A 228599-nucleotide genomic window follows, 5' to 3' on the forward strand; every position below is an offset into this window, starting at 1 on the left:
AATTCGGTGGCCGAATCTCCAAATCCGAATTGAATTGGAGACCCATTAAAAGGTCCAAATCAAATTAGAAGCCTCTGAATTTGTTTGGAAAAGATTTGGTGCAGATTCGGAGATTTGGCCATAGACTAAACAAGCAGCAGTCCCCACCACGCTGGACAGGACACAGATGCCTCCAGTTGGTAAATCTGTTAGGGACGGGGGAGGGAAGGGGCATGGGGGGGGGGAGAGCAACGCCCCCACAGCAAGGGAAGGAGGGATTTATTCATTTTTAATGCAAGTTGCTATACAAAATTTTGGCACTGTAAAGAAGTGATGCTTGGTTTTAATATAGATCTTTATTTACTGCTAATAGGTGCTGTAACCAAGAAAAAAAAATTATCTAGTGGCTATAGTAAGGGTCTAGAAGTTGAGTATTCTGAGTTACATAATTTTCACTGCAATTGATTCCTGTGTAGCCTGTCTAGGTTTCTCAGAGTATTATTTGGGCCATGTACAGACTTTCCCTGGTTCCAGCACCTTCTGTGCCCCCCCCACCATGAGCCCAGCCAGCTTGGGGCTGGTGCTTGACTGAGCCACTGTGCTGCCTCCAAACAAATGGCGCGCAGTGGTGGAAGCCATCTCAGCTTCCCACGGCTCGCAGATGAGCAGCGGGTTCGCCCCATCTGGATGAGCAGCATCAGGATGTGTGGGGAGCATGTGCCACCTGAAAACTTGCTGCAGCACCCCCAAAGTCCCTGCTTCACCGCCCGCCCTGCCCTGATCCCAAGGCATATGCTTCCCTGCACATGCCCTGCTGCTGCTCCATGGAAGAGCAGCCTATGTCTGCCTGCTGCTTGGCCACGACCCCCAGCACTCAGGGTGGCTTAGGGAGAGGAGAGAACAGGGGCTGCAGATAGCAGGGATGCCACTCACCTCTCTGATGGATATTTCCAGGCTGCTTTGCATCAGGCAAGAGCTAGAGCCATCCTTTTGTGCACATAACAGCCTATGGTGCATGCGTTCCTCTTCCGTTGCTGTATATGGCTGCTGCACACATTGCCCCTGATCACATGCTGTTCTCCCTGCTGCTGCAAGTGGCTGAAGCAGACTGCAGCCAGAGTGCTGCTGCCCATGGTGGGCAAGGGCAAGCGTGGCAGCCAGAGGGGCTGTGCACAGCAGCGGTTCTCAGTCTGTTTAGTGTCTAGCAAACATAATACAGGTCTACCCAAAACTTGGCCACAAGTCCAATAGTATCAGTTGGCTGGTCAGATACTGCCCACCCCTGCTCTAGCCTAATTAAGCAGGGCACGTTTATTGCATGCAGTAAATGATACTGAGAACCCAGCTTCATAAAATACATTTTCAGTCTTACATGTTGCTGGGTTTTTTGTGGTAGTCATGTTGGTCTAAGGACATAGACAGGCAAGGTTCTTGGGGTAGACATGATATCTTTTATTAGACCAACTGAGTAGTTGGGGAAAAAGTTATTTTTTCCGGCTAATCAATTAGTCTAATAAAAGATACCATGTCTGCCCCAAGAACCTTGCCTGCCTTTTCAGTCTTAGTGTCCACATCACTTTACAACTATTGGCCTGACCCCACCAGATTCTGAGCAGGTTCAGTTGCCATTAATTGTGTTGTGGATTAAGGATGTACAGTGTGCAGTAGAACTGGAGCGTTAATTCATTGGTATATCATAGTGCTGAGCAAGGGAGGGTATTTGAATCTTCTCAGTTGTAACCACTTTCTGTATGTGGGTAATTCCCATACTGATTTAAATTGAAATCAATTACATGCACTAGTTTAAGAATAAGTACATAATGACAAAACAAAGCAAAAACTGTAAAACCCTTTATTTTTTCAGAACTTAGTGCATTGTAGCTGATTACTTTTAATAACCTGTTACAAATGTAAACCAGCCTTGGGAAAACTTCATTTTAGGACAAGAAAGAAGTTCAACTAGAGTTGAATATTATCCCCTTTGGCTATATGAAAAAGTATGTTAGAGGCCATCAGCTATGTTAATTGCAGCTTTGTTCTAAATACAGAATAGAACTGCAATGTCTGCCACTCTAAAAATGGGCCCTAATTGATCTTGAAAACTGGAACTGAATACCACTCTTTGTGTTGCAGACTAAGCCTTAATTAGTCATTTACCTAGTATAATTATCCAAGGCCTGACTTTTCAGAGCTTTTCAGCTCCTCTTTACTTTCAAGGGAGTTGAGTAAGGACATTCAGCCCTTTTGAAAAAGATTCTCAATAGACATGATTAAAATTGTTTGCTTGGTAAAAACGTAACTAATCCACATATTTCTGGCAATGATTTAACTTGAGCTGTTCTTACGGAGCCTGCATATGGAACTAGAAATGTGCGTCTGAAGAGGCAAATAAACAAGACAGTCCTAATTCAATGTAATTTCTTGATTAGGACACTTCACTTATTATTTGTGGCTAGAATTCCTTGAATCCAGAGGTGAAGCTAAGTTAATATCTTGATTAGGACACTTCACTTATTATTTGTGGGTAGAATTCCCTGAATCCAGAGGTGAAACTAAGCTTAATTCTCTTCTCTTTACAATTGGTTTTGTTTCACTTTAAAACAAAACCAAACGGCATTAAGAAGCAGGCAGAGGAGAGTAGCATTGCTTTTAGGGCTTTGGTAGCTGATTCAATTCAGAGGAGATTTCGGCCGATTTGGTGGCCAGATCTCTGAATCAAATCGAGAGACCCATTAAAAGTTCTGAATTGAATTGGAAGCCTCCAAATCGATTCAGGAAAGATTTGGTGCCGATTTGGAGATTTGGCCACAGACTAAACAGCCAGCAGTCCTTGAAGACTCTGGACACAGGTCAATGCCCCCACAGTGAGGGAGGGATTGGAGCTGGAGCTGGGAACCAGGCTGGGGCAAGTGCTGCCCAAGGAGGGTGTGTGGTGGCTCACACCACTATGTGCCACCAGTCTAGGAGCTGCTTGTGTGACAGCTTGTCCAGTGGCTTTTGCCGCTGCTCTTGCCACCAGTTCGGGATGGCATGGGGCAGGGGCACATGCCCCAAGATCTGTGCGGGGTGGGGCCAGGGCCCTAGCAGAAGTTGCTGGGAGCCCCCCTGTCCCCCTGCCATTCACCCCATGCCCCCCTGCCACTCGCCTAGCCAGTGCAGGGCCAGCACAAGATTGAGCCGCTGCTCTGCCTCCAGACAAGTTGTGCACAGCAGCAGGAGCCAGCTTGGCCTCCCTGCACCTCCTGGATGAGCAGCAGCTTCACCCCAGCCGGGTGAGCAATGGCAGGGCATGGGTGGGGACATGTGCCTCTGGATCGGGGCAGGGTGGGCGGCAGAGCAGTGCCGCAGTGAGTTTTCAAGGGGCGCATGCCCCCCCACCCCATGCCCTGCTGCTACTTGCCCAGCCAGGGTGAAGCGTCTGCTTGTCCGTGAGGCGTGGGGAGACCAGGCCAGCTCCCGCTGCTGCGCACTGCTTGTCTGGAGGCAGCACAAGAGCTCAGTCTCACACTGGCCCCACACCAGCTAGGTTAGCAGTGTGGGGGCATAGCTCCTGCTCCCAGTGCCTTTTGCCTGGTGCAGCCCCAGCCTTGCCCGCTCTGTGCAGATTCCTCCCGGACTGGCGGTGGGAGCAGCAGCAAGAGCCATCGGACAAACCACCACACAAGCAGCTCCCAGACCGGCAGCGCGCAGTGGCGTGAGCCACCTCACCCCCTCCCTGGGCAGGGTTGCACTCTGGCCAGCAAGCCCCTGCTGCTGAGTTGTGCTCCACAGGGCAGGCAGAGCCAGGGCTGCACTCTGGGAGGCTAGCCCCAATTGCTCTGGCTCTGCCCGCCCTGCAGAGTGCAACCCAGCAGTGGGGCCTTGCTGCCTGGAGCACAGCCCTGGCTCCACCCATCCTGCAGAGCCAGCCTGATGGTGGGCAGTTGGGGCTAGCCTCCCAGAGTGCAGCCCGGCACGGCCCACCCCATTCAGATCCAGGGCACACGCCGGCTTCTATGCCCTTCCAGACTGGTAGTATGAGCCCCCCTCCCTGAGTCCCACGATACCCCACCCTGGCTGAGCAGCTTGTCCCAGCCCCAGTCCCTCACTCACTGTGGGGGGTATTGTTCTGCCCTCCCCAATCTCTTTCCCTCCCCCCACCACAACAGACTTGCCAGCTGGAGGCATCTGTATCCAGCACTGAGGACTGCTGCCCATTTAGTCTGTGGTTAAATCTCTGAAGCGGTGCCGAATCTTTGGATCTGATTTGACCAAATTGAATCAGGACAGTGATTCAAAGTGCTGAATCGAATCACTGTCCCTCCAAATCGGCCAAATCTGAATCGAATACTTGCCACTTCGCACAGGCCTAATTGTTGTCAAGGCTGCTGTGTGCCGTGTTAGTTTGTGATTGTCTGATTCTTTGATGTGTTGGTCCTTCCACTTGACTGACTTGGGGTCTGCATTTTCAACAGGAGGGGCAGCTCTTGCCATTGCCAAAATAAAAGGCTACTGCCTCAGATAACAGCCCAAGAAGAAAAAGAGAGAGTGTGTTTTAGCCAGTGAACTATTGATAGCTCCAAAGTTCACATCACCGTGCCTAGAGCTTATCATGTATTCCAACACCTGGGACTTAAAATCCAGCATGTGTTGGGCTACTAAGTGCTAAAAAGATGCCAGAAGTGAATTGTAAAACCCATTAAGTAGCAGGCATTGTGGTTAAGTTTGGTTAGGCTTTAATCAGTATCAGGAAAGGTGTCCTAATTTAGTGGAGGGTTGTTTTTGGAACGGAGGACTTGTGTGCCTCTGTTCCAAGGAAGTTATTTCAGTTCTTAATGAATGTAAAGTTTTGGCCTAAAATGTGTACAGTTCTTTTTCTTTTCTCTTTTTTCCCCTTTTCTCTTTTTTTGTCTCAAATAACTAATTCTCTCCCTTTTTAAAACTGAAAAGGATTCCACACTTCCTACTCGACTTGATCTCCCTGATTTTCTTAGTCTTTTAAGTTCTTTACTGTTAGTACCTTTCTATATAACTCCTCCCTCTGACTAGATTAATTTTTTTTCTTTGTTTTTATAGGGAGTCATCATTTAACATACTTCTAAAAGCACAACTTCCCCTGCTTCAAAAAATAACTATAACCCATTTTTTGGCCACACATTTATATTTCTTGAGGAATGCTAATCCTAACTTGCCTATCATATTTGACTTGATCTTTCTACATAGTACAGTGTGTTTAGTGCAGAATTATCCTTACTAACAGTTCAGTATCTCGGAGCAGTGTAAACCCCACTCATCTTTTTGAAGCTGCAGGGAGAGTATGGGTGCCGAGATCACAATAATACACAAATTAAAGTTTGTTCCTGACATGAGAGTTAACCTTTCACACAAAGTTCCTTTCAGTCCCTAATGGCTGGATAAAAGTGGCTTCTCAAGTCTGTGGTGCAAGTGATTCCTTCTGTCAAGTTTTTTAAAGCATTACCTGTCTTTTCTTACCTACCGCATGCCTACAAATAAGGAATGCGTCTTGTTTTGGGAAGGCAGAATGAAGAAACACAAGTTGTTCCCTCCTCCTCCTCCTGCCCTCCCCTGCCTCAAAACTTTCCCTGCCACAGCATGGGCTCACCATGACTGAATTCTCTTGGCCTGGCCAGTTCTCAGGGTCACTCACCCTCTCCTTGCAGCTCCAAAGCTGAGGTTTTAACTTTGTCACAGCTGCTGCTGACTTGGCAGCAGCTTTTGGTTGTGTGTGGTGTGCAAGCAAATATGATATTTAGTGCTTTTAAATGGAAAGTTCTACTTATGATGTTTTTTTCATGAAAACTGATCTGGATATGGCAACAAACACAGACAGGACCTAAGCGGATAGGGAATTACTTGCTTGTGAACTGTGAACAAATACTGCGTTAATAGGAAGTGCAAGTGCAGAGGCCTGGGTAACAGTTTAGGAAGAAAAGTCATAGATTTTATAGATGTTTAGGGTCAGAAGGAACCTTAGTAGATCATCGAGTCTGACCCCTTGCTCTGGGCAGGAAAGAGCACTTGTTTGGTCTCCTCTTAAAAGACCTCCAAGGTAGGGGAGAGCACCGTATCCTTTGGAAGCCCATTCCTGATTCTGGTAACCCTTACCATAAAGAAATTCTTCCTGATGTCTAATCTAAATCTGCTCTCTGTCAGTTTGTGGCTGTTGTTTCTAGTAAGTCCAAGGGGTGTCCTAGTAAATCAAGCACCTCCTATTCCTTGCTGTCCGTCCCCCCCATCCCATCCCCCAATTAATTTGTTGAACGCCACTAAATCACCTCTCAGCCTTCTCTTGTGGAGACTGAAGAGATCCACTGGTCCCGCTGGGGCAAGGCAGGCAGTGCTGGCAGCCCCTAGAGAAACTGTGGGGGCTGGGGGGAATGATTGGGAGCTGGGGGGAATAATTAGGGGGCTGAGTGAATGAACAGGGGCTTCCCCTCAGTTCTTGGTTCAATCTCCCAGCTTCCAATCATTCCCCCAGCTCCCCGATCATTCCCCCCGTTCCCCTTGGCTTCTCCTTGGGCTGCCAGCTCAAGCTGTGGCTCATTTAGCTGCTCCCCCAGCTGCCCTCCCCCCTCCAGGGGGAGGCAGGAAGTGCTGGCAGCCCCAGGAGAAGCCATGGGGGCTGGGGAGATTGAACCAGAAGCTGGGGGAACGAACAGGGGCTTCCCCCCCAGCTCCCAGTTTGATCCCCCAGCTCACCGATCATTCCCCCTAACCCCTGTGGCTTCTCCTGGGGCTGCCAGCACTGCCTGCCTCACCCCGGCGGGGTGGCAGCCAGACGAGCCGCAGCTTCTCCCGGGGCTGCCGCCTCAAGCCAGGGCTCATCTGGCTTCTCCCCCAGCTGCTCCCACCAGTACTTCCTGCCTGTATAGTCCTATGGCTGAATAACTTCAGATTCGGCCAGATCGAATCGGGACAGTGATTTGAATCGTCAGATCGAATCACTGTCCCTTCGAATTGCCAAATCTGAATCCAAAGTGAATACTTTCCGCTTCGCACAGGCCTACTGCTTCGGAAGTCATGTCCCAGTCTGTATGTGTGTTGGAGATTCCTTCTCCCAAGGTGCAGTACCTTGCACTTATCTTTGTTAAACTGCATCCTATTCTGCTTTACCCACTTTTCCATCCTGTCCAAATCCACTTAAATCTGTTCCCTGCCCACGAGTGTGTTTACTTTGCCCCATAATCTGGTGTCATCTATGAATTTAGACAGAGTGCTCTCCACACCCTTCATCCAGGTCACTGATGAAGATATTGAACAGCAGCGGTCCAAGGACCGAGCCTTGGGGGACCCCACTGTAACCCCTATGCAAATTTGCCACCCACCTGACCTTGTAATCATCTATGTCACAGCTGCTTAGTTTATTTATGAGAACGGGGTGAGACACCATATCAAAGGCCTTTTTAAAATCCAAGTAAATGACATCAATCTCGACTCCTGTGTCTAAGCATTTTGTGACCTGGTCATAAAAAGAAACAAGATTAGTCAGGTAGGATCTACTTGCCATGAACCCATGCTGGTTGCCCTCTAGCGTTGTTTTTCCTGCTGGACTCCCACAAATATTTTCCTTAATTTTTGAAAGGTTTTCCCAAGGATAGTGGTGAGACTAACCAACCTATAGTTACTTGGATCTTCCTTTCTCCCTTTCTTGAAAATAGGGACCACACTGGCCCTTTTCCAGTCCTCTGGGACCTGACCTGAGTGCCATGAGTGCTCAAACAGTCATGCCAGTGGTCCTGCTATGCCAGTAGCCAATTCCTTCAGCACCTTTGAATGAAAATTATCTGGGCCTGCTGACTTGAACACATCCAACCCCTCCAAGTGTCCCTTCACTAGGTCGGTGCTAACTGTTGGTGGGCTGGTATCCCTCCTGTGCCTGGCTGTAGTCCAACTGGGAGATTTGTCTTGATCCGTGTGTAGGAATACAGAAGCAAAAAACTAATTGAAAAGCTCAGCTTTGTTCTGATTGGTCACCAATGGCCCTAGTCTGTCCCATAGGGGGTCCTGTGTTACTATGTGCCTACTTTTTGCTCCCTATATACCTGGAGAAGGACTTTTTGTTCTCTTTAAGTTTTGTTGCCAGCCTGATTTTCCATCGCTGCTTTGGCCTTCCTAACTGACTCCTTGCAAGTGTGAGCCAAGGAGGTATACACCCCTCTTGCCAGCACGAGACGGAAAAGGATCTTGGAGTCGTCATTGACTCCACGATGAACATGGGCCAGCAGTGTGGGGAGGCAGTCAAGAAGGCCAACCGTACCCTGTCATGCATCCACAGATGCATCTCGAGCAGGTCCAGGGAGGTGATCCTCCCCCTCTATGCGGCACTGGTCAGGCCGCAGCTGGAGTACTGCATCCAGTTCTGGGCGCCACACTTCAAGAGGGACGTGGACGATATGGAAAGAGTCCAGAGGAGGGCCACTCGTATGATCAGGGGTCAGCAGGGCAGGCCTTATGAGGAGAGGCTATGGGACCTGAACCTGTTTAGCCTCCACAAGAGAAGGTTAAGGGGGGACCTTGTGGCCTGCTACAAACTGGTCAGGGGGGATCAGCAGGTACTGGGGGAGTCCCTGTTCCCCCGTGTGCTGCCAGGAGTGACCAGGAATAACGGTCACAAGCTGGCGGAGGGTAGGTTTAAATTAGATATTAGGAGGCGCTACTTCACAGTCAGGGCGGCTAGGGCCTGGAACCGGCTTCCAGGGGAAGTGGTGCAGGCTCCTAGCCTGGGGATTTTTAAAAGGAAGTTAGATGAGCACCTTGCCGGGGTCATCTGACCCCGGTGCTCTTTCCTGCCAAGGCAGGGGGTCGGACTAGATGATCTACCTAGGTCCCTTCCGACTCTAGCTACTATGAAACTATGAAACCTTGGTAGCTACCCCCTCCTTCCACAGTCTGTATGCCTCTTTTTTTCATCCCTAGGCTTTCCTGGATTTCTCTGTTCAGCCAAGAGGGTTTCATGGCCCTTTTTCCCCCTTTTATGTGTAATGGGATTGTCCCCTTCTGTGCCCGAAGGATTGTTCCCTTGAGGAGCAACCACCCTTCCTGGACTCCCATCTTTCCAGTGCTTTTGTCCTTCAGTGCCTTGCTTACTAACCTCCTGAGCTCGTTGAAGTTTTGAAGTCCTTGTCTACAAAGGGTCAGGACGGCTCTTCAGGAATGTTTGTTTATTGCAAGAAATGGGTTATCAAAGCTCCTTTTGTAGCTGGCATGTGTTTGATCTTGGTTGTCAGTACAGAAGACTATTAACAATTGTTGGTTAGAATTTTTTATTTAACTTTGTCAGTAAAACGCTAGGTATTCAGTTATGTAGTTTCATAGTTAGTAGGGTCGGAAGGGACCTGAGCAGATCATTAAGTCCGACCCCCTGCCATGGCAGGGAAGAGTACTGGGGTCAAACGATCCTAGCAAGGTGATTGTCTAGCCTTGTCTTAAAGACCCCCAGTGTAGGAGCCAGCACCACTTTGTTTGGAAGTTGATTCCAGATCCTAGCTGCCCTGACATTGAAGTAGCGCCTCCTGATGTCTAATCTGAATTTACCCTCTGCCAGCTTGTGACCATTACTTCTAGTCACTCCTGGTAGTGCTCGGGGGAACAGGGACTCTCCCAATGCCTCCTGGTCCCCTCTGACTAATTTGTAACAGGCCACTAGATCCCCCCTCAGCCTTATCTTGTGGAGGCTGAACAGGTTCGGGTCCCATAGCCTCTCCTTGTAGGGCCTGCCCTGCTGCCCCCGATCATGCAGGTGGCCCTCCTCTGGACCCTCTCCATGTTTTCCACATCCCTCTTGAAGTGCGGCGCCCAGAACTGGACACAGTACTCCAGCTGCAGCCTGACCAGTGCCGCGTAGAGGGGGAGTATCACCTCCTTGGACCTGCTCGAGATGCATCTGTGGATACATGACAAGATACGGTTGGCCTTCTTGACTGCATCCCCACACTGCCGGCCCATGTTCATCTTGGCATCAATGATGACTCCAAGATCCTTTTCTGCCTCTGTACTGACGAGAAGGGAGTTCCCCAGCCTGTAGGTATGGTGCTGGTTCTTCCTCCCCAGGTGCATCACCTTGGACTTGTCAGTGTTGAATCCCATTCTGTTCTCATTTGCCCACCCCTGTAACCTGTCTAGGTCTGATTGTAGTCTATTCCTTCCTTCTAGCGTGCCCACATCCCCCCACATCTTAGTGTCATCAGCAGATTTGAACAGGGTGCTTTTTATCCCCTTGTCCAAGTCAGTGATGAAGATGTTGAACAGTGCGGGCCCGAGGACCGAGCCCTGGGGGACCCCACTGCCCACATCCCTCCAGGTCGAAAATGACCCATCCACCACCCTTTGGGTGCGGCCCTCCAGCCAGTCGGCGACCCATTTGACTGTGTAGGTGTCGGCACCACAGTCCCCAGTTTCTTAATGAGAACAGGGTGAGAGACAGTGTCGAAGGCCTTCCGAAAGTCCAGGAAGACTATGTCCACTGCTTCCCCTGCATCTAAGGATTTGGTGACCTGGTCGTAGAAGGCCACCGGGTTGGTCTGACAGGACCTGCCTCTAATGAAGCTGTGTTGGTTGCCCCTAAGCATAATCTCCCCTGCTGGCCCCTTGTGGACATGTGCCAGAATAATTCTCTGAAAAAGCTTACCCAGGATCGAGATAAGACTAACCGGCCTATAGTTTCCCGGGTCCTCCTTCCTTCCTTTTTTGGAGATGGGAACCACGTTGGCCCTCTTCCAGTCCTCTGGCACCACACCAGAGCACCACGAGTGCTTGTAAAGCCGTGCCAGGGGTCCCACAATGACCTCAGCTAATTCCCTCAGCGCTCTGGGGTGGAGATCGTCCGGACCAGCTGATTTAAATGCATCCAGTCCTTTCAGAATTTTCCTGACTAGATCCTCCCTGACTCTTGGCCTGGGTGCGCCTCCCCTGGGGCCTGACGGGGGCCCAGTGCGGGGGCTGATCCGGTCCCTGCTCAGAAAAATGGAGGCAAGTTGTTAAATATGTTAGTTTTGTCGTCTGGTATAATGACCAAATTTCCTAGCGTGTCTTGCAGGGGCCACATGTTACCCAGTACCTTCTTTTTGCCCCCTGTGTATTTAAAAAAGGACTTCTTGTTGTCCTTGATCTGTGTAGCTAGTCCCAGTTCCATCTCCGCCTTGGCCTTCCTGACTGCCCCCCTGCAGCCCCGAGCAACCGCAGTATAATTCTCCCTGATGATGGCCCCTCCCTGCCATTGGGTGTACGCCTCTCTTTTAGCTAAGAGACATTCCTGGATGCTTTTGGTGAGCCATGGGGGCCTTTGCGCCCTCCTGCCCCCTTTGATCCATGTTGGGATTAGCTCCCTTTGGGCTTGGAGGATCATCTCCTTCAGGAGCAACCACTCTCTTTGGACACCTGGCTCCCCTCCCCTCCCCTCCCCTCCCCTCCGGGACCTCAGTGCTTCCCTGACTATTCTCCTTAGCCCATTGAAGTCCGCCCTCCTGAAATCTAGGGCTGCTGCCTTGCTGCGGGCCTTTGCTACCTTGCACTGGATGGTGAATCCCAGCAGGTGATGATCACTGTTGCCCAGGTGGTCGAGCACCCGCAGCCCCCTCACCAGGTTGTCACCCGTGACCAGAACCAGGTCCAGCAAGGTGTGTCCCCTGATGGGGCTGTGCACCTCCTGGGTTAGATGGAGGTCTTGCATTTTGGGTAGGAACCTACGTGAGTGGTCAGACCTGGCTGACTGCTCTTCCCAGGAGATATCTGGAAAGTTGAGGTCACATATGATGACCAGATCCTTTGACCTAACTACCTCCGTGAGCTCACTTAAGAATTCCTGGTGTAGCTCTTCCCTTTGGTCGGGTGGTCTGTAGTAGACCCCCACCATTAAGTCTCTTTCCCCGTGACTGTCTTGTATTCTAACCCAGAGCACTTCAGTGTGCCCCTCCTCTGACTCTGTGCTACTTGATGAGGATGTGTATTTCTCCTTAATGTACAGCACCACACCCCCACCTTTCCTCCCTGTCCTATCCCTCCTATACAGCCTATAGCCCTTGATATTCACCGCCCAGTCATGCGTTGGGTCCCACCACGTGTCTGTGATCCCCACTATGTCTGGGTTGGTGTCAGCTAGCAGGAGGGTAAATTCCTACTGCTTATTTCCCATACTATGAGCGTTTGTGTAGAGGCATTTGAGGCTTCTTGTGGATGTGTGCGCTGGTCCCCTACTCTCAGCATTGCCCTGGCCCATGTTGCTTACCTGTGTGTATGTTCCACTCGTCGATCTAGGCTGGGCTGTACTTGTGAGCGCTGCTTGATTTAGCCGTCCAAGGCTTCCTCTGCCCTCGTCTTCCCCTTCCCCCAACAAGCCTAGTTTAAAGCCCACCGGAGGAGATCCTCCAACCTAGAAGAGAACATACACTTACCTTAGGGGAAAGGTGGAGCCCATCCCACACGAGCATGTCTCTCGTCGTAATGTGTGAGTCATTGTCAAGGAAGCCAAAGCCCGCCTCAAGACACCATTCCCGAAGCTGCCACATGGTCTCTGTGATGCGCATCTCATGCCATCTTCCACGTCTGCTCACTGGTAGGACAGAAGAGAATACTGCCTGTGCACCTACCTCCTTCAGCATGCCCCCCAGAGCGTGGTAGTCTGCCATCAAGTGATCAGGGCTTCTCCTGGCTGCATCATTAGTACCCACATGGATTAGGGCCATGGGGTAGTAATTGGTGGGTTGGATCATGGCCTGGATCATCCCCGTCACGTCCTGAATCTTTGCTCCAGGTAGGCAGTAGACCTCGCGTGTTGAGGGGTCCTGGCGACAGATGGGGCCCTCTGTACCTCTCAGGATGGAGTTGCCTATGATGATCACTCAACGCTTTCTCCTCCGGGACTGCTTAGCTCCTTCGGCCTGTTTGAAGCATGGAGAGCATGGAGTTGCCTCCTCTCCAGTTGCCTCCTCTCCTTCTTGAAGCATTTATAAAGAGAATCTGCTTTCTAGAGAAAATGTCTGCTTCTTGTTACAATACTGAACATATCATCTCCCCAGACTATTTATTGATATTTCCATGAGAATTTGGGGTAGGGGCAGAGGAAAGGGGAACTTTCTTTTTTTTTTTTTCCCCTCAGCCTCTTAACTTTCTTCATTGACAGTATGTGAACTTGTAATATTATATATTATAAAATGAAGTTGTAAAACTTGAGATGCTTATAGCTATTTTGTACCCAACTCCCGTTTTCTAAAGAGAGTAATTGATTATAAGTATCAGGTTGTGGAAACTGCTTGATAGTGACTGCAACTTTCCCTTTCTGATGACTGGCTTTTTGTTTTATTTTCCTTGTAGAGACTTGAAGCCTGAAAACATCCTTCTTGATGACTGTGGTAAGTAAACTCAAACTCATGTATATTAAAAATTGTTAAATATATTCTGAATTCAACACTGAGTTTTGAAGGTGGTTAGATATTTCCTCATCAAATCAGTGACCAATTCACAGTGTATTAGTAGGCAAGTGTGCCTATTTGTGCTTTAAAAAGTGTGCTTTTTTCCAAAAAATATAAAAAACTGAATTTGAAGTCCTTCATACAAGCCTTAAGCATTGGATACCATCTGGATAATCAGAAGTTTCACTTTCTGCCATCTTCTGTTATGGGCAGAAAACATTATATGCAATGTGAACACAACTTTCTTCTAGATAAAAAAATATTTTAATATCTGAACTAAAAATTATGATATTATGGCTGAATGGAAAAAAGTCATAGAAATCTGTATGTATGACATGAGTCAAATATATTTTTCTCTGCAAAGAAGAATCCATACAAGATGCCACCTTCATTTTCCTTATACCCTTCTTATACTGTTAATGTTATAATAATCTTTTAACTCTTCCTTATAGAAGATGAAAAATGCTATTTAAGCTTTTTCTGTTTTCTCAAAGCTGGGCTCAGCCATCAAACTTGTTAATATTTTTAACTGATAAATATTGTAATTCTGAGGGAAAACTGTTATGTGAAATCACTAATACATGTTCATTTTACAAGTCAAACAGGTGGTAAATTTCTAAAGTAGTGCATGGGAACGAGTCACCTTCCACAGGCTAACACTTTAATATTAAACTTGCTGTCTAATAAATTTATTTCTCAAGTAAAGGCTTACAACCTGACAACCTAATTGGAAAATTGTGGCCTTGCATGGCTGCTCTAGAGCACAATGCCTCTGACAAAGAGGAGGTGTTCTTGTTTCAGAGAGCAAAGGGGGCTAATTAGAAATTGGCTTCAGGAGACTAGATCCTGTATTTTATGGTATCATCGGATGTCAGTGAGTGGACAAACATCCTCTTGCATTTGAAATAATAGTCTGAAGCATTACAATTCGTATTTATTTCCTGAACAGTGTGTTGAGAGGCAGTCAACTCTCTGAACTTTCTACCTGAATTATATTTTGCAACAGTAAAATTCTTGCTCTGTGCTGAAAAGGAAAGAAAAAAAGTCTTCCTAAAAAACTCTGGAGATCTAACTACATGTGTCTGAGAACCCTTTGCCTACTCATTGAAAAGTAACACCTAAAACTACTAGATCTGACAGAGAATAGAATTGTATGCAATAAATTTGGACATGTGCCTTTTTGGGTATTAGTTCTAGTTTTTATCATGTGGTTTTTCAAAATCTGTTTCTTACATGGATTCATGTCCACATGCTGGAAGGGTGTGTGGTTGCAGCAGCCCTACATTGGCTTTAGTTTAGTTAGCTTGAATAACAACAGCATCAAAGACATGGCAGCATAGAAGACTTTACTTTGGATTGTGTAAGACCACTGGAACATTGATATGTACTGAAGTTGCTTGTTTGTACTGAAGTCATGCCAAAACTGCTGTATTTACTAAAGCTAATGCAGATATACCTACACATGCTGCAGTTACAGTATAGAAATGCCCATAGTTGTTCCTGACATACCATAGTGACAGTGTCAGTTTTTCATGCGCACACACATGCACACACACACAGACACACGCACGCACACCCCAACATGTGAACCTGAACTTTTGATCTGCCTTGTAGAACAGAAACGAGTCTGACCACTTCTTGCCATGCATGATATTGCATTTCCTTGGGTTTGCAATCCACTGTAGTCAGGTGGTGGATAATGGAATGACCTTCCAGGAAGGTTAGTTGCAAAATAAATAGAAGTAATTCTGACTAATAAGCAGCTGTAGACCAATCAGTGGCAGCACCATCAGGATGTGGTGGGGACAGCAGGTGGTAATGGTTTGAAAAGCCACATATATCCATGGATGGTGCTATGATATGGCGAGTACAGATTTCCATTATAATAAGCCTGCCCACTCCCCTAGCCTTGAGTCCTCGACAGCGCAGCAGGCAAAAAACGATGTTGGATTTAGAATCTCAACAGCTGTGAAAGTGGACAAAGGCTGCAGCACAATGAGATCTCCAATCATCTTGTCCCCCTTGCCATTGGATTGAAGTCCTGTTCTGTCAAGAACTATGTGGAAGCTGAAGTGCAGCAGCTTCTCCATAGTAAAAGAAATCATGTACAGCCGTCTTCCAAGTATATGGCTTTTCCAGCACATCCTTCAAGTCCTTTGGCAACCAACTGTTGACAACGGGAGTAAGTTTGTGAGATCTGGAAACTCACAACTGTCAATCATGAACTGGCACAAAGGTGGTACCTTTACTGTGGTCAAAATCAATGAAGACACCCAATCAGTTTCAGGACCTGGAACATCAGGACCCTTGTGGACAATCCTAATAGCAAACACCTAGAGTGCCACACCGCAATTGTGGCTTGAATTCGGGCAACACAACATTGACATTGCTGCAGTGAGTGAGAGCTGGCAAGTGGGAGAAGGGCAGCTTAAAGAACAAGGCCACAGCTATACCTTTTTTCTGGAAGGGTAAACAGGAAGGAGAATGTCAGCAGGGTGCCTTCAAGTCCACCATCATAAGCAACTGTGAAGAAACACTTGGATTCTGTATTGGAAAACATCAGGACTGGTTCGATGAACATGACCAGGAGATCCAAGGCTTGATAGACTGCAAGTGCAAGGTCTTTTATACTTAGCAGGATGACATCAACTCCAGGCAAAAGAAATTCAGTCACCAACAACCCAATGCAGAGGTCCAAAGGAAAACCTGCAATATGAAGAATAGGTGGTGGGAAGACAAAGCAAAGGAGATTCAACATCATGCTGTCACAGTGATATGCATGATTTTTTCAGTGCCACTCAATCCATCTACATTCTGAGCACTCGGGACAAATGTCCTTGACACCTATCGATGGAGGAGACCTGATGAAGTAAAGGGTAAACATCAATGCCTGTTAGAAGGAATATTTTGAAGACCTTTTCAATTAAGGCTGTGCTGCTGATGAAAGTGTTCTCAATTTCATTCTGCAACACCCAGTCAGAGACTATCTTGGAATCCCTCCAACCCTTGATGAATTGAAGAAAACCATCAAGCAGATGAAAAATGACAAGCCATCTTAGATTCATAGATTCAAGGGTCAGAAGGGATCTCAGTGGGTCATCTAGTCTGACCGCTGCACCTGGCACAAATGCTGGCATGCCCTTTTATCTGGAGCTAATGGATTCTCCACTGCAATCTTCAAGCAGTGGGGAAAGGAACTCACAGCTCCATGCCCTCATCTTAAGGATCTGGAATGATGAGGAAATCCCAGATGACCTCAGGGATGCTGTGATCATGACTATCTTCAAGAAAGGAGACAAGTCCAACTGTGGAAATTACAGAGGGATTCCTTGCTGTCCACCACCACAAAGAGCATTGTGAGAACCCTCCTGAACAGTCTCCTTCCACTTGCTGAAGAACTCCTCCTGGAATCTCCGTGTGGTTGTAGAGCATTAAGAAGCATAACTGACATGATCTTCACTGCTTGCCAGCTGCAGGAAAAATGCCGGGAACAACATAAACCTCTCTACATGGCCTTTGACCTCACAAGAAACTTTGTGGAGGATCCTTCTGAAGTATGGATGCCCACTGAAATTTGTTGCTGTTCTTTGCCTGCTTCATGACAGTATGCAAGTGCTGGCTGTCAGTAATGCATCTATCACAGATCCCTTTAAGGTTAAGGTGGAATTTAAGCAAGGTTGTGTCATCACCAGGGATCCTGGTTTTCCTTGATTTTAAAAAAAAAAAAAGCAAATTATTTGATAAATCACAGATTCTCTGATTTTTTTTTTTTTTTTTTAAAAACCCCAAAATCCATTATTAAAATGAAAGGCCCCTTGCTCCCTCCCACAGTCCCCCTGGCCCTGTTGGTGCTGCTCACTTTGTGCTCCACAGCGCCGTGGCCCTGCTGGTGCTGCTCAGTCCCTGCTGGAGGGGGCCTCCAGCTGCCAGAGCATGGGGCCAGGGCCCTGGTAGGAAAAGGTGGCTGCTGCAGCAGAGTTCTCCCTTGCTGCCTGCCTGCTGTGGGTATGGGCGGGAGGGCTGGCTTCTTACCACTGGCCACACTTCCAGGGGGCAGAGGGGACCTGTACCCACCAGATCTGTGCATGGGGTGGTTGTGGACTGCCTGCTGTGGGTTCGGGCTCCTGTCCTGCTGCCCTCCACCAGGGCCTTAGCAGCCCACCAGGTGTGACCTGGTGCTGCAGGACCGTGCAGGGATCTCTTTGCTGCTGCAAACTCCATGCTGCCCTGGTGAGGCGTCTGCTGCACAGACAGCTTCAGCGAGGGACCCAACCCTGTGCCACTGCCCCTGCTGCTGTTGTGCATGTAGGGAATGTGTTACAAGGACAGTGCAGAGGTTGCAGTGGCAAGGAGATCCCCGTGCAGCCCTGCTGGACCCTGCAGAACCAGGTTGCACCTGCTGGGCTGCGGAGGCCCTGAGGGAGGGCAGCGGGGCAGGAGCCCAAGTCCGCAGTAGACAGCCCACTCTGCCTCTGCCCCGCAGCCCTGTCCCACTCCCCATCTGGACCCTGCAGCTATGCATTATAGCCCCGAGCCCTGAGTCCCACACACCACCCGGCTGGGCAGCAGCTGCAGCCCTGCCCAACTCCCTCTGTCCCTCACAATGGAGGCCTCAGTCTCCCCGCCTCCCCCCATCCATTGGCGATGTGTAGGGGGTGCACATGGGTGCACATGCACCCCCTGAGATTGGCCGTTCTCTTCCTGTTTCGCTGCTGGCTTGTCAGCTGGCCCCTAGAGGACTGCCCACCCGCCCCGGTCGGTGATATGGTGCCCCCCCCCAGACTTGGGAGGCACCGGTCACCCATGCCCCCACCCCATTTACCTGCAGGAGCTGCTTTCTAAGCTGCCTGGCAGCCACGTGCATATATGTGCACATGCCCCCCCCCTGCCTGACTGCCCTCCCACTTCCTCCCAGCCTCTTGCAGGCTGGAACCCTGCTAGCCTGCAGAGAGCTCTTTGCAAAATCCATGGGTTTCTTCATTAAAATGAGAAATCCACATTTTCCTCTAGTAAAGGGGAAAATCCGTGGTTTTCTCTGTTTTTCCATGGGAAGCAGAAAACTGGTCATCAGTTCAACACTCATTGATTTCTTACTGTGATACTACATCTGACCCGCAACAAGCCTGCAGTCAGAGTGGAGCTAAACTACCAAATAGATGGCAAGTTGTTTAATCTTAGCTGACTCTGAGCCAAAACCAAGACCATCGTGACCTCACTCATTCAGCTCCAATACGCTGATGATGGTGTAGTGTATACTCACTTGGAAACAGACCTTCAGGCAATCATTGGCATCTTTACTGAGGCATATGAGAAAATGGACTAACGTTTAACATTCAGAAAACTGAATTCCTCTATCAAAAAACTCTTAATGAACAGTCCTCAACTCTGGTAATTCAGATTCACAGTGAAACTCTAGAGAACATTGAGTATTTCCCATACCTTGAAAGTCATCTTTTGCAGAAGGCTGACATCAAAGAAATCCAGCATTGCTTCAAATGTGCAAGTGCCGGCTTTAGATGCCTGAGCAAACAGGTGTTCAAAGATATGAAACCAAGCTGATAATTTATCAAGCAGTCATGATCCCCACCTTACTGTAACATACAGAAAACACCAAGTTGCTGCAGAAGTACCATTAAAGCTGCATATGCCCTTCAGATCCAGTGGGTAGACACCCTGCACCTGCCGGGCCTCGATTACTCAGTCCCTTGCCGCCTTGCCCAGGGGCCTGGTGGTAACCTTCCGCTCCGTCTCTTAAGGGAGTAGTCCTCGATCTTCCGCTTCAGGCGGTCTTCCCCTCCTTATCCCGCCTGCCACGACTTCGATGGTATTTCACTGGTGGAGGGCTCTGGTTGCCTGACGCTGGCTACCTCCCCAAGGCCGAAGCATGATGTTCTTCGCGAGGCTCCACCTCCCCTGCACCTTGCCCTAGACCCTGCCTCAGCAGTGTGCTATAGGGGTTGCTGCCGGCTGGCCGTCGGCTTGATGTGGGGTCCCTCTGGGTTCCAGCTAGGCTCACGCCGGGGCCCAGGAAGCCCTGGTTCCTTCTCGGCCAGTCTAACCTGTAGAGGCCTTGGCTCCCTCCAACTCAATAGCCCTGAACAATAATAATACAGAGAACAATGCCAACAAAACAAGCCACACTAGTAGTGAAAAGAAAATGCTAAATTAACCACAAGGCTGGAGGGATCACCTCCCACAAAATAAGCTAAGCTCCCTATCAAGGGAATATTCTGCCCACGAATTTTGGTTGAGGTCCTGTATCCCAGACGTAGGGTCTCAGTCCCTCTTTCTTTGAGGATCCCCTCTTAATTCCTATGTCCGTCGTCCTCCACCTGCGTTGACGACGCCTTTAGCTTCAGCTCCCCTCGCGCCCCAGGGTTACATACAGTCGAGACACCTGGGTCTTGTCAGGACCGACGGCAGCGTCTTCCCCTGGGCAGAATTCAGATTCCTCCTGTGAGACTGCAGCAACGTTCTCCAGCTCCTCCACTTTCCTGGTGCGCTCTGGAGCTCTTCTCCCCACGCTCTCTTGCCGCCTCTCCTTCCCCTCTGCCCACTCACTCTCCCTTCTTATCCTCCCGCGCTGGTTCTCCTCCCCCGCTTCCCCAGCTGTTTCCCCTTTAAACAAACTGCGGCTAATGAGCTGCGCGGGACCCGCCGCCGCTTTCCGCTCCGCCGTGATTCCTGCTGCTGCTTCCAGCCCCACCGCAATTCCTGCTGCCGGTAAGTTGTTTTTGTTTATTCTCTTTTCCCCTTTCCTTTCCCCATGGTGTGCTGCCCCCCAGGGTTCCCCTTGGACCCTTCCGGGTTTGTGCCTTTGCCGCGCCCTGGGACATGCCCATACCAACATTATCATCCTCTCGCAAGCAAACACCACAAGTATTGAGGTGATGATCATCCAACATCAACTTTACTGGGTCAGCCATGTCATCTAGATGTGTGACTCCAGACACCTGAAGCCAGTATTATTCTCCCAGATCAGTCAAGGCATACACTCAGAGATAGCAGAGAAAATACTTCAAGGACATCCTCAAGGCCAACCTGAAAAAGTGTAGCATCAACACCAAGTTGTGGGAGACTATTGCACAGGACCACCATAAATGGAGGAAGAGTCTGTTGCAAGGATTTTAGTACTTAGAAAACTTACAGCAATAACAGGAGATGGAAAAGTTGGAACAGTGTGTTATGGACCAAACCCAGAACCCAGAGCTACCTACCCTACATGGAAATATATGCCCAAGTTGCACATATCCTAGATAGGTCTTGTAATCTCTCTTTGGACCCACAGATAAGACGATCTTCCTTGACTGTGGATAATTGCCTATGATGAATCCACTGATACGTTTTGCAGAAACTTTGGTATTTCTGAGTTCCTTTTAGAATGCTTGATTAATGAGAGATCTTGAGGAATAAAAATATATATATTGTGATTTTGTTTTTCAAGATTCATTGGCTTGCAGTCTTGAAGCAGTAATGATGAGCAAAGATCTTTCACTCTGATTCAGTAGCAAACTCATTCTGATTAGGTTGCTACTTGAAAAACTTTTTCTTTTTATACTTTAATATTGAATAGAAAATTAGGAGTCCATGAGAGAGACAAAAAGGCCATTTCCAGCTCTTCATTAATGCTTTGTCTTCTTTATTACCGTATTTGCTTGCATACAACACCTTCCCCAAATTGAGGTGTGTATATTAAGCAGGGAAGATGATTTTTCTGATCAGGATAGGAGTACTCTGCTTTGATTCCTGCTCCACACTGCAGCAGGTGTTATATTACTATTCAGGCAGCTGAGGGAGTCAGTTGACATAATGGCTCATTGTTCTTTACTCCAGAAGTGTTAACTATCTTTTCTCCTTTATTAATGGTTTTGATGTTCCATTAATTAAGCTAACCTTTCTTAGGGCAGTTTTGCTGTCTGCTACCTCCAGGTCTCTGGTTTCATAGCTCTGGAGACTCTTAAGCTTTTCTCAGAATCATAGATCCACCCATAGAAACCAGTCTTTGGCAACAGGTAGGGTTTCAGCTTAGGTAAGCAGGGAAGGGGGGTAGGTGAGCTGAAGGTTAGGGTCTGTCCCTGTTTTATGCAGCCATAACCCTGGAAAGATCTTTTTTTCCTTCCTTCTGACTTTAAAAGCAAAGCGCATTCTATACTTCAGGATATGTTGCATGCACAAAAATGTTATTCTTCATTTTTTTCAAAGGGTTTCTGTGGAATTCTTGATTGTGTCTAGGCTACTTCTATTCATATGCTGGCTTGTGTTTGATATTACTTTTTAGTAGTTGGTTCTGAACAACATGAAAAATTATTATTTTAATGTTTATACTGTGGTCCTGCCTAGAAACCAGCAATGAGATAGTATAACTCCTAGAACAAGAAGGCTAACATGTGAAGACTGTGCCTCAAAATACCATATTAAAATGTCATCTTCTGCTTCTTATTACTAGAGTTGGTTATGAATTTTCTATCAACTTCCTTTTTCTCTGACACTTTTTCCCTATACCTTCCAAAGGAAAGCGTTGCTTTTTTTTTTTTTTCTTCCTTTTGTCCGTGTTTAATTTTTATGTTTCTGTTGGGGGAAAAATGTTTTTGTGTAAATTCTGCATAATTAAAAACATTTTGGTTTGAACTGAAACCGTTTCATTTTAAATCAATTCAGCACTTGAGCCTGTCCCATGGTGTCTGACTTCCTTACTGTACACAGACTTCTGTTTTCTCACCTAAATATTGAAATCTAACAAGACGTGCAAGTTTGACACAAGTCAAGAGCTTGAAAGAGTGATATGAAAGATATAAATATGCAACACTAACCTGTTATTTCTGAAGCTGCTAAATCTGTGAAGGGGTTGAAATGGAAATGTGTCACTGACTAAGGTTCACCTTCATAGCAGAATATTCTGCTGTAAACTGAGCCACAGGTTTCCCATCATCTCAAATGCAAATCATTCTCTGTGCAATGTCTTGCTTCTCTCTAACACAGAGAAAGGGAGGAAAACAACTCGTAGTGTGTTTTGGTAAAATTAAAAAATTGTAGTAAATCTTGAAATTCAGTATTTTTAAAAGTGAATGTACTTGTATTCCTTGCTGAATTTGTGTTATTCATTTTAATTGAAACAGGACACATCAGAATTTCAGACCTTGGATTAGCAGTACAGATCCCAGAAGGAGAAACAGTCAAAGGGCGAGTTGGAACTGTTGGATACATGGGTATGTAAAATGCATTCAGCTAAGTAGTACCATATCAGTGAGCTACGTTATATTTGAAGAAGTATGGAAGACTATATCATACAGAGCTATGTTGTTTCCAACTTGATTGTAGAGCATAAAGAAAAGATCCAGTATGTGGGAAGATGTTAATAAAATAACTTTTCCGATAAATTTACTAAATTCAATTTAAATTTACCTTTATAATTTAATCATTCTGGGTAAAATGTTCAAAATCTTCTCACTTCCCCTGAGGTTCACTGAGACTTAAGGTAGAAGTGCAGAAGTCAGTGGCTAGTTAGGCACTTTTGAATATTTTTATCCTCGATTTTAAAAAGAAAGGCGGGGAGGGAAGGTAATTAAGGATAATGCTGATCTAGGGAAAAAGGCAATTGGGACTCACTAGTGGGGACTATAAAGAGCAAAAGAGTCCTCAGTCAAGGGACAAATGCTTCCTCTGAGCATAATCTTTGAGTTTAAAGGGTATCCCATACTTTTTACTATACCATCTGTTCAGATAAACTGCAACTGTAATTTAGATTTGTTTTACAGTTCAAAAACAATATATCTGAATCTTTTTTTTTTTTTTCATTCTTCTCATAGCTCCAGAAGTCATCAACAATCAAAGCTATACATTTAGTCCTGATTGGTGGGGTCTCGGCTGCCTAATTTATGAAATGATTGAAGGACAATCTCCATTCAGGAAGCGCAAGGAAAAAATCAAACGGGAAGAGATAGAACGAAGAGTAAAGGAAGAGCAGGAGGTGTATTCAGACAAGTTTTCAGAGGATGCAAAATCTATCTGCAGGATGGTGGGTGAAGAGACATAGAGGTTTGGAAATTAAATTTCTAACACTTTTTAAAAAAACTGACATTTTAAATTTTAGTCTTTTTTTTTTCCCCTCAGAAGTATTTCAGAAGTCAAGTGACCTGGCTCTAGATGGCTGATGTAGGTGTCTTTCTGATTCCAACAAATTTATTATAAAAATAATTCTATGCTGTTGTCAAATTTAAGAATTTAGAACTCTGAAAAAAGTATTTGTGCATTGTCTGGTGAGGAATAGTGTACTTTGCAAGAGGAGTTATTTGTATACTCAAGCTAGAGTACATATAATATGTGCTAAATGCATGGAGCATGGTTAAGCCTATTCAATTCAAAATCCTGAAATTTAATATGGAAAGGAAATAGAACTTCTCATGTGCAAGAAATAGTCAATGCAGGGTTAAAAAATTAAGTTTCTGATTGTTTGAAATAAAATCTGCTTAAATTTGGTAACACAGACCTACACAGCAGCAGAAGGAAACTTTACCAAAAAATATTTTTCCATTATTCTATTGTCATTTATCTGCAAAATCACCTATGCTAGAGTTAGTTGATCTGTATTTAATGGAAGTCAGTGTTATGAAGTTCATAAAGATAAGCATATACTTTATGATTTGCCACATTAAATATCTTTGGTAAAAGATTCAGTTACTAAAATCTATTGTGTTCTGTTTTTATATGTGCTTTATAATTAAATTCATGAAATTATTTCTACGCTTTGAAACGGCTCTTGTAGGCTAGATTTCCTGTTCATTTTGCTTACAGCATTAAATTTCACGTTTCAAAGGCAAAAGAGCCAAGTCAGCTTCATACTTTTTCTCTTGAAATGTTTTGTAAGAATAGACTTTTATTTTGGCACTTTATAAAATAAAAACTTCAGAGACATTGTTCCTGTTTCTGTGCAGTTACTTACCAAGGATCCAAAGCAAAGATTGGGCTGTGGTGTCGATGGAGCTGCTTCTGTAAAACAGCATCCCATTTTCAATGATATTAACTTCAAGAGACTGGAAGCAAACATGTTAGATCCTCCTTTTTTGCCAGATGTAAGTAGGTGAGACACACTTGTCTGGTATTGAAACAAGACTTGACATGCACCCCTACACATCAAATGATCAGCACCCATTGGAATATGAGAAGGGTATAGCAGATGGATTTTATCTTCAAACATGTGCAAACAGGGAGGGAGCAATATTTGTAGTTAACTGACCTCTAAATATTGTTAGTTAAGACTTGGAGATGGTGAGGAACTCCAGAGAGGCATAATAAAACAAGGTAAATGGGCACCACAATGCAAATACAAGTTAAGTGTTGGTTAATTATGATATTCGGCTGCTGTGATGGTACTTCATCCCTAGATCTTAAAATAATTTGCAAAGGAGATACTGCTTCAAGGGGCTAAAAGGTTGACTTCTCAGCTCTTCCAGTCACTGCTTTTTGTGTCTAAAGCAGCACTGGAATGGGGGTGATGGGGAGGAACAGCAAGAATCAACAGCTACAGTCTCAGAAGTAGGGAAGGGAGCAAGCTGTGCTTTGTTTTCTCTCAGGGCTCCCTTTGGTCCCAGGGGCTGTGAATTTTGCTGCTCTTAACTGGCTGCATGCAACCCATAAGATGTTCTTTTTATGACCCTCTACAGGTTTCACAGCTCCATCTGGGCAATAATAATCTAATACAGGCAGTTTAGTGGCATCCTTTTTTGAAATTCAGATAACAATTAGTGATATACAACAACAGGAGCCTGAGAAATGCTTATTCTTTTCCAAAACTAAAAAAACCCTTCTTATTTCATATTGCAGCCACGTGCAGTGTATTGTAAGGATGTCTTGGATATAGAACAGTTCTCCACAGTAAAAGGAGTGAACCTGGATACTGCAGATGATGACTTCTATTCCAGATTTGTTACTGGTTGTGTTTCAATCCCTTGGCAAAATGAGGTACTGTACATTCAGCAAATTTTGTTAGTGCAACAATAACAAAGATTGAAAAAAATGCATCATTCTTTGACTATGCTCTAAACTTTCTTAATGAATTTTTATGATGTCGTTGTTGTCTTTTTCTTTTAACATTCCCAGATAAGGGTCAAATTAAGAAACTAACAAGAACCCATGGGCCACACTTAATTCACATAAATGAAACAGATGGAAGCTTCATCACCTTCTGTTGTGCCAGATGCAGCCCACAGAACAGTAGCACTCACTAGTTAATACTAACATGTTTCTTTTTTTGTCTCATCTTGGACAGATAAATCTAGCATTGCCTTTCAAAAGCAGGAGGACCTTACAAAATGCTGTTCAAATAGGGAGGTTGGGTGGGCAAGATGCATTCAGTGCTTACCGTCATGCTTTTCTCAGAAAACTATGCAGCCATGGTCTACAGTGCCAGAGCTGTGGATTGTCCTTGCTAAAAGATTCGGAACAAGAGATGTTGCTTAACATCCCTTGTTAAATCAAATCCAACCAGCTACTGTTTCCTAAACATTGGAAACGCATTACTTAATAACTGGTTTAGGACACTGCATAGACTTTGTTCTTTCTATTGATGTTATAGGCAACCTGGGTTGATTGCAGTTAATGAAACTGCATGCCCAGGGTTCCCTTTTCTAGGCCAAGTTCTCTGAAGATAGAAGAGCTGAAGGTCAAATTATCTATATTTACACATCCTCCATGGATAAAATCCAGTTGCAGTTGAGAGAGCTGCTACTTAATGCAGTATGGGCAGTGGAAATTCAGCAGAAAATCGACACGTATGATACTCAGTGATCATCTTCATGACCATGTCTGCATTATTCCCTATTCACACAGGTGTTTCATGGTCATATCAAAAGTTTTAAAAGTGAGAGACACTAATTCAAATGTTCTTACTTTATATTTCAAGTAAGAATCATAGAAAACTGGTTGGAGATGCAACTTCCATACATCTTTAATACATGGCTACTTTTAAGCTTTTAGCCATCTTAGCCATGTCCAGATGAGTGCAGCTGTGCAGTATGTGGCACTGCAAACAAACATCTGCAGTGCCACATACTGCACATTTAAATGTTCTCTGTGCTGCAACGGCATGCTGCCCATGCATGTGCTGCTTTGCTTTTAATTTCCATGGATTTTTTTGCCCCCTGGATATCGAGGGGGCAAAAAACCCTGTGGAAAAAGACAACCAAGCAGCGCACACAAGGGAAGCTTGCACTGCTCAAAAGGGGAGCTGGGTTGCTGAGAGCCATGATTTGGCTGCTGGCTAGGCTCTGCACAGCAGAATTGCAATTGCTGCAGCCCCAGGAAGACCCCGGGACCCCAGGTAAGGCTGCTGGGGCCAGTCCAGTGCTGGCCCCAGCCTTCCCTATCAAGGTTCCCTCTAAGCTGCACATGTGTGCAACTGGGCACAATAAAAAATCCTTCCGTGCACTAACTTTTTAATGCTGTGCACCTGTCTGGAGAGGAGCAGGGCTGCGGCTTCCTGGAAGCTTTAGGTGCTGCCCCCAGAGCACAGCTCGGGGCAGAGGCACAGGGGCCGGCATGAGACTCTTGCCGGCAGTAAGTTACTTCAGCTGTGCAGGGGGCCACTCCGCTCAGCTCCACTTCTCACTGCACCAGCATCCCCATGGGGAGGGAGAGAGCAATGTGGGGCAGGCAGCGGCTCCTCCCCGAGGCGAGGTGGGAGCGACTATTGGGGCTGGGGCTGGGGCTGGGGCAGAGCCAGGTACCACACAGGCTCCCCTGGCTCCAGGGAACTGCTCTGCTCCCCAGCCCCTTCAGGCGAGCTTTGCCCCAAGCCTCGACGCCATGTGCCTCTTCGCTGCCTGGTCTGCCCAGTGGCAGGATGCACATGGCGCCATGCCATTCTCAAAGGCTGCAGCAAGGGAATGTAGAAGTAAGTGCAGAGACTGATGCAGTGGGGCAGTTGAGCACAGGAGATTTCATGGTTGTACCATTTATATGACTGAGGAGCATTGGACTTTATGGCAGGGCTTTAGGGAGACCCTCAAAGAGTCCAGATGCATGGAGATGGGGGAGTCACAGTGTTGCCCTGTGGGGTCAGGCCAGCTCTCAGGATCTCAATATCGTGCTATTAGATAGGAGGGAGTAGTGTACAATTGCACATATACAAACACACAAATCAGTTGATCAATTAGGTGCATACACACACACACTAGGTGCGTACACCCATACATTACCAACTCAGACACACACACACGCATCCAAAATTACCAACCTAGGCACATACACACCTAGTACCAATTCAAGCTCATACACAGTATACACACCAAAAGTTAGACAAAAATTAGCTGCCAATACCCGCGCACCCATTACACATACACGAATCACTAATTCATATATCACACACACAATGATATATAGAGAGAGTGATTCACCAGTTCACACACACACCACCCACCTACATATGCAAGCAGGTGAGTTCCTAACTTGGATGGTACAGTATGTATGTATGTGTGTGTTTGGGGTACTTGGGATACCTGGGGGAAGGTTAAGGTGACAGAAAAAGTGTAAGGAGTGAAAGGTGCCAGAACTGGGATTAGAAGCGAGAAACTGGCTGAGGAACTGAGGCTTGGGGTTATTTAAGGTCAAGTGGCCCCAGGGTTACTCAAGGTCATTGGTGCAAGGGAAAAAGCCCAGTGGCAAAGAGAGAGAGGCAGACATCTGGGAGCTTGGGGCTGGAAACTGGGAAGCTGGGAGGTTAGGGGGCAGATAAGTGGTGGCAAGGAGGAAACAGTCAGGAAACAGACAAAAACCCAACTCGGGGTTTCAAAATAAAACAGGTTTATTTAACAGACAACACACTACACGGCCTCATGAAGTTATTGGTTCACACACACACACACACACACACACACTGGCAGCAGGAGAAAGACTCAGTAGATGGGTTAGAGCCCAGGTAGGGAAGAGAAACAGAGTCCAAGTCCTTGGTTGAAGACAGGGTGGGGGTGATAGCTACCTGTCCAGGATGGAAAGGGGCCTTTGTCCACCAGCTGCTGTCCAGAGGGGGTTGCCGGCAGGGCCTCTGGGTGGATAGGTGGTGTGGCATGGTGCTGGTCCAGATTTCGTAGACATTAGGGCTGGAAGGGACCTCGAAAGATCATCGAGTCCAGCCCCACACCCAAAGGTCAGGAAGTCAGCTAGGGTCATAGGATCCCAGCAAGATAAGCATCCAATTTGCTCTTGAAGGTGTTCAGTGTAGGTGCTTGAACCACCTCCGATGGCAGGCTGTTCCAGACCTTGGGGGCTCAGACAGTAAAGAAATTCTTCCTTATGTCCAGCAACCTCATCATCCCTTGGGGTGCTCTGGTGAACAGATGTTCCCCCAGATCCTGGTGGTCGCCCCTGATAAACTTGTAGGTGGCCATCAGATCACCCCTGAGCCTGCGCTTTTCCAGGCTAAAGAGCCCCATGGCTCTCAGCCTGTAGTCATAAATTCTGTTTTCCTGAACTCTGATCACGCGCGTGGCTCTTCTCTGGACTCTCTCAAGCTTCTCCACATCCTCTTTGAATTGTGGAGCCCAAAACTGGATGCAGTACTCCAGCTGCGGCCTCACCAAGGCTGAGTACAAGGGGAGAATGACATCCCGGGATTTGCTTGAGAAGCATCTATGGATGCAAGCCAGCATTTTGGTCACTTTACTAGCCGCAGCATCGCATTGGAGGCTCATGTTCATCTTGTGGTCAATGGTGACCCCCAAGTCTCTTTCTTCCATAGTGCTATCTAGCATAGCACTGTTGAGCCTATAAGGATGCTGCAGGTTTTTCTTCCCAAGGTGGAGAACCTTGCATTTTTCAGTGTTGAACACCATCAGGTGCTTGTCTGCCTATTTGCTGAGCCTGTCCAGATCAGCCTGGATCACCCGCCTGTCTTCTGGCGTGGATGCTTTGCCCCAAATTTCGGTGTCATTGGCGAGCTTGGCCAGTCCATTCCTGACTCCAATGTCCACATCATTAATGTTGAACAATATGGGTCCAAGAACAGAGCCTTGGGGGACCCCACTGATCACAGGACACCATGATGAGTGACTGCCATCAATTACTACCTTCTGGGTCTGACCACAGAGCCAATTTCCCATCCAGCAGATCATGGTGGACTCAAGGCCACAATTGGCCAGTTTCTCCAAGAGGTGATCATGGGATACCAGATGGAAGGCTTTTTTGAAGTCAAGATATATGACATTGATCTCTTCTCCCTTGTCCAGGTGATCGGTCACCTGGTCATAGAAGGAAATGAGATTGGTCAAGCAAGACCTACCCACAACAAACCTGTGCTGGCTATCCCTTAGGATGTTGGCATCGGCCAGTCCATTAAGGACTTTAATAAACTTTTCTAAGACCTTCCCTGGGATAGAAGTCAGGCTGATGGGTCTATAGTTAGCCAGATCCACTTTCTTGAAGATAGATACCACAATGGCCTTCTTCCAGTCTTTGGGCACTACACCAGAGCGCCAGGAGTTTTCAAAGATCTGTGCCAGGGGCTGGGCTATGATGCTTGCCAGCTCCTTGAGTACCCTGGGGTGTAGATTGTCAGGGCCAGCTGACTTGAAGATGGAGAGGGCGTCCCAACGAGTCAGTCTTCACTACACCCTTTTATGAGGCAGACTACCTCTGATCTCCTATGGGGAGGGCCTGTCCAGGCAATGTCAGTCTTGTTCCAGGTGTTCTTAATGAGCATGTGCAGCCTTAGCACAATGGTGGGTTGCCTCATCTTTTATTTCTTGAATGCTGAGGGTGGGTCCAATGGCTGGGTCGTTAGTCTAGGTATTGGTTTTGATGGTTCGGTTATTCAGAGGGAGCTATTTTTAGACCTCCTGCCCTTGTCCCTCAAGCACCCTCTTTCATCCCCATTCATTCAGGAACCAAGTTACATAGGAGGGGTAGGTGTGAGTCATAGGTTACAACACACTTGCACACCAGGGCATAGGGGCAAGATGGAGACTTGACAGACAATATGGAAACTTGACATGACTTATGCTAACTTACATATGTAGGCCTAAATCATAGAGTATCAGTAAAATAATAATATAGAACAGTAAAAATCAATATAAACATAATCATTATACAATATAAAGAAGGAGAAAAAACCAAACAAATACAAATTGCTACCAAAATAAAATGCTGAAGCTTATCCTATGTCTTAGCTCACTTATACTTACCTATAAGGAATAGAGAGGGAGAGGAAAAAGTCCTAAATGGTTGGGGGAGGGGAGGGAATGCATTTTAATATTTAAAAAAAAAAAAAAAAAAGGAAAAACGGGTTTGCTAGAACAGCAGGAGTGTAACAGAGGTGCAGTATGCAAATTTAAGGCAAAGTTTCTGTGGCAAGCCTGCTAGGATGGGAACAGGTGTGACCCTGAATTTCCCAAGTACGTGCTTGAGGCCTGCCCTTCCTTCAGGATTTCAGGGAGAGCTGGGCACCAAGGTAAACCATTTGCCCAAGGGGCAGAAACTTAGAAGTTTAACAAGCTCATTTATCTTCCCATCAGGGGCCACCCACGTGCCCTCACTTGGCTGTCTGGCACCCATCAGGAGGGGCCTGGATCCTTCCCGGGGATGACTTGTGGTCATTGGCCTTACAGTTGAATCCAAGTGTAATAATTGGTTTTTGGTTTATTTCTTTAAGTTAAAGAAATAATCATCGTTTGTTATACTGTGGGGTGGACCAAAGCAGCGCATGCCAAAAGGGAGACATGAGACCAATTTGGGAATGGACTGATGTGGCATGCTCACAGACTGAAGCGGCGCAATCACAGATCACTACACCTTAGAGGGAACATTGTTCCCTACTCAATCTAGAGTAACTTGTGCATCAAAGCATGCATGGCACAGGGGTTCCCCAGGGGCAAGTAGTGGTGGTGCAAGGTGCACTGCTGCCGCTTGTCCTCAGGAAACCAAACATCCACGTTTGTCTGGACGCAACCCTTGATAGAAAATCACTGGATCTATGCCACAGGGAGAATGACTGGACAGAAGGCTTCTCAAGCCAGTCTCTGGCTCCAGTGGTAGAATGTTTTGTAGCTGGATATAGAATAAAGAACAAAGTACCTTTTTAGAATAAAGTACCTTTAGATTGCATAAGATGGTCAGAGCTACTTCTGTGCTCTCTCTGGTATTAACCTGCACAGGCTGTAAATTAGATGAAACAAAAAAATTAATCACTTTGAGTCATTTGCCAGGATCCTACAGACCATAGCTTGTATCAAAAAGCACCTTGTTTTGGAGGCTTCATGTGACTGACTTTTCATTTGCATCACCTTATTTTTCCATGTAGATGATTGAAACAGAATGTTTTGAAGATATCAATGCATATGAAATGGATAGCACCTTGACACCAGATGTGGACATGAGCAAACATACTCCTAGACCAAAGAAAGGCTTCTTTCACAGACTGTTCAGAAGAATGGTAGGAGGGCTTCCTGTGCATTTTGTGGGAAACAACATACAAAGTAATAATTAAAAAGCAAAGTCACAAGGGAAGACCAACCTTGCTATATCTGTCAAGTGGCAGACTCAACACTTTTATAGTTTATCTTAAAATGGAGATGTAATGCATTGTAAAAGTGTATTAGATTAGAACAGGGGTGGGCACGATACGACTCCCAGCTGGATCTGGTCCACCAACTGATTATATCTGCCCCACAGGTCAGCGGCTGCAAAGTCACAGGATCCGGCCCATAGGAGCTGGTGGTTCCAGCTGCTGCATTGTGCTGGGTAGGCAAGCACGTCCCAGCCCCATCCCAACTCCATCCACAGTTTACACCAGCTCTGGCCCACACCCTTGAAGCAATGCTGGGTGCATGCTGGTATAGCTGTGGATGGTGTCTACAGGTTCCTGCCAAGTATCAGGATGACTGCCTTGGACCACAGCTGACATGGATGCAGTAGCATCACCTGCGGACCTGGGAGGATGCCCTGATCCCTAGGGTGAACCAGCTACCTGCATCCACAGCTGATACCAGCACCTGCCTGGTGCTGCCCCCAGTGCATGAGCCAGGAGCGAGTGTAAGCTTCTGGGCCATTCTGTAGGTGCAGAACGGTTAGGGGGAGAAAGGAGGAGGCAGATAGAGAAAGGCAGCCCTGCCAATGATGAGCAGCAGTGGCTGGTGCCGTGTGCCAGACAAAAGAGGACCCAGCAGCAAGCACGCTTGCCACTTCCATGGCCCATACCATGGCTGCCCTGTAGCTCCTCCCTGCTGCCACTACCCCACACCACCTTCAGGTCACCCTGGGCCTGGAGGGTGGCAGCAGCAGGGAGAAACTGCAGGGCAACCCCAGCATGGGCTCCAGGCAGCTGTAGCCAGAAGGATCCTGGAAGTGGTGAGCGTGCCCACTGCTGGGTCCTGCTTTTACCCAGTGCCCAGCACCAGCCACTACTGCTCATCATGGGCAGCGCCACCTCTGTCTCCCCCTTCCTCCCTCTCCTGTCCCCTGCAACCATCCTGTACCTATAGCACAGCCCTGCAGCTTACGCCTGTGTGCTGGAAGCAGCGCTGGGTGGGTACCAGCGTCACCTGTGGATGCAGGCAGCAGCTTCTCCCTGGGGTTGGGGTATCTGCCTGAGCCCCTCCTAAGAGTAGAAGGATGGGCCTGAGGTTGAAGCTGGTGCCCACAACCATACCAGCTGCTCCTCTTCCCCCGCCCACAACCCCATCCCACATAGGTTTGGTGAGCAGTTATGGGGGCAATGGAGGAGGAGATGGACTGATATGGCCTGTGACAGCTCCCCAAAACTCCCTATGTGGCCTTCAGGCCCAAATAATTGCCCGCCCCTGGATTAGAAGGAGATACCTGAAATGACTTAATGCATAGAGGCTTTTAAGAAATTTTTAAAGGTATTTTATAGATGGAGCTGACAGGGTTTTTTTTCCAGTCATTTTAGGATATGTACTGTATTTCCTAAAGAAACGGATTGAGTTCATTTTCCAAATCTAGCATTCAATAAATATTTAATATATCTTAAAAACAATTGATCGTTAAAAACTATAAGGAGGGCATATTTTTGGTTTAAATTCTGCTTTTTGTTGTTACTCAACTTGTATGAAAGATGTAAAAGGGGTAGTATTAATCATTCAAAAAATAATGCACTGTCAAAATATTTCAAACACAAAGCCAGAGTATATATACGGTAAGGCACCATCTTCAGGCATGTCCCTGAATACAAAACACACCTTGTTTTGGAAATGCAGAAAGATGAAAGAAAAAAGAAAGAAGAACAAAAAAAAAGATGTTTTCAGTTATGGCTGCATAGAACAGACACAGAGCTTCAACTCACTCACCCTTCCCTTTCCTGCTTAACTAAAGCTGAAACCCTAGTTGTTGCTGAAGACTGGTTTCCATAGTTGTATCTATGATTTGAATCTCTCACCTGTGTGCTGTGGAGCAGGAATCAAAGCAGGGTGCTTCTGTCCTAATCAGAAAATCATCTTCCCCAGTTAATATATGCACCCCGATTTTACATGGACTGATTTTATGGGAAAAGGTACATGCTGTAGTTGAGGAACTATGGTGATATTTTTATTACTGAGTCAACCCAGTATCTTGCTGATCAAACATGTACAGAACACATAACAAAATACCAAAAATTTCAGCTTGCACTCCTGAATTCATTCGGTGAATGGATAATAATGAATTGGCAAATACACCAATAGTTTGTATGGCTGAAATCAATATTTGAGTCTTTTGCCACAACTCTGCTTCACACACTTGGGTCATCATAATTTTGATTTTGTCCTAAGAACTGTTTTTTACATTGATAAGCAGTCTCTTCAAATATGACTGGAGGTCCTTCAATCATTATTTTTTATTAATGTAATTTATATAATTTTCAAGTGAACTCAGAAATGGAAGTCAAGAACCTAAGATGCAGTTTTTAAAAAGTCTGAACTTTGACTCGTGGAAGACTTTATTTTCCTTTTGATATTTCTAAATTAGTTTATGTAGTAGAAAAGCTATATTCTTAAACAAAAAAAAAGTCACCAGCTATTGTTTAACTAAATGAAGTCATTTTGTCTGGTCTGTTCCTCAGGTCTGCTTTAAATCGAGTTACAGTGATAATGAAGAGGAGTCCTCTAGACTTTGAATTAACTTTACTATCACCAAAAAACAAAGGATGACTGAGCTTCAAATGTTTTATATCTCTGTAGCAGAGTATATTATAACTTTTATAAAAATTAGCTATGTTTTTGTACATTTGTACTTCAGTTAAGATGTATATTTTCCCAATTTTTTTTATTGTACAGAAACCCATGAGTACCACTTAAAACTGTGTGTGCATGTGTAAAATAATTACATTTGTAATTCTAATGAGTCTAAAAATATTGAAAGGGTTTTTAGAGCACAGCTAATATCTGTGCCTAGAGATATTTGGTTTTCTTCCTAACAACTCAACTTGGAGGCTCTGCTTCTTATTCAGAGGAGCTGTGAGGGATATTCTTAACAGTACAGTTTTGTATTGATTTAGCCAAATATTTCTGGTGTTAAAAGCACTTCAATACTATTGGATTTCAGGTTGCAATCTAATGTATTTCTTAAATAATTTAAAACGAAACCATTAGGAAAAGAAGGAATGAATTTAGTACACTGTGACCAGTTGATGTAAAGTTTTTTTTTAATATGTTTTTGTTTCCAGTGTGTTTCAAAATGTATGTTTTATATACTGTGCGTTCTGAAGATTTGCCTTGATCTTGCAACAATCTTCATCTTGCTAAATATTGATTGAAGGGGATAACAATGGCTTTCTCAGAAACTATTTATATACCCTGTCCCCCACATGCCTTATAAGAAAGATTAAGGTTATTAATCTTTCTGTAGTGTTGGGATCATTTCCTTTCTGTTCATATATTTGAAGCAAGACCTGAGCATAAGAGAGGACTTCCAGGTTTGGGTTCTTCTTTTTTTCTTTTTGAAGTGGTAATTTATGCTTCTGGTAACTCCTCCTTCCCTTTAGATAAAGCTTACAAATAAGGTTCTTGTCTACATTGCAAGTAAAGCCATGCTCCTATACAACTCAACTGTGTTTCAAATACTTCATACTTTATTACTATAATTACTATAAAAGCAAGCGTGCATAATGTTGTGTTTTTCCCTTCTCCCCGTTCTTAACTAAGACTATGCTATCATCCCCATGATGTAGGCTGTGTAGTCTATAATGTGGTATACTGTGCATGAACTGTAAAAGGGATAGGATTTAACTTTACTACACAATACTTCACTACTTATTTCCATTGTAGTTTCTTATATTTGATCACTGAGTTGATGATCACCTCTGAGGGAAATCAAAGTGTTTGTGTAATTAATTTTAATCCTGACAATCTTCATGAATTTTCAAACATATCAAGGATGAGTAATTCTCTGAGAATTGGGTACTCCTGGTACTCTTTGTAGGTGGAGCCAGGTACTGTTACTTCTAGATAAGATTTCCTGAAACATCGTGTTAAAAGCCCCTTTTTCAGCTGCTTGTAGCTCATATCCTTTAACCTCTTGGTCCTAGAGCTTTGTGTATCAGATTTCTGTCTGTTTTTGAAAGTTTCAGATAAAACTCAATTGCTTCCTGAAATAGCTGTTTCATTGCAAAGCTCTCCTAGTCTATTCTTTGGATCAAACACTTTAAATTTGATAAGGCCATCCCCTGGAGTCGGATATGCCTCTTGCCATTTTCAGAAAAATGTGCTCAAGCTATTAGTTTTTGAAAAAACTGGTTTGCACATGCACAGTAGAAACTTGCCTGCTTGGTAAATTCCCTGAAGATTGTGCCTCCAGTGAACATGCATCATCCCATCACAGCTACAAACAAACTGGACCACATAAGTGCTATGTGTACAGAGCAGCAGAGCTCGCTTCAACTCTTTTTCTTGAAATTTCTTCTCTTAGCTGGTAGAGGCTGCTTTGTCTTGAGCACAGGCTCTGAGAAAAGGGAGCTCTCCTGTGCTCTCAGTACTCCTTTTTGCTGCCTCCTGGGTAGTACAGAGAAGGGGGAAGAGTGCTCACTAATGCACAGGGAGTAGTTGAAAGATATCTAAAGGGACTGTATTGGATGGGACCAGAGAGAATGGGGTTAGGATGTGGAGCAGAATAAGACAAGGGCAAAGGCCTGGATATAACCTGGAGTTTATAGGGGGCTGGAGGAGGAACTGAAGTTTGTGAGATTTACTTTTTCTGTACTTGATAAATAGTAATTCTCAAATGTGATCACTTTAATTGTGGAAATCCTCAGGCTTATTGTAGTGATATCAAGGTGATATTAACCTTGGACATATGGAATGACAGCTTGGATTTAATGCTTGCTTAGAGCAATTTGCAATTTGGGCAGGAATACTATGGACACAAGCTGAGTGGTTTTGATGACAAAGCCACAAGAAGCAACTGTAACAAAGGAATGGAAACAATATTTATATTTACCATGTACTGTAAGTTATCTATGCTTTAGATCAGTAGTGCTCTACCTTTTTCCTCAGTGGACCACATGGGCAGTGCCAGGTCTGTCTGTGAACCGGATCCAGGCAGTGGTCCTGATCTGGCACCCCTGGTGGACACAGTGTGTACCATCCAGCTGCATAGAGGGTTTGGGGCAGCCTGGCCCAGCAGGGGAGGGGAGCATAGCTTGGACCCAAGGGGGAATGGGGATGTGGCCTAGCCCCAGTCTGGCCCCACAGGAGGGCAAGGGGGCATGGCCTGGCCCCAACCCACTCTGATCCAGATGTATAGGGAGGTGTGGTCCATGGGGGGAAGGGAGCATAGCCTGACTCCAACCAGTTGCGCAGAGCTTGGGGTTTAGGAATTTGGCTGTGGGGAGAGTGGCCATATTAATGGCCACTGCTCCCCCACCACCAAATTTCTTGACTCATGGGGAGCCCCACAGGCAAGATTAAAAGGTTCTGCTGGCCACATTTGGCACATTTGGCCCCTGCTTTCAGTAGAAAAAATATCCAAAACTGCAAAAGGTACTGAGACAACTTCCTGCCTAATAATGTACCACTTCATTTCAGTAGTTCTGGCAGTGGCCCATTGTGGTTAGGAGGTGAATGATAACTTTGCAGTTGAGTATTGTTTACCAAACTCCTTTTGAAAAGATACTGGGCCAAGATTTGTCCTATGAATGTGGAGGTGAGTTCTGTACTGATTTTTCTGTGTGATCTGTGCATATGGTTTTGAGCAAAACGTGACTTCGTATGTAACTAAGTATGAACTATATTGTTTGAAATTAGGATAAATAATACTAAACTACATTCTGCTCCTTTACTTCTGCTATTCAAAAAAAGCTGCAGTTCCTATCAAATGTCTGAGACACGGATGCTCAACCCCCTAGCCTGTGGGCTAGATCTGGCCCCCAGCACAATGTCTGGCCCACAAGGCCCAATCAACATGTATGGGGGGGGGGAAGAGGGGGAGGGTCAGCACAGGGCCCAATCCTGGCATGTGGAGGCAGTGCAGAGTCCCAGGGCCAATTCCAGCAAGTGGGGCCAGGTGGTGCCCTGGAGCCTGATCCCAGGTGAGCAGCAGTGGTAAAGGCCCACAGCCAACTCATGGACCAGCCCTGAACCATTTGGCCCATGGGGCCAAAACCTTGAGCATCACTGGTCTGTGAAGATCCCTGTTCAATCTTGTGTCAACTCTATAGAGCCTATATTTACAGGCAACCTTCCAAAGAAGAAAAGGGCAGTCCTGCCCTGTTTTGAGAAGAAAAGTAAGAGTTTTTTTAACTACCCAGTCAGATGCTTGCTGCTATCACTTCCCACCATACTCTTACCCAGTGACATAGGCGTTCTTAGTTCTCTGTGTAGATCAACACACTCTTACAGTAACTTTGTCCCCAAAGGGAAATGCTGTTCCTACATGAACAAAGAAAAAGTAAGAGTGGTTTGAATCATAACTGTTTCAGCCTTTGCCACCAACTGAATTTTTTGATCAGTTGTCATAAATAGGTGAGTTACATGAACCGTGGAGTAAGGGACTCCCAATCGAGATTTCTGGATTTTCTTCTTAACTTTGCCAGCGTCTTACATTTTACAAATCATTGGCGCAAAATGTGCATGTCATTTACCACAGGGGAGAGCTTAGGTTTATGTAATGATCTTGAGATTACTCTCTGAATGGAAGAAGTCAGATCAGACGTTCTTCCTCTCTCCCTTCTTTCCTCTTCTCTGACCTCCACCCCAACCTGTTAGGGTTTTTTGGTCAAATTGTCCATTTTCATAACTTTCCAAATGAGCTCAAAACAAGTACTGTTCATGTAAACTTTTTGTCTCTACATAGAATATTTTAATGACAAAAAAGGAGTTGGTGGACTGAAAAGTTCTGTTTGCAAGGATGTCCCTTCAGCTTTTTCTATGAAGCTGTAAAGCCAAAGTGATTTTTTTTACAATTTTTTTTGCATAGTGTAGCTCAGAAATAACAGTTGATTTTACTGTAGCTACATCTGTGTAAAGCCAGAGATGAGAGAGAAGATTACAGATTTGTGTGTTATTCATGTGGCTTCAATAATAACAAAAAAGTGACAAAATTCTGGGCCTGATGGCTCTGTTACATTCATTTGATATCAGTGGAGTTACAGAAGTGTGAAATTAGTCCCTCGTACCTTTAGTTCATGTTCTCTTGTGTTGGTATCTGTAAGTTCATTTCTTAAAGTCTGTTTGTTCAGACATCATGACATCATGAATCTGCATATTTAGCTCAAATTGTCAAAGCTGTGAAATTGTCATGTCTCAGGGTGTCTTTTTTCTTTACAGAGTTTTTCTGCTTCCTCGTTGTGTTTACTGTTAATTATTGAAATGGTATTTATGCTTCTATGGTCATCAGATCATAGAGGAGATGGAAGGGGCCTCAAGAGGTCTACTCTGTTTCCCAGCCCCAGAGATGTACATCACCCACACAAATGCCTCCATTTGAAAATGTCAGCACTTAAGAAGAATTCCTGCACCACGCTGTGTTGTCTCAGGGAACACCTGTGGTAGCCATTAGCAAATGGTGACTCTGAAGAATGCATCATGTTTTTCTCAAATCAGTTTTTAAGCATAAGCTAGCCTGCCCTCTTCTTGAATATAAAAGAGGAATATTTTAGTTTCAAAAGGAAAGTTGTCTATTTCGAGAAACCAATCGGAGAATACACAGGAAATTATACTGAAGGTTGACTCTAGCAAGGGGCTATTGTGCCTTCCCAACCCATGTCATTTGTGATGTTTTGTATTCATTAAAAACTTTACATGGTGCAGATACCTTTCCTATTGTGTTACTAATACCATTTAGAAATACTGTTTACATGAGACTGGAAACAGGTCAACTAAAATATTAGATCTTTGTGCTATAGTTTGCACTTATTTTAGTGGTGTTACATGAACTTCAGTATTAAGTGTGCAGCTATATTGAGATGTATGCTAGTTTTCAAAACTAAATTAACTTTCATTTATTAAATAGTTGACCAATAAGCACAATATCTACTTTTAATACAACAGTATGGAGCATTAAACTAAATTACAGTTTTCTGTGACTTGAATTATTCTGGATGCTATTAGTAATGTTATCTCCTCTGAATATTTATACAAAAGTGGGGGGTTTTATATTCCATGTGGTGCCACTTATTTAAGTTTTGAGCATATGTAACTTTCCCATCTTCTCTGTATAATGGTGCCAATGCACCAGAATTCTTGTTCCAAGTATACTCATTTTCATTGTAAAATGCGATCATGTCTTCTAACCACTGAAATGTTCTTAATTTAGCCCTTACTGGTTATTCTATTAAGCGTGTTTTTTCCTGAAATAAAAACAACACACTGCCATGTCCTTAGATTGCATGTGCTGTAGTGGAAAGTTGTTTTATTTAACGTCCTCCATGGGAAGCAGGTTATGGTGAAAGTGTTTTGTTTGTTTTTTAATCAATATTTTTTATGTCAACTCTTTTTAATTAAAAACAAATGTAATTGCATAACATAATTCTTTAGCAAGTTAAGATTCTCAGATAAGGAACAAAGTATGGGAAATATATAATGTACTTGTTTAATTGGTTTCCAAGCTATAGTAGAATTTCAGATTGTTAGTAGGCTTCTTTTGACTAATGACCTTTTATTATATAATAATGTAGCAAAGCCCTGCAGTGTCAGGCACAGTTGCCACAGCCAACAAGGAGTTTTCTCACTTTTATACAGAAAGTCGTAGGGATTAGGGGCATAGGACAACAGACCAAAAGGGAGGGACAAATACAAGTAACTAGATGCTCACTGTATAACAGCATCACTTAAAGGGAAAGCAGTCAGTACCACATTCAGCACATGAAGTTCCTTTCCCCCACCTCTGAAGGTGTCTCTAATAACCAGCCTTTAGTCCAGAGTTGCTCTGTACAGGTTTCAGATGTCTCTGGGATTTGTAGTCCAAAATCACAGCCAGCAGGACTCCACAAGGTTGTTCTCCTTCTGTTACTAATACATATTTATGCGTCATTTGCAATGCACACAATGTATTACATTACACAACACATGCACTACATTACCCACCCCCCCATTTTTTAATTGGATGTGCCCCTGTATCCTACTCAGGTTACATCATGTAGTCACTCAGCCACCTGCAGGTCTTTGTATGACTTACCTGCGAGTTCAGGGATGGGAGCCCCAGCTGCTTCTAGAACCCCTGACCTGGTTCTAGTGGCTGTTCGGTACTCTGTTGCACCCACTTCACTTTGGTATCATCATTCCTGCCAGAGCCCAGGTCCTACCTGACACTTCCTGGTCTAGAAGCAGCCTCTGGCAGCACACCATTGGGCTTAATAATAGGGGCTGTATTGGTGGATGTTCAATTATGAAGCCCCTAGTAGCATGTTGGTTGTTGATGAAAAGGCCTCTTTACCTCCCTTGGGGGGCCAGGATCTCTGTTGCATGAGCACACATAGGGTTTTATCCAATTATAGTGTATTGTTAACATTTGATTTGGGCCTGCTCACCAGCTCGTATAGCGCCTCAGACAATTCCTTGATGACTGTATAGAGGACACTGAACTTCTGGCAGAGCTTCTGGCACTGACCCTATCTCCTAGTTTGGTTCCACACTCACCCCAGCTCCCCTGGCTCATGCACTGGTCCAGGGACCCTAAGGTCATAGTGCTCTTTCTGCCTATGTGTAGTTGAAGCCTGATGCGTCTTGGATAACCTGTCACTTTTGTAACATATTCAGACAGATTGTTAAATTCTTCCAATACATTTATTCCAGAGACGGTATCGACAGGTAGACAAATCTGCCCAAACAACACCATGTATGGTGTAAACCCCATAAATGACTGCATGCTGCTCCGGTAAGCTATCATGACATATGGGAGCACCCACATCCCATGTCTGGTTGCCTTGAATCAGGGATGATATTAAGCCAGCTAGAGTATGGTTGATCCACTCCACTAGTCTATCGGATTGGGGGGTGATAGGGTATTATGCAGGTTTTATTAATTTCCAAAAGCTCATGTGTGATGGAATAGTTGTGATTCAAAATTTCTCCCTTAGTGTGAAGCAATTGAAGTGTACCATGGTAGCACACGCATCTCTCACAGAAATCTTCACCACTGTCTGTGCTTCCTGATTAGGGAAAGGATAGGCTTCCACTCAATTTGAGAAATAGGCAGTACTGAGACACTTAAGGTAATGGGTGTCTATGTAGGGTAGTGGGTAGGGAGCTCAGGATATCCATGGCTATTCTCTCCAGTGGTTGTAGAGATTGCATGGAGACCATGAGGGGCCTGGGATTGCTCCTCATCCCTTTTCATGCACCGCACACCTTACGTGATCTCCGTTGGTCCACAACAGATTGGCTCCAGGCTAACCAGAGATACCATTTTTGGAACTTACGAGAGAACATCTCCATGCCCAAATGTCCCCTGGTATCGGAATTATGCAAGGCTTGCAGAATTATTGGTATTTTCTTCTCTGGCACCACTATTTGAAGCTTTCACACTAGGACTCTTTGCCTAATGCTTAGTTTGGGCCACACTACCTGGTATCACTTTAAGCAAGGATGATGTTGCCCTTCAGGAAACCTTGCTATCAAGCTCCTTTCACTTGTCAGTTTTTCAATGCCAGTATCTTCCCACTGTTTTATCCATCCATCTGTCAGCTTTCTGGCTTCCCCTGCATCTAGGGTGCTTCACCCCTGGCTGTCCTGGTGGCTGGTAGTAGTTGTATCCTCACTGTTGCAGATTCAGGTTCGCCTTCCACTGATGGGTCCACTGAACAAGATGTCAGTATTCTGTGGCTGCCCCTTCAAGTGATGTACCCTACTGCCTGGTGGTCAAACTCTTCTGGCTGCTTCTGTGGTTTGCTTCTGGCTGCCTCTGCTATTGATAGTGGCCATACCTCCCCTGCCTTGCCCTTCAGTTGATCCCCTCCACCATGTGAGAGGCCTACAAAACAAGGCATCAGCATTCTGGTGCTGCCTTCTAGGGCAATGCACTATTTGGTTTAACTCAGCCAGCTGTTCCAACCACCTGGTCAGTTGTCTTTCGGGTTGTTGAAAATTGTGCAGCCACTGGAGAGAGCTAAAATTTGTTCTCAGCATGAAGGATCTTCCCATAAGGAAGTGCCAAAAGTGCTTCATAAAGGCCACCACAGCAACCAATTACTTTCTGGTAGCTGCATATTGGCACTCAACTTTGTTTAAGGTTGAGCTACCATAAGCTATTACCCTTCCTAGGCCTTCTTTATTTGTGACAAAATAGCCCTGATGTCACTTGCATCAGTATCCACGTCACTTGCATCAGTATCTAACAAGAAAGGTAACCGAGAGTTAGGGTCTGATAAAATAGATGACGACATCAACCACTGTTTTAGCTTCCAGAAGGTGTCTTGACATTTCTTTGTCCAAATAAACTTCGCCTTGTCAGGGAGTTTGTGCAAGGGGCTTCCAATGGTAGCAAAACCTGCCACAAATCTCCTGTATTAGGAAGCTAGAGCCCAAAAGCCATGCAATTTTTTCACATTTCAGGGTACTGGCCAGGTCTTAATGGTCTCCATTTTCCCTGGATCTGGGCCTATCCCGTTGTAGAGATCACATATCCCAAAAAGTTCACTTTCCTGCAGAACAGCTGACATTGCTAACCTAGTGAGGAGGGCTTTAAACTAGGTTTGCCGGGGGATGGAGAATAAAGCCCTGAGGTAAGTGGGGAAGTGGAGCATCTGGAGGAAGCAGAAGCAGGAATGGGCAACAGGGGAGGCCTCATTCTTCCTGAGAAAATAGGGCTATTCACCTCAGGTGTTTGTACATAAATGCACAGAGCCTGGGAAACAAGCAGGAAGAATTGGACATCCTCGCACAGTTATGACACTATGACATGACTGGAATAACAGAGACATGGTGGGAGCTCGTATGACTGGAGCACTGTCATGCAAACTTTTCAGGAAGGACAGGCAGGGGAGAAGAGGAGGAGGAATTGCACTGTATGTAAAAGAGCCATAGGATTGCTCAGAGCTCCAGTATGAAACTGGAGATAGGCCTTTTGAAAGTCTCTGGGTTGAGGTCAGAGGGAAGAGCAACAAGAGTGATGTCATGGTGGGTATCTGCTATGGACCACTAGACCAGGAAGATGAGGTAGATGAGGCTTTCTTCAGACAACTTGCAGAAGTTTCCAGATCACAGGCCCTGGTTCTCATGGAAGACCTCAGTCACTTTGACATCTTCTCGGAGGACAAAACAGCAGTGTGCAGGCAATCCAGGAAGTTTTTGGAGAGTACTGGAGACAAATTCCTGGTGCAAGTGTTGGAGAGACCAACTAGTAGATACACAGGAGGGTAGGGTTAGGATTCAGAGTGACCTAGATAGATTGGAGGATTGGGTCAATCGAAATCTCATGAGGTTCAGCAAGGGTAAGTATAAAGTCCTGCACTTAGAACAGAAGAATCTCATGCACCACTACAGCTTGGGGACTGACTGGCTAAGAAGCAGTTATGCAGAAAAGGACCTGGGGGCTACAGTGGACAATAAGCTGGATGAGTCAGCAGTGTGTCCTTGTTGCCAAGAAGGCTAACCACTTACTGGGCTACAGTAGTAGGAGTGTTGCCAGCAGATTGAGGGAAGTAATTATTCTGCTCTATTCTGCACTGGTGAAGCCACATCTTAGTTTCATAGCTGGTAGGGTCGGAAGGGACCTGAGCAGATTATCAAGTCCAACCCCCTGCCATGGGCAGGAAAGAGTATTGGGGTCAAATGACCTCGGCTAGGTGATTATCTAGCCTCCTTTTGAATACCCCCAGGGTAGGAGTGAGCACTACTTCCCTTGGAAGTTGGTTCCAGATCCTAGCTGCCCTGATTGTGAAGTAATGCCTCATGATGTCTAGCCTGAACCTACCCTTAGTCAATTTATGGCCGTTATTCCTTGTTACTTCCTTCAGCATCTCAAGCATGGCTTTCAGTTTCTGCAAGTGCTCCTGAAAGGTTCATCCTATTGCAGTTACATCATTCAGGTACACCAAGTAGGAGCTCTCTTGTAAATCCACTAATACGTTATCCATCAGTCTCTAAGATGTACCAGGATAATTGCCTAACCCAAAAGGCATGTTGAACTCAAAAAGACCTTTCTTAGTACAGAAGGCAGTCTTAACTCTGTTCTCTACTGTGTGTCCAACTGCCAGTACCCACTAGCCAGGTCAAGGGTGGAGAGCCATTGAGATTTGTCCAGGAGGTCCAAAGTATCATGAATGTGAGGTAATAAAGCCAGTCGGTGACAATGTAAATTAAGGAGTCAATGGGTGGGAGACAGATGTTTGGCCAGGGAGTGGAATGAATATAGCTGTTAAATAGTAGAGAGGTTACCTGGGGAGTCAGACGTTGTTTGGTCTCTCCTACATATTTTCCAGCAGGGCATTTGGTGGTGCATTAGATGAGATATATTACCTGTCTGGAGGTGTTACAGCTGCACCTCCAGAAATGTATTATATCTCACTCAACGCACCAAATACTCTTCTGGAAAATATGTAGGAGAGACCAAACAACATCTGCGTACCAGAATAAATGTACACTGGAAATCTATCAAAGACAAGAATACCCAATTACCTGTGGGGGTACATTTCTCACAAGAAAACCACTCTCTCTCTCCAATCTCTCTTTCTAATCCTCAAAGCAAACTTACAAAACACCTTTCACAGACAAACCTATGAACTTCACTTCATCAGTCTACTGGATACAAAAAATCATGGACTAAATATAGACATTGGATTTATGATACACTATAACCTGCCTAACATCTGACTTCCCAGGTACCTCTCTGCTATTTGCTAGCTACATTCATTCCCCTCCCCATCGCACCCCCCACCTGTCTCTCACCCATTGACTCCTTAATTTATATTGTTACTGACTGGCTTTCTTGCTGCTTACTAGCCTCTGGCTTCTTTATTATTCATTCCATCCAGGAAGAGCACACACCAACTGCAGATACTTCCTCAGCCTGACAAAGAGTGGTTGTGTCCAAAAGCTTGCAAAGAAAAATGTTTTCCAACTCTTTTTCCAAGTTTTTTTCCAACACTTGAATAAAATTATTATTATAACAACATAAGAAATTGTGTAGCTTGAGGAATGTTGTGGGCAAAAGTTATCTCAGTCTTTAGATTCTTATGGCTAAATGAGCAAGACTTCTCATTAGCACGTATGGAAGACTAATCCTTGTTCTACATTTATATTAAAAAGCTTGTGTCTTGGAAAAGACCATTCTGCCCTAGTGATTGCAACAGGGCTTTATTTAGCTTGCTGAAGGGTTTTACTGTACCTCAGAGTATACTAATGTAAGGCCTAATAAAAAGCTCATAGCATGCCTATAGCAAAGAGAAAGTAATCTGGGATTACTAAAAAATCTGTTTAAGGATTACATGTGTGTAAAGATTTTGGTGCTTAAAGCAGAATTTAGCAGGCATTAGGTGAAGTCCAAAACTGTAGTCCCAAAAACTTTTGCTCAGTGGCTGATGACTCTTGGAGGTGCTTAAATTCACTGGCTACCCCCCTTTTTAACTTCCACTGATACTTGCAGTTCTGTTTCTACACATGTCCCCAAATGCCCCAATTTCAACGGCTACGTTTTTAGCACTTATGTAAGCCTTACTGGAATCCAGGAAAGTAGGTGGCCCAGTGCCTGAGACCCTGAAGGGACCAATCTAGTAAGGAAGCTCATAACATGCCTAGAATATCCTAAGTGGCTGCTTTCTTTTTAAAATGCACTTGGTCAGTGAGGAGAAGCAGGAAGTAGTGGGGGCTGTGCCTCTCCTTTAGGTCAAGGTTGTCCAGCTCAAGGCCTCTGAATTGTGTATGGCATGGACGGAGCTAACTTGCAGCCAGTAGGTTCCTATCTAACTGCTCCATACCCTCAACTATTCTTTCTGTGGCTGTGGGGGTGCCTGGCTCCCCTCCCTTCCAATGGCTTCTGCTTCTTGTCCCTCAGGGACGTGTAGCCTGTAGGAGCCCATGGAGGGGGCCTATGTGATGAAGGTCCAGGGGATTCTGCACAGCCTGTGTTGGGGGGCCCAGATGGTGTGCAGCACCCCCCATCCTGCAGCTGCTCAAAAGTTGGACAGCTTTGTCTTCGATACTAATGATTTGAACTTCTTGGGAAGTGAGGGACCTGAGTTCTAGGTCCTGTTCAGCCTGAAGGGTTCACACCTACTTTTCCCATGTCCCTGAAGAATGACTAACTACTAGGGCCTAGGCTATAGAATAGTTTGAGTGCTGAAGCCCAGCAGATGCAGCTGCCTGCTCTCATGCAAAAGACCTCCATCTTTCCCGTTGCAGCTCTACTACTATGCAGAAAAGAAGGCACACAGCAAGGGCAAGAGAGATTCTGGCAGCCTTCAGGGAACAGATATAGGCACCTGCCCTTGGGAGAGGAATTTGGGCTCTAGGTTTCAAGCAAGTGGAACCTTTGCTCAATCCCATCCTTTGCCTGAATGATAGAAGGGGATGGGATTTCAGCCTTAGGCCAGTGCTTAGCGTTTTTTATTGGCTAGCTCTACGCAGTTGCCGCCAATCCCACCTTGATGTGTCTCAACTTTCTCAGTGCAGGGAATCCAGGCACTTAACTGCATTCTGTTCTAGAGGCTACAAATTGTGTATTAGGGAGTCTAACTTGTAAGGCTTGAAGCTGGACCAAGCCCTACAAGGAACTCTGATATTTCTTTTATTTAACTTAAAATAATCAAATATAGGCTTGACTAAATAAAGCATTTTATAGCCGAGGGGATACTCTGGAGCATCCATGTCAGGGAAGACAGCAAAGCTGAATTTGTATGGAACCAAAATCTATTAAAAAAAAATCTTGTTTTAGTAAATGGAGCTTATGCTGCAGCTTTTCTCCAAAGGAATGACAGCAGCTGGCACAGCACTTATTCAATAAACAGAAATCAGTGATGTGAAAACAGGATGTACAGAAGTAAGAAAACAGAAGTGTAGGATTTATTGTGCAGTTACTTATGTACTAAATGGGTCACATTTGTTCCTTTGCTACTTTTCCAAAAACATGCATGTTGTCAGAGCTTTAATTACACAGGGAAAATATTCCTTCCTTGTTTTAACTAATCTAACTTATATAATGGGGGAGTTGCAATTAAACGTATTCTAGCACCAGTTTTAAAGCCAGCAGTTGTAACTGTATGGAAAATTCACTGCACTACCGCATTGATTTTTTTAATTGGATGGGCACTTACAGACATATTGACTTAAAAAACAGCTTCACAATAGTAAGCTGTAAATTTAGCAGTAATGAATTTTGAATAGCAGTAGAAAATACCCTGGGATGTGGCAAGTCAGCTATGAGAGAGGAGACCTTCCTTCTGGGAAATCAAAATATTTGGAACATGTTTTATGGCCAAATAGGACAAGATATGAAGAGGTTATTCTAATTCAGTGAATGTTATACAAGTAAAGAGGAAGTCCACCTGAACATAAAACATCATGCTGGTATTTAGTGCAGTAATATAGGTACAAAATTAACTTATTTTGAGTTTGACCTACACCTGCCTCAAAACAAGGGACTGGAAAACAGGAAAAAATGGGACCTCTTCCAGATTAAATTATTCACTTTGAAAAGAACTGATGATGTGTTGCCAACTTTCAGCATAGCTTCCTGTAAAAATGTCTTCTTTTACCCTGGTCAATGCCTTTGTTCTGCAATAAATGCATATGGAGAAAGGAAGAGTAGGCAGGTGTTTGGCTTTTCCATTTTGATAAAGTAAGAATCAAGCAGCAATAGCAGTTGGCAAGCAAATGTGTATTAAGTGCAGTTGCTGGAAATGAGTATAATCTGTTCTGTAAAACTATACTGAGTACTGAAAGTACAGCAGTATTTGGCAAATGTACTTTGCACTGTGTGTATAATGTATGAAATACATACTTTGGCCCAATAATGGCTCTCGAAGATCTCTCGATTAATACATTCAATACCAGCCTTTGTCCATTCCAAGGAAAAAGCTACTTTTAGGACTTGTTTTTATGAGTTTATACGTTGTTAGCTCTGTCCTACATTACTGAGCTGAGCTTTTTAATTTAATTGAATATACCCCTTCCCCTGACAAAAATGTGTCTTTGCCTTGCTTTGCACAATGTCTGTGAGTGAGAAGTACAGTCTGGTCTTCTGCTGCCACATCCCACAGGAGAGGGCATGATTATTGCTTTGGCAATGTCCACTCTGCTCTGCTGGTCCAAATGTAATGGGTGGGGTGTTCTCGGCCCCTGCTTTTAAGAAAGCATGAAAGCCAGGACTACTGAAAATGGGCATGAAAATGAAAGGAGGGGTAGGCTGGGGGTGAGCTCCACTGGACTTCTGCTTCTTGACATGGGCAACTGAAGCCCAGTGATCCTGTTGACTTGTTATGGAGGCTCTGTGCATTAGCTGTGTGTGCATGTTTTTACACACAAGTTTTAAGTAAACGGGTTTAGAAGTGGATTTGCATGTTGAGTTTCAAATGTATATTCTTTGTACATGTATGCAGTAAACACCACTGCAGGGCTGATGAAGTGGGGGTGTGCTTGTCAGAGGCTGTAAGTCACACCCCAGTGGTCTGGTTGGTTCTCTTACTTGGGTTGCTTCAGCTTGGTCCCCTTGGGGGTTTGATGCTCTGTGCTGTCCCACGCCTGGGTAACTGCCTCCTCTTCTGTGGGGGAGTCCTGAACACCCCTCTTTGCTGTTCCACCTCCCGGATACTCTGATCCTAGAAATAGCTCCATCTGAACAAGAGAAGCAAAGCAAGAGAAGTGAATTGTGAGGCACAGTTTCAAGGGAGTCGAGATACCCAGGCCAGCGATGGCACCCGCTGCTAGTAAGTCAGGAAAGAACTAGGTGCTAGGAAAGAACAATGGTCACAAGTAATGGCACTGTTTCCCTACTCTCTACTGAATAGGTCAAGAGCTCCTTATCTTAGAAGGAGGAGGGGGAATACAGACACTTGAACCTGAAGGGTATACGGCTCCCCCAGACAAAGGCAGAGGTAGGGGAGCGTGGAGCTTGCCTCATATCCTGGGGGCCTGGGACCTGGCACCCCGCGGTGAGCGGGGTTTCCCTCTGCACGTCCCTGCTCTCGTCCGCGCTGCCTGATCGCTAACGCCCCAGCGCACTGGTGTCTACTTCTGAGGGAAAAGCGATCAGGACCATGGTAGAGGTGATCTCTTTTAGATTTTTGCAAAAAACATTATTTAATTGCATGCTTGGGGGGGGGGGGGGCGCAAAAATCTAGTTGCTCTTATAATAAAAGAGATCTCCTCTACCACAAGTCCTGATTGCTTTTGCCTCCAGACCAATCCTGCTACGACCTGGATATTCAGGGGAACTTGCTCTGGCTTGTCTGGATAAAACACAAGCTCACACAGCCCGGGACACCCCCATACCCTACCCCACTGCGACGGGGGCAACTCGGAGGCACACCCAAGGTGCCAGTCTCCTTTCTAGGAGCTGTGGGGGCTGCTATGAATCAGGTCGTCCCCCCCACTCCCTCCGCCTGGTGCAGCCGCCCAGTACCGACACCGCATAGCCAGCAGAGGGCGCCCGCGTGGCGGGTACCCGAGCGGCGCTAGGACCCACCCACTAGCAGAGGCAAGTGGGCGGAGCGCCCGGAGGGATCCCATTCGTCACTGCAGCTCTCAACGAAGCTTGTCAGTTTCCTCCTCAAATGCTAGTGGGGGGAGGGCGAATCCCGGGTCCTCGATCCTCGTCTCTGATTGGCAGATGAGGCTGTCGCTCCCCTCCTCCACCCGTTGCCCTCGTGAGCGCCTCCGCGCGAGGCACGACGGGACGTGGCCAAGATGGCGGCGACGTAGGCCCGAGGCATCGCGGCATCTGCAGCGTCTCGTCTGTTCCTCGCGGCGTCATGGCCACCATGGAGAAGCTGATGAAGGCCTTCGAGTCGCTGCGCTCCTTCCAGCAGCAGCAGGGCCCGGCCGCTGTCCCCGAGGAGCCGCTGCACAGGCCGTGAGTGCAGGGCCGGGCCGGGCCGAGGGACCCCAGGAGTCGGCAGGGAGGCAGCTTCGGCCGGGCTGCGGGCTCTTGCTGCTGCCGCGGAGCCGCTGGCCAGGGAAGCTGTGGGCTTGCCCCTGCTGGCAGAGGCGGTGCGGGCCCTGGCCGGGGCTATGTCGGCGTTTCCCTTGTGCTACAGGGGCTGCCCTCGCTGGCCTGCTCCCCTTGGGTGGGGGGTTGAGCTTCCCTCAGAAGCGCTGGTTGTTGGCTGCTGCTGGGACCAAAGCCGGAGGTGTCTGGCTGGAGGGACTTGCCCCTCTGTTCAGGCTCAGCCTGGTCACCACATTTCATGCCAGGGAGGAATTTTTATGCTAGGGTCAAGTTGGTGTGGGCTGCGGGGGTTTTGCTGTTCTTTGTGGGATATGTTGAGCGATGTTGATAGTGTCTTACAGAAAACAGGATGGTGGCTTCAGTGGCGCTCTTGCTTTACCTGGGACAGGCTCGAGTGTTGGGCGTGTATGTGTTGTCAGGGCTGGCAGTCGGCTTAGGCAGGGTTTAGATTATGGTTTGAATAGGGTGATCCTGTGTCAGGCAGGGGCTAGACTGGATGAGCTCTGGAGGCCCCTTCCAGCCCTGCTTCTGTGTGACTTGATGACTCTTGTTAAGAGCTCAGAAAGACTCTGCAGGGCAGAATGGTTTTTAACGCTGTAGGTTCTTATTGTGGGGTTTCTCTTGTGAACCATGTTTGTACACCTAGCATCCTGTGGCACCCCTGAAAGGGTCTTGTAGCACCCCAGAGTGCTGAGATGCCCTGGTTGAGCCTCGCTGACTTGGCGTGCGGTGTAAAGTGGTGCACACTTCACACTGGAAGGAGCAGAAGGACGGAGAATATGTAACTTCTGAAGTGGAGGTTTTGGCAGGTTTAGGCATGGAGCAGTTGGTGTTGGTGTCCAGGAATCCAGCTCTGCTACCAAGCCCAGACATCAGGCAAGCTGAAGGCAGGGCAGATTTGCCACCTTATAGTGTATCCAAAGGAGGTTATATATATATATATATATATATATATATTTATAGCACAAGCTTTGGTGAGCCTAAGCTCATGTCAGATCCTCTGAAAGGATCTGCCTGGAGCCTACATCATGCCAGCTTCCTTGATGTACGTTGTTTCAAGAGAGTTGTCTTGAATGATTTTTATCTATTTTTCATGCTCTTAAGGGAGGACATGTGAGGAAAGCAGCCTATGCCTCTGCTATGGAATTATATCCAGCTTTTCTGCACGTGTTGGTGCCTCTTGCTTCTTGGAGGGTAGACTGAGGCATTTTCATTGCTGAACAGCTTTAATACAAGCTTTTTTGTATCCAATTTAATTGCATGTATCCAGAAAGGTGTTAATAAAGTAGCCTCTTACAGCTCTCCAAAAGAGCTCTGGCTGTGAATTACTGCAAATATGGGTATTAAATGCAAAAATAAAAATTTGAATTGGGAACCTGCAAAATAAACATTTGAGAAATCAGACTTTGACCTGTCCTCATCAACTCTGTTGCAATTTAAAATTGGCATAGGAAATTGGCTGTTTTGGGAGTCCCCAGGAACTGTATAAGTGAAGTTACAATGCAACTGTACCCTAACACTACAAAGGGTTATATTGGTAGTTTTTGCTTTAATTTTTTTTAAAAGATTTTAATGCCTACATCCAAAAAGCTTCAGGCATGTACTTTAAACTAAATTAGGAGTACTAATAAGGGAGAAAAGTCTTACCTTTTTCTGTATGTTTACTTTTAATTTAATAGATGTTTGTGTAAAGTTTTTCATTGCTTTACCTCCTACAACTGTTATTTACAATATGATAAGCAGTCTTCTCAGTTGTTCAACAGTTCAGTTGTTCAACAATCTGATCCAACAATCTTCTCAATTGTTGGTTTAAGTCTTTCATTTAAAAGGAAGGAGGAAGAGAAAGTAACTTAGGAACTAGATATGGGAAAACTACAAGCTGGCTGGCTGGCTTAGTGACATACTTGCAAGTTACAGTGATTAATTTTTCATAGCAAGAACAAGACCTTGCTTAGGCAATGTTACTGTATAAATTACAACTTTATATTGTAAATAATTTTGAAAATACAGGAATACTATTAGGATGTTGGGAGGCTTGGAATTCAGACAAAATCACTTTATTTGTAAGAAGTACCTGCATAGTATAAGATTATAATCCATTTCTGTTGGTTATAGGAAGGAAGCAACATGTGAATTTGTTTTTCTCACTCTCAACTTTTTCTTTTAAATATTATCAAGTTATTTCCAAACTTTTTTTTTTTTTTAAACTGCCACATCTGTCTTGGAAGAATGCAAATATTGAGGGTCAACTATACTTTAATAAAATTCCATCTGAATGCTGCTGGGTTTTTTTTTTAAATGGGGGAGGAGCGAGAGAGAATGTCTTAGAGCATTCCTTTGTGCTATCTTCAACTTGGATGTTGTTTAGTCACAAAACAGCAACCTGACTAGACACAAAAGTGAAACTACTAGTTTCTTGATTACTCATTTTGAAAATTACATTTAATAATAATATTAGTTTCATAAGACAAGTGTTACCTAAAAGAACCAAATTTTGTTGTATAGACAAATATTTTTAGAAGTAGCTTTGCTAAAAGTTGAGTGACAGCATGGTAAACTTTCAGCATTTAACAAGTGACGTGGTCCTCTTGAGGATATGGATAAATTGTTCATTTTGAAGTGAGTTAGAGGGGCAGATGGGTGGGAGGGAAGAGGAGGATTTATTAGGGAATAGGCTACTGTTCCACACCACCCAAAGAGGACGCCCACAATGAGACTCTACATAGACTGAGAAACTTCCTCCAACCTACCCCCTCCACCCTTGTGGACCATTGTACAAGTTTGTCTGCATCCATCTTCTCTGTCTCTCTGAGTTGCCACACCCCCCCCCCCCCCAGTTTAGTTGGCTAACATTGTATTTTCTGTAACCTAGTTTCGTTTCCCTCCACACCTCTATCCTTCTTATGCTAGTCCCTCACTCGGGCGCTCTGTATTTTCCTTCTGGCTTTTTGTCACCTTTTTGGCTTATGACTCTTATCATCTACTAATAAAATTCAAACTGTTCATGTTTATTACCCTATGAGAGCTGAAAGTGAAACTCAGGAAGCTTCTCATTATTTCACGCAGGTACAGAAAATGCTGGCTTTTGTGAATAGAGGGATGAAGTGATCTCTGACTTTTGTCCTGGCCTTTGTGTGCGTCTCTGCCATCCTCCCTGATGAAACCCAGGCTGAGCTGCCTGACAAAACATTGCCTCTGAGGCCTTGTGGCATCTAAGCTGCTCTCTTTGATTCCTGTCTAATTCTGAGCGGTCTTGTATTTTTTCAAATTGCAAAATTGTGGGAGTTTCAAGTATTTGAAATGACATATAATAATCAAACTTTCATACCTTCCTGCAGTTTAAAGCCAGGAGGTAACATTAGTTCCTTGTGTCTGATCTTCTGCCCCATGTAATTAATTTCACCCATACTCTGGAGCTAAGCAGAGTCACTTTCTAAAGTGTCTTTTCCAGACAGTCATGTTGTCTTCAGTGGAAGGCTCCAGCAGATGGAGAATCTGATTAATAACCACCAGTCAGTAAATGTGTGCGCTGTACTATACTTCATTTGATTTGTTTTTGGATTCTAGCTATTGATTTGTTTTTCTTTCCTAAATTGAAGAATCACTTAACTAGCATTTTCGCTGTAAATGTTCTATTTTCACTGTAGTGTTTGTCTTGTTTAATAAATAAAGGAGAGTCATTTGTTCATATCTTGCTCTAACACATTTTTCCAACTCTAACTTTTTTACTTTTTTGCTCTCTCCTATTTTCCAACACTATTTTGAAAATATAGATAACACAACTAGTGCAGCATTCTGTCAGTTAGTCTCGCCAACATCTGTACTCATTTTTTATATATCTAAGTATTACATTGCAATGCTGTAAAGTAAGAAGAGCATCTGGAGAGCCTGTTGAGTGTCTTTATCCACAATGATTCATTGAACTTTTGTCTCCAGGACAAAAATGCACACCCCTGACTATTCTGGAAAACTGGCCTGCATATATTTTTCTTAGTTGTATAAATACATTTGGATGTTCATATACATTTTGTTTGATCGGGTGAGGGTTACCACGCGTTTCAGGTCACACTTTGAATTTCCTGTCCTTGTAGTTTACCATTTTCTCAGTGTTTGTATACTTACATTTTACAATGACATTTAATTCTGTGTCTTTTGGAAATGTGTAATAGTACCAGACCTAGTTAACAGTTCCCACAAAGTCTGAATAGAAAAAAAATCCTTTTTTTGATAGTCTACCATTATGGATTGCTTTTTGATATTTGTCAGTTAACCAATTCTTATTCCCATTGATACAGGGCTGACCAACTTCAGACAGTAGGGTCTTGCACAGCTGCAGGCTCCTAGGCTGTATATCCTGCTAGTGCCCACCCCTCCCATTCTCTCTCTTTCCCAATCCGTAGGCTACACGCCAGATTTGTGTTGATTGCAGGGCACAGGGCTGCAGCCTGGTCAGAGGTAAGGCCCAGGAGCATGGAGTTGTGCCCCCACCCCCCAGTTGGCACTTATGCATCTGTGCCCCAAGCTGTGCAGTGTCATTTCCTCTCTCAGCTGTGTGAGCAGCCTGGCTCTTCTCTACCATACCAGCAACTTGGTTCCCCTCCATTGCACAGGCAGTGCAGCTCCTCCTTGGTGGTGTGCACAGTGTGGGCAAACTAGCTTCTCTCTCCCACCATGTCCACTGCAGGCAAACCATCTTTCTTCTGCTGCATGAGCAGCACAGCCTCCCATTGTTTTGTTTGTAATGTAATTATAATTCCTTGGCATTGAACCAGCAATAGTTGAAATACGGTGTGTGTGTTATTTTTTTGGATGTTGTCTTCTCTTTACAATTATGGCCACAGTTGTTTGCAACATCCTGAGTCTGGGTTTGTGCCATATTGCTTCTTTCAGACCCTCCTAATATTCCTTATTTACCATTTTCATGACTGCACCACCTGTCAGCAGCTGAAGTTATTATCCCTTTTATCTGTGAGATATAGTTCGGCCAGTTCAAATCATCCTTTTATTAGAGTGGCTTAACTATCCATACTACGCGAGTGGCCAGTTGTTCATCTTCAGTATTTGCTGCTTTCCCTCGTTCATGGGACTGCGGTGATTTCCAAGAGATCTCTTGGACTTTCCTCTTCACCTTTCTTCTCCAAGATCCCAGAGGTGATATATAACTCTTTCAATTTCATATGATCAGTTCTAGTGAGCATTAGAAGGCTTATCAGATCAATTCATAAATTCTGCCGAAACTTTTACAGCTTGTATTTTTGCTGGGGGTGCACCAATAAGGACTTCTTGGGCTGATACTAATGGTCAACTACTAACTAGCCATGTTAGCTGATACTGATCCGATTGCTGGTATGCAGCCTACCAGCTTGGAGAGTGGTGTGTGGCTGGCAAGTCTTGTTTTGGGCATGGGGGGAAGGCAGATTTGAGGCCCCCATGGTGAGGGTGTGAGTGGGGAGGGGCCAGCACTGCACAGCTGGGGCAGGGCGTGGGGAGCTGTGGCTCATCTGAGGAGCTTGGGATTGGCTCCCACCATAGCGTGCGCCCCTGGGGGAGGCATTGGGAGCACGTCCCCTGGATCTGTGCGTGGGGCAAGGGTGGGGTGCCTCTGTGTTCGGGGCCGGAGGCAGCACTAGCCTTTTCCCAGTGGTGGCACTGGGCCCAGGCTGTGCTTGTGGGGTGGTAAAGGGTGGCAGTGGTGCTGGAAGAGGAGCTATGGGGAGGGCTATAGCCACCCCAGAATTTTGCCATAGCTCTGTTCCTGGTGCTACCACCTCCTGCCCCTTGCCAGGAAGAGGCTGGGGCAGCCTCTGGCCCAGAGCGTGCAGCAGCAGCCTACCCTTACCATGTGCATAGATCTGGAGGGCACATGCCCCCCATGCCTCCCCGGGGGTGCAAGCTGTTGTGGGAGCCACCCCCCGGATGAGCTGTCGTTCCATCCCATGCCCAGCCCCACTCCCTCCCTAGCCCCTGGGGCCTTGATCTGTCCCCCACCGCACGCACACACTCAACACTGCTCTCCAAGGGGCCAGGCTGCATAGTTTCATAGTTTCTAGGGTCGGAAGGGACCTGAGCAGATCATCTAGTCTGACCCCCTGCCATGGGCAGGAAAGAATACTGGGGTCAAATGACCCCAGCAAGATGTTCATCTAACCTCCTCTTAAACACCCGCAGGGTAGGAGCCTGCACCACTTCTCTTGGCAATTTAAGATTCCTAGTCTTCCCTCTTTCACTTGACCTGATCCAGTGACTGTACCCTGGACCTTGCCTCCTTGCTTGACATCTAGTTTGCACAAGTTGCTTAATAGGAAATGCTACACAGAAAGATCTGCTTGAAATCCTACCTCACATGAGTACCTTGCCTATTGCCAAAAGCAGATGTCTGATTTTTCCTGGGACAAAGACTTTTATTCTGGGATCCTACAGACAACAAACCCATTGTCCCACTTAAATGCTGAGATGCTTTCACTAGGACAAGGGTTAATTCCAATTAATTGCCACTCCATGTGTAAATGGAGTCCTGTGCCTGTTTTGAAGTGAGTCGGTCTAGGACAATCAGACCACATCTCTCCTTTTCTTTTCTGGAAATAGGAAGGGCTAGTATTTGGGAGGACAAAACTTCTTTCTGAATATAAAAGCCTAAATCATTCTTTTGGGAATAGATGACTGACTGGCTTGATGTTCTTTTGAAAAGACAAGTGGTGGTGCATGGGATGGGTGGGGGGCAAAGATGGTACTATAACCGTAATTAGAAAATTTGATCATTGTTATGCTAAATAAATTAAGTTGCAGAAAGATCCATTTAATTTCAGGGTTCCTGAGCAATTGTCAAAAGTGAATAATAAAAGTAATTGACTACTTTTTTTCTGTCTTCCGGGAAATATTGTAAAGAGAAGTAAAGTGAAATCTGTTTTGTGAGCCATATTTAAGTACTTGGTATCTTATTTGAATAATTTAGTGTTCTTCATTGAGCTGAATCAACAAATATATTCATTATGGTGACAACATACATTGTTTATTATGATCATTTGTTCTTTTTTGTTTAGAAGTAGATTATTCTTACTATGAGGCTACTTCTGATGCACATGCTTAGGGTTTGCTAACTGAATTGATTTAATGCTGATACTTTTTAGGTACTTTAAACCAATTCTGGAGATTTTCTTAATTGAATGAGAGCTTCATACTTAAGTTCGTGGCAAATCCATTAATTTGAATAGACCACTTTAAAATACATTTGGGACTTTCCTTAGCATTGGCTATATGATGCTGAAGTTTCTGAAAGACAGAGAGGATAAAAATGTTAATCTAAATACATTATTTAAACTGAGATTCTGTTCATGTTTTGGGTATGCAAACTTAACATTGGACATTTTAGTCGGTAACAAATATGGATTATGGGCTTTAAATGCATGAAGTCTTCTCTTATTTTGTACATGTTTCTATAACTGATGCTAATGTATACAAGGGTAGTACCCACATCTAAGACTCTAGGAAAGAAATGGAAATGGAACTCAGACTTTGCTTAACCTGGAGGGATTTATGATAGTACTGAATTGCAGGGATGGGCTGTCTAATTTAGAATACTAGACAGTGTGGTGTCCCCGGGGTGTGGGCTCACACATGGAATATGTCCTTTTTAATTGTCAAAGTAAGTATGGTGGTCCCTGAAATTACATGGGTATTGTTAGTAGCATGACATTTTTACTATGCTTATCTGAATAGATAAAACATTATTGAATAATGAATACAGGAGCAGTGGAACTTGTAAATGCTACTGGAATAAATATAATTTGCAAGCAATTGGAGATGGTGAAAGGCAATAGGGAACTATGACTGGTATCAGAGTTTCTAGTATGATCTCCAGTTTAAATGTATTATGCAGATGTAGTAAAATGCCAAAAGCTATTGATGAAAAACTTGCTAGGGACAACAGAAGTATTGAATTAGTGTGCATAGTTAATATGGTGAATTGTTCTAACGCAAGAAAGGTTCATACAGAATATCATTGTACAATAAAAGACGCAGTAAACTTATCCGTTTAATATATGTGAAACACTGAGATACAATGAGAGTAAGAAATTGGCTTCAGTACCTTTTTTTAAATCTCATGTATTTGGGAGAACAGATGCTTTTCAGCTTTTTGGCTCAGATCAAGTATGTCATGGTAGCATAGCAATTGTCAACTACCTGCCGTATGGCCCAGTCCAGAGCTCAGGGTTTACGTATTGGGTAGCTACCTTTTGCGCTTGGTCTGGACACAGGTGCTATAGACTGTAGCCCTAGTTACCTGGGAGCTAAGGGGATTTTTTTCACAGATTATTCTGTTTGCCTGAGTGGATTATTTGGTGTGTATTTAGGGGAACTAGGAGTGTGGGGGAAAATTCTAGGGCAGAAGGAGAAGTAGCTGGTTAGCAGTACTGAAGCCTGTCTTTTTTAGAATACCTCATACTTGTATTGCTGCTTTCCCTCCCACTTGCTAAAAGCTTTAAAGTTTGTTCAGTAAGGTCAGTCAGATGTGGAGTCTTCTGGAATGTGGTCAACTCTAGTTGAATGTGAGTAACAAAATCCTGTTTCACATGACTGATATGAATATTCATATTGTGCCAAACAACTGAACTCCTAAGATGGCCTTGTCATTAGCTACACAAAATACGCACACTATTAGATATGGGTGTTAAGAGCTGTTAGAGTAAAATCTGCAAGTTCTGTAAGAAATGTTACTGGAGGGAATTGGGCAGGAACATACTAGCACATGTGGCTTCTGCTTTCCCATGCTGTTGCTACACGCCAATCTGCATGTTACTGCTGTGTGACAGGAGTAGTGTTGACCAGGAAGGAATTGCTATGCTTGGCTGATGATTAAAGGGTTACTTTTTGTAACTGAAGAATTGGTGTAACCTACAGCCAGCCAGTACCTATATGAGCTTTTATCATATGTAAAGCTTTATATATTTCATTTTGTGATATTTTGTAGATGTACAACCTTGCTAAAAAGAGGAAACTGGCAGCTTCCATAGTTCTTTGGCTGACAGCTGAGGGGACTGATGTCTTCCCTTTTCTCCCCACCACCTTAAAATATCCTAGAAGTTAAGCTCTTAATTTCATTTTGAAATGTTAGACTTTACATTTTAAGTGGTTATATAAATTTCTATTCTTTTTGGGTGTCAAACCTTTTCTGAATACCTGTATTTAAAATTACTAAATTCCCTTTGTTGAAATCATATGATATTAGCTGTACATGTGCTAGTCTTAGACTTAGAAGCTGAAAACTTGATGTTCCATATGGATTCAGAATGGAAGATTGAGAGCACAGTTTTTTTGTTTTTTTAAAAGGTTCAGTACAGAGAGATTTGGGGTTGCTAGGTTCACTTACAAAGTTTTAAAAAAAAAAAAAGAAAAGTCACAGGAAAAACTTAACCATCATTCAAAGCTGTTGTAGCCAAGAAGGAAAAATGGATTGACTAGCTTTAACATACTGTCTGTCTGTCTGTCTGTCTGTCTGTCTGTCTGTCTGTCTGTCTGTCTGTCTGTCTGTCTGTCTGTCTGTCTGTCTGTCTGTCATTACATCATAATTTCAGCCATATACAGGACGAAATACGTTTTATCCCATGATAGCCTTTTCATACTTTGAACTTGGAATTTTCTTTTGTGTGCCTGACTTCTGTTGTAGACATGGAAGTGTCTTTAAAAATCACTTTTCTCCTCTTTTAATCAACCCTTAGACTGTTACATTTGTAGTACAACTTCCAAAGGATTTTTGATTAGGAAGGAAGAATGACTTATGCTAGACAAGTTGTTACAGATGGATCCCAGATGTTATTGAGAGCTGTAACTTGGCCATACCATGTGACTTGTGCTGTTGCTGCCAAGGTAAAAATATGGCCATACTGTAATCAGAGTCTTTACTTTTATACATATACTAACTAATCACCTGTCAAGAATGATGGCAGTGGGTGGTGATCGGGTGGGGATGGAGGGTCTGCTCTGTTGCTGCTGCCTCCTGGGAGTGGGTGGGGGGCCTTGCCCCCCCCCCCCCCCCCCCCCCCTTATCCTCTGTGTCCCCACCATCATGGTGGCAGGTTACCTTCTGTCAGAATGCTTCTTCATCAGCCAGTCGGAGCACGAATAAAATGAGAGACAGACAGACTTGGGTTTTTATAATATTAGAATAGAGAATGAAAATAAAATACTTTTAAGTTTGCTAATGAAGTAACAACAGCTTTGGAAATAAGCTAAAATCTTTTAGGCCACAAGTAGAATAGTTCTTTTGGTCCTTGAGTCATAAAATGATTGTCCCGCTGTACACCAAATACATTGGAGTTGTTGGCCATATTTGAGGGTGGTGGGTTTTTTTTTTTGGGGGGGGGTGTTAAATACTTTGTGGTGTAGGAATATTACAAAAGCGGCTCACATTTTTGAGTTGGTGGATCACTTGCCTGAAGAGCTGGTTGGCCACACATTTATGAAATGGCATTGTAGGACAGCTGAAATGAGTATAAACTGTTGTCTTTTTATAAAAACAATTACAGTAGTTGACCGATAAGTAGAAGTGTGCTAGTATATTGGTCCATATTAGATCAATACCGATAAAAGGAAAATTGACATTATTGGCAATTAGCTTTGTTGGCCAGTGTAGCCGTGTGCATGGGGGGGGGCGTAGGGGAGTGGCTCTCTGCTGCTGTGCACACCCCCAGGGGAAGCATGGGGGGGGCATGTGCCCCTTGGATTTGTGGCAGGGTGAGCTGCCCACTGCAGGGCTCAGGGTCAGGGGCTGCATCAGCCTCTTTCTCATGGGGGGGGGGGGCTGTCCTGGGGCTGCACTTGGGGTGGTTGTTGGCAGTGGCGCTCAGAGGGGGGGCCATAGGGTGGACTATAGCCACCCTAAAATTCCCCATAGCCCCCTTCACAGTGCCGTGGCCAGCGCAGCCCCTGGCCCTGAGCCTGCAGCAGGCAGCCCCCCCTTGTCCTGTGCACAAATCTGGGGGCACATGCCCCCCATGCCTCTGCTGGGGTTGTACACAGTGGTGGAGTTCACCCCCCCTGCACCTTCCCATCTGCGCACCCCAGACGAGCCTCCTATGGATCTTTTCCATGCCCTGCTTATCCTGGCTGGATTGCACCTGCCCCAGCCCCGTTCCCTCCCTCACCATGGGGCTCTCAATCTGCCTCCCTCCCCCCTCACACTTACCACCCTGATGCTGCTCTCCAAGCTACCAGGTTGCATATTGGCTATTGGATTGGTATCAGCTGCTACGGCTGGTTAATAATCGGCCCTTAGTACTGGCCAAAAAAATCTTTATTGGTGAACCCCTATCCATAAGTGTTGGGAGGTGACAAATTAGATTATTTTCTTAAGGTGTAGTTCCTACTAGGGAAGAAAAAATTAATAGAAAAACTTTGCCATCAAACTTGATTTTGATCATGCCCTTCAAGTAGATTCTCTTGCTTGCTTGCTCGTTATTGCTTCCCTCCTTGTTGAAGTTAAGGCCTCAGGGAAGCAAACAGCTGCTCAGTTGAAAACTACCGAAATGAACTTCGTGTAAATCTTGTAATTTTAAAGGGAAAATAACAAATACAGATCATCAGTGTGATTTGTTTTTTACTAGCATCTTTTTTTTTTTTTTTAAATGGCCTTCACTTAGTCCCTTTGCATTTTATACCTGTTTTACTGCAGGATAGCTTAAATTAAGTTTTTGGGTCATGCAGCGTCTCTTGGAACTTGTATATGCAGAAAGCAGCAGTTAAATACTGACTAAATTCTAATATCTTTAGATATTACCATATTAGACATAAGCCACTGGAATAGTGCTGTGCTACAGCTTGTTGTCTCACTGTAAGCCACTGAGGGTGGTGAAGTGGCATACAATGATGTCTTCTACATCTCTCTTCATTTTTAATTTGCTTTGAATCTTGTGAAACAGTGTTTTGTTGCAATTTGGCTGTCCTGCTCGCTGTCTCTTATCTCCACTTTGCTGCACATGCTTCTCTTTACCTCCCTTCCTTTCCATCTTTTTAAAAATTCAGATTATCCTCTCCCTATGGCACCCTCCCTGAATAAAAATTGTGGAATTGTAACTTTTTCCCCACCACATTGTATGTTCTGCAAGTGTGCAAAAGGGTATAGCTTGCATATTTAGTATGCAAAGGGCATTGGGTTTGGGCAATCTTTTACTGGAAAAGTAACTAGTTTGTGGCATTTTGTCCTTGCTTGACCCTTACACACCAGCATAATTTAAGGTGATATTTAAATGGTCATGCCACACAGATTGGCAATAATTGTTTTGAGACTTTATGGCTTATATTTATTTACAGTGCTTTTTTTTTAATTTTAGAAAGAAAGAACTTTCAACTACCAAGAAAGATCGAGTGAATCACTGCCTGACGATATGTGAAAATATAGTTGCTCAATCTTTAAGGTAAGTCATTTTTTTTTTTTTTAAATTAATTTTAGCGATGTGGGTAAAGTTTTTGTGAAGTCCTTTTACAGCTTCCACATTTAATCAGTATTCAGTTTTAAATATTTAACCTCCTCTTTTCACACAAGGTACATCAGGGTTTGACTTCATCAGGCTTTGTAGGGACCTACCACAAATTTTATACTTTTTATGGACAGGCCACTGGCGATGACCTGGTGAGGGGGCTGTGGGTGCTTGACCACCTGGGTGACAGCGATCATTGCCTGCTGGAATTCACCATCCAGCGCAAGGTGGCAAAGGGCTACAGCAAGGCAGCAGCCCTAGATTTCAGGAGGGCGGACTTCAATGAGCTAAGGAGAATAGTCGGGGAAGCACTGAAGACCTGGAGGGGAGGGGAGCCAGGTGTTCAAGAAGAGTGGTTGCTCCTTAAGGAGATGATCCTCCAAGCCCAAAGGGAGGTAATCTCAACATGGATCAAAGGGGGCAGGAGGGCACAAAAGTCCCCATGGCTCAACAAAAGCATCCGGGAATGTCTCCTAGCTAAAAGGGAGGCGTACATCCAATGGAAGGGAGGGGCCATCACCAGAGAGGACTGTACTGCAGTTGCTCGGGGCCGCAGGGGGGTGGTCAGGAAGGCCAAGGTGGAGATGGAACTGGGACTAGCTACACAGATCAAGGACAACAAGAAGTCCTTTTTTAAATACATAGCGAGCAAAAAGAAGATTCCAGGTAACCTAGGGCCCCTGCAGGACATGCTAGGAAATTTGTTCGTAACACCAGGTGACAAAGCTAACCTATTTAACAACTTCTTTGCCTCCATTTTCCTGAACAGGGACCGGAACAGTTACCCCCCCTTATACCCCAGGGGAGGCGCACCTAGGCCAAGGGTTAGTGAGGAACTAGTTAGGGAAATTCTGGAAGGACTGGATGCATACAAATCACCTGGTCTGAATGATCTCCACCCCAGAGTACTGAGGGAATTATCTGAGGTCATTGCGGGACCCCTGGCACGGCTGCACGAGCACTCATGGTGCTCTGGTGTGGTGCCAGAGGACTGGAAGAGGGCCAACGTGGTTCCCATCTTCAAAAAGGGGAGGAAGGAGGACCCGGGAAACTATAGGCCAGTTAGTCTTACCTCAATCCTGGGTAAGCTTTTTGAGAGAATTATTCTGGCACATGTCCACGAGGGGCCAGCAGGGGAGATTATGCTTAGGGGCAACCAACACGGGTTCATTAGCGGCAGGTCCTGTCAGATCAACCTGGTGGCGTTCTATGACCAGGTCACCCAAATCCTTAGATGCAGGGGTAGCAGTGGACGTAGTCTTCCTGGACTTTTGGAAGGCCTTCGACACTGTTTCCCACCCTGTTCTCATTAAAAAAAACTGGGGGACTGTGGTGTTGACACCTACACAGTCAAATGGGTCGCCAACTGGCTGGAGGGCTGCACCCAGAGAGTGGTGGTGGATGGGTCATTTTCGACCTGGAGGGATGTGGGCAGTGAGGTCCCCCAGGGCTTGGTGCTCGGGCCTGCACTGTTCAACATCTTCATCAGTGACTTGGACAAGGGGGTAAAAAGCACCCTGTTCAAATTTGCTGATGACACTAAGATGTGGGGACGCTAGAAGGCAGGAATAGGTTGCAATCGGACCTAGACAGGTTGCAGAGGTAGGTGGATGAGAATAGGATGAGATTCAACACTGACGTGCAAGGTGATGCACCTGGGGAGGAAGAACCAGCACCATAGATTTAGGGTAGATATCAGGAGGTACTACTTCACTGTCAGGGCGGCTAGGGTCTGGAACCAACTTCCTAGAGAATTGGTGCCGGCTCCTACCCTGGGGGTCTTTAAGAGGAGACTAGATGAACCCCTTGCTGAGGTTGTTTGACGCCAGTGCTCTTTCCTGCCATGGCAGGGGGTCAGATTCGATGATCTGCTCAGGTCCCTTCTGACCCTACTAACTATGACTCTGTAGCAGCAATTAACGTGCTACTTCTGATACGGCGGGTGATGCGAGCAACATGTGTATCTTTGGGATCTTTGTAATCTCTGGGGTCTGTAAACGATATGAAGGATCATTGGCTGTTCCTAGGCTCCAAACATTGTGTGGAGGAATATATTTTTGCTAATTAGCAAAGGATAGCATAGGTAGTAAAAAGAAAACTATATCCAAACTTCCAAAAATAAAAAATGAAAGCTTAGGAAGACAAAGACTGAAGTCCATTGTTATCTCTCATAAACAGTAACATGCACTTCCCATAATGTAATTTTTCCCTTCTTTAGCAAGTTAACACTCTTCCTTTTTGTTTTTCTTTTTTTCATATACAATTCAGAAATTCTCCAGAATTTCAGAAACTGCTGGGAATTGCAATGGAACTCTTTCTTCTATGCAGTGATGATGCGGAGTCTGATGTCAGGATGGTTGCTGATGAGTGTCTCAATAAAGTTATTAAAGTAAGAGCTATATAATTTATGTATTTTATCAGATTTGTCCTTTTTTCTAATGTGGTGTTCTGTCTGAAGCCATGCTCTAATAGTCATTTCACTATCCATTTCCTATAATTCCAGTTCACTGTAAGGCATGTATTTGAGAGAATAGTGTTCTTTAGTATGACAATGGTATAAATACTGCGTGGCTTCATTTAAACTGTTTCCAGTAGTGGATGTCTAGGCCAAGGAAAGAAGCATGGCTGTTATTGGGGTAGAAGATGGAAGACCAACATGGCTGGCTGGCCAGCCAGAGTATTAGCAACATTTATTGTTGATCCGCACCGAGTCGGAATGGATAGGCTGGAGAAAGTGTTAAGTTTTCTTTTCCTGAATGCCCTTTCATCTCATTTTAAATCCTTTTTATTCCCAACTGTTGCTAAGTATCATTCTATAAACTGAAAAGGGGAAATACCCCCTTGCATTACAATCTGGAAGTCTCTTTTTCCATGGTTTATGGGAAAATCTACGAAGAACAGTGACTTCTACCTTCCTTACTTTTTCCCCATGGAGTTCTTTGGTGTCTGTCACTTTGTAGTTTCCATACAAAACTAACCTTATTTTTACTAACCTAGTGATGGAAATTTCTGGTTCTCCTAAAGGTGACCTGTAAACCTTTTTAAATTGTTTTTTTTCTAGTGTTGACCTACATCATTTCAAGTCTTTCTAATGGGGGGTGGGGATGGAATTATCTTCTGCCTGTCATTACTTGGAGTTTGCCTTTTGGTCGCAACCGTTCCTTCATCAAGTACTGTGTATCAACAATACTATGGAGAAGTTAATTGCTCACTGTTATCTGTGATGCTCCTACATTGCCTTTTCTTTTACAACGTTGTATAATAGGAGGAAGTAGCATGGTATCTTGAACCAAAACAATATGCAGTGTATAAATATTATAAAACGGCCTTCACTTCTCTATTCATATCTGTGAGTATGCAAATAACGATGCCTGTCACATTATTTCTAGTGTGGCAGTAGTGGAGAGAGGGTACTATTTTAAATTTGTATACTAGTTTGCACTCAGCTTTTTCTCTCGTAAGAATAATTGTTTTAACTTTTGGCTTTTGTTTTTAACCAAAATAGCTATACATATAGGTGCAAGTCCCAGTATGGATGCAGTTTCCTTTGTTTAAAGGTGCCTTCTACCTAGTGTAGCTTATCTCCATGCATGGTTTTTTGCAAAGAATTTCATAGAAAAATGAATAAACTTGAGACAAACTTTGCAAGTCATCTTTAAATAGCTGTCCATTTATCTTTTTTGGAAAAAATTGGCTGTACGCTAGCTACATTGTGGTTTGACATTGCACTCTTAATAAAATAATAGGGGGATTCCAGCCTAAAATCCCTGTGGCTTGCAGTCAGGAATCTTAAAGAGCTTAAAAGAGCTAATGTAAAGTCTCTAAGGAAATGGGGTCTGCAGAGAAGCAGACTATAAGTGGGCTGCAACATAATAGGAAGTATCCAGACTCAAATCAGGCCTACTTGACTGCATTATGGAAATGCTATTTTAAGGTAAGATAAAATGGCCCAGATCTGATTTACCTTTAGACAGGTAAGTAGCACATGTGTACATGTAAGTGGCACTTACAAGCCTTCCCTTGGGGAATTTTTAACCTTGGGTAAGTGAAAAAAGCAGAGGAAGAGGAAGGCCCCTCCCACCTTTTAGTTCCCTGGTTAGAGTACTTAACCAGGGAGAGGAGACCCTAGTTCTAGTTTCTTCTTCCCAAGAGCATAACTTTGGCCCCATTGAAGGCAGAGCAGAAGCTGGAACTCGGGGATCTATTTCACTGAGTTTGGGGAAAAAAAAATCCACAACTGAGGGACAGTGTTTCATTAGCAATAAATATAAGGTTTGTTTTTAATTTGCATAGTAAACTTAGAAAACATTTAATTTAGGGATAGCTGGAAGAGACTTCACAAGGTTGTCTAGCTCAATCACCGTGTTCAAGGCAGGAGAGAGACATTTAGACATTCTTACTACTCTTTCTAGTGGGTTTGTAAATTAAACATCGTTTAAAAATGCTTTTATGAGTAAAGCAGAGTTGGAATTGGAACTCTGTAATGTGTAATTATTAATGGCACTCTCTCCAAGAATTGTATTTCAGTTTCTTTTTATACCTTTAAAATCTTCCCTCTTTAGGTAAGTAACTTCAGGCTTGAATATGTAAACTGCTGAACATTTTTGGTTCCAGTCTAGGTTGAGGTCACTCAACACTGTAGGGTATGGATGCTGTCATTTTTCCCTTCTCTTGCTTGTTACATTTAAATGTTCTTGACATGGTACACACAGGCTTCCTAGAAAATGCTGTATTTCCTGACAAAGTAACTGAAAGACTTAGCTTTTTCTGTCTCTTTTCCCTCCCTTTCAATGTACAGAACTTTTTTTTTTCTCTTTTCTTTTGAATACACTTGTCTCTTCTTTCTTTGTCTGTAGCGAAAAAGCATTGTTAAAGAAGAATGTCATATACCACCAAATACACTATTCTTCTTCCTAATATTGCAAATAGGTGCCTGGTCAAATTATATAGTAGTTTTAACAGCTGTTTCGTTACATATAATATTGTTGACTAGTACATTCTACTTTGGTACAACATACTCTCTATGCATTTTTATTACAGGCTTTGATGGATTCCAGTCTTCCGAGGTTACAGTTAGAACTCTACAAAGAGATTAAAAAGGTGAGCTTAGTTCTTTTTTTCTTTTTTGTTGTAAATATTTGGCATTGACTAACGGAATGGTGGTTAGACGCATCAATTTTAATTGTTTTATTCTGTTTCGCATGAAATGCTGAAAAAACATAGCTCAATGGAGTATTGTCTAGGGCTAGGCAAAACAAACATTTACTCTGGGACATGAGTAGTTCTCTTCTGCTAAAGTGTCAGAGGTTCTGTATAATCCTATGCAAGTCTGTCATTGTTATTTTCCATGTTATAATGTTAGGTGTTCTTTAATCTTTAGTAGTCTCTGTATGCAAATATTTGCATTTGAAAAGAAATATCACTTACAAGAGTGGGAAAGAATCAAAGACTTCTAAACAGTTGGTTATCACACTAACTACTCTGCTCTTTCAATATTTTATGCTGTAAATGACTTAATAGTCTAGTTGAAATGGATGAACCTTATTGTGACATGCACAAAAACCCCAAACAAATATGTGATGCTCATCTGCTCCTCCTTTTTTTGGCATCAGTCCTTTACCAGTGTGTTAATTTTTACTTAAAAATAAATGTACTCCTTCTATCCTGAGTTTTGAGTAGTCTTGTCTAGTGGGCCTCTCTGCCTGGGCTTCAGAAATAGTGCTCTCATTTCTTTTGTATGGATAGGCACAGTAATTTGTTCCATGAAATGCATGAGAGGAAATAAGTAGCAACAACTCTGCTCTGCTGTTGTCTGTGGATGCACGCTTTCTTATTTTGGAGCTGATATCATTGATGCAGATATGAGTCATTCACTTGTCTGTCTTCTTTGTTCACTGCTGGCCATGTGCAAGAGACATCTGGTTAAACTCCAGGAGAAGACTAGGAAAATTCAGTTTTGGATTTTTTTGTTCCATCTTTAAGGCAGGAAAGGGTTTAGCCTGTATTTTGAATTTTGCTTCCGGTCCAGAGGCTGTAGTAGGACTTTGTAATGCTAGTTGTTTGGGAACTGCATTGCTCTCTTTAGTAAAATTCATGTGAAATCACAGCTGTGCTGTCCAGTTATGCAGGGTGTTCTTGCTTGCTGAAAAGTAACAAATTGATCACTGTCTCTAGAATGGTGCTTCCCGAAGTCTACGAGCTGCACTCTGGCGATTTGCTGAGCTTGCTCATCTGGTTAGGCCTCAGAAGTGCAGGTAAACTTGTTCTATCTAACATGTTTTGGGACACGATTGTGGTATGTGGGAACAGGAATAACTATTTACCATGTCCAAGCATCATACTGAAAAAATAAATGCAGTTTCATTTGTGGGAAGAGCACTTAATTCTTGTCTAACTTTAGGTGTCATGGTTTTGGTTTTTTTTTAAAACTCCTGCCTCAGATTAATGGGGTTTGGTTTATTTTTTAAGGCTGTATATAGGCATTCATTTCTACTGTAAGGAACTTCTGGCAGAAATATAGCTTTGGAACCAAACTGTACAGACATTACTCAAGCCCAGGGACAGGCAATTATTTTGGCTGGAGGGCTGCTTAATGAGTTTTGATGAGCTGTCAAGGGTACCCCGCCCCTTAACAGGTGCTCTGCCCCCTGGTTGCCAGCTTGGGACCAGAAGTCCTGCTCCCTAACCCCTGACCTTTGCCCCTGGAAGTACTCCTGGGTGGGGGGAGGGGATTGCCATCTTGGAAACAAACACCCAAACAAATCATGCTAAAAGTCGAACTCCTACCATAACACATTTTAATTTTATTACAAAAATATTTGTCACGGTTTATTTTCATACTGTATATAGAGATGACTGCATAATAACTCCAAAATACACAAGAGTAAGAGTTTTTTGTTTTGTAAGGAGGGTGTGGTTGGGTGTGTGAGTATGAGGAGGTTGTGAGGGTGTGTCTGTGTCTATGGGGAAAATAGGGTATATTGGGGGGGCTGTGTGTATGTGCTCTATTGCATGGGGTTTCCCCCCAGTGGTGCGTGAGTGCCAGGAGCTGCACATGTGGTGTGTGGAGCCCCACGTGATAAGAGGCAGGCCAGCCTGGCTCTGTTCCTTGCTACCATTGCAGCGCTGGTTAGAGCTGCAGGCTGCCAGGCAGTAGCACCTGTGTGGTCCCTGAGTGCCTGCTGCTGCCACCAGTGGCAGGGGCTGTGCACCATGGAGGGGAGCCTGTGGGGGGTGGGGGGGCATTTTTCGCAGCTCCCCACCCTCCTTCACACTTGTACCTTGTCCACCCGAGCTATGTGCTCCCACCACCCCCAAGTGCAGGCTGTGTGCTGCCATTAGCCTCAGCCCCATGCTTTGTGCTCTTGCCTAGCTGCAGCTCCCCCTCACTCCCCCACTTTCCTATCTGCTGCCCAGAGTGAAAGGGATGTCGGGGAAGCTGAGCCAGTCCCATGGTGGCTGCAGCAGTGCCAGTAGCAGCCCCATCGGGAAGCTGCGTACAGGCTGAGCCAGGCCCTTCTGCCCACAAGGGTGGGAGCGAAGCACTCAGGCTGGATGGAGTACAACTAGATGGTGGGCACCCATGGGCCACATGAAATTGCCTGCAGGTCATATCTTGCCCTCCCCTGCTCTAGCCCTAAGGCTGGAGAGCTTCACAGGCAAGCTTTCCAGCCAGGGGCAGTAGAGGGCTGATCCTTGGGCCCTTCCTACTGTTAAGGAAGCCTTAGGGACAACCAGCCCCTCTGGCTTCCCCTTGTTCCCCTGCGATTCAGCTGAGCCGCAGGGTGGTGACTAGTTTCATAGTTTGTAGGGTCAGAAGGGACCTGAGCAGATCATCTAGTCCGACCCCCTGCCATGGCAGGAAAGAATACTGGGGTCAAATGACCCCAGCAAGATGTTCATCTAACCTCCTCTTAAACACCCCCAGGGTAGGAGCCTGCGCCACTTCTCTTGGAAGCTGGTTCCAGACCCTAGCCGCCCTGACCGTGAAGTAGCGCCTCCTGATATCTAACCTAAATCTACCCTCTGCCAGCTTGTGACCGTTATTCCTGGTCACTCCTGGCAGTGCTTGGGGAAACAGTGACTTCCCCAATGCCTGCTGATCCCCCCTGACTAGTTTATAACAGGCCACAAGATCCCCCCTCAGCCTTCTCTTGTGGAGGCTGAACAGGTTCAGGTCCCGCAGGCTGTCCTCATAGGGCCTGCCCTGCTGTCCCCTGATCATACGAGTGGCCCTCCTCTGGACCCTCTCCATGCTGTCGACATCCCTCTTGAAGTGTGGCGCCCAGAATTGGACGCAGTACTCCAGCTGCGGCCTGACCAGTGCCGCATAGAGGGGGAGGATCACCTCCTTGGACCTGCTCGAGATGCATCTGTGGATGCATGCCAAGGTGCGGTTGGCCTCTCCACACTGCCGGCCCATATTCATCTTGGAATCAGTGATGACCCCCAGATCCCTTTCTGCCTCCGTGCTGATAAGAGGGGAGTTCCCTAACCTGTAGGTATGGTGCCAGTTGTTCCTCCCGAGGTGCATCACCTTGCACTTGTCTGTGTTCAAACCCATCCTATTCTCGTCCGCCCACCCTTGTAACCTGTCGAGGTCTGATTGTGGCCTGTTGCATCCTTCCAATGTACCCATGTCCCCCCACATCTTAGTGTCATCAGCAAATTTGAACAGGGTGCTTTTTACCCCCTCGTCCAAATCGCTGATGAAGATGTTGAACAGTGTGGGCCCGAGGACCAAGCCCTGCGGAACCCCACTGCCCACGTCCTTCCAGGCTGAGAAGGACCCGTCTACTACCACCCTCTGGGTGCGGCCCTCCAGCCAGTTGGCGACTCATTTGACTGTGTGGGTGTCTACACCACAGCCCCCCAGTTTCTTAATGAGAACGGGGTGAGAGACAGTGTCAAAAGCCTTCCGGAAGTCCAGGAAGATTATATCCACTGCTACCCCTGCGTCTAACGATCTGGTGATGCGATCATAAAAGGCCACCAGGTTGGTCTGACAGGACCTGCCACTGGTGAACCCATGTTGGTTGCCCCTAAGCTTGCAGTCCCCTGCTGGCCCCTCCTGGATGTGTGCCAGCATAATTTTCTCGAACAGCTTGCCTAGGATCGAGGTGAGACTAACCAGCCTATAGTTTCCCAGGTCCTCTTTCCTGCCTTTTTTGAAGATGGGGACCACGTTGGCCCTCTTCCAGTCCTCCGGTACCTCATAAACTTGTGCCAGGGGACTTGCAATGACCCCGGCCAGTTCCTTTAGAACTCTAGGGTGGAGATCATCCGGGCCGGCTGACTTGAATATGTCCAACCCCTCCAGAAGCTCCCTAACTAAATCCTCGCTAACCCGTGGCCCATGTGTGCCTCCCCCGGGGCCCGAGGGGGGCCCAGCAGGGAGGTGGCTGTTCTGGTCCCTACTTAGGAAGACGGAGGCAAAGAAATCGTTAAACACGTTAGCTTTGCCGTCTGGTGTGACGACCAAGTTTCCCATGTTGTCCTGCAAGGGCCCCACATTACCCGGGACCTTCTTTTTACCCACTATGTATTTAAAAAAAGACTTCTTATTGTCCTTAATCTGGGAAGCTAGTCCCAGTTCCATCTCTGCCTTGGCCTTCCTAACTGCCCCCCTACATCCCCGAGCAAGTACAGAATAGCCCTCCCTGGTGATGACCCCTTCTTTCCACTGGGTATAAGCCTCCTTTTTAGCAAGGAGACATTCCCGGATGCTTTTGGTGAGCCACAGAGGCTTGTGTGCTCTCCTGCTCCCTTTGATCCTCGTTGGGATTACCTTCCTTTGGGCTTGGAGGATTGTCTCCTTAAAGAGCGACCACTCTCCTTGGACACCTGGCTCCCCTCCCCCCCGGGACCTCAGCGCTTCTCCAACTGTCCTCCTTAGCTCATTGAAGTCTGCCCTCTTAAAATCTAGAGCCGCTGCCTTACTGCATGTCTTTGCCACCTTGCGCTGGATGGTGAATTCCAGCAGGCGATGATCGCTGTCGCCCAGGTGGTCGAGCACTCGCAGCCCCCTCACCAGGTCATCACCCATGGCCAGCACTAGGTCCAACAAGGCGTCCCCCCTGGTGGGCTGTGCACCTCCTGGGTTAGATGGAGGTCCTGCACTCTGGCCAAGAACCTGCGGGAGCGTTCAGACCTGGCTGACTGCTCTTCCCAGCAGATGTCCGGGAAATTCAGGTCCCCCATGACAACCACATCCTTAGCCTTCACTACCTCTGTGAGCTGACCCAAGAATTCCTGGTCATGCTCTTCACCCTGGTTGGGAGGTGTGTAGTAGACTCCCACTGTTAAGTCCCTTTCCCCTCGACTGCCTTGTACTCTAACCCAAAGCACTTCAGAGTGCCCCTCCCCTGGCTCCTTGCTAATTAACGAGGATGTGTATTCCTCCTTAATATAGAGCGCCACGCCCCCACCCCTCTTTCCTATCCTGTCCCTCCTGTACAGCCTATAGCCCTTGACACTGACCGCCCAATCATGCGTTTCATTCCACCATGTTTCCGTAATCCCCACTATGTCCGGGCTGGTGTCAGCCAGCAGGAAGGGTGAGTTCCTCCTGCTTGTTGCCCATACTACGAGCTTTGTGTAGAGGCATTTGAGGCCTCCTGTGGGTGTGTGTACTGACCCCCTAGTCCCAGCGTTACCCTGGCCCCTCTCTCTTACCTGTTTGATTGCTTCGCTCGTCGGTCTGGGCTGGGTTGTAGTTGTGGGTGCTGTTTGGTCTGGCAGTCTGATATTTCCTCCGCCCTCATTTTCCCCTTCCCCCGACAAGCCTAGTTTAAAGCCCGCCAGAGGAGGTCCGCCAACCTAGAAGAGAACACACGCTTACCTTTAGGGGAAAGGTGGAGCCCATCCCATCCCAGCATGTCTCTCGTCGTGATGTGCCAGTCGTGGCTGAGGAAGCCAAAGCCCTCCTTGAAGCACCATTCTTGTAGCTGCCAGTTGGTTTCTGCGATGCACGTTTCATGCCATCTGCCTCGACCACTCACTGGCAGGATAGAAGAGAAAACCACCTGTGCGCCCATCTCCTTCAGCATGCACCCCAGAGCGTGGTAGTCTTCCATCAGGCAATCAGGGCTCCTCCTGGCTGCATCGTTAGTACCCACATGGACTAGGACCATAGGGTAATAATTGGTGGGCTGGATTACAGTCTGGAGCATCCCTTTCAAGTCCTGAATCCTTGCTCCAGGTAGGCAGTATACCTCGCGTGCCGAGGGGTCCCGGCAACAGATAGGGCCCTCCGTACCTCTCAGGATGGAGTCACCAATGACGATCACGCAACGCTTCTTCCTCCTGGCCTTCTTGCCTCCTTCAGTTTGCACGGGACGCGGTGTGCGTGGAGTTGCCTCCTCCCCGGTTTCGTCCTCTCTGTCCTCCTCCTCCAGGGCTGCCAGAGCTTCATACCTGTTCTCCAGCCGGACTGTAGGAACTGGTGCTGCCATGTCTCGAGCAGCCCTGGCACGGGAGGTGACCGTCTGCCACTTAGCAGTGGAGGGTTCATCTTGAGGTGCATCCTCCTTGGTCATACAACCCTGCAGGGAAAGAAAATAGCTGTCAATTTCTTCCTCTGCCTCCCTGATTTCCCTCAGCCTGCTAACCTCCTCCTGGAGCTCCCTCACCTGCGCCTCCAGGGCCCTAAGGCGGGCGCCTGCAGGACAGGTGTGGGGGTCCCCAGTCCCTGCCCCCCCAGGCCTTGCTGGGCAGCTCCCGCAGGCCAGGGTGTTGGGGGACGCCAGCCCCCCCGCGGGCTCCGTCTGGGTGGAGGCCTCAGACGAGCCCCGAGAAGGCCGTGGCCCCCGGGCAGGGGCCCTGGCAGCACTCCGTGTCGACACCATCGTAGGAGTTCCTAGCTGAGTTCGGGTCCTCTGGCCCGCGCTAAGAGTCGGTCTCTCGGCCCCTCCTGCTCCCCCTCCGGCGCAAACGCCGGTGCGCTCTTACAGACCGCGCCTGTTTGCACGGCTCAGGAGCACGGCTCGCTACCGGCTCAGCTAAGAGGGATCCGGGGGGCTTCCCCTCCGGATCTGGCTCAGCTGCGGAGGCCCCTCTGCCCCACTTACCTTAGGGGGATCAGCTGCTGCTGCCCGTGCTGCTGCTTCCGCTCCGCTCGCCTCTGCTGCTCTTGCCTCCGCTCCGGGTCAGGTAAGGGGGCACATGTGTGTGCAAGACACGTGTGCCTGTGTCCTTACTCTCCCCACTGCTCCTTGCTCCCGCTGCTACTGTCCCCGCTGCTCCTTGCTTGCAAATTCCCCTACCTTTTCTTGAAACCAAGGGTTGCTTGTTCTAGGGAAGAATCAGGGAGTGGTGGCTGCTGCTGCTTCTCTCACTTCCTAGTCTATGGGAAGAGGGAACACCTGCCCTCTCCACCATTTCAAGACCAAGTGACCCCATTCTTGGTAGAGCAAGGAGCCTTTTCCTGATTCTACTCTTCCTGGCCTGCGGGAATTTATCTAGGAGGAAGTGTATGGACATTGTCTCCTGTGAGAAACTCTCCTGGGAGCAATTTTAACCCTGGTTGTTTCAGGGTTTATTTTTGTCCCAGAGTGGTCACTCCTATGTAGAGAAAAAGCCTGAATGTCTGTATGCTTTTGGTTTCTACCGGTAGAATGGCAATTCTGCTAATAGAAACTGAATGTCTGTTCCTAGCTTAAGTCTTCTATGCTGTGGACAAATGTACTTTATAACTGCTTTAAAAGAAGAGGGAGACCTGCTCCTTTTGGGGTGGCATGATAGCTGATATTCTATGACTGTTAACACTTGCATGCTCCTTTGTGTGATGCAAGCTATAGTTTCAACTCCAAATTAAACAGAGTTGAAGCTTCATTTGTTATTTGGCTACACTTGTATTGCTTTGGGAGCATGCCTGTAACCGTTACATTACAGTGGCTTATATTGGTATCCTTTGCTATTGATCCAGTTGTCATACTTATCTGTAACCTTAGTAGACTCCTTGGGAATCATAGTCCAAGAGGTAACTGGCTGTGTTAATCTGAAGCTAGTTTATAAGATGAATGTCTGCCCTACTTTCTGCCTAGGAATCCTGCCATTTTTGGATAACTACGAGGGTCAGTCAGAAAGTAATGGCTTCCATTTTTTTTCAATAATACTTGCCTTGGAAAAGAAAAAAGAACTTTTACAGAGAATTTGCATGTCATCCCTGAACAGGCTGCTGTTGTTTGAGTGTTGTTGTACAGAAGCAGCGCCAGAGACATGTCTGTCGGGGTGGGCTCTTTGCATACAGTGTTTCAGTTTCTCCAGGGTCTTGATATAGATCTACTGTGGCTCCCTTCTAGGTAGGAAGGCAATAAGAATGCCCTTTATGCCCATGGCTTGGCTTCCTTAGGAGCTAAAAATTAGGTGGTAGTGAGGCTGAGGTCCTGCTTCTACATGATGGTGCTTGCACACCACAGAGGCTGTCTTATTTGCTAATAGACTCTGATGCCTCCATCCTCTGCACAACCTGGAGGATGAAGGACAAACTACAAGGGTGACATTTTGGGGATGTCTAGGGCAGGTTACTCTCTGATCCATGTTACCCGGCTTGTGTTCCATTTAATATGTGGCCATTTTCCATAGATGAGCTGCTCAAATTGTAGTCCTCCCAACATCGCAGGATGCAGTGTCCCCTCCACCACCTTCCTGTTCTGTGGACAGACTTTCTACTCTCTGAACTCAACTACCTGGGAATGGGACATGGTTTTGAAAGCAAGCCTACTCTGTGTCTTGCCTCTGGGGATGTGACCTTCCCACCTCCAGCCAGGGGTTCAACCCTATGCAAACAGCCAGCAGAACACGTCACAGGGCATGGAAGGTCTGGGAGTGGGTGGGGGTTGTATGGGGCAGGGAACAAGGTAGGGGGCTGGATAGGGTCTCTGTGAGCTGGGGCTTTCTATGTAGGGCAGGGGCAGTAGCGCTCTCAAGCATTTTCACTCATCACTCCCAGCTCCCAACCATCCTGGGAAGCATGACCAGCACCCCCTTCACTGTAATCCCAATCCCAGTTAATTAAAGAAGGCCTCATGTTTTAATATAATTCCTATATTTCTTTTTTTCTATTCTTGTATTATTCTTCAGTGTTTGGCTGACTTTCATTTCATCCTCCATCCCCATTTCCTTTTACCTCCCATTTCATTACCCACCTCCATCCCATTAACGCTTCACCTCCTAGCTTCATGTTCCTGTCCCCTCCCCCCAAACGCACTTTTGCAACATACCCCCATCTAGAATTAGGGGTAGAAGCCTGTCCTGGCTCACCAGTCCTCTAGTGTCAACTCACAGCTGTAGTTCCCAAGCTTCTGCTTGTATGCCCTCTAGTTGCAAGTCACAAATGTGCAGGTTGGGGACTATCGAGAAGGTTTTTAGCTTGAAGGCAACTGCTTCGAACTTGAGCTAGCACTAACACCAGTCAACGTTTCAGCAGCTTGAAGTGCAGTGTGTAACAGGGCCCTGATAGTTTATTAGTCTACACGTGTTGAAATTGAATCTGGGTCTGTGTCTCCTGACTTCTAGCTTATGAAGTGCTTTCTATGGCTGAATCCATCAATGTTAGAGCATTTAAAGGCCCTATAGTATCAGTACTCCAGAGCAAGGGGCTCCATACAGTCCCCCACAAGGACAGTGGTCCTCAGTGTCATATAGTCTTTCACTTCCACGTAATGTATCAAAGTTTTGACATGAGTATGACAACTCTTTCACTCACCCACATGGTAGTATAGTTTTGCCACTTTATGTACGTTAGCATATTTAGCACTGTCTTGCAAAACTTTTAACTTCAGGAATGAATTGGAGACAGACCAACTATTAGACATGCATGCAAAAAATTATTGATAATTATTTTTTCCTTTGTTGTAACTAGGCCATATTTAGTGAACCTGTTGCCGTGTTTAACGCGAATAAGTAAGCGGCCTGAAGAATCTGTACAAGAGACGTTAGCTGCAGCAATTCCAAAAATCATGGCTGCATTTGGCAACTTTGCAAATGACAATGAAATTAAGGTAAGATTATTTAAACTATTAATTTATATTGCATCTGATACGCCAAGTGGTGGAGTTATTCTGTCAACAGTAATATTAATTAAATGTTAGAGTGTAGTGTAACAGCTACCATGTGTAAATAGTTAAAGCAAAAATACTTGCACAGAAGGTGGTGAATGATCTCTGTTGCTGAGGGTTGGACAACAAATCATTGGGTTTAAATGGGAAGGCAGATTTGGGTTAAAGCTTGGAGAAGAATGTTGTAGAATTTTGAAGAAGAGCCTGGATCAGTGCATTGGTGGTTCAGTAAAGCCTGCCTTGATGCAGCAGTTCAGACTGGTTGACCTTACAGATCTGTTCCAGTGCTACCATTTTCTGATTAAGGCTTATGAAAGTGAAGCAGGGTAAACCTTTTTTCCCTTTTTGATGCTTTAAAATTTCCTGACTTTATTTACTTCTGTTTCTTTTTTTTTTTTCCATATGAATATTGGTTTAATTGTTCATAATAATTTTAGGTTTTACTGAAGGCCTTCATAGCTAATCTTAAATCCAGTTCTCCTACCATCCGTCGGACAGCGGCAGGATCAGCAGTGAGCATCTGCCAACATTCACGAAGAACGCAATATTTTTATGCCTGGCTATTGAATGTACTTTTAGGTAAGATGCAGGAAAATGCTTTTGCTTTCTTGAGACATGAGCACTCCTGTGGGAAATAGGCTGGACAAGTGTCAAAGTAAATCATTAGAGTAATTAGTTTGTATAAGAGACTCTTCAGATATTAGAGGCTGGTGGGCAAAGCTAACCTGCTTATTAGGTGTTGCCAATTCTGGTTTTATGGTATTGTAGCAAATTGGATTGACATAATGAAAATCCTTTTAAGTATGTCTCATCACCTTTTGCAAAGGACACTTTTTAAAATCTAGAGCCATCTGTGGTGATTGGCACCTCTTTGCAAAACAGAAAAATGAGATGGAACGTCTGGAACTGAAGTTTGAGGGGGAAAACATGCTTTTAAAGTGAAGTGAAGGAGCCAAAATTGAATGTACATTTAATCAGAAAAGAATAACTAGAATAATTAAAATAATTGTACTTAGCCTTTTATGAAAGTTCTTAAACAAATCACTGTTATAGTAGTTGTGCATAGAGAACAGATGGCAAACACTGGCTATCAAACATGCTAGGGTATTCATCTGAGTCATTGCAAAGCAATTTTTAAAGCAAGGGGAGAGCAGGGTGGCTTGCTCTTGGGATCTCAGAAGGCTTACAAAATATGTTTGAAATCATGGCTGTGCAGCAGAAGTGAGTCACTGATGTAAAATGTCCTTGACTCTTTGCCTGGAGGATGTAAACTTGATTTTCTTGTTCCCTTTTCCTAATGGATGCTTGTGGTCCTTGTACCATATTCCCTTGTCCACTTTTTAAAGAAAAATCAAGCTTGCAGATCCCACTCATCATTCCTGATTTAGGTAAATGTAACCCCACCGTTTTTTTACTTTTGTGTACCTGTGGTGATTACATTTTTCTATTTTAACTATGTGTAGTTAGCTTGCACCTATAATTCTTTTAGAAGAATTCTGAATCTTTTGCTCCATACACAATAGTACATAGTTATCATAAAATGCTTACCAGCTCCTCCAGTAGCCATGTAGTGCTTCTGTGAAATGTTTTGTTGGTAGGATCATGGATTTGGCATTAAACTGCTATATTTTATAGATTACTAGATTCAAAGAGGGGTGTGTATTAATGATCTTATTCCAGTTTTTGGCAGAAGAACTAATAGTTTCAATAACCCTTGGAAGCTTGAGTTGACTTTTAAGACCTAACAAGGCTTCTGTAATTTATAAAATGGTAGTCTTGCTGGGACTTTAATCTGGAGTTTCCTAGCTAGATGGTCGTGTTTCTCCACTTGGCATCAGACCAGTTGCTTCCATATTTGGGATTAGCAGGCAGTTTCACCCCCAGTCAGATTGGCATGGACCATGGGGTTTTTTGCCTTCCTATGTAGCAAGGAGCATGGTCCTCTTTTCAGCATCTTCAGGTGTATTTTAAGTAAACACCTTTTTAGTGTTAGGGCATTGACTGTGCCTCTGTCCCCCTGCATTAGCTGTGGCAAGTTAGGGGTGATCTCGATTTTGTTTTTGGAAATGGTGCCTCATAGTTGCATGATGGGGTTATTTTTACAGTTTTGTTTGAAATAGGTTAGATGGATGTTTTGTATAGGATAGTTTAGCTAGGGATGATCCTACCTTGAGCAGGGGCATGGATTGATTTGATTTCTGGAGGTCTCTTCCAGCCCTACCTTTCTATGATTTTATGTCTTGGTATGCTGATTTTAAGCAAGTTATGTTAATTTAGTGATATACTTAACTGGAAGGGGGAGTGTGTGTGTGTGTGTGTGTGTGGAAAGTAGAAAACAAAACCGTTTTTACTTAGACTGTCAGCTATAGTAACTTTTTTTTTTTTCCCCCTCCACCTTCCTCTCCTCTCCTTCAGGTTTGTTGGTACCTGTAGAAGATGAGCATCCCACTCTTTTAATTCTTGGTGTATTACTCACGCTTAGATATCTCATACCTTTACTGCAGCAGCAAGTAAAGGATACTAGCCTGAAAGGTAGCTTTGGTGTAACACGTAAAGAAGCAGAGATTTCGCCTTCACCAGAACAGCTTATACAGGTATGAGTTACCATAACTCTTTCAAAGTATGAAGTAACTTAAAACCAAATGTTCTTATAATGTATACTGGATACATTTGTCGTACAGCTAACAGTTTAAGCTTACTTTGCTAGTGTAGTTCTGATGATTGATTATATCTGTGACTGGCAGATTTAATATTAAAGAATAAAATGGTTTGTAGGGGTGATTTAATAAACCAAGTACAATACAGTTGTTTTCAACCTTGAGTTGGGGTATCCCTCCACCACTGATTTTGAATGTGGTCACATCCCCAGTTGAGAGTCACCTTACTTCACAACCAAGTTATGGTGCCCCCAGGTACAGTTGCTCGATACCTACAGCCAGCCTGGGGAGGCCTGTGGCACAAGTGCACAGTATTGCCACATTAGGACCCTGATCAGCCTAAAGCTGGCAGAAGCTGCCTTTTGCTGTAGCCTTTCCCAGTGTGGCCCCTTTTGTGCTTCTCCAAGAAATGGGGGTAGAACACGCTCAGGTGCCTCTGAACCCCAGGCTTAGTGTGGGTATAGGGGGCTACTGGTAAGTCAGCTTCTGCCTCTTTTAGGCTCATCACAGACCTAATGCAAAAGGGCTGCTGCCATGGCACACTTGAGGGGGGAGGGGATGGTGGCACCCTAGTGTGATTACTGAACTTGCAGGAACTGATCTTACAGGAACATTATCGTAAACTCCATCTTCTGCTCCAAGTGCAAGGGGCCCTAATATCTCTGTATCTATACATATATTCACAAAAACAAAATGCCGGTTACACACCTAGGTTTTCGTTTTGGAAAAGGATAGCTTCTAGGAGTTCAGTAGCTTAAGAAGTTCAGAGACCATGGTGAAGAGGGTAGCCTATATAGACTAGAACTAAGATTTCTTTCATTTCTAGGTTTATGAATTGACTTTGCATTACACTCAGCATCAGGACCACAATGTTGTGACTGGAGCTTTAGAACTATTGCAGCAGCTTTTTAGAACACCCCCTCCTGATCTCCTCCACGCTCTGACCACTTTGGGAGGCATTGCGCAGGTCAGTGTATCCAAAGATGAGTCTAGCAGCAGAAGCCGCAGCGGAAGCATAGTGGAACTTATAGGTAAAGTATAATTCTGATGTCTGTCTAAGGTCAGCATATGTTGTTGGCTATTCATAATTTGTCTAGTCATTAAGAAGTTTTAAACCCTTATAAAACTCTGTATGGAATTTTATATAACTTTTTTTTCAGTATCACTTCTGTAAATAACCAGTCATCTCCAAAAGCATAAAGAAAGATGTTGAGTTTGGATCAATCACGAGTACAAAATAGACTACACTAAGATTTTTTTTGTGGTTTTTTTTTTTTTTTTTTGCCTACCTAAAAGGTACAAGAGTTGCACGTTAATTGATCAGTTAATGAAAAGGTTGATATTCTTTTAGCAGTGTTTTGTAAGGCAGTTGTGATACATAGAAGGCTGATCTTGATAAAATCTAGAATAATTTTGAGTTTGTTGTCAACTGTGTAGCTATAGGAAACAAAATCACTGTGAGTGCAATCCATAACTGTTAAGCTTGTTTGTTACTTTGATTAATTTTTTATATTCTTGCCTATACAGTGCATGGCCTTTTTAATGTATGTATATATAAATTTAAGTATTTGCTTAACTGCTACTTAATTTCTTCAGATCAAAATATTTAATCCCTGATTGGATTGCTTTTAAAAACTCTTTATGTTGGACTCTAACCTTCTATCATTAGACAGAAAAAAGAACATTCTGCTCTGTTATAAATAGGGACCTGTTTAACTCGTGGTGGAAATTCATGGCACAGTAGCACTTTGAACATTGCTGGTTTTGACGTGTGCCCCTTTCCCCCAGTTGTTGAGTGGCTGAGAGGCAGTTAGTACCTCAGTTTTTGCCACTCAGCAGTGAGGAGAGGCAAGATTCAAGGTGCCACTGTGCCACAAGCTTCTGTTGCAATTTAGGTAGATCCCTAGTTTATAAATTTGCTGCTGTTAAAATGTAACTTATTAACCAAGGACAGTTCAAACCATTGTGTGGTGGTAAAAAAGAAATATATATAACTCCAGTTTTACTCTCATGGAGTGTAACAGAGCAACACTGAAGTGCAACATCTAGAGAGGGATTACCAAACAAGAATTGGAAGCCTTAAAAGTGTAATGTTTCTCACAACTTCCTGGCATAATATAATTTTCTAAGGCTTTTGAGTCTATTTAAAATTCTACTTCCATTCAGCAGCTCTGTTCTTTACTTTGATTTGTTACTTTCTGTGATTTGCAGCTGGAGGGGGTTCTTCATGCAGCCCTGTTCTTGCAAGAAAGCAAAAAGGTGATTATTTTCAAAACTACCATCTCTTCATCACATTCCTTTATGGGTTTTTTTTCTCTTCCCTCACCCCCTGCTCTTCATTATCCTGTTAAACCTTGATCCCTGTTCACAGACTCACTCTTGTTTGCACCTGGGCTTGAAGAATATGAGTCTTGTGAAGAGAACTCTGCCAGTGTTTCTAATGTTACAACCAAGATATGGTAAAGTTGCTCAAAAAGCAGAAATATTTTTGCTTTTCGTGTAGTTTGGCAGAAGTGCTTATATCCCTTTCAGTTTTAAACAGCAGTTTTAAAAAAATAATTCCTTTAAACAGGGCCCTGATCCCTGTTTGACAGCACCTTGAATTACACTTGCACAATAAGTAGTTTTCCAACTTGTTAGTTAGGCTGTGCTTGCTTTTCTCTCTTTAATGTTACTTTCCTCCACTAATGCATGTGTATGTATTGCATATTTTGAAATGTTACATGTGGTCTGCTGTGATCTGTCCTGTGATGATTAATACTAATCATTTGTAGCTTGCTATCTAATCTTGATCTTTTTCCATCATTGGATAATATGTTTTGAGGTCTTAGCATTAAAGAACTGCTGTAGCTCCCATCTTGCATCAGAATCCAATAGGACTAACTCCTTCCTTGCCTGTGCCAAATTCCACTGATTTCATTAGAGCTCTGCATGGGTGCAGAAAATCTGTGCTAATGGATTCCAGTATAGAACTGGAGAGAGGGAGGAAGGCATTGAGTGGAGGAAATGAATTTGCATGGATTGAATTGGGATTTTTACAAGCCAGTGCTGCCTCTGACTTGTATTAAATTTAATTATGACGCCTAATTTAGGCCATTCCAAATATGGTAGTCTCCCTTTCCTGTAATTAATGGTTTGCATTATATAAAAGCTACTGTTATAAAGAAATAATGTCATATGATAAGCTGATGTTGGTGAGTTAGTGAAATGGGTATTTGGGAGGTAAGGAGAATCTTGTACTGATTTTTCTCTAGGAAAGCTCAAAAGACAGATCTGGTTGTTTAGAAAATAGAAATCTATTTCTATACCAGTCTGGAAACTGATGCAGATTGCTGGAAAAATAAGGAATAGCACACATACCTATTTCAGCAGAGGATGGTAATAAAGTTATTTTCAGCCAGTCTTAAAACAAAAGTTGATTTTTACTAATAAAGGTATAGATTAAAAAGAAGGACTTTTAATATCATAAAACCCTCATTCACTTAATTGTAAACGCATTTTCCACCATAAAGTAGGATCATTTCTCCTGTGTGTGTGTGTGTGTGTGTGTGTGTATAACAGCGTAGAGTAAACCTTATTGTAGAATTTTGATTGAAATTTTGAAGTTCTTCACATGTACAGGATTTAAATGTAATGTTCTTACTGAATAATTCATGAAGAAAGTGTAATCTAATTATCCTAGTTCCTATATGATATATTCATGTTTTTAGAAGAGCTGAGAAACAGAAGCAGCTTGCTTATAAAAAATATTTGCAGTATGTTGTCATTTAGCTGTTTAGCAGTGAGGTTACTCTCTCTCCATGAGTAGGTGTGCAGGGCTAGAGGCGTGGTAGCCTTTGATCTTGTCCTCAGCACACTGTAATATAACCTTTACTCTTCTGGTGTTGCTTGTGAGTTGCCTGTAGTCAGTTCATAAGACAGAGACTTTTTCTAAATTGAAGCATGGATTCAGGACTACAGCTGTGTAATCAAAGGACAGTTTTCTCACTGCTTGTATGGCCTTACCTTGTAGTACAAAGTAGCCTTATTAAGTTGATAACTTTTGTTTTGCGATCCTCTTTTCACGGACTTGTAGTATTGATTGGCTGTGGATATTGAAGTGTACTTCTTGACTCCTTTAGGGGGTCTAAATATATGAAATCATGCAAAAGAAAGTTGTCTTGTTTGTTTGGCTGCTAATAAGACTCTTATCCTTTCATGGTATTATGCATGACATTTTGTCACTGATAGTTTGACTGGTCTGTGTACTATAGAGTACCATTCTGGTTTGGGAATCTAACTCAAAGAAGGGAGAGTGTTGAATTTCTCAAGAAAAAGGTTGTTTCCCAAATCTTACCAAGATTTAAATTAAATGAGGTTTTAAAACAGATCAAATTTTTAAGCACTCTTGTACAAATCAGATGTTGCTTATTCCTCATTTGCTTTTCTTGTGATGTCATCCCAGTCATTTATAACATGTTCTTTTGCTGCAGAAAGTAAACGCATTTAGCTACTTTCTGGTTAGATGCCCAAAGGTGGTGGTGATTGGGGGACTTGTTTGTTTAAAAAAATCATAATCCCTTCCCTCCTAACACCAAGCAACTGAACAAGGAATAATGGCCACAAGTTGTTGGAGAGTAGCTTTGGATTAAACATCTATAAGAACTGCTTCACAGTTAGGGCGGCTAGGATCTGGAACCAACTTCCAAGAGAAGTGGTGCTGGCTCCTACCCTGGGGGTCTTTAAGAGGAGGCTTGATGCCTACCTAGCTGGGATCATTTGAGCCCAGTTTTTTTTTTTTTCTCCTGCCCTGGCAGGGGGTCGGACTTGAAGATCTATAAAGTCCCTTCCGACCCTACTTCTGTGATTCTATGAACTTCAGTATTGTATCTGGCTTGTAAAGAATAGCTGATTGTTGTAGCTGTTGTTATTTTTATGGTACTGTACAATGGCATAACTCCATAATGCTACCAACTGAATATTGTTTTCTGGGTTTTTTCCTCTTTTCTCTAGATTTTGTTTAGTCTAAATTTTTTTTACATTTATGGAAAAAGAAAATTCTGGAACTGTTTTACTACAAGTGTGTTAATGTCTTGTAGGGAGAACAGTGTCAGTCAATGCAGTCTTATGATTGCAACTTAAATGCAAAATAACTGTCAGACTATCTAAACAAACCCTTTGATACATGTATCTCATGACTGATTTCAGGTTACTACTTTGGTTTTAAAGTGTGTACCTATAATAAATGGTATATGTAACAAGAGCTGCTGATACTGTTATCAAAATATTAATTAATATGTCCTCTTTAAATGTGTAATCCTTCATACGAAGGTATGGCTAGACATATTTTCATATGAAGTTAGATGTGCTGTGTTGTTTAAAGTTAACTCACTCTTGTGAGTCTCACTGGGCTGCTGTCCAACCTTGGACCTGACATGGTACAAGTAGATACAGCATTGTCTGCACATGGCCTTCAGTCAACTTTGGGGCAGAGTTTCCTGTGCTGCTATCCTTTTTTGGGATGTGGAGGCCTTTTGTCATGCCATCCTAGGTGTCCAAATTGGTAGACCTTCCAAGGCTGTCTTGTAGCTCTCACCTTCTCCAGAGCACAATTCTTGTGGGTACTTGGGATTACCTGCTGGGATTCTGTGAGAATTACCAAGTCTGTGTGTGTACTTTAAAGGACCTGGCCTGTGGCCTAGAAAAGCTAGGTAGAGGTTGTTGTCATTATAGCAATAAGAATAATATTATCAGCATAGTTCTAGCATGGACACAGTTTTTATGCTGGCAAAACTGCTCTTTCCAAGACCGACTGAATGAAATAAGCCAGTGGTTCTCAACCAAGGTCCTACAGCACTCTGCCAGGGCTGTCATGATGCTGTTGCAAGAGCAAGAGCTTCCCGATCTGGCTCTTGAGGAGGCACACAGCTCAATTCCATTTGGCCATGGTGGCGGTGGTAGTGGGGTGAATATAACATAATAATTTAATCAATTCACAACGTATTAGTTAATATTATCATTATAATGTTTATAGTATAATATTACTTATTTTAATGAGGTGCTGTTAAATTTTGAAAAGTTTTTAGACTCTAGATGCCTCCCCAAAAAGGTTGAAAACACCTGAAATAACCTGCACATTTTATGTAAGCAAAGCTAGACAGATAGGCATCTGCTGTAAAGTTTTGGCCATTATAGCTGCCTTAGGTCAGGTATCATACCCTTTGATACTCCTTAACTTCTAGTCATAGCTAGTTTGATTATAGTGTGGACTTAGCTATAGACAGCCATTGAAAGGTACAGATCTTTGGAAACTCGTATAAAGCTTTTCCTATGTTTTTCATCTCTCCCACGAGTTCATTGCGTCTTTAGTGAGAATTCTTCAGAGAGACTTTTTCCACTTCCTCAGTCTTGTCTTCTGGTTTTAGCCTGTTCCTTCTTTTCAGAGTCACCATTTTAGTGGTAGATTCAAATGTCTTTGTCTCTTCATGTCCTTCATCTGGGGCTTTTTTTCCATTCTGTAATCCTCTAACCTACCATTTGAACACTGGATAAGAGAGATTAGTAAATCGGTAGTCTTAGTTTGTCAGCTTCTACTGCTGTATTTAATGCAAGGCTAGTTAATTGCCCTGGAATGGAGACTACGCTTAGAGGTGAAGGTGTGATGGGATCTAAAGTGTGATCCATGCAATCATGTCTCTTGCTGTACCACATTCTGGGACTGCATTAGAAGCTATTGCCCCTTATTACCTTTCCAGGGGAGCCCAATCCTGGGCTCCCCCTGCGCTGGCAAGAAGCAAGCTCCTACAGGGGAGCTGCAGCTGCTGAAGTCTGTCATGGAGCTCTGCTGCAGGTGGGAGATTTGCAGCAGCTGCAACACTAGGTCCCATAGCTCGTATGATCCCCCAGTTGTGGGGGTGCACTGTGTACCACCGCAGCTGGGAGACAGCAGCAGCTGCAGGGACACTCCATGCACCCTGGGGCTGGGAGATCACAGCCACAAGGCACAGTTGGGACCCAGCCTTCTGCAGCTGTGGATGCTGAGTCACTGGCACTGTGGGGCTGCTGGGAACAGAGACAGCAGCTGCAGGACTCTGGGTCCCAGAAGCTGCGGAGTGCTACCAGACCCAAGAGTCCATAGCTTCTTGGTGCTACTGGGACCAAGAGTCCCCTCACTGGTGGGACTTCTAGCCCCGACCTGAGTATTGTGCATCCCTGTAGTTGATGGGTCTCCCAGTCTCTGGGGAGATGCTGCTACATGTGGTAATTAAAAGCTGGATAGGAACTGGCAATAAAGATGGTACACATTTTTGAGATCTAAATTTATAGTTGGTTGGACCTTTTTAAGGAGTGATAGCTACTTTGCATATGTAGGTGGTCTCAATTAATTGTGCAGTTAAACAATTAATGGCACAATAATTGTAATGTGTAGGGGGCCGAAGAGAATGTGAAGGCTGTCAGCAGATTTTGGCCCCCGTCCCCAGCACAAGAATTACAATGTACAGTTAAAATGAAAGGAAACAGCAGGGGCTTGAACATCTAGCTAGAATTCTTAGTGTTATAGATTCCCAAACTCTCTCTCAAATAAATTAACCTTCTTTGTCCATCCTGTTCTGACCGCATAGTGTGATCTCTTCTCTTTCTTTTCTCTCTAGCAATTTTGTATTGCATAACTTTTTAGCATTTAAAAAAGATAAACAGGTTAATATACCTTAAGAGGTAGAAATTTTAACTCTGACTTCCAGTGCTCAGAATGCTTCAAGACTATTATTTTTAAAGAAAACTTAAATGTCATTGATGCATCGTTTATCAGGTAAAGTGCTTCTAGGAGAAGAAGAAGGTTTGGAGGATGATCCTGAAACACGGTCTGAGGTCAGCACCACAACATTTACTGGTAGGTGTGCTGTCTTTTTAGCGGTAGGATTAACTTAATTCTGTACATCAGCCTGGAGTAGTAAATAACTCTGTCCTTCATGTGTGATTGTCAAAAAAGTTGTAGCTAATCACACACAGTGGTTATCACTTATGAAGTATGAAGGATTACTGATTTATGAAATTTTTATAGTTGAGTGTTAAAGAGGAAACAGTATGAATACATGATGACTCATTAAACAGCTTTTAATAAATCACTTGTTTTTTGTTTTTGTTTTTAAATTAGTTTAAAGGAATAACATCAATTCAGAATCTAGCAGGATTATAAATACATTGATTTTAAATCTGCTGCAAATCACCCTGTCAGTTTATGTGGTCTTAAAGCACGTTTTTCTGCTTTTTAAAAAAAGTTTCTACACCATGTTACTGTGTTTTAGAGACTTAAACAATTGATACTGACCTATATATAATATCTTCAAATACATTTAGTAAACAAGTGAGAAATATTTAGTGGAAGAAATCGGCCAAATAATTTTTCTTGTAAGAGAGTAAGTGAATAAACACTAACGTTTTAAGTATTTAACAAGAAATGCAAAATAGCAAGTTACAACAATAGAGGAGATGAGAAAGGAGAGAGTTTAAAAGAGAAAATCATCATCTTATATTTTGAAAGTTTACCATGACTGCTTAGGTGAATGGGCAGTGTATGGAGGAAGGGAATATGCTACATCTATAAGTAAATAAAAACAGCTTCTGATTAAAATTTTGGTGCTATTTTTTCTTATTGGATTTTTAAAAACCCTACTTTTTGGAGCTTAATCCAAGCTTTAAAAAAAAAAGTGGTGACTGCGGTATTAAAATGTTTGAAGAACAAATGTCTTGATGAGTAGCAATGCAAAATGTAGATGTACAAAGAATTAAGAGCATTAAGTGTAGTTTATTGCTTCACTTTCTGCTGCCTTTTAGAGGTTTTTTCTCTTAGTTATATTTAATATTGGGTACTAAATACATATGAATATTTTTACTTGCCTTTTAAGCAAAAACATTTAAATATTTTCATATTGATATTACATAATTTCTTGTTTGGCTAACTAACTATTCTTGGTTTTCAGCCTCTATGAAGAGTGAAATAACCAGCGAATTGGCTTCCTCATCAGGTGTATCAACAGCTGGGTCAGTAGTAAGTTCTGCCACCGATCCCACTGGACATGATATCATCACTGAACAGCCACGTTCACAGCATACTTTGCAGTCAGACTCTGTAGACTTGTCCGGCTGTGATTTGACCAGCACAGCTACTGAAGGGGAAGAGGATGACGTGCTTAGCCGAAGTTCCAGCCAAATCAGTGCTGTGCAATCAGACCCCACTATGGATTTAAATGATGGCACACAGGCTTCCTCACCAGTTAGTGATAGCTCTCAGACTACTACAGAAGGCCCAGATTCAGCTGTGACCCCTTCGGACAGTTCTGAAATTGTAAGTGTGCAACAGGCAGAGGGGGGATCCCTTTCTACTGAGGGGCCCGACATATCTCGGAGCTCTTCCATGGAGGGCCCAGACTTGGACACTTCTACTTACTCGTCTGCTACTTTTCCGTCCTCCACTAATAATGCTGAAAAGGTCAGGAGCTCATGCCTGTAACAGAGAGCTTGACCTTGCTTTAGCACTTTTTTTCTGAAGCATTAATTACAAAAGAATGGCTCTCCTTGTAGAACTTGTTGAACACAAGGCTTTAAGATTTCACCCATCTGTGTAAAGTGTGCGAAAAGTTACTCATTTCATTGGAAGAATGTTGAGAGGTCTGCATGAATATCTTTTTCCACTTGCACCCTTTTTTAATATAATAGTCTCTTAACATATTAAAACTTAAACCAAGAGCGTAAGCCAGTAGTGCTACTTGGAATAGTAGATGAATACCTGTCAAGCCTGAGAGTTTCAACCTGATGCTTTGCATTGTTTAGTTTTTCACTCATTGCCTGTGCTTCCTTCTTCATAATCTAACTAGTTTTACTTCTTTTTTGTGTTAATGTTTGAATTTTATCATATATTGGCCAAACATTGCTTGATTTGCATATGTAGCATGCATTGATGGAGTTAATCTTACTTCAGGAATATTATTTAATAGCAAGTGCTACAGTTATTTCACTGAGATCTTTTGAGTGACTGTTACTGCTGAAAAAAAATTCAGTGTGGACACTGAAAATTGTTTAGGAAATGGAATAAAGGGCAAAAAGAAAAGACACATGTTGACAGCACATCTGTGAACTTGTTGAAAATAGCGTGGAAAAGTAAATGACCTGTGGTGTCTAAAAATGTCTAATTTTGCAATGCTGACAGATGCTCCTTCACTAACATGAAGTCACTTGGGCATGTGAGGATACTGCTAATCTGATCAAAGCCTGACACTCATAATACCAACTTGCATTAGCACTTGGCAGACTGTCCAGGTCTTTATATAGGCCTGAGCCTCTCTCTTTCAGGTTCTCAGCAATGAGGTACTTGTCATTGGTAGTGATTGTTAAGCTTCAAAGTGAACACAGATGGGGATTGAGGCACATTAAGGTTTAAGGGCTAGATCTGTTGGAGAACTTCACTTCCTAGCATCAAGAGAGGTATCCAGCACTCCGAGTAAGGGGCAGACTTGCTTTCCCTCTAGCGTAGCGTCTGTAGGAGGTGACAGTAGTGCCCCTTTTTATGTAATAGTCTAGTGGTTAGAATTTCTGTCCAGGAACTGACAGACCACAGTTCAGTTTTCACCTCTGAGGGCACTAGTTTTGCATCTCCCACCTTCCTGGAGAGCAATTTAATAGCTAGGCTGGATGAGACACTTTCCAACCTTCCAGCTGAAACTCTACCACTTAGGATAATGCTAGACCGTAGGTCCTTAGAGGGTTTGACAGCTGAACATTTTGACTGATGTTATGACTTTTGGGGCAGGGATGGAGGTGAGCTGAGGTGAAAGATCATTTAGGCTCACAACCATTGAGAAAGATGGGGGGAACTAACCTGTAGCACAAGAGCTGCTAGTCATTCAAGGTGGGTTGCTATGGTAGACTTGTGAGGTGACATGCTTACATGCTGGAAAAGGGAGAAATCGGCGGTATAGGGTCAGCATGCTGCTGTACGCTAACATGCATCAGGCTGATTTTTGGTTGGAACTAATTCTGTATTACTAATATTGCATGCTTGTGATCTGATCATACTTTTGCGCAAACGGGAGCTTAGATGGGACTCTCTTAAAGGTCCACTCCTTATATACCTTAGGTTCTAGAAGGGGCTGAAAGCCAGTATTCTGGAATGCAGATTGGACAGCTGCAGGACGAGGAAGATGAGGCTGCAAACCTTCTCCCAGATGAATCTTCGGAGCCTTTCAGAAATTCATCCTTTGGTATGTTAAAAGGGGAAATTTTCTCTACAAAACATGCATTTCATCAAAGCTAACCATATTGGCATCTCTCTCATACTTTCTGTGGAGACTGTATCAGCAAGACACAAATATCATAAAAGCATTGTGATGAAAATATGAATTACTGTATTTTCTTGACTATAAGATGACACTGAATGTAAGATAACCCCTCAGTTTAGATTCTATATATGGGAATTTCATAACTTTTATACTGTTCCAGGTATAGAATCTACTTATAGATTTCATAGGCATTAGGGCTGGAAGGAACCTCACAAGATCATTGGGTCTAGCCCCCTGCCCCCAAGAGCAGGAAAGTCAGCTGGGGTTAAATGATCCCAGCAAGATAGGTATTCAAGTGTTTTTGTTGTTTTTTTTAAGGTATCCAGAGTAGGTGCTTGCACCACCTCTGGGGGGAGTCTGTTCCAGGCTCTGCGGACTCTGACAGAAACGAAGTTTTTCCTTATGTCCAGCCTAAAATGGTCTTCCAGGAGTTTGTGACTATGGGACCTGGTCTTCCCTTGGGGGGTACCCTGGTGAATAGACGTTTTCCCAGTTCCCAAAGCACACCCTTTATGTACTTGTAGGCTGCCACCAAGTCACCCCTGAGCCTATGCTTTTCCAGGTTGAAGAGTCCCATGCCTCTTGGCCTCTCCTCCTAATGTCTGTTCTCTTGTCCTTCAGTCATTTGCATGGCTCTCCTCTGGAGTCTTTCAAACTTCTCCACTTCCTTTCTGAATTGCAGAGCCCAGAATACAGTATTTCAGCTGTGGCCTCACCAAGGAAGAGTAAATTGGGAGGATGACTTCATGGGTCTTGCTTGAGATGCATCGGTAGATACAAGCCAGAGTTTTGTTCGCTTTGCCAGCTGTGGTATCGCATTACTGGCCCATGTTTATCTTGTGGTAATCATGTCTCTTTCGGTAGTGGTGCTAGTGAGCGTAGCATGGCCGAGCCTACAAGTGTGGTGTGGGTTTTTTCTCCCAAGGTGGAGCAACTTGCATTTCTCTGTGTTGAATGCCATCAGGTTTTGATCTGCCCACCTACTTAATGAAGGTTTGCCTTGAATCTGTCCACCTCCCACTGCCAGAGCAAAGAAAATAAAACTGGGGAGTCAGGTAGCCAGCTTGCTCTCAGTTCCCTTTTGCCCTTCAGGCTTCTTACCTCTGAAGCCCCTTCCTCTCCGTACTGTCAGACCCTGTTCTCCTTGAGCACATGGAAGTGAAGAGCAAATTTAAAAACTCTTATCTTGAAATAAACAGACCTGCATATAGTACCCATAAACTTGGTTTATCCAGAATTGATACCTTTTCTGAAACTGCTGCAAATTTTAACACGGTGTTCCATAAAAGTGGTGCTTATGTATAGTACAAACTAAGTGTGATATTAGCCCAAATCCAAAGGGTTTTTATTTACCATATAGTTCATTGGACTGGGCCCCAGCAGAGTTGTTATCGTTTCAAGCCATAGTGAACCCACATCTCGGCACTGCTCAGTATGTGCGTGTACTCCAGACATCCCCTACAAAGGATCCATGTTCTAATTAGCCCCCCACTCATGAAAGAACAGGTTCTTGTCATGAGTCCTGGGATTCTCCAAAATGTATATGTAGCTGAGAGGCAGTGCAGCCTAGTCTGGCTACACCTCATGGAGGGCCAGGACCATACTAATCAGATGCGACAGGCTGAGAGATGGGGTGACAGATTCTGGGTGAACTGTTTGGAGCCCTGTTTGATGTTTGCCAGACTTAAGACTTGTGAAGCAACAGGAATCGCTGGAAATGGGAAAGAAAGCTGCAACTTATCTGTCAGAATGAAGAGGAAATTGAAATATATACAATCTCGACACAGGAGTTGAGGTAGATGTCTATACTTTAAGAAGGCCTTCAATGCAGTATTGCATTCCATTCTCATAAATAAATTGACAGGCTGTGATGTAGATGATTACACGGTCAGGTGAGTGGCAAATTGGCCTAGGGGTCGCACTCAGAGAGTGGTGGTGGATGGTTCAATATTGACCTCTTACTATTACCCAGGTAAGAGACAGGGGCCTGGATAGTCCTGGGATTAGGGGGGCAGTGCATACATTTTCAGGAGGCCTTAAATGCCTTTACACTAATGCTTGTAGTATGGGGAACAAGCAGAAGGAACACAAACCCAGACATTGTGGGGCTTACTAAAATGTGGTGGGATCCAACATGTGACTGGGCAGTGAACATCAATGGCTATAGGATGTACAGAAGGTATAGAGCACCACACCCCTGCCTTTCCTCCCTATTCTATGTCAAAGGACAATTTGCATCCTCAGCGAGCAGCATTGGGTCAGAGGAGGGGCAGACTGAAGTGCTCTGGGTAGGAATACAAGGGGGTTGGGGTAAAGGGACTTAAAGGTGGGGGTCTACTATAGACTACCCAGCCAGGGAGAAGAGCTAGACCGGGAATTCTCAGGTCAGCTTGTGGAGGCAGTTAAGTCAAAGGATGTGGTCATCATGGGTGACCTAAACTATCCGGACATTTGCTGGGAAGAGCAGTCGGCCAGGTCTGACCACTCACGTAGGTTCCTAGCAATGTTACAGGACCTCTATTTAACCCAGGAGGTGCATAGTCCCACCAGGGGAAATGCCTTGTTAGATGTGGTTCTGGCCACAAGCGATGACCTGTTGAGGGGACTGCAGGTGCTCCATCACCTGGGCAATAGCTATCATTGCCTACTGGAATTCACCATCCAGCGCAGAGTGGCAAAGGCCTGCAGCAAGACGGCAGCCCTGGACTTCAGGAGGGCGGATTTTATTGAGCTAAGGAGACTAGTCGGGGAGGCACTGAAGTCCTGGAGGGGTGGGGAGTTGGGAGTCCAAAAAGAGTGGTCATTTCTGATCCTCCAAGCCCAAGGGGTGGCAATCCCAACACGGATCAAAGGAGGCAAGAGTTCTCAAAAGCCCCCATGGCTAACCAAAAGCATCCAGGAACGTCTCAGAGCTAAAAAGGAGGCGTATACCCAATGTAAGGGAGGGGCCATCACCAGGGAGGACTATAATCTCTGTTGCTCAAGATTGTAGGGAGGCTGTTATGACGGCCAAGGTGGAGATGTAACTGGGACTAGCAACCCGGATCAAGGATAACGAGAAATCCTTTTTTAAATACATAGGGGGTAAAAAGAAGGTTCCAGGTAATGTGGGGTCTCTGCAGAACACGCTAGGAAAGCTGGTGGTCTCATCAGACGACAAAGCTAACCTATTTAGCAATTTCTTTGCCTCCATTTTTATGAGCAGGGACGAGGTCATCCCTCTCACGGGGTTCCCCGATGGTCCTAGGGGAGGCACAGCCAGGCCCAGGGGCAGAGAGGACCTAGTCGGAGAACTTCTGGTGGGACTGGACATGTTCAGATCAGCAGGTCATGACGATCTCCGCCCCAGAGTGCTGAGGGAATTAGCAGAGGTCATTGCGGGACCCCTGGCACAGCTTTATGAGTACTTGTGGTACTCTCTGTCTCTCACCAAGTGAAGTGGTGCTGGCTCCTACTCTGAGCCTCTTGAAGAGGAGGCTAGATGTACACCTTGCTGGGGTTGTTTGACCCCAGTACGCTTTCCTGCCATGGCAGGGGGTCGGACTCGATGATCTGCTCAGGTCCCTTCTGACCCTAGAAACTGAGGTGCCAGAGGAATGGAAAAGGGCTAATGTGGTCCCCATTTTAAAAAAAAAGGGAGGAAGGAGGACTCAGGAAATTTATAGGCCTGTTAGTCTTACCTCAGTCCTGGGGAACCTCTTTAAGAAAATTATCCAGGTGCACATCTGAGAGGGGCGAGCAGGGGCAGCCAACATAGGTTCATTAGAGGCAGGTCCTCTCAAACCAATCTGGTGGCCTTCTGTGACCAGGTCACGAAATCCTTGGATGCGGGCATCGTGGTGGACAGTCTTTCTGGACTTTAGGAAGGCCTTCGACACTGTCTGTCACCCCATTCTCATTTAAAAAAATTAGGAGATTGTGGTGTTGATGCCTACACAGTCAGATGGGTCACCAATTGGCTGGAGGGCCACACCCAGAGAGTGATGGTGGATGGGTCATTTTCGACCTGGAGGGATGTGGGCAGTGGGGTCCCCCAGAGCTCAGTCCTTGGGCCTGCACTATTCAACATCTTCATCAGTGACTTGGATGAGGGGGTGAAAAGCATCTTGTTCAAATTTGCAGATGACACTAAGATGTGGGGAGAAGTGGGCACACTAGAAGGGAGGGATGAGACCTGAACCTGTTCAGCCTCCACAAGAGAAGGCTGAGAGGAGATCTGGTGGCCATCTATAACTGGCCAAGGGAGACCAGCAGGGAATGGGAGAGTCCCTGTTCCCTGGAGGACTACTGGGAGTAACAAGGAATAACGGCCATAAGTTGATGGACAGTAGAATCAGGCTAGATATCAGGAGGCACTACTTCACAGTGAGCGCATCTAGGATCTGGAAGCAACTTCCAAGGGAAATGGTGCTTGCTTCTACCCTGGGTTTCTTTAAAAGGAAGCTAGATATACACCTTGCTGAGGTCATTTGACCCCAGCATTTTTTCCTGCCCCTGGCAGGGGGTGGACTTGATGTTCTGCTCTGGTCCCTTCTGACCCTACTAACTATGAAACTGATCTGGAATGATGTGGGCAGTGGAGTCCCGCAAGGCTTTGTCCTGGATTGGTGCTATTCAGTGTCTTCATTGGTGACTTGGATGAGGGCGTGGAGAGCTCCCTGTTCGGGTTTGCGGATGATAGCAAATTATGGGACAAAGTTAATGCACCAGAGGGTAGGGAATGGATCCAGGCAGATCTGGACAGGTTGGAAAAATGGGAAGAATTAAATAAGATTGAGTTCAACAAAGACAAGTGCAGAGTGCTGCACCTGGGCAAATAGAACCACCAACATGCTTACAGGCTGGGAGAGGACCTTCTCAGCAGCACAGCAGCTGGAAAGAGGTCTTGGAGTCGTAGTTGACTCCAAGATGAACATGAATTGTCAGTGTGACGAAGTGATCAGCAAGGCTGACTGCACTTTATCATGCATTAGGAGATGCGTGATGAACAGGTCGAGGGAGGTGATGCTTCCCCTCCAGCTGGAGCCAGTGCTGTGTGGGGCTTTTCTTGCTGGGGGCTGGGCTTAGGGCAAGCTCTGGCAGTGCTGGGAGGAGTCTGCAGCACCCCATATTTTGCCCCAGCTCTGCTCCTGGCCCTGCACCACTGCCCAGTGCAGGCCTGGCTTTTTCTGGCACTTGGGTGGAGGCAGGGCGTTGCTGGGGCTGTGCAGAGAGAGGTGCTGCAGTGAAATTTGGGGTGGCTGCAGCCTCCTCCCAGCACCGCTGATCGGGCCACAGTTGGAGTACTGCATCCAGTTTGGAGCACCATGCTTCAAGAAGGATGGAGAGACTCTTGAGCGGGTTAGAGGAGGCAAGGCCCTAGGAGGAGACACTGAGGGACCTAGATCTCTTCAGAGGTGACCTTGTGGTTTCCTGCTGCCCTTCCCTGATGAAATTATAGGCAATAGAGCATCTCCTATTCACTAGGGCACCCCCTAGAGTAACTAGGAACAATGAGTATAAATTGATGGAGATCAGACTTGGGTTGGATATTAGGAAGAACTTCTTCACAGTAAGCGTTGTCAGAATCTGGAATGGGCTTGCAAGGGAGGTGGTGCTCCCCCCTACCTTGGGGGTCTTCAAGAGGAGACTGGACAAGCACCTAGCTGGGGCCATCTTTCCTGCCCAGGGCCTACTGAGGTCCCTTCTGACCCTAATATCTATGAATCTACAATGTAGTGGCTCATCATGACTTGAGTCAGCAGTTAGGGTGACTGCATTCAATGGGCACTATTGTCACTTCTTATTCAGATGGGCTGCACTAACCTATTTTTGTGGTAGGCTCTCATCAGCATGTTTGCCCAATAGGAGCCATGTGTTTTATAGTCATGCTCAGTGTTGGCTGCATTTAATCAACTTCATAGTTGGTTTCTGTTGCAAAGCACCTGCTGCTTTGGGCTGCAGTTTAATGATAAACAGTGTATTTAATGAGGTTTCTTTGTATGCGAGTGTAAGATGAAGAGCTACCCCCCCCCATACTGATGAGGAGGTGGGGGAAACCTCATCTTGTTTTTGAGTATGTATGGCACTGTTTTGCATTTTCAGGTTAGCAGTTCACTTTACTTGTTTAATTCTAGGTAACTATGTTTCTCTGAATTCTATGTTGATAAATGTAAAAGCAGATCACACTTTTAATTGAACTTGCATTTCAAGCAGTACTTTGTTGCTCTTTTTTTTTTTTTCCTGAAGCCCTTCAGCAACCCCACTTATTGAAAAACATGGGCCATAGCAGGCAGCCTTCTGATGGTAGTGTTGATAGATTTGCATCAAAAGATGAAGCACTGGAGCCTGGTGATCATGAGAATAAGGTAAAATATGCTTATTCAGTCTGTCCCTTCAAATTAGGTGGTTTGTGTTTTGAAAGTTTTAAACGAGGGGTCCACTGATAAGGATTTTGGGAGCTGATACAGATAGCTGATATTTAAGGAGACTGATACTGCCCCCCATGGTGAAGGGGGGGGAGGGTGCAGGGTGGAGCTGTGACTGATGTGGTAGGGGCAGCTCATGCCACTGCTTGCACCCCAGGAGGGTGGGGGGGGGTGCCCCCCCGGATCTGCACAGTGACAGCAGCTGTTGGGATGGAGCTGGAGCTGGAGCCAGAGCTGTGTGGGGCTTTTCTTGCTGCGGGCTGGGCTCAGGGCAAGCTCCGGCAGTGCTGGGAGGAGTCTGTAGCACCCCATATTTTGCCCCAGCTCTGCTCCTGGCCCTGCACTGCTGCCCAGTGCAGGCCTGGCTTTCTCTGGCACTCGGGTGGAGGTGGGGCGTTCAGCTGGGGCTGTGCAGGGAGAGGAGCTGCAGTGAAACTTGGGGTGGCTGCAACCTCCTCCCAGCACCACTGGAGCCTGTTCCAAGCCCAGTCCCTAGGAAGAAGAACTGCACAGCTCCGGCTCTGGCTCCACCCCACGGCTGTCACTGCACCGCACAGATCTGGGGACACGTGCTCCCCCGCCCCTGCCTTCCCAGAGTACAAGCAGCAATGGGAGTTGCCCCACCCCACAAGCTGTGGCTCCATCCTCCAGCTGGGCAGCACCTTCCCCTGCCCCCTCCCTCACCGTGGGGGCCGTTGATCTGCCCTCCCACATCCCTTCTGACTTAGCAGCTGGAGGCAGCTCTTCAGGCGGCCGGCTCTGCTTCATGTTGTGCTGCATTTGCATGCAGCACGTGCACGTATCAGCCAAATTATCGGCCCCATCGAGCCAATACCCAATATAGACAAGTTTCTTTGTGTCTGTACCTATCTGATATCAGACCGATTTAGTGGTGCACCTCTATTTTAAAAATACTTCAAACTAAAGTGGAAAATCCCTATTATGTAGGACACACATACTTATATGAATACTTCAACATTTATTTTCTAGCCTAAGAAAAACAAAATTACTGGCTTCTCTGGGCAGTCTCTTCCACTGCCTTACTTTTCTATACTAGGGGTTGGCATCATTTTGGAGGAGGAGGTTGTTTTAACAGAGTTTAGCTCCAAGCGTGTGCTCTTTCCACCCTGGCCTAGGTTGCCGAAGCTGGGTTCATAGTCACCAGTCTCCCTGCCCCTGCTCTGTACTACTCTTACTTCTATAACCTCATTGCATTCTTTTTAGTTTACATAATAGTATTTCTAAACTGTATTTTACTTCAAAACTTTTGTTTATATTTGATCTTATAAGTTATGTAAAACCTGTGTTTTTGCTTTTCTTAATAGCCTTCTAGAATAAAGGGTGACATAGGTCACTACACAGATGGAAATTCTGCTCCTCTTGTTCATTGTGTTCGACTTCTATCTGCTTCTTTTCTACTTACTGGAGAGAAGGGTGGTAAGTTGTAATGGCTTGCTGTCTGCTTCGGTATAGTGAATATAACATCTTCATCAGCTGAGCTTAAAAGAATAACTTTTTCTGCTTTTTCTGGTAAGAGTTTAAATAAACTATGACAAGACATTGGAAAGAGCTTTAAAAAGACTTGGTGGTATATGTCAGACTGTAACTGACTTATACAGTTTCAAACTGCCAGGCTTCTAATTGTTATAATACTGTAAACCCAAATATTTATAAAAATGCTCTTCAAAGGAATGGCTCAAGACATCAGTACAATAACCAGTTAATTTTTTTATCTCTCCTCAAGACAGCAACTTTCAGTCTCTAGTCCAGTGATTTTTAACCAGGGTACGACAGCACCCTGGGATGCGAGATCCTTTTGCAGGGTATCTTAGTGTTAGTACTCTTAGGTGCGCAAACATAATTTACAAGATAAACCCAGTGTTTCAAATAGGAATACATAGTGTTAAAAACATTCTGACCCATTGTGGTATTTCTGAGTTCTTTGCAATGGAAGAATTGCTTTGCTGTTTTTCTGCACTCAAAAAGAGTGCTAACTAAGAGCTGGCATTCTCCAAAGGGTGTCTTTAGTCTGTCAAGGGGTATCTCAAGTCTAAAAAGGTTAAGAACCACAGCTTTAGTTCAGGCAGAGCTGGCAGACCACATAATACTGGTAGCTCCTTTTTGAGCACTTTTATACAGTGCTCCGTCAGTATATTACACAGATAAAACTGAATACTGGTAAATGTAACTAGGAACCAAAAGGGTGTAGTATGCCTAGTCTGCTGCAGGAGGAGGAAGTGGCATCCTCACTTACAAAGAGGCTTGACGCTTCCTAGGTTCCAGTTAAGCCACCAGTAAAAAAGGGAGTGAAGGGCTACCAAAAAATACTATTTCATAGTTGGACTTACTTGTATTTATTTCAGATTTCCATGTTAACAGCTGCTGCAGATGACAAGGAAGTAACTCAAGCTGTGGTTCATACTATAGAAACTTTTAAAAACACTTAACTTGCAAGCATGTGTGCAAAAATGCACATGTATGCACATACAAACTAAGTAATTACTTTCCATGATATTTAGGGGGATTTCTGCAAATGGGTCCCAAATTTCTTTTCCATTACTATGTTATAGTTCCCAGGTTATACATACTAAGTGTACTTAATTCCACCTCACGTGTGCTGGGACTGTAGACACTTGGTGTGAGCCAGTTTCTTGCCTTTGGAGATTCAGTCTTAGATTTCACTGTGTCTCACTTTTTTTTTCCTTTGAAAATTTTTACCAACTAATATTACAAAGTTGGACATTGTAAGTAACACTGGGGGAACAGACCTACATTTCATTCCTTTATGTACTTCCTGAAGGTATTAATATAGTCCCATAATATCTAGTTGCCTCCCATACATTGTGTTCAATCTTTTTAGAATTCTTGAGAGAGAAGTACTACTGTTCCCTGTACATGGACCAGAAGCAAAATGAATACACTGGTGGCTATACTGTACCTTTTCAACAGAGCTAATTAGGCCAGCATTGCAGTAATGCTACATCCATTTCCAAAGTGAATACATTTATCTGTTTGTGGCACTCTTGTACTGTGTGAACACCATGAAGCCATTTCCTCTCATTTCTTGCATGGGAGAAACTGATGCTTGTTAAATAAATTAATAAATTGCTTCTGTTTTTCAGCCTTATATATGGTGGTAAAACAGAATGACTTGCTTTACCTTATTCTTTAATCCTTATTAGCTTGTCCTTGAAAATTTTATAATACCAGCAAAGACAGAATCTCCCTGCCACACTAAGGAAAGCTATTTTTAAATGCTCTTAAGTAGCCAGTAATGATTCACATGTATGAATGGATATATTTCAAATATAGTTGAATACTGTGATTTTTTTTTTTTTTTTTAATTGTGGTTACTGTGCTAGTAGAATGAAATTAATTGCAGTAAAATGTCAGCAGGTATATTTTGGCTCTTAGTGTCCATACCCTGTTTTTATTTGGTTTAATTTTTTTCTGTGCTTGTCATGGGTAGTAGTAGGAAACACTCTTCTAATGTTTTAAAATCTATGGCGTTTAGTATATTCTCCTTGTACTAAGCTATGTAATAGCATTGTGCTCAGCTATTGCAGCCATCTCTGTAAAATGCAATGTGGCAACTGCATTCTCCATGCAAGAGAAAGCAGCTTGAGCTCTCTTGGGAAGAAGATACTATAGAGTGATACTTGTGATTTGTTAAGCCTGTATGGAAATTTTAATTCTGTTTCTCTTTTTTCAAATGAAATTTTCATATGAATTTTTTCAAATTCAGAGGTAGTGCATTTTAATCTGGTTAAGTTATAATAGGAAATGTTATCAATTTTTTTTATTTTTAAAAAAAGCATTGAGCAGTAAGTTTGTGAAGTTCTTATACTTGACTCCATTTTCCAGCTTTAGTTCCTGACAGGGATGTAAGAGTCAGTGTGAAAGCCTTGGCTGTAAGCTGTGTTGGTGCAGCTGTTGCCCTTCATCCTGAATCTTTCTTCAGCAAGCTGTATAAGACACCCTTGGAAACTATGGGAGAAGAGCATGGTATGTGGAGGCTTGCATTCTAGGATTCTAGTTTGTTGTTTAAAAAAAAAATTCTGAACATGTTTAAATAAATCCTAGCTCTTATCTATACTAAAGGACTGAAGTGACATAAATGCATTGGTCAGTATGCATGTACTTACCTTTGTTGTGTTCCTCAACTACTGTCAGCACTGATGCTTTCAGAAACTATTGCAGTTGAAGATCCCAAGTCTCTACTAAACACTAGCTCCAAGAACTGCTAGAAACTGTGCACTCTGGAAGATCTTGGTGATCTCACTCATGGGTGAATTCTAGGACAGTTAAAGGGGGATTGGTTAAAACCATTTCAGCTTCTCTGCAGCTGGCCTAGCATAGAACAAGTTAAAGTTGAAACAACTATATAAATATGCTAAAAGTAGTCTAATTAATACTAGTAGGTTGTTTGTTTGTAAAATACACACACACAGGCCATTGGATATTGCATCCATACACAGTGTGCTAATATATGACTGGTTTAATATTTCTATTATCATCAAGCCTGAGTCTGTGATCAGCATCCTGTTTTAGATCCCACCATTAGCACATCTGATATAAAATCCTCGCATACAATATATACATTTTCCTCCCAAAGCTCAGCCCCTTCAAAATTGAGCTCTGCATCTTAAACAAGGAAGATAATTTTCTTCCATAGAATAGAAGCATGGAGATTGTGTTGTAATGACTACCACTTCTATCCAGGTCAGCAAGCAGCAGAGCTAGAGTCTAGTGTTAATCCTTCATATCTGCTGTCAAAATGGCAGTAATTTCTGGGTTTTTTTTAGCTTAGTAGTCCGCTGAGCTGGGCTGAGGGTGAGTGAGTTGCTGTGTGCTGTCAGAACTCAGTCATGACTGAAAAAATCTTCTTTCTGCATTCCAAAAACGAGGTGAATGTCTTATTGGTGCTTGTGGTAGTGAGAAGATACAGTAAACTTTTAAGGATACAGGGCTGTGGAAAATAGTGCTTCTGAAGTGACCTGAGGGGGCATGATTGAATTTATAACCATCTACCTGCGAACTCCCAGTGTCATGTGAATAGATGGACAAACTTTAGACAGATGATAAACTTTTTCAAAAGGTGCTGCTTCTCTTCTTGGCTGGAGCTCATCAGTGGTCCTGCACAGTTGATTGGAGAAGCAGTGCTATTTGAAATAAAAGCTCCAGTGAACAGCTGGAACACCTCAGCAGTCCCACATAGCTGTTTGCTGTGGCTTTACATATCCTGGAATACTTTGCAAACCTGGATCTTTGCAGGGGGGGTTAAGGAATTTAACAAAGAGTCTGTGTTCTACTGTAGAGGAGTATCTTTGGAGATGGAGAAGGCTTACTGAATCCTACAAGAACATGAATTAGAACCCTGTGGTCAGAAGGAACCAAAAAACATCTAGTCTGACTCCCCACAATACAGTGCATAGAATTGTCCATTCATTTCTGTGACAGTTTCTATAACTTCTGTCTGAATTGGGGCATGAACACTCAGGCAAGCTGTTGCAAACCAAATCAGCTAAATTCTTTCTTTTATGGTAACTTGTTTGTGTTGCCATATCCTGGTATTTATATTTTAGGAGAACAGCCATAATCTCAATGGAAAGATTCCAGTTGATTGCTTCATGAGTTGTCCCTGTATTATATTGTGTCCTGTGTGCTGTATTAGATACTGGTTTCCAGGTACCATTCTGGAACTGCTACTTTGCACTGAATTTATAGAAAATGTAGGGTTTTTTTGTTTTACCAAGCTTTGAGACCCTCCTGTTCCAACTGGCTTGATCAGTGTATTTTACTTGTGTTGTACATAATGAAATATGCCAGATAAAGAAGGCTAGTAGTTAAAGTGTTAAAACTAGTATTTTTAAAATAAAGTAGTTGTTGTAACTTATTTTCCCAGAAGAGCAGTATGTGTCAGATATTTTGAACTATATTGACCATGGAGATCCCCAAATTAGAGGAGCTACTGCCATTCTCTGTGGAACGATTGTCAATTCTATTCTCATTAAATCACGCTTTGATGTGGAAAACTGGATAGTAGCTGTCAGAAGTTCAACAGGTAACAGTTGCTGTTTTGGGGGGTTGTTTTGTTTCATAATCAAAACTTGCCTTTATTTCATTGTTGTTACTTTTTCTGTTGTCAGGAAATCTCTTTTCTCTGGTAGACTGTATACCTCTGTTACAGAAAACACTGAAAGATGAATCCTCAGTTACATGCAAACTTGCTTGTGCAGCTGTAAGGGTAAGTAGAATGATTACTTGCATTACCTTGCTCTCTGGGAGAGCTAGCCATATAGCTGCACTCCATTGTGCTCGGTGCTGTTTGGACATGGAACAAACTTAACATGCTTACCATATAAGATGTGATGGATAAAGATAGATGGATAAGGGAGTACAAGGAAAACAAGGTATTTGCTAGCATGATAAGCAGTTACCCACACCCCAATAGCCTATCCTAGAAAGGATACACAGTGAGTCCATTGTGGAAATGGGGATAACATTAAGGAATGACTCGGGCTGTGCATAGACATGCATTTGTAGTAGTACAAATGCGTAACATGTTGAATCAGCACAAAAATGTTGTGCTGCAAGGCAAGGACAGACATGCAGAGCCACCAGAGAGAGTTCTACAGAGTCCCTACAGAAGTGTTCAGCAGTGTGTTCTCCACCCTCAGCATGATGTGGGGGGGAGATGGGAGTTACTCAGCTCGTGAGGGGAAGAAGAGCCTGTCATGAGCCTCCCATACCATTTGCCTGGGAAGGAAGAGGGGTTGCTCCTCTGTTCCCTGTGCCCCATCTTGATGACAGCTGAGTACCCAGGCAACACTCATTAACTCTCCACCCTGCTCCCCTTTCTACTTTGAGAGGGGAGGGAGTAGAGCATTGGGATGCTGGGGAACCGGGAGACCCCTGTACTGTGGTCAGTGTTTTGTTGCGACTGTCTGAACAATGGTTTGCAATTGGGAGTATAATAAATGGGTTCTTTGCTTTTTATAGATCATGTCCTGTCAGGTAGTCCTTCAAATACTGTCTTGGTGAGGCTCAGGTTCTTTGCTGGATTTTGAAGACTTTAGAGGGATTTAATAGTTTTCTAGGGCTCTGAGTTTAGGCTTCTGCAGAGTTTCATAGAATTGTAGAAAATCGGAGTTGGAAGGAACCTCAGGAGGTCATCTAGTCCAACTTCCTGCTCAAAACAGGGCCAGGCCCAACTATCTTATCCCATATAAAAGTTTCTCAGCTTTTGTTCTTTGTAATAGCCTTTTTTCAGTGTTTTTGGGTGTTTAAGTGAACACAAAGTTGGTACAGAAAGGTTCTCAATCAGAATAGCAAAGTATAACTTTTAACAAGTGAAATATTTTCTCTCTAGCATTGCATTATGAGCTTATGCAGTGGCAGTTACAGTGAACTAGGCTTACAGTTGATCACCGACCTTCTTACACTGAGGAATAGCTCCTATTGGCTAGTAAGGACAGAACTCCTGGAAACTCTTGCTGAGATTGATTTCCGGTAAGCATGTATTTATTTTTTCAACAGGCTGTGTTGTGACTGTAACGGTATAGCAGGAGTGGGCAATTATTTTGGGCGGAGGGCCACTTACTGACTTTTGGTAAGCTGTCAAGGGCTGTGTGGGTAGCCCCACCCCCTTACAAGTGCCTTGCCCCTGGTCACCCTGGTGGGAACAGAAGTCCTGCCCCCAAACCTCTGACCTTTGCCGCCAGAAGTCCCTCCCCTTGTCCCTGGAAGTATTCCTTTTGGAGAAGAGGATTTGCCATCTTTGGGAGAAAAAAACAAATTGCATACTAAAAATCAAACACCCATAATGTATTTTAATTAAATTAAAAAAAAAAATTGTCCCAATTTGTGTGCATTTGTGCTGTATATGCAGAAGTGCTTTTTGTGCGTGTGTGGGAGCCATATAGTGGAGAGGGGCTGGCTGGCAGGTGGGCAAGAAAGTGGGGAGTGGAAGCGTGGGGCCTTCACCAATGTCCTTGGGCCAGCGGTGATGGGGCCCAGAGTGGGGCGGTGGGGGTGTGGGTTGGCAGGGGTCTGTGGAGGCTGTGGGAGAGGGGGGTGCTGACTCGGCTCTATAGAGCCCCTCCTGCCAGGACCCTGTGCTCCTGCTGCTCTGCTCGGGCCCCAGGACACTGGTGGGTGCTCCCACCCGGCTGCCACTGGCTCCTGCTTGTCTGCTCACTTCCAGTCCCCTCAGCCCAGCCCCATGGGCTGAGGGGACTTTGACAGGAGCCAGGGGCAGATAGATATTAATTTTTCTACATTTTTTTTTTTTTTTTTTTTTTTTTTTTTTAGTGGCCATGTGGGCTGGATGTGGGTTGCAGGCTTTATTTTGCCCACCCCAGTGTACAGAGTGTTACGTAGGAGAATCAACTTATGAATGGAGAATTCTGAATAAGCTGAAGAAATAACGAACCTTTATGAAACAAACTCTTTACCTTGACTGGTGTAAAAATCTTCTTGTAATTTCAGCAGTATCAGGATTGGGTATAGCCAGTTTTTACATACATGTTTTCAGTCAGCTAGGGTCTGATCAGAGTTGGGCAACTATTGGCTGAAGGGCCACTTAATGAGGTTTTGGTGTCCTTTTAAAGGCCCCTCCTCGCTTACCCCTGGGCTCTTGCAGTGGGGGCAGCTGCCACATGCCCTGCCAGCATGGCTGGGGCCAGTCTCCATGGCAACCCCAGCTTTGTGCTATCACAGGGCAACTGTGGCTGGGGTCTCTATGGAGATCAGCCCCAGCCATGTGGGCAGGGGCTTGTGGGAAATGGAGTCCACTCTGGCCAAATCCTGCCTATGGGCTGGACTTTTCCCACCCCTGTTCTAGGTATTGGCAAAGAGATATGCTCCCCTCTCTCTCTCCCAATGTCTCTAGATGCCTCGGGGCTCATCCTGTTTGAGCCCAGACAATCTCTCCTGCCTCTTTGAATACCATTGTATTAACTGAGACATAAAACAGTAATATGGAATTCAGTCTGTGCTTTTACCTCTTGCTATACCTTAATGCAGTGCAGCCCTCTGATTTGATGCAAACGTTGGTAGGGTGGTCTAAGTAAGACTCCTCGTACTTGCCTTTAAGCAGAGATGTGTTGACATGTTATCTGTTTGCCATGACTGATCCTCATAATTGGGAGTCTTACAATATGGGATTCTTCTTGGGTGAGGGAACTAAGAGGTGGCTGAGGCCTTGCTATCCCTTTGTGTCCCCAACATAACCCCATAGAGCCTTGAGGACTCTTTAAGATGTGAGCATAATCCCAGAGGACTCTGCTGTTCATCAGAATTTGATCTGGCCTACATGGGAATCTGTATGGATAACATACCTTTACAAAGCATAATTAGTGGGAGATAATTAACCATTTTGCTACTTTAGTCAGATCTTAGGTCATCTTGCTGCAAGATTTTAAACTCTTGTTTCCACATATTTATTGCCTTTTGGAAAAGGGAAGCTAAAATATGCTAATTTTGACTTTTACAGTTGAATACTAAACATTTTAACTTAGTGATTACTGTGTAACAATTAAGAGAAGTCATGACTTCAATTAGAAATGTAGTTTGACTTTCCCCTTTTTATCTTAAGGTTAGTCAGCTTTTTGGAAGGAAAAACAGATAATTTGCATAGAGGAGTTCATCATTATATTGGTGTAAGTAATAACTTTTGTGTAGTATATCAAAATACTATTTGGGGATTAAAATACTGTTTTAAAGAAGCATTTGTTCAGGTGCTTGAAGCCTGTTAAAGTTAATGGGGTTTATACACATGCTTTTCAGAAGTATGTTTCATATTTTATTAGTAAAGTAAATATTCTTTTCTTTACTTACTGTGATTATATAAACTATTTGTAGGTTGATTTAATTTAAAAAAATGTAGAATGTTTTATTTCACATAACTAAGTAGTCTTGAATGTAGGAGCAAAATAGTCCTATTTATCACTGGTATGCACAAGGAAATGTAGTTTTACACTTTAGTATTTCACTGTGTTGGTTCGAGCAGGGCATTGTCATAACATATTTTCATCTTTGCTTATGCTGGTTTATCTCTGTAGCTGTTGAAGCTGCAGGATAGAGTGCTCAATAATGTTGTGATCTCTCTGCTTGGAGATGAAGACCCAAGGGTGCGACACATAGCTGCAGCTTCTTTAATGAGGTATAAATTTAATAATGCATTAATTTGTTATGTACCTACAACTAGATAATGCTTAGCACTTGGGGTACTCAATGCAAGAAGCAGTATTTAAAAAAAAATGTAAATTTGGCATCTGGAACTCAATCTGACGCACAATTTGGTGGTGCCTTACATTCTGTGATGCAGATTTCAAAGCAGTGCACAAACGTTTGTTGTTTTTTTTACAATACTCCCTTGAAGTATGATGGTTTCTGCTGTACAGAAGAAGAAACTGATTGACTTATGCGGATTAAGTGACTTGGCCAGTGTAATTGAGTGTTTTGGCAGGACAGCTGAGACTCGGTCAGGAATTTTACTGACTTTGGCCTTCAGGAATGAGAACAGCCATTCTGCCCAGACTGTTACAATGATGTTTCTCTGTGTTTTTAAAACTTCTGGACATTCAGTTTAAATTAGTAAAACTTGTCCAAATGCTGTTTGCTGTTACCATAACAAGATGAAGGTGTTCTCTAGGTACAGATACTGAACAGTAAGCAAACAGTCAGTGATTACACCCCTGTTTGAATTTAAGCACTTCAGAATGTTTTTAAGAACGTTGAACACAGCGGACAGAATTCTTGGGGGCGTTCTGTTGCCATATAGGAGATTCTTGGTGATTTAGTCTTTCCTCCCAGTTTTTCCAGGATAGTGGTTGTTAGCACTTTCAAGAAGAAATGGGAAGTACGTTGAATCTAGAAAAGAGTTACCATTTAAGAAGAGCAGTTGTGTGCTGTTGCCGCCCTGCCCCCCCCCCACAGCAACCTCATGTGGGTGCTCCAGATGTTGCACCTCACAGCCTCACCCTGAGTGCCCCACGCATACCCATGTCATACTGTGCCTCACAGTTCCCTGCGACAGGCACAGGATGCAGAAGCCAGGGCAGGGAGGAGTAGTCTGAAGACTCTAACTGCTGTTGCAACCAGAGTGATGGGGGGAGTTGCAGCTGATGAGCTCTCAGGGGGTTCCACTAACCTCTCCGAGGCTGCATGTGGCTCACATGCTGTCAGTTGGACAGCCCTGTTGTAGTGGATTGTTTCTTTTTCTTTTTTTCTAAATTCCCCGCCTCCAGAATGATTCCATTAGTAGTGCTGACTTGAACATTTGGGATCACAATTTGAATGTATAAGGTTAGGAATAAGATCAGAAAAATGAAAACTTTAAAGTGTCTGGTACAAAGAGAAGGGCCTGAAGTGCTAATGGGACTTCAGTTGATTTTGATTTTTAAGGATTATCATAAATTTATATAAGCCTTCTGTCTAAATTGTACATACCTCATATAATTTTTGTAATACCTTCTTTTTTTAACATGTTGCTTACTGGATCTGTTTTCTTCTCTATTTAAGGCTTGTTCCAAAGCTGTTTTATAGCTGTGATCAAGGACAGGCTGATCCAGTAGTGGCAGTAGCAAGGGACCAAAGCAGTGTCTACCTGAAACTTCTGATGCATGAGACTCAGCCTCCATCTCACTTTGCAGTGAGCACTATCACCAGGTATGGTACATGGCTTAGTTTGCCTGTAACTTGAGGCCAAAATTTTAAAAATTCTGTTCAATTTCAAGTTATGCTGGAAGTATTCAAATGCATAATTAGGCCCTGATCATGCACAGACTTAAGGATGTACTTAACTTGATGCACTATGAGTAAGTGTCCTCACTTATTTCCAGCAAGTATTTTCAGAACTGGGGCTCTGTGGGCATCAAAATGAAAAAACGGCTTTATTTTATGAGATAAGTACCTTCATTCTGAAGTTAATCAGAGCTTCGTATTCTTACTGCCTTTGAAAATAAACCTTTTTGTATGGGATCCTAATGTTGGGGTCTATACTTTTAAAATAAAATAATTTTTCCTTTACATTAATAAAGCAGGTGAAATCCATGCCATTGCTCATATTCCCTTAAATTTAATTTAAAATGATTAAAACTTAACCCCATCAGTGTAATTACCTTTGTCAGCTACAGTGTCCAGTTACTTTTTCCGCTTCACTCATGTTCTGATAATTAAAGTAGACTAAACTGTTTAGCCAGTTGACCTTCTAGTTTACATATATAAACACAGTGCTGTTTTTGTGTTTTAGATTTTCAACAATATAGGAAATAGCTAAATTGTGACAGGGGAGGGAGTAGCTATTTGTTTGTTGTTTTAATTTAAACAAAGAGCTACTCTCTTCCCTGCCACAATTTAGCCATTTCTTATTTATTGAAAATCTAAACCACACACAGCCTAAAACAGCCTTTCAAGTGGAAAAAGTGTATATTGGTTATTTACACAGGCAGCTTGAATGATAATTAACCAAACTAGCCTAGTCTCGTGTGTCCTAACTCTCTGCCGCCCCCCCCCCCCGATTGTAGTGGGGGGAAAAAGTATAAAAGTATTATTTTTTGGTATTCCACAGGTACTTAAAATGGGACAGTGGGCTTGTATGTTTATAAGGTTCCAGAATACAGGCTTCCCTTACTTTTATTCTGTACATGTGTTCCTGGAAAACGGTGCATAACTCAAATTTGCATAAAGGGAATGCAGTTTACAATGTATCAAATAAGGATACGTTCCAAAACCATGACTGTACTGACCCCCAGACCCATTTCTACCACTTTTACAAAACTATTTTGGTACTCGCCAACAGCAGACATTACACATAAGCATAGGGCACTATCATAATGGGGATGGCAACTACAGAAACACTTGTTGCAGACAATGAGCAAGGAGCACAGATCTACCTAGGAGACTGTATTTTAGCACGCGTCACTCCCACAGTGCAATGTACAGAGCAGCTGACTGCAGGTTTCTACCACACCAATCAGATATGAGTGAATTTACCTTGCATGTAATGAATTTTTGGTGTAAAAAGGGTCATCGCATAAGAGCGAATTTGCACGTACCTAACCCACATAAAGCGAGGAAACCCTGTAAAAAGCTTTGTTCCAGGAGAAATTCAACATTTATTTTTGGCTCATTAAAATGTCATGCAACTTTCCTTTAACCTGTAATTCATTTCTAACAAAATATGACTTGCTTTTGTAATCCTCCTTTTTAACTGTATGATTATTTAATTTCAGAACTTACAGAGGATACAATATGCTTCAAAGTCCAACAGATGTCACTATGGAAAACAACCTTTCCAGGGTTGTCTCTGCAATTTCCCATGCATTGACAACATCAACTACAAGAGCGCTTACAGTGCGTAGTCTCCATAATATTTATAAATACAATTTAAATTGGATTTGATACTTGTTATTCTTGCCTGTCACTACTTCTATTTAGTAGGTAGTGAAAATACTTTCAAGATGTAAACGTTACATATTTTGGTACTGTCTTCCACAGTGTTGACACCAGACACTGATACTTTCCCAAATTCTTTCAGTTCGGCTGTTGTGAAGCTTTGTATCTTCTCTCCACAACATTTCCAGTCTGCACCTGGAATGTAGGATGGCACTGTGGGTATGTTCCTTCATCAAGTATACAAGCTTCTAGAATTCATATTTACAAAAGCAGAGGACGCTTATTCAGGTATCGGAAGCTCTGCTTTGACTGTTCGCTATTGAGACTCAGATAGCCGTTTTAAACATTTTAGACTTAAAGATCTAAAATGAAATTTGTGGTGGTCTGGAACTATACCAGGTACTAGTATTTTCCATCATCTTCAGTACGGTTGTCCAAATTCTGTGGCTGATTTTAACTATTTGAATAAAAAAGAGAAAAAAGAGTGTTCTGCTCTGTTTTGGCTATTTCCATTTGGCAGAAGAAAATTTTCTTTCATGTCTTGAGGAATGCTAAACTTCTCTGGGGGGGTGGGTTGTAAAATGACTTGGATATTAGAAAAAGGTAATGAAGGTATCGCCTCATGTCAGTTTTGTAAGCGATATGCAAAGGAAATTCATGTTTGTCTGCTTGTATAACAGTAGGAATGGCAGATACATAACAAAGGCAACTTTTGAAGGTATGTAAGTCACTTAGATCATGGCAATAGCCAGTGTGGCATTTGTGAAATGCATACTCCTACCATTCGTATGGATAAAATGATTATGAAAGTACCAAGAGTTCTATTTGTCTTCAGGGCCCCTGCAACCCTTTAATCTTAAGATGTGTGTAACTGGTTAGCCATGTCTTGAGTTGTAACCTGGCCACACATTAAAGCAATTCATGGTGTCATAGAACAAAGAATGAGTCACACAGTTATTCCACAAAAAATATGTAATCACTTTTCTGACATTTGATTCTTATTATGACATCAATTTTATATATTTGGCCAGGTGCGCACCTGTGGCTGGGAGCCCTGTCAGCTCGTGGGGCTTTCAGTTGTGGGAGTACATTATGCACCCCTTCAGCTAGGAGCCCTACTAGCTGTGTGGGTTCCCAGCTGTGGGAGCTTGCTACCTGCCAGGTCAGTGGGATCCAAAGTTCCCTTACTGGCAGTAAGGTGTGAAGGGAACCGATGCTTGGTCCTACAATCAAGCCTCCCACCATGTACTTGTGGTATGGCAAGATTTGTGTGGATCATGCATCAGATCCCATTGCACCCTTACTTGCATACCTGGTAGGAGAAATCTGCGTAATGTAACTGTGGCTTTGTTATTCTTGTTTTGATCCTGGTCTTAAACTCTGTGTGGTTCCACATGTCCTGTAGAATCCTCTACTGCACATATTCAAATACAGTGGCAGGTTTTTATGTTCTCTGGCAATGTACCACTGCTTTGTTTGGTAGGGGATATTTTTGTTTGTTTGAGCCTTCTAGGTCTTTAGTAGGGCTGTGCAAAGCTTCACTAGCTGCTTTGTTTTGACTTGTTTCAAGCTCAAAACAGCGAAATCGAAATGAAGGGCTTCAAAGCAGCATCTCGGTGGCAGGAGGCAGGGGAGAGCCAGGGCTGTGCTCAGAGAGGCTCTGCAAGCCCATGTGGCTCGGCTCAGCGGGAAGCACAGCCATAGCTGTCCCCGCTGCCAGGCTGGTGGAGCCGATGGGAGCGCAGCGCCAGCTCTGCCTGCCTCCTGCTGCCGGGCTGTGCTCCCATCGGTCCACCAGCCCCATGGAGCTCATTCCGGTGATTTGGAGGTGGGCACAGCTGGCTCTGCCTCCCACACTGGGCTGAGTTCCACGGGGCTGTGAGCTGCTGACCGCTGAGCCTGGTGGAGGGAGGCAGAGCGTAGCCCCGGTGCTGCGCTCCGCCTCCCTCCACTGGATTTGGCGCCTAGCGGCTTGCAGCCTGGTGGGGGGCACAGCCCTGGCGCTGTGCATTGCCTCCCTTCATTGGGCTCAGCACCCAGCAGTTTCAAGCCCCGTGGAACTGAGCCTGGTGGGGGGAGGTGGAGAGCAGTGCCACAGTTGTGCTGCTCCTCCCTCCACTGGGTTCAGCTACAGTGCTGGTCCCAGGCGGCAGCGGCAGCTTCCAGCCCGCACTGCCAGGAGGGCTACGGGAATCTGCTGAACTCTTCTGGGGGTGTGGGCCCCTGATCTGCCTGCGAGGAGGCAGGCTGCTCCTCCAGTTTTGTGCTTCCCCATTATAGCCTATGGGCGAAAAATCAAGACAGCATTAGAACAGCAAAACTGTTTTGACGGAACGGAACAGTGCTTTCAAAAGGAAACTAAACTCGAAATGAAACACTGTTCCATCGAAATGTTGAAACAGAAATTGAAGAGGAATGGTGCTGTTTTGCACAGCCGTATTGGGTAGTTGAATTTTCATGCCATCCTGGGTCAGAGCTTGCCACTGGGCTCCCTGCCATAAACCACAAATGGGTCCATCTGTTAGTTCCCCAACCCATCCCTCCAGAACTCAGACCTCCCGTGCTTTCTTTACTGCAGATTACATGATTGCTGTACTGCGATAGTAAATACAGGTATAGAGCAGCAAGAACAGCTTCTGAGGGGGGTGCTTTGGAGGGGATGTGTGGCTTGGTGCAGCTCTCTGCCACTCAATCCTGCATGCACAGCAGGTCGGGTTGGATTGCCTCAGGCCAGATCCGTGCTGTTTGCAGGGTGGATCCAAACCAAGGGTTGCTGATTTCTGTTCTAAGCAATACTTATTGCTTTTGGTTCTTTGCCACTGGTCAGCCAAAAATATAGTAACACCATTGCTGCCATCCAGTTGCATTTTGCAAATTCATGGCGGTTCTTTTCCTAATGTTTCATGGGTCGAGAGATCTTGTTCACGTATTTCTTTGGGTGCTGAGCACTTTGTTTCCTTACCTATAGAAATAGGTCTTTTTTTTTTTTTTAAACTTTCCTGCTTTCCTCTTCAGAGTCCTCCCCTGCCTCCCCACCCCAACTTCAGCACCTGACTATCAAAGGGGAATCTATGTCCCAGTTTCATTACTTAAAAAATCTTTCCACTTCTTTGTCTGCCTAAAGCTGTGTTGTGAAGTCTCATGTTTTTTAAAGGCTGCTTTTTGTTCATCATTTGTTCTCTTTTCTCTCTGTACTAGGCCCAATTTTACAATATTATGAACAGCAGTCCAGCTGTTCAGCATCCCATGTGCTGCATCTGTACGCTGAAAGCAATGTTTCCATGTACTGTCATCTTGTCAAGTGAAGTAGGTTCAGACCTGAGTAGACTAGGAAATGGGGTTGGTGATTTTAATAAAAGTGTGTCCTCTGCAGTCAGGGCCTGAACTTCTGGATATCAGCCTCTACATCTTGGCTTTCTTGGTAGAGATCCCATATTTTGAAACAAATTCAAGGTTTTCAGGGCTTTCTACAATTTACCCTGTTGTATTTCTCAGCTCTTGTTTTCTTTACTCCACTCATCTTACTTGACTACTTTATCCATGTTATTGAAAGTTTCTGCCTAATCATGTCCTGCATTACGGCCATTTCTTTATTAGAGTTCTGCTTTTCTTCCTTTTATGCAGCCTTTACAAGCTATTATTATCTGTCTAGATATATGAATAATATAAATACCAGGGTTAGTGGTTGATTTCCAGGGAGGTATGACAGGATAGATCACTGTGTGCCCCATTCACTTACTTCCCCTATAAAACAGTAGTGGCCAACAAGTATGGCAGGCATGTCACAAGTTAAGCCCCACTCTTTCTCACGTGTCCCCAATTTTCTCCCCCATCCTTCCTTCCTTCCCCCCCACCCCATAGGCATACCTGATAGTTTGCATGGGATGGAGTACCACTGTGTTATCTGCAGGTCTTCATGAGGTGGTGACACCTTTGCAACCCATTACCTCCTCAGGGCAGCTTGCATCCTTGGTCCCTGCATGCCTGGGTATGAATGCCCACACAGGACCCCTGGGGTCCCTGCTCACCCCTCAGTGGGCAGCCCCTCAAAGCAGCCTGCTCCCCTCTCAGTGGGCAGCCCTTTCAGGAGGAACTCTTAATGGAGTTGACCCCGGTCTCACCAACAGGGCCTAGCTAGTCCTTTCAGGGCTGCTGTTCTTCTGGTGATTCCAGGTGCCTTCACGGGGTGAATGGGATGCGGTATCCCCATGGCTGTCATGGAGTGCAGTGGGGCTGAGGGCTCCTTGTGGTGCGCTGATGTTTGAACAACCAGTTCTAGTGTAACTGGGAGGTAACTGGAGAAGAGGGTTTTCCAGAGGGTGGAACTGGCATGCACAGGATTGCATAAGGAGCTCCCCACTGTTTTTGGGGGCATTACCCTCTGCCAGTGAGCAACACACACACAAAAAAATGGCTTAAAGCAATTTCAGTACTAGAAAATATAAATGAAAATCTGTGGCTCAGATGGTATGCTGTGAATCTGACCTTTTTGCAGTACCTTTGCCAGTAGCAGTTTTCATAAACATACTTAGAAGGGATCTCCGCTTAAGCAGCGAGTGGTGAGAGGGGGGCATGGGCAAGCCAGCAGACCCTACTGTGCCTGCAAGTCTTTACCAAAGCTGCAGCCAGGGAGTAGAGGGAAGGGGCCAGCCCTGCTGTGAAGCAGAGAGCCCTGTCCAGCCCAGAGAGTATGCCGGGATGCTGGGGGACTCTGATTTAATTTAAAACAGCAAGGGGGTCTAGGACAGACATAAACTGTCTGTCATGTATAAACTGGTTTGAGCCAAATCAGTTAAACCTGGTTGCATGTAGTATCAGACATCTCAAACCAGTTTCAGCCATTTTCAAACTGGTTTATGTGCACTGAACATCTGTTCTGTTACAAGTTTAAACCAGTTCTGATCACTTAAACTGGTTTATGTGCAACTTCTGTCCTTTGTAAACAACCAAAACCCACTATGAATAAAGATTTCCCCAAATTGGGGAAAAACACATTAATTGGCAAGCCATTTGTGTGTTAACTTTAGGGATTTCTTTGGTTTTCAACCAGGAGTGGGTTGCCAGATAGTAACCATTTTGGGCAGTAGCCATATACCTTTTTGTATTCCAAGTTCCATCTCACTCAGACAAAACCTTATGACAAAAGAATGCATGGGATGTTAAATATTATGCCCATGGTTAGCATTTGCCAGCTCCTCTTGAGCACTATGTGCACAGTGATATCGCTTCTCTGATGTCATCATTAATTTTTGCAGCAGTTTAGAAATCCTTGCTTACAGTTATGAAGGGAACTGTCTGTACGTGACAGTGTATTGTATTTATTCTGAGACTACCCATAGCTCTTGGAGGATTTAGATAGCCGCATTGTCTAAAGATGCCATCAGCACTGGAGAATCTGCCCCATTCCTCTTGCAGTTTGTGTATACCAACCAAGGCCTTACAAGTACCATTCCCGTGTGCTTGACTTGGGACCTGCAGGGGCAAAGCAGGACTCTCTCTTGCTGTTGTGCCTTCTAGGGCTTAGGGCTCACCTCCTCTGTAGTTTCAGTGTACAAACTACTGTTGCCCAAATAGTGTGCGGGAAAAGGAACAGCAGGAGTCACTGGAAGATGTGGGTGCGGTGAAACATGAGCAAGAGGACTAGTGGGAGAGGAATTGGAGCAAGCATGGAAATCTGCAACATGAACAATAGGTCTGGCAGTATTGTAAGCAACTGAAAACCAAGGTTACAACTATAAGCAACTAGGCACCCTTTAATAGGGGCACTGCTAGCTCTGCTTATTTTCTTTTTGCAGCTTACAGTGGGAGCATTTAGAGTCTTGAGTACCCATGCATTTCCTGTTTTACGTAAATCAGCTGCTCCTCAGAGCTCTCTGTAGCTGCCTGGGAGGACTGTGGTCAGGCACCCAGCATTGATTGCTCAGTGAGGGCCAGTGATGGGGCTGGTCTTGCTCAGGGCTCACTGGACTCAAGAGTTGGTTATCGTGTCCTGGTCCAGGGCTGCTGGGCTAGGCTTAAACCAAGATGTATTGCAACCGCTTGCTTGAGCGGTACAGCAGTACCTTTAGTGGGACAGCTGTGCCAACTGCAGCCCTGGGCTGCAGTGAGGATGGCAGGACTGAGTTTTTTGTTGTGGAGCAGCCAAGCAGGGTGAGAGGGGGAAGAATGGACTCTGCTGCCCCAGTCCTTGCAGGCTTCACAGCTAGGGTAGCAGGACCCCCGCAAGCTGCACCAGCCTCTTCTGGCACCAGACTGCATTCTCTTCCCTCCACTTTTTGCTTCTGCCTCCATCCCCACTCCCTCTTGTAAGTCCTGCCCTCTGTGCCCTGCTCGGCTGCTCTGATTAACATGGTGCTGCTGTACTCTAACATTTGCACTGCGGTCTGGGATGGAAGCTGGCACAGCTGCTGCATTAAAAGTGTAGCATTGCTTCTAGACCTTACATGCCACTTGCAAGAGCTGTCCAGGCCACTTTTGGCACAGGTGCTGCAGGATGGCCACCCCGGCTTTAAATCATTTAATACTGGCCACTGTCAGGGACAGGTTACTGAGCTAGATGGACTCTTGGCCTGACTCTGTATAGCATATACTATGTTTAAGGCCATTTACCTTCCTCTTCTCTCAAGCCTCCTTTTGGGACTTTTCTTCTGATCTGATATTAACTTAAATTATATATTCTTTGGGGCAGGGATTAACTTTTTTTTGTGAAGTGCCATGTGCATTTATGATGCTGTGCACAGTAAAACAAGAAAATTTAAGTCTTCTGCTTGTCATCTTTGATCCTATACCATCTGTTTTGCACCTATGCAGATCCTGCATTCCCTGTAATAATGGTCACCTTGTTCAGTATCAAATAGTCCTGCCTATTATTTAATAGGGATTTAAGTACTGTTAAAGAGCTGCTGCATTCTACCTTAGCCATGGCAACATTCCAGGATAGATATAGTTTTATACTTGTGTGTGCATGTCCCCGCATGCACACATGTGTATTAAACTGTATCTATCCTGGAATGTTGCCATGGCTAAGGTAGAATGCAGCACACATAAAAATAGAAGAATATTTTGATTTGGAATGAAAGGCACTGTATAAATGTAGTATGCCACTGCTGGGAGCTCTTTCTAAAAAATAACTCTATTCAGAATAAATCTATCTTTTAGAAGTTGAATTCTAGTAGGTTAGGTTTAGTTAAATTAGGTCTATGAGGCAAATCTGACGTTTCCAGAAGAAGCCGTTTTTGAGAAGTTACAGGAAGTAAGATTTTTTTTTTTCTGGTTTAATTCTGAAAAATCTGGGGTCAGATCCTATTCCTTCTGTTAGATGTGTGAGTGGTCAACTGCAGTGCTATTCCACACTCTGAGTCTTTGAAAAATAACGTAAGTTGGGCGAGTCCTTGTTTTTTGTGACTTCATCTTTTAGGCTAAGTTGAAAAAAAGTAGATTTGTTAATGGCTTTTCAGGGACTCATGGGGTGTGTCCAGACAATTGTGGTCATGCTGTATGTGGCACTGGAAACTCGTTTGCAGCATCACATACTGCCCAGTCTGGTGTTCTCTGCGCTAGAACGGCACACTGCCTGACCATGTGCTGCTCTGTGTTTTTGTTTTTTCCCCCTGAGAATATTTTGACCCCTGGATATCCGGGGGTCAAAAAAAAACTGTGGAAAAATCATGTGGAGCAGTGGACGTTCAGGCAGCATGCACTGTTGAAAAGTGGAGCCGGGCCACCTGGAGCTGCGCTGTGGCTGCTGGCCAGGTTCCACCTAGCAGGATTGCTGCAGCTGCAGCACTGGGAGGCCCCCAGGGCTCCAGGTAAGGCTGCTGGAGCCAGCACAGTGGTCCTAGGGTAACTTGCCGCATGTCAAAGCACATGTGGCATGGGAACCAAACGTCCATGCACATCTGGATGTACTCATAGGGTAGAATAAGATCCGAACCTTTGTGTAGTGGAATTATACCAGTCTTAGCTCTTTGAATTGGTTAGCCTGATTCACGTTCAACTTTGACAGATTTCTTTAGATAAACTGCTGTTAGTGCTTTTGAAACTTGAAGGATGCTGAACCTTTTGATAACATTATAGCAAGGCAAAATCTGGTTTGCGATAATAACTGTCAAGGCAGTGGCGTTGCCATGTATCTCTGTATAAACCTGGAGCAATGAACAGATAATAAGTGTATGAGCTTTAAATTTTGATGCATTTAAATCCATGTAGTTCTGTTGCTCTTTCTATTTCTAAACTAAATTAGTAAATCAATACATAAAACGCATGACAGTATTTCACCTTGGGAAGGCTTCATGATATTAAACTATTGTTTTGTGTTTTATGGTGCTTTGCTATAGAAGCATGCAGGATGAGCAAACCCTTATATAATATGGTTGTCCATCAAAAGATAGCATTCATTGTTTTGCTGTTTTTTGTAGTAGCAAGTAATGCTTTGAACAACCTCTTATTGATTGCATCACTGCTACCATCTGGTAATTTTTGCTATAGATTACTATTAAGAAAAACAAAGACCCTGTTTAAGCTAAACACTTATTAATAGTCTGTTTCATAAGAAATAGGATTCTAACTGCACACGTTAGTTTGTAGCAGCTGAAAATTTGCAGGGAAGATGCTTTGCATGACATTTAATAATTTTAAATTTCTAGCGTTTCCCAGATGAGTCCTTCAGAGGAATCTCGGAAGAGCTGTACCATTGGAATGGCTGGTATGGTTCTCTCCCTTCTTTCATCTGCCTGGTTCCCACTGGATCTTTCTGCACACCAAGATGCCTTGATTTTGACAGGAAACTTGCTTGCAGGTAGAAAAAAGATTGTTGGATTGCTTCAATGCATGTTCTTTATCATTTTTTCTCCATTTTTTTACTCAGAATGCCTTATCTATGTTTGTTTATACACAACAAAAAATCTGCAAGATTTAGTGGGCAACCTGTGTGGCAAGTGTGCCACAAATTAGTCCTCCACCCTTCCTGAATTCTACTCTAATTCCCTTCACCTGCCCAGTCTGCTGTTCTGCTTCCTGCTCTGTCACTCTGCTGCCTGCCTTCTTCCCAGTCTGCCATGTCCCACACACAGGATACCTTTGCCACTTGTGGCAAGCGTGCTACAGGTTGGCCATCCCTGCTCTAGTTTTAATAAAGTATTTTGCTTTCCTCATGTAAGCTGATTCTGTGGCCTGTCTTTTCTTCCCAATCCTACTTTGTACCATTCTATCAGGTAACAATTATAGGTTGTCTTTAGAGTTGACTTATTCTGGATCTTAACTTGTTAAAAAAATATTGTACAAACCTACCTGCATGGTAGACCATTTGAAATCTAGCAAACAAATGACCGTACAGACCAAGGCCTTGCATGTGATGATGATTACTATACTTCATGAGGCTAAAACAGTCTCATAAACCTTGCAGCTTCCACCTAGTCTTTGCTGGTTGGACAGGCAGACATTTGAGACTCTCTTATTTCTTGTATAGCAGTTAAGAAGAAAAAGTCATGTATGGAATAGCAGAGGTAGGATTTGTAGGCAGCTGAGAGAGACTAATAACTTGAGAAACAGGGTGAAAATTGGTATCAGTCTTAGCCTTCACACAAAAGCTGTTTTTTGAATACGTGATTTAGCACTTCATCCCGTGGGTCTCATTCATAAACTTATCAAACTCCACCTTAAGAGTAATTAAGCATTTTGCCTTCCTATTGGATGACTGTCCCTTAACCTCACTCCTTTGATCAGTAAGAAACTTTTTTTCTAATTTTCAGTCTAAAATTATTTATGGCTTGTCCATATCCACTTGTTCTAGTGTCAGCATAGTTCTGGAGGCCAGCATAGTTCTGGAGGCTCGTCTCCTTCTCTTGTGTTTTATAATAGTGTTACGGGAAGGAAAGAGTACTGCTATCCCCTTTCAGGCTTTTTTCTGCTAGCTGAAATAAACCAGGTCCTTCAGGAAACTCTCTTAGAATAGACTGTCAGTTCTCCTGACCATCTTAATGTGTGCATAGCTCTTACTATTTAACAATACACGTAAAATGAACCCACCTCTTAAAGTAGCTTGAATACCATGTGCACCTTCATGATCTGAGTGTTTATAACTGATGTACCATCTTTTCCTTGTCTCATTAATAATTAAGACTCCTTGTTATTTCAGCTAGTGCTCCCAAGTGTTTGAAAAACCCTTGGACTACTGAAGAAGATGCTAATACAGGAGCTGCTAAACAAGAAGAGTCCTGGCCAGCTTTGGCTGACCGAACTCTTGTAACTTTGGTAGAACAGCTTTTTTCTCACTTGCTGAAGGTCATTAATATTTGTGCTCATGTAATGGATGATGTTACTCCTGGCCCAGCAATAAAGGTATGACTCTTAAAACTGTAGTGATATAAAGAGCTATTTCTGAAATACGTATCTTGTTGCACATGATCTGGGCAACCTATAATTTAAAAATTGTATTTTGGTGATAAATCTCCAGTGCATAGCTATAGGAAACCAAGTACAGGCAACGCCCACTTAGTGCTCCTAATTGGTTCCAGGAAAACCAAGTGTTAAGCGGAATCATGCTAATTGAAACCCATTTCCCCATAAAAATTTAAATCATGATAAACTAGTTATTGCCTGCCCCACCACTGCTTCTCCCCTGCTCACCTACCCACGCTCCAGCCCAAGCCTGTGCTCCTGCCACCCTGCTCTGGGCCCCTGCTGGTCCTGGCCCCGGGCACTGATGTGGGTCCTGCTCTCATGCCAGCCCCCTACTCACTGCTTGTTGCTGTCACCACCTCTCCCCACCCCCTTCGCCTGCCCGCTGGCCTCTCTGGCCTCACTTGCCAGCCTGGGCACTGGCACTTTGGCTGGCTCTGCCATTCCTGGCCCTGGGCACAAGTATGGGCCCTGTGCTCCTGCTCCACTCTGGGTGCAGCCCTGGCCACAGGCACCGGTGCGGGTCTCTTGCTCCTCCCCTCCTTTTGCCGCCGCTTTTCTTCCCCACTGCCCCTACCTGCTTTGGCACCACATGTCAGCCTGGGCCTACGCTTCTGCCACCCCACCCTTCTGCCGAAACTCCCTGATTCCACTGAGCGCTGTAGCAAAACTGGCTGAGCGCTTGGTGGAATTAGGTATCCATTTTGCATGAGTGCTGTAGCAAAATAGTGCTAATCGGCACCACGTTAAGTGAGGGTTGCCTGTAACATTGCTAGGGACCTAGAAAATGTCTTCTGTGTTAGTAACATTGGATTGTACATTGTTTGTGGTGTCGTCTTAGAAATTTTTAAACTACTTTTTCTCCTTATGGGAAGTATCCTTCTACCTCTAGCCTGTTTCATGAGTGCATATATTCTGGCAATATTATCAGTCCTGTTCTTGAAGCTCTCTGAATAGGATTTTTAATTACCTATCCCTTTTAATTTGCTCTTCTTCTTCATAAATTTATTCCAATAGTATTTCTACATTTCGAAAAGACCTTTTAAATAAGTCCTGTCTTTTTTATCTGCCTCTTCTTGAGGAATGGCTCAGTTAGATTACTGGGTTTTCTAATTTATTTGTGTGTATGGAAGAAAAGATTGAGAGAATGGAAAGTCAAAGAAATGAGTTTGCCACTTTCAAAATCAAATGCAAAAATGGTAAAGTACATTCATGTCTTTTGTGTGAATTCTGCCTACTACACTCACAAGCCTTCCTTATTTGCAGACATTTTCATTCTTCTGGTAGCACTCTTTTCATATTTATATGAGAATAAATAAATGATCTTTTAAGTAATTAGAATGAATTTACTAAAGGTTTTCAGTACTTGAGCAAAGATTTTGACCTAGACCCATAGATGGGGACCTACCTGAATTGCAGTGGAAGTTTGCAGTGCAGTGGTGCCTTTTTAATTTCACTCTTTTCACTGTGTCCCCCCCCTTGCTGAGTGGCTGAAAGGTAAAAACCTTGACATTAATTGCATCAGCCACTCAGTGGGGAGGGTACAGGATGTGCAGCTAAAAGAGTAAAATTAAAGATGCTGCTGCATTGCAATTTTAGGTAGGTCCCTACCCAGTGAAACCAATATATTGAACTGAGCATTGGGCTAATGTATTCATGTGACACAGTTATGTGGTACTTTTGATGCACCACAAACTAACTTTGGCTAAAGAGAGGCTGTTTGTGTTCCTTGGATATGCAGAATAGCTTTATTTTATAATGTTTGAAAAAGTCACTATGTTTCTTTTAATGAAGGCTATATTTTGAGTCTGAACTATGTACTCTCAAGGCTGCCTTGTTTAACTCTGGCTTCTTCCTAAATGTTAGGGATGTGGGTTTTCTTGTATTCCTTTACTTGCACTTGAAAGAAACTTCTGGTAATCACTCTTTTGTTTAGCATTCCCAGCTTTTCTTCTCTTCAAAAAAGCCATGTCCTTGCTCCATAAAACAAGTGAGATTTTACATGCAATTAATTGTTGCATATAGGCAGGAGTAATTAAAGAGTGTATGCCTGTATATGTATTCTGAGTTTGCAAAAATAAAGTGTTTAGAAGATGACTCTCACACTTCCAAATATTTATATTTTAGGCAGCATTACCTTCTCTCACAAACCCACCTTCTCTAAGTCCTATTCGGCGGAAAGGGAAAGAGAGAGATTCAGTTGAACAGACATCTGTACCGATGAGCCCTAAAAAGGGTAGTGAAACTAATCCAGGTATGGAGATTGACAGATGTACATGTCTGTTTATGGGTATACATGGTGGACTAGGAAGAAAATCTTAGTTGTGTAACTCAACATACCGTGGAATGCCAGTGTTAATTGTGAAGAGGTTTGCATGGATTGGGAAATGGTTAAAATATTTTTGTAGAGAATCATAAAAAATCCATCCATTTGCAAGCAGTGTGGATTTCTGCCTCTTGCTGTTCTTACCAGTGCTGTTGCTGACTTTGAAGTCTAAAACTAAAAATGAAAATATTTGTCTTCATACTCCAATGATGGAAGCTGAATGCTTGCTTTGCTGTTCTTTTGAGCACAGATATTGGGTGCTCATGGAAAGCAAAAACCTAAATTTAAAATGACTATAAAAGCTTTAAGGATTTTCTTTAGATACTTTAAAGGGAGCAAAATAAATTCTTCTTTTAGAATAACTTTAAGAAACCCAAGTAAGTCCTCCTTGGGTCTCTTGGATTATTGTCACTAATTTTCATGAAAGGTAGTTACTGTTTTGTAAGATTGAATCATTTGGACAGACGTTTTTTTCTAGTAACTTGGATGCGCATATTAAATCATTTTACCATGCATTTCAAAGTTAAGTTACTGTTACACTATGGTGGTCTATCTAAATACCTTTCCTTTTCTTTAAAAAGCTGCTAGGCAAACTGATACTCCAGGACCTGCTCCAACAAGCAAATCATCCTCGCTGGGCAGTTTCTATCATCTTCCATCATATCTCAAGTTATATGATGTCTTAAAAGCTACGCATGCTAACTATAAGGTACAAGGCAATGTCATTTGGGTAAATGTGATATGTAAAATACAAGAGTAAACATTTTTTGGCTAGTGTTACAGGACAGTAACTTTACTTTTCTTTCATCTTGAAGTATGAAGTTTATTTCTCAGTATGGGTACATACATGCCTTGTGCACTCGGATTTGTCCAGGAGCATCTTTTTGGGGTTCTGCTTGTCCCTTGAGTGTCCTATAAAGATGTAAAGGATCCTCAGCTGGAGAAATCTCAGGAGGCAGGTGGAGAAAAGAGTACTGAAACTTTGAGGGAAAGATTTAGATCTCCATAAGGTCATATGCTGAACAGCTGGAAATAGCTTTGAATGGCCTTTGGGAAGAGTCTCTGTGGCACCCTTCCTGTCATCAGTCACTGTTCTAAGGCGAGTGTCAGCAAGCTTTTAACAATGTTTGGCTGCTGCTTGCAACCCAGCCACTACAATTACAGATGGGGTCATAAACAGCTCAAAGCTCCTAATTCACCTGAACCTGCAGTTAATGGGGAGAGGGAGGAGTAGGAGGGACTGACTGCGCCACAGCTCCATCATAACTGTCCCTGAGATCTTGCCTGTTGTTGAAATGAGTGGAGGCTATTTACACCTGAACTAGGGTTAGGTTGCTGTGGTTTAACTTGCGCTCACCATAAGGTGGTTGTTACTACCTGTGGCCACAGGTAAGGGTAATGGGGTGGCAGTTTACCACCTCAGCAGACTCTAGTATCTGTTCATATGTCTGCTTCTACCCCATGGTAAGTGAAAGCTGCACCAGGATAACTGGCCCCCATTTCATTTGGGGATAAACGACCCTGGCTTGACTCTCATCCTAGGGTGAGAATTTGTACAGAGCACAGTTACTGCTGAGCAGCTCGGGTACAGTAAATGCCTTCCTGCTGTTAATTGCAGGTAAAGGGACAGTGATAACTGCACAGAAGTGCCAGCACAGTACCAGTGTTGTAGCCATGATAGTCCAGGAACTGTGCAAGATTTTCTTGGTGATATCTTTTGTTGAACCACCCATATAGATGGAGAGCTGAACATACTTTTGGGCAGCGCTATGCAGATGAAAGGAATAATTGGACTAAAAATGTTTTGGGAGCCATTCTTGAATTGACTGAAGAGCTCTCACAAATGACACTAGTGGGGGCCAAAGACTGCTCTGTCCCAACACCCATCTGGCCTTCCTTTAATATCTACCTTTATACAATAAACATGTTAGGTAGAAGTCTTTGGTTTTCCTCATTTTCTCACTTTCTGCCAAGGTCACTCTGGATCTTCAGAACACTAATGAAAAGTTTGGATGTTTCCTGCGATCTGCTTTGGATGTCCTCTCTCAAATTTTGGAACTTGCAACTCTTCAAGACATTGGAAAGGTGTGTAGTTTAGGTTCAGAAATTAGGCACATTTGTAATATTTGGAGGGTAGTGGATACTACTCCATAGATGAACTGAAGACTAGCACCACAACAACCTATCTTCCCAAGAATCAAAACTTGCTCACATATCAAGCAAAAGAACTGAAGAGACACTGGGGCGCAACATCGCCTGGTGTCTCCACTTGTCACAAAATGCATGAGTTCACTTTTGTCATCATGAACTTCATGTACATGCTGTAGCTGAGTATGAAGATTGTTGTTGGTCCAAACTAAGTGTCACGTAGGTGGAATTAATATTTCTAAAATTTCTGATCATCGTTCCAAGGACACTGCCTTTGAAAGTCATGATGATTTTGTAAGTGTTTAATTGTTAGTACGCTGGGTAGCATAGTAAGTGAACCATAATGAAGGGATGTGGCTTAACTAATTAAATACTGTCAGTAGGCTTGCTGTGTTGTCAGGTAATAAAAAAAGATGAACAATTTTGGATAATTTAAGGGTAATACAGTGGCTTTTTTTGTCCCTATCATTCTCACTTATACTAACATAATTGTTATATACTGTAATCCCATTAAGTGGAGAAAATCAGGAAGCTTCCTTTTAGTTTGATATTTTCGCTCCTTGTTTTAACTGAGTTAAACTAGTTGGGTCTTCTGTAAAGCCTTGTAAAAGGTGTTTGTGGCTTCACAGGTCACAGTGCCTAACTTTTCAGGTGTCTGATCATTGGAATGGAATCAAAAGTGAGGTGCTTAGGTTTTCATTTTCATACAGCACATTGGGAGAGTTGGTTGTTTCTAAAGGAGCCATGATACAAAAACTTGTGTGCTGAGAAGCTGCCATCTAGAGCTACCCAACAGAAGGGGAGTGCTTGAACTCCTGCCATGCTAGAACTTAAAGGGCTGAGTCAAAGACCCAGGTTTCTTGAGGGCAGACACCTACAAGTGTTCTTTGAAGGCTCTGAGCAGGTCTCACTCTGCTGAAAATGTAAGTGCTACAGAAGGAGCAAGGGCTGGTACTTGGTTGGACAACCTTATTATATATTAACTTAAGTAGCAATCACCTGGACAGTGGGGAACCAGGGTTACAGGCCTTCCTCAGTCTGGCAGGGTTCAGATCTACTTCTTCCACCTTCCAGGGGAGTTCTTTAACTGCTCGGCTTCAAGCCTTTTGTTGAAGTTGTAGTTTGCAAGAAGAAATGCAAGTCTAAGGGCCAGAAGAACATTGTATTTCCTCTAATACCTCATGCACCTTTGCCCACAAAATTAGCCATCCAAAGTTGTCATGCATGTTTTAAGCAAAGAAGCTCTTTTTTTCTTTTTGGAGTTGTGCTTTCTTTCCGCCCTTCCCAGCAGCATGCAGGAGGGGTGGTGCCTGCTGCTTAGGCCATTCACTCTTTCCTTGCAAGTTCCACTGCTCAAGCTTGAACCCTGTCACAGCTGCTTAGCCAAAAGCTGCTGCCATTTAGCAGTGGCTACAATGGGGTTGAAGCTTGAGCTGTGGAGCTTGCAAGGAGAGGGAGACACAGAAGAGTAGATTCTCTTCCTGTTCCATGCCGCCTCTGGCCATGGCTCTGGAAAAATCTTTTTTCCTTCATACTGCCTTTCCAAAACAAGGTGTCTGTCTTATGTGAAGGGGTGTGGGTTTTTTTGTTTTTGCTTAAGAAAACACAGTAAGCAAGAGAGCCTGGCTAGCCTGAAGAACCAATGATGGCAGCAGTTGGTGGGCAGCAAGCAAGGGCATTCATCTAAGGGGAGAGGCCATCCTGTAGTCCAGGGGTTGGCAGGATTTTTAGCCAGAGTGCGAAAAACACCCCAACCTTGACCCATACCTTGACTTGGCATTTCAGGGGCAGACTGCCAAGGGGCTGTGTGGGATGTGATCCTCACTGCTGGCAGAGGTTGCATGCACACCTCTGGGTGGACAGTGGGGGAGGGATGGGGGTTGTGCTGCCCCAGCTCCTTCTCCACACTGCGCCAAGGCATGCATGCATGCAGTTGTTGCTGGCACAGAGCTGCTGCCAGGACTCTAGAGCCCAATGCAGCTGTCTGTAGACTGCCTGCTGTAGCTGCCCAGAGCCCAGGCCAGTGGTGGAAAGCAGCCAGGAGGCTGCAGATGGCTTCACTGGGCTCTGGAGCCCCAGCCAGGCTCCATAGTAGCTGTGGGTGTGGGTGTGCCCCCAAGAAGACTGGCCGGGAAGGGCACCACAACCCTGGCCCTTCCCCTGCCATATGCCCAGAGGTGTGCATGTAGCTGTGGCTGCCATGGAGCTCAGTGAAGCTGTTTGCAGCCTCTTGGCTGCCTGCCACAGCCAGCCTGGGCTCTTGGCAGCTGCTGCCAGCCATGGAAACTGGGCTGCTTGTAGCAGGGCTTGCAGCCTCCCAGCTGCCTGCTGCAAGCAGCCTGTGCTCGGTGGTGGCAATTGCCCAGAGCCCGGGCCAGCTGTGACATGCTGAGCAAGATGGCCTTGTGTGCTATGCTCTGGCACATGTGCCAGGGGTGGCTTACCCTTGCTGTAATCATGACTCCTTGGATTGTTTTTAAACTTTTATATTAAGAATTCATGGGATAAAATACAAATGCTCCCTTAGAGCAGGAACCAAGGAGACACAAGTGCTGCTCTGCCTAGTTTATGGGTCTTAGTGGGGCTTGGGCAGGAGTTGGGTGCCTAATGGCTCATATTGTGAAGTCTTGGGCATGTGCACAACACGAAATTGCAGGCATCTGTCCCCTGGACTGTAATTGAGTCTCATAGTTAGTTTAACTCCCTGGACAATACATGGGGAATGTTAAGTGTCCTTCAGCTTAGGGAGAGGTGCTTTGTGAGTTTTGAGGCCTTCAGGATTTGGTAGCTGTTGAGCATGTTTTGGATGTAAGCCCACTTTCTGGAACCTAAGTCTGTGTATCTGGCCTCAAAATATATTACATTTTTACAGTTTTTTTGTCCTTACAATTTTTTTCTTAGCTTGCTGGTGTATCTTTCCAGTCTTTAAGCTTGCTCTTTTTTCTGTATTAAGAATTAAGCAATAGGGTTTTACTTCCTGGAAAATATGATTACATTACTGTTTTTCTTTTTCCTTTAACTTTTTTAGTGTGTTGAAGAGATTTTGGGGTATTTGAAATCCTGCTTCAGTAGAGAACCAATGATGGCAACAGTTTGCGTGCAACAAGTAAGGAAGGAATAATTTTTATATTGGCATTTTAGGGAGAATTATTTTGGATGGTGCACTCTGTTCACTACTTTCTTCCTAAGGAAGATAGTTGCGGGGGAAACTACTTTTGGGAGAACTTGCAGTGCAGTATAAAGCAGATCTTTTTAGGTTGCTTTCATTGATGCTTTATGTAATTTTGTTTCAGAGATCCTTCTGCCATTAGAATAGTTTTCTAAACAGCTGTTATGTCCTGTAAGATGTGCCATGAGACTAGACAGTCACCTCGCTGGGGTCACCTGACCCCTAGTTGTCTTCCCTGCTTGGTGCAGGGGGCTGGACCCGATCTGCCGAGGTCCCTTCCGGCCTTACAATCTATGAAGTTCCTCCATTTAGCTGGGTGAAAAGCAGATTTAACAATTACCAGAAACCACATTTAAAATAAGAACAGATTCCAGTTTTGTTAATTTGGGTTACCAAAATTAACGTAGATACATACTTAGGTTGGGAACGTACTTTAGCCAAAGGCCTATTTCAGTTCAGAAAAGTTAAATTTAGCTTTCAGCCTTGTACAAGCTCAGAATAATTTTATGTCTTGATTATTCTAAAACCATGGGAAGGAATAGAGTTGAGAAGGGAGGGGAGGGATATCTTATTTTAACTGATCACTTTACTGGTTTAAACATTTGGGGATTATTAACTTAAACTGGTTTCATGTCTGCAAGAAAAAATTGTGCATTTTTTTTCTGTACTTTTAATGGTACTTTCAGCCTTTCTCTTGCACAGTTGGAAAAAAATTAAGACTGCAATGTGACAGTTTCATTCATAAAATGATTTCTGGGAGGATGGGACTCAAGCTATACTGTTCCAGAAATGCTAACTATTTTTTCCCCAAAACTTTTCCTTAGTTGCTGAAGACTTTATTTGGGACAAACTTGGCATCTCAATACGATGGCTTGTCTTCCAACCCCAGCAAATCTCAAGGCAAAGCTCAGCGCTTAGGCTCTTCAAATTTAAGGCCTGGCCTCTATCATTATTGCTTCATGGCACCTTATACACACTTTACGCAGGCACTTGCTGATGCTAGTCTAAGGAACATGGTACAGGCTGAGCAGGAACATGATGCCTCAGGGTAATTTATTGTTTTCCTTTGTGGTATAGTGGATTAATGTGAGCTTTTGTTTCCATGGAACGTAGTAAATCCTAATATAGTTAAGAGTTCTGAACTCTTGTGAAATACTTAAATTAGTTTTTCACATTGAAATTTCAGTATGATGATCAGTTGTCAAAAGCTGTCACCTTTTCTATTGTATTTAAAGTGGCACACCTTATCGTTGAGTTTGTTAACTTGAGCTTTGGTATAATCTTGGATTTTGGGTAGCACAGAAGTACTTCACAAACAAGTCGGACTAGCACATTAGCTTTTGTAATTATAAAATATGATATTAGTTTTATATTTATTTATATTATAGTAGGGTAATAATTTTTCATATTTAAGATGGCTTTTATTGTTCACATATTAGTGTTTGTTACTGGCCTGAGCAGAAAGGCAAAGGAATAATTTTTTTTTCTCACTCCTAGGTAGACAGGTTGTGCAGAACAGGCTGCAAATGTTGTTGGAACAAAGTAGGGAAGTGCATTTATGTATTACAGTTGCCCTTGATGTACAGTATGTCTTGCAGATGAAAATTGGGAAACGTGTATATGCCTATGTTCTCCAAATACTTGCAACTTTAATGGTAAACAAAATGTGTTCATGTGAAGCTTCTCAAGCTTTTTCTTTTGTTCTACTCTGTTTTAATAGATGGTTTGATGTACTGCAGAAAGTTTCAACACAACTGAAAACTAGCATTTCAAGTGTAACAAAACATCGTGCTGACAAGGTAATTAAAATGTATACATTTTTTTTTCTTTCCATCCAAATTTAGTTATTCAGCAGTTTTACTTTGAACTGGAATACTATAAAAATGAGAGGTGCCTTTTAACCTTTTATTTTCTTTTTTATAGAATGCTATTCACAATCACATCCGCTTATTTGAACCTCTTGTCATAAAAGCTTTAAAGCAGTACACTACAACAACATCTGTACAGCTGCAGAGGCAGGTTTTAGACCTCCTTGCACAACTGGTTCAACTACGTGTTAACTACTGTCTTCTGGATTCAGATCAGGTTAGTTACTCCTTTCATTTTTGCCAGTTTTTAGTAGGTTAAAGGGTCATTGCTAGGTTAAAATGTTTAATTATTTAAAGGAAGATGCATAATACTTGTCCTATCAATAGGAGCATCATTTTCAAAAACAGGGATTTATGATGGAATTTTATGAAATCTTCACCTTGTGAAAATTTTTATGATCTTTCTCATCAAGTTCACTTTCTGGCTATTATACAGTAGTAAATGGGTGAATGTTTTTTAAATCTCCAAAAACATTAATTTTATAAACATTTTATCAAACTTCAGAGAGGGAATGGCATGTAGATAACACCAAATGATTGCATGAAATGAGCTTTGATAAACAAGTATGTGTTGTAAATGCACAAAGGAAAAATGGTTATCAGTATTTCTTTCTATTTAGTTGAAATAGATAAAGCTGATGATTGATTTAACCACTGAAAATGCTTGGCTCTCTTCTGGTTCACAGAATTTTCCTGTTTGGAGCTTAGCTTGTAAACACTATGTTAATAAGTAGCAGAGCTGACTCCACTAAAATGATTTTTGTTATAAAGGAAAAAGCATTACCTAGATACTTGTGTAGGACTGTGCCTTCAAGACATGTCCCAGGGCCCTGTGCAAACTGGTGCTTTTCGGTTTCCTTATGTTTTTTCCTTAGTGCTTTTAGATAGAAATTAGTGAGACGTGTTTTTGTTTGCTGTATGCAGTTCTTGATGCTTGCTTCTATCCTTTGTAGGTGTTCATTGGATTTGTGCTAAAGCAGTTTGAATACATTGAAGTAGGACAATTCAGGTATGGGATATCAATTTGGCAAATAATATTCATAAATATGATGCATAACGCTATACAAAGCTGTACTTTGTGTGCCTTGGTGCGGTTTGCATTACTTTGTCATCTGTAGTATAGAGAGAGGTCTCTTGTTTTACATTCATTTAGTCTACAAGGTGCAAATCTACCCTTGGCATCTACAGTACAGATCACGGGTTACTACATATTTCTACAAAGCTTCTAAAACAGAGTTTTTCAACCCATGGGTCATGACCCAAAAGTGGATCGCAATATAGGAAAGGGTTGCAAACAAAGTTTAAAAATGGATCAACAAATTTAAAAAGTGGATTCTCCTTTAAAGGAGAAAAACATGGGAAACTATGGGTTTCCCCTTGCAGGCTAGCAGAGTTCCAGCCTGCAAGAGACTGCTTGGGGCTGAGAGGTGTGGGAGGAGGGCTGTCTGACGGGGGGTGGGGCACCATGTGCATATGAGTGCACACATGCACATCACAGCCAGGCAGCCTGGAGAGCAGTTCCCCACAGGTAAGTCTGTAGGGTGGGGGCGGCATAGGTGATGCATGGGGTGGGGCACATGTCCCACCCAGATCTGTGCATCGGCAGTGGACACGGGACTGATTGTGTGCACACATGCATTAGTTCTGGTATTTATATGAATGGAATTTTTTAGTAACTGAACTACTATTGAGAAATTCAGAAAAATAATTTTTAAATACTATTTTTTTAAGAGGTACAAACAACTGAATACATGAACAGACTGTTCATGATGTTTCTATAAAACCATAAATGTTTATCATTCTTCTGAGGTAGGGCTTGCTTGTATGTATCAAATAAAAGGTTTTGTGTATTGACACCTTTTTCTTTTCTTTTCTTTTTTTTCAAAGGGAGTCTGAAGCAATTATTCCTAATATCTTTTTCTTCTTGGTATTATTGTCTTATGAGCGGTATCACTCCAAGCAGATAATAGGAATTCCAAAGATCATTCAGCTATGTGATGGTATCATGGCCAGTGGAAGGAAAGCTGTTACACATGGTAAGTTTAAAAAATAAAATAGTGGATCTGATGCTAATTCACTAATAATTAAACACAAAGTGCTAAGGAAATCTGGGTGTATACTGATCAGTCCAGAAAACATTTTTGTTTAGTTTTCTTAGTTTTCTTGTTGTACTCTCAACCTTTTTTGACACATTAAAATAGTATCAGTGTAACTCTTTAAAAATAAGTGTATTTGCTTCTAATAAAATTTGTCACATTTATATGTAATTGGCAATTTCTACTTGAATTACTTTAAGTACAAGGAGTTTATAAATTTACAGCATGCTTGAGCAGTGAGGGAGAGTCTTGTGTATCATCTGTCTTTTTTTCTACCAAGTACTTGTTTAGTGTCTCTTGCTTTCTCATAAATTCTTTGAATTTAATAGTATCTGTCTTAATGTTTGGTTTAAACAGGCAGCTCTTAGTTTGTTGCAAGGGTATTGCCTATTAAATATTCAGCATAATTCTTTTGTCAGCTCTTTACAATACAAAGCAAGCAGGACAAAGGCAGATTAGAAATTGGATTTAAATGTTTTTCTTCAAATCTTTGTAAAATTACACATTTAAAGAGTGTGTGTCTGTCTAGCTGTCTATAAAACAAATAAATTTATTTAAAATGTTTGTGTATACACACAATATGATGTAAAGGCTATTGAAACACATAATTTCTTCTTAAGGTACGTAGAGGTTTTTTAGGAATCTGATTTGAAATGACTAAAAAACAAGAATGCTGTTTATTTAGGGCTTGCTTGTTATATGAATAGTAAATTACCACAAAAATGTTTCTTACTTTTGGAAAAAGAATATGGAAAACCTTATTCTAGAGATTTCAGGGAAGCTTGTGTAGATTGTCCTGAGAAAAGGTGCACCTTTCTAAAACACATTTAATACTAGCAGTAATGGCCAGATATGCCTGCGACTTGGTTTCTGCTTTAATAGGGGTTAAGGAACAAGAGTTATAGTACTTACATAGGTTTTTTATTTTTTTCCTCAGGCATTTATAGTAGCTTGTCACTAGCATGTTGACCACTAATAGCAGAAAAGTTGTGCGGGAGTCAAAGGACTAGAATTTTCTGTTGCATCTTTTGCATATACTACTGAAATATGAAATTTGTGAATATTTTTCTTTTTAGCTATACCAGCTCTGCAACCCATTGTCCATGATCTCTTTGTATTAAGAGGAGCAAATAAAGCTGATGCTGGAAGAGAACTAGACACACAGAAAGAAGTGGTAGTGTCAATGTTACTGAGACTCATCCAATACCATCAGGTGAGATAAGAGGATAAAGACAAACCTAGTATTGTGTATGATTTGTGGTATGTATTATAGTTTAGGCTGGCCATACTAAAAATCTTTCAGCAACCTTTTCTCTATTCTGCATGAATCTTCAGTAGTTGGGTATTGTATTGGAAGTTTTCTGACACAGTAGGATAAAGTATGCTGTTTTTTGACTGGGGCTGTGCTCCATGCCCCAGGCTGGAGTAAGAATGGCACTTGCTAGCATGGAGCAAAGGTAAATGGCTAGGGAGGGGGAAGAGGCTTCAAGGATGGAGGAGGCAGATCAGGAGGGGGCAGGTTGTGTGGTGGGGGGGGACAGTAGTGGGGCAGGTACAAGGTGGAGACGGAAGGGGGGCAGGCACAAGGTGGGGGATAAGCATCAGGGGCAAGATATCTGCCCCCTACTTTCTTCTAAACTACTGCCTCTCCACATAACCTGCCCCCTACCACCTGTCCCCCACTGCTCCTTTTACTGCCTCCCCCATCACCTGCTCCCTGATGCTCCACTACTTTCCCTGCTGCAGTTCTGGTGGGGATGAATTTAAGAAAATCCTCCAATTTAGTCTGTATGTGGAAAATTATAACAAACTTAGATTTTGTACATGGAAAACTAATAATTATTGGGTGGTCATCTTAAATTGGGGATATTTTGGATTCAGGTAAATATGGTAATTTGTTCATAGCATGTAGTGGAATTTAAACTAGTGATTCTTAACCAGGGTGCCATGATCATCTAGTCCAGCCCCTGCCCCAGGGGCAGGAAGTCAGCAGGGATCATAGGATCCCAGCAAGATAAGCATCCAAATGTGTTCTGAAGGTGTTCAAAGTGGGTGCTTGAACCACCTCCGGTGGCAGTCTATTTCAAACCTTGCATGCTCGGACAGTGAAGAAGTTCTTTCTTATGTCCAGCATGAATCGATCACAGTGGAGTTTGTGACTCTTTAATCTTGTCATCCCTTATGGTGCTCTGGTGAACAGATGCTCCCCCAGATCCTGATGAGCACCCCGGTAAAGTTATAGGTGGCCACCGGATCACCCTGAGCCTGCGCTTTTCCAGGCTGAAGAGCCCCATGGCTCTCAGCCACTCATGTTAAGGTCTGTTTTCCTGACCTCTGATCGTGCGTGTGGGTCTCCTCTGCACCCTCTCAAGCTTCTCCACATCCCTTTTGAATTGCAGAGCCCAAAACTGGATGCAGTACTCCAGCTGCAGCCTCACCAAGGCCAAGTACAGCGGGAGAATGACGTCCCGGGATTTACTTGAGAAGCATCAATGGATGCAAGCCAGCTTTTTGCTCGCTTTACTAGCCGCAGCATCACACTGAAGGCTCATGTTCATCTTGTGGTCAATCCTGACCCCCAAGTCCCTTTTATCTGTAGTGACATGTTGCATTGTTTTTGAGTTATTTGCCACAGAGTAATTGCTCTATTAGGTTTCACTCATTTTGTGACTACAGAAACATAAGAGCAGGTGTTTGAGTTTAAGGAGGCTGAGATCGACTGAAGTAGATTGGCTACAAAAGCTCATACCTCTCTGAAATTAAATTAACAGCCTCCAAGGTGCCACCCTGCCCTACCACTTTTTTTAGTTGAAATTCATCTAGTTTTGGAATGTTGTTCTTGTACATGTTAATGATCAGTGTACCTTTTTTGAGAACAATTGGAAAGAGAACTCTTTCTAATGTAGTTCAGGTATAGAATTTGCTAGAAATATGCCAGGGTTCAGGTAGAGATTTAGTTTCTGCAGTTGGATTGTACTTTGCCATTATTTTTGATTTTCATCTTGAGTAATAAAGTGTTTAGAGCAATTTCATGTAATGAGAAAATGTCCATTCAGAATGTGAAATGATTAGCATTGTAAACATTAATACAGTTAAGGGTATAAGAGGTGTGAGCCAGATCCCCTTCTGATATGTGAAGAGTCCCCAACCATATATCTGTTTTGGGGTTTTTTGCTGTTTAATCATGCCTTTACATCTCCTACTGTCTTACTGTTGGAGTAACTACTTGAGAAGAACCATGGATTTAAAAAGCAGAACAATTGCTCTTAATTCAATGGTAATCAACCTGTAAACCCCATGAGCCAGATTAGGCTGGATGCTGCATGTCATATCTGGCTGGAGACTGACCCTGCAGCCCAAACGCATGGATCCAGAAATTTGGTGGGAGGGGGGAGCAGTTACAATGAGAATTGCCATGGTTTAAGGAGCCTCATCAATTTAAAGCTGTTACCACACGCCTGCCACCTCACGTGGGATCCCACCACTGCCTGCCCACCGTGACATGGGCTGGATGACATGGCCCAGAGAGCCAGACCTGTCTTGAACTGACTGTAGGTTGAGCTCTACTGCTTTTATTTTTTTTAAGTACAGTATGTAAAAGATACTGGAAATGGTTATTTTATCAGAATTTAATAATGGAAGAAGGTGTTTTTTAAATGTCATCCAGAACCTTTTCACTGTTTTGTAGTTTATTCTCTCCAGTCATATCTTCTCTTTCTAGGGTTTTAAGATTTAACATGATAAATCACCTTTCTGAAACATCTCATAATTTGTTTTGTTCTCTTCTAATTATAATATTTAAATAAAGTGTATGGCATTTTTATTGATGTGTCCCCTTGCTGATTTTTTCTTCAGGTGCTGGAGATGTTCATCCTAGTACTGCAGCAGTGTCACAAAGAGAATGAAGACAAATGGAAAAGGCTGTCCCGGCAAATAGCAGACATTATTCTTCCAATGCTTGCAAAGCAACAGGTTATTGTCCAGCTTTTCTAATTTTATAATATGAAAACAGTGTTTCAAACTTTGCAGGTAAAGGTAAAGTAACTTGTATATAGTATAATAACATAGACTTCTCTGTCAGTAAGTGCATCTCTGTTCAAGATATGGTGCGACTTGCCCTCAGGTTTCACTCTAAACAGGCTTATTTTACCCAGACATACAAGACCATAATCTTTTTCAGCTGTAGTACCTGGGGAGTTGGGGGAGAGGGGTGATAATGCACATGTGCATGTGTGTGACTGAGAGGCAGGGGTGGCGTTGCTGCTGTTGGCCATGGTAAGTAAGAGTTTAAAAGATATAGAACCAACCTACCAAAGACATCCTTTCTTACATCAGTGTTGAGAAATATAACACCTGCTATGCTCATTTTCTTCTTAACCGTATGATGTAGCTTCAGTTTACTTCTCAGTGTTAGCAGAATTAGACTTGGGGGTTTTTTTGCCTGTTGGTGTTCATAAGTCTTGTTTTCTTTGTCTTTTTCTCATCTGCCTACTGTTCATTATGGAGGATTCTAAATTACCCGTCTTCAAGAACTGTCCATTATGTAGCTTTACCATGCTAGTAAATGATAGGCAGGCTTGCTCTTTTATTTTCCTGTGGGAGAGGCACATAACTATGCTATTTTGTATGTTGCTCATTTTCAAAAAGAACTTTGAAAAACAATAATGCAAAATTGAAATTGTGTGCTGGAAGCCCAGATGGCTTCTATCTCTTGCCTAGTCTGGCGAGATGTGAGCAGTGGGGTACCCCAGGGCTCAGTCCTCGGGCCCGCACTGTTTAACATCTTCATCAGTGAATTGGATAAAGGGGTGGAAAGCATGCTGTCCACGTTTGCTGATGACACTAAGATGTGGGGCGAGGTGGACACACTTGAAGGGAGAAGGAGGCTGCAACTAGATTTAGGCAGACTACAAAAGTGGCCAGACGAGAATAGGATGGGGTTCAACGTAGATAAATGCAGGATACTGCACCTTTGGAGAAGCAATTCACAGCATACATACAGGCTGGGGAGTTCCTCCCTTGAAAGCACAGAGGCAGAACAGGATCTTGGAATCATTATTGACTCCAAGATGAACATGAGCCGCCAATGCCAGACCACAGCCAGCAAGGTCAGCCTTATCTTGTCGTGCATCCAAAGATGCATCTCAAGCTGGTCTAGAGAGGTGATACTCCCCCTCTATGCAACACTCTATGCGACCCTGGTCAGGCTGCAGTTGGAATACTGCATCCAGTAGTGGGTGCCACACTTTAAAAAGGATGTGGCCAGCCTGGAGAGGGTTCAGAGGAGGGCCACCCACTTGGTGAGAGGGCAGCAGGACAGGTCCTATGTGGAGAGACTGAGGGACCTGAACCTGTTCAACCTCAGCAAGAGGAGGCTGAGGGGGGACCTGGTGGCTGCCTACAAACTCATCAGGGGAGATCAACAGCAAATAGGTTTTCTCCCCAGCACCACCTGGGGTGACAAGGAACAGTGGTAATAAGCTGATGGAGAATAGGTTTAGGTTAGAGATCAGAAGGCAATTTTTCACAGTTGGGGTGGCCAAAAACTGGAACCAACTTCCTGGGGAAGTGGTCCTCACCCCTACCTTGGGCAAATTCAAGAGGAGGTTGGATGATCACCTGTCTGGAGTCTTGCGAACCCAGCATTCATTCCTGACCCTTGTTACTGTGAAGAACCCTAGGTTATCCTTGACATGTCTTGTGAGCCTTCTACTTGCTCTATCAGAGGGACCCAGGTCATTCTGAGGTCAGGAAAAAGGCCAAGGAAATATACCCAGGTCTGCTACAGGCAAAATAAGCCCCTTCTATCTGAGAGCACCTGAGACTAGCGGTTAGTGTGAGTGAAGATGGCTCAGCAATAGCCTTTTTTCCTACATAACCATGGAGACATGCCCTTTTGCTGCTTTTCAGCAGCAAACTAACTTAACTTCCAGTTTTCATTCTGTCCCTTACTCACTTGACCTTGGATCTTTATGTTTTTTGTCACTTGAGAGGGAATTGGGAGCTAAGGAGCTTTGTCCACTCTTACTTATAGACTTACCTCAAACTTATCTATCAGGGTTCATAACTTAGAGCTTTTTTTTTTTTGCTGGGACAGGGCAGAGCCAGGTGAAACAACAGTTCATTTATCCCACAATGACTGTACCACATTGGTACTGCAACTATGTTGTGCTTGTTATCTAGGCTGAAGATTCGGCTTTCGCAGATATCAAACCCTTATAGTATCATTAGAGATTCTGTTTCTGGCTAGGTTTTGAAGTCTTATCTGATGGTCATCTTCAGTTTGAAAAGTGACTTCTAAATCAGCTTTATCACCACTTGACCTGGCATTAGAACTGATATTGCAGACCAGAATTATTGTTTCTGAGGAGGAAGCCAACTCCTTGTCTACCTGTTTCCCAGACCAAAGTTGTGACCTCTCTGGGTGGCTCAGCGAGACTTCATTAGAGAGGGTTCCATCAAAGGACTCCAAAAAGAGGACTGGTATTTAAAAATATATCTTCTTTGTATCTCTTCAACGTAGATAAATGCAGGATACTGCACCTTGGGAGAAGCAATTCACAGCATACATAAACTCTGGATTTATGCTACCTTACTGAACCCTGTACTAAAGTTTTCCAGCTGTGTGCCCAGACCCAGAGCCTCATCTCTGAGAGAGCAAATATAGCCAGCTCCATCTAGCACTTCAGATCTCAGAAGCATGTCTAAAATCTCTCCCAACTGTGCAGTAAAAGATATCATCAGCGATATACTTCTCCTGCATGTTTTGTGGACTATCACTGCTACCAAAACATAGTTTATATTGAGGTAGTTTTAAAGTGGCCTTTGTTTAGGATTGTCCTGAAATTCCATCCTGGATCTGATGGAAAAACTTACTGACAGTGGTGTGGTCCTATGAAAAGGGTTTTTTTGTTTGTGGTGTTTTTTGTTTTGTGGTCCCAGCAAACTGTCACATTATGATCAGCTGTACTTCTAAGCCACTGCAGAATATTTTAAACTCATGAAAAAACTTACTAGTGCCCTTTCACCTGAAGGAATCTTCTCCTTTCCTGGAAAACTTTATCTTGGTTTTTTACTATTCTTTCAACTGACTTGTCAATGAAAATAACTTTTCTAGAGGCTGTTCCTTTTCCTAGGAGAGTAGGAGAAATCCAGGCTTCTTCGATTTATACCATATTCATTCGTAAGAACATACTCTGTCCTCTTAGGTCCTTCTGCAAACTTCTTCCTTTGATGGTCTTGAATTTTTACCTTGGTTAGGCCACCTAGTTAAACAAGGGTATTGTACAAGAGACCTGGAAAGGGTATAGTTGTTTTATGTAGAAAGGGAAAAAATTAACATAATCTAGACTATAGGCTTCTGCAAAAAGTGTTAGAAGACAAAATATGTCCAGTCAGTTGTGTGTTTCAGCTTGTATTCAGATTTACTGAGGCTGTCTACATGTGCAGTTAATGTGAAGCAATCAACTCTTGCATAGTTTGAGCCAGAGTAAACTATGCCCAGGTACAACGTCTGCATGTGTGCCCAGGACAGGAACAATTTGAGCCGTGGCAGAGCAGGCCTGGGCTGGCAGGGGGCATGGAGGGGGGTCAGCCTTGGGTCCTGTGTGGCAATATCGGAGGGGCTGGCTGGGGCAGGAGAGTGCTGAAGTGCAGAGCTGTGTGGCTAGGCAGGAGTCTGGTCCCTGTGTGTCTGGGCTGACCAGGCACAATTTATGCCCACAGTCAGCATCTATGCATGTATCTTATCGCAGTAAATTACCCTGATGTAAGATAGTACTGTCTTACGGCAGAGTTAATTTGTTTACTGCAGCATAATACCACCACGTGTAGGAGGTGACGCTTTACTCGACAGCTATTTACTCTGTAGTCAAGTGCACTTGTAGATGCGCTCAGTTGGGCAGCTAAGAATGTGTCCATTCCTTTTAGTGCCCAGGTAGCCGCTGTCGCTTTGTATATTTTTGTCAACTGTTGTGCAGTGGCCTATTTTACAAGCCATTTTAATGAAGGGAGGAAGTAAATAAAAACTGATTAACACCATTACCTTGAAACTGTTTCTTAGCCCCTGTGGTGTTTTTAATGACTGGGAGGTACCTTTTTAGGTTTCTTGTTTGCTTTCCTGGTTGCTCACTCTCAACCTTTTTTTAGCAGTTATACATGGCGGTATTGAATATAGGTATTCCCAGGACCAGGATTACAGCAAAACTTGAAAGATTCAACCCTTACTGTTTGTTGTTGGCAGACATCATTTCCATATGGAAAACTCACTGAAAACTCATAAACTAGTACAGCAGAATAACTTGCCCGGCTGAAGTCTCAGTGAGCAGCAGATAAGTCTTTTAGTCGGTTCTTGACTTTTGCAAGTTTTTGACTATCTGGGATCTCAGTTTCTGTGCAGACTGTGAAAACTGCACGGTATAGGGACCTCTTGTGTCATTCTGTAATTCTGTTGATAAACTATATCAAGCTTCATCTTAATTTGTTAGGTTTCTTGTCTCCAGTGCTTCATTTCTCAGCTATCGTGATTAGAAATTTTCTGATTTCTAGTATAAACTTATTCTTAGCCTAGTTGTATCCATTTGTTCCTGTGCTGCTGTTGTCCGTAATTTTAAAAGGGTATTTCCCCTTTCCTAGTGTTTACCTCCCCGGATGTATTTGTAGTGAGTAGCCATAACTTCTCTCAGCTTCCATTTTGCGAGGTTAAAACAAGCTGTGCTCTTCTACATTTTTCATTTATGAAACGGGCTCACTGTCCCCCTGTTCGTCTTGAAGGGCTTATGTTACCTTTTCCATTTGAATTTATGAAGAATTTATTGAACATGGGTGACCAGAACTGAATATAATATCCAGATGAGTTTGTGGTATGCTGTGTAAGCCTTGTAAGAGAGGCTTCCTTTCCTTTTTGATCTCAAAATCAAAAGTATAGCTTCAATATATGATTGGGGATAGAAGTCTTCCTGAACATCTGAACTGCAAGAAGAACACAGTTAACTTGAAAAAAGTCTTCTGGACAGCAATTTTTAACTTAACGCATAGGATCAATAAGTGAGAGAAAAGGAAGAAAATCCCCGTTTCTCCTGACTCTTTTTGGATAGGTTTTGCATATAGCTGTAGCAAAGAGATGCTGTTTAAAATAGAAAAGTATAATTGTAAAACCATGAAATTTAGCAGTAGGAGTTTAAACGTACTATCTTTCAACCTGTAGATTTTAAGTTGGTGTTCCTTAATGCATACCTTCCCATTGTTGCTTTGATGGTATCAAAACCAAAACTTAAATTTTGAGTAGTTTCCCAAAGATTCTATATAGTAATAAAATATATGTAAATGATATTTTTTTTCTTTAAACATTCCTAAAGGTGGTGGTGATCTGTGTACTAAAGGATGCAGCTATATTTATTCATGTAACACTTAATGGTTTTGATTTCTCTTGATTCTGCCCCTGAAATAGTCTTATTGCATGTACACAAACTTCACGTTTAAAAAAAAAAAAAAAAAAAAAGCGAACAAAATTGGTTATGCTAATTTTGCTGTTGTGTTCAATAGTGCTCATATGACTACTTTGCATTTTTTTTTCTTTTAAACAGATGCACATAGATTCCCATGAAGCTTTGGGAGTATTGAACACTTTGTTTGAAATTTTGGCTCCTTCATCTCTCCGTCCCGTGGACATGCTGTTAAGGAGTATGTTTGTTACTCCCAAAACAATGGTGAGTGATCAGTATTGTGGCTAAACAATGTAAACTTATGACTGCCCTTTATGGAGATTTGTGTATCAAGGAAAAGACAATCCTATACTTTCAAACATGGCAAAATAGTGGCAGGCATTATTATAAGCTTCTGCAACTTGTATAGCCTTTCCCAATTCTTGTTACCAAATTAACTTTAGTAGTTCCAGTGAATTCAAGTTCTAGTAAAGTTACCAACCTGGAGCTGTTTGGCCAGAAAGTTATACTTATGGGTTGGCCATTTTCCCCCTGTAATTCAAGGATGAGAAGGGGGATGGGTGGGCATTGTTTCCCTACTTGTATAAGAGGAATTCCATAGATTGGTTTATAGATCTTCTCTCATGTAAAAATTTAATCCCATTTTTGTATAATGATGAAAATCCCTTTCTTTCATTTTTGAAAGATAGGTATGTTTTAATGAAACATTTTTCACAGAAGTAAGTGTTGCAGAAGTGTACATTCCCCTAATTGCACTTGAGTTGCAGAGCATCAAGGGCTCTTAAAGCTGACATGATTTTCCTGAACTGTAAGTCTAAGCTAGTTGCTGGGAAGCAAGGCTCTGGGAGGTGAGAAGTCAGTAGAATTAAATGTTATGCGTCTGCTTTGAACTAACCTCTTTTGAGTTGTATAGGATATATTATTCTTGCAGTATCTCTGTCTGAGTTTCAGTTGACATTAAAAGAATGAAAAGTGCTGAATTTCTTGTGTGTGTGTTTTTTTGTTTTTTTTTTGATTAGGCATCAGTGAGCACTGTTCAGCTATGGATATCTGGAATCCTTGCTATCCTCAGAGTTCTCATTTCTCAGTCAACAGAGGATATAGTTCTGTCTCGTATTCAAGAGCTTTCCTTCTCCCCATACTTAATCTCACGTCAAGCAATTGACAGACTACGGTATGGAGAGAATGTGTCCACTCCTGAAGACCAATCTGAGGTGAAACAGGCTAAGTATATGCCTGAAGAGACATTTTCCAGGTATGTTATCTGCTAAATTTATAGCCTTTTGTATAACTTTTGGTGATGTATTAAGTATTGGAAAAAAATAACCAGTTGTAACTGGACAGCATCCAGAAACTTCTAAATGTTACTTGTATAGATGAGGAGCGGTGGTAAGCTGGGAAAGGAGCTTGTAGGGTAGAGTGGGCTGGGCTGCAGGTGGGCATATCATGTTGCGGGGTGGGGGGGATGAGAAATGTCTTTTGTTTTGGTCTTTTTTTTGCAAGCTTAATTGATAAGGCCAGGCATTATAGGAAACTGGAGGGGAAGTCCTGACCTCATTGAAGTCACTTCAGTGGAACCATAATTTCATCTTGGAAACTGACTCTTTTTTCTCACTTGCCTTAACCTGTCTTGTGGTGTAGGTGTCTGATAATCCTAAATTTCAGGATTTTTACTTGTCAAGAGTAAGGGCCAGTAAGGAATTCCTCCCCCTTCCTTTGGATTGTTGACTACAGCTAAATACAGCTAAAGCTGGGGTGTTATTCTGGTTTTTTTTGTTTTGTTTTGTTTTGTTGGTTTTTGACTGATGCTTCTGCTGGTGTTTTGAAATTTTCGAGGTTTTTTGATGTTTGATCTTGCTCTTCTGCTCAGGGTCATGCTGATTACCACATTTAGGGTCAGGAAGGAATTTTATTCCTTAAATCAGACTGGCATGAACTCTGGTGGCTTTTGTCTTCCTCGAGTGCAGGGCAGGACGCATTTTAAGACCATAGCAGTCATTAAACAAATACTATCCAACTTCTTCATGCAGATCATGGACACTGTATTTCCTCTTTTTTAACCTATTACATGTTTGGGGGGGTTCTTGTTACTTCAGGTGTTTGTGCCGGATTAAAGTGGTGGTTTGAGGATTATTTGCAAACTCCTGGGAATGGGTTTAATGGCTCATGAGATTCCTCCTAATTCAGTTCCACACTTGAACTTAAGTGACAAATGGGCAGGATGTCTTGAGTGACTTATTTTCTTTACTTGTGAAAATGAAAGAAAGGGTTACCTTTTTAAAACAATTGGAATCAAGAACTGTCTCGAGGAGGAGGACTTTAGCAAAGCAAGTGAGAAAATTTGGATGGGGTTAGTTGAAAATACTTTGGTTTTAACTGTAGAGGAAAAGGATCAGGATAGATTTTTAACCACCTGAGTGAAGGTTTGAGAAACTCATGAGAAGAGTAGGGTTCAATTTCCCTGCACCTTCCTTCAGTGAAGGGTGAGGATGGAGTTACATTTAGACTGGGTCTTTGGAGAGAGAGGCCAATTTAGAATGGTTTAAACCTCCTTATTTATCCAGATATACTCTTGAAACAGTCCTCCTTGAACAGTTCAGGTTTATATGCAGACACCAGACTGTCACAAGTATCTGGCCAGTCCTTCACGCTGTGCTGCTTTTCACCCCGCCCCAACCCTTGCACGGCAGCTGACTACTTGAGTATGCATCCAGAACTCTGTTGCCCCAACCTGCATTCCCTGCACTTGATCCAGTCTGCTGTCCTGGGCTGATTTGGGTTGGGGGTGACCAGGTGTGGTGCAGGGAGGGGAGGTACCCCTGCCTCTGGGTTCCTGGGGTGTTGGATTCTCTGCAATGCTGCCTCATGCCTCCCTAGCTTTTAAATAGCACTTTCCCCCAGCTGCTTGGTAGTCTCATTCCATTGGTGGAAGTTGACTAGGCTTTGGGGCATCCCAGCCCGATTTAGACTGGGGGGTTGCCCAGGTGGGTAGAGGGGACACCCCTGCTTCTGCATGCCCAGAAACCTGGACAGTCCCAAGTACCCAGCACTCCAGGAACACAGAAGCAGGTATTTTCTCACCTGGCCACTCCTAAGGAAAGTCTTATTAAGGCAATAGCCTGAGCAAGAGATCTTGGGCATCCCCCTGGAGTGCCCAGCCTTCTGGTAAGGGAGAAGCAGGTATTCAGGTAGGTCTTCTACAACTAACCAACGAGCCCTTTACTACCAAATTTGCCTGTGGTGCACCAAACTGGTACTTTGCCAGGAATGACGTTAACTTGATGAGTGACTTGGGAAAATGTCTTTTAAAAGCTATGAAAACTGTGACAGTCCCAGGGTACCCAGTTCTCAGCAACCCAGAAGCAGGGGTCCAGGCAGCCCTTCCCCCCCCATGCTGCACACTCCTGGGCAGCCCCAGTTGGGTGGTAAAGTGCAGGAATGGTCTTTATTGAACCTAGTGTTAGTGAGCAGGGGGACTGGAGAATTGCAGTTGTGGGCTGTCTGTCTTTTCCTTGGTGTCCAGCGAATCGGGGTCTTTCTCCCTTGCTCAGGGAATATTGGGGAAACTGTGGCATTTGCCACTGGAAGGCAAAATGGGCTTAGTATTCACTACCAAGCCCATCTGCCACCTCCTGGTGGCAGCTTAGCAACACTGGAGTACCTAAAAGGAGACTATTCTACTTGGAAACCTTGGCTTTTTAGGTGTGGGCACCTCTCAGTTGTGACTCTTGTGAACCAGTTCCCAGTCGGTGATATTCTTGAGATAGTTTGAGTGTTATATCTGCGTGCACCCTTAAATGCTAATTGAGGAATGGTACAGGGTGAATTTGAGATTTGGCAGGTAGGCTTTTAGTTTCATCCTTGGCTTTTGAATGATTATTCCATTGGCCATCTTCAGGTGATTTAATGCTGCTGCCTGCTAAGAATGTGGAAGCCACAGGGGAGATGGTAGTGCTTGGTGGTACAGTGTTGGGGGCTCTCAAACTGAGATGAGAGCAAGACTTTGTGTAAGGTAGGAAACTGGTCGTAATAGTCTAGTCTCAGTGCCTCATTTCACCTCTTATGTCTTGAGAGGTTGCCTTCATGTTAAATGGAAGGTGGGCAATTTTAATGAGATGGGTTATCAGTGATTTTGATAAAGATTGGGAGCTATAGAATAAAGACTTTGGGCCATCCTCTCACTTTGAGGTGGGAAAAAAACACCGCAATTTTGATCAAATTCTGCTTTGAAAAATAAATTTGACTGGAGCCAAGAACATGATCCTTGGGGACAGAGGAAGAAAAGGGATTTAGGGGAGAACAATTTAAAAATACATCCTGCAATATTTTTTCAGGGACACATTCCAAAGTTTAACTGAGTAGGAAAATACTAACTTGGAACAGATATGAAAACACATACACATGTGTTTTGAGGGCTTTTTTTTCTCACTGCTTTTTACAACTTCCATAGGGAACGGTTCATGTTGATCTAGTTGGTTTATATTGATATTTTACTTCTGTTAATTTTATGTACTTACTGTGTGTGTTGGTTCTTTCTAGGTTCTTATTACAGCTAGTGGGCATTCTTCTGGAAGACATTGTACATAAACAGTTGAAAGTGGATATGAATGAGCAGCAGCATACTTTCTATTGCCAAGAGCTGGGCACACTGCTTATGTGCCTTATACATATCTTCAAATCAGGTAATAATCTCAAAAAAGTTGTTTTGTAGCATAAGGGAAATTCTTCCTTGTTCTAAATCAGTTGTTTTGAGTTTTAAAATTTGTCTGTGTTGAGGATACTGGCTGTGTACAAAAGATCTCTCCTCTTCAGGATATTGCATGTCTCCATCAGACAGCCTTTTCAGATTGTTTTGTGTGTACCCCTTCTAGGACATTTCCGTGCTCCATTATTTCTGGTTTGTTCTAGAAAGAATAACTTTCTTCCACTTACACCTTCCTTTTAATTGTCTAAAAGATTCCAGTTAAGAAAAGCCAATCACTCTCCTAACTCTCAGGCTGGGTTTCCCATATTTCACCCAAACTAATGAGGCTTGTTACAGGCATCCAAGCCATCTAAGATTTTAAATACAAGCCTTGCAAATATAAGGTTAAAATCTTGCCAAGGTTGCCTTAGCTTTCCATTATTGTATAGAAATACAAATACATCTGGGAGTTCAGTTCCAGCCATGCGGTTAGAAAGGCAATTCAGTTTTAAAAGTGGTCCTAGGCATTCCTTTCATTAGGTGTTTGAACATTAGCTCTAGGAGAACAAGCCTTCTTGCCTCTAGTTCTAATTTCCTGTCTACACAGCTAGATGCTGCAGCCTTTCTTCTCTCTGCATTCTCTGCCCTTTTTTCTTTGATTTCTGGCTACTAGGACCTTCCTTTTTCCTTCTGATTTTCAGCCTGCAGTACCTGGCCCCTGGCAGCATAGCAGACTGGTTCCTGCTTAGTATGGCCTTTGTTCTGCCACCAGCCTGCTGTTCCACATGCTGTTTCCCCACAGACCTAAGGGGATCACAGTAGCACCAGAGCTTCTCCTGGAGCATTGCCAGCTAGCACAGATCAGCCTAAGCCACCTGCAGCTGCTCCACGTGTCTCCTATCCCCTTCCCTGTGACGGCTTGGTCTGATCCACCATCTGGGGTACACATGCTCTGCTCCTCTGGCTTGCACAGTCTTACCAGTCTGCCTTGTTTTCTGATGAGGATATCCTGGAGCCAGCTCAGCCCCCTCCCCCAAAAAGGTAGGCAAAGTATCCCTCCTCTACCCCAGAGTTTCTCCTTTAGAACTAAGGGCCTGAATCCTGGGTTCCTCTCTCTATTCAGAAGGGTCTCTTCTCTGTACCTCCTCTGGGGTAAGTACTATTTTTGAAGTACTGATTATGACAGCTCTATGGGGTTTGAGCTATCAATATCTCCTTGGGCATCTTGAGGCCTTTTATTTTACTTTTTTTGAGTGAGGTTCTACCGGGTGCTTGAATTCTGTCTATGTGCAGGGCTTCATGCCTGTCAGCCTCTTACCTTCTCCGGTCATTCAGCCTAGTTCTGTTCATTTGTGAATCATGTAGGTTCTGTCTGTGCAAACATATTGGGAGCACTTGTTCCAGAATAGCTGTTTCTGTATAACCACATATACAAGCTCTTGGTTTGGAATAAGTGCTTTACCCTTGGGAAGTGAATGACACAATAGTTGAGATTTAAACTGGTAGGGGGACACATACTTCTCTCACCCTTTGTCTATCCTATCTATTTAGTTGGTAGCAAGATCTGTACTTGTGATAACATCTTACTGTGCACAGATGGGCACCCACTCTGGTTGTGGCTTTTAAGCACTGCTCTAATACAGGCAGAGAGATGGAAATTCTCAAATCTCATTCACTTTTTTCTTAATTTCTAGAAACCTTGGGATGTGTAGCTCTTCAAGATGAGGAGAGGGGTCTTAATAAACTTGGCTTCTGTCTTTCCTCATGCTACACTGAGTGGAAATCTATGCCAGCTTATTCCTAACCATTCTGATAAATGTTCTCTTGGCTCTGATAAATGTTCTCTTGCCTCTTTTAGTCCCCTACCTGAGGGAGCTGCCAAGAACTGCAGTAGAGCAGATATTGAGGGCCTGAGAGAGAGAGAGTGCAAGTACCTGTCTTTTGGCATGGTGCTGTCCCACAAGCCTTTAGAACATAGCTAAACCCAAATATTAAACAGTCTAGGAGTAATTGGTGCTGTCATACCTAAATTTTAAATCTGCAGGGAAAGTTACCTAATCTGCAACTGAATTTTTCTAACCTTACTTTCATGTCTGTTGCCAAAAAAGGCATTGTGTTCCTTTCAGTTAACCATTAACACCTTAGCAGGCAAGCCATACAGAGGAGACTCCTCTGTATTGCCTCTGCACTAGCCTGGTATTTATTTACTAGCTGCTGTTCGCTGTTTGGTTCCCGAAAACATTACGTGTATTCCAGTAGATTATCAACAAGTGCTTCCAGACCCCATTCTTAGGAGTTTTGAAGATTTTTACCCTTTTAGGTGTATGTACTTAAAACTTTGGAGCAATTACTTTTTCACAGAATTGGAGTAGTTTAAACCTGCTTATGTGAACAAAACCAGGGTGAGCACAGAAGATAAAAAAATACCTTTTTACCACCAGTACAGAAAAGACAGAAGGTACCTATTGAGATGTGACAGTGACAGTCTTGTAATTTCTTATTCCTGCACCTTGGGCCTCCATAACATTGCCCTAGTGTAGTTTATTCAGAGTCATTTTAAAATCATCTTCCTTGTTTGACACAATCACAGAGTCTACATTTTCTTGGTCACACCCTTTCCATAAAATTCAAGGTTGTTGTCTTGTTCTTCAAGGCTATGTATACATTTCTGACCTGACTGATCTTTTCACTAATATCATCCCTGATCAACAGTTCATCCTCTTGTCCCTCAGCAATTGACAGAAAAGGGATGGTGCTATGGGGTGGTTGGGGCATTTATCTGGGACTTGGGAGATTTGGGTTCAGATTCGTGCTCTGCAGATTTCTTTTGTGGTCTTGGGCAAGTCACTTAGCCTGTCTGTTCTGTAGCTTCCTGTGCCCAAAATAGGAATTGCATAGCTTGTGTACAAAAGTACCAGGTATTTTAGCACAATCTTTCATGCCACTCTTAATGTTTGCAACCCGACCTGAGCAGCTGTGCTTAGCTACTGTTTTATTTCTTGAAGTCTTTCCTAAGAGATTCTTTTGCTGTGATTTGTCCACTTCATTAGAAAATTTGCTTCAACAGTCTCCTTTTTCAGAGGGTTCCTATAGCCAAACAACTTCTGACAGCATACATGTTTGGGTAAATGGACTCCACCTAATAGATGCATGCTGGAGCTGCTCAGTGCTTCGGGCTGATGCCCTTGTAGTTGAATTGTAAGGTCACAGGATTTGATAACTTCAGCTTCAGTTGTTTGCCTTTTCTGAATCCCCCTTGTTAACAGTGAATAGGAAGATAGATTGGAGAGCTGAGCTGGAGAGTATTGCTTCTGATATTCTGGTGGCTGCTTCTCTAACAGTCTTCACTTTGGTTTACTGGAGGGGAGCCAAACTTGCATCTCCATTACCAAGACTGCAAGAGTGTGAAGTATAGAAGGAGTGGTGTGAATGGAAAGGATGGAAGAGTTTCAGCTTGAGTTATTGATCTCCATTCCTGGTTTCACAGCAGGCCTGGCTTCCTGGCCCTTGTGAAAGTCATGTTCTTCCGCTCACAGCAAGTAATTTTTTCTATGGTGCTTTCATCGACAAATAATTGTTAAAACATTTATGAAATAGGGTAACATAATCATCCATGATGGAAAAATCTCAGTGCTCTTGTTTGAAACTGGGGTTGGGAAGTGTGGGGTGAGATCAGGTCAGGTGCCATACAGCTTGTGTTTTTTGTGCAGTAGGCCCAGGAGCAAGCACTTGGGAGCAACTGGATTAGCAGGAGCTTGTCTACTCAGACCTGCTTCCTAGCTCCATTGCCAATTTCTTGGGCTTTGTGTTTCCCCTTTATTCCTATCCTGACTCTGCTTGCCAGCCTTTCCTTTTCCCCACATAGTGGTTAAGAGTTTTTATCAAACTCCTTTCTAGTAAACCATCCTAAGGCTTCTCACTTTTCGCCTTAACACTTCCCTTACTGCTTGGCTTGGAAAGGAAGAGTTAGTTACAGCCTTTCTGTGTAAAGTGTCCCATTTTCCAGAGGAGAGATTTTCTCTGAGCTGGATTTCTAATACTGTCTCTCTAAGCACTTGGAGGGAAACATGCATTCATTGCCTCTGGCTTCTCCTCGTAGCCCTGTTTGATGTGGGACGTTGGGGCCTTAAGATTCTTGAAGCTGAAATTAAGAACTCGTGTCTGGAGAGCAAATAGTATTGAATTACTTAACTGCTTGTTACTTTGCTTTTCCTGGTTTGCACTATTGGGAAACAAAGTTTAGCAACCTCACAACTTACCTATTGCCTATTCAAAGAGTGTGGAAATTATTCACGCGTAGTATTAAGGTGTATATGTGTAATTGGCCCTTGAATGACTCTCTTACATAACGACTTAGAAGCTTGACAGCAGGGCATGTTAAAGCACCCAAGCAATCATCACAGTTTAGAAGTCTAATCTCAAAATCTTTTTATTTAGGAGCAAGGGTACTATTTGTCACTCATAACCAGGGATCCTGGTTTTCCCTGTTTAAACGCATCCAAAATTCTCTGATTTTTAAACCCCCCCAAATCCACATTTTTCTGCAATTTTAAAATGAAAACAGATGGATATAGATACCAGTTGAACGCTATATTTTATTGATATTTACTATTTTAAAGCAATTTGGAAGCCTACCAGTGCCTTAATAATTATAACAGAATAAATTCTAAATACCTATATATTTTGGCATTTCACTGTTTTGTTTTGCTCCCCTGCCCCCTTCGCTCACCAGGATGCAGATCCCCAGCTATAGCTGTTGCCCCCCGCTGCTTTGTGGCACTGAGCAGCCCTGATATGCTGGTGCCCTGCTTATGCAATTGTCCTTCACTGCGACCCACAGCCCCCACCCCCTGACCTGCTGCCCCCCATCTCCAGGCCCCAGCTTCCCAGTGTGTGGGACAGAGGGCATGTGGGCATTCATCATAGGCAATATGGGAGGGCATATGCCCCTCCAGACTTCTGTGTAACACAGTATTTGGAGGGAGTGCTATGCTGCCATGGCCACCAAGGTGAGGCATTGTGGTGACAGTGGTGCAGAGTTGTTGTGTGTGTGTGTGTCCCTGCCGGTGCTGCCTGCTTACAACACTTATGGTTGTTGCACACCATCACTGAAGGGTATTTGCGTGTCTTAATTGTGTTTTCCAGGCCTTTAACATGCTTTAAGTTTAGACTTAATGCTGGATGTCATGAGTTTGTAACACTTGCTTTTGGTATCATTGACCATGGCTCCCTCTTCCTGCAGTTTTTGTCTGGGAAACATGAAAAGTACTATCAAAACAGTATTGTTGAGCTATGGCCGTGTATTGTCCTGACTGCTGTTTGTGTGTTATATATAACAGTACTAGAAACTGCCAGGTTACGGTTGCTAAATCTTCTTAAGTTATTTTAAACAGTTGGGAAGCCAGTGGACATAGTTGAGGACATCTTTTTAACTAATGGAAAACATGAAGCTATGTTCATGACCAAGGCAAGCCACTAGATAGGAGGTGGGTAGAGGGGCATCTTGTAGATCAAAGAAATCAGTGATATAAGCTTTTGTGAGCCAAATTTTTATCTGATGAAGTGAGTTTGGGTTCATGAAAGCTGAAGTGTCTCTAAGTTAGTTAATCTATAAGGTGCCTCTCTACCCTGCCTTCTGGCCTGATTTCAGATGAATCCAGCTAACTACCTCCCAGATCACTAGATGGCACACTTGCTGCACGTGAAATTAGTATATGTGGAGATAGCAGCAGTTTAGGGATGATGCTGCAATTTCAAAATACATGGAACGTGTTCTGGATTTTGTTATTTCTCTGTCTGAGAACAGTCAACTCCAACCCCAATACAGAGCAGTTCTGGCTTGTTCACAGTGCACTGGAGCCACGTGGCTTCATTCTGATGCTTTGCCTTGCAGACAGAGCTGTCATGCAGAGCTCCTTCTTTTTCTGTTTTTTACCTTGTATTCTGCATTTGAGAAGCAGTTAAGAAATACTTTCCCCCCTGTTCTTGCTTTCATTTTCAGATAAAAGGGGCCTTTGTTACAGGAATGGCCCACAAACAGAGCACCTCCCTTCTGTTTTTCTTCCTCCCTGCCCCCTTCCCAGTAGGGACAAAAAAGGATGAAAGGATACAGGCAATTTATCTCCCTCATGTGAGTGACATAGCTGGATTTTGAAGTAGCCACTCATTGTCATTTTTGAATACTTCTCAGTACAAATGTATACTTCTCACTACAAATTTTAGCTTGCTCACTGTCCCTTTTAATGCTTCTGTTCTTTTTCAGGAACATTCAGAAGAATCACAGCAGCAGCCACCAGGCTTTTTACAGGAGATGGATCTGATGGTAGTTTTTATACCCTTGAAAGCCTGAGTGGTCTTGTTCAGGCCATGATTCCCACACATCCATCCTTGGTACTGCTCTGGTGTCAAATCCTTCTTCTCGTCAATTACACCAACTACAGCTGGTGGTCTGAGGTGCATCAGACTCCAAAGTAAGGCTGTTTCATGACATCTGGGGTATGCAATTGTAGGACTGATTCAAGTTATCCTTGGGTATTGCAGTTGGTTCAAAGTTGTTTTTTTTATGTAGCCTGTATAACTCTGTTGGTAAAGAAAACATTGTATAAACTTATAACTTGTTAAATGACATGCTATTTAGATTTTTACAAGCAGAAATAGTTTGGCATGTTGAAGTATAGACTCAGTCTTTACAGGATGTTTTTAGGACAGTAAAATCTGTTTCAGAACAAGCCAGACATTAAACTCCATAATTGATGGCCCTTCTGGAAAGCTCTGCTAGAAATTTCTCCTGTTCAAATGGAGGATACTGCACCACTTTTGAATACAACTGTTGACATGTACTGAAGAAGGGGCAGTTGGATTCCAGGGCACTTGTACTTGTAGATCAGAATCAGCATCTTAATTTTCCCTCTACCTGGTAGTCAGCCAGTGCAGATCACAGAGGGTAATTTAGTCAGTAAACAGCACCTGCGTGAGTCTTCTATTCAGAATTGGCTTGTTTTCACATAGTCTTAGAATATTAATATATCAGAGTAGAAACATTGCAGTAGTTCAGTCTGTGGGTATAGATGCATGGCACAATAACTGAAATAATTTATTCCAGTTTTTACTCTGTAGTAAGAAGTAAATATTGCCTTCTCTTCCAGTCTATAGCTGCCTGGAATAAGTGCTGTTATAGTACCTAGCTACTAGGTGGAAGGGAAGCTGGTTTGCACTGAGCAGATGCCTACTCTGGGGTTTAAAATGATTGGGACAGGAGTGCTAGACTCATTTGGCTCTGGGAATGGCAGCAGTGGCATTAAATCTTGCAGCTGCTTGAGCCTCTGTTTTAGTGTGTTTCTGGAATCTAGAGAGGTAACAGCGCTGCTGCTAGCTGCCTCTTTTCCCCTGCTGCTGATTTTTAGTCATTGGGGTGACTAACAATCCTGATTTTGGGCAGAGGACAAGGAGGGGGAAGTGGTTGATGTGCAAGTGGTATTAACTCCCTGGGTTCTAGAGCCATGTTGAGACGGCAGCTATGGGGATTAATGCTGCTGATGCTGGGACCCTTGTAACCATGGTGACAAGCCCAGTACATGAGCCAAATCCAGCCTGCAGCGGTGGGTGGTTCAGCACGTCTTGTGGGATGGATGACCCACCTTGTAGGTTTCATCTGGCCTGTGGGCCATATGTTTAGCATCCCTGGACTCGGGGAACAGGTATATAACATCCCATGTAGTAACTTTTCCACATAATAAAGTTACACATTTTTATAAGAGTAACTGATGTACTGTCTGAACCTTTTGCGTGACAGTAGTATGGATGATGGGAGTGAGGTCTGTATGTGAAAGAAAAGATCAAAGACCTACACTTAGGAATAGATTTAAAAATAAAATAAAATCAGTCTGCTAATAATCTAATAGAATATCAGTTTAAATATCAAGCTGTTAAGCATGCACTAAGTGCTTTGTATGTGAAAGTATAGACTCAGTTTTGCCAGGGTGCTTTTAGGCCAGTAAAATCTGTTTCAGTACAAAGCAGATAATATGCCATAATTAATGGCCCTTCCTGAAAAGTCTACCGCAATTTTATCCTATTTAAGTGGAGGAGGCTCTACCTCTTCTGAATATAACTTGACACGTGCTGAAGTAGGGGCAGTCAGATCCCAGAACCCTTGTGCTTATAGTATTAGCAACTTATTTTATCCTCTAAGTACTTCAAATATGCACTGCTTGATATTTATACTGATATTCTGTTAAATGAATACTAGAGTTGTTGGTATAAGATGACTGGCTCTTTGGATGCAGGAAGAGCAGTGGTTGTGATGTACCTTGACTTTAGCAAGGCATTTGATACAGTCTCCCACAACATTCTCACCAGCAAGCTAAGGGAGTATGGGTTGGATGAATGTATTCTAAGGTGGCTAGAAAGCTGGCTTGATCATCAGGGTCAGATGCCTAGTTAGCAGCTGGTATCAAGTGGAGTGCCCCAAGGGTCAGTCTTGGGGCTGGCTTTGTTTAATATAGTCATCAGTGACCTTGCAAATGGGGTGAACGGCACCCTCGGCAAGTTTGCAGATGACTGGGGGGGGCAGGGGGAATTGGAAGGAGTAGTAGAGGGGGAGTAGTAGATATGCTGGAGGATAGGGCTAGGATTCAGAGAGACCTTGACAAACTGGAGGATTGGATAAAAAGAAGTCTCAAGAGGTTCAATAAGGACAAGTACCAGCTGGGACCCGCACGCACCGGCCTGACTCCAGCCCACCCCTCACGTGCTCTGGACCAACCCACCCATGATGAGCAGCAGCAGTGGCAGCTGCTGGGGAGAAGCTGCTGCTTGTCATGGGCGCCACTGCTGAGCCCTTCTTGCTGCAGCTACCTGGAGCCTGCACCTGGGCTACCCTGTGGCTCCTCTCCACTGCCCCACTGAGCAGCTCATAGGTGGTGCTGGTGGCAGTGGTGACTGCAGTGGAGAGGAGCCCCAAGGCAGCTTGGGCACAGGCTTTGGGTGGCTGCAGGAAGGGCCCAGCAGCAGTGATGGGAAGCTGCTGCTTTTCCCCTGTGCCTAGCAGCAGCTTCTGCCTGGGTGCTGCTGCCATTCATTGTAGGCAGGTTGATCTGCACCAGTCATGGAGCTGCCCAAGGCCAGGACTGTCCTCTCAGGTCCTGGCTGGTCCAGAGCTGGTCTACTCCAGTTGGAGGGGCCAGGGCCAGGGCTGTGCGCATGAGTCCCAGCCAGTATCCATGGGGCTTGAAGGAACTGCTGCAGCCTGGGCTGCCTAGAAATGGAGTCCAGCTGCGGAGCCACCCCAGCCTTACTGCGTGCCTGGAAGTGGCAGGACACGGTATGGGCCAGATTGTCCCTCAATCCCGCCTGGCCAAGGAACTAAGTCTGTTTGCAGGCCAGATCTGGCTTGTGGGCTATATTTTGCTTAACCCTTGGCTGGGCTCTTCTCAGCGGTGAAGGATGAGAGAACAAGAAGCAACAATCTCAAGTTGCAGCAAGGGAAGTTTAGGTTAGATATTAGACAAAAAAAACTTTCTCACTAGGAGGGTAGTAAAGCATTGGAATAAGTTACTCAGAAAGGTTTTTGAATCTCCATCCTTGGAAGTTTTTAGGACGTGGCTAGACGAAGCCTTGAGGGAGGTGATATAGTTGGGGGTGGTCCTGTTTTTGAGCATTGGGTTGTCCTGGATGACCTCTTGAGATCCTTTCCAAACCTAAATTTCTATGGTTCTATGATTATTAAATCTTTTCCTAATCATAGGATTCAGGGTGTTGTCTGGCAGATGCAGACCTCACTGCTGTCATCCATACTTAACTAAGTGCAGAGGAACACTTAGTGTTCTGAATTAGTGAAGGGGTTAATTAAACCTCTGCCACTTATTCCTGTTGTTTCTTTAGATGACAAACGTTCCCTCTATTTTCTCTGTTGGGGGTTTCTCTATATTAGGTATATTAGGTACTTGAGTGCTCTTACTGGATGGGGTAGGAAGATTTTGAGGTAGATTTTGTTGTTATATTGATTGTGTCACTGTTGATGATTTTAGCAGTCCCTTTGGAATACATATTGAACAAGAAGGGTGATAATGTTCTGTACGAGAACAAAGAATTAATACAAAGGGAAAAATATCTGTTTCAAACTGAAGAAGTGTTTAAAATGAAAAATTTAAGTATTTGTTCTTATAAAAAGTTTAACAGTGAAATGTAATGTATTTCTGCAGGAGACACAGTCTTTCCAGTACTAAACTGCTCAGTCCTCAGATATCTGGAGACAGTGATGAATCTGATTCAGAATCCAAACTTGGCATGTGCAATCGCGAGATTGTACGAAGAGGAGCGCTTATTCTTTTTTGTGACTATGTTGTAAGTTTTTAGAACTGAATTTAATTTTTTTTTTACTTCATTTGGAATCTTAGTTCAGTTGACAGGCTGTTTTTTGTCATTTGATATGGATATGGTGATTATTTTAAATGTGAATCACTATAGGGGAGAAGTGAAAAAATTCCAGGGCAGCTAGCAAATATGTTGAGATATCAGATGCCACTGTAGAAATCTGCTACTTCTTTCTTAGTATGGATTTCTTACTATGTCTTTCTCATTATGATTATTAGTATGGTTTATTGTAAATACTAAATGCATCACCTTAGGCATTTTCTCTGTCTTCAGTGAATTTGAGCCTCTAAAAAGGGATGCTTTTAAAGTAACAGATTAATCTTTTGGAACTTGTACTCTTGTACATATCTTAGGTACAGGTTAAACCCAGGTTTGATTCCCCAGTTGGACTAAATGATCTCTTGAGGTCCCTTCCAGCCTTACTGTACCTTTCTATGAAGTTCAGTACCTCTACTGGAGCTCTTGGCAGTGTTTCACCTCATAGTTCTTATTTTTGTCCTTTACACAAATTAGAGTTTAACTAATTTTATTCAGGCTCTCGTGGAGAGGCCAGCTCCCAAGTGCTCACTCTGAAGCAGTTGCATGAATGGGTTTATCTACTGATTTTTGTTACTATTTCCAGAAGTGATTTGGTTTTATGTGGAAAAACATTTAACTGTTGAAGACATAGTACAGCTGCAGTGAATAACACGAGCTGTTTTAAAAGGAAAAATAAATGTCAGAAACACTTCTGCCATATACTGTAAATCCATCATTCTTTTTAACAGTATTAAATGCAGGATCTTTGGCTTTTTGCAGGATCTTTGGGGGTTTTTTTTCCTTTTCTTTGTCCTTTACCTGGTTTCATGATCTGCAAAGTAATGGATATCGACTTCAAATTATTTGCAACAAGATCAAATGAACTTGAAAAACAAGTGCTTGACCAAATGATTGATAAAATGTTGAAATAACCTCTGATAAAGAGAATTATTTTATGCATAAATGAGTATTTACTTTACATTGTATTGCTTCAGATTTTTTTCAGACATGAAATGCTTACAGTCAGTAATATTGGGATTAGGAATCAATTTTACTTTTTGCCCCATAGTGTCAAAATCTACATGATTCAGAACATTTGACCTGGCTTATTGTGAATCATGTTCAAGATCTGATTAATCTATCTCATGAGCCTCCAGTACAAGACTTTATTAGTGCTGTTCACAGGAATTCGGCTGCCAGTGGTCTTTTTATCCAGGCTATTCAGTCTCGGTGTGAGAACCTCGCAACTGTAAGTCTCATTTGACCCCCCCCTTAATAATGTCATAGTTAACAAGAACAAACTATATTTGAAAAACATGTACAAGACCCAGCAATGAAAATGTAATCAACTCCTATGTACTCTTATTCTGGAAGTGTTTATACAAAGCACATTAGATTCCATATTTGTCTCAGCAATTTTTATATTACATATGCTCACTTTAACAAAGGTGAACCCCCCCCCCCAATTTCTGCTCCTATAATTTGAACAAGGAATTAGTCAAATTGTGCTCCTTTCTGTGCATCGTTATAAGTAATAATGTTACAGAGTGAAATTTAATTCCTCAATTTGTTGTTGTTCTGTTTTCTTTGCTGTTTTACTCAGTGGCTCTGGTTCTAACAGGTGGCAAACTAGGTAACAGTTCTGCTGCTGCTTCCTAAGGAAGAATAGGTTCCAGTTCACTTCCGTGTGAACCCTGACAAGGCTAACAAGCAATAAAAATCCATATTTTGGCTCATGCTGTCTTCTACAACCTATTAATGGGCTGTGCTTTCTTGCAGATTTCTGAGCAGTCTTTCCATAGCAACTTGCTCCTGATTCCTTTGACAAACATAATTATCTAAGTCCAATCAGAAGCATGGGGTGGTTGCTATAAAGTGGGTTGGTGCACATGTGTTTTTGAAAGTGGACAGAGCTAAATAATCCTAAATTAGACTTTTTAGTTTGTTTCTTTTTTTAAGAACAAGCTCTATTATTCAGATTTCTTTTTCAAAAGTAGGGTAGCTAGGCTTTAATTTACAAGTGCTTGAATGGATTTTCACAAACTGCTCATAAAGCAAAATAATTATCTTGTATTTCTGTCCCCTTATGCAGATATCAGGTACTGAGGTTCTGAAATATTCTTTCTGCTCTTAATTACTACTATAATCCCCTTCTCTTCTGTTCTCATTTCACCTTCCCTTCCCCTCTACTGCTAAATATGCACAGTCTGTTATATGTTAAACATGAGTGAATTTCATAAGATGCTGCTTTTTTACTGTCTTGCTCATTTAAAATGTATCACTTTCAAAGTTCTCTGTCACTCAAAACTCTCTACCTTTCTTTTTCTATAACTACACCCAAGTCTGGACTTCTGATCTCATAATTTGTTCATTCAGCACTTCAGACTGCACATTTGTAGTAGAAACATAAGGTTGTAGGCACAGTTAAAGTAGCACAATTATTGTTCAACAAGTACTGTCCTTTTTACTTTCTAAAAATTTAAAAAAATAAAGTAAACCTAAGAGATTATATCATTTTTCATATAATCTATTAATAAGTATGACATTTGGTTATTTATCTACTACGCTTGATTTATAACAATTATTCCTTAAGCCTGTGAGCTCATAAAGATAGAAACCCAGTTCCTTGATTAGCACAGTCCTTTTTTTTTTTTTTGTTCCAGTACCTTTTTGTTTATGCTTTAACACAGCTGCATGTTAAAACCAATTTAACTGTTTTGTTTCATTATTTAGCCAACAACTCTAAAGAAGACCCTGCAATGTCTGGAGGGGATTCATCTCAGCCAATCTGGTGCTGTCTTAATGTTGTATGTGGATAAGCTTTTATGTACTCCATTTCGTGTGCTGGCTCGCATGGTTGATACACTTGCTTGTCGTCGAGTAGAAATGCTGTTGGCTGCAACTTTACAGGTGGGAAAATAAGCAAATATATTTGTCTTTAAACTAGACTTGCTAATATTGGCAATTTGAATGTAATTTTTAATGAAAGCATGTTTTTAATGACTTGACTGAAAAATCCATATTTCTCATTTAGAGTATGTGTATATGGCATGTGATTGAGACCATGGACAGGCATTACATTTATATTGGGAAAATTGCCTTTTTCCCAGCACACACAAATAGTGTACAGGTGTTTAAAAGGGTTTTTGAAGGAAGAAAACCAGCTCTTTCAAGTTGAAGATAGTACCACCGACAGTTCCTCGGAAGAGAGAAGTTTTCTAGTGCCACTTGTAATGATGATGCGTTTCTCTGGCACTTGGGGTCCTTTGCACCCCCAGTATCCCACAATCCTACATCCTCCCTTCAGTGGGGAGGGAAGAAGGGAGAGCACTGGCTCCCTGATGGCCCACTTGGCGGTGAAATGTCAGGGAGCCCTGCTGGCACCCTACTGCAGTGCTTGAATAGTGCCCAGCTGATTCCTGCTCTTTAAACACATGCGGAGAGTTGTGAGACTTGTTCACACAAATGTCAGTGTCCCCTGCCCCTTCAACAGACCTGGGTCTCTTCAGGTCTCTGGAAGGGGGAGAAGGCATTTCTTTGTAGCTTGCCTGGGTTCTCCCTGGCATGGTTAAGGTTGCCAGCACCACTGTGCTAGCTAGGTTTTTGCAAGATTTGGCTGGGGCATAGGCCTCCCTAGAGGGCAGTGCAGTGGGCCTGGGCCTGGGTTGCAGGCAGGGGTGTGTCCAGGAGTTGCCTCCCTGCTGGGTCCTGTTGATCAGCTGATCAGTGGGACTGGGGTGAGGGGAACGGCTGTTTTTGGGAGTCAGGGGGTTCTTGAATTGTCTTAGAGTGTTCCGCTGTAGCTTGAATCATTCCAGGGAGACCCAGGACCATGCAAGGGGTGGGAGGAATTCCTGGGAGTGGGGAGGGGGCTGGTGAGGAGACTGGCTTTCCTTACCCCTGCCATCCTGGGCAGCTGCTGCCAGCTGATCACTGGTAGCCTGTCCCTCCCCTCACAGGGGTGAGGGCAGACTGTCATAGATTCAGCTCTACTATGGATAGGGGGGAAATTAGCATTCTTCTGTTGCCCCTTGGTTGGAAGGCTCGAGTTGCATAGTGAACCCCTTTTTTGCTATGTGTTTGTGGCACTAATTTTTTGGTGCTTAGGTTGATTGGCTATCCCTACTGGGGGATTTGACTACACTCTTTGGTACAGGTTGTGTTCTTTAATATGTACATGTTATTTCTCCAGGTTGTGTTCTTTAATATGTACATGTTATTTCTCCATTTTCAAATAGGTATGACTATTGTTTATTTTGTTGCCTTCTATTGCATTGTCACTGTTTCCTACAGAATAGTGTTGCTCAATTACCAGTTGAAGAACTGGACAGAATTCAAGAATATCTTCAAAACAGTGGATTAGGAGCAAGGTAAGATGTTAATAGGTTGCTGTTATTGTAACAAATAAATACATACTATGCTTCACATCTTCAACTAGAGTGCTTCACCTCTCAAAAGTTTGTTTTACAATATGGGTGAACTTAGGAGAACTGAAGCAGCAAGGTAGTGTTAAGATCTCAAAGGATCTTTTTTGCTGGTCTCTTATGTGGGGAAGGGGAAAAAGTGCTAGTATAAAATCGTCCCCTAAACCCTAAATTCTTAAGTGATTCATACATTTCCTAGAGTAGTTAAAGGGCTTAATAGGTCAATCCACATCTTTCTTTTTTTTTTTTGGTTTTGTTTGTTTTAACCAGTCAGTCATGTTTCAACTTGCATACATTAATCTTCCAACTGTGCTATAATTCGGAGGACCGACCTAAATTGCAGTGGAAGTTCATGGTGCAGCGATACCTTTAATCTCACACTCTTTGCTGTGCACCCCCATGCTGAGTGGCCAAGGGGCAATTGATGCTGCAGTTTTTGCCTCTTGGCCCTTCAGCGCTGGGGTAGGGGAGGGGGACATTCAATAAAAAGAGGAAGATTAAAGGCATCACTGTGCCACAAACTTCTGCTGTGATTTAGGTAGGTTCCAGATTTAAATATGCTTATATGGAAGGATACAAATTGTCTGCTTGTGCTTTGGCCTTGTAAAAACGAGGAGCTGGATTCACTCCTGCACCACTGCTAACTTCAACGGAAAGCAGGCTGGGAGAAGAATCTAATATCTGGGGCTGTAAGGGCTCTCAGTACAAAGAACACTTACCTCCATTACTAAGGCTAAACTTAGTTGTTTTAAATTAATTTTTCCCTGTACCTTGTGGTGCAACTTGAAAGAATAACAACAAGGTTACAGGCTGGATTGATTTACAGTCATGATTTACAATACTGTAGTCATGTAAAGTCATGATTTGACAATTGGTATCTTCAAGTGCAAAACCTGAATTTAAATGGAGCTAAAACTTGCTTTTCCTTTTCTGCTTTGTAGTTACCCATTATTTACCTGCGTTATTGGAGGGTCATCTTTAAATATGTCCCATTCCCAGCCCCCAGTTGCTTTCCCAGTTCAGCAGCTCTGGTTCCTGCTTTGGCTCAGGGTATGGAGCACACTGTCTCAGGCCCTGTCCAGGCAGTAGTGGTAGTGGTACCTCCCCAGCAGCTCTCCCTGGACCACACATGGCACAGTCTGCCCTATGCCTCCCCCCTCCCTCTCTCCCTTTACACTTACCACACGATCTCCCTTGCACTGCCCTCTACCTCCCAGCCATCCCACACCACGTGGTTTCTACCATACTCACTGCACTGCAGGGTCCTCCCCTGGGTTGGAGCCAGAGCCATAGCTCTGTTCCAGATTGGTACTCAAATCTAAAGAGAAGTTTATTTTTCCCCCGATGTTGATCTCTTGGATTCAAGTAAATATGGTAATTTCCTAAGGAAAGGCTTTTGTAAGGTTTTTAAAATGTATTGGTAATCATGTAAGACGTTGCTTTGCAGCCATGTGTCACCTTTCTAATAAATTTTAAACAGCTTTTTTTACTAACTAGGAAGAAATGCTACACACACAAAGTTGCACAATATGTATTCAAATTCTTAATTTTTACGTTTTGTAAAAATTAAGAAATTATTATAATTTTTACAAAGAAAAAATTGTTAGCAAATAGTGATTGATGGGTAAGCTGTCTGCAATGGAGATGTAATGGAGACTTCCAGTACTTAAGTAGTTTCTGCATTAAGTTTCTTTCAGTCAGTCTTTCGTGGTAACTGCAGATGCAAAGATAATTTTCTACCAAAACGCGTGGCTTTTCAGAGTGTTTGCTGTTATATCTTGGTATGCACACGCATCCATTTCAAGCGAGAATTCTTTTGGCTACCGGTGTCTGGAGCTTGCACCTGTGCTTTGACTATCTTTGCACCTACAGGGTCCATTGAGTTGTCTCTATCCTCATTTGCTTTCTGGGGTGTATGGAGTTAGAACCTGCAGTATCTATGCCTCTATGGTGGTTGTATGGTTTATCCATTATTTTGTACATCTATTTTTTATACATAAGGTTTTAGCAGCTAGCTGGATATTAGTAGGAGCTTTCATTTAGATAAAAGGAAAAGAGCACTATAATAAGAAGGATTCTTATCTGCTTTTTGCCTGAGGAGTTTGCTAGAGTACCAGAATCAGTCACTGACTGAACACAAGCCTTCAAGCTTTAAAAATTACGTTTCATATAAAGGAGTAGTACATTTTTAATGATTGGCATACTGAGTGTATTTACTGAGTTATGGGTAAGGAGCATCTAATAAGCATGCCATAATTTGGAGTTCTCTTTCTAAAAGAATACTTTGAGGAGAAATCTGAACACTCTTCAAAGTACGTCTTCTGGTTCTTCTGCTTGGGAGTAGATAACTTCTAAAGAGTCATGTTCATTATACAGTAACAATTTGGGACAGGAAATTTGGATCTCTAGCTAATGAGATGATACAATCATAGAAAATTAGGGTTGGAAGGGACCTTAGGAGGTCATCTAATCCAAACCCCTGCTCAAAGCAGGACCATCTTCAATTAGATCATCCCAGCCAAGGCTTTGTCTAGCCAAATCTTTAAAATGTCCAAGGATAGAGATTCCACAACCTCTCTGGGTAACCTGTTTCAGTGTTTTCTTGCCCTTCTAGTGAGAAAATTCTTCCTAATATCTAACCTAAACTTGAGACTGTTGCTCCTTTTTCTGTCATCTGCCACCATTGAGAACAGTGTAGCTCCATCTTCTTCAGGTAGTTGAAGGCTGTTATTAAATCCTCTCTGTCTTCTTTTCTATAGACTAGAAAAGCCCAGTTCCCTCACCCTCTCTTCATACATTATATGCCTAGCCCCCTAGCCATTTTGTTGCCTCCACTTCTTTTCTGTAGTGGGGAGCCCAAAACTGAACACATACTCTCTACAGTGGCTTCACCAGGGTTCAGCAGAGGGGAATAATTAGTTCCCTTGATCTCCTGGCAGCACTCCTTTCAGTGCAGCCCAGCATGCTGTTAGTCTTTTTGGCAACAAGGGCACACTGTTGGCTCATATTCAGCTTCTTTTCCACAGTAACCCCCAGGTCCATTTTTGCAGAGCTGCTGCCCAGCCTGTCAGCCTGTACTGATGCATGGGATTTTCCTTCCTAAGTGCAGGACTTTTCACTTGTCCTTGTTGAACCTTATGAAATTCCTTTTGGCCCAATCCTCCAATTTATCTAGGTCACTCTGAATCCTAGCCCTACCCTGTAGCTTGTCTACTACTCCCCCCAGCTTGGTGTCATCTGCAGACTTGCTGAGGGTGTGCTCTATGCCATCTTACAGGTCATTGATGAAGATATTGAACAACACCGGCCCCAAGACTGACCCCTGGGGCACTATACTTGATACCAGCTGTCTATTAGACATTGAGCCATTGACTACTACTCTCTGAGCCTGATGCTTCTGTCAGTTTTCTGTCCATCTTACAGTCCATTCATCCAACCCATATTGGTTTATCTTATTTATAGAACATATTATTTTTAAAAATTGCAAGCCAGACTACAGCATGTATTGCAGAATTAACTTAGACTTCCATGTACTTTAACTTTCAGTTAAGTGCACCTGTCCATCTTGTAGAGATAATTGAGTTTAAAGGTAATACTAAAATGTTAGACTAAATTTAAAACGTCCTTGGAACGTCCCCGGTATGACATGTTGAATTGACAGTCTCTCGCTCATTTTTATATACTGAAAATTGAAAGTGTCTGTTTATTTCCTAGATATACATGTAAATAAAATTGTATACATGATGATTCTGAGCGCAGGATATTCTGACTTCTGTATCTATTTTCAGACACCAAAGACTTTACTCACTATTGGATAGGTTTCGTCTTACAGTAGCACCAGAAACAAATAGTCCCTCGCCCTTGGTTACTCTTCACCCACTGGATGGGGAAAACCGACCAGCCCTAGAGAATCTAACTCCAGACAAAGTAAGGCTTTATCTAGCATGCTTTATATGGCAAGTTTCTAATGAGTTAAGCTTTTTAATACTTCGTTACCACTGTCTATTTGATCTAGGGATGTGAAAGGTTAAAGGATTAATCATTTAACTGATAAGTGCAGTGATAGCCAGTTAGCTTACCGGTTGTCATTTGGCTCAGGGCTGGCGCAGTCTGGCAGGGAAGTGGGGAAGGGAAGCCCCATGGTGCTCCAGCAGGAGGCAGCAGGTTAGGTGGTCTGGAGGAGTGAGGGGGAACTAGTACCCATAGCCTAAGAGGGAAACGGGGAACAGCCTAATGACTCATCAGTTAACAACCTGCTGGTTTACAACCTGGGCGCAAACCCCCTCCCAACTCAGGGTTTCACCTGGGCTGTGTTGTCTTCCTGGGCTTGCCACCTCCTCCCTTGCTCCAGTCAAAGGACCCCAGGCACATCTCCCAGAAGCAGCTGTGTTCAAGTTTTTGTTATCAGTTAACCACTATAATTAGAGGTGGGTAAACATGTTTTAGGTTTTTTGTTGTTTTTTAAACAACATTTACATTGCTGATCTGATCTGGTAAATAAATGTCAGTACCCTGTTAGGCCCTATAGTTGAACAAGCATACCTACACATATTTCTGTCTTCCTGTGGTGATTATATAATATGTAGCATTTTGTTTAGTTAAGTTTAAGTTTTTCGTTCTGTAGAATGAATAAAGATGCATGTTATACCTGGAAATGTTGTTTTGTTCCTTTTGTAGTGCACTGGTTTTTTTCTGATGTGTCCATTTGTCAGTTCAGAATTACTGGGTGGCTTTCTAGGTGTCATACTCTTGACATGCTTCTACCCTGGTAAAAAGAAAAGGTGGCTGGTGCCATAACTGCTAGAACTTTTGGGGCTGGTGCACAGCCCCGATCACCGGTGGCTCAGCTACAGCAGGCCCTCAGGGTGCTCATGGCTGCAACAGGCAGAATCTCTGGTGGCACCCAGCTCCGGCTGAGTCTTGGCAGTTGTGTGAAGCAGCAGGGAGCCCGGCTGCCCAGCCTGGCGTGCACCTTCAATCCAGACTGGGCTGGTTCTGTGGCAGTATGTGGGGCTCACAGTGTTGCAGGCGGGAGCTGTGTGTCATTGGGGGGGGCAGCTCTGTGCCTCCACGTGGGACTTTCAGCACTCCAGTGGGCTGCTGGGTGTGGAGGTATGGAATAGTGCACCACTGGGCTGAGTGGGTTCTGTGCCTCCTTGCTGGAAGCCCCACATGGAGGCACACAGTCTGCCTGGCCTGGCCTGGCCTCATGGTGTGCAGACTGGGAGCCACACACCATTGGGCCAGGCTGGCTCTGTGCCTTCATGTGTGGCTTCCCGCTGGAGTGCTGGAAGCTCCACATGGAAGCATAGAGGTGGCTGGCCTGGCCTGATGGCATGCCCACCCACACGCACCCTTGCAGGTAGGCACTCTACTTACCACCTGTCCAGTTTCATGGCCCTGTGCCACATGGAGCTCCCAGCTGGAGTGCCGGGAGCCCTGTGAAGGTTGAGGCACAGAGCCTGCCTGGGTTAAATTATGCAGTTATGCACAGTCATGTATTTTATGCACAAAATAGCGCAGGTGCGTAACTGCATAATTCCCCAGGGTGTATACTGTGTTTAACCAGGTTCTAGTTTTTGGTTAAGCCTATTGAACTCCTGTTTTACCAGAGCTTGGTTCCAGTTTAGGAGGGGGGAGCATATATGGCTTTGTGGGGCTTGCCAAGTTATCTTTTCTAGATGCTGATTTATGTTATCAGTCCTTTGGGCAGTGGAACTAGTTCTGCAACACTTCTATTAGCTCACCAGTTGCTATGTAAACTGTCAGGGAAGAACCACAAGTACTTCTCCATACCTTCAGTACTTAAGTTGTGTTAAAGTGAAGTGCCTCCGTCTATTTCAGCAGTGTGTGCGCAAGACAAACAAAGTATAAGCAGATTGTCTTAGCCTAGAAAACTTTCTGCCAAGAAGTATGAATAACTTTGCTAAGTAGTCTTGAAATCAGCTGGATTGTTTCACAAACTAGAGTCCTTGAACTTGGATGCATTTTTCCTTCAAGTGGTTGGGCTCCCTGACTGTTTACTGTTTCAGCTTTTCCATGTTTGCTAAAGATTGTTAGCAGGCTCTAATTATGTTGATCAAAAGTCATCCTTACAGTTCATTTTGGACCTAAAACTTGCTTTCCTGGTTTTCTTCAAATGGTCATTTCAGCAATGATTATTATTTGAAAGGTTTTTTTGCAGTCAGATTTGGGCATTAATTTATCCCCTGGTAACATGTTCTTCGTGATATTCTACAATGCCAAGCAATCTGGTATTTAAGCTACAGTCTTCTGCTGTTGCCTCAGCAAGAATGATTCTCTTTTTAGGCTTTTTTCCTTTCTGGGGATTCTCAAAGGTGATTCAGTCTAGCTTTGATTAAATCCGAAATGCCAGGTTTTTCCGGTCTTTTTCTGTCTTTAAACCTTATTTTTATAGTGATTCTTTTTCCATAGTCTGTGAAATTTCTTTATCTACATTTCTTCTGTTGAGTAACTCAGCGATAAATATATTATCACTGAGGATCTAGTGTAGTGAACCTCAAGCTTCTGTATCTTTGCTAGACCTACCTTTGACTAGAACCTCACTGTGCTATGTAGTCATGATAAAAGTAGTTTTCATTATTTCATACTACACTGAATTGGTGCATATTAGAAGAAACACTTGATTGTGGTTTTTCACATAAGGTTATTCTTCAAATCTCTTGTTGTTGGTTTGTTTGGTTTTTTTTGTTTGGTTTTTTTAAGGAAAAAAAATGTTTCCTGTCTTTACACTAACCTGCAAGGTTGACTTGGTCTCCTTTAGCTAATTCATTTTGCATTAAGAGGTCACTGTTCTGGAATTCTTGATGACCATTTGCAATAAAAAAACCCAACACATCAAAATGCTTGAAGATGTAGCCTTTTCCATTGGGAAAAACATGTTAGTTTCATCAAGTTTTTCCTCTTGAATCTGAGGACATGTTCCACTAAACCATAGCTACTTGAGTTGCAGTGAAGAAACTTGCAGTATTGTGAATTGGTCCACGCACCTTTTTATCAAACGTTACAAAATGGAAATTTTCTGCTGATGCTGCCTTTGATCAGCAGTTTTTGTAGACTTCATTTCCTTCTAGATTTTATTATGGGCCTTTTTTTTTTTTAAAAGTCCTTTCACTCATTTTGTTTCTTGTGGTGCCACTATAATACATATAAGAACGGTACTCCAAGGTATTCCACTGAAGGTTATGGTCCCAGTGTGCAAGGAGTATTTCTTAACCCTATCTTTGGTTCCTCCTTTTCAGTTTTCTAGCAGTTCTACATTGGCAAAGGAATGAATAATAGAGAATAGATCGGGTTTGTCTTGTAAATCATGGCTGCTTAACTTCTATACATCTGGGGACTCTGGCCTCCTGGACTTCTCTTCTGTATGTTCTCCTGGGCTCCAAGGACTGTGGTTTCTCACTGGCAGGGGCAGCAGCAGAAAGAGGAAGCTGGAGGGAGGGAGTAGATGCCTGGAGATCCCAGCCCTAGCAGCAGGCGGAGCAATGTGGGGAGTTATGCCCAGGTCTGCAGGCCATAAGTTCACCGTTTGTAGGACTCGTATGACCTCTGAGCCACCAGTTGGACATTCTTGTTGTATGTAACTATTCCTAAGAAGAACTAATAGCTTCTTAATGTTTGTTACAGATGTAATCTATCATGTCTAACATAGTAATTCTGGATTGGCAGACAGACCAACTTTGAGAACAACAGTTGATAGATATGACAAAATCAAACTATTTTTCGTTGTCTGCAAGTTAGCAGTTTCACGGTTACAGGTTTTGTTTTTTTCTTTGAAGGACTGGTATGTGTCGCTGGTCAGGTCACAATGCTGTGTCAGGTCGGACTCTGCGCTGCTGGAAGGTGCAGAACTGGTGAATAGAATTCCTCAACCTGAACTGAACTCATTCATGACCACTAAGGTAACTTTGGCAATGAGAAATGAAGAACCTAAGACAACACCTTGTTAAAACCCCGTGTTAAACAGTGTCTTTATTTATGCTGCCAAAAACAAATTCAGTTTTTAAATGAAAAGATTTTAAATGGCTATTTCACCTCTTCAGTTTAATTTGGGTGCCTACAATAGACCTGTAAGTTTTACTGTCTGACTTCTAATGTAGTGCTGCTTATTTTGGGTTTCTGTAACTGTAATGGAACGTTTACATAGAACCGAGACTTTTCCTGCAATTAAAAGGTCACCATATCCCTAAATACTGGTGCTTTTTACTGCTGGGTTTCTCTCCCCCTCTCTCCTCTGCTGGCATAGATATAAAAAGTAAAAATAATGGGGGGGAAAAATCTGACTCAAAAAACACCAGAAAAAACAACCCCCCCCAAAGTAAAACAAGTGAAACTTTTACAAACTTAATTGCCTTGCAGTCAGCAAGAGGATTGACTTTCTAAGGTCCAGTGAAGGTCAAACCCTTCTCAGTGCACTTGATAAGTAAAAATTATAATGGGAAAAACCTATTTAAGGGTGCTTTTAACTTTTTGTGTATTTTAAGGAAAAACAAGTATTAAATACTGCAGCTTTATTAAGATGTATATATGTTAATTGTGCCTTGTCGTTTTCAAGTTATTTTTTAACATTTGATTGATCATGAAGAAGGAAATCGTCAAGGTATTGTGGAATGGCAAACGATGAAAATGATAGGCATTTCTAGTGTCTTAAGTTGTGATTTGTTTATAAGTCTTCCTGTACTCCAGACAGGAAGATGGAAAGAACCTCCATATTCTAAATGAGAAGTGGGGGCCAACCATGTGAGTTGCTTATCCAAAATTGGGTTTCCTACGCTTTTAACTGCAAAACCATCTGGCCTCCTGCTTATTGTGTACAGTTTATGGGAAATGCTACAAACTGCACCTTTTTGAGGTTGAATGACACATCAGTCACTGAGGTCCCTTTGTCAAACTTCAGTTACATTGGGCTGAACCGTCCATTGTTGGGCATCTCCACAAGACAGAATTTTTTGGAAAGTTTTCAACAAAAATAGTTCAGTAGTTTCTGAAAAGAGGTTAGTGGAGAAGTGTTGCACCAGCCACGTTTAAAAAGAAATCAATGACTTTGTTGTTCCATTTAAGAAGCTTTAGTACCTCCATGCTTTGGAATAGGGAATTGAGATGTGATGGGGGACAGCAGTAACATTCTTCTGAGAGAAGATGGCAACGTGTGGCTGATAGTATTGTTTGAAAATGGTCTTAGTTAAGGCTTTTAAAGTTGGCAGCTAGAGGCACTGGTCAGAAAGCTGCAGGTGCTTTCTCCGGCCAAGTCACAAGCCACTGACGCGGGGCAAAAGAACTGAGACAAACAGAAAACAGGGGAAAGTATGAGAAAAAGATATTGGGGTGGGCATGTGGGACTGGTTGGACAAGAACTGAATGTTCTTTTGGAGAACTGGGTTTGATATTTTCCTCCCCCACAAGTTCTGGTGGGATGCCAGGCAGGGCACTTAAAGCCAACCTCCTGGTTACTAGTTGCTTGTTTTCTGGGTGCTCAGCTTCAGCCTCTTGGATCTGACTTTAAATCAATTGAAGCCATGCTAAATTAATGCAAAGCACTATGAAGGATCAGGTCTTGACATCTCAGATGAGTTATATGGGCTTAACCTGTTAACCAGTGATATTCCACCAGGGTGCCAGGGCACCCTGGGTTGTCATGAGACCCTTTGAAGGGTGCAACAGGAGGTGTGAGGTAAATGGATAAGGGCAGACTTGGGCTTCACGTGTGAGAAGATAAGCGGATATAAGGGTAGGTTAAGGTGCTTTTCCACTGCTTGGACCTCCTGCAAAATGAGCATTGTAATAAATTAAGTGGCACCTGTTTTCAAAAAATTATACAGGGGTGCCTGGAGCCTTTAAAAAATAAAGTGGGGGAGGAAGAACCACTGTATATTGCCACAGAGTCTGTTCCCCCTTCCCTCCCAAAAGGAGTGCTTGTGTCTAGCTTTTAGGGGGCACTCAGACGGCCTGGATGTGGCTTCTAGAGCAGGGTGGGATCCATTGTTGCTTCTGTCTCTGAGACCTTGGCCTTCCAGTCCCTTACCCTCCCTGGTTTTCCATGGCCTTGATAAGGGAGCTTTCTTCAAGTCCCAAGAGAGGGACTTTACCTCTTGATAGGGAGAAGTGTTTCCTGAAGTTTTAAGCAGCAAAACATACAGCTCCTCTTCAGTAAAAGAGTTTATTAGGGAAGAGGCCGCTTAGGCAGATGTTCTCTGCCCCTTCCAAAACTGAAGCAGTCTCTCACTCCTCAATCCAGGCTTCCACAGGCCTGAGCACCCAGAGTTGCTCAGCTGTTCTCTTTCCAGTCTGCACAGCCAGAAGTCCCAAGAGCTGCTCAGCTGGTTTGTGTCTTCAGACTGCCCCCACCAGCCAGTGCTCTCTTTGATCAGGCTGCTCTCTACATTGTCATGCACTTAAGCTTCCCTGGAGCCTCCTGGGAGCAATCCCACCTTAGCTGAAGTGTCAGCAACGCTTTCTGATGCCTGAGGTCCATTTTATTTTCTCCCACTTGTAGGCATCTCTGGGACTTAGCAGGCCTCTGTTATCCCTTCATTCCTAGTCCAGTGCACAAGCTAATCAGGGAAATAGAGGCACACAACATAAGAACACATTTAACACGGAAATATTACAGTAGAACCCATAGCGTGTCACAGTGATTAGCTGCACCGTTCCAACCAATTACATTGCTCAGGAAATTGTTTTGTTTCAGTGCTAAAAAATTGGGACGGGTCTACTTGTTGTTTTTTTTTCCCACTTAAAATAAAAAGCTGAACCCTAGCTAACTTCAAAATGGATCACGGCTTTGATTTTGGTATCTCTGTTGCTGTGTCATAATCCATCTGTGGCTTATTTTTTCCTATACAAATTTGTATTTAGTATTAAGTAAACTTTTTAAACTTTTTCTTTCATAGTTAAAGTGTATTTTTTCCAAGTTTTTTATTTGTTGTTTGTGCTTTCAGGAATTCAACTTAAGCTTGTTGTCTCCCTGTTTAAGCCTTGGCATGAATGAAATGTCAGGAGACCAGAAGACCAGTCTTTTTGAAACTGCTCGTTGGGTGACTCTAGATCATGTGTCTACCATTGTACAAAAACTTCCTGCCAACCATCAAGTTTTTCAACCATTGCAGCCAATTGAGACTTCAGCCTACTGGAACAAACTGAGTGATATCTTTGGTAATAAAGTAATGGTCTTTTGTTGTTCTCTCTTATCATGAGACACAGCAGTGTTGTCCCAATAAGTCAGTTCTTTCTTGGAATTAAATAATTGGTGGTAAAACTAACTTTTATCAGTAAAAGCAAGTGTTTGATTATTTCAGGCACCAAGATTTTATGTGAGTTCTTTTTTTCTAGGCGATGCGTTGGTGTATCAGTCTGTGATGACACTCTGTCGTGCACTGGCTCAGTATTTGCTGTTACTCTCTAAACTACCAGCATGTCTTCGTATTCCACCTGACAAAGAAAGTGATATATTGAAGTTTGTTGTAATGTCACTAGAGGTAAGATAAAGACCTTAATATGTGGCAGAATATTTACAGCAGATAACGTGTGAAGATTCAGTAGAAATTGTAATCTGTAGTTTCCTAACAGTAATTATTGAATGAACTAATACAGAAAATAGGAATGAGCTATATATTGGAGTTATGGAGGGAGTAAGAGCTGAGGAAGATGGATTCTGTTGGAGGCTTTTTCACTGGCACAGGGGAGAGGAGGCATGCAGAGGGCAAGGAATATCTTGGCGATTTTGAAAGAGACATTGCAGCTTGTTAGGAAGGTGAATAAACGTGATATTTTGCACTAATATAATACTTACAGCTTAGCTTTGTAACAGTAGTTTTTCTGGAACAGTACAGTACTACAGTAAGCAAAATTATTTATAAACTTAGTTGATGAACATTTTATATGTCCCTGAGGATAAATTAAGTCTGCTCTTATTTTTGCATGTTAGAACAGTTCAATATTAATGGACATTTTTTTTTTCTTGTACAGGCACTGTCATGGCATTTAATACATGAACAGGTCCCTCTAAGTATAGATATTCAAGCTGTTTTGGATTGTTGTTGCCTGACTTTACAGCAACCTGCTCTCTGGAACTCGCTGGCTTCTGCAGTGTATGTGACACATGCCTGCTCTCTAATTAATTGTGTACGATTTCTTATAGAAGCAGGTGAGTTAAATTTGAATAGCCATGGAAAGGCTGCAAAATAAATTGGCAAATAGCACTGTTCAGATGCCACAGCTGGACAAAAACTTTCCTGGCTTCTTTTTTTAATTTGCCAAATGGATTTTTACCATGGGGCATCTCCCGCTATTTTGCATTTGCCTTTGAATTTTGCAGCCGTAATTGCTTGCCAATTTTTGGAAGCTTGGTGAAAGGGAGGATTCCAAATGAGGAAATACTGATTTTTTTCCCCTCCCCCCCTGCTTTTGTCTGATTTAGTTGCAGTTAAACCTGGAGATCAGCTGCTTAGTCCAGAGAGGAGAAAGAATACTTCAAAAATAGTCAGTGAAGGTGAAGTTGATTCCAATGACCAGAGTAAGTCAGCAATAAACTTTAAGCTTTCCTGTAGTTTTACCTCCTTGAAAATGCCATACTTATCTCTGTATTACCAGTTTAAATCAAGAAGGCCCTAGCTGGGTCCTGTCCGCAATCCAAAATTCATATGAAAATGTTCACTGTTTTTAAAAGTGATGCAGTATCAAACTTGCATTAGTAAGTTAAACACTGTGCAAACTGTTCTTTATCTCCTGGCATCACTTACGCTTGCTCTGAGCAGGTATAATTAACAACATACAGATAAAACTGAAGTTTCTTGGAATCTGTTTCATTGCACTGCATGGATAGTTTAAAAACTATTCATGCTTCAGCTGAAAGGCACCCATTTCAGCCTTTCAGTACCTTTTTTTTCTCCATTCCACTGTGTATGAGTCCAGATAGGCAGGTGGCTACTTGCCATGATTGAGCTTCAGCACCTTTTGAGACCCTTTGTTCTTATTGGCATGTTTGTGTCCTTGTTCCTTGTATACATTTTGTGCATGTTTGTGATGGTTGACGTTGAACTTCCTCTGTTTTTCCCTACTAAGAAATGAAGCATGTTACAAAGGCTTGTGAAATGGTGGCTGAACTGGTAGAGTGTTTGCAAACTGTTCTAGCATTGGGACACATGAGAAACAGCAGTATCCCAGCATTCCTCACTCCTGTCCTTAAGAACATCATCATCAGCTTGGCCAGACTACCTCTAGTGAATAGCTACACAAGAGTACCTCCTTTGGTATGTGCCTCTTGCTTTATTTCCATAGCACGAGAGCTATTGATCATTTTTGTGTAAACTAAATGTGGTGGTGTTAAAACAACTTTTTACTTCTCTAAGTCTTCAATCTTAACCATAAGATTTGCTTGTCTTATTGGTCTTAACTATTGCCTGGCAAAATTGAAAATATCTAATATGTAAATCTTCTGTGTAGTTAAAGAAAGAAAAAAGGGTGGGGTGGAGGATGAGTAGAGCACATCTCTATCTCTGCACTTCACTGCACTAGATGCGAACAAGCAAGGGCAATAGTGCAGGAGAGAGCTGCAGTAACATGGCTGCATTGCCTCTGGTATTTTAGCTAACTTGGGTATCTTTGTGGTATTGCATTGTGTAGGTATAGGCTTGGATTTTCTTTGCTTCTGCCTCACCCTGACTTAGATGCTTGGCCCATTTTTTTGTTTACCTTCTGGAGCCAAGAAATGGATTTCACTAATATTCTGCAACAATTTAAAGATCCTTGGATTAAAAATGTGAAGCAGTATTGCCAAAAGATTTTGAATGTGTGTGTAAAGCTGTTTGGCATTCTGATTTACAAAGTGATTTTGGAGAAGTCCCTTTTTTCTGCTGGCAAGATTCTTTACTTGTCTGCCCTTTTTTAACTTCTGCCCCCTCCCCCAGGTGTTTGCCTGTTGGGTTGCTCTAACTCATGGTACTTTTTGCAAAGTATCATGAATTAGAGTTAGGACTTGCACATCTGTCAGTGCCCTTCATGTGTAGGGGTGGAGGAGAGTAATAATGCTTGACTTGGATTGTAAATCTTTTGGGGCAATGGGTATATTTAATATTGGGAAACCACTAAATTAATACTGACATTTTTCTTAGGTTGCTGTGTGAAGCAAGGAGTTCTCTAATGTTGTATTATTCAGTTTTAAAATTAACTTGGCTCTAAAATGCTGCTAAGAGAAGGGCCTCTTTGCTTGTTAATTCCCCTGTCACTAGATGCATCTAGCAATTGAATATTTTTTTATAATATTGAAATTGTGCTGCTCAGGTGTTCAGTGAATAGATGAAGAGGATTCCATGTTTTCAAGTAATTGATTTTGTTCTTGCTTTCTCTGTGGTCTGTCGTCAAGTCTGTGTGGCAGTACCACTTGGGTAGTCCAAATTTATAATTGATCTAAAATTTCCTGCATTTCAATTAACTGTAAAAGGACAAAGATGTTGCTTATGAGATGTTGTGTGATGTTTCTTCCTGTTCAGAAGTCTATGAAATGAAAAGAGAAATTATTTCATGACTTATTTTCCTAACATTTCTGGTGGACATCTTTCAGTAAACAGAAGGGTATAACTTGGCAGAAAAAGTATTGTGTTCTGTTAGAAAAGGCCAAATATACAAAATTTTAGGAAAAATATTACCTGCATGTTTTCAGGCTATTCTGAGGGCCTGAGGCTTTCATTTCATTATCAGTATGGTGTGAAGTATAATAACCACAGCAGACTGCAAGGAAGAACAAAACTTAAAGCATAGTAGGGAAAAAAAACTTAAGAATTTGTGTACTGTACCCTTTGTATTTTGAATAGGAATGGAGATTAATATGTAAGAAAAAAACCAATCTCAAATGTGTTTACAACTGTCATGTTGATACTGACTATTTTTAATAAAAACCTGTTATTATATTTGAACAGGTCTGGAAGCTAGGCTGGTCACCAAAACCTTTGGGTGACTTTGGTACAGTTTTCCCAGAAATGCCTGTCGAATTTCTTCAAGAAAAAGAAATATTTAAAGAATTCATCTATCGCATTAACATACTAGGTAGGGTAGACAGAATATTTCTTGTGATTTATTTGAATGCATAATTCCTTTTTGTAGAAGAAGTTTAACTGATTGTACCTGAATACATATGCTCCAAAGTATGTTTAGTGATAGTTTCATAGTAGCTAGGGTCAGGAGGGACCTGGTCAGATCATCTAGCCTGACCCCCTGCCACAGGCAGGAATGAATGCTGGGTTCGCAAGACCCCAGACAGGTGATCATCCAACCTTCTCTTGAATTTGCCCAAGGTAGGGGTGAGGACCACTTCCCCAGGAAGTTGGTTCTAGATTTTGGCAGCCACCCTAACTGTGAAATATTATCTTTTGATCTCTAACCTAAACCTATTCTCCATCAGCTTATTACCATTGTTCCTCATCACCCCAGGTGGTGCTGGGGAGAAAAGGGCTCTTCCTATTTGCTGTTGATCTCCCCTGATGAGTTTGTAGGCAGCCACCAGGTCCCCCTTCAGCCTTCTCTTGCTGAGGCTGAACAGGTTCAGGTCCCTCAGTCTCTCCTCATAGTTGCCCTCTCACCAAGCAAGTGGCCCTCCTCTGAACCCTCTCCAGGCTGGCCACATCCTTTTTAAAATGTGGTGCCCAGTACTGGATGCAGTATTCCAACTGCAGCCTGACCAAAGTCGCATAGAGGGGGAGGATCACCTCTCTGGACTGGCTTGAGACGCATCTTTGGATGCATAACAAGGTCTGGCTGGCCTTGCTGGCTGCAATCTGGCATTGGCAGCTCATGTTCATCTTGGAGTCAGTAATGACTCCAAGATCCCATTCCGCCTCTGTGCTTTCAAGAGGGGAACTCCCCACCCTGTATGTATGCTGTGGATTCCTTCTCCCAAGGTGCAGCATCCTGCATTTGTCTATGTTGAACCCCATCCTATTCTCGTCTGGCCACTTTTGTAGTCTGTCTAAATCTAGTTGCATCCTCCTTCTCCCTTCAAGTGTGTCCACCTCGCCCCACATCTTAGTGTCATCAGCAAACTTGGACAGCGTGCTTTCTACCCTTTCTCATCCAAGTTGCTGATGAAGATATTAAACAGTGTGGGCCTGAGGGCTGAGCCCTGGGGTACCCCACTGCTCACATCTCGCCAGGTTGAGTACAACCCATCCACCACTACTCTCTGGGTGTGCCCCATCAGCCAATTTTTTACCCATCCGACTGTGTAGGCATTAATGCCACAGTCACTTAATTTATTAATGAGAATGGGGTGAGATGGTGTCAAAGGCTTTCTTAAAGTCTAGAAAGACTACGTCCATGGCGACACCATCATCCAAGGATTTATTTCCTTGGTCATAAAAGGCAATCGGTTTGGTCAGGCAGGACTTGCCTTTGAACCCGTGCTGATTGCCCCTGAGCATGATCTCCCCTGCAGGCCCCCCACAGACATGCTTCTTGATGATTCTCTCCAAGATCTTCCCGAGCACCGAAGTGAGGCTTACAGGCCTATAGTTACTTGGGTCCTCCTTCCTCCCTTTCTTGAAAATTGGGACCACGTTAGCCAGTTTCCAATCCCCTGGCACCTGGCCAGATGACCATGAATACTCATATAGTTGGGCCAAGGGCTCCGTGATGACCCCTGCCAGCTCCCTCAACACCCTTGGGTGGAGGGCATCTGGACCTGCAGATTTAAAAATGTCTAGCCCTTCCAGAAGATCCCTAACTGCATCTGTGCTGACTGAAGGCCTGACAGAGCTATCCCTGAGATTGTCCCTACCTCTGGTAGGTGGGATGTCCCGGTCCCTGTTCAAGAAAACAGAGGCAAAGCAACTGTTAAAAATGTCAGCTTTCTTGTCTGGCGTAGCCACAAGACTACTGTTTGCATCTTGCAGGGGCCCTACATTGCCTGGTGCCCTCTTCTTGCTCCCCGTGTACTTGAAAAAGGACTTTTTGAAGTCTTTAATCCTGGACGCTAGCCTGAGTTCCATCTCTGCCTTGGCCTTCCTAATAGCCCTCCTGCACTCACGGGCCAAGGAGGAGTACTCCTACTTGGCGATGGCTCCTCCCTTCCACTGGTTGTACGCCCCCCTTTTAGTCCTCAGGCATCGCTGAATGCCCTTGCTGAGCCAAGGTGGCTTCTGAACACTCTTACCCCCTTTGCTTCTCTCAGGCTGATAAGGCTACAGGGTGTTTTTTGTATTGACAGGCTTACCAACTGGTTGGAAACATGAAAGGTAATTCAGCAAGGCAGGAACCATTATTTTTACTGTTTAATACATAATGGAGCATTTGCCCTTGTCAAGTAAGTTTTAGGTATGAACCAAGTTTCAGAAACGCATCTTATTAGTAAAAGCAGAAATGAACCACTATATAACACCTCTTCTGAAACTTAACAGACAGTGTTACTAAGCTAAAATATCATCTGATCCTGAACAGGATTTTATCTTTCCTTTCTGGATCGTAGAGTTGAAATTCTACTTCAATCTCAAATTAAAATGAACATGTTGTGTGTGTGGTCAGTGTTATAAAATGACTGTGTAATTCAGTTTTGATACAGCTTACTAACTTTCAGTATCTGTAGAAGAGGAATCGGGGTTTTAAAGATTAAAAAAGAAAAAAATTTAATTTGTTGATAGTTACATTTTGCTTAATTGTCAAGAGATATTTTTCTCTAATAGCCTGTTGTGTTGCCAGCTTAGCAAACACTATTCCTATGTTGGAATTTTTTTGTCCCTTTTACTATAGGGAAAAACCTAATTGGTTTTTATATGCAGCATGCAAATACTAGAAACTAGATATACCATCTAGTTTACTCTTATGTTTGATACTAATGGTAAGTTATGCTGTATTTACTTTAAGTTTTTGAAAAGAAAAACGAAGGCTTATGTACAGTTGTTGCACTCTTTCCTACCCAATGAGTTTTGTTAAACTGCAACATATATTTTCCATATACTTAGAAAACACTTTTTAATGAGGGTTTAATATTTGATAATTTTACATTGCAAGATTAGTTCTTTTTAATCACTTGGAATGTTCAGTGTTGGGAAAAATTTCTTATTTTTTGTTTTTTTAGATATAAAATAGTATAATAGAAGTTTATAAATATATCATGGTGTTGAATGTGTCAAGGATCTGATGGGGAAATCTGCATTATTTGAATTTCATAAAATGGGTTCCTCTTAAAACCTCTTCCTTCTTGGGATGAGTTTTCAATGAATGTTAAATCTTTTTAAGGGTCACTCCACAGTTTTCTTTGCTGCCAAATAGATGAGCTTTTAGAGTTATGAAAACCTGGTCTTGGATTTTTGTTTACTGAGCTTTTTAGCTTTTTAAGTGAAAAAACAAACAAAACCCCCCAAAATCCAAACAAAACAAAAGGAATTGTACCCTGGAAGTAAACCAGAATAGGATCACTTCAGTTGGTATGTTCAGGGTTCTACTGAATCTAGAGATTTAACAACTTCCAAAATTGAATAGTACAGATTTAGATCGCAGCAACTAATGAACTGAAAGTAAATGGGGTGTAATGTAAAAAATACATTTGTGGAAATGGCACTTCATTTTAAAATACTTCTTGTGAACATTTCATTCAAGTAGTAAATGACCTGACTTCTCTAAACCCTTTTTCACAGGGTGGACTAGCCGTACCCAGTTTGAAGAAACATGGGCTACTCTTCTTGGTGTGCTGGTAACACAGCCAATTGTAATGGACCAGGAAGAAAGCCAACAAGAGGTAAAGCAGTTTGGCAGCTGTTTTCTGTAGTATGGATGCTTTTCTGCATTAGTAATTGGAACTTTAGGCAGATCACAATGGACAGTTCCTCTCAGAGGTCTTCATCTGATACTTCTGCATTTTCCGACTTACAGAGCCAAGCACACTAAATTGCTATGCTGAAACCTCCATCTCTAGGGAGTAGTTCTAGAAATTTTGAATAAAACCCTCTCTATTACCTTTGTGTCATTCATTCATTGCTAAAAATATGCTCCAAATAAACAGATTATCACAATTGTTGAGCATATGCAGAAAGCCCAGAAAGGTTGCAAGCAGTGAACTGTTATAGAAAACTAAATATTCACAATCAAACTCATGAAATACAGTAAATAAGATTCCAGCAGGAACAACCTGGATATAGTTGCTGTATTCATATTCCCTTTTTATGTAAAACTAGTTTGATATAAACTTTAAGAATATCCTTGTGCCAATGCCATGTGTATGGCATGTAGCAAAGTCTCTGATTTTGGAACCTTAATAAAGTCATTTTCTGATGACTTGTGACTGGTGACTGTGACTAACTGTACTGCTTCAAGTTTGAATGATTTCCTTTTAAATGAAAACACAGGTAGAAGTCAAATGAAGAGAACTTGTTAAGTCATGACAGCTATTGGGTAAAATGCATAAGCAGTCCCTGGAGCTGGGGTCAAAATCCACAAACGCTTCCTGCTGTCAAGGAAGTACCCTATCACTGGGATGCAGTCTCACGTTCCCCTTTGCTTGTCTTCCCTGCCCATATGAATCTTGCATTTCTTTTTATGCAGTGTTCCAGCTTCTGCAGGGGTGTGAAGACTGGCATAGCCTATAGCAGGGGCGGGCAATTATTTTGGGCGAAGGGCCACTTACTGAGTTCTGGGAAGCCAGGACCACATGACAGGCAGCCAGGGGCAGATAAATATTAATTTTCCTACATTTTTAGGGTCCCCGCGGGCCAGATAGAATGGCCTGATGGGCTGCACCTGGCCTGCAGGCCGCGTTTTGCCCACCCCTGGCCTATAATCTGGTGGTTAGGGCACCGTCATAGGATGTGGGAGATGTGAGCGTTGAGAGCCTGAAATTCAGGTGGTCTGCTTGCTGAGTGAGTTTAAGCAGTTAATGTATTATTAAAAAGGCAAGCACATCCACTGCCATCTGTGTCTTAAAATTAGCTCGTTGTCCATACCCAAAGGGGTGATTTAGGTACCAAAGTCCAAGAAGCAGGTTCAGATTTTGAATCCTTGTTTTGCAGACAGGTTTTCAAGTCAAGACTTGGTACATGCCGAAGTCCAGTAAAGCGGTGGGATTTCATCATTCCCTGTTGACTGGCATAGACATCTCCCTACTCACTGTGCTGCCTGTTTTAGAAATCATTTTTATAAGCCTAGCTTTCACTCCTCACTATTTAAGGATCTTAGGTTCCTAACTCAGCTTTGTGAATCTCACTCCTGGAGCCAGGCACTTAAAAGTTTGTTTGTGGATCTGCAGCTTACTCTCTCTTCTGTAGTTCCCCATCTGTAACATAGGGACAGTACTGTTTCTTTACCTCCCAAGCAAGATAAATGCATTGTAGCTTGAGGGGTGCTCTTGATACTAATGGGAGTTGTATTGTTTTAACAAAAAAACGAATATTAAATACACCAAAGATGTATGCCAAAAATTGATAAATATACCAACAATGGAAAAAAAAATGTTAATGTTTGAAATAAGCTTTCTGAAAACATTTGGGGGCATTTGGGGAAGAAGCACCCCAATGGCTGATTTAGATAGTTCTGGACCAAAATCCCCAAATAAATATCATAAAACTTTGGGGAAGATTTTAAATTCACTTAAGTTCACATGTGAACACAGAAACTTGGGAGTAGGCAGTTTTTGAAGCAGAGATTAGAACTGTACATTGTTCAGAGGTACCTTTTTTTCTTTCATGTGTGAGGGAGGTGATGAGCAGGATCCAGGGATGAATTATGGTAGTGATTCATCATCAGCTTGCTGAACTGCTGGTAGCCTGATTTTTGATTGGGAGGAAGTATCAGTAGACACATTGCCCAGTTGTTTGGTTGTGGGTTTTTTTCCTGTAGGATTACTAAGAGCAAAGATTGTGTATAGCATCAGGCAGTGCGTCTTCTCTAGTTTGAATGTTCCATTTTCAGTTTAAGAGTCTGTATGTTCATCTTGCAGGAGGACACAGAGAGGACCCAAATTAATGTTCTTGCAGTACAAGCCATAACCTCATTGGTGCTGAGCGCAATGACAATACCTGTGGCAGGCAATCCAGCAGTTAGTTGTTTGGAGCAGCAGCCCCGCAACAAAGCTTTAAAAGCTCTGGATACAAGGTATTTCACCAATTCTGAAATCATGTGCGTTTTATACTTGCCTATAGATTACCTGAAAGCAAAATAGCTTAATCTAGCAATAACACAAATGTGGACAAATTAGAAATTAAGCAAAACTATATGGAATGTCACACACAGGGCACATTTATTTAGTCATAGTAAATCATAGCAGTTGCATGACACTAAGAACTTTGTGGGATTCTAAGGTAGCTCTGAAAGAGGAGTAAACTGCAACTTCAAGCCAGATTTCAAACTTGTTTAAACAGCCAGTCTGCATACTTGCACCTCAGCTGGCTGACTTCCCTTAAAGCAGTAATTGGCAAAATGAGTATACTGCAGGTAGTCATTTTATACTCAAATTGACAGGAAAATATTGGTAAAAAAAAGTCTCCTTAAGCCACCATTCTGATTTCTGCTGGGCTTTCAGGTTTGGGAGGAAGTTAAGTGTTGTTAGAGGAATTGTGGAACAAGAAATCCAAGCAATGGTATCCAAGAGAGATAATATTGCAACACACCATTTATACCAAGCCTGGGACCCTGTTCCATCACTTTCTCCTGCTACCACAGGTAACTGTCTAATGGCCAATTATGTGGAAGATTCTTCAATTCTGCAGTGGCCTGCATTGCTCCTTGTGGGGGTGGGAAGAATAACAAATTATACTTGCATGGGTGTATCCAGGATTTTGGGTGGTAGAAGCAGCAGCCTGTGCTGCAGGGGTGGCTGCAACCCAGTTGCCACGCATATATCCAGGAGGTCCTCCCCACACACGCACACATGCAGGAGGGAAAACTGTGGTAGGAGCAGCAGTTGTGGACTTTTATCAAGTCCCTCAAGCAGGTAAGACTATTCCCTTTCCCCTCTGTGCTGAACAGCATGTTTCTCTTCCCTGTCTGCAGCTGCTGTCCCTAGCTGAGCAGTGTGGTTGACTGAAAGGGAGGTGTATTGCTGTATCCCCCCGATCATTTGTGTTCTCAGCTGTTCCAAACATACAGAAAATAAACTAGTTTTTGGATTGAGTATTTGCTTAAAAAAAATTTCTCTCTTTCAGCGGCTCTTATCAGCCACGAAAAGCTTTTGCTGCAGATCAATACTGAGCGAGAATTAGGAAACATGGATTATAAACTGGGACAGGTTTGTTCAAGTTAAAACAGCATGTTCAATGCGACTTTTATTTTCTTTCTTAAAAATCCATTAAAGATGCTTTGAAGAAGCATTATTTAACATAACATTTAACTTCATTATAATAAGAAAAATCTAAGTTCTGACTGAGAACAGTCAGGAGGTATTTTTTTGAATTCTCAGTAAATCTGTCTTGGATACAAGTTTGACTAGTTTTTTACTAAATAAACATCAGTGCCAAGCATGGCTTAGGAATTTTAAATCAAAATTACTAACTTAATTTAGTAATAAAAGAAATACTTAGAACCCCAGTGGGCAAGTGAGTTTAATTTTAGCTTCCATTTGTGTGTGAGGTTAAATAGTTCCCAAAAACAACCCCCCCATAATATATTAGTGAAGTTCAGCTTTGAATATTTAGTGTAATGTTATTGCTAAAGGAACTGAACTGTCAATTGAATATCTCCAATAAAAATAGGAAGATGTCAGTGTTTTGTGTGTCTAGGCCCCTCCCTCCCCCCCCAATACTTCCCTTGTGGGCATATTTTAATTTGCTGTATGTTAAATACTTAAAAATGCCTTTTTAATGAGTATTTCCTGCAGGAAAAGTTACAGCCATGATGCATAGCACATAGCCATAGTGCAGTTCTACCCCTAGCAATGCTGAAGTTTTAATTGGCAACCAATTTGTATTATAAGCCCTTATTTTTGTGTACTGATGTTTTAAAAAGGTTGCTGCCCAAGGGTCATTTGGCAAGGAAAGACATCATGTTATGTGAATAAAAATATTTTTTTTTCAAAAGTTACATAATTGCTCAATACATGTATTTTTTATAAATTTTCCCATATATCACTGAGCTAACCCTTGTAATATGCGTTTTATATTTTTTCAAGTAATTTTGTTTTTACAAATAAAATTAAAGTTTAATAAATTTTCTAATACATACATATGCATCATGCAGTGCTTTTGAAGTTGCAGTTTACCCAGCACAAATGCTTAAGCTTCACATTTTAAATAAATGTCCTTTTAATGTAAGGTTTGTGCATGCTGATTTTTCTTTTAGTTTAATTGAAACATTCCCATGTATTGACTAACATTGCAGCTGGGAATTATTAAATTTAGTGTGCAGTCCTAGAGTTTGACCCCAACAAAGTGCATAATGTGCATCCCTTATCAGTATTCTGGGAATCGAAATGGGTTGCTCTTATTTTAAAAATAACTTCATTTATATTAGTCTTTCATGCCTAATTCTAATTTATTACATTCTGAGGAAATTATATTCTACACTGTTAACACATAAATTTATCAAATGGACTTTTTTCCCTTCTCTTTTTATCTACTCCTTCACCAATTCCCCTCCTTTCTCAAAACCTGCAGTCTGACCAAAAAATTAGTATCTAACTTTGAGTCTCAAACTTGTACCAATTTTCAACTTGGAATTAATTTTATTTTTCGTTTGCTAGCCCTTGAGGAAAATTCATGCTAGGTGCTGGAAACAGTCATATAAACTCACTAAAAACATGTTAACTACTATTTGTGGGTGCTCTGTATGCAGGGTGCATACGGAAATCTAAAGTGGATTAAAGGAAACACTCAGGTATTAGGGCTGTGCAAAGCTTTGGTCCCTGATTCGATTTGGTGGCTGAATTTCCAAATCTAATCAGCGAACCCTTTAATCTCTCCAAATCAGTTTTGAACCCTCTGAATTGATTCGGAGATTTGAACGTAGATACCGCTTTAAACATTTTTTCTGTATACCTCTAGGTAGCAGGGGTTCTGAATGCTGCAGTGCTGGGGCAGATGCAGTGTCCCACAGAAGCACAGTCCCAGTGCACTTGGCAGCAGACCCAGCAGAACTTCCGGTCCACTTCCTGATCTGTGGGGGAGGCCCCCTGCATTCCCCCGGCTCGGGAACTGGTGCCTCCTCTAGGTGGGCACCCAGGGTCCCCCTGCAGCCAATCGCCGAGCCGGGGGGGGGGGGCAGCATGCTCCCTGGCAGATGCGGAAGTGGACCAAAAGTACTTCCGGGTTTGCTGCCAAGCATGCTGGAGAGCCCCCCTGTGCTCCCGTGGGGTGCTCCATCTGCCCCAGCACTTCAGCAATCATGAGCTGTGCCTGCTACCTCCAAGGTGTGTAGAAAAAAACTTCTAAAACTGTGCCTGTGTCTGAAACACTGATCCATCGAATCTTCAGATTCAGATTTGACAGAATCAAATTAGGGACAGTGATCCGAAACGATGTCCCTGATTCAGGCAGAATCCGAATTGAATAGGGCCCATTTTGCATAGCCCTATTGGGTATATGCATTTATGCTGATGATCTGGCCTAGCCTTAAGGAATACCGTCTAGTGTCACTGGGACCAGAAGTGCTGTATGATTTATTATTTTTCCTGGATATGGAGGCCCAAGTGCATGCGTCTCTTGTTATTGCTGCTCCTTGCATAGCACAGGAAGAAAAGAGGCAGGATTTTATGATTTTATCTTAAAAGTAAAAAAGCAATCTGCCCGTTGTATAACACTTTAGAAACTTCGGAAAAGGTGGCAGCAAGTAAACATACTGAAGGGAAATTTAAATTCCGTTTTATTTGTTAAACTGTTTTTTGGTATAGAAAACTTTTGGTTTCGTTTTAGACATTAGAATTCATACAAATTTACTAGTGTTTTTTGTTGTTTGTTTTTTTTTTATATATAAATTGTGCTTATAGATAAATAGAATAAAGTCATACTTTAGAATGTAGCTTGCAACTCAAAGCTGTAGTTGTAACCTACTAAAACCTTTTAATTGTTTCCCTTTCCTACATCAGCACTTCAACTACATTTGTGCTCTGCTTCATGCCAGGTCATTTGATTTTTCAGTTCTTATTAGTTATGTGCTAAACAGAGACACAGCTCTTTTTTGGATACTAGTCTTGGCTTTATGTATTCACAAAAGTGTTCTTTTGACTTGTAACAAAAAAGGTGTAAAAGTTCCTTATGTGCCATAAGTGCATGGGGCACTTCGCAGAAATAAACGTTAATATTTAGTGTTGTAGATGCATACATCAGATGTGAACGTTTCAGACTTACATGCTTTAAGTTAGGCTCCCAAAACCATACATCAGCACCCAAACAGGTGGCCTCTTTTTTCATAGACTCTGAGCTCTACTGGTTATTTAAATATAACTGCTATTGAAACCCTTATAGTTATCTTTTAGAATGTGTCGGTGGACTTTTCAAAAATGCTCCATAACATCTTTTCTTAAGGTCTTTCACTTTCTTGTTTAAGCTCTCAAAGAAAAGAGGAACATGAGAGCATGGACAAGATCAGAAAGCAAGCTATAAATGAAATACCTGCTCCTTCATTTTGAAAATCATGTTCATCTGTATCATTTGCCTCTGCCAAGTGCTCAGCTAAATATCCTAAATGGAGAACAGCAAAATTTGCTAGTTAATTATTTCACTACATTTTGCATGTTTTTTATCTTCAATTTCGTAATAGAATATTTCAGCTGTTTCAAGTTTACAGTAGTAGAGAGGTAGAATATGGCAAGTTAAGGATACAGATAAAAAACAAGAAAGAACAGTATTTCATTAGAAAGCTTGTCGTAAGAATTGTAATACTACCTTCTACTGCTAGTAGCAATGAGGCAGCCTAAAATCATATGGTGAGTACACCAAAGTGTTTGGGTTTTTTTCATTTTTATAAATGTTCCTGCTGAAACATACAAACAAAAGTGGCTGGTTCTGAGCTTAGTTCAGTTTCAAAATTTGAGGCAACTTAAGTTGTTAATCGTACAGCAAAACCAGTTTTTAGATTTGCAGGAGTTTGTAGTATGTTTTCTTTTCCATGGTTTCAGTCCAGCATTGTCTATATTAAGGTCACTTCAGCTAAATAAGAGAAGGATTTATTCAGCCACTTAAATTAGGATGCAGAGTACACGTTGCGTTTGCATTATCTCAGACATCCTCCAAACCTCTGGTTACTTACCAGGTTTTATACTGATCTGTGTTTAATTTTTCAAGTATCCCTTTGCAGAAGCTTACAAATACTGCCTGTTGCTTGAGACTTGGCTGTTCAGCATATGATTGCTGAAATTCTGCCTTTCCTAGGCTTTCCTAATCAGCACTTTTCTCTAAAATAAGTATGAAAGTTGCAATTAACCAATCCCTATTGCGGTTCCAAGCCTTTGTAATGTATGCAAGAACTTTCTTCTTCCTTTCTTCACTTTAAACTCCAAAATTCATAGAATCATAGAGAAATAGGACTAGAAGGGACCTCCAGAGGTCATCTAGTCCAGCCCCCTGCCTAAAGCATGCTCATCCCTATCCAAACTGACCCATACAAACCATAATCTGAACTCTACATAAGACTACCGTCAACTCTGACACAACACAGACATAACACCCTAACCTGCTACAGGTAAAGCGTGGGAACCATGGTAGCCAATGTCCTGCTTCTATGACACATTGTCAATATATGCTCAAGATCTCCTGGGTAGTGGGCCACACCCCCTCCTACAAAACCCCCCACAATCTGAGTAAGGGGTAAAAACCTTCCTGACCCCAAATCTGGTAGTTGGTTTGATCTTCAGTGGCGGGGCAAGACCGTGTAGCCAGGAACCTATAACTTTGGTCCCAGCAGGAGCATTGGCATACCCCAATCAAAATCCCCAGCCTTGGCTATAACCAGTGCTTCTGGAAAGGCTTGAAAGCACCCTGACACATGTAACAAAAAAGTGGGGGATGGGGCAGGGGAGCCAGCAAAGCCCCGAAGCATGGGAAATACCCATAGTAGAACAGGCATAGCTGTGCCTAGGTCATTCCCAACGAGTGGCTGTCCAACCTCCACTTGAGGTGGGCCTAGATCATACCCCTCTTAAACACCTCCAATGATAGTCCACAGCTTCCGTAGGCAGCCTATTCTATTGCCACTGTTTTAATTGTGAAGAAGTTTTTCCAGTTATCCAATCTAAACAAGCCATTGGTCTGTCCCCTTCTCTCTGCTGCAAAGGAGAAAAGGTGCTCTTCCTTTTCTTTATGGAAGCCCCTCAAGTATTTAAAGACTGCTGTCATGTCCCCTCTTCTGTAAGCTGAACATGCCTAGCTCCTTCAGCCTCTCTTCATATGGCTTGCTTTACAAGCCATTTATTGTCTTTGTTGCCCACCTCTGGACCCTCTCTCTAACTTCCCCAAGGCCTTTTTAAAATATGGAGCTCAGAACTGCACCCCATACTCCAGATGAGGTGTAACCAGTGTCAAGTAGAGGCACTTACCTCCCGTGTCTTGCTCCTAATTCTTTGGTTGATGTATCCCAAAACCGTATTCACCTTTTTATGCAGCTGCCTTACACTGCAGACTCATTGAGTTGGTAGTTTACCAAGACTCCCAAGTCATTTCCATAGCACTGCTCTCCAGCCAGATGCCACCCACTTTATATTTGTACTTTTGGTTATTCTTCCTGAGATGCAGTACCTTGCATTTTATCTTTATTCATCTTCATCCTGTTAGCTCTAGCCCAGATTTCCAATCTGTCAGAATCCTTCTGAATTGTGCTTGCATCCTCCAATCCTTCCCAGTTTCATGTTACAGATTCTACTTTATAAGAAGTATACTTAAAGAAAACACTTAGCTTTATTGTAGAGAATTTGGATGCTGGGTTGCTTCTTACTTGTTGTTTCCAGACCAGGGCTAATGCGGTATAAATGTAGCAAGATGGTTGCTTAGCAATACAGTTTCTGTAAACTTACTGTGCCATATTGCTTCGGAAAGGTGCATATTTTCATTGACCTTCAAGGGTGCACAGTATAATCCTGTGGTCTTATCTACTCATAAAACGTGGTGTATAAGTTTATAAAAATGTGGCATGAAACTTGTATCTTGCTTCTGTCTTGGGGCTCCTTTATACACACGAGTAAAGGTGCAATGGAATCTAATGTGTGATCCGCAAAATCACGCCTCCTGTCATGCCACGTGATTTTTTGGGATTCTGAATCGCATCCCATTGTGTCTTATTGCCAGAACAAGAAGAAAGTTCCCATGTCTGGGAGCCCCCTCAGCTGACAGGGCTTCCAGCTGTGGGGTTGCTTTGTGTGCTCCCATGATTGGGAGATCACAGCAGCTACAGTGCCCACCTGCAGAGGCATAGGCTATACATGCAAATTAAAGCTGGATAGAAACCAGATATACAGATATTGCACTTTTTCCAGCAATAACTGTAGAGTTGTTGGATCTTTATAATGCTCAGTAGTTACTACGTATGTGTAGCCAGTCTAAATTAATTGTGTAGTTAACTAGGTAATTGTGTAATAGATGTAATATGTGCAGGGGTGGGAGGAGCTTGGAGTGCAGCACAATTTTCATTTATTTTAGCAACTTCCTGCTTGACTGTGAAACAGCTAAACATTTTTGGTGTTTAAGGTTTCTATACACTCTGTGTGGCTGGGAAATAATATCACTCCCCTGAGAGAAGAGGAGTGGGATGAAGATGAAGACGAGGAGAATGACATGCCCGCTCCTTCCTCACCACCAACCTCTCCTATCAACTCCAGGTATCTTATTGTGTTTCTTCCCTTAACCACTTGAACAGGGTTTTTTTAATTTAGTAAGAGAGATTTCTATATTGTCTTCTACATACTTGGTGCTTGTTGAGGAGTTTCTTTATTTAAAAAGATGCAAAAATAGTGATTGTCATTTGCTTGTTGTGCTTTGTAGGAAACATCGGGCTGGTGTTGATATTCATTCATGCTCTCAGTTCTTGCTTGAGCTGTACAGTCAGTGGATATTGCCATCAAATCCTAGCAAGAGAACACCTGTCATCTTGATTAGTGAAGTGGTGCGATCGGTAAGCTTGCAAAATAAATTTTCTGTACCATAATTGAGTGTTTCACTGAATACCTGAAGTAAGGAGAATTTGCAAAGAACCCTTCTTGTTCTGCAGAAAAAATTGACTTGTGGGGGAAATGTGGATTTAACAGTGTATCTTTCTACTATCTGATTAAAATAATACAAGCAAATAGTAGCAAAATATAGAAGTTACAAATGCTTTATAAAAAGAGTATTAGAGAAAAAAATGTTCCTTTAGTTGCCTATGTACTACACTGAATTTAGGACCCTTTGTTTGCACTGGAATATGATTAAGAAGAATATTCCTAGAGTCAAACAGGAAATATAGAGGAACAAATTATTTTAAGGAGCTAAAATTATTTTTGAGGCATCTGATGAAGGACTAAACTTAGTAAATATTTATGCATTTCAGGACTTGGGCAGTATAAGGAACCAGTAATGGTAGTCTCCAGCACTGACAATACATATTAAAGGGCTATTATTCAAAGACTCAAAAACATCAGGATGAGATGCCATTGCCTCAGAGGACATACTGCACTGCTTTGTAAATCTGGGTTTGTGGGGGCTCAAAAGTAGACTCCAAAACTACTTCAGTGTTTTTGTTTTGTAAACGAGAAGTAATGCAAGAGGCTGTTTAGGGCATTGTGGAATATGTACCTTTTAATCGCACATTATGGAAGTGTGATCAATAAAATGTCTTGTTAGCTGAATGAAATCAAGAGATGGAGTCAGGCCACCACTATTCTAAAAATAGAAATAGCATTAGTTTAACGCACTGAAAGGGCTATTGAGAAATTTGAACATAGACATTGGTTTTGATGTCTAATGTCTCAAAATACTGTGATTTTTTTTTTTGGGAGGGGGGAGAGGGTGATATTTTAGTGCTGTAACCTTAATTCCTGAAACATCAGATGTAGGAAAATACTCCCAACTTTACTTCTGCTTGAGAGCTTAGGATTCTGTATGTTTTCAGAAGGCATGCAAGAAGAATGCACATATTCTACAATGACTGTAATGCCCTGCTAGCAGTTGTACTTTCTGTCTTTGAAGTAGCACTGTTCCATTTGAAGCTTGCATCTGACATCTGATTAGATTGTTTGATTTTTACTCCAGCTTTCAATTTAAAATATTTAGCACCACATGTCACAACACAGTTGAATTATTTTTGCTGGAAGGTATATTAAAAGAATAGTTTGATATTTTTGGTTTGTTAATAACTTTTTTTCTACTTGATTTTTTTCTATTCAACAGCTTCTGGCAGTTTCAGACTTGTTTACAGAAAGAAATCAGTTTGAGATGATGTACACAACTCTGACAGAATTGAGGAAGGTGCATCCATCAGAAGATGAGATCCTCATTCAGTATTTGGTACCTGCCACATGTAAGGCAGCAGCTGTTCTTGGAATGGTAAGAAATTAGTGCATGTAAGTTTTGCGGCCAGTGTATAATGCATTAACCATTGTAAACTGGTAGCACTGTACTCGCACGATAAAGATCTGAGAACAACTGATGTTTTGTATCTGCTTTTTAAATTGCTTCTCATAAGTATATTTTAGGCATGTTTAAAAACCAAGCATTCAAATCTAAACCAAGTATTTTTCACTGTATCCTGAAAAATGCTATATTTGTTATTAAGAGGAGTGTGGTGAGGCATGAACTCCAAAAAAAGTGGTCCTCAACTGAGAGCCTTTGCTCTGCTCGAGCAAGAGCGTGGGGGCTGTGTTGTTTTTCGTTTTTTTTTAAGTTGCTATGAAGCTGGTTAGAGTAAGATTCTCTGTTAGCTAGCCAAAGATCAGTGTTTTAGATTTTTAGAAGATAATGGCATGTTCCATTGATCCTCAACCAGGAAGCATTTGCAAAGGGTTGAGCACAGGTTGGTGTATTAAATGATTTCTCGTGCAGGAGTTATTCAGTAGCTCTCTGAGCTAGTTTGTAAGTTTGTGATGAAGTTCAGAAAAATGCATTTTGTAGTCCTCTGCTAGCCTGGACATGACATTGGCTTGCTGACCATTGTTATTCTTGTCACAAGAGAATGACCCTAGTCCCATGATCCTCCTTAGTGAAAAGTGTCATTTGTGAGCTGCTTTTGTTACCAGAGAACTCATGTACCACAATATCTGCAAACTTCAAGACCTTTTCTGGTGGAAGATGGAAATACAATTCCTGGTACAGCAACTTTCACATACTCCTGTTCACTTCCATTTAATTAAACTAATTGAACATCATATTACCATATTCTCCTGAATCCAGGATTACTTTGAATTTAAGATGCCCCCCAGTAATTGGATTCTAGACATAAAACATTAGTAAACTTGTTATAATTTTTCATGTATAGAAAACTATACATAGAAAATGTCTATACATGTATAGAAAAACTGCATATTGAATTCTTCCCCTCTGCTGCCCCTGCTTGCCCCACTGCAGCAGTAGGAGAGGAGTCAAGTGGCCTGGCCTCTGTTCCTTGCTGCCTGATTAGCCTTCTACCCCTCCCTGCAGTGCCCACACCCCCTGGCACCTGCTCTCTACTGCATCCCCCTGCTGTTCACTCTCCCATCGTGGTTCCAGCTTCTGCACTTCTTGACCCTTGAACTAAAAATACAGGTGTTTTGGAAGAGGGGTTCAGATATGAATGTTAGTGGCCAAAATTAGTTCCACAGAACATTAGTAATATGGGGCAGTATCTTAAGTACTACATTTGTGCAGGCCTTTGGCACATAGCCATCTTTTAATATACCGGAGTTCTTTGTCACGTGTTCATCAGTTTAGAAGCCTGTGGACAGATTAAACTTGCAGGTGTCCAAAGTCCACAAATGTTCTTGGCATATAAACAGCCTAAGCTCTCTCCAGTAGCACTAAGGTGTTCCTGAACTGGGGAAGTGGGACTTCGATAAGCATGCAGGAGGTAAGATTCTGAATGACAGCCAGCATGGCTTTGTTGCAGGAGGTCTTGCCTTACCAACCTCATCTGCTTCTATGACCAGGTAACTTGACACCTAGATATAAGAGAGCAGGTTGACATTGTATACCTAGACTTCCAAAAGGCCTTTGATCTAGTATCCCACAGTAGTGTCGTGAGCAAATTGGAGGATTGTGGGCTTAACTCCAAGATACTCAAGTGGGTGAGAAACTGGATCCAGGGAGGTCGTAGTGAACGGATGTGTGTAATTCTGGTGCGAAGTGGGCAGCAGTATCCCGCAGGGGTCAGTGCTCGATTTAGTACTTTTCAGCATCTTTATTAACGATTTGGATGTGGGAGTGAATAGTTCACTGGCCAAGTTCGTGGACGACACCAAGTTATGGGGGACCATGGTCATGCTTGAAGATAAGCTACAGTTACAGGCGGACCTAGACAGGCTAGCAAGTTGGCCGGGTTGGAATCTGATGAAGTTCAACATCAAGAAATGCAAAGTGCTCCATCTCGGGATGAGCAACCCCCAACACACTTACAGGCTTGGCAGCACCGAACTGACTAGCGCCATGAATGAAAGGGATCTGGGGATAATAATAGACCACAGTATGAATATGAGCTGGCAGTGTAGTGCTGTAGCCAGCAGGGCAAATAATACTCTGGCATGCATGAATGCATCTCCAGCAAAGCCATGGCAGTGATTCTTCCACTCTGCTCGGCACTGGTGAGACCACAGCTGGAGTACTGCGTTCAGTTCTGGGCACCACACTTTAACAAGGGTGTGGACAAGTTTTGAGAGTTCAAAGAAGAGCCACCCGTATGATCAGAGTCTTAAAAGGCAAGCCATATGAAGAAAGGCTGAGGGATCTGGAACTCTTCAGCCTGAAGAAAAGAAGGCTGATAGGGGACCTGGTACCAGCTTACCGCTACACTAGGGCAGTACATCAAGGGCTTGGTGAGCAATTGTTCACCAGGGCACCCAAGGAGAAAACCCGAGGAGGTTACAACCTCCTGGAAAATCGATTCAGGCTCAACCTTAAGAAAAACTTCTTCATAGCCAGGGTATCCACACTGGAATAAACTCCCTCCAGAGGTAGTGCAAGCACCTACCCTGGAAATTCTCAAGAAGAGACTGGACGATCACTTCACTGGGGTTGCCTGACCCCCAGTTATCTTTCCTGCTTGGTGGAGGGGGCTGGACCCGATAATCTTTCAAGGTCCCTTCCGGCCTTACAATTTATGAACGTTTTTCCCAGGTAAAAGACCATTTTAACATTTTGGTGCAGTTCTTTACCAGTTTCCAGAAATGCTATTTTTCCTCCATTAATCTGAACATTGTAATATCTCTGGAGGAAGATAATTAATACTCAGAAATAGACACATTCTTTAGCAAAATTTAAATTCACCAGCCATAAAATAGCAGGTTATTCAGTTACTTTTAAATATGCTAGAAGTGCTTCAACAACTATATACTGTCTGCAGAGCTCTGGTTCGTGCCATCTTTGTTTGCTCCTTAGTTTGTTACCAGGTGCAGGGAGTCATTCTAATTGGTCCCATTTTTAGTTCTGGCATGTGGTTTTGTGTTCGCGTTAGGATAAAGCTGTAGCTGAACCAGTGAGTCGTCTTTTGGAATCAACCCTGCGTAGCACGCACATGCCAAGTCGGATTGGAGCTCTCCATGGAATTCTTTACATTCTCGAGTGTGACCTGCTTGATGAGACAGCAAAGCAACTCATTCCAATTATCAGCGAGTATCTGCTTTCCAATCTGAGAGGGGTAGCACAGTAAGTGCTGTATATTTATAACTCTGCTGTGACTTAAGTCCAAAAACAAGTTTTGAGCTGTAGAATAATTGTCCAGAAATAACTGAGTAGACCACAATATTTCCATCATTCCCACAACCTTTACAAGAGATTCCCTAAGATTTCTGTGTTGAGAGCAGTACTGCTTGTTAGCATGTTGCTGTTTCTGTTTCCGATGTCAGATACAAGTAGAGCATATGAGCAGTAGCAAAAAAAAGCATTTAATTTGACAGTTTTGAAGTTTCAAAGGGATTGGCTTGTTTTTAAAGCCTAAGTGAATGTTCAGTCCTTTGTTTGAGAGAGCTTGCTTGCCTCAATTTACCAGGGTTTTTTTTAAAAGTATTAAGGGACACTCAGATTGAAAAAGTATTTTGTCCACAGATGAGAACTTGTAATATTTGTTTCCTTCCAGTTCCCTGCTACCAGAATTAGCTTTGATTTGGAGAAGTCAGACCTGCCTTGAAGATGAGGAAGAAATCTAGTTGGTAGCTTTGTCTACTCAACTGGGACTTATTATTATTTCAAAGCCTGGCTTTCTTTTGATATCATAAAGAGTTTAATCTTTCCTAGGAGTACTGCAGAAACACCAGCAAAGAGTGTTTGTCCTAAAACAGAGATAAAACTAGGTTCTAATTACAACTTTTGAACTTTTTCTTAGGAGTCGGGTGACACCGCACTTAAATAGTAACCATTTTTGGGGGCATATGATGATTCTTTGAGAGTGATTTGCCAAGTAGTTTGTTTAGTGTCAAATATTGCAGTAAGATGATATTAAAAAAAATGTAGTCCATGTAGAGCACTGGTGTTTTATTACATTTTTAAGAGATTAATAGATATAACTCTTGGCTTTCTTGCTTATTTACAGTTGTGTGAGTGTCCATAACCAACAGCACATCTTGGTAATGTGTGCTGCAGCATTCTACTTGATAGAGAATTATCCACTAGATGTAGGGCCTGAGTTCTCTGCAGGAATAATACAGGTATGTAATGCTTCAGATTGCAGAAGGCAACTCAGACTCACTTTTATGATGGATTTTTATTGGAAAAACTATAAAAGTAGTGTGTACTTTAGAAGGAATTCAAGGCGTTTGAAAGCAACTATACCAGTTGCAGCTGTCTGTGTCTGTCCTGACACATTGGTGCTAGGATTCAAATAGGGTAACTTGTTTCTTAAATTTCTTTCTTTGGTTATTTCAGATGTGCGCAGTTATGGTGTCTGGAAATGATGAATCTACTCCATCCATCATATACCATTGTGTCCTAAGAGGACTAGAACGACTCCTGCTTTCAGAGCAACTCTCTAGACTGGATAGTGAATCTCTAGTTAAATTAAGTGTTGACAGAGTGAATGTACACAGCCCCCACCGAGCAATGGCAGCACTGGGGTTAATGCTGACCTGCATGTATACAGGTTTGGATATTATTAAATTTTGTCCCCTGTAAGTGTGTAAATGCATTGGTTCAGGAGGAGAAATCATCTGGCTTTTATAATGGATTTCTGAGAAAATCAACAAAACTTTACAGCTTTTTAAGAGAACTGAATTTCTCATTGTTTTTGTTGAAACGAGGCCAGTTTTGTTCATTACAACTGCACTGTATAGCAAGCTCTTACAGGATATCTGGTTTCTTCGTAGGAAAGGAGAAAATTAGTCCAAGTCGTGCTACAGATGCAAATCCCACAGCGCCAGACAGTGAATCCGTTATTGTGGCTATGGAACGGGTATCTGTTCTTTTTGATAGGTAAGAATATAAAACCTTTACCATAAACAGGAAAGTACCTTTGTGGCCTGTTCTGTTTGCTGGTCAATGCTGTTCATGGCAATTACTTTTTAAAGTTGTTTTTTTACTTGGCTGTTGGTCAAAATCATGATGCCAGTCATATGCAGTAACACAGTAACTTATTTGGAGTTTGGTCCAGCAGAGCTGTACAAGAACTGTAATGCCAAGAGACCAGTTTCTTGTTCACAAGGATGAAGGTTTCTGCTGCATAAAATATGTGCCTTTTTGTGTATGGTGACAAAGTATTTGAAAGATCATCATCACAAAGTACCATAGTGCTTTCATTCTTTGTGTTGATGATGATAATAATGTCATTTCCCCAGCCTTTAAAGGCATTAGGAAACCTTAGATGCAAACCCTCACTTTTTCTAGAGGGAGCAACTGGTGTCAGCTTCTTGACATCCATCAACCTGGGTTTGTTGTGGGTAGGTCTTGCTTGACCAATCTTATTTCCTTTTATGACCAGGTGACCTATCACCTGGACAAGGGACAGGAGATTGTTGTATATCCTGACTTTTTTTAAAGTCTTCGATTTGATATCCCATGATCACTTCTTGGCGAAACTGGCCAACTGTGGCCTTGGGTCCACCACGAACTGCTGCCTGGGGAATTGGCTCCGTGGTCAGACTCAGAGGGTGGTGGTTGACGGAAGTCAATAGTCTTGGTGCCCTGTGACAAGGGGGGGTCCCTCAAGGCTCTGTCCTTGGACCTGTATTGTTCAACATCTTCATTAATGATGTGGACATTGGAATCGGAAGCGGGCTGGCCAAGTTTGCCAATGATACCAAACTTTGGGGTAAAGCAGCCACACCTGAGAATAGGAGGGTGATCCAGGCTGACCTCAACAGGCTCAGGAAATGGGCGGACGAGAACCTGATGATGTTTAACGCCAAAAAATGCTAGGTTCTCCACCTTGGGAGGAAAAACCTGCAGCATCCTTATAGGCTTGGCAGTGGTACGCTGACTAGCACTATGGATGAAAGAGACTTGGGGATCATGATTGACCAGAAGATGAACATGAGCTTTCAACGTGATGCTGCGGCTAGTAAAGCGAGCAAAATGCTGGCGTGCATCCATAGATGCTTCTCGAGCAAATCCCGGGACGTCATTCTCCCCTTGTACTCAGCCTTGGTGAGGCTGCAGCTGGAGTACTGCGTCCAGTTTTGGGCTCCACAATTCAAAAAGGATATGGAGAAGCTTGAGAGAGTCCAGAGGAGAGCCACATGCATGATCAGAGGTCAGGAAAACGGACCTTATGATGAGAGGCTGAGAGCTATGGGAGGGACTCTTCAGCCTGGAGAAGCGCAGGCTCAGGTGCGATCTCATGGTCACCTGTAAGTTTATCGGGGTGTCCACCAGGATCTGGGGGAATGTTTGTTCACCAGAGCACCCCAAGGGACAACAAGGTCGAAAGGTTATAAACTGCAAGACCGTTTCAGGCTGGACGTAAGGAAGAATTTCTTTATGGTCTGAGCCCCCAAGGTCTGGAACAGCCTGCCAGAGGAGGTGGTTCAGGCACTTACGTTGATCACCTTCAAGAGCAAATTGGATGCTTATCTTGCTGGGATCCTATGACCCCAGCTGACTTCCTGCCCCTGGGGCAGGGGGCTAGACTCGATGATCTTCTGAGGTCCCTTCCAGCTCTAAGGTTGTGAAATCTATGAAACCTTGCAGAAACTTCCCTGCATATCCATATTCAATGCTATCTCTGAAATTTGGTGAGACTTATATTGTCTCCTGCACAATCATTGCAAAATGTAATCTTTCAGTCTCTCATCATCCTTTAGTTTGTATTGAAAGTACTATTGAAGTTAGTAATGGACGGATACATGTTCTTTTCTGGATGTCCTGCTCATATGGGCAACCTTTCTTCATGATACTGTCGCGCAACAGTCTAAACTTGATGGATCTGCTTCTGTCTCAGAAAACTCACCTCCAGAATCTATAGTCCTGTCCATAAACAGGTGAATTCTAGTGACTTGCATAACTTCAGTCTTAAAACATGTTGGATTGAAAAATCAAGGTCCCTGTAAAGAAAATGGGTTAGAAGCTTGAACTACTCAGTGGGGGAGTGTTCCTAGTTATTGGGTTGGGTTTTTTTTCCCCAACTTGAAAAGGAATGGCAATTTTCTTGACGGACTGGAATGCCCATATGGGTCAGTTGGTTACAGAAACAGAGGAAAATATATTTTTTTGCTTTGAAATGGGCTCTATAAAACTTCTTGACTTCCAGAAAGCTCCAGAAATTCTAACAGCTACCTGTATTCTTACTGGACAACACTACCATAGCAACTTACACTGTAAGCTTGGAGGTAGGGAACACCTTGTTGTTTTTGGTTTTAACATAGATTACATGAAAATTAAAAGGAAGGGCCAAAAGCAAGTTCCAAGCTAATCTCAGAGTAGCTTTTTAGTTCACAATCAAACTTAACAGTTTTACAGTCCACTAACTAGAGGTATATTTTTTATCAGAACTACGTTAAAATTCTCAGCTTCTCAGTAGAGAAGACCCTATAACCAACATGCAGTCTTGTTGATATTCACGAGAACTTAGAAAATAAAGTTAGGAATAGCTAGGTTTTATGATAACATCATATCGACCAAGGTGACCAGGTTACTTGTAGGAAGCCACTGTAGTTCACCATCTCTTTCCAAAGAGAGATCTTGTATATAACTTATCTGTCATATCTACAGTCAAAACCTCTAAAATTGACCAATGCTGAACGTGAGGTCTTGGCTTAAGGAGTGCTGACAAATGTGGAGGGAGATGAGGGACAAAAAATACACTTTAGTGAAAGAAGCAGCATGTTAGTTCAACCCAGCTCTGCAGTGTCTGTATAGATAGAGCGCTTCAGTGGGGCTTTTTGGTGCTTTTATCTAATAGCTGATTTTATCAGTTATTAGATAAGTGACACAAAAGCCCCAGTAAAGTGCCTGGTTTTTACAGACATCGGGTAAGCCTGGTCCAACTAACGCACACGGAGTTTAAAGTACCAGGGGATTTTTTTTACATGTGTAAGCAGTCAAGGTGTTTTTGAGATTCGGTTTTCCTATAGAACTTTCTTACTGTGACTTTTATAGTCAGCTATTAAAAATATTGGTTTACTGCCACAATCTCATGACTTAAGTGCCTAAATCCATTGAAAATCAGTTTACATCAATAACTCTTAAGTGACTTTCAAGATCTCTTACTTTTTAAAAAAAAAAGAGCCACGTGCCCTTTCATATCACCTTAACTAAAATTATCAGAATGTCAAGTAGATACAGGCTGAAGATAGTCTAAGCAAATAACAAGTATAGTTTCTGTATGATATGGACTCTGCTGTGGCAAACTTGAACTTGTGTTCTAACCCAGCAGTCTCTAGGTGTGTTATGTGCTGCAGTGTAGAGGCCAAGAGCATTCAATTATGCCTTAATTGTCCCCATTGCATTTGGTGTGATTTATACCCCTAGTTTCATTTGGAATAGTTAGACCAGTGCTTGACAGCTTTTGGAAGTACCACTTGTAAGAGTTCATACATTTAGTTGTGGAACACATCCACTACAACATTCCTCTTCATATTTATTTTTCACGCTTTGAGCTTGTTTTGAGATACAAGTATAGTATACTATTCTTAGAGTTCATGTGGCTTTTTTATAAGCGTTGCACCAGAAATTACACTAAGTGTATTTAAAATTTAATGTCTTCGAACTTTGGACAGACTTCTTAATGCATTGTCAGTTTGGTAAGGTATTTATCCATCAGTCCTGAAAAACCTCCAGGTTTAGCTGTATATTTAAAAAAAAAAAAAAAAAAAAAGGGGGGGGGGGAAGTTCCTTTCTTGTCTCACTTGAATCCAAAAAAACTGAATAATTTGTATAGGGCCTAAATTGCCAAGAGTAGTCTGCTGATATAAAATGGCGAAATGTATTTATTTTCTCTCTTCCCCCTAGGATCAGGAAAGGATTTCCTTTTGAAGCTAGAGTAGTTGCACGGATCCTCCCTCAATTCCTAGATGACTTCTTTCCTCCACAGGATGTAATGAATAAAGTTATTGGAGAATTTTTATCCAACCAGCAGCCGTACCCTCAGTTCATGGCAACTGTAGTATATAAGGTAGTACATTTGATTTTCTTTTCCCTTACCCAGGGGAGGTTTGTTGTTGATCCTAAAGAGTTAACTAGGTAAATTTACTACTGGTTTTATGTTACCAATGAGTATTATTAGAAGTACTCATTTAACACAATAAGCATATTTTAATGCATCAGTTGTGACATCTTAAATATTTAAAAGGTATACTTTTTCACCTCCTTGAGTAGCATTTGTACTATATTTCTGCCAATAACATAGAAGGATATTCTGCAGAACATTATCAGAAGTGACACTGAATAAATCAGCAGCAGGTTGTGATTCAATTTAGGCCAGATTTAGTATTTTATTGAACAAAGTACATGTCCAAAGAGCTAACGCTGCTACATGGGTAAGCAAAATTTATCACTTCTGTTTTAACTGACTTAAAGGCAGGGCAGATATGTTGTTCTGTTGCCCATGTACTTGCACAAGTTAGAATAAATAAAGCTCAAGAGTTGTCATTTTAGGAAACAAGAAAACATAGAGAGGGATCCTGCATGTCTGCAATTCTAAGATCATAACAGAGCAGGGGTGTCATTTTAAGAGCTAGGAAATTAAATAAGAAAAAAAACTTAGTGTTGGGATGGGGCAGGGGAATTTATAGGTGGCCAACATTTGTTTGTGTGAGAGTCAAGATATGGGAGGAGCCCTCTGTTGGGATCTGCCAGCCTCAGTTTAGGATTCTGTTTAAAAATGTTGTGTACTCAGATGTTCCAGAAGGACAAAATCTGGGATTGTAGTATCATGGGCTAAACTGGCACTTCCCAATTCAGTGGGATGAGAAGAATCATACCCTGAAGTTCTTCAGCTTGGCTTGTGATCAGACTGGTGTAAGCTAGCTTCCTTGCAGAATTAAGGAGACAGTGGATGGCACTAGCAGTGCCTTCCCTCTGGTCTGGGCCTGTCATTTTAGCCCAGATTTGCAAAACCTGTTCTGTTCTCTCCCCATCCCTCAACCCTATAATATAAATAGTCATAGGCATGTGACATGAATGCCAAGTTTTGATGTAGTACTTTAACTCAGTTATAACTTTGTTACAACATTATATCCATGGAATTTTTGACAGCCACGTGTAGCTAACAGCCATTCTTAACAGGAAGCTCAACTTCTAAAATCAAAATGCCAAATCCAGTTTCTTTAAAGATTTACACAACTTGATTCATCCATATTAAGTGGTTTCTAGAGGGTTTGCTGCTGGAGAAGCTCTCCAGTCCAGAACTATTATGTGCTTGCAATGCTTGATGTCTGGCCATTGATGCTGTTGTGGCATGTCTCTTCCTTTATGAAATATTTATTAACTTTTTTGCAGGTATTTCAGACACTACATACCACTGGACAGTCATCGATGGTCCGTGACTGGGTGATGCTTTCTCTCTCCAACTTCACCCAGAGAACACCTGTTGCTATGGCAATGTGGAGTCTTTCCTGTTTCTTTGTCAGTGCTTCCACCAGTCAGTGGATTTCAGCAATGTATCCTGAACAATTTGGAAATATATAATTTCTTTAAGTGGGTTTAGCATCTCCCTAAATTGGATTGATAGTGCTAGAAACTGAAATCTTTCTTTTTGTTCACCAAGCAAGCACAGCATGAGCAGCAGTGGTTTACACTTTGTTTTAAGTGACAAGCAAAGAACATGCTGCCACTAGCTTATGTATGGTTAAAAAAAAAAAAAAGAAAAAGACTGCTTCTAGAAAAAGGAGCATAAAATTGCATAGAAAAGTAGAGTTGGAAGGGAACTCGGGATGTCATTTAGTCCAACCTCCTGCTCCAGGCAGGTCCATCCCTATCCAAACCACTCCACATAAGTGCTCATCCAACCTATTTCCAAAACTACACAAGTAACCTTGTTGCATAGCCTCAAAGCACATTGCCCCAAACACCCAACCTGTCACTGGAAAAGCAGGGGGGATGATATCCAGCCAGTGCAAGGTTTATTAAGAAACACTGGAGGGTTTCAAGAAAGGGCCCACCTTCTGCTGCAGAAGAAGGCCAAAACCTCCACAGTCCCTACCAATCTAACCACAGGGTAAAATTCTTTTTTGATCTCAAATGTGGTGATTGGTTTGACTGTGCGAGGAGGTGCCAAGACACTTAACCTAGAACTTCCTAGTTTTAGCCCCAGCAAAACCATGGGCAGACCTCAGCCAAAATCCCCAGCCTTGGCTGTGGCCAACACCCAGTGCTTGTGAGGAAGCTGCATTCTCCATTCCCACCCCCCCCCACAACTCTTCCTCCCCCCTGAAAAAAAACCCAACCAAACCAAACAAAAAAACAAAAGCATTTGACACCTGTAGCAGCAAGAGGGGAAAAGTTCCTTCCTGGCCTCATACAGTAACCAGCAAAGCACAGAAGCACTGGAAAAATCAAACACCCTCTGTTCTGCTCTGCACCCTTGGGACAATGAGCGCAACTGCACATGTCAGGTCCCTAAGTGAAGAATTAGAAGATCCTGATCTGTAATCCTATCTCCATAAATTTATCTAAGAATTTTAAATGATCACCTGTATATATGGAGAAAGGCTTTAATCTCTGTGAATCAGTTTGGAATTGTGAGCATGGTTTCCAGCTAATACCAACTGTAGTAGTTTAAAGTTGGTGCCAACCTCGGATACAGTCTATAACTTTACTTTCAGGTTTAAATTATGAACTATTTAAATACCAGGTTAGGGTACATTTTTGAGCAGTATGTCAGGGTCAGCAGTGTCCATCTCATCTTGAGGGGAGCAAGTCATGGCAAAAACCTCATATTACGGTGGAAAATCTTTCCTTTAATCATGTAAGCTTTTAATGTAAAGGACTGTGTAAGCTAGAAAGGAGTATGTTGAGAAACTGTACTGTAAGTACTGTAGGAAGAATCAGTGATCAGGGGAACTACATTTAGAACTTGTTACCACATGTGTTCAATGTTGTTTTTTTTTATTTTGTGTTTTAAAAGCATTCAGAAGCATGTGTCATTCTAACAAAGCTCTTCAAAAATAATATCCTCATCTAGTCTCTCTCTGCTCCCAAAAATAACCCTATAATGTGAGTATCCTCCATCAGGCACATTTAAGTCATCTTAAACTGTAGCAGCATGGTGATATTTTCCAGAGTACTTGGAAAGAGCCAGTTGTGCTGCCTGCACACTTTACTGAAAAAAAATGAAAAAAGAAAAAACCTGTATTCAAGAAAACCCACCTTGCTGGTGCTTGGGAAATGGTCTGTGTGTGAATTTTCCTGCAACGTTTTACATTTCATGATCATTATTTTTATTTCAGTAATCCCACTTAGTTGAAGGTAGTGCATAACTGCATTGCTGAAGAGGGCCCAGTAAAACAAGATAAAAATTTTGATACCTTTTTAAATTCATTTGGTAGGATTAGTAAGGATGAGGTTAGCTAAGAAATAAAGCTTCTTGTTTGGCATTTGACGTGCTACAAGCAGATGCCCTGTCCTTGGAACTACTGATTAAGCCAAAAAAAAAAAAAAAGTACTCTATCAGAGAACAGTGTGCTTTTTAAGCACTTGCGTAAGGTTTTAAAGTTTGTCTTCTCTTATTATGTCCTTAACTACTTTCCCAGTCTTCCACATATTATCAGCAGAATGGGAAAATCAGAGCAAGTGGATGTTAACCTTTTCTGTTTGGTGGCCATCGATTTCTACAGACATCAAATAGACGAAGAGCTAGACCGGAGAGCCTTTCAGTCTGTGTTTGAGGTTGTGGCATCACCAGGAAGCCCCTATCATTGTCTGCTAACTTGTTTGCAAAATGTTCACAAGATCACAGCATGCTAAACACCCTGGTGTTTCATAGTCAACTGGATGTCTTGCATTGGAATCTGGCATGAATGTTTGGAGGAACATAAAGATTCAGAAAGCAGCTGGTGTTTGCACTGTAATAATATGAACTGGTTGGTTTGTATTTCCATGATACTTTTGCATGGAGGATAAGCACTCTACACCACAGAGAATCACAGGAAAGGTATAAGGGAACACTTCTATTGACAATGGGCAACTGTGGTGAAGGGAAATATGTACATATGTTTAAAGTAATGTTTGGAACTAATCTAAGAGGCCATTACTAACTGTAAGATATGGGTGAGTACAACATGCAGGTAACCGGGTATTGTTCTTTCTGATGTTCAACTTAAGTCACCGTGTTGCTGCTGGTATTGAAACTTTGGCAGAAATCCTGTCTCAGTGCAAGCTGCACTCATTAGAAACCATTATAGTTTTATGTAGATATATACATACTGTGGTGTAGTACAGATTAGAAATTGTTTCCTAATGTCTCTCCTAAACAAAGAACAGAAAACCAGTTTTCATGAGTAACACTCCCAGCATGTAGTTCTTCTATTTCTGGACTCTAATCCCCTGTGGAGTATGTGTCGGTGTGGGGGCTGTAGTGTGCAGACATAACCACACTTTTTTTTTCTTCTCAGGATTTAAAATGTGAGTACAATAGATCAGACAGAGAAATTTTAACTTAAATATTTCTATATTATGTAAAGTATGTACAATTGTAAAACGTGTGGTGCATGAGATGTGCTGTATTTTTGAGAGGAAAAAAGGCCAGGCTGCTGAATGTCTTGACATTTACATTGCCCTCATTTTCTCATTGTGCATTTAGCATCATGTTCGTTTTGAAAAACCATCGTAATATCCAGATTACATTTTATGTTCTACGTTTTTTGTAAACGCTTCTAAAACTGGAATTTACTGACTAGCTTGTGTTATGAAATTGTATTAAGGAGGCATTCTTGTGATCCATTTTCTTGTGGCTTCTTTTGAGCTTTATTTTGAGCTAAAGTTGAAAGAGAAGACTCGACACCTAAGATCAGCCCTTTGTGTATTTAAGAAGCTGCTTATATCTGCTGCACAGCTTTTTTTTTTTTTTTTTTTAAAGAGAGTGAATGATGCAAGCTCCCCAGTAGCCAGTAACTGACCTTTTTTCTTTCATATTCACTGAAACCATGAACTCCTTTGATATAGACTATCCTAAGCCAATTTATGGTGGCAATTAAGAACTGGAAGTCTGCTGTAGTTTACTCTGGGACTGGCTAAAGTGTTAGATTATACCACCTCTTTCATTAACTGTTGCATACATGCAGTGTTTGTTACACTGCATGAATATCTACACATTTTGCAAATTCTGCTTTGACCCCACACTTAGAGCACCTAGTTGATTTTAATAAGATGTACATGGAGAAATCTAGGGCAGTATTTGTTCCTAACTGTATTTGCTATAATTCTTTGATATACAGGTCATGCATTGGTTCTCAGCTACATGGCTATATTTAACCTCTACGTTTTTTTCATCAACACCTTTTGATGACACCTCAGTAGTGAGAGAGTATTATCAGGAGGAGCATGTACTGTATGTATTTCTGTATATAATATATGTAAAGTTATACACATGTGACTACATTTAATGTATACAAATGTGTATATTTGTATTTATTAAATTTGTGAATTTAAACTAATTCAAAGTCCTAGACCAAAAAACGGTGGTTTCTGCCCATTACTTGATTAAATAGGAATTGCCCACTGTTGTCACTTACTCTTATGATGTAAAACTAATCATAGGGACAGGAGAAATAACTAAGATTTCTCTGTATGTCGCTGTTCTACAAGACTTGCTATATTTAGAGCAGGTAGTTCTGTCCTCTTTGTTGGGTTCCTCTTTGTTCTTGGGCCACACCACTCTGGTGACTTTAAAAAAAAAAAAAAAAAAAAAAAGGAAACTGAACTGAAGTTCAGGTTCAGTTAAATAGACGTTAAATTTTGGAGTTATAGTAGAAATGTATTACCATTCTGGTAAGAGACCCATTGCCATGGCAGTAATAAATAATGCCCTTTACTTGCAATGAAAGGTCGTTATAGATTCCTGTTCCTTTTTGTAATCATCAGTAGTAATTTACTACTGCAGAGCCGCATGAGTCAATTTTTGTACAATAAATAGTTTAAGAAGATATTTTTATAAGCTATTTTCCAAAATTTAAAATAGACTTTAATATATTTTAAAGCATCTGATTAGTTGCATTCTGTCTGTGTAACACTATACTTTGTGTCATGCACTGATGGATCTTTTTTATTTTAATCTCCTCATAGGTAATACAGCATCATTGTTTAGTTTGTCTCGAGATGGAGGCTGGCCATCCATCCTTAATGAAATTTCTGAACATGAAATTGAGACTTGCCATTGTATCTTTACAGCCAGTAAAAGGAGCATGTTTAGCTAAGCGCTCAACATGTGATGCACAACAGCATGCAGTTCACTCCCTCCCCTCAGTACTGTTGCTGGCATTTGATAGGATGTTTGTGTTGCATACTGTGAACCAAGAGTAATACAGCTGACTCTGATCTATCCTTGAATTTAGTTGAAAGTAATGTTAACCAGTCAACTCAGTTTTACCCCTTCATGAAGATTTGTCCTGGCAGACCTAAAGTAACATTTTCTTTTTGTGTCTGTAGTTCATCTCTCTTTAGAGATGCACTTCCCTTTTCAGATGTTGCAATGGGCCTGAGGACCCATGCCTATAAGGCGTACATTTAACCTTTCTGTTTAGTGCATGTTTTTTTCCTTCTGTTTCATTTAAGAGAAAAAGATCATTTTAGTATTAATTCTTTTAAAAGTTGTGCAGTTCTGAAAGCAGGCTTCCATAATTGCTTCATGGTCTAGTTTTTGCATCTAACTGCACAACAAAATCACACATAGTCTTATGGTCAGTGTGCTATTTTTAGAAAGAAAATCTGTTAGATTTTTTCCTTTTCAGTTATGGTGTATATACATCTGTGTCAAAATAGCTTTCCCCCCCCCCACCTTAATGAGTGATAACAGTAGCATGAAACGCATCCTCCTTGACATGTAGTTGGTTTGAAAATTTAAATACCAGTGGTTTTTTAATTGACAACAGAGGAATGAATTTGATAAAATGTAGGACACACATCTCTGGTGTTCCAGCCAAGTAAACATGCAACGTTTAGCCTGTTCTGCAGTATTAAAACGCAAATAAATAAAAATCTCCCTTCAAGATCATGAAATAGTTTGTAGTACAGCTAACCAAGTACATCTGAAAAAGAGGAATACCTTGCTGTACTGTAAGTGAGCTGCACTTCCAATGTATAGTGTAGCTTCCTTTTGAGATAACTGGATCTTGCCTGTGAGGTTAAACAAAAACAAAAAAACTTTTGAACAGATGTCACTGAGCTCAGTGAAGTTAGTATATAGTGACTTGCTTTTCAACACTCTTGTTTTATTTTTTCCCTTGCAGGGAATGCAAATTGTGTTTTAAAGCAACTTGTAAAATGGGAAATAAAGGTTCTTTATTTGTGACTCAAGACTAACAGTTCAGGTTGTCTATAAGCTTTATTTAAAGTTCTTCCACTTTTTTGTCCCCTGTGGCCTATAGCCTCCCAGCTTTCATTATTTCTGCATTACTATGCCTCAGTGAAATTCCTTGTCCGGGGTTAAATTTGAAGTTCACTAAATGACACAAACATTGCCTAAAACACAGAGTATCAAATGACCTGATCTAGGTCCAGCTTGAAGAAATTGGCCAACTGTTGGGTTAAAAGTAAATTCTAACTTGGTATTTGGTAATTCATCATCAAAAACATTGCCTTGTTTAAAACAGAATGACTCCTAACTCATCTAGCAGATAAGGAGGTTGTGTCAAAAACGCTAAGAAGGCAGTTCTCTAAGAGCAGCAGACCTAAATCTTCATCTGGTTTTGCAGATCTGTCACGACTAAACACTATCCACTTATGCCTCCTGAATGCAAGGAAACAGTTTGGTGCAGTGAGCAATAAGTATAGCAATAAGTAGTCTAATGAGATTTAGTTGATCAGGACTTTACCCACCAATTAGGTAAGGGATAAAAGCTGATTCAAACATATCATTGCATTAAACATAGTTTTGTTTTCTTGTAAAGCAAGCCCCCAACTCTGCTTTGCCCTAAGCATAGAAACAAACTAGGAATGACAGTGGTAGATGTTTTGCTCTTACCTTTTTTTTAAAAAAACGTGCCAGTATAGTATAGAAAGAAAGCAATTAAAAAACATTAGCAACAAAGGTATTTAGGTAATTTCCTTAGGTTTTTTTTTCCAAATACAAAAAGTTTAACTATAGTAAAAGTGGAGACTCCATGCACCAGCTGTTCAGATAAATTTGAAACAAAGGTTTGGAAGTGAAGCTGAGATCCAATGTGCTAATTTTTATTTAATCTTCAAAATTCAGGCGAAATTTTTTATGCACGTTTAAGCAGTTCAAGGTTAGTAATATTAACAAGTCATACCCAAAAGAGCAGCTATGTTATATCAAGCTTTGGTGAATTAAAGCTAGCTGGACATGAATGCTGTGGAGGCATTTGTGAGGCACGTATTGCTTTTTGTCACATGCATTTTATGTGGGCTTGTCATCGGTATATCAGTCTTTGTCTCTACATAATGTTCAATTGGATCATACTAGCAAATGAAGGATATGATGAACTGCATACCACACAAGTCCCATGGTGCTGTCTTGTCTGGGTTGAGGGCTATGATGGGCAAAAGCTTGGAGCCCCAACACCAAAAGCAGCTGTATTTGAATTAAAAGGCAGGAATATAATTTTAGATGTGTTTTTTAAATACAAAAATATTTGCTGAACATATTGCACATCAAAACTAAAGAGAAAATAAAATATAAATTGTTGCTGTAAGTGATTTTTTTTTCCCCCTTTGGTTATTTAAAAAGCAAAGTTTGCATACTTTCTCAGTTGACTTGCTCAGTATATGTACTCCTTAAATGGATCAAACAGATGCAGTGATTAAATGGGGGTTGTTGGGAAAACATACAAAATGACTGCCCGTACACAGCTGCAGGTGTATTTCAGAATAACAGTGTTGTCTGTGTGTTAAGTGAGAAGAAGCATCACGAACATTTTCGGTTGTGTTTAACCATTCTGCTCGACATGTTTCTAAGTCAGGTTTTGGAGATGCAGGAAAGCTAGCCAAACATGAAATATGTGTGTGCAGCTGTATTTGTTAATGAGGAGGTTTTTATCCACTAGCCTCAACGTTGGATTACATTACACATTGTGGGGAGGGGAATGTTTAGCTTGTCTAAGCTTGGTTTCCCAGCTGTGAGGCTTTCTTTGGAGTTTACTTTTTAAGAGAACTCTTGGGTGGTCCTACTGCTCCACAACCAGCACTTGCGGCACTTAGCTGCTTGGAGACATCTTGTTTTGATTAACTGCGTGGTGCTCCAATGTATTCTGGAAATTACGGGGAAAGCTTGGAGTTAGCAGCTCAACACACACACTAGCAAGGTGCTGGATTTTATCCAAAATAATTTTACTTGTTCAGTATTCTGGTGAGAACTCTATCTACTTTGGTGTAGACATCTATGTAATGTAGGAACATGCTGGACTGTGAGTTAAACGAACTTTCTGGCTGCTACACAATTTTTTTTTTTTTTTTTTTAAAGATTGAAGACTTGTTTGAGTAAATGTCTCCCAGACTTACCCTTTTCTTTGAGCCATGATGGAATAACAAAGACAGTCTCAGATTTGAAAAGACAAATCCTAACTATTTCTTTACCTGATACATTGGGAGGTAACATTTTCCTTTGCTTTGCATTGCTTTGCTTTATTACTGTAGTTGCCAGTCTTGGGATACAAGATGTGGCTGGCACCACACATTTTTCCAGAACTGCTTTATCAGACAATTCTGGGCTTTAGCTTCATAAAGTCCAATGATAAGCCACGGCTCTAATTTTCTTTGGCTTCCCATGTATGTGCAGTGCCAGGCAGTTTCAGGATCCCTTTGCAATCAGCACTGTCAATGTGATCAATTAGGGCAGGGGTGGTCAACCTGCAGCTCCAGAGCCTCCTTGAATCTTTGCACAAGCACACAGTGACCAGCTTCCAAGCTGATCACTGTGTGCTTGTGCAAAGATTCAAGGAGCTGTGTATTAACTTCTGAAGAGCTGCACGTGACTCTGGAGAGACAGGTTAGCTCCTGTCCATAGCATTAATATTGGGCCCAGCTTTGGATCCATTTCTTGATGCCACCTAAAGGGCTGGCTGGCTTCCTGGTATTTGCAGCTGGTTCCAACTGAGTGTGATGCAATTTGGTCTACAAATTCTGCTCCAGAGACTCTAGAACAGGGTAGTTCCAGTTCTCCAGCGCCTTTCGGGGTCCAACATTGTGCCTGACCTTTTCATGGTGGCCTTTCTAGCAGTTTGGCTGTCAACTTTCCCCTGTTGTTGGGGTTCAGGCCAGTCTACAGCTTCTTCCCTAGACTGAAGGCATTCTGTGGATCTGGGTTCAGGACTAGGTAATCTCTGAAAGATTAATCTGTTGTGGTCCTTACCAGACAAGATCCTGACCCTCCCTAGAGAAAGTTTAGCTCTGGATTTCTAGGAATTGACTCAAGTTCACTTGAAGTATTCTCCCCAGCATAAACAGACACAAGTACCTGGCTTACCCTCCTTTGTTCTGCCTGTCTGTCATTCTTTTCCTCTGGTATTGATTTTCTGGGACTTCCTAGGAATAAATCAAGGTTCCCTGGAACTGTAGAAAGAAGCAGTCCTCTGGTGCAGACAATCTCCCACCTTGCATCAAATGTTGCCTTGTGTCTCCCACAATGATTTCTTCTTCTGCTTCCCATCCCTTCAACCACTACCTGGCTCATGAACCCACTGGTGTTTGGGTGCATACTGTAGTGCCTGAGACAATTCAGCCATGGGTTACCTCCTCCCTGGCCTAGCTCTGATATAGGTGCCTTCACTTCCTCTAGAGCCCTACCTAATATGCCTCAAAATACCTTGAGAAGATTGAGAAGGAGTATCTATATTGCACTGTTGAGTAGCTTGACCTGTACTGGGATAAGTGCATCTCATGTGTCAGGGATGTGAACTATAAGTTGAGCTGTAGACCTGGTCTCTTGTCCCTCTTTGGCAACCAGGGTAGAGGTTGCGTTTTATAAGCTGGTCTTTCAGTTGCTAGGGGAACTGGAAACCCCTTTCCAGGTATGTGGGCATTGTTTTGCAGTCACCCACATGAGAGTGCAGATATACACAAGTAGAAATTAACTTGCTAGTAACTGAACTAGTAACCAGAACTGGAATTAGCAGGAGTGACACCAAGTGATACTGATGTAAGGTGGTATAACAATGCCTCTGTAACATCAGTACACTTCTTGTACCGATAAAAGTGCAGATAATACCCTGTACCTGCAACCCTATTTTATTCAGGGTTAAAGTTTATAGCCATTCAGAGGATAACTTGTTTCATTATAGGAGCAAGCAGATATAGCAATTGCATCCTAACAGCCCTTACACACACCTGCTCCCTCTCCCCCTTTTCAAGCAGTTATAAAAGTATGCTTATCCATAGCCATAGAGACGCATTGTCCATATGTACATCTGCATCCTGCCCTCCTTCCCCTCACCCTCCCAGTTGCATGCAATTTAGGATTGCAGGTAAGAATCCCAGGAGCAGGGAACATACATTGCCCTTAATCCCTATGGTATGAAGCAAAAGGGGAAAGCGGAGGGCTATGCCATGCTATGTGGTTACTAAGGCAGAAATTGTCCAAGCTGGAGTGCAGTGGCACATGCACTCCCACAGTGAGGATATGTATATGGATACTGAACAGGGTGTCTCAAACAACTCCAGTTCCTGCTAAGTAACCTTGTCTCAACCTCCACTTGCTACCCTTACCTATTGCATGTTGTTTATATTTAGACTTTTTTAAGTTCTATGGGCAAGGACAGGTGCTAGGTATTTTAGAAGACACTCTTTTAAGTGACTTCCAAGCAAGGTACATTTTTTAGAGGAATGGGTTGAAAAGTGGATTATTGAGAGTTGAAAAACCCATCAATCCTGGGATACTTAGATTTTTTTTTCTATAAAATGCCATTAACACTAGCCAGGAAGCAAAATTTTAAATGCTTCCTGATGGGGATAGTTGTCTTTATTGGTTTTTCCATCTCTGATGTCTTTTTGAGTTGAAACATATTTGTTTTACCATTTTAAAAGTCTTAAAAATAAATTTATTTTAAACTAGTTTCAATTGCACTGCTGGAGCTCAAGTCTGGCAGCAGCATCTTTTATTAAACAATTTTTGCAGGTTTCAGAATTATCTTAATTTTTTTGCCAATGAATCTCTCTCTCTCTCTCTCTCTCTCTCTCAGAATGAGGTTTACCTGGCAACATTATTTCATTCAAGTTGGAAAACTGCCAAATAAATGGAGCTTTGCTATGGGTTTCTAGGTTTCTACATGCCCTTCTGATTTTATATCTCCTTTAAAAATGTTGAGGTTCAACATGTCCAACATGGACTAAGATTTATAACAATCATTTTCATAAGCGTAAAACCTGCTTAAATTGCACTCAAAAGTACCTCTGTTAAGATCAGTCACACTGGTGGTTGCATCCGTCTGTCCTTAGATGCCCGTCCCTGGTCTAGGTGGGATCCCAGAAACTTCTTAATCTTGCCCCTCTCAGAGCCGCTGCGGAGATCTGAAGGGAGACTAATGTTTGGTTTGCAGCCCTGTTTAAAAAAAAGCAAACAAACAAACAAACAAAAAAATAAAAATTCCCAGACTGACTATTCATCTGGTAAAGAATTTCTCTTTGTGTCTTTGATTCCCTGAAGTTACGCCCATGAGTTCATTTATCATAAAAGTATATAAAGTTTCTTGATCTCCCAGTTTTTCTAAGATTATCTCTCTTTTGAGGAGGAGTTTTGGTGTATAAACTTAAGAGGTTTTTTTTCTGGGTATCTGTCCATGCCCTGAGCTGCTATTGCCATGGTCTCCCCTTCACACTATGCCCTGGAGCCATCTTTTCAAATATTCCCCCAGGCTCTTTGATCAGTCTGTCTGCAGGGAAAGCGAAGGCCCATGATGTGGGCAGGTAGCAGCAGCAGTCCAGCAATGTCAATAGTAACTATAGCATAGCACAAATTGGATCTTAGTAGCTGTGAGCAGCCTCTTGTCAAGGGAATGGGGGGCATAGGAAGACGCTTGGAAAAGAACTGTAGAAGCCTGAAACTGTCAAGGGGGATCAGAAGTGACCTGCAGAAGCAAAATTAAAGCCAAGACAGACGGCACAAGAGCCAAGAGAACTCTTGCTGGGAGGTAAGGGTGAAAGGCAGGTTAGAAAAGATATACTCTGCAGTGTTTGAAATTGTGTGGCTAAAGTTCTTCTTTTCTTCATAACTGGTTTCGTTTTTCAGAGGCACTAAGGAATAGTGCCATCAACAGAAGATACAAGTGCTCATCCCAGCCATTTATTTAGGTGTCTCCATATGGAGCCAGAAGCTCAACTTGGGCCACGTCTGAATCCTTCTCCCATAAATAGTGGAGGTCAGGAGAGCAAAAGTGACACAATGGTGTAACTACAAAACTTGTTGGCAGGTGTGCCAGAGGTGAAATTGAGAAAATCCACCTTGTTACTTAAAGATCTGGCTACCCTGTATGTGCAGGGATCAGAAATCAGGCCTGGTTGATGCTTAAAGGTTTTTGTAGATACAGGTGACCAGAAAAGCCATCACAAACATTGCTCCAACTAAAATAGCTATGCTAGCTCTCGCTTACTCTGTTTGGGACGTTGCTTAAGCTACGCTGCCAAAAACATGCTGGTCCAAGGATACGCTGCCTCCACTAAGAACATTTGTTGGCCACCCCGTTCTGGACCAGGCCTACGCAGAAGATGCAACCTGTGATTACAGTGTCACTGCAAAAGGTAGTTTTGAAGGAGGGATTTTAAGATAAGGTTTTGGATTTTTGTTTGTTTTTGTTTGTTTGTTTGTTTTTTACAGGCAGCTTCTTTGCCTGAATAAGAGGATCCCAGCACTTTCATTAAGTAGAATTCAAGAAAAGAATATTACTATCACTTCTAAGAACAGAGCAAAAGAAGACTGCTAAAAGACCACTTTAGGTTAGAAAAACTTCTTTACAACTTGAGTGTCCAGGGTCTGGAATAGACTCCGCAGAGGTGGTACAGTCACCTACTTGGGATATCCTCAAAAAACGCCTGTACTCTCACCTTGCTGGGGTCTACTGACTCCAGCAGTCTTTTCTGCCCAAGCACAGGGGGGGCTGGACGTGATGATCTTGAGAGGTCCCTTCCAGCCCTTAACCTTTTCATAGATTCATAGATGTTATCTGGCTTTTATACTTTGTGTTATTTGTTGGCCTAAAGTTCACAAACTGTGCATTTTGTGTGTTTACGTACAATATATGGTAATCGGTTACTCTGTCTTGGTACTATTCATGAAGTCTTTCAGGACACTATGGAATTGTAGTTTTGATGCAGAAAACCTAAGAGACCAGGTGGAGGAAAAAATACTTAAATGAGAATATTGAAAGAAAAATACCAGGAGCCTTGAAATTTACTGTGCCATTAATCCTATGCAGAGTTGTAGATGGAACCAGCTGCCAAAATGTGGCTCCCAATCCTGCACTTGCTAATTTTGGAAGTACTGAGATTTTAGAAGTTGGTTCATTCCCATCTCTGAAAATGATGCACCCTTAGGCCAGGGGTTTTGAACTCAAAGGAGATGGCAGGTGGATTTGCACCTGCTGATTAGCAAGGTGAAGGGCAATACCCACAGCAAACTGCGAGTTTAAGATGGGGTAGAAGGGGGAGCAGAGGTGGGTACTGGCTGGACCACCACAGCAGCTCAGGCAGCCATGGTGAGATGTGGAGCTGTGTGAAATTTCGGTGTCTGTTTCATTTCGGATTTGGACGTTTCGACGGTCGAAACACCAAATCCAAAACAAAACGCAGGGCTCTCAAACAAAATGGGCCATCCAAAATGTTTTGGATGTTTCCGAGTTGTTTCGGCTTGCAGGGAAAGAGGGAGAGGGAGGAGACGTGGGGGGCGGGGGGAGGACAGACTGCTCTGATAGTGACATCTGTAGCTGCCCAGTGACCATGATCTGTCCCTGAGGCCAGATCTGGTCTGCAGGCTCTACGTTTGACACCCTGCCCTAGGCCCTTTGGTCTGTGTGCCCACGATAACTAGAGGCCTACCCAACTTGAAGAAGCAGCCAGCTGATTTTGTGGGAAGATCGCAGGGCCAGTTGCCATTTTTTAGGGCTTATTGTGGACCTATACCTCTGGCCACAGGGCCCCAGTGGCCCTGCCCCCTGCTGCTGATTGGCAGAGAGGGCTGTCATATTGCCCAGCCTCTTGCCACTGATTGTCTGAGGACTGTCAATCATATAGGCCCACCCCTTGCTGCTGTTTGGTGTAGGGGGGTGGAGTCACATGACGGCCATCTCAGTCAATTGGGGGGTGGCATCCATCTTACCTGCTTGGATTCGTGGTGGTAACCTCCTTCCCCTGCTTCCTCAGGGTGGGCTGCACAGCTGGGAAGACTGCTGGGTCCCACTGGGAAGCCAGCATTTTATTTCTAGTAAGCCGTTTTTTTTACCCATGGATTTCAGAGAAAGTACCCAGTTTCACGATTTCCACAAAATCCATGCATTTGTGCTTTGGCTCAGTCCCTAGTGGTAAGGTGCAGGCTGCAGCAGCAATGGCAATAGCAACTCCTGGCCTACAGCTAGGAAGGTCTAAAAGATTGAAGCTTTCTTTTAACATTACTTGACTTGAATATTGGTGACCTTTCACAATTCAAACGTGGCCCCGAAGGTGAAGTCTACCTTCCATGTCCTGCTATCGCACTGAGTCCCTTCCTGCCGTCCACACTCCACTCATTCAAGGCTGAATCTATTCTGCACTAGCGCTCATTAGAGTTGTCGCAGCATGCTAGCTTTCAGAAGTAGGGGGAGTAAATCTTTTGAGGGAACTATTCCTAGCAGATAAAAACGTGAATTCACAGCCAGCATCTGAAATGATCTCTTCATGATGTAAAGGCCTTTGTAGCAAATTCACTTAACTTTAAGCACTTCTCTTTCCCTTCACAATGTTTAGCTTTGACTTTCTTCTCCTTATCTGCTACCATAAAGTAATTGCCCCTTTCATAGAAACCTTGCTTAACCTCGAACAGCAGTTACTCTGGCACCTTATGTGTATTATGTACTCTGTATCACTGATGAAAGAGAGGTAGCTGCTTAAATGTCGTCTTGACGTGTGCCCCCAGAAAATCTGTTCTCAAAGAATCCTTTGCAGAATGACATGAACTTTTCCCCCCTCCAGGATGATAATGTTTTGCACAGAATGAAAAATATCTGGTCCTTGTGATGTTGTAAAAAAGAAAAAAAAAAGGGGGGGGAGGGTTATGGTATGGCTGTATTTGTGACTGGGTTTTTGTGCTCTTTTTAAAGGGCCTCAGCAGGAGCACTTTGCACCGGCTGGATCTGCTGTTTAGTTTAGTTCTAAGATTTGGTTGCAGACTACAGTCACTTTCAGCTAAAAGAAGTGACTTCATGATCCAAATGGCACTAAGACTTAGTCAAACTATTTGTGCAAAGCAAAAAACGTCTCGAGCAGACTATACACTTTGCCATTGTTAGAGATGTTAGCCCCATAAGTCATGTAGTGTTCCCCTGGGACGGGGGAGGTGCACCCCAGATGGATCTGATTAGGGACTAAAAAGCCAAAAGAAGCAGCAAATTGTGAAATGTCTGCTGGTGAAAGCTTGGTAGGACTTGATGAGTGTTTTCTGATGGAGCAGGAGTTGCTCAAAGAAAGCTGAGAGCACCAGAGGGATTTGACTCTAGATTTCTCTGGCCCGGGAAGGTCCAAAACAAGAAGCTGTCCTCTGATTTGTCTGTGGTAGAGAGCTGGTGCTAGAAGGCTGGAGAAGGTTTTGAGGCAGAAGAGTACCAGAAGGTTTGTCTGCTGGCTTCTCCTAGGTTAGAAAGAGAAGAGGGGTGTGGAAGGTTAGATCTGCATCACAGTGCAGAGCTGTTTAGATGCCCATATTAACTCTGTGAGAGCTGGTACATCTGCACAGCACACAAGGAGCCATGCAGAGGTACTGGGGTTGGTCCTGGAAGCAGTATGGCTACCTTAGTTATACTGTCAGCTACCCCAGTTCTGGCTTGATCAGACCACTCCTGTGTATCTCTAAATGGCCAAACATCGGTCATGCAGACATAGTCTGCTAGGTTTGCATGTTGACAGCCAAAGACAGAGAGCTCCCAGGTGGAGAGGTGAGTTCCTGCTGGAAGGACTCTAGCAAATGCAGCTTTGGAGGGCTTAGTCTCTGATAAAAGGCAAAATTGTGGTTGGGCTCCAGGTCAAATCACTTAGGGGCAGATCCTGTTCCACCTCTTAAGTAACTAAGCAGACTTGGACCCCTGTTTCACCCTGCTAGACTCCCTGAAAAACCATTAATGTAAAAGGTGAGCAGTGTTCTCAGTGCTTTGTGAGACGGTCTCAAGGGTAAGACAGAGGCATGCTGCAAAAGTAGACATGCTTAACTCTTTCTCCAGGAACTTGATCAGGATGGAATAGTATCATGCTTGGCTGATGTAGGTGGCTAGTAAGTGAAACAGGATCTGGTCCCCAGACTAGTGGAAGACTCCAACTTGACCCATGATAAAGAGATGAGAATTTGCCAAGCAAAGCAAGCCATTCAATATGCACTGAAGCTTATGGAAAATGCTCTGATGCTGAATATGGTAGAGGATTCAAAAAAGCATGAGACTTGAGGCAGAAAGCCAGAGTGGAGCTCAAAGCTAGAGTCCACATAGGCTTATAGAGCTTCACAGACTGGCAAGAAAAAAAGAAAAGTCTAGCTTTTGAGAAGATGCAAAAACAACGGAAATTGCAAGTGCTAGAAGACTGTCTGCAGCATGGACAAAGAGGATAGCAACAGCGACACTATCTCGGAAGTCTTCCTCAAAAGATCACTTAGACAGTCTTGCAGCTGTAAGCCTGAATGTAACTGGGACACTAACTTTAAGTTAGATTCAGGTATATGAGCCAATACAGTGTATGAAACAGTGATATTAGTACTGGGAAAAACCAAACAAAACAGTGGGCACTAAAACAGTAAGTGGATGAAGCTGAGGCATCAGTGTAATGAACTGTCTCTGAGGGAATATATGAACTAAAATACATGGATAAGTCCAAATTCGAAAAGATTCAACCTGTAATAAATAGGGCCAGGGGAAAAGTACCAGTTTACCGGGTTAAGCGTCAAGCCCTCAGTTGCTCAAGTGTGCACTTAATGAAGGGAGTGGCAAGCAAAAAACACTTATTCCAGTGGACAGAAGTGTGCTGTCAGCTCAGAACAGCTAAAATGCTCTGACCATCCCATGATTCATATGTGATGCTCCCCTTCCCTATGCCGGGGCAGTTAATAGGGGTTTGATAGGCTTACTGCTCTGGGAATGTTAGAGCCAGCAGAAGAACCCAAGAAGTGAGTATCCTTTTTGATTATTAGGTGGAGGGGAGGAGGGATAGAGGGGTACAGGGACTCTTTGGTTATCTCTAGCCACAAATAAATGCCAACAAATACTTTCCATAACCTTCAAGGAGAGAAAATCTGGGAGATGTGATTGATGCCAAAAAATAATTTTATGCTTGATGTGCCATCAGGGTTCTAGCAAACTCTCATAGAAGAGCAGAGCCCACACTTGTTCATCAAGCTTTTTCGGAGCTACTGTTTCCTCTGACTGTGTTTGGGTTGTGCTTGGCACCTGCTTGGCATTACAATAAATAAATTGGTGTATTGAAAAGAACTGTGCTATGTTTGGTTCTTTTTCTTAGAAAAGGAAGTTGCAGAGAACCACACCTTTGAATAGATTATGGCATATGTCCACTGGAACTGGTGCTTATGGTATGCAGAGGTCACTTCATACAATGCCGAGGAGTTGGAATGGGTGCCCTAAACGAGGCGGACCTCTTGGCTATGAGAGATTTCTGAACAACACAGTAAAAGCCCCTTCTCCTCCCACATACACTTTGAGCCACTGGAGCTCTGCCAACTTTCCCCCAGAAAGGTCCTTTTGGTGACCATCCCCTCCACCCCAGAGGTGAGCCAACCTTTTAAGTGCTCCTCATGAAACCTCCGTATAATTTGTTTGATAGAAGAAAGCTAAACTGAGATCTCATGCAAAATTCACTCCCAAAAATGCTTTACTTTAAACCAACTAATCAACTTTCTTGGGCTCTTCCTAAAACCCCTTTGTACACTAGGTAAGAAACAGCTACAGACTCCAGATATGTTCTCTGTGCTTTGAAATGGCACTGAGCCCAGATCCTTACTCTGTCATCTTGTAATTTTGGTTACAACTGGCTTTTCCCATATCCAGGGTGCTTTATAACTATAGTATAACCTCATAAGTCTGGATATCAGAAATCTGGAATCATTGTAAAACTGGCACTTCTAAAAAGTGCACTCCATCAGGGAGTAGTGGTGGTCGGTCCCAGAGCAGCAGAGGGGGAAGCTTGCACATCCACCACATCATGTTGCCGCTCTGTGTGCAGCTGCTGCTCTGGTTTAAAAAATACAGAATTTTCAAATTTCCAACAGGTGCTCGGTCCCGAGCATGCTGGATTCATGAGGTTATACTTTATTATGAACAAGGATAATCCTTTGTATTCTGCTGTGTAACTAGCTGGTCAGTATCTTTCTCCTGACTATTACAAATACAAAAACTATTGATATCAAATGATAACAGTATCAGCAATTGGTGACAGACAGGGAGGACAAGGCTGAACTCCTCAATGAGTTCTTTGCCTCAGTCTTCCTAAATGAGGGGCAAGACGTCTCACAATGCGATTTGTAGAGAGACAATAGCTGGGCGCCAAACTACCAAGCATTGACCCTGAGATGTTGCAGAGTCACTTGGAAGGACTGGATGTGTTTAAGTGGGCAGGCCCGGATGAGCTCCATCCGAGGGTACTGAAGGCACTGGCCAATTTATCATTGCACAGCTACTGGCAAGAATATTTGAGCACTCGTGGCACATAGGACAGGTCCTGAAAGACTGGAAAAAGGCCAATGTGGTCCCTATTTTCAAGAAGGGGAGGAAGGAGGATCCAGGCAACTATAGGCCAGTCGGTCTAACCTCCATCTTTGGCAAAGTCTTTGAAAAGATTTAGGCTTACATATGTGAGAGCCCAGCAGGAAAAATTATGCTGAGGGGAAACCAGCATGGGTTCGTAGCATGTAGATCATCCTGACTAATCTAGTCTCTTTTTATGACCAGGTTACAAAACACCTCGACACAGGAGTAGGGGTTGATATCGTTTACTTAGACTTCAGGAAGGCCTTTGATATGGTATCCCACCCCATACTGGTGAACAAGTTAAGAGGCTGTGACTGGGATGATTACACAGTCCGGTGGGTGGCAAATTGGCTAGAGGGTCATACCCAGAGAGTGGTAGTGGATTGGGTCGGTATCAACCTGGAAGGGAGTGGGTAGTGAGGTCCTGCAGGGCTCGGTCCTTGGACCGATACTCTTCAATGTCTTCATCAGTGACTTGGACGAGCGAGTGAAGTGTACTCTGTCCAAGTTTGCGGATGATACAAAACTGCAGGGAAAAGTGGACACATTGGAGGGCAGGGAACAACTGTAGGCAGACTTGGACAGGTTGGACAAACGGGCAGAAAACAATAGAATGCAATTTAACAAGGAGAAATGCAAAGTGCTGTGTCTAGGGAGGAAAAATGTCCAGCACACCTACTGCGTAGGAAATGACCTGCTCGGTAGCACGGAAGTGGAAAGGGATCTTGGAGTCCTAATGGACTCCAAGATGAACATGAGTCGTTGGTGTGACAAAGTCATCTGAAAAGCTAACTGCACTTCAGCATGCATCAGCAGATGCATAACAAACAGAACCAGGGAGGTGATGCTTCCCCTCTATTGGGCGCTGGTCAGACTGCAGTTGGAATACTGTGTCCAGTTTAGGGCGCCACACTTCAAGAGGGATGTGGATAACCTGGAGAGGGTCCAGAGAAGGGCCACTTGTATGGTTAAGGGCTTGCAGGCCAAGCCCTATGGGGAGAAACTAAGGCACCTGGACCTCTTCAGCCTCCACAAGAGAAGGTTGAGAGGCGACCTTGTGGCTGCCTATAAATTCATCATGGGGGTGCAGAAGGGAATTGGTGAGGCTCTGCTCACCAAGGCGCCCCTGGGGGATCACAAGAAATAATGGCTATAAGCTAGTAGAGAGCAGATTTAGACTGGACGTTAGGAGGAACTTCTTCACAGTTAGTGGCCAAGGTCTGGAATGGGCTCCCAAGGGAGGTGGTGCTCTCCACTATCCTGGGGGTCTTCAAGAGGAGGTTGGATGAGCATCTGGCTGGGGTCATCTGAACCCAGCACTCTTTCCTGTCTATGCAGGGGGTCGGACTCGATCTATGGAGGTCCCTTCCGACCCTAACATCTACGAATCTATGATGTGACTGTTCCATCTGTGTGTTTCTGTGGTAACGCAAATTTGGCAAAAACACTGCAACTTCTAACTCTTTCATCCAGGTGAAGTTACAGCCATGTTGCTAACTAGCAGCAGGAACATGCAGATGTAAGAGCTGATGACCACTCCTGAGCAGCAGCAGAAGCTCCCTGTCCTCTTTTGAAGCAGTTGAAGAGCATCTTGGACCATAGTCTTAAGACTTTCTCCAGCAGAGCTCAACAAATACATTAAGGCTGCTTTTGAACTGTCATTAGAAAGTTACACGGCAGAGAGGAATCAACATTACATTTGTTAAGTGTTGTGTGCTTGACTTAGTTGCTAGAGCAGAAGCCAAATTTGGGAGAGCAGCAGTCCAATATGTTTGAGTGATGCAGCTGGCTCTTCTAATTCCCACCAGTCTTAGAACGGCTCTGCTTGCCAGTGACCTGCAGTGGGATCCAGGCTGACACACGGCTGAGTGACCATTCTTTCCTTGGCCCAATGGAATCTGTTTTGTGTTGTACTGAGGGTAGGTCCTATCACCTGCCATTCATCTCCACTTTTTTGGACCTATCAGCATGATTATAATGATGCTGGGTACACTTACGAGGAAACTAAAGTGGGCGGCATCTGCTCCAACTTTTTTGCCCTCCTGTAAGAGGCATGGGTGCTTCTGAAAGTCCGCCCAGTTGGAACATCTGTCTATTGTTCCTAGAAGGATGCTTTGGTGGAGAGGTTTAACCAGACTCTGAAAGGGAAGTTGAGGAAACTTATGACTGGGGAGCCCCAGAAGTGGGATGTTCTCTTGCCCTATTTGCAATCTGGTAGGTTCCCCAATTTATCGATGTGGTTTCTCCTTTTGAACTTTCAAACAGGAAGTAGTCTTAAGGAATGGTAGAATCATTGAACAAAACTGTTGCAGGGCATGAGGGCCTAGACTGTCATCCAATACACTGAGGCCACAGGAGCAAATGAACCTAGTAGAGACTTTCACCAACGAAAAGCTCAGGACAAGGCAGGAACAATGCGAGAAGAATACTTGACTCCAGGTCTATCAGCCTTGGGATCAGGTCCTGCTGTTGCTCCCCTTCACAGAGAGCAAATTATTCACTAAGTGTCAGAGGCCGTATGGGGCTCTCGGGTGAGTTGGGGATGTGGATGATAAAGTACAGTTTGTGGGAGACGACACTGTTTGCGGATATATCACGCTAACCTCCCGAAACCCTTGCAGGCCCAGGAAGCATTGAGCACAGCAACAGCTTTTCTGATGAGAACAGTTGGAGGAAATATGATTCAGCTCCAACCCAGTGAAGTGACTCTAGCAGAGAACATATGCCCATCCTAACAGGAGAAGGCTAGGGGCCTGTTGAAAGAGCTTCCAGATGTTTTTACAAGCAAGCTAGGGAGAACAATCTTAATTAACCGTCAAATTATCTTAAAACCTGGTTGTCTGGTCCAAAAGGGATTCTCCCAGATACCTGAGTGACTGAGAAACAGTAAAGAGAGAAGTACAAAATATGTTGGATGTGGGCATGACTGGAAAATTGTTGTGCAGATGGTATAACCCAGTTGTGTTAGTGCCTATACCAAACAAAACAATCTGGTTCTGCATGAACTTTTGCAAACTAAATGCAGTATTGAAATTCAATGTATGGCTGATGCTTCAAGTTGAGCTGATACAGCAGCTGGGGATGGCCAAATTCATATCCATGCTTAATCTGATGGGGGGGGTACTGGCAAATCCCCCTCGTTCCAGAATCCTGAAAGTTAACCATATTTCCAGCATCTTGGGGACTCTGTCAGTTTAAAACCTTCCCCTTTGGTCTCTAAAGACATTTTTACACATGCTGGGAGGTGGGGGGAGGGGGGACGGGATGAAAGGCCTTTAATACATACAAGTGGCTCTCAGAAGCTGATCTAATTAAAGCGCCTGCAGTGTCTTATATATTTGGTGTCCCATGCTGCAAAATGGCATCAGGGGCACTTTAACTAAAGCTTATTCAAAAAGCTTTAGCTAAAGCACCCCTGCTGCCATTTTCAAGTGAGGGGATGCTGAACACTTGATGCTGGGTGGGGTGCTGGGAAACTATTTGGAATATGCTCTTGGGGGAGGGCAGACCCCTCACTGATAAGGTAAAGTCATTGGAGGAGTCTCCTATGCCCAAAACGAGAAGGCAGCTAAAGTCCCTTCTGGGGTTAGCCAGCTATTACTGCCTCTTTATCTTGCAATTTTTGGTGCTTACCACCCTGCTGATAGAAAAGCTGCATAAGACAGCATCCAAAACCATGCAGTGGTTGCCAGCATGCACCTTGGCCTTTGGCAGAAAGAAAGTGAATTCTTCGTACTGCTTCAGTATTATGCAGCCCAGACTTTAGCTGGAGGTTCATCCTACAAACAGATGCCTTGGAGGGAGGCCTAGGAGCTGTGCCACAGGACTTCAAGGATGGAGAACATCCAGTCCTACATCGAAGCTGGAAACTCCTCTCTCAGGAATAAAAATATTCAGTGATTTGAAAAGGAGCATCCTGCTACAAGATGTATGGTTGAGGCCCTTGGCTCCCATCTCCCTGGTCTCCCATTACTCTAGTCATGGACCATGTCCCACCGACATGGCTACATGGAACTTGACTATTGGGCTTTTTCCAACAGAGTTTGGAACAGATTTGGCCCTTGAAACTAAATTAAAAAAACAAAGTTTGTACTACATAAATGTAGGTGCCAGCATACTGCTTCAAAGTGTGTATGGGGTACCTGTGTCAAAACTTGTGGCAGTTTCAAAAAAAGGTGACATGCATCAATGGGCTGCCAGGGGAAAAAGTTGGGCAGAAACACCAAAGGAACTACCTGAGCATGCCCTCCCCCCCCCATTTATTTTCCCTGAGCATGCCCTCCCCCCCCCCCCCCCATTTATTTTCCCTGCTGTAGCAGTGGGAGAAGGACAGATTCAAGGCAAACCTCCAATAACTAGAGTCTATACAAATTTATAATTTTCCATCCATTGAATCTAATTATTGGGGTGGGGGTATATTATCAGGGTCATCTATTTGAGTAAACATGGTATTTTATTCTGCAAATTGGTATAGTCTGACTGATTAGCAGGGACTTAGGTTTTCTATTTGTCACAGAAAAATGTGGACTTTCTCCTTTAAAGGAGAAAAATGGATTTTCCTCTTTAAAGGAGAAAATCATGGAAAAATGCAGGTTTCCTCTTGCAAGCTGACAGCCTTCCAGCCTGCAAGGAGCTGCTTTGGGGCTGGAGGGGGAGCAGGGAGGGTGATTGGAGGCAGGGGACACCACACGTGTGTGAGCACGCATATGCACGTAGCTGTCACGGTAGCTGGATGCAGGTAAGTCTGTGGGGGGCAGGGGTTGGAGGATCAGAGCTTAGGGGACAGTCTGTGGGTATATGGGGGAGGGTGTGGAGGGGATGGGTGCCTGATGGTACTGAGGGGAGCTGTTTGGGTGCTGGGGCTGTGGCCAGGCTGGTGGGGGGTGGCACCACCCTCTCCAGTGCAGGAAGGGAGTGGGGGGCCCCTTCAGGGGTGGTGGAGAGCTGCATGACTGGGTTGGCGGCACTGGGGCCAGTGCCTATGTTGTCAGGGGCAGGGCAGCTGAGAGATACTGCCTGGGGGGCGCCATGGCCAGGCCACCTGGTGCAGCATGGGAGCCCCAGCCCAGGGTAGGGGGTGGCACAGGTCTCCCCTCCTCCACCCTCCAGCCCGTGCCAGGGTCAGACTTGCTCTGACGTCACCCACATGAGCCGAAGCTGTTGCAGCTGCTGTGCTCTGGCCCAGCTGAGACCAAGCCTGGAGCCCTTCACCCTCCTGCTGCCTGTAGCCTGGCCCGGGCCAGAGCTGCGCTGTGCTTCATGCTGCTGGAGAGCAGTGCTGGTCCTCCCTGCTGTGCTACAGCCCCAGCCAGTGGCAGGGGTAGCATGTGGTGCTCCGACACTCACTGCCTGTGGTTCTGCATGGGGTGCATGCCAATACAGGAGATGCAGTGGCATCTTTTAATTAGGTCAGCTCTTGGAGCCACTCTAATTAAAGTATCACCCCCTCTCCCCCCACACGTACACCTAAAAAAGTGCCCATTAGTTTTAAGAAACCAATTGTTTCTCAGAATTGGCAGTTTTACCAGTTATAATCGCATTCACTTTTACTCTTGCTTCCTTTGCAGCAAGCATAAGTGGCTGCACAAATACGGAACGATGTTTTAAAAGATGCCACATGTTTTGGGATGCCTATTTTGTATGAGCATCAACCTGGCCTTAGACTTTATTTGATGCTCCCTGTTATCAGAAACCTAATCATGGCCTGAGTGACTATACTGCTTTGTCAATATGAAAGGTTATGCTTATTTGCCTGAAGTTGTTATTTCTTTTTAAATCATTTTAACTACACTGGTATAAAACTCTTTTTGGGTACACCCATACTGTCTGATATAGATCAGTCTTGCGGTGATTTAAAGTTTGCCTTGATAAACTAAAGCTAAGTAAATTTGAATATCCACATGGGTTTG

General features: G+C 43.1%; 2 protein-coding genes across 4 annotated transcripts in view; both read left to right on the forward strand.

Annotated features, from left to right (window-relative positions):
* The window catches only part of GRK4 (G protein-coupled receptor kinase 4), a 91229-nt gene extending 51043 nt beyond the window's left edge, over nt 1-40186 (forward strand). The window contains exons 10-16 of one of the 2 annotated variants that reach the window (XM_090035476.1): nt 13288-13325; nt 22502-22591; nt 23192-23400; nt 24317-24454; nt 25206-25343; nt 31672-31803; nt 34426-40186. In XM_090035476.1, coding sequence (XP_089891602.1) covers nt 13288-13325; nt 22502-22591; nt 23192-23400; nt 24317-24454; nt 25206-25343; nt 31672-31803; nt 34426-34479 — 799 coding nt within the window. In that variant the 3' untranslated portion in view covers nt 34480-40186. Of the gene's footprint in view, nt 1-13287; nt 13326-22501; nt 22592-23191; nt 23401-24316; nt 24463-25205; nt 25344-31671; nt 31804-34425 lie in introns of those variants that run through there. The other variant, XR_016440675.1, reaches the window with a different exon arrangement.
* Nucleotides 40187-50516: 10330 nt separating this feature from the next.
* Nucleotides 50517-208251, forward strand: HTT (huntingtin). Of its 2 annotated transcripts, XM_090035477.1 has the most exons (67): nt 50517-50801; nt 63224-63307; nt 65639-65759; nt 68411-68470; nt 69545-69624; nt 78234-78372; nt 78867-79008; nt 80845-81023; nt 81913-82117; nt 83298-83345; nt 88876-88956; nt 90047-90411; nt 92200-92323; nt 98630-98748; nt 100134-100245; nt 102673-102813; nt 104714-104872; nt 104958-105055; nt 106181-106320; nt 108407-108470; nt 108873-108973; nt 110335-110481; nt 112047-112167; nt 112352-112428; nt 120855-121006; nt 122345-122547; nt 124735-124861; nt 125515-125642; nt 126908-127018; nt 130110-130187; nt 131075-131298; nt 131971-132049; nt 132174-132335; nt 133072-133127; nt 134006-134154; nt 135291-135427; nt 138070-138186; nt 143799-143921; nt 144677-144912; nt 148197-148339; nt 154604-154811; nt 158544-158685; nt 159803-159982; nt 161467-161643; nt 163027-163103; nt 166946-167084; nt 170957-171079; nt 174116-174329; nt 174507-174652; nt 175143-175320; nt 175594-175689; nt 176238-176425; nt 178091-178217; nt 181799-181899; nt 184093-184247; nt 184675-184814; nt 185297-185379; nt 191762-191892; nt 192056-192185; nt 193439-193594; nt 196689-196879; nt 197763-197877; nt 198095-198308; nt 198532-198637; nt 202610-202772; nt 204098-204258; nt 206350-208251. In XM_090035477.1, exons 1-67 carry the CDS (start codon nt 50701-50703, stop codon nt 206561-206563), a joined length of 9288 nt encoding a protein of 3095 aa, XP_089891603.1. In that variant the 5' UTR covers nt 50517-50700; the 3' UTR covers nt 206564-208251. The 2 variants fall into 2 exon arrangements, with proteins under 2 accessions (XP_089891603.1, XP_089891604.1); XM_090035478.1 differs by lacking the exons at nt 50517-50801; nt 63224-63307; nt 65639-65759; ... (5 more) ...; nt 81913-82117; nt 83298-83345 and adding an exon at nt 83462-83545.
* The last annotated feature ends 20348 nt before the right edge of the window (nt 208252-228599 follow it).

Source organism: Crocodylus siamensis, chromosome 2 (genome assembly GCF_052110815.1).
Source record: "Crocodylus siamensis isolate JL-2025a chromosome 2, ASM5211081v1, whole genome shotgun sequence".
Taxonomy (NCBI): Eukaryota; Metazoa; Chordata; order Crocodylia; family Crocodylidae; genus Crocodylus; species Crocodylus siamensis.

Bases quoted from the DNA above. Each gene is read 5' to 3' on its own strand.
- HTT (XM_090035477.1), top strand. From the start codon at position 50,701: ATGGCCACCATGGAGAAGCTGATGAAGGCCTTCGAGTCGCTGCGCTCC. The intron at 90,412-92,199 runs GTAAGTGTGCAA...TATATACCTTAG, and splicing joins CTTCGGACAGTTCTGAAATT to GTTCTAGAAGGGGCTGAAAG. The intron at 175,321-175,593 runs GTGAGTTAAATT...TGTCTGATTTAG, and splicing joins ACGATTTCTTATAGAAGCAG to TTGCAGTTAAACCTGGAGAT.